Here is a 288,358-nt window from a genome sequence, read left to right as displayed (position 1 = left end):
TTAGTTGGATTATTTTATCGCTCGGGTTGAAAAGTTATGTTTGATTATTTAAGGTCCTGATTAATTTTTGTGACTAATTTTGCATTTTTATCAAAATATAACTACACACTGGTAACAAAAGTTATATATAGGGACAAGGAATCCAATTACTTCACTGAAATTTTCAGTGATTCAAGACAAGTGGGTCATTTTATATATTAAGAAATGAGTCTAGCGCGCGGTACCTATTTTCTTATCATAAATATGGTACCGCTTGTCTTGAGCCACTGAAATCCCAGTGTTGAAACTGGATTCCTTGCCCCTATAATATACATAACTTTTGTCACCAGTGTGTTATAATTTTGTTGAGAAAAGTGCACAAATAGTCACAAATTTATCAAAGGGTGTAGCACCACCTTAAACCATGTAGAAAACGAGCTATACCAGTTTCGCCATTTTCACGCATATTGAGTTTGTACCACGTAAATTGACTTTTATGCTGAGGAATACATATCTGAGATAACAAAAGAAAAACAAGGCTTTTTCTTGTGTTTTTATATCTTTTCACGTACTTGAAATAAATAATAAATTATAATATAAGACCTACTATTTTCTTTCACTTTAAATGTCCATTATTTAAAACTGCACGTTGGGCCGCTGAACAACATGGTTGTACAAAGTCACAAACTTGGCCCGAGCAGTTTACACAATTTACCGCAGCTCCGCTTGTAGAATACTTCTAGTTTTTTGTTACATCCTGTATATTGGAGAATGATATTACCTATTAAACATCTACACTGCCTGAAATGCTCTTTTCATTGTTTTCAATTCAAATATTTCAGAATTTGTACATTTTCATGACCATATTTGGAATCAGCATGAAAAATTAAAATGAGTACAAACAAGCCCAGTATTGGTTCAGTGCTCCTCAAGATAGCTCTTCATATTTTTTAGAAAATATCTCAAAACTTAATATTTAAGCCTATGCAGCTAGCACACAGAAAATTAATCAAGAAAGGGAGATTTGTTGAGAAATTCTTCTAAGAAAAAGACTACTGAGTCGTGTTATTAAGTTTTAGCTATGATATTTGCTTATACAGGATACCTCGACAAAAAAGCAATATTCTAGAAATAGATAGATAAAAGATTACATTTAACTAGTTCGTGTAGAATTCGTGCCTCAACAATATTCGCATTGTAATCTTGGGATTTTCCATACTGACTCCAAGCAGATTCGCAATATCGACTTTTTATTGTACTTCACATTGTCAAAGAATACTATATCAAAGTAATACTTTATCTGTTTTAGATTAAATTTTTGTTTTTGAAAACCGAATGCTTGGAAATATTTAAATCGTTTCCTTCATATTTTGTTAATTTTTGCTCGGCCAACAGAATCTATATTGAATAATGATATTACCTGGTAATTAAAAACGTTGTCGGATTTCCACGATGATCAGATGATCGACTTATCATCAAGGAATAGTTTACGTAACCTTTGAATAAATTAATACAATGCCTAAAGTAATAGCAGAATTCACTGTATTTTAATCCCTAGTATTATACTTCCTGTATATCTGTGTTTTAAAACTCTCTCCACAAGGTGTCGATTGTTGACAACAACTTGGAAAAAAAAATAATTAAAAAATATCAGAAATGCACATTTTCATCACTGTATTTGGAATCAGCATGAAAAATGCATTAATATGAGTACAAACAAGCGTAGTATTGGTCCAGTGGTTCTTCGGATAGCTCTTGATATTTTGAGAAAATATCTCAAAAAATAGACATTTTATGTTGAAGCCATGCATTCAATTTCAATCAGGGAAGGGTGAGATTGAATGCAAACGGGAAGTTCTAGTTAGGATAAAACTACATAGTTATGTTAAAAGTTTTAGCTATGTCACTTGTTTACACAGGATACCGCGACAGAACATCAATGATCTAGGCCCGGGATCTAGGAATAAAAAGTCAAAAGATTATTTTCAGCTAGTGTGCGTAGAAGTGTGTAAGCCCTGTTATCTTCAGGTAAGATATAGTTCACGTAACTTTTGAAAATGCATGCCTCAAATATAACCACAGATTTCACAAAACTTAAATATTATACCACTTGCCTCATGGTGGTTTGTGTAAAGGGGAGGAGATTTGAATGGAAAGGCGAACTTCTTGTTAGGATTATTCAACATAGGCATGTTATCAAGTTTCAGTTATATCACTTAAACAGAAAATCAATAATATAAAAATAAAACTTAGTCATAAGATCATATAAGTTTGCGTAGAAATTTTGCCCCGAGTCTGTAAGACTTTTTTACACTAATATGCAAATTATTATTTTTGGATTTTTCATATTTACTGCATGCAGATTGCCAAGCAGTACAATATGTAATACGTGTTCTGATTTTAATTTGTTGGTTTTTTTGGAAAAGAATGTGTAGCAATATTGGTTTTTTTCATATACTTTTTTTTATAATTATTATGGCATCAGATTACCTGCACGTAATTTTTGTTTTGCTAACAGAACTTTTTTAGGGTAAAATTGCCTTATGATTGAAAACGTAGTAGGATTACCTCCATAATGATTGAATTATATTTTTAAGCAATAGTTTACGCAACCCTTGATTAAAATAATATTATGCCTCTAGATATCTCAGAATTCACGGCATTCGCGTAGAAATATGGACTCTTTCCACAAAATTTCAATTTGTAATTGGGATTTTACATACGGTTTTGACTGTACTTTACATTGTCAAGACTTTTATTGTGCTTTACTTCTGATTTTTTTGTTTGTTTTAACAGTTTTTACGCGCATATGGGTCTGTATGTTATTAACATGGGGTATATTTTGTTGTTTTTATTATTTAATTTAAGCCGTGGGGTACTTGATACAGGCCATCTGGCTTTCTGAGTACTCCCTCGTTCAATATCTGTGTCTGTAAAAAGTTTTATGTGACGTGACGTGACGGGTCAGATTCCTTCCATTTGTAAAGCGCATTCCAGGAGTGTTTTACAATAAATTTTACACTTATGAAGCCGACGAAAAGTAACGCCATAGGGATCGAGGTGGCGTAAGGTTAAAGTTAGGTTAGGGTATTGCGTTTTGCGTGTTTTCCATAGTGACGTATAGTTTTGCACTTATTTTTTTCAGTTTGCCAGCAATATTATGTATTTATTTCTTTTGAGAAATATATAAAAATTAAATCTATTTAGTTTACTACAGATATGTCACATCATTTACAAAATATGATGAATGTCTGATTGACACAACTCGATTTTAAATTGGCATTTCTTCAAACCCGATTTTCTCGAAAAGTTGTTTATTCGCGGTGCCCCAACTATACGCCACTATGGAATACAGCCGACGAATTGATTATTGCAAAATTATTACACATTTTGCAATTCCGAATTTTTAATATGTTATCAAAAACAACATTTTGAAAGTATTTGAACGACGGAAACGTTTACAAGATAATGATAAAGTTGAACAAAATATACAATTTTGCTGCACAGCAGTCTCTTGTTGTTCCACCTTTGCATTCAAATGTATAGAGAGACCACTCGCTATGTAGATGTAGAAGGTGACTTCGAGATTTACTGTCTATAAGCTGTTATGGCATCGCGGAGATGGTCACGTTCGCATTTATAAAATCGCATTTATGTATATGTGTAACCGAAGTACACTGGTAACAGTATTAGATTGGGATTTGATTTAATCGACTTACGCTTTGATATCACAAGCTCACCGAATGGTATTCCGTAAATCATAGTTCAGAAGTATACTAAACTGGCCTCAAAAAGAAACTTATAATTTTTCACAAGGTCATATCTTAAAATCCTCTCCATAAAAATGAACAAAAATTGCACACAAGATTACTTCAATACTCTACTCTAAACACTGGTCAGTAACCAAACAGTTGTCCAACTGACACAACAGCAAAATGCACTGACATGGAACACCTTCCTGGACCACATTCACAGCTCAACATATTTCTATAGCTCGGTTCCAATTATTCGTTTGTACATGAACAAAAATTACACACATGATTACTTCAATACTCTACTCTAAACACATGTCAGTAACCAAGCAGTTGTCCAACTGACACAACAGTAAAATGCACTGACACGGAACAGCTTCCGGGACCACATTCACAGGCGAATAATTGGAACCCAACAAAAAAAATCTTTTGGGCTGTGAATGTGGTCCAGAAAGGTGTTCCATGTCAGTGCATTTTGCTGTTGTGTCAGTTGGACAACTGCTTGGTTACTGACATGTGTTTAGAGTAGAGTATTGAAGTAATCCTGTGTGTAATTTTGTTCATTTTAATAGACAGGATTTTAAGATACCGTATGACCTTGTGAAAAATTATAAGTTTCTTTTTGAGGCCAGTTTATCTTGTTTTAACAATAATCATTTCAATATTTTTGTTTTAAATCTGTGAAATATTTCGGCTTAAAGATGATCAAAATGTTATGTTTGAATTTTGTAAGAATACATGTAATGAAAATGGTATAACCCATTTATTATTTACACAGTATTTTGTAATGGAATCTGTGACATTTTAGAGCTAAAAGATATGTTTGGATTTTGTAAGCTAACTTTAATGTTAGCTTAACCCACTTACTATTCACATTCGCACACACTCGTATATTTTCAAATACATATTTCTTGCTCCCTTATCAAAACGATGAAACGATTCCATAAGTGCTAAGTGAGGAGCCCGCTATATCACAGGTTCGCTATGTTGAGAATAAGGTTCGATCGATAGGTTCGCTATTAGCCTATAAACAGAGAAAGAGGCTTACGCATCATATACTGAAACATGGAAACATTCAAATATTACAAACTAGTGCACGAGATCAAATTAAAGGCCCTTTCAGTGATTTCACAGGAACATTAAAAAAAATGGAAATTTGTCAGAGTTGCTTAGAAATAAAGAATGAGTCTACAGAATTTCATTAAACCACTTTTCCCCTGAATACATCGACAAATTGGTCAAAAAACAGAAGTTTTAGAAAGGTTTTCTAACTCAAATCAGATCGACTCGAGAAAATCGAGATTTTCGTACAGTGCGCCACCAATCGACTGGAAAAACTTCCTAGTCCAGTGTTTCTAACACGGGGAAGTAGAGTCTAAATTGATTTAAAACAGACGCTTAATTTTTGTAGTAGAAACCCAAATAAGCAATTAAAGGTCACCGAGGCAAACTAACGGTCAATTCAAATATGAAAAACAGTTAAAATTGTGTATTTTGTTTAAAATAGTAGCTACTGATGTAATAAGTAGTAGAAACAATACGCAACGCGTGTTGGTACGGTGGAGAGTGAGCTTCTTTCGATCTCGAGTCGGACTTTTTGTACTGTCAGTATCAAAAGTCCAGATTCATGTAAATGCTTTATTTTGTCTAAAATACACGGCTTTCGACCGAACCACTAGCAGGCTATGTTAGCACATCTATGCCAATTACAAAGGTACCAAAATCTGAATTTTGATGATTTTTACGATCGTCCGGATGAGCAAATCACTGAATGGGCCTTTAATGATGCTTAATCGTTATTCTTAATATATCAATATACAGGGGAAAGAAGAATTACGCATCGCACACAAGCACATTTAAACATGAATTTACAAATGGAAACATAACATGCATAGGCATATATACCAGAGTAGAAACTCCGGACATACCTGCATGTGCGGGGACTTGAACCCCATACATCTCGCTTGTCGGCGAGCGCTCTACCACTGAGCTACACAGACTGTCCCTGATAAACAGGACTTAGCCTATACCCTAACCCTATACCCCAATTTATTTCACTTTGACCTCAGTGACCCCACTCACCATTTATGGAGTCGTGTCATAGTTTGATATGAGAGCAAGGAATGTTTATTCAAAAGTTCTATAGTACTGTTTGAAAAAAAAAAAAACCACATTTTAGCCCTAATACCGTAAACGTTCGCCTAATGGCGCTATGGAGTTCATGGAAATGAGAGAGCGCCATCCCTGTAAAAGCCGACTATTATCACTGATCATTAAGGGCACGTGTAGTTAAAGGGTGAAACCTATCGACACATACATTATTATGAACAAGATCGAACAAACTTGTTCATGATAATGCGGTAATCATTCACCTGATACGTTGTGGCCCAGTGAGCAGAGCATTACACTATAGTGCGAGGATAAAGATAACTTGTGGAGAAGATTGATGGTTCGAATCTCATGCAGTAATTTCTGACAGATTATGATGTCTGTCAATGTGTTTTTTTTTCTGATTTGAGGAAATTTTATTCTCTATTTTCTTGATTTTATCTTTAACATTGTTTATATAATTTTATTATTTTATCGTGTATGTGTCTTTTTTCATGATTCTTTGTTTTTATCATTTCATTTTAGAGTAACTCAATCCATTTGATTGTATAGGCATTTGTTATGTGTGTGAGACGAATGGTTATGTGTGTGAGACGAACTGTCGCGTGCGACAAGTCTTTCAATTCGCGCGAGTGTCCTTGCCTATACATCAGTGGTCATAAGAGGTATATCATTTTATTCGAAGGGGGGTCCCAAATATACGGGGGTCATAAAATCTTGGAAAAAATAATAGGAGGGGGTCATAACATGTTTTATGACCAAAATGTAGGGAGTCACACGATGACCACATCAGAAAGAGTGTCATTTTATTCAAAAAGACTGATTTCAATACAATTTTGGGGTTTGGGATCATAAAATTTTTGTTGCCGAAATAGGGGGTGCGCAATTTTATTGACGCAGACTTTTTGTAAATTTGGGACCCCCTTCCGAAAAAAAATGATAGCCCTCTAAGAGGATTCAAAAGATAACCTCTGCCCCAATAATCCCTAACTATATTTGTTTGAAACTGTTCCACGGAGGATGTATCATAATAGGCTCAGTCTTCAAATGATATAAATAAAATTTGAATGAGTGAACGAACAAAATCAAACAACGACCAACTGAATAGAGGCTGTGCATATGACGTATCATCCCGTAAATATGGCGGACTACTCAAATGCATTCAACAAAAGCATGATTGCATCTACCGCGACAGTTCGTCTCACACACATAACAAAATGCACTACGATCAAATAGGTTGATGACAACATTTGATTGAATGGACTGCACTGTGCCATGATGACGGGGAAGAAACCGGTTCAAATCCTTTGTTTTGAGCCAATCGCTAAACGCAAGGCCTCTATAGCTATCATTGAATACTGGCTAGGATTCCACAACACAATGAGAACATGTTATAAGGCGCTTTGGAAGGCACACAATACCCCCAATGACTTTCTATATTATGTGCACTCAACAACTATTCAGTATCGATGCCCGGTATCGAAGTTACGTAATGTTACTATGTCAACGGGATCACGCGCTTAAGTAATGAACCACGACCGAAACAATCAGTACACAAAAAAGGCATACCAAAATTCCGATACCATCACGGAGTTACGTAACTACTTCGTGGTCTGATAGTTATATGATCAATGGTCTGATCTTCTTGGGTTCGATCCTTTTAAGAAAAGAAAAATAGCTGATCATTTATAATGCATAAATGAATAAAGTAATGTAGTTACACAGTTTGAAACATTGAGGCCGTTCTATTTTTCAAAGGTCATTTAACTGTTAAATGTAGTGGAATAATCACGCATTGATAGGTAGCAGGTGGAGCGGTTTTTGTTGCCGTTTGTTCGCAGTGCCTATTTATCTAAAAAAAAATAAGAAAATTAAAATTAAATTAAAAAAATTCACAATATTCGTTCGTTAAATGGGGACAAAATCCAAAAACATTTCTTGACCCTTCTTTACATAAAATTGGGGGCAGAAATCAAGATTCGAACAAGTACCATTCACCATTCAAGGCGCACCCTCTACCGACTGAGCTAACGGGTCAGACAATAGAAGGGTGTAATTTTGAACTGAAGAATATTAAAAAAATAAGAAGAAATTACAATGTTATAAAAAAAAATTACCAAAATGAGTATGAATCGATTTACAAATGAAGTCCAAAGGCACTTCGAGAAAGAATACCTGAAGAAACCCCAAAACATTTGCTGCTCTAGCAACTAACATAGTGACCTAAAGTATTGGGTCATGTCACGATATTTTTTCTGAGGCATTATGTCCAGGTTGCTCAATTTAACATACACGTATCCTTAATGCTGTTGAGATTTTACAAGGATGGCGCTCTCACATTTCTAAGAATCCAAAAGCGCCATTAGGCGAACGTTTACGGTATTTCACCGTGACAGGTTCAATAACAAAAATACTGCGTGAATAATAAGTGAAGAGCTTTCGACATAGCGGATGGACAGCATTCAATCAAGGTGTATGTGATGAAATTCGCCGTGGAAGTAGTGATGTAACAGGATTATCTACCATAGCGACCGGTCCCATATTGCCCTGCGCTACAAGCAGGCTGCACTCATCTCATGTGTATGTGTGCAATCATTGATTGAATACGATACCACCCTTTTCAAAGAAACTAAGCTGCGAGGGATCAGCATGATGTTAAATTTCTGAAGAATTACGATCTATGTCTTAACCATGTTCTTTGATAATCTATGGTGCAATGCAGAGGGACAGCGTCATGTCTAGAGCAGGGCAATATATTTACAAATAGTGTGGCAGTGTGGACCGGGCGCTATGGTAATATATCATGTCATATCAAAGGAGACACTTTTGGGCAGGTTATCAATTTTGAGGTTTTTACATATCTTAAATATAGAGAAATTTTGCTCCACAACGCCGTTTTCCCCAATGAAATCGGACATTCCTAAGCAAAGATATTGAGTTCGTAAGTTATGGTATTATAAAATTGGAAATTGAGATATCGCCCTTTAAAAATATAAGGCAAATTATAGTAAGATTATTGACAATGTTGAGAGTAGGAATTACCTTGAAAAATGTCTCAAAAAATACAAGATTCCAGTTATATTCCGGTCTGAAACTATCAGACAATATTTTAAACATTAATAACATCACAAATTCGCAACAAACCCAAATTGTGAAAAAATCACCTCCGGGCAGATGTTTGGCTATTTCTCCATTTACGATCCTGCCCAAAAGTGTCTCCTTTTGATATGACACTTTACAAATAAATCTATTTCTCTTGGAGCTTGGAACATCGATGGTCTTTTCTCACGAATTGGCAATACTCGTACCTCTAAACTAGATCTTGCTCCCATTCAAAACATTCTCAATAATTATGATATTTTCTGTTTATCAGAAACTCACTGTGAGGTAAATGATATTGTTGAACTTGATGGGTATAGTATTTTTCAGAATCATAGACCACGTTCACATAAAGCTCCACATGCATTTGGTGGACTAGCAATTGGGATTAAATTGAATTTAATGAAAGGTATCAAGGTTCTACCTCATTCTAATTCAGAGTTTATGTGGATTAAATTGTGTAAGAACTTTTTTGGACTTACCAATGATATTTATCTGTGTAATGTTTACATTAGTCCTTCTACTTCTAGCTATAGTCAACGTAGAGATGATATATTCTCCTCATTGAAACTGACATTGCAAAATTCACCTCAGTTGGTAATTGTGTGTTGATGGGTGATTTTAATGCCAGAACATGTACTGAACCTGATTTCATTGTTAATGATAACGATAAGCATATTACTGTACATCCTAATTATGTAAATGATATTCCTCTTATCAGACGTAATTTAGACAGAAAAGAACCTGATTCTCATGGTAAGAAACTTTTGGATTTATGTAAAGGCAGTGGTCTTCGCATTGTCAATGGACGTAAATTGGGTGATATATGTGGCAATTTTACTTGTTTTAGCCACCGAGGTAATCCTAGTTTGATTGATTATATGTTATGTGATACTGACATCTTTGATGATGTTGAATTTTTCAAGTTCATGATTTAAATCCAGTTTCCATTCATTGTTTGATTACTTGTAAGTTACGAGCGGGTTGGAAGAATTATGAGATTCCTTCCACACAGGATTCCATGCAACTTCATGATTTACCCACCCAATTTAATTGGTCCTCCAAAGTTGCTTCTTTATGGAAACTTGCTTTAAATCGTGATGATATAAAACGTGATATTGATTTGTTTTTGTCAGAATTTGTTAATGCTGATATTTCTGTTGATACTTGTCTTGATAAGTACTATGAGTTGTTACGTACGATCAGTTGTAAAGCTGGCTTACGACGGATTAATTCTAGAGGTAAACGTGTTAAAACCAATAAGAAACAATCTTGGTATGATCATGATTGTAAGTTGATTTACCGGAAACTTAAATCTCTTTCTCGTAGTATTAAACAACAGCCTACTAATTTAACTCTAATTCATAGTTATCGCAAGATTCGTAAGAGTTACTTTAAGTTGTTATCTAGCAAGAAATCTGCTTTTCGGAGAAAGATTTTTCAGAAGTTGGATGATCTTCAAAGCAACAATCCTCAAGCTTTCTGGAACATTTATAATGATCTATGCGTCTCTAAGAAAAACATGTCCAATCCTATTTCACGTAAAAAATGGTGGGACCATTTTCTTACTCTAATGAATAGGAATATTTCGCATAATGATGTTAATTTTGAGAAACACATTGATGATTTTGTGTCCAATTTAAATGTTAATGAAATTACTTCACTTGATTTTGTAATCTCTCCATCTGAGATCATTCAGGCGGCTAAACACTTAAAAAGTGGTAAGGCTGCTGGTATCGATGGCATTAGACCTGATATGATCAAAGAAGGAATTGATATATTTGCTCCTGCTTTAGCAAATATGTTTAATTTAAACTTCCAGGAAGGGGACTTTCCTTCCCAATGGAGAACTAGTTCGCTCACTGTTATTCATAAAAAGGGAGATAAAAATACTCCTAGTAATTATCGTGGTATTGCTGTTTCTAGTAATTTGTGTAAATTATTTTGTATTGTACTTTATAATCATTTATATACCTTTGTTACTAACAACTCTGTTATTCCAAAACAGCAAATTGGTTTTCAAAGAGGCTCACGTACAAGTGATCATATTTTAGTTCTTAAGTCTCTGATTGATAAATATATTAATCGTGCTGGTAAGTCTTATCTTTATGTTTGCTTCATTGACTTTTCTAAAGCGTTTGATACAGTATGGAGAAATGCACTCTTATATAAATTAGTCCATGTTGGAATTGGTGGCAAATTCTTAAATATCATTAAAGATATGTATAATTCAGTATCTTTTGCCATTAAGTGTGATGATAAGATTACAGATTCATTTCAAACTAGTGTTGGTGTAAAACAAGGTTGTGTTCTTAGCCCGGTATTTTTTAATATATTTCTTCATGATCTTCCGCATATTTTTGATACAAGCTGTGATCCAGTTACTTTAAATAATTCTTTCTTGAGCTGTCTTATGTATGCTGATGATTTAATTCTTATTTCTGAAAGTGCTAAAGGATTACAATGTGCTATTGATAAATTGTATGATTATTGTAATAAGTGGAAGTTGATAGTCAATATTCGTAAATCAAATGTTATGATCTTTAATAAGAGTGGTCGCATGCTGAAGAATTATACTTTTAAATATGGTGATGTTACATTAGACTTAACGAATGAATATTGTTATCTAGGTATCATTTTTGTTCCATCTGGCTCTTTCACTAAAGCTATGAACCAGTTGAAAGATAAGGCCAATAAGGCGTATTTCAAAATAAGAGATAATTTGTATAGTTCATCTGTTGCTTGTAGCCTAAAATTGTTCACTACTCTTATTCAGCCCATTTTGAATTATTGTTCTGAGGTTTGGATGCCCTATTTGCTTAAGAATTTAAATGATTCTAATATTACATCTATTTGTGATAAATTGCCTGGTGAATCTTTACATGTGAAGGTTGGTAAATTAATTCTTGGTGTTAATAAAAGAACCACTAACAATGCAGTAAGAAGTGAATTAGGTTGCTTTCCAATGTTACTTTTTATGATGAATTTATCTGTTAAATATTGGTGGTCTTTAAATAATCATTGTTTACATGGGAATAATTCCCTAGCCATTGATGCTCTTTTGGACAATAGAATATTATGTGATACTGGTTTATTCTCATGGTCTTCTGGTATTAAGAAAATTCTTGCTAGTATAGATAGATTAGATATTTGGGATAAACCAAACATATTAACTAAGCACAATTTTCATGTTAATATTCTTTCCAATCTTCAATCCAATTATGAAGTTCAATGTTTAGATTTTATGTGTCAACATCAGCCTAAACTTCGTTCTTATTGTTTGTTCAAAACAAATTTTCATTGTGAGAATTATGTTCTTATGTTTCATCGCGCATTTAGATCAAATTTCAGTAGATTAAGACTCAGTGCTCACTCTTTGATGATTGAAAAGGGCGTCATTTAATACCTAAACTAGATCCTCATAAGAGAATTTGTCATCTATGTACTTTAAATATGATTGAGGATGAATTTCATGTTATTATTAAATGCCCATTTTATGATACTTTGCGTAGAGATATGTTGAAAATTTTAACTGATATGTATGATAACTTTGATAATCTGACTGATGATGTTAAATTTATAAAAATAATGAGTGTCACAGATTTTGATAGTATAAAACCTGTTCTTACTTTTGTAAACTCTGCTTTTGAAGCACGTAGTAACCTAGATGTTTAATAGTTTAGTTTTATAATTTACTTATTCTCTTTTATATTTTCTATATGTGTATCTTTTGTATAACTTGACTGTACCTATTTGTTTGGTGATGTCAATAAAATAACTTGAACTTGAACATATGCATCCTCCTTCAATAATAACAATACCACAACAAAACTGAAACGAAATTGAAACCTGCAATGTTTTCATTTTATAACACATGATTCCAGCGTCGTTGAGAGGTTTATTTATATATATATATATATTATATCCTTATAATTATTTTACAAATCTCAGCATCATGAGGAAGTGACAATAATGTATTATTGCAAATATGGTTAGGAAGTCATTAGTAGAATAATACAGAGCATTCACCTTTTCATCGTTCATTTTTACATTATTATTCTGTTCTGCCAAATCATTGTGTGACAATTTTTGTGATTTTAATGATAAGTATTCTTAAACATTATTCCCAATGTCAGCAAAGTTTTAAAATGCTGTACTACTGAATGAATGTGCAAAGGCATTAACGTATACCGTAAATCCCCGTCTACAAGCATATATGGTGTTTTTTATGAAAGCTAAATTAATTCGAAGCAAGCGTAAAAATACAAATACAATAGATTGGTCTTAAAATAATACTTGTTTGTATATGCTTGAATCCGTAATTTATTTGCTCAAACTCCATAATGGCGCCTGGATTAATGTAGCTTTCATCAGAAGCACTCTATATGCTTGTAGACGGGGTTTTACGGTATCAGTTGATAACATCCGAAAGGTGCATAATGGGAAATTAGAAGAATATCTACAGAAGATAGCACAACATCATCTGGTATTGTTTTTTTTATCATGGACAAGTATAATGTCATCGCTCGAATGCAAGAAAGTTGTAAATTCATAATGAACACTTACAGTGCACACTTACATCCTTCTTGCATGATGGCAACTTATTTATTGCCCACAATGCAAAAGAACACCATCCTTTAACCGCGTATTGCTTCCACCACTTAATGCCATGTGTCGTTTCGTAACTATTATTTACCACGATATCAATTGATTTTCCTTGCTTTTAACCCTCGTCCAACTGAACTCTTTTTTTAAAACACGAACTACGAAGGCGGATATTGCAAACCCTATATGTTTTCTATATTAAACGAAATATACTGTTATATTTGGTAGCTATGGATCGCCTCTATCCGTTGGTACCAAAAGAAGTACAAACATCCCCACGTTATACAGTTAATTTGGAGCGCGCCCTTGCGAAATTCTGGCTATGTACAAAAGAATTGATTTTCGGCTAAAAAAATCCGCGGACATGCGATATTCAACACATTACCAGCTAAATATGAAAGGAAATATCAATTTTGACCTAACTACCCAGTATACAAAATTACAATAGAAACCTATAAGGGGCTTAGCCCCTCCCCTTCCTCCCCATGGATAGCTTTGATAGTCAACATCGCCTCTGGTGTGGTGGTTAGAAATGATATCATACAATGAGCGCAAAGGATGGATCTATGATTAGCTTAAGCCATTTGGGTGTAAACAGGAGCGTTTCAGTATGTCGGATGAAAAACCTTGAGGGCGGGCTTGTATAACCAATCCCACCCATCTATCTTACTCTTCCTAGGACGAGGGTTAAAACAGTTTACCTCTGAAATGAACTGAACTGATCTGAACTGTACTTAATATGTATAGTCTTCCTCTCAGTTCACCTCTGAAATTAACTGAACTGATCTTGACTGTACTTATAGTCTTGTTATTGATATAGTGTTAACATATCGTTCATTTATTCGTAGGACAGGCGATCCAGGAAACAGTACGTTTACTTTGAAGAAATATTTGCTGATAATAAGCTTCATACTATGATAAATGAAATAATGATGTTGAAACTACGGTTACACAAATTGCAATATGTCCCTGCTGTCTTAGATTTTATCCCTCTCCCGCATTTTAAGATATGTAACCTTTACGACGATGACAACTTGCGTGTATGATCAAGATGATCAATGCTCGTACATATTTTCTTGTGAAAAAAAAAAAAGCTGTTTAGCGGACGTTTCCGTTCGGATGAATGAATTTCTATATATGATAACGTCTCTAAACATTATACATAATCCCTGACGTATTTCCTTACTTTACTTCCAATAGCATATTGTAAACTTCAAACGTTTTATCTGCTAACAGAATTCTGTAAGATATGTATCTGGAAATAATTAAAAACCGTCTCGGATTTCAATTCGGATTTAGAACCATAAATAGGTAATACTTTTTGTTATCTGCAAGGACGCAGATACCTACTAAGTAATCATGGAATCGAAGTTTGTAATCTCCCTTTTATTTCTTTGATGTTTTGTTTTTCAATCAAGAAAGAGTAATTTGTAGACAAATGAAAAATCCATGTTTGGATAAAAGTCATGTTATAAAGTCCTAGGTATGTTACAAGTTTACATAGGATACTGGCATGCCGCGGTAGAAAATCAATTACTTATCTCGAAATTGCAAACCCGAAGAGGATATTTTACTGTTTCAATAAGATATCTGGACTCTAACCGTTAACTTACTTTCTAATAAAACAATTTACCTTGGGGTTTTGTATATTCTTTGTATACTTTTGTATATATTTAATGTACTTGTTGGTTGTTAAAAAGTACAATATTATTTATTCTTAAACACTTGAGAACGTTCCTGCAATCTTATTGGTTCTTACCCGTGTGATATGACACGATATGACACGGGTCAGCGAGTATGCATCGACGCGATATGCGTACTAGTCTCCACAGCAGCCAGTTTGGTTCCGCTCCCTCCACACAAACAGTCTGCCAATGATCGCGAACTGGTCCTTTTTGATTCGCTAACGGTTTTCTGCCGACGTCATCCAGCTTGACGTCAAACAAAGCTTTCAATTGGTCGATCGGCTAGACGGCTACTTTATTATTCATGAGCAATTTTGACCTGCCATCTCGCCAGCTGAGTGAGGTCAATCAAGTTCCCGTATGTACAGCTCTACGGCTACTTTCGTGTACCCAATCAGAAACGGCGTTATAAGTGGCAATTGGCAGACTGTTTGTGTGGAGGGAGCGTAACCAAACTGGCTGCGGAGGAGACTATATGCGTACCCGCTATTTGAACCAATCGGAGGCGCATAGCAACAACGGAGCTGATCGTTTTTAAGCCCTAGGTAATTCCTTGCAAAATGTAGGATTTAATTTGATTGAAATGTGTAATACTTATTGAATTGAAGTGTTTAAGAATTAGAATAAAGGTATTGTTTGTAGCCGCTGTCGTGCATATATCGTCTCATATAACACGGGCGACATCATTATTTTTGGCGTAAAACAACTCGGCTTCGCCTCATTGTTTTACTTAAAATAATGATGTCGCCCGTGTTATATGAGACGATAGATGCACTCCAGCGTCTACAAACAATACCTTTATTCTCTAATTATACAACTTTTTAATTTTGATGAAAGTTAATTTGGCACTATTAATTTGATAATAAACTTTAATAATCTAGTAGCAAACAATATTCTATCCGTCTGATTACTCATTGCACGTGTCATAACAATATGAGAGTAAAGAAATAACAACCAATCAGAGGATGTTTAAAGGCATTCCCATAACCCAATGGGGTTTCTGACCTTGGTATGTCTGGCTTTTGTACACATGTGGCCCAGTTGACCATACCTTGCATTGGGATTGTGTGTAAATATCTGGTGTTTTCATCCTTTTATTCAACATTCAAACATTGAGACTTATGACTAAAATTAATGCAGTGGGACAATGTGAATGTTTCCTGTAAGAAAGTCAAATATAAGTTATAAGTCTCAACTATTAGCTCGTTGGCTGCAGTTTTAAAATTACCATTTTGTATGTGTGGCAATGGGGACTTTGCCTTTAAAATTAGGTTATATTGATCAAATTTCCCAATCATAGTGCATTGTAGGAATGCCTTTAAGCCTCCTCTGACAACCAATCAACTCGGATAACATTTTCAATTTCATTAGTGTAGGGTAATCAAAATAAAGTGACCCGAAAAACTCGAGGATATTTTAATTTAAACATGGTTTGATAATATTTTTAAAAAAGTAATTAGTTACAGAAGCAAATTTCAGTTTAATAACTGATGACTGATGTTACGAAAGAACATTTTTTCAAGTCTTATTTCACGTAAGAAAGAATCGGAGATGACTTTTTTTTTCATATTTGGGTGTCCATATTGACAGCAAGGTGATCATAATAACATTTGAGGAACATCGTTTCTTCGTTTTTATACACAAATTTGCACAATCTGTCATAAAATTGACAAGTAAATTAAGTTACCGTGGATTGCAAAAGGTCATCAACGTTATACGTTATCCATGATGCCGCTCAAAATAGTTTATTCCGTTATGATAAAAGGTTAACATCCACTGCGAGCATATCTGGGCTTATTCGAATATAGGGAATAGAGAAATAACACCCGAGTTAAGCCTCAATTGTGTTAATCAAATACCACGTGTAAAAAACACGGCAGACGCTGTACTGGATTTCAAATCAATGTATGCATCCCGGAAAGAGCTCAGTATGAGCTATGGTTAAGAAGGAATAAAATATCCTCGGTAAGCTCGGCTGACAAACAGCTAAACAGGTACAACACAGTGAATGTGACGGGTCAGATTCCTTCCATTTGTAAAGCGCATTCCAGGAGTGTTTTACAATAAGCGGTTTTATTATGTTTATGTCGGTTCGCATCTATGAAATATTCACACAATTTTCGACAGCCTTGGTTTTTAGAAATTGAATGCGGGATGACATTATTCACCACTCGTGGTGGGCTTTTATGACCTCTACTGAGAATGATAATATGACAGGATGATGCACTGGCATTCTAACAAATTATGCGACGTACGTCACAAGTTTACATCCTTGAAGACTATATAGCATTAGTAACTTTCATGAATCAAAAAATAATATAATCTGGTGACACACATACATATAATACGAAAATGTAGCATTACAACATGTACTTATAGCTGCAAGTATTTCATCGGAGATTTGCATTGGTATTATGTAAGCTGTTCAATGTCGTACTGAATTCGGGATTCGAACTAGTAACGGCAGGAGGATTTGGTAATCTCGTTTTTAGAATCGGCGCTAGTTGAACAGGCGGTTTTTTTTCTTAGGTAATTTCTGCTCGGCTTCTTGTTCAGTTGGCTCTTCAGGAGAGCATTGTTTATCACTTGATACCATGTTTCTGTTTCTTCTAAATCGCTTTCTTAAGCTCATCCTGATTGCATTTATACTCAATCCTCTTTTGCACCATTTATCGGTAATCCAGCTGTCATCTACAACTTGACAATCTCCAAACGAAACATTTTTCTTTTTCAATTTTGGTTTGGAACTATCGTTATTATTTTTCTGTTGCTGGTGCGAATCCTGTTTGTGACTTCTATCAGTCTTTGTAATACCAACGGGTTGTACTTCAACTTTGTTTGATCGTAAAGGTCCTTGTGTCATACTATTATGCGGTGAAATAGCTGGTAATTTCAATACAGTCGATGAAGAAGTCGACGAAGATGATGTGGTTATTCTTGATTTATTTCCATAATCCGTAGATTGGTACGTAGATATGCTTAACTCGGCATTTTTACACGATGCTTTCACCTCACTTTCTGTGGGAGTGTTTTTACGTGCTAACATAGGGGTTGGTCTTCTTCCAATAGCCGCGTATAGATTTCCTCCACCACCTCCATCAGAGATATTTAAAAATCCACCACCACCACCTCCACCACCCCCTCCAGTGGGTGGAGCATTTAGTCCTCCGCTTCCGTTGCACGTAGCAGATGAAGCGGAAGCGGGATTCAGAAAAGACGAGGACGACATTACAGTCTGTGTTACAGTATGCGAAGAATAGTACTCATAGATCCTTGAGGTTGGTTCCACGCTACTCTGTGGCATAACGAGCCAGCGAGCCTTATCCGCAGGATATGTTAGCACCAGCTAACCACGTGATCTTACTTTGCCGTAAAGACTATCGAACTCAAATCTCACAACACGTACACGCGCACTTCGGTAGCGTATAGAAAATATCCTCGGGTCAATACTTATGAGCGCTGATGGTGCTGTCCGTAGCCCCCTGGGGTGAACGATAATTTACATTATCGGGTAGTAAATTTGCGGCGATATGGTTGTAATACGGCATCCACGAAGCCATGTACTTGGCAAGCAAACCATCTCAGTTCAGTACACGCATTAGTTATACGTGATTATTTACGCTTCGATATATCCTTCAAATGTAAAGCCAGGCAGTGTCTGCTACTGCTGATATTAAACGAACAGACTCACAGCTAGTGCTGACTTAAAGCCCGCCAGGCAGCTCATTGCAAATTTTCTAGTTGGCGCAGTCGCGATGAATTGCCTCCCAATAGACGTCAGTACACTACGTATGTAGTGGGTATATGATTAGTATTGTACAGTATGTGAAACAGGGGGAGGCACCACTGCATGTAGTCAATATATTGAATGAAGGGTTCGTTACAGGCTTTGATTTTATCGTTAATGTACACACACATATATATAACATCGTGAAACATAAAAGGAGATCAATGTTACATTAGAATAACGCAATGTAGAAGTTCTAATCACAAATATGTGCTATCTACGGAAGATAGCTTTATTGACTCAGCGTGATTTGCTGATTTTCTATTGTCTGGGGATTTTACAAACCTGTCCTCCAAAGACAATTTACTACTTTCAGACAATCGAAAAAAACTCGGAGTAATGATAAATAAACAAATAAAACATACGCTTAAAGGCCATTCAACTCGGCCTGATTCCTAGACAAATAGAGGAAACTAGCCTGTTGGATTTCGAATGGCGCCCAAATAGCACTATGGTGTACAGTACACTAAAAGCGCCGCTGTGTATTTAACATCAGAATCAGTTCACATTCCCATTCATGCGACCATAGTGCACATCAATGTCCGTATTTAGATTATGACTATCCAAACAGCATCAAGGCGGATTGGAACGTCCCCTCCGAAGGACAACGTACTTCTATGGTACTTATATACTTCAATCGCCCACTTCTACATGTATATGCATTATGGGGAGAGTAAAAGTATGAATTTAATATACAGATGCTGCCAATCAATTTCAGATTTTTCCCCAAGTCAGTAATCCAGTAAATCTACACCGCCAGGAATTGAACTCGGGACCTCATTTACCAAAGGCAAGTACTCAAACTATTAAGACCAGTTCAGCTCTGGTATTATCATCATCTATCTGCACTGGACGGGAAAACCTCTTATGTACTTTTTGCCCTTGAACATGGATGAAGCAAACCATTCAATATAAAGTCTACACCTACAAGGCTTTATCCATTTTCAAGGGCCAAAAGTAAATATGAGGTGCTTCCTGCATGTACTTTTGGCCCTTGAACATGGATGAAGCAACCTTTTCAATATAAAGTCTACACCTACAAGGCTTTATCTATGTTCAAGGGCCAAAAGTACATATGAGGTTTTTCCCGCCCAGTGACGCTATCCAAAATGGCGACAAACCATTTCGTTATGATACATTACAAAATAATGATGAAAACAATGTAAACTCAAGAACCGATTAATGCTACTGATTCGTTTATTAATTTCTAACAGGTGATCTCCAGGAATCAGAACATTGAAAATAATAATACTTACTGACGCGCTCGTTGTAAATGGTTATCATTGTTGCTTGAAGTTATGCATGTAACTCTTTCTAATCTGTAAAATGGTGAATCTATGGTGACAAGCGATCAAGGAATCAGAAAGATTACAACAAGCTTCAAATGGAATTAATTACTTACTGACGCGTTCGCTGTAAATAGTTGTCATTATTACCAGAAGTTCTGGATGTAAATATTTCTAATCTGCATAATGATAAGTTGTTTCTGACAGGTGATCAAGGAATCAGAAAGATTACCGCAAGCTTCAAATGGAATTAATTACTTACTGACTCGTTCCCTGTAAATTATTGTCATTATTGCTTTAAGTTCTAAATGTAAATCTTTCTAATCTGCAAAATGATGAGCTATTTCTGACAGACGATCCAGGAATGGGAAAGTGTACCAGAAGCTTTGGAAGGAAGTACTTACTGACAGGTTCGGTTTTAAATGATTGTCATTGTTGCTTTAATTTCTACGTGTAAATCTTTCTAATCTGCAAATTGATGAGTCGTGATCAATGAATGAGAAGGATTACTACAAGTTTCAAATGGAATTGATTAGATACTGACACGTTAATGATTGCCATTATTGCTTTAAGTTCTGATTATAAATCTTTTTTAATCTGCAAAATGATAAGTCGTTTCTGACAGGCGATCAAGGAATCAGAAATATTACTGCAAGCTTCAAATGGAATTAATTACTTGATACTGACATGTTCGCTGTAAATGATTGGCATAGTTGCTTGAAGTTCTGGATGTAAATCTTTCAAATCTGCAAAATGACGAGTCGTTTCTGACGGGTGATCCAGGAATGAGAAAGAGTACCACAAGCTTTGGATGTAATTAATTACTGACACGTTGGTTTTAAATTATTATCATTGTTGCTTTAAGTTATAATTGTAAATCTTTATAATCTGCAAAATGATGAGTCGTTTTTGACAGACGATCCAGGAATAGGAAAGTTTACCACAAGCTTTGGAAGTAATTAATTACTGACACGTTCGGTTTTAAATTATTGTCATTGTTGCTTTAATTTCTGCATGTACGACGCAAATCTTTCTAATCTGCAAAATGATGAGCTATTTCTGACAGACGATCCAGGAATGGGAAAGTGTACCAGAAGCTTTGGAAGTAAGTACTTACTGACACGTTCGGTTTTAAATGATTGTCATTGTTGCTTTAATTTCTGCATGTAATTCTTTTTAATATGCAAATTGATGAGTCGTTTCTGACAGGTGATCAATGAATGAGAAGGATTACTACAAGTTTCAAATGGAATTAATTAGATACTGACACGTTAATGATTGCCATTATTGCTTTAAGTTCTGATTGTAAATCGTTTTAATTTGCAAAATGATGAGTCATTTTGACAGGCAATCAAGGGATCAGAAAAATTACCACAAGCTTCAAATGGAATTAAATACTTACTGAAGCTGTAAATAATTGTCATTATTGCCAGAAGTTCTGGATGTAAATATTTCTAATCTGCAAAATGTTAAGTCGTTTCTGACAGGTGATCAAGGAATCAGAAAGATTACCGCAAGCTTCAAATGGAATTAATTACTTAATATTGCCATGTTCGCTGTAAATGATTGTCATAGTTGCTTGAAGTTCTGGATATAAATCTTTCTAATCTGCAAAATGATAAGTCGTTTCTGACAGGTGATCAAGGAATCAGAAAGATTACCGCTTCAAATGGAATTAATTACTAAATAATGTCATGTTCGCTGTAAATGATTGTCATAGTTGCTTGAAGTTCTGGATGTAAATCTTTCCAATCTGCAAAATGATGAGTCGTTTCTGACATGCGAACTAGGAATAGGAAAGTTTACCACAAGCTTTGGATTTAATTAATTACTGACACATTCGTTTTTAAATTATTGTTATTGTTGCTTTAACTTCTGGATGTAAATATTTCTAATCTGCAAAATAATGAGTCGTTTCTGACAGGTGATCAAGGATCAGAAAGATTACCGCAAGCTTCAAATGGAATTAATTACTTATACTGACGTGTTCGCTGTAAACGATTGTCATTATTGCTTTACGTTCTGCATGTAAATCTTTCTAATCTGCAAAATGATGAGACGTTTCTGACAGGCGATCCACACTCTTAAAACTCCTATCGATTTGACTAGAATTCTAGTGAAACAAGATCTCACTAGATTTTCCGGGTCAAATTTGACCTGATCATTCTAGACATTATTTTGGGTAAAAGTTGACGCGGAAGATCTAGTGAAATCTTATTTCACTAAGAGTGCTTGAACCGGAATGATATTACCCCAAGCTTCGGAATAAATTAGTTTCTGACATTTTCGTTGTAAGAAATTGTCAATGTTGCTTTCAATTCTGCATTTAACTCTTTTTCGGGGTAAAATATTATACTTACATTATTACTTGTTATCAGTGATACAGGCTGTATCAAAATGTTTGGTACCCATCAATTTTTGGTGTGTATTGACAAGCTTGCTTCTTAAACCTGAAACATTGGTTTCTCTTGGAATGACCAGAATGTATAGGTTTATGACCCATAACATTCATCTGCTATAAATAATATAGATCCTATGTTTCATTTTGATGTGGCAGTCTTATCTATCCATAATCCCTGGAAACTAATAGATACCTATTATTTTAATACAACCTGTACACATGTACGGGCAATAAATTGACTATATGACTAAAGTTTGACACGTAAACATCTAAAGTACGGTGATGAATGATTCGTGATGATAATCGACAAGTGTTGAAATGTATCTCCGTCTTTCCTTCACGGTGATATTTAAAAAAAATGCTATACGCATAAAACCGGTAAATCATTTTCTTCTTACTTATTAAAAAGTATTGCTAACAGGAAACTGTAATGTATAATGTCCCTATGCTGTATAATATTAAGTGGAAGCGTTTAATTTATTGCAATATATTAGGCAATAAAGCAAGTACAAATAAGGGGAAATGTTGAACTTTATGAATTTTCGTTTTTTATTTATTAAACTCTTCTGTGTGATTGCGTTTATGTAGTAGAATCAAAGCACAAACGAAATTGGATATTTCTTTTTGTATATTTCAATATTGGTTGTTGAAGCAATGAACGACTCTAATTTGATTTGTGAACGCAAGCGCCCAAGACCTATCAAAATATGAATAATTCTAGACTTTTTTGCCTCAAATTACTTAGATCCCTTTTCAGGCTCAATGAAATTCTAGATAGTAGCAAAAATTGTTGGTTTATGTAAATTGTTTTCTTCTTGCCTTCAACAGTATTGCTAAAAGTATCTCCCGTGCATCATCTTCAGGGTGAAGAGTAATCAAACACGAACAAAACGTGAAACTGTGAATACAGATTCATGTATATTCCGTAGTAATTTAAATTTATCGCAGTATGTGATGTGAATGTTATTACACAAGGGGAAAATCTTCTCACAGGGGTAGGGGATAACTTGCCCCCTCTCTTTTGATACAACATTGAAATTCAACCTGATTTCAACTAACCTCTAAGTTGAAATCAGGTTGAAGTCCATCAGGTTGATGTCCATTTGCAAATACAATGTGACTTCAACCTGATTTCAACATCGAAATTGACTTCAGGTGTGCCCACTGGGTACGCACAGGTTCAAGCCCCGTGGAAGTAATGCTGCTTTCATACATTCTGCAGCATGGTGCTGCGCGACGTGACGTTTCATCATGCCGCTTGTACTTTCTGCAAGTGGAGCAGCACCTTCAAGGTTTCTCGACCGGAATATCGATTTGTACCGAAATTCCTTATGCGTATTGCAAAACAAAGGAGATGGATTAAACTCTGATCTGTATCTACTGTTATGCAATACCGTATGCCTTATGGGAATGGAATTAATGTAATTAAGGTACAAATCGACATCCGGTAGAGATACCATAAAGGTGCGTATTCAACTCCTAGCGATCTACCGCTTTGGGCAGTTGGGCAAAATGGTGAGTGATCGACATATCAGCTTGCCGCTGCGCCGCTGGTCACCGCCAGTGTTTCTAGTGCGACTGCACAGTGAAGCATCGACAACAACGCTGCAAAGCGGGAAGGAAGTAATCAGTTTATCCTTTCATTTTCACATCTGTTTTTTCTAAGTGTGGCTTTAAACATACTTGGTGCGTTTAAATTATGCTTAGTGAATATGGATGCGCTGTTGAAGATCACTGAATCGTGTACAGGCTTGACATGATCATAAATCATTTTCTCTTCCTTGCATCGTTTGATATTGACACATAAGGGTAATTGTTTCGCATTTTACTTTGATATTCTCGAGCTCACGCTTTTTTCTTACATGACTTTTGTAATTTTTCTTGCTTCTTCTACAAGAAATTAAAAGTTTTCTGTAGGCAGTTTCGCCGGCAGTTTCTAATTTTATAACACTATCAATTTCGTTTGATTCGAAACCATTTTGATAATATTCCCGGTAACGAAGCGTCACTGTAATGTTATACCACCAATATAATTAGCAAATAAAGATTCATGACGCCAAAGTGAAATTAATAGGCCCTTGTCATAAGCATAAAAGTTCCATGAAAGAGTTACACAAATTAATACGTTATTCGAGTTCGAAAGGTGTATTCAAAACTTTTGTTAATGAACAAGGCCATCATAAGGGAGGATGGGGCATTTTGAGATTTCGAGAGAGAAACGAACTTCAAGAACAAAACAAAATAAAAAAAACAAAGAAATGAAATATAAACAAAGATATCCTTAACATTATAAATTCCAAATATTACGAGTTACTAAGTTATCGATATTGTAACATTTCCATAAGAAATAGAATTGTATTTTTTTTCCACAAAATAATAGTTTTCACTGTCCTCTTTTAATTTTGGCTCAAACAGATGAGGCAATATAAAAAAAACGTGTACGTACAGTGTTATAAGGATATCACGTATATGTTCGACATATATTTCGATCACAATAATAAAACGTACAAATAGGCAGTTTATTTAAGAAATAAGGGTAATGCATTATCCTTTACACGAAAATAATGTGTCCGAGGCAGTAAAAACGTAAATATTTATTTAAACGTTTTTACTGCCGAGGACACATTATTTGCGTGTAAATGATATTGCTGCACCCTTTATTTCTATTCTTTACCACAAAATAGTGCGATTTAAAGAGAAAATATCACATTTTTGCCCAAAAATTTCAAGTTATTTACGCGTAGCCAAAACGTAAGTGATAGCGAGTATTGCAGAACGCGTAACCAAGCGTAATGCTTTGCGTAGAATGCGTAACGACGCTAATATACAGCATCGTGTTTTACTGTGTGCTGTGATGCGAGAAGAACATAAAGTTCGTTGCCCCGGCCACTTTAGTGCTAATTAATGGTCTTTCACGTGACGCGTTTCAACAAATCACCGTGCGCGATTTTGAATAATGGGTCGTGGGGGTAATAGAATAGTAAATCTCGGATTTTATTATTATTATTATCAAAGCACATTTGATTAGTGCAAAAATCTAGATTTCTAGAAAATTGAAGGCGGGCTCGTGATGAGAGCGGGCACGTGAGAAAATATTACACTATGGCTTTGAATAAAGCAGAAGAACAGGCAAAGGATCAGTCCCAATGCTGTGCCACGAATCATTTACTCCGCTTATCTGTATATTGTAAAGTCTCCCACTAAATCTACTTTCTTCATGTATCACACACGAGTTGGCAAACACCGAACGTCTCTGGCTTGTCACTTCAACACGTACACATAGCCATCTGACTTCTGAGATGTCAACATCACATCACGTAGTCATCTGTAACATCACAACTTTGAAGCCATCCAAGCCGCCTCTGTATGAAGCTGCAATTCGCCTAGCTTGGTAAATATGTCGAATACAGAGCAAAGTACATGGTATCAAACCATTGATAATGCCACCAATTTGGTGTGAAGTTAAAACCGACGCGGCGGTCTTCACCCCAAACGGTGCACCATTTACAACGTGTGAGTTGGTAGGCCACTGGTATAATAAAACGAACTTGAAACGATGTTTGACTTGGTAGTGATTTTATAACTTTCTGTCCATTGTTCCTCCCATAGTATAGATACAAAAAATAATGTATAATATAACTGATTTCTCAGTGCTACAACCCCATATCTGTCTGGCAAGAGATAGAGTGACCTCTCTTCTCTCGCGCCCTCTCGCGCCCATGCAATCTCGTAATCTGATTGGTCGAGATTGCATCTTTTTGCGTTTCTATTGTTCCATACTAGATCGGAAGAACTCGGCAATGGTCTGTTATGAAAGAATCGAAGACGTTCGGAATCGATTGGAATCCGGAATCTGAAATCGTCTCGATATAGTTTTGGATACACAATCAATGTGACATTTCCAAGTGAGACATTTCCAAGTGAGACATTCGTCTATTAGTACAGCAAGGAATTTTGTTTGATGCATTCCTTCTAAAGTCGTATGATCTAGTGTGATTTGCAGGTTTTGATTCATCGATGTCATTTTGGGTGTGCCAAGTAACATGTAATTTGTTTTGGTGGCATTTATTGACAACTTATTAGCTTTAAACCAATAGCTTACTTCCATTAATTCTTCATTAACAATGTTTATCTGGCGTTCTACGTTTTTATGGGAGTATAAAATAGTGGTATCAAATACAAAAAGGACGAATTCGGGTACTTTGGATGCATTTGGATACGTATAGTTCGTCTAAAACAATGACAAACTATACGTTTACAGCATTACAAATCTCACATTTCAAAACAACAACTTTGGCGGAAATTTGTTGCCACACCAGCACGTTCTGGCGACATTCCGTTCTAAAGATATGAACGAAAACGTAATTTCAGATGATTTTTTTAATATGTCACTCAGACAACCTTGGCGGAAATTCGTTGCCACACCCGCACGTTCTGATGTTAAAAGCACTCAATCGAAGCTAAATATGTGATAGTTCCGTATTATTTTGTATAATAGCTGTAAATGCACATTCAGATTACACTCGCCCCTCCCCACCCCCCATTTTTCAATGTTGGGAGACTGTAAGGTAGAAATGATGACGATTTTGTCCAAATCAACATTGCAATAGGGGAGCGGGGAAGGATGTTGGCCAATTAACGCTCAGGTGTGGCAACATTTTCCGCCAAGGTTGAAGACGGAGGCACATAAATCTAATATACCACTCAGTCATTTTGGTGGGACATAGATTTGTTGAAGAAAGGAGGTGATATTCGGCCAATTTTAACATCACGTTTATTCGTTTATTATTTAGTACCGCACCTTGCCCTAAAATATGGCTCCCGCCATCACATTCGCCTTTATATAGGCATTGAGCACAGAAAATGAGGGCAGCATACATAGTTTACATATAACTATTGAAATCGCAATGCTCCTCCGTTACGCTCAATTTCCATGGTACAAATCTTCACTCACCATAAAGAATGTCATGGTGTGCATCGCATATTAATAGCAAGTGGAAGGAGGGGTGGGGGTTAAACTGGCAAGTTTCCGCAAGTAAAGGGGAGTGAAACGGGCAAGGTTCCTCAACCGTATAGTGCACACTCTAAACTCACTAGCTCTCACTGAATCAGAGCACACTCTGTGCCTTTGGTCTCCTAAAACTAACCCTAATACTAACCTACCCTAATTCTACATATTAAACCTAGCACAAACATATCCAAACATATCCAAACATACCCATAACCTAAATCCTAACTCTATTCCTGAGCTACCCCTACCCTAACCCTATTCCCATATAGCCAAACCTGATATTGTGGGGGCAGGTTCTGCATGGATAATGAATTGTTAATTTTATCTCGTAACTTCGTTCGAGATTCCGTGAGATCCCGTTTGCGCACGCGTGGTCAGAACGTTTGTGCAACGTGTGTGTGAAGCACATTTCGTTGTCGATATAAGATATTTTCTTGCAAGAAAATACATAATTTACAGAATAATCTTCGACTAAGCTTGGAGATTATCTTTCTTATATATATTTGGAATCAGATATATAAAGTATCCGAGATTGTCATTCTCTGAAATGGAGAAAACTCGGGTTGAAGATTCCACGCCGAGCGGTGGAAACGGCCAAAAGGAAGTCTTACTGCCGAATTCGGCAGCCAAGAAGCCGATTCCCACAGCAAAGGCAAAGGCGAACAGCGCTAAGGCGCCGCCGAAGAAAGCTGTTAAAACTCCGACCAAGGCTGTAAGCAGCTCCGGTACGGACATTACTAATATGCAGAATGAAATTGGGAAGTTAGCCCAAACAATGGACATTCAACATAAGCAGCAAACAGCTTTCCAAAACATGATAATACAGCTGTTGACTCCTCCTGTTGGGGACATGGACGATAACAGTTCAGTTACCAGTGATGGCATGCCTGGTGATACACTCGCCGATAAATCGGGGATGTATAGATTCATTGATCATGCTATTTCGGACAGTGAATATAATGATGAAGACGAACCAAGTGGAAGCACTGTTGGGATAGCCGTAGAATCAAAAAAGGGCGATGTGAATGATATGCAAATACCACTGCCAGTGGCTCTTTGGAGGAAGGTGAACCTATCAGACAAAAAACAGCAAATGCTTTAAGTTGTCTGATGGTGTCGGACATGGCTGAAGAGGCAAAAACAAAGGCGTATGATAGATACCAAAAACCGAAGAACTGTCCTACTTTACGGGTGCCCAAGGTAAACCCCCCTATTTGGGACCATCTCTCTCCGGCCACACGCTCCAAGGATGTTAAGATCCAAAATGCAATGAAGCCTATGGTAAAAGGGCTTATTGCCATGGCCAAGACGCCAACACCGTCACAAGAACAAGAAGAAGGGCTAGCGTTGATAGCCCATGCATACTTTGAAATGAATAATCTCAGGAAAGAACTCATCAAGCCCGAGTTAAATAAGAGATATGTTCATTTGTGCAAACCAACTGTAAAGCCAACTGAGTGGCTTTTTGGGGATCAGCTGTCTAAAACAGTAAAAGATCTTGATGAAGAACAAAAAGCAGCTGGTGTGATGCGTGGTTATGCTTATGGCGGTCGCACATTTACTAGTAATTATGCTGGTCGACCATTTAGGAAGAAATTCTACAACCACCACAACAGTGCACCCTACCATGGGGCTGGATGGCAATCCGGCAAGAGAGGTGGCAAATCGGCTGCAAGCACATTTGCCAACCCTTTTTTAGGGAAGAATGTTTATCAGCAGCTACTGAAAGCAGCTCAAATGACTCAAGGCCAATACCAGTATCAACAGAGACCGAAGTACCAGAACCAAGCCAGGTTCCCACCGAATCAGGCGACACAGTCACAGCCCAAGAAACAGTAAAGACTGCAGACAAAGCAAAGCAGGTAAGATTGCCTGAAATAAAACAACTTTCTGTAGGTCAGTTGAGGCTAAACAAATGGAGAGAAATTACAAATGATAACTCCATTTTGGAAGCAGTTTCGGGGTATAAATTAGAATTTGAAGGCTTGCCACCTTTTCAGTTCTGCATGCCGCGGCCATATAGATTAAAAACACAAGAAGTTGAGGCCGTTGATGCAGAATTGATCAGATTGATAGAGAAAAATGTCATAGTAAAGACAACATTTGAATATGGCCAATTCATTTCTAACATATTTACTAGGCCTAAGAAATCAGGTGGCTACCGTATGATCTTGGATTTATCGGATCTCAATAAGTATCTGAAGTATAACCATTTTAAAATGGATACATTTGAAACGGCTGTGACCTTGATATCCCGAAACTGTTATATGGCCTCAATTGATCTACGGGATGCATATTATCATATTCCTATAGCAAATGATCACAGGAAGTTTTTGAAATTCATGTGGAAAGGTCAGCTTTACCAATATTGTGTCTTACCAAATGGACTCTCCTCGGGCCCTAGAATATTTACCAAAGTGCTAAAACCTCCTTTTGCCAAGTTACGTGAACTTGGACATAGTATTATGGGCTATATAGATGATACTCTTATAGTTTCAAGTTCCAGTGAAGATACAGAACAGGCAATTAACAGTACCTCACAGCTGTTGACAGAGCTGGGGTTCTCAATACATCCTGATAAATCAATATTTACTCCGGTTCAGAGGATCGAGTTTTTAGGATTTATTATTGACTCAACCAAAATGAGAGTAGAATTACCTCAAGCCAAAAAAGAGGAAATAAAGCTGGTTTGTAAACAGTTACTTGACACATTGTTCCCAAGTGTAAGACTAGTGGCTATGGTAATAGGGAAACTAGTAGCGGCATTACCAGCTGTTCAATATGGCGCCCTCTATTATAGGGAACTGGAAAAGGAAAAGACCAAAGCATTGAAGAAAATTTTTGGTCATTTTGATAGATCAATGAAATTGTCAGAGGCAGCTCATGCTGAGCTGCATTGGTGGATTGACAATGTAGACGTTATGTTTCGTGACCTGGATAAAGGAAAGCCCACATTAACTTTAGAAAGTGATGCATCAGGGGCCGGATGGGGGGCAACAGATGGTAATGTTGCTATTGGTGGTAGATGGAACCCACAAGAGGCATGTATAGCCCAAAACAATGAAATAAACTATCTTGAGCTTCTGGCTGCATTTTTAGCAATCAAATCGTTTTGCAGCAATATGCATAGTATACATGTGCGACTAAAGGTAGACAATACCACTGCTGTAGCGTATATTAGAAATATGGGTGGTACTAAATCGGTAACATGTAATGAACTAGCAAAAGAAATATGGGAATGGTGTATTTCCAGAAACATTTGGATATCAGCTGAGCATTTGCCAGGTGTACAGAATGTAGTTGCTGACCAAAAATCAAGAAAATTCAGTGACCAAACTGAGTGGATGTTACATCCAACAATTTTCTCCAAGATTTGTCAGGAGTTTGGCACCCCAGACATAGATCTTTTTGCATCCCGATTAAACAAGCAAATGTCACGATATATATCGTGGAAGCCAGACCCAGGGGCGGAGAAGATAGATGCATTTTTGAGTGATTGGTCAGGTTGGTATGGCTATGCATTTCCACCGTTTTGTTTGATCGGGAAATGTTTACAAAAAATAGAGAATGATACAGCAGAAGTACTCATGGTTCTACCTAAATGGCCAACACAAGCATGGTTTTCAAAGATGTTGAGGTTGTTAATAGCTGATCCTATCATATTACCTCAAATACCAAATTTATTGATACAACCAAGCTCGGAGGTGCAACACCCACTTAACAAAAAATTGTTTCTTTTGGCTTGCAGATTGTCCGGCAATCCTACTCAAGCACAGGAATATCGGAGAGGACTATCCCAATTCTACTCGCATCGTGGAGAAAGTCGACTCAGAAACAGTATAATGTCTACATTCAAAAGTGGTTGGATTTTTGCCATCGACAGCAAACAAATCCAGTGCAGACCACTATAACTCGGGTGTTGACTTTCTTAACTGAACTACATTTGGACAATAAATTAGGATATGCTGCACTTAACACTGCCCGCTCAGCATTGTCAACTTTTGTTAGGGGCTGTGCAATAATTATGAGCCCTTGTAGAGGGTAAAATTGGGGAGGGCGGGAAAGGGGGGGCAAGCAATTTTTGGCAAGCCGAGAGGGGGGGGGGCAAGCGATTTTTGGCACGCATTCACGGGGCACCTTTTAATAAAATGCTTTAAAAGGCTTAGGAAAACGGTACGGAAACGCTTAAATATGCAAATTTTCCTGCTCGCTGCGCTCGCAACATACATCTAGACCATTTAAAGTTTGGAATTTGGGATCCCAAATATTTGGCATGTTCAAGGGGGGGGGCAAAGAATTTTTGGCAGGCCGAGAGGGGGGGGCAAGCGATTTTTGGCGGGCCGTTCGGAAATTTTACCCCCCCCCCGGGGATGATAATTATTGCACAGCCCCTTATTTTGCCAGGAGGTGCACCAGTAGGTCAGCACCCTCTTATTTGTAGATTTATGAAAGGCATATATAACTTGCACCCACCGAAACCCAGATATTCAGAAATGTGGGACGCCTCTGTAGTTTTAAATTATTTGAGAAAAATATCACCAGCAGAAAAAATCTCACTTAAGGATCTTACGCTGAAACTGTGTATGCTTTTAGCTCTTGTTTCAGCACAAAGACAGCAAACTATCCACCTTTTGAGGGTTGACAAAATGAAACAAAAATCAACCTCAATTATATTTTATGTACATGACATACTTAAGCAGTCTAAACCGGGAAACACCGGAATCAAGTTGGACTTGACAGCTTATGTAGTTGACCGCAGACTATGTGTGGTTAAGTATCTCAAGGAGTATCTAAAAAGGACAAATGTGTTTCGAAAAGGAGAGAAACAACTTTTCTTAAGTTTCAAAAAGCCATATAATAAAGTATCAAAGGACACAATTGGAAGGTGGTTAAAGCTGGTTATGGCTGCAGCAGGAGTGGATACAGATAAGTTTAAGCCACACTCAACTCGTGCAGCGGCAGTGTCGAAAGCGGACAAAGCAGATGTGCCCATTACTGAAATTATGGCCAAAGCGGGCTGGGCTAATGAACGCACTTTTCAGAAGTACTACAATAAGCCACTGATCAAGAGTAAGAAATATGATCAAGCAGTTTTGGGATCCCAATAATTTGCAACCCTTTAATAGGATCCCAAATAGCAAACCTTGACTGGTTTGGAAATATTGTCAGCAGTCACAGTGAGCAGGAAAGGTGTCAAGTGTTTTCCGTACTGTTTTTCCAAAGAGTTTTATATTTAAAAGTCTTAAGGGTTCTGGTTCATAATATTGAGCCTTACTAAGTGATAGAGAGAAAAGGTTATCAAGTTGATAATGTTGCTATATAAAGTGTTGTAAACTATATATGACAGTTGTCTACTTTTGATTTTTTGGTATGTTTGTTGGTACCCCTTTTTGCTTTTCTTTCTTTTATGAGACCAGATAGCGTTAAAGTCTCACGGAATCTCGAACGAAGTTACGAGATAAAATAGAAAGATTAAACGAGAACTTACCTTGTTTGAAGTTTAATCTTGATTTTATGAAGTAAAGGTGAGTGAGAGATTAAGTGCCCATCCTCGCCCACCCTCTTGCTTCATATGATAAGGTATATAGTTCTGTTTATTCTTTCTAGTTTTTTACACACTAGGTAAAAAACTCTGGTCTCAGTTTTTTCAAGACTGACCACGCGTGCGCAAACGGGATCTCACTTAATCTCTCACTCACCTTTACTTCATAAAATCAAGATTAAACTTCAAACAAGGTAAGTTCTCGTTTAATCTTTCTATTAAAACTCATATTGCGTGTTTGAGGCTTATAAGTAGCTGTGGCGCACTGCTCGGATATTTTCTATGCATAGTTTGGCTATCAATAAATATATCCTACATCATAAAATATTGAGAGTTTAATTGATCATAACTCTTGTATAACAATAACTAATCGATATTACACAAATATACTACAGCAGTGGGTGATAAAGAATTTGGGTCAGTTAAGGGAGGTGTTATGAGCGAACCGTGGTTTGGATTCCAGAGGGAGGGTGCGCTGTAAGAGGCACAGCCATCAGAAAATGAATAACTGAGATCGCGCGCCAAATAAACTTACTGCAGTAATTTTCCAAGTCTTTAAAAAAAATAGACATAGGTGGGAATCGAACCCGGCACCTTCCGGTTCTGAATCAACAGATAGTATCACTAAGCCAACTTCCTATCTGCAATAAAACCTGTGATATTAATTCTTGATAATGTTTAACGGAAAAATCGATACTAATGTACGATGTCATTCAAACTCAAATAGAAGTCCCACAACTAAAGTAGCAATCGATAAATCTGCTCACTCAATCATCAAATAATCAATCGAAAAATAAATAAATAAATAAGTAAATAAATAGATAAATAAATAAATAAATAAATAAATAAATAAATAAATAAATAAATAAATAAATGTGTCCGTTCTCTCGAGCCCCAAAACATCATTAAATAAATAAATAAATTAAATAAATAAATAAATAAAACAAATATAAATAAATAAATAAATAAATAAATAAATAGATAAATAAATAAATAAATAAATAATACAAAAAGAAATTATAAATTAGTTTTTCTAGGCCCTACGCTGGAAAAATAAAGCAGCATAAGAAAAGTAACAGACGCACGGTTTCGAACAAGCGACGGTTAGAACAGTAACTAAGACACCACAACGCCTTAGACCACTCGACCATAGAAGCACACAGTCTTCTCAATGTCAAAAGAATATATTAACCTTTAACGTTACGCAATATTGGCACATGACACGGGCACATGTCTGCGGGTAAAGATACTGCATGATAGAAAGGCGTGCAAAGGGTCTATTCCTGAAGTTAATGGTCATTGACATGTAACCAATTCTTTGTATACCAGCTACACTCAACCTATACAAAGAAGTATATCATTAGGCGTTGACGCAATCATGAATGCGGGAAGTATAAAACCATAGTCGCCACTCGTGCACTTGTTTGAGTCCACAGGTATTCCGAAAACAGCCTTCAACCACGAATTCAGAGGTCTATTTTGGGTTGTTACATGCAAATACAAACTAATTATATCATGAAAAAACCCACCAAGAGGACTACGATACTTATTCAGAGCCAATCTACATTCTGTTATTTACAAAAGCCGGCGGTCAAAGTAAAATTATAAAAGGAGCAAGACCAGATATCAACGTTAAATCACGGTAAGCCTAAAATCGCATCGAAAACGCCAAAATGCAGTCACAAAATTTATAATATTACTAAATCACCACAACGAATTGTAACGTAGGTATGCAGAAAAGAGTTGTATTAACAATAACAAAGTATGTGCAAAAAGATTTGTCTTTGGCATGTCGCTTTTTTGAAATATCGCCAAAAATATGAAATTTTGGAAAAACGCCCCAAAATTTAAAACAAACACGAACCTTCCAAAATAAATATATATTAGCACTCGGCAGCCCAGTCACTACCTGTCGCTGTGATTTGGGGTAACTCGTTGCTTCCCTTCTCCAGATACATGTAGTTCAAGGTCGCTCATACCCCAGCCCTTAACAGTCAGCTAAAATAGGCCGAATATCATTTCCTTTCTTCAACAAATCCATGTCCCACCAAAAATGACTGAGTGGTATATTACATTTATGCGCCCCTGTCTTGTTTTGAAATGTGAGATTTGTTGCTGTAAAGTATAGTTTGTCCTTGTTCTAGACGGTGCAAGTGCCATTTGTTGTGTCAGACACTCATTCATAATACCGCACTCACAATGTATAACTATATTAAAGTTGGTCTTAACCCGGGAATTATGGAAACTTTCGGGCATCATAACTGCTAAATTGTTGGTCTAAAGTATATAAAAGTATTAATATTTAGAATGGCAAAGACTTGATAAATTCATCTGTGAGGTCAAATTTGGGCCAAAATGCTCACTTTTTGCCCCAAATCCCGAAAAACGTTTTTTGGCCCACTTCTTTTTCGTTAAACGTAACAAAAAAAATTCTTGGGTCAAATTTTTTAAAATTAATTTTTTAAAAACTAGATAAAAATATCTAGGAGCCGTTTTTTTTTAGTTCTTTAAAATTTTGACCAACTTCATCAAAAATAATTGAAATTTGGGCGAAAAACAGTTCTTAGATAACACTCAATTACGATCCACTTTCAGAAACAAAAACGCTTTCCCATATTGCGCGCAAAAAGTTTCACTACAATACAAGAAAAGTGGTTTGTATCTATGTTGTGATATTAGGCAGGCCCATCCCAGGAAAATACTACTGCTTTTCTTACCAGAACATGGCGCGTATGTTGCTTAGGTTAATAGGGGTTAATAGGATTTTAAAAAAACCCACGGGCCACCTCGATTTTGTCCTTAAATCCAAGATGGCGCCCAAAATCACCAAGTGTACAAAAACTCATTATAAAACATGTTTTGGCGCCTTTATGAGGAGCGACTGCTTCGATTTTCGCCTAAAATGTATTCAAATGTAAGACAAATACACACAATCTTATTAATTTTAATTAATGTCTTATCACTTGACATTGAAATATTCAAAATGGCACCATTGTCGCCCAAAATGTATAAGTGAAATATACAAACTGATACATTTCGGACAATGTCTCATCATTTGACCTTGAAATATTCAAAATGGCTGCCATTTGCACGGTGCAAGATAAAAATCAATAAAAAACATATTTTGACATTAGCTTATATGACGCAAATGGCACCATTTTCGCCTAAAATGTATGAGCAAAATATACAAACTGATTAATTTCATTTTAGGCAAAAATTACATATTAGGCGAAAATAGTATCATTTGCATCATATAAAGATGTCAAAAAATCTTGTTAATGTGTGAATTTTGTTCGTTATGAACAATTTCAACTAAAAACGAAAGTGATTTACTCACGTTTTATTGACGTTTCACCATTACACTAGTGGATTGGCAACTCATCACATCTGACTGTTTCCTTTTATAGGCAACAGGATGCACCGTAGAGGGCGTGATGAGTTGGTCAAAGATGTTGTTGAGTGCGTAGTCTCTATCGTCCTTGTTTAGAGTGTCATGTCCTTTTCTGCGGATCCAAATGGCTTCTTTCAGCCACTTGGTGGTCTTGTCGGCTTCACGATCAATAACATTAAAGTTCTCCCAAGAGATCTGCTATTTGTTCTAATCAGTCCTTTTCAACTCTGCTATTTGTATTTATCACGTGTAGGATGAAAATGTAGTTTTAGTTTCAACTGACTGATTGTAGTTAATTTTGCTTGTTAAGTGCCGACATCTGGTAGATAAATATAAATTGATAATGTCATGTGTTATGTAAGCTGAATATTTTGCGGTAGTGATGTTTCCTTTAGAGATAATGTCACATACCCCTATAACAAATGCAAGGTGACTCGAAATATTGCCGTAATTAGCAAAACGTGTGTTTTTTGCGGCAGCTTCTTACTCTAATAGAATAATGGTTCTATCTGACACTATCACAATAAACATGAAACATTGTGTAATTAGTAACTATGGTAACATTGTATCAAAAAAGTTATCTACTTCGACGCTTAAAGGTCTTACATCATTGGCCAGGCCACCTGGCCAGGTTTGTGCAGTAACCATGGTAACTGAATACCAGCAATACTAAATGTTTATACTAGGATTTGGGCAGGTAACCTTGTCCTTACATATTACAATGTTCTTTTATACCTTGGCGAATTGGATCCTTCAATTACCATGGATTATGTTTTGCCTTTAAATGTTGAGCTTGTGTAATTCTTTATGAATAAATCCAGATGTGTTGTTAACTCTTTAAAATAAATTATACAGCCTCCTGGTTTGATCGTTAAATTAACAGTAAAGAAATATTGACAAATAAGGAAACTCAAATCAAGTACGGGCTGTTTTAAAAGTTATGTTGACTTATCTTCCACCTGGATATGATAATTATTTTGTCAATTCTTATTTTAAACACGTAATGAACGATCGTTAAACCCTAGAACTACGAAGGGGGTTGTACACCCCCCCCCCAGATTTTTTATCCGTCATAAAACACACACGCGTTTACGCCCAAACGACCTAAACTAATCGTAGATCCATCCTTTGCGCTCATTTTAGTGATGAAATGTTTACCCCAGCACCTTACCCGGGGTAGGACCGGACATCAAAGATGACCATAGAGGGAGTTGGTGATATTCATTTCGCTCTTGTGAAATCATTTCAAGAGCTAGGACTCTTTACTCAATAGTTTATTATATTTAGGAGAATATTCGGTGAAAATCGCAATTTTGTAGACTTTTTAGCCGAAAATCAATTTTGCCTATACTTTTGTACATATTCCGAATTTCCCAAATTTGCATTATGACGTCATAGCGACATTATGTGGAGAATGGTTGTGGTGACCCATAGCTATACATTAGTACCAAATATAATGGTATTGAAAATTAGGGGTTGTTGTTGTTGCAACCCCCGCCACCTTCGTAGTCCGTGTTACAAAATATGGCTCAGTAGTGCTAGGGTTAAAATGAGTTTAGTCTGTTTATTTCGAACCTGATTTTTTGGCATACACAAGTCCAAACTCAAGTTACACATGATTTGGTTTAATACATTGTGTTTTAGGACAACATAGCAAGTTTGAATTAAATTCATAATAATTATGACTTTAATTCCCCCGTAGAACACCAGAGTTACGTAGCTAAGTGATTTGTTTTTATTTTAACCCAATAGGTTGGCTTCAAATGTTCAGTCGATTTGAAGAGACAACATCATGGTACTTTCATTTTATTATCACTACGTATGAATCTGCAATACTATATCATACATGTAGTACTAATTTTATGACAGATATAAACTGCCCAGTTTGCAGGAATTTGTTGTATAAGGGGCAGGTTGAATTTGCTGGGTAGGCAAAATGATTTACCAAGTGGGTATTTCGCCACCCACACTGTTAAAAATACCTAGTCGACTAGGAATCCTAGTCAAAATAATTTGACGAGAATTTGGTAATTTTGAGGAGATTTTCTAATCGTTTCAACACGAATCTAATCATTTATGCCTGGTCAACACGGATCTAGTCATTTACGTCTGGTCATAAATTCTAGTCAAAAATTCTAGTCAATTCCAAGTCGAGGCTGCAGAAATTAGTGTGAGTTTTCACACCAATTTCTGTAATATATTGGGTAACAATTGGGTAACAAAATGATTATTGTGATGAGTACTAGTGTTTGGAGGACCTTCTTTAAATCGTAAATATTATACTCAGTTGAAATAAAAGGAACAAAACCACGGATGATAGAGCGCACGGCAAACGCTATTTAACACCCTAGATTTTATAGTTTTAAGCAAATACTTTAGAATCTTCTACCGTCCATTTTCAAGACCGTACTTTTAAGGATAATTTCTGGAGTACGTGTCACCATGCAAATACATTGATGAGTCGTAGTGTTCCTCTGTAATAGCGCGCAGCAGACCAGAGATGATGCATTTCCAGGCATATAGTCTTTACCCATAATGAGAACCCAAATAAACATGACTAGATTTTTTTTAGTCAAAATGACTATGACTATTTTACTTGGGAATCTAGTCCAATTGACCAGATTCTAGTCAAAAGTGACTAGTTCATTGTTGACTATTATTATCTTGTCACTTCTGGTGACTATATTATTCTGGTCAAAACTACTAGATTCTAGTAAGGTCTTATTTCACACCGGAATCTAGTTACATTTGACTAGTTTCTTGTCAAAAATGACAAGGTATTTTAAGCAGTTTACCTGTTACTTACCTCAGCTGAGCAACGTATTCTCCAGACTAAACTGCCGTATATAGTCAGTTTACAAATGATCTGAAACTGATCATATACGGCAGAGTATGAGAAAGAGTGATAGCGCCATCTGTGTTTTAGGACAACAGAGCAAGTTTGAATTAAATTTTGGTCTTTTAGGAGGAAAAGTCTTCAATACGAAAGGTCAAATATTTCAATTGTTCGTCATGATCGTCGGCTTTTCATTCTAGCTACATACACTTTAAGTACATGTCATCAGATATATAAAGTTTACTTCGAGGAATTTTAAATATCAAAAATATCAATTTTTTTCAAAAAATTCAAAATTATTTGATAGCAGAAGGATATTCTCATGTCCCACAAAAATACTGTCCAAACGCTGATACCCCATCCCTTAACTTAACAATATGCACAATGTAAATACTGAGGATGTACCGTAATGTGCTTTAATGCATTGCTTTTTATATGAACTTCTGTTATTGTATTGTATGTTGTAAATTGTTACTCAGGACCCCCTTGGAGATCAATACCAATTACTGAAGGGGCTACCCTGGTTAAAGAAAGAAGAAATAATAATAATAACAATAATAATAATAATAATAATAATAATAATAATAATAATAATAATAATAATGATAATAATAATAATAATAATAATAATAATAATAATAATAATACAGCATGTAGTTTTCGCTGTTTGATTTAATATTTTGATGTCTGTCCCTGAAGAAGAGCAGTATATCTGCTCGAAACGTCGTTTGTTTTTTGTCTGTTTGGTTTTGTTTGTCTGCTATGTGCACAGTGAATTTCATCACTTCCGGTGTACTTTTGTACTGTTTTCCTGACACTTCTGTGGGCTCTGCTGGAATTTGCAATTTTTGGCCATCGAACTTTGCCTGTGTTTGTGCCTACATTGGTTATTTGGTTTATCGTGTCTGCTTATGTGCACAGTGATTTTCATCACTTGATCTAGTACACTTTTGTATTCCCATTTATACATGTTGTTTTTGCAGGTTTATCACTTCAGTGGGCATTGGAACTGGTAATTTTTGGCTATCGAACTCTACCTACTTCTAATATCTACATTTGTGGTTTTTGTCCCCCTCTGCTTACCGTCTAGTCTGTATTTTACTTGTTTCCCCATGTCTAAGTTGGTATACCTTGCTCTTTTTCTTTCCAGTTGTTCGTATATTCAAGGTATCTTCTTGTATCATGTTTTTGTGTCCTCGTCCGTTGGATTCAGCATTACCCACTTTTTACAGTTTAAGCTTCATCACTATTGATTTTTCTGAAGAATGTCCTTCTGATATCAAATAATTTTTATTTTTTTTGAATTCACAACGTAATACACATTTTATGGCAAATGATTAAAATTTATATTTTTGATATTTAACAGTACTCGAAGTAAACTTTATAAATCTGATGATTTATACTTAAAGTGTATGTAGGTGGGATGAAAAGCCGACGATCAATGGAAAATTTTGACCTTTCGTATTGAAGATATGGATTTTTTTCCCAAAACACACAAAAAAATTAGGTCTTTTGGGGAAAAAAATCCATATCTTCAATACGAAAGGTCAAAATGTTCAACTGATCGTCTGCTTTTCCTCCCAGCTACATACACTTTAAGAATATATCATTAGATTTATAATTTGTCATAAAATTTGTATTACATTGCGAATTTCAAAAAATCAAAATTATTTGATATCAGAAGGACATTCTTCGTATTCAGAATGCAATTCGATATGTCTGATGTGCTCTAATGTCCCACAATAAATACTGTCCAAACGTTCATACCCCACCCCTTAATGTAACAAGAATTTCTCACTTAGCTTTCTAATTTTATTGATCATTGTTTCCAATGAGGAAATTGTGAGACAACTACGGACGTTACAGGTGATCACACTATTGCTTTGGCGTTTTTACAAGTTTTTGTACATACTTCTTCGAGTTCCATGACATATGTGACTGGACACTTCGAATCAGCCGTAAACTCGGCCCCGGTCAATTTTGTTTTATTTCGTGTTTAGAAAATATATATCATAAGCTTAAAAAATAGTATATCATTTGACTTCAAACGATATCCAGAAGCGGGGTTATGGTTTGTTGAACTCTGCTCCTTCAACAAAATTATCCCCGAATCAACGAGGTACAGGAATGTCCTCTCATTGTTAATTGTTGGTTATACATACCCAGCCAAAATACAATGCAATTGTAACGCACCACTTGAATTGCACAGGATTAAGCCAAAGCAAACAAAGACTAGAGCTATTTAATGATTTTATATGTAGAAGATTATTATCCTCTTCAGCATTAGGATTATTGATTGGTTTAAACGCTATCAAATGAGAAACATGTCGCGCCTAATTGAGACACCTATGAATACGACTTGCGGCACATTTTGCACTGTATCTCAGAATACAATTTGCCGAGTTTACGGCTCATTCGTAGTGTCCACTCACATATTCTTAATATACATTTTACAATTATGAAAGACTTCGACTTGCTCGTTTTAAAACTTTATATACTTAACTATGAATATAGTGTCAATCATTATACATACATTTAAACCTTACTTTATTTCACTTTCATACATATTACATACTAATGACCCCCGGGGGCACTCAACTATAATTACAGTTAAAGCCATAATAATTATACAATTTACGTCGAATTTATATTTGTTTTACCATAATGCTGAAATACTATATTATATATAGACTAGTCAACTTAGGTAAAATAATGGATGCACCTAGACAAAATTCGAACACCAATGTTTTTGCTAACTAGTGACTCTAAACATCCTCCTGAACAACATATCCAAAAAGGACAAAAAGGAATAGGGAAAAAATGCAAATTTGCATAGAACAAAAAATGGTCGCTTAAATATGGCTCAAATTTCAAAATTGTTCGATTGTGGGTAAAACCCATACCAATGTATATATTCCTCTTATTTATTACGATTCAGAAAAAGTAATAGTTTGACTATTTTCGATGTACAGGTCTTGAGTTATAGGTATAACGGACTTGTAAAAACAACGAATTTGGCTGTGGCTGATTCCCTTTAAATTCATATTATAAGATTGTTAATTATGGCTTTAATATCGTAATATTTTAACTATCACGAATCATTTTTACTTTTTTGGTAATTATATTCTACATACTTTTGAATAATCAATTAAAACTTTTTTTTCAATTCCAACATTACTTATTGTTAGATTATTTGGCATTTTGTACATTTTAAACTACCTTTTGTACCTATTGTGTGCATTTTGCCCTATGGGTCACGACTTGACAATAAATCAATATCAATTAATCAATTAATCAATCAATTAATCACTCAATCAAACAATCAAATACATTTCCAATTATAAGAATCATAATGATACATAATACAGAAACTTACCCCCCCCCCTTAAATAATAACCATTATTCAAAAACGGGCGATTGTATTAAATATCTGTAAAATGTGTTGGAAGCAGAATTTTTCTGCACATTTTGACACCTCATTTGTAGCAATTGACTAATATTGACGTCACAGCGTACATTTAAAACAATGTAACCCAAGATTGGAAAGTTGCAGTAAATTGTATTGATTTTGTATTCAGTATAATGGAAGGAAATCTGTGTAATGATATCTGAGTGTTTTTGTATTGTATGTAAGTGCAACTTTCAACTTTCATCTGGACCTCACTACATTAAATTGACCGGTGTTTTATTGTTTTCTGGGCTATCGTATCAAATGAGGTGTCAAAATGCGCAGAAATAAATTCTGCTTCCAACGCATTTTACAGATTTGTAATACAATAGACCCTTTTTGAATAATGGCCATTATTTAAGGGGGTTAGTTACTTTTTTTGAGAGGTTTATATTAATATATACTTTATATACTTAATATGAATATCCAATGTCAATATTTACTATATACATTTCAAACTTACTTAATTTCACTAATACAGCCAGATCATGAGATTAACAGCGAACCGAACAATATAATAAACACTATATTTACAGTTAAAGCCATAATGTACGATTTCATTCAAATTTCTTGTTTTTTACGCATGCTGAAATACTATTATTAATAACCAACAGGAAGGGTTCATTTTAGTCGAAATAAAGTGAAAGCGACCCCATTTTAGTCGTTTAAGGTGGCGTTTTATGGGGAAAGTAATGTCGTATTGGCTACTATTACGACTTTATGTCGTTATTGCTCGTGTGACTTACAAAACAACGGATTTGGCTGATTCCCTTTAGATGAAAGTTAGATGTGTAAACATTACAATATAGCAAAACAATCAGGATTGAAAAAAAGAATTCATATTATAAGATCGTTAATTATGGCTTTAATATCGTAATATTTTAACATGTTACTAACACGAATCATTTTTAATTTTGATATTTGTTTATTTTACAAGTCCTTGTCTGACAATTACGATCTGGATGTCTACAAGTATGTCAAGTTTTACAAGTCAGAGATTGGGCAAGACCGTCCCAACACAAGATCAACATGTGACACCTTGCGCCTTAGGATCCCCTTCTGCAAAACGGAAGCTTTTAAGTCCAGTTTTTTTAACCGCATTGTGCCAATTTGGAATCAGCTTCCCCTTAGTGTTAGGTCCTCTTCATCTTTTTCTGTTTTTAAAAGCAATGTGGTTAATTTTTTGCATTCTCATTTTGAGTTAAATTTTCGGCCGGCTGACATTTGTACGTGGGTTTCCGTATGCAGCTGTGCTATTTGTAGGGTGTCTTAATTAAATTTTTGATCTTGAGGTGGGATGGTCTTAGAGGTGATATGCACCTGTTCATCCCAATCCTCTACACTGGTATCTCTCCTACATGTGCTGGATCCGTGGTGCGTTTTATTCACATGTATATATATATGTCTTTTATACTTTTACTTTGTGCAATATATTTATCCATCTTTTATCTAATTTTGTTATTTGATATTGTAACCAGTGTATGAAGCCAAATAAATAAATAAATAAATAAATAAATTCTACATACTTATGAATAATCAATTCAGATATATTATATTTAATACCAAAATTACTTATTGTGAGACTATCTGGCATTTTGTACATTCTAAAATATTTATACAATTAGCCAAGTAAAAATATACCAGTTAATGGATTTGTTGTGTAAACATTACAAATATAGCACAAAAATAAGGTTTAAAAAATATTTACCAATTTCATATTATAAGATCGTTATGGCTTTAATATCGTAATATTTTAACATGTTACTATCAGGTATCATTTTTAATTTTTTGATAAATTCTACTAACCAATCAATCAATCAATCAGTCAATCAATCAATCAATCAAACACATATCAGATGTTATACATCATATAAATACAGAATCTGCATTCGAATTTTTGTTTTAAATTACACTTTTAATCATACTCCCTAAAATTACAAAACATTCCTTCACATAACTTGACATTCATTTTGTTGATTTGTGAATAGAGGATATTCTTCTCAAAATCATTTTGCTTTAGTCAAAAATAAGCACATTTTCCAAAAATTATGCTTTCAGAAAGAGTTACACTTTTCAATATCCTATAGCCTACATGTACAAAAACGTTCTCGATATCAACGTGTGTCCGATAACGCAGTCACCCCATGCAATCATCTTTCAGTATAAAACAATGATTTATTGACACGAATCTGGACATGAATGGGGTTTTCTTTGAAGTTTTTATTCACTAGGTGTTTCAAAAATGGTAAAATCACTACAGGGATCTAGAGCGACGGCTCTCTTGTTTTAAGGCACAAGTGAAAGACGAAATGGCCATCAAAGATCGCTTGATTTAAGAGTTTGTATGTAGGCATCCCAACCTCTTAATTCTTGTTGGCCACATTGTGATTATGGAGCCTTCATCCAAGAAATCCATCACTTAAGATCAAGATGCAAGATGCTTCAGTCTACCTATTTACAGGTAAATTTTCACCCTTGGTCAAATAAGATCAGATTTTCCCTCCCCAGTGATTTTATCGTTTGAAACAACTGCTGATTAAAAACATCATAGAAATCGTCATTTGTGTCAAAATAAATTTCAACAAATCATTGTTTTGTACTACATAATAGTTACAGGGATCAGAAACAGAAAAGTAAAGGAAAAGAAACTAATTAAATCAATCATAACATTGATATCGAGAACGTTTTGGACATTAAATGTATGGGATGTTGAAAGGTGCAACTTTTTCTTATATATATATTTTTTTTAACAAATAAATTGTTTTGGGACAACTTTGGGAGAGTAGCAAAACGATTCTTCTATTCACAGCTTTTTGAGTTTTTCAAATCAAGAAAATGTAGGTAAAGTTGTGCAAATTTTAGGGGAAGTTATTATTTTTGAAACCTGTATTAATGCCTGCTATGTCTTGACATAAAAAACGGGTTTCAACAGAACTTTCAATCTTTCTGTCCCGAGTTCACCAGATATATATTTTCCGAGGGACAGTCTAACCCCTGTCACTCCTCTGGTTACGCCACCAAGTATAACAACCACAGACTACTACAAACCATGTAGCAACAGTCAAAGTCCCCGTGCATTGTGTGCTGTGAATTCTCGCATATTCATGAGGGTCGGTTGTTCGATCGTGCCGTGCCTTCGCGTATACGCGATAGAGCGTTGCGTGCCTTCGCGATTATTATGATTACGCTAAAGACCGTAAAAATACGCGGTAAGTGCGTAGCAGTTTCGCCTGTCGCATTTCATGGAACAATCGACCCTCATTAACAGGTGATACTGAACCTTGTGACTGCTTGTACGCGGTCTGTTATCTTTTTTGTCCATGATTACAACCTACTACTTTGACCATTTGAGGCGGATACCGTGGTTACAGTGGTTTTTCTTCTTTTGGTAGTTCCTTGTTTTTTCTCCAAACCACATCCAAACGCTTTGCGGTAAGCTTGTCTGTATCTCGGATTGCTTAATCCATATACAAGAGGATTAACTGAGGAGTTGATGAATCGCAAGCAAGTGCCGTAAAATTGTAGCTTTGTATTTAGATATCCATCTATAAGTTGAATTTTGGACTTTGAAACGACTCTCAAGAAAGTTGTCCAATTGGTAACCTCATATGGTAACATAAGTATAAAGAATATGGTCCCGTTAATAATGAGCATTTTTGCTACCTGATTTCGTGTACGTCGCACTTCATTGTGTCTTTTCTGATTTCCTTCGCCCCCAACATTGCGTTGACCGAGACGTATGACGACCAAACAGTACAGCACTATGTTTAAAATCAAATTAACGATAAAGAATGACGTTTGGATACCATAGATTACGGTATTCCAGTTGTAGATAGAGTGCGTGTTGTCTTTATCAACGCAAACTGTAAGAACATCTCCAATGTAAGCATTTGCAATCTCTTTCAAACCAGGTGGCCACAGTATGCAAAAAGATTCACTTTTAACCGTAGACATTGAACTGAAGACGCCCATTGTAGCAGCTGTTAACAAGGCCACGGCAATGATCATCGATGTGTATTTTTTACCGCCTACTATACGATGCTTCAGAGGATGACAGATTGCCATGTATCTTTCGAAAGTCACCAGAGTAATCATGCAAATCGAACCATAAAATGTCAACTTGATCGAGAAATTAAACGACACACATTGTGTATTTGTGAAATATGGCGCTTCCTGGATAATCATAGGATTGCTTGACCAGGTTTTCAATATATCAACGCTGGAGCTGATCAGAAACATTACATCTGTAGCGGCAAGGATTCCTAAATAAACATTGGTCACTGTTCGCATTTCACGTGCCCGAGCCAAAACAAAAAGAAATGTTACATTGATCAGAATCCCCAAGAATGCAATCAACGGGGACACATAGAATTTAACGGCGTAAGAATACCGATCAAAGAAAATCCCAAGTCGAAGAGAAGATTGGGTGAAACATGATACCAGTTAAAGGCTCTATATTTTCCCGCTACCCACAATTCGTAACACGATGTATCAAGCCATGGATTGTGAGGAGGTGCGTTATCCGTCGTAGAATCATTTCCAGGGCCAAAAGATTGCCGTGTAGAAAAGGTAGGCCAGTAATTTGTCGTGGTTTCCATTGTGATGAAACAGAGAACAGTGGCAATGTAGCAAGAAGATAATGAGCCGGTACACTAAACGCGTTTTCCAATGTTGTCCGTTCTGACAGCAACTTCTTATATACTTCACTGCCTTGTTAAATGCATGAAATTGTACGCAGCCGCGGAAAATTTTCATAGTGAGCATATTATGTAATGCTGAAACGTAGCACGTTTTCGGTTATGTTTTGCTCATAATCATTTGTTACTTGTAGAAGCTAGTAGAAACTAAATACATGCGTTGTATGTAACTTCTTTGCTGAAGCCAAATTTCGTAATTATTTCACAAGCCGATCTGGTCTTTTGTGGACTACCCCGTAGTCCACTTGCCCATTGTGCATACTCTGGATATTGTATTTAAGCTTAAAACTCTGATTTAATTAATGTGTGCACAATTGATAGATTTTCACATCTGATCTTTTCAGTCACCCTACTCCCTCTCTTTGTTAGCTTCCCAAGTAGACTACTGACTTTGCCTTGCGGTTAAGATTTGTAACACGTGGCTCTATGGAGAGTTAGGCCAATTTCTGGCCTAACTAAAATTGGCCATGATGTAATGCATCTTTAAATGGATCTGCCTTGTGATTGGTCGCCCATATCTCGCTATGGTTTAAATCTTCTGGGCCCGCGCCATTACCATTAACTACACCGTACACAACTGTCTGTGGTATTTGCGGCGCTTTTGTGTTGACGCGAAAGTTAATCTCTCATCAAACATCTAGCGCGGATAGCGCGTCTTGTACTATACCATGCTATTATATAGTACTTGTGGTTAATGGACTGATAAACAAGTATGCTTGACAGTGTGTTTTTAGAGAGCAAAGTCCAGAGGGTAAAGTTCTGCTTACAATTCAAAGTCCATAGTCGAATTTTCGGGGTTCGCTATCAATAAACTGGCAGATTCCAAAATCAGAATTGTTCAGTATTAAAGTGAGCCATTATAATTATGCAAGATAATGTTGCATTCAATTACTTTTATTGTCACTAATCATCTGATATTTTTAACTCTTTATGACCATTTTACTATTGAATATTTTAATTTTAATAAACATCAGTATAATTTTGAGTTCAACGAAATGGGTTCATCATGACTAATAATAACATATTTTTAATAAAATTCGACTATGGCATAGTCTAGGTCTTTTGGGGCGTGACACCGCCTAAAACGAACACTCCTCGACTCTATTTGTGGGTTACCAAATCGGAACTAAAATGTGGCCAAAGCATTAACTGATTTCTAAATGAAATATTGTGTTGATCAGTTGAAAAAAAAATTACGGTTTATAAATAATTTGCTCATTTAATTTTACGTGTAACATTTGCTGAGGAGGACGCCCTCACTATTTTTTTAAAATTCTGTTTTTTACACGATTGTAATGTATTTTAGTAAACTTAGATACCCTACAAAAATCAAGACTTTAGGTGCTGTATTGTTTTTCAAAATCCGAGATTTTGAATAAACCATCTGAAAAAATCGGTTTATTATTACGATGGAAATAATAGTCGAACGCGTATGCGATGTTCAAAACACAGTACGTACATGGCGTGCGGGATGGGATTGTACCGTGACACGACCGACGGAGTAACACGCATTTGGCGCTGGTAGTAAATTCTAATTTTCTTTGCTTTACCTCAGTTATTCGGCTCAAAACGAAAAGGGAACATATCTGTCAGTAAAAGCTAACATTTTTTGGAACAGAAAACTATTCTTGCGGAAATGTTACAATAATAGTAATAATTATGTTGTTTTTGTTATTGACATGCATTAAGGTTCAAAAATAGACATCGTGGTTTTGGTGCATTGTGAAAAAAATTATGGTGAATATGTATAGGATAATGGCCAAGGATTAGACCATTCGTGGATAAGAATGACCGAGCCGCTTGCGTGGATACGAATGACCGAGCCTCTTGCGGCGAGGTCATTCTTATCCACGAATGATCTAATTCGTGACCATTAACCGACTTTAATACACACCTAGGACGTCGCGCTTTTGTTTTATTGAAATAGGTTGTTCATTTACAAATTGATCATTGCTAATTGATGCCGGACAATGCATATCAAACACAATACAAGTGCGAGTGAAAAATACATAAGAGTATCAGCTTTTATGTAAAATTTCTATAGAATTACCCATTACGATCCAGGTGCTTAGTTCAAATAATCCTCCAGACATCTTCTTGAATTATAAAGATTTTTAAAAATGTTATACACCAAGAGTGTGTTTATAGTAAGTCAGATTACCCAGTATTAAGCGTATTAGCTCAAGTCGAATAAACGTGGATTCGTAAAATACTTCAAGTGATTAGACAATCAATTATGTCCACTTCTAATGTGTATTTAAGTATAGTATTTATGGTAGCGTATTAGTTATTACAAAATTTCGCGAAGTGACCCATTTTTCTAATTTATGGAATTATCCACATACATGTGTGACCTTAAAAATCGTTGTTTTTATCGAATAGGAAGAACAGAAATAACAGTTTGGTTGCATTCGTCTATCATTATGTAAGAATGTCAAGAACTTCGATCCAGACAGGTTTTCAACCATTATAGTTTAACACTAAAAATGCAGTGTACGTCATGACTATCCACACGTGCTGAGATAGGCCTACTTGCCTGGGCCGGCTATCTGCAACAAACAAGGAAAAAAGAAAAAAGGTTATTTTCAGATGAGATTGGTGGTTTGGCGTTTAGGGGTAAATTAATGGTATTAATGGTATTAGAACATCAGAAAAAAGACTAACAAATGGCAAAGAAATTTTCAAAAAACTTTTTATCATGAAATGTAAGGAATAAGTCATATTATTTGTCTAATTCAAATTTAAAATATATGTAAATAGCGCCCTCAATTTGCGCTCAAATGAACAGTTTATATTATAAAATTACAACAAACAAGCAGGACAAGATGAATAATGTGATACAAAAACGAAAATCTTTCTTAAAAATAGCTTTAAAATGTATGTGTGTTAGTGTTATAGCTGTTGGTATTGTCCAGGTCTAGAATTGAACATTATATAATTTTTTTGTTAGACAAATTAATAAAAGATCACGTCAAACAATGGGAGAATATGGTCTTTTTTTGACCGAAAAAGCATTAAAAACCTTTTTTTTTTTTGGCCTTTTGGATTTTGTGTGTGTGTGGATGGAATCGTCCCCTCCCCGCCCCTACCTACGCCCCTGCAGGTTAAGGTAATGTTTATGTAGGCTCTATTCACGTTAATTTTCTTTGTTTTACCTCCAGTTTGGTGACATATAGCGCTTATTCAACTGCTCGCAGTACCGTATCTCACTAATCCCGTAGAACGTATTGTACACAAGTACAAGGGTGGTTAATCGGTACGCCTGCGGGGCAACCGCAGCACTGACTTCACTACCAAACTCGAGATTAAATGAAGTAATGTACAGTGCTCAAAATAACCGCTGGCCCGGACCAGTAACTTTCACTGTCGGGCCAGTGTACTTTCTTTCTGCCTTTTTGGGCCACTAATTACGTAAATTCTTATTCTACGAATAATTACGTACAATACATACATAAATTATTGCACTATATCACTCATAAATAAATTCTAGACAGTTTATTTGTTGATAGCCATTTATCATTTTTACCATCAACCTCTCACGGCTCCGCTTGCGCCAAGCCGTGAGCTGACTCTTAGACTCGCCGATTTAGTTATGGGGTGGACCCAATAATGTGAAGTATCACGGCACAACATGGTGTTATGTTGATGAAAAAATGTATTTCCTACCTTTAATAGTGTTTAAGTAATATAATTTATGTATGAGTGATATAAAACAAATATTAACTGTCTTAAATTCGTGTAATGGTCGAATTATAATCACTCGGTGAAAGATGTATTGTTCCATTCCACTCGTCGTACCGGCTCGTGGAATGGAACAATCCATCTTTCACCTCGTGATTATATTTCGACCATCACACACATAAACAATTAATATTTGTAGGTGGCACACAGGATCACTCAAAGTGGCAAATTTTAGACATTGTTTTGTATTGTATCTTTAAAAGTAATGATGATAAGTACATAAAAGTATACATTTTCAGAAAGAAAATGACACAAGGAATCCAACTAGCACGGCAAATTTCTGCAAAAATTAGCACTTTTTGAGAAAAGTGCTAAAATTGATTTTCCATGCCAATTTTTTTCGGTCCGCCATAACAACTTACCCTAAATATCAAAATTGACAAAAATGGCATATCTGTGTTCTAAAGACACAAATCTAGAAAGTGTTTTCTCAAATTTATGAATTTTTTCTTCGTTTTGAAAATATACCTTAAATTATCTCAAATTTTGGTCAAAATTGAAAAAAGTCAAATTTTGATCTTTTTTGACCCATATTTTAAAACGAAGAAAAAATTCAAAAATTTAAGAAAACGCTTTCTAGATGCGTGTCTTTAGAACACAAATATGCAATTTTCGTCCATTTTGATATTTTGGGTAAGTTGTTATGGCGGACCGAAAAAAATTGGCATGGAAAATCAATTTTGACGCTTTTCTCAAAAACTGCTCATTTTTGCAGAAATCTGCCGTGCTTGTTGGAATCCTTGTGTTATTTCCTTTCTGAAAATGTATACTTTTATGTACTTATCATCATTACTTTTAAAAATACAACACAAAATAATGTTTAAAAATTCCGACTTTGAGTGATCCTGTGTGCCCCCTTAACGCCAAAAACAATCCCGACATTTCCTCCGGTTGTCGAAAATGTTTTGTTATGTAGAATCATTCCTGCAAGGGGTATCAAAATGGTTGGTACCCATCAATTTTGATGTTTATTGAAATGCAAAGACTGTATCCTCGAAATGCAGCATTGGATACTCTTGAAATGTCCAGAATGTATGATTTATGACTTGTTATACAATTGATGTACAAAATATTTGGATCTTATGTTGAATTGTGATGCGTCAGACGCATCTAATATCAATGAAATTTGATGGGTACTAATCATTTTGATACAGCTTGCATTAGAATCGAGTTGTCCAACTACTCGATCAACGCACACTCGCCGCCTTTGCTTTTAGTTTTATTTGGACATATCGATATTTGTGTACATATCATGAGTTGCGTTTCTTGAATTACCGGGTGTGTGTATTCAACTCTATATTAATGAATGACTTAATGTGCATGATCAACTGAAATTTTGGGAATAAACTTTTCTTGTAGATATCTACTCAAACATGACAAACATTCCATAAAAAGACATGAAAGAGGATGCTAAAAAAGGTACTTTGTTTACAATAAAGTTGAAACTTTTTTCACACAGTTATGTGTTTATTTAATTTTTTGTTAACTAGTGCAATAGCTGTGATGGCAGCTGTGAGATCACCAGCAGCACGAGAGCAATGATGACCCTTTTGACTTTTTCACATGTTCCCATCATATCGAGGATTCTTTTTACTACTTTTGAGCCCAATTTGGCATACTCTAACGTTTGACCCCCATACGACCTTTGACCGCGGGTGACCTCGATTTAATTTTTTACGTGTTTACCTTCTACGAAGGATTGTACCGACCAAGTTTAAGCCCAATCGGGCGAAATTTAATTTTTTATGACGTTTGAAATGAATTGTGCCAAGGGTGGTTGTGGATTAGGGGGAGGCGGATTAGGGGGGCTCACATCGTAAATTTGATCTAAAATCCCCATTTAATTGAAAATTTGAATCCAGTAAAGAAATGTCTAAATGAACTCTCAGGCCTCTAGACCAATTTTATGATACATAAGATCATTTAAAAGACTAATACTTGCTTAGAATGATTGTAAATGTGGGAAAAAGGGGGTTTAAATATCCCCGATTTTCATTTTTTTTTTTAAAGGTGTCAAAATGCTCAGGAGGATGAACCACTTCAAATGAGACTTGTAGGTAAAATGTTTGAAACATTTCACTTTTTTACAATGTAACACAAAGGCACCCCAATTTATGACACAGGACCTTAAATAAATCGAATCTGATCTGAACGTATTAAGGGATCCAGAATGAGCGTTTATTGCGTTTCGACAGTATTTTTTGTGGGACATGAGAGCACCTCAGACCTATCGAATTGCATTCTGAATACGAAGCATGTCTTTCTGATATCAAATAATTTTCATTTTTTTAAATCACAATATAATACAAATTTTATGACAAATTATAAAAATTTGATATTTTTCAAATTTTGATATATAACAGTCCTCGAAGTAAATTATATAAATCTAATGATATATTCTTAAAGTGTATGTAGCTAGGAGGAAAAGCCGACGGTCAATTGAAAATTTTGACCTTTCATATTGAAGATATGGATTTTTTCCCCAAAAAGACCTAATTTTTTTGGTGTTTTTGGAAAAAAAAATCCATATATTCAATACGAAAGGTCAAGATTTTCAATTGATCGTCGGCTTTTCATCCCACCTACATACACTTTAAGTATAAATCATCAGATTTATAAAGTTTACTTCGAGTACTGTTAAATATCAAAATATCAATTTTTAATGATTTGCCATAAAATGTGTATTAAATTGCGAATTTCAAAAATCAAAATTATTTGATATCAGAAGCACATTCTTCGTATTCAGAATGCAATTCGATATGTCTGATGTGCTCTAATGTCCCAAAATAAATACTGTCCAAACGTTCATTCCCCAGCCCTTAAGGGAACAAGCCAAAAGGTCGATGACGTCGTATAAACGAAATTAGTTTCGTAATCCTGAAATGTTGAAAAATTGCCAGGGCTCTTATAATACTTAAGATTTCACACCACCAAATAGTATATATTGAATTTCACTTCTCAGAAAAACCCATTGATTCTGAATATAAGCATTAAAATGAGCAGAAATTTGCATAATTTTAGCCAAATTTGGATTGGTCATGATTAGTAATATTAATTCCTGCAAGTGTACCACAGATGGGAGAGATCGAATAACTTTTAATGATTTTAAGCAGCCTTTTCTTTACAGAAACACCGGCATGGTTTTGCCTGAAAAATAGGAAATTCCCAGACATCGTAGACTTTGAGGGCCAGTCGTAAAAAATAATGACGGTCAACCTATATTTTTTCCCAGCCAGAGGGATCAGGCAAGGGCTGATTTCAACCATCATAGCTGTCGCTTAAAACTGAGTCGCTCCTGTGAAGAAAAAATGACGTTTTCTTAAGGCAAATTTAGCACATATCTCTATGGGACTCTGATTTGGTGGTGTGAGATCTGAATGGAGCTGTGTGTGTGAGTCTCAACTTTTGATTGAGCAAGTTAGCCCTGTGCCTAATTCGTGTTTGGATTCACCGAAGAAGTGCATTGACTGAATTAATGTAATTAAAGGCTAAAATTGAAGAGAACTGCAACAGTTGCTACTAATATACCAGTGCTAAGGTGAGTTTATGACCCAAAATGTGTGTTTGAGTGAAAGATTCCATTTCGTAGAGTGACTTAGGCCCATGCAATGTAATCATAATATTTTGTAAGCTTACATCATCAATGGCATGCAATGACTCAGTGCCAGATAGAGAAGACATTGCAGTATGGTGCTAGGGTACTGGTCGGAACTCATGAAATAGGCGCCTGGATCAGGTAAGCTTACGGTTTGTGGGTTGGTGGGGGAGGCTAATTAAGCTTATGATTCCACTACTGGTAACCCAGGTAATGTTTACAATCATGATGGTATGCAATGACTCAGTGCCAGATGTATAAGACATCAGTATATGGTGGCACGTGGGCTAGGGCACTGGTTGGAGCTCATAAAATGTGTCCATGGATCAGGTAAGCTTAGGGGGGTTAGACTTAAGATTTCACTAATAGGCCATATAATTCAACACTTATAATTCAGACATTGTGGTCATGTTCTTCTTTGTTTTTGTGTGTCTGCCTGGTTACTTGTCCCTCTTGACTGTAAATTGCTGAAAGCCTAAGTCTTGGTGAATTTTGAACATGGTAATCACAATGCTATCTTCAGTAGATAGCAGATGTCACAGACACAATGATTCTGCTTGAAAAAAAAATTTAACCAGCTTCTTGCTCAAATTATGCTAAAAATAAGTTAATTAGATTAAAATAGTCTGAAATTAAGGATAATCAGAAACATGTTGCATCATTCAGATTTCACACCACCAAATAGTATATATGGTTGTGCGCCCTTGAATTTCACTTCTCAGAAAAACCCATTGATTCTGAATATAAGCATTAAAATGAGCAGAAATTTGCATAATTTTAGCCAAATTTGGATTGGTCATGATTAGTAATATTAATTCCTGCAAGTGTACCACAGATGGGAGAGATCGAATAACTTTTAATGATTTTAAGCAGCCTTTTCTTTACAGAAACACCGGCATGGTTTTGCCTGAAAAATAGGAAATTCCCAGACATCGTAGACTTTGAGGGCCAGTCGTAAAAAATAATGACGGTCAACCTATATTTTTTCCCAGCCAGAGGGATCAGGCAAGGGCTGATTTCAACCATCATAGCTGTCGCTTAAAACTGAGTCGCTAAAAAAAAAAAAAAATGACGTTTTCTTAAGGCAAATTTAGCACATATCTCTATGGGACTCTGATTTGGTGGTGTGAGATCTGAATAAGGAATTAGCTAGACAATGGAAATAATAGGTTACCCCTATAATGTAGGAACGCTGTGGAGGGTAAATAAAGTTCCGGCATTTCCACAAAAGTGAAGACCTATTACTTTTCTTACACTTTCTTGATCCGCCATTGTGTAGGTATAACTAGTGTCTTCAAAAAGGGAAATCTAAAACACAACATGTTATGATATGTTATACGTACGAGTACGAGTATACATGTATTTATAGGAGATGGCTGATTTGAGATTCCCAAAACAACCATATCTATCAGCATGATCAAGCGCGTATCCACGATTTGGTGATTGGTTGTACATCTTGTTACTATCCTTCAAAACCGTGGGGCAGGTACTTCTGACAGACCCGGGAATATTTAGCAGAGGATCTGTAGTGGCATTTTTGTCTATTTTGGCCACAATCAAAAGCTATAAATTTCAGCCCGGAATATCAGACCCTTCTTAGGACGTTTTTTTTATGATTTATTTTTTAGTTTATTGATACTAGTTTTAGAGGCGATATACAATGTAGCCTACACATGATGATTTCTATAGCATAGGGTTCAAATTTTTATAGGTTAAGGTCATATGTTTAATCAACAGATTGAGTGAGATATATCTCACACAATATCACGGGTCGTTGGATCCCAAGATAGGATCATTATAACAATACAATGAATAGATTTCGTGTTATTGTTCCTAACTACACAAAACAGCAAGCTGATCTGAATTTCATATTGAAAGGAATGATTCATATGACTTGTATACACACTCATAAAAATGACTTGTTCGCCTTGTGTGCGCAATTCAAAAGGAGTAAGTTTGAACAACTCAAAAATAATGTAAAAGTTGCCAAAACTAAATCCATTTTAGGTATCCGAACTTAAAAAATGCTGAAAAAGCTCAAAAGTTCCGTCAACTAATCAACTTTGTTGGCATTACTTAAAAAGTTGATGTAAGTCGTTGCGTCAACTTTTAAGTAATGCCAACTTCTGAATTCAAGTTCAGGGAACTTAGAAAATAAACAAGGTTCAAAGAACCAATTAGTTGAGTTATTGTAACTCAACATGTAAGTTGATGTAACTCGTTCATATTAAGTTACTGGTACTTATTGTTTTGAGTTATTCCAATTTGGTACTTTGTTACTTAATTCACGTAATTGGATCATTTTCTGCACAATTAGCAGTATTCAAATATTTATTTTTGTAATCATTGCAAAATTTTGTTATACTATAGCACACCTCTAGAAAATTATGCTAACCTAGTTTCAATTTCTGAGTTGTAACAACTCAATAAAGTAAGTGCAAATGAGTGCGACCAACATGATATCGAGTCAGCGTTACTCAAAATTGTACACGACTTACATCTACGAACAATTTCTATGAGTGTACAAACCGGTGTAAATAGGGACAGGAGATAACAGAAGTTTGACAGATTTTCGAGGTTGTGCAATAAATATGATTCCTGTGGAGGATAAAATGGGGGGGGGGCATTTTTGGGCAGCCGAAAAGGGGGAAGCAAGTTTTGGCAAGCTGAGAGGGAGGGCAAGCTATTTTATATACATTCAAGGGGTGTCTTTTAAATAGAACGCTCTAGAAAGGATTAGAAAAACTGTACGGAAACGCTTAAATATGCTAATTTACCTGCGCTCGCAATAGGCATAGGCCTATATAAGTATCTACAGCATTTAAGGTTTGCATCTTGGGATCCTACAAATTTGGCCTGTACAGGGGGAGATTTTTTTGGCAGGTCGTGAAGGGGAGTGGGACGATTTTTGGCAGGCCGAAGGAGAAGGAGAAGGGCAAGCATTTTTTGGCGCGCCGTTTGGAAATTTTGACCTCACCATTTTCTGTAGAACTCGGGTTTGTGTAAGTGGTACCCAGGGGCGCACCGAGCCAGAGGTGCAAAATTTCCCAATCGTCCCACTGACACGCTGCTAAAAATGACTTTACCTGGACAAATGCGCTGAGAGCGCACACATTTAGCCATTTTAATGCTGAATTGGGCCATGGTGAGGACAAATTTGGCCTAAAACCGGTTCAAAGGAAGTTGAACATTACAACTTTTGGTCAATTTTGTCCCGGTATTTCGAGCCACTTGGACAACTTGATATCGAATAATGGTTCGTTTTATTAGTCAGGGAACTGTAAGAATGTCCATCGGTATACATGTAAGTCGGAAAGCATGTTCATCCAAATTAAAAGGAAGGTTTTATTTCAAACTGTAATGGTGACCCGCAGGTCAAATTGCTAGAATTGAACATTAAACACACCTTAACAGACATACTCGGCCACACGTGCTCCACATAATTAGTAAGGTTCGTTTCTGCGAGGATTTCCCCCATAAATTTAGCGAGACGGTGCCCCTCCCTCCGTGCTTCAATCGCCAATGACGGTTATATATATATATATATGATGGAACATAATTAAAAAATATTAGTAAATGTTTTCCAAAAACGGTTATGCACAATTTGTTTTGTTTCTTTGGGGTTTTTTTAAAGTCATTATTATGAGACATTCATCAGACCGGTATTTTTGTACAAACATAATCGAGTATTTTACCCCCCCCCCAACAAAACACAATTCGATACACCGTGTATTATAACATTATTCATAATGTTAATTATGACAATAAGCCAATTAGCCATTGGAAGTTTGCAATGCATTGTGGGACATTTTTTGCAGTTTTTGGACACTTTACCCTCTGACCTATTGGGAAAATTCAGAAAACTTGTTTTTTGTGCGTACAAAATATAATCTAAAATGTTTTACAATAATGAATCAAACCCAAATAACATTATTATTGAATAAATAAAATTAAGTACTTTTAATGATATTCATTATGACAATAATAAATTAATTAATATTAATTATTGCAATTTCCCCGATATGCCAGAGATCAAGGTGTCCCAAAACTGATCTCAAAAACCGGAAGTTACAATGGCGATTGGGCTTATTGTTATTGATTATGACATGTTTTGATCCCCTCCAAAAACAAAAAGGATATTCCAATAAGAGCTGAACAGATTGCCTTCAATGGATACTGAATACAAGGCAATATATCTTCCAACGTTCAAATATTTGGTTGCTTTCATTTAAATATACGCTGCGACATCGATATTGAGGCCATTGCAAAAAAGATGAGGTGTCATAATGTGCAGCAATAAATCCTGCCTCGCATGCATAATCCCACATTAGGCATTCAATCAACCGTTTTGGAATAATGGTCTTTCATTAAAAGGGGTAGTTACTTTTTGGTAGATGTTTACTTACTACTGTAGTTGCGATATACTTGCTATTATGGAAATTTCGAACTGCACTCGCTGATACCTGAAACAAGTAATAATAATAATAATACTAACACCACTACTACTACTACTACTACTAACACCACTACTGCTATTACTACTACTACTACTACTACTACTACTACTACTACTACTACTACTACTACTACTACTACTACTACTACTACTACTACTACTACTACTACTACGACTACTACTACTACTACTACTACTACTACTACTACTACTACTACTACTACTACTACTACTACTACTACTAGATGGATCAATAACAACATCAATCGCTTTGAGAACTTCAGAAGGTTTCTGGCGAAACTGTCAGCAGAAAAACGTAAGTTTTTTCCTTTTGTCTGTTTAATCAACAGACATGATGAACCTCTTCAGGCACTGGTAGTTTTTTGATCATGATTCGATATTAATGTAAATGATTAAAATATGATTCAATTATGAATACATTATAGCCTAAAAAGTGAAGATCAATACGTTAAAGTGTTAATATTGTTGACACACGAACGTGTTTAGTCACTTTAAACACATATTCAAATCTTTGATTCTTTTAGGTGTTTTAACATTAAAATGTGTTAATAAAATGACGACTCCATACACCTTCACTGCAAACGCGTTAGCTAAAATGCGTTCAAGTGTTGATTATGTGCGTTCATGTGTTTATTAAGTGTTACATTGACTTATGTTCGTTTTTATTTTATTTTATTTTATTTTATTACATTATGTCATTGGGCCTGTTATTTAATATGCCCAACAATAATAATAATAATAATAATAATAATAATAATAATAATAATAATAATAATAATAATAATAATAATAATAACAATAATAATAAATAAATAAATACATACATAAATAAATTATTAATTGATAAATAAATAGATTAAATTAAATAAACGAAATTAATTAAGTAATAAATTAATTAATCAACTAATTAATTTAATCGGTTTACTTACATTCTGGAAGAAGTTTATGTTCAAGGTCACAATTTTTACAGTGATACCTTTTTTCTCGAACCAACTCTTTGACCGGTGCTGCTTCTGATTCAAGCATCGATGAACTGAGAGTAACTAAAATAACAAACACGATGAACACCTGGGTTTTCATGGCTGATACCAAATCTGTCTTCAACTTATCTAATATAAAGGAATATGTTGGAGTTCAGCTGTGAATTACTCTTCGAATTAAGTCTGATGAATACTGTTATTGCTATGAGTATAGGCCTACGTGTTGTTTTTTTCCATATCTATTTAAAATCAATTTGGTTTCCATGCCTCCCAAACTGAAAATGAGCAGTATCCAGAAGTATTTAACATAGGAGATACGGCATTTTAAATTGTAGGAGAAAATTAGACTGCTGCCCTCATTCGTCAACTTTCTGGATTGACACTACGAAGCATAAAACAGTACATGCGCAGTGTAGACGGCTGATGGAACTAGTCTATGAGAAAATTGTACCCAATGGCTAATTCCATTTAAAAATTACACCCCTTGTGAAAGATTTTGGAATTCCAACCAAAAGTAAGACCAAATTCAACAGTATAAATGATTTCAGATCCAACCAATTTCATCCATAAAAAGTGTTAAAGGTGTGCAAGATGTCGGTAATCTGAACAAAATTGATTTTGTGCATGATTCAAATGGATTTGATAAATTTCAATAATCTTAACATATTGGTGCAACTGGAGTAGAGATGGCAGTGACATCTTTCGTATGGGGTGTGTGGATTTTAAATGGAATAGCCCAATGTCAGGTGACTACATAATCCATACTTTCAATGGCATTGCATCAACTAAAAATTTTATTACATTATACCGAATTGACACAAAGAATACATGGATTTGTGTACAATAGAGCATAGATCCTGAAAGGAAAGATATATCCAGGTGGTGGCCGCATTGCATTCTCTAAATTCAGTAAATTTTCATCGTCAACCGTGTATTTATGGGATTATTTTGAAATTTTAAAACGCTTGAAATATCACAAACAAATAGGCCTATGTTGATAAATAATATAAATACAAGCTAAAACCGTTGGTGTTCGATAATGAACCCCACAAAACTAACCGACTATATTGGAAAATGCCATACGGCCGGGCGGTTTCACAAGTTGCCGGCTCGATCATGTCATCCGCCGCCTGGATATAACCTACTTTTTAATTCAGTTGACTGTGCGGGGTCATGGTCAGACACAATCACGTGCCCTTGCTCTTCTTCGCGGAATCGCGTAATGATAATAGTAAATTGCGGTAACCTACTTTGACCCAGTTGACTGTCCGGGGTCAAACATGCCTTTTTCGCGTCATAATAATAGATAATAAAGTTATGCTTCCAATTTTGTGACAAACAGAATGTGTGATTATTGCATTGTTAACACTCTCTGAATTGTTTATTTTGTACGTGTCTGCACGCCGCTTGAAATCTGGAAGCTTCTAGAGTAGAGACGCAACCGATTTGGCTGAAGCCAGGCGCAATCAGCTGCTGCCACAATATTCATAAATGCAGGGATGCGAATAATCGTACTATACTCCAATTTGCTGTCTCTTCTAGAGTAGAGACGCAACCGATTTGGCTGAAGCCAGGCGCAATCAGCTGTTGCCACAATATTCATAAATGCAGGGATGCGAATAATCGTACTATACTCCAATTTGCTGTTTCATTCTTATTTTCGCGTATTTGTGCGTATCATCGAATGATGAGGTGACAATATCTCGTCATGTTGAATTCCTAGGGATGATCTTAGTAACAAGGAAACATTTTTAATCAACCTTGGTAGCCAGATCTCAACAATGAATTGCCCATCCGAAAGATTTCAAGCGGTATGCAAAAACAGTTATCGCATAAGATAATGATGAGGAAGAGTTAAATTTTGCGCTGACGGCGGATGCATTAAAATTTAGGGGGGGGGAGGGACGAGCATATTTTGTACCGGTTTTATTGGGACAAGGCGCGCGAAAAAAAAAATTCAGCATATTTGAGTTCAAAATGAAGGTGAATGCATAGCTCGTAAACTTTCTCAATTTTACTCTATTAAATTAAAAGGAAGATCTACCAAAACACGTTTCAAAACGTAAAAAGGGGCCAATTTAAAAAAATCTTTCCTGTGTGGCTTTTCACCCTTTTTTAAACTTGGTCCCATTCAGTAAAGTGGTACCGTAATAACATGAAAAATGAGTCCTAATTTCTACATGCAACAATTAGGTTTAAGACTGTTCGAAAGCGGTGCAATATGACGTAGGCTATGTATTATCAAAAACATTTGAAGGTTTATGTTTCATTATATTGCGTGTTCATAAAGAGTAGTAGAGTATTATATATACTAGCAAATTGACTGTCTGTCAACCTGTTACATATTATAGGCCCTACATCTGTACATAAGGCGCAGGATCGCACAAGACGATGAAGAATTTAACAAAGTGAGTATTTGCTACTTTTGCTTAAATCAAAATACATTATAACGTCTTTACGGAAAAACTTCAATCAAGCACGAACATTAATTAATTTACTCTACAAAATGAACACTGACAACTAAGAAAACAAACAAGTAGCCTAAAGATGACTTCGTATGGGTCTTAAGAAACTTTCATAAATGGGACCAAGTTTAAAAAGGGTGAAAAGCCACACAGGAAAGATTTTTAAACTTGGCCCTTTTTACGTTTTGAAACGTGTTTTGGTAGATATTAATTCTTTTTTGAGGTAAAAGATATTGCGCGGTAAGTGGTTATTTGTAGCCATGCGAGGCGAAGTAGTTGGATATCCATATTTCGCGGTTAATGGTTCTTTGTAGCCCTGCGGGGCAAACTAGTTGGATATCCATATTTCGCGATGAGTGGTTTTTGATTGAATAAAACCACTATTTCGCGATTAGCATGTTCTTTGTAGCCCTGCAGGGCAAACTTGTTGGATATCCATATTTCGCGGTTTGTGGTTCTTTGTAGCCCTGCGGGGTAAACTAGTTGGATATCCATATTTCGCGATGAGTGGTTTTTTGCAGCTTCGAGGGGCAAACTAGTTGGATATCCATATTTCGCGGTTAGCAGTTTTTTGTAGCCCTGTGGGGGCCTATGTTCGATATCCTCATTTCGCGGTTAGTGGTTTTTAAACGACCCGTAACCACCCCAATCAGCTGCATGGGGTAAAAGAATTATTTAAAAAAATAATAGCTGAACCCTATAGTTCAGCCAGGGACTGGAAATGACATATTGATGACTATATATAGAGTGTATTCAATAAATAGAGGTTGAAAGAGTCAACAAGCGTCAGAAATTATAATTTGCCATGGAACTTCGGTCATATTTTATTTGAAATATAACTGGATGTTAGGGTCTGCATGCATGGTATCAAGGGGGTGACACTAAATTCACGGTTGTTCTATTAGCAACGCAAAATCTATGACAAATTCAGCTGGTTTACTAGCTAGAAAGTGAGGCCAGTTATCGATCCGTTATAGCTCGTTATGAATAATTCATGTTCGACCCCTTGGATCATGTTAATTGAGTTTGGCAAATAACAACGTTGTTAGTTTTGCGAACTTTGCCTGTTCAATGAGAGTATAGCGCGCCCCAATACATCTGGGCACAAAACCGGCGAAAACGATCCAGTTTAATGAAATGGCGGACGGGTATTCCCATCAGGCACCAGTGATATGTTATTTCAAAGAAAGTCTACTAATTTGATATGAAATGACATTTTGCAATAGCAAAGTCAAAATTAGGACTTGCTGTCAATAATATGAAGGAAATATGTGACAGAGGCAAGGTGGGAAATACAAGTAGTATTTAAGTTATAATAACCTTTGATACCCGACCTGACCTTCCATCATGGCGCCTTATTCGTCTTTATGTATTTCTATTATGCTCTCAAGTAAAATAAAATACCAATCTGCTCTGAGCAGACAATGTTACTTGGCTCCCAGCATGAATTATTGATTTTATACGGAAGTAAAGAAATGCACAGTGTGTGTGCATGATGTGCAAGCATACTCCAAATATTTACGGTAAATCTGAATAGTGGTCACATGTTAACATATCATGTGTTCGGGAAATCACGTGGCAACATTTTAAGATTTCAGGCTTGTTTACTAGTTAATTGCCATTTGTACTCTTTATTATTTATCTTTGTTAATTAACATATATTTTAAATGCTGATAAATCGTGGTTGGCTACCCATGATATCTGTTAAATTCAATGTTTTATGAATATAATTCTACCACGCAGAGGGGTCACGCAGCAGAATTTCACATCACCTGACTTAGCTACATTTCGAAGCTCTGCTCTTCAAATTCATGTAAATTTCAAAGTTTATACATTTAATATATTTAATATGATACTAATTTTTTGTTATAACCAACTGGTAGGCCTACACGAAATATACTAGCTTATTACCTATACAGAAAGGTGATTATCAGCCTTCACTCAGCAAATTGACATGCCCGGCATATGCAGCCATTCTCCGTCTGGATAACATGACTGTCGCCCTCAATACGTCTGGGCGCAAATTTAAATAACAATACGCTATTTACATATCAATGCGGCCTCATGCTAATTAAAGCTGCCCCATCCAGGAGTTCATCTATGATGGTATGCATAGTATGATGATATACAGACACTGACCTTTCCCTAAAACTATTAAGCAGCAAGTTGTGTATCACACCCACCATGGGTTCGAACACCTTTATTGTATTTTATTGTTAAACCTGAATAGCGTGATTACTTTTGAATGAGCGGCAGCACACATATTTTGTTTGAGGATAGCTGGATATATCTCCTTTTCTTTACATCTTCTCTGTAGTACAAAGCTGTCTTTTTATCTAGTGTTTAGACAATGTTTACTCAACCATTGCTATCAATGGATGTTGCCATTTTTGACGACTTCTAACTTTTGAAATGCCCAAAATGAATCAATAAAACCGTGTATAAGATATTTGCGGGGATATTTGGGCGCGATTACAAAAAATTAGAAAATAAATGGACACTTCTGGGTTGGGTATCTATAGAGGCCCTGCATGAAATTATTGATTGGCTCCAAACAAAGAATTTGAACCGGTGTCCTTCACCGTAGTTATGGCGGAGTAAAGTCCATTCAATCAAATGTTGTCATCAACCTATTTGATCGTAGTGCAGGGTTATGTGTGTGAGACGAACTGTCACGGTAGATTGCAACCATGCTTTTGTTGAATGCATTTGAGTAGTCTGCCATATTTACGGGATGATACGTCACATGCAATGCCTCTATTCTATAGAATTTAAGTATGATATATTTTCGATGGTAATATATTTTCACTTTCAAAGTTTGTAGTTTTCATAATTGCAATTTCTGAATATTATATAAAAAGCGGGAATAAGTCTATAAATGTAAGAGTATCGGATCATTTTGAATGTTAATAAATACGAAACGCCGGCGGTAGACACCAGCGATATCAGGGATTGCCGCGATTCTTGCAGTAGCTTTTATGAATAGAATACAATAGTGGATACAATAGCGGATACAATAGCGGAACAATAGAGCTCTCTTACGGGTAAATAAACCTCGTCGCGTTTTGCTAAATTTCACTTCTTCTTTTTCATGAACTAACCGTTATTTCATTAAGTAACCGTTATTTTTAAAACTTGGCAAAACCTCGACGCGAGGTTTTTAATGCGCAGGGCTTTATTGCTTTATTTGTTCTTCTATATATTAGGCTTTCGTGGATGGTGGGGATAACAGCATTTTAACGGAAATCGTACATTATGCCTTTAAAACCGAACACAAAAGGCTTTTGCCCTAAATTACCTTTTCTCAAGGCCCCACACACAAATACACAAAAGACAATATTATGCGGTATTGGCCAGTATTATTGCGGCACCCAGAGCATCTGCAGGAATGAACTGTTCCACAATATCAAATGAACTTGTACAAATATAATAACGGAACCTACACTAATATAACTGGGCAGCCTACCCTGAAAATTGAACATGTTACTCGCTAGCTACGTAAACTCAACCAGGCCAAAAATTGAGGATGAGATCTGCACTATGCAATATGTAACTCTAGGCAGATACCACTATTCAAATTTTCAGCCACCCTGCATTATCCGTTCTTTCACTAACCTTCCCTGGAAGAGCAACCACCAATATTTATGAACAATTGCTCAACAACACCTTAGTAACCTTTTTTCTTGTCTACCAAACTTCGAGCTCATACTATCCGGGATTATAACCCAAGAGCTTTAGAGACTGAAAATCAAGCTTTCTTTGCATTGTTCCTTTGCTATCTGTTAGTCCTTCGGCTGGGCAGTTATGTGCTAATGATTTAAGCAACAACTCAACTGCTTTAAGCTCTCTCCATGTGGAAATTTTTTGGATCCCATAATCCATGTGGCATTGTGTTAACAATGTCTACTATATAACCACCAAATCCTGACTTACTGGCGTCATCAGAGAACACGATTCTAGAACATTCGACTCTTGGTCCGATACTGGACTTACAGCTTCTATTGGGATTGAAATAGGTGAATCTCAAGATAACCTTGACTCAATACACACGTGTAAGGCTTTTGTCATGATGGCCCCATGTCACAGGGGAAGTTGCCCAACCAAAATTTACCAAATTGACCAAAGTTACACAATGTTGCCTAAACATTTTGCAAACTTACGCAAAGTTGCCCAAACTTTTCATAAAGTTGCAAAAAAAAATAGCAAAGTCCATTGACAACTTTACGCAATTTAGCACAATTTTTGCGAATTTTTTGTCAATTTCGGACAACTTTGGGCAACTTCCCCTGTGACATGGGGCCTTCATGAGTCTAGCTATGTTACCTGTTACATAGACTGGCCGCACCAGTCTCGGTTCGGTTCCATCTCTGGATAATGTAACAATAAATAATCACATAATGCCCTATGAAAAAAATGCCAAAGTCCTGTAACCCCCCCATGCCAAAGTCATGTAACCCCCCCCCTTTATTTTCCTCAATGCCAAAAACCCATTCCTCTTCATCATGCGCGTACGCAGGAATTTCTCAAGGGGGTGTGATGATAAACAATACTAAAATAAAGATGTGGCCGCGTAGCTGTCATCCCGTCGCGCTTGCGCGACGCAGGGGGGTGGAGGGGGATGTGGCCCCCTCAGAATTAAGAAACTTTTGGAAAATGAAGACCTAATTGAAGCGATTTGATGGACAATTTTGGCACTATTCGTGTGTAAAATTTTAATTTGAAAAAGCCGAAAATTTGTGAAATGACGGTCCATGAAGCCTTTTGTGAACAAGTTTTTCCTAAAGTTGTAGGCCTATATGAATTGGTAAATGTCGAAAGCAGAAGCAAAAATGGCTGCTTGTTTATCCAAGTACGCAGGGGGGTGTCTGAGGGCCTCATAATTAAGAAACCTTTGCAAAATGAAGACCTGATTTGGTGGACCTTTTGGGACTATTAGCATGTGTAAAATTTGAGTTTGAAAAAGCCGAAAATTTGTGAAATGACGGTCCATGAAGCCTCTCGTGAACAAGCCTTGCCTACAGTTGTACAAATTGGTAAATGTGGAAAGCAAAAGCCAAAACAATGGCTACTTTATCCACTATGCAGGGGGTGTCTGAGGGGGATGTATACAGAATTAAGAAACTTTTGCAAACTGAAGACCTAATTGAAGCGATTTGGCTTCAGGAGAGAGGTGTGACTGCATGATGATGATGTGTGTGTGTGTGGGGGGGGGTGTTAACATTAATCGACACATTTATGTACGTTGGGGGTTAGAAAAATTTGTGTGGGGTATATAGTTGAGGCAGCTGATAACTTGATGTGTCCCCTATGCCTTGCTCATCTCCCTCCTCTCCTCTTCCCCCTCCCCCTCTCTCTTCCTTTCTCTTTCTTTGACTTTTCTCCCCCATTTTTATTTTTTGGACAGACACAAGGGGGGTGTTTCACACCCGTAACACCCCCCTGCGTACGCCAATGCTCTTCATCCACAAATCGACACCACTGATTACACACACAGTCAACCATTCAGCAATATAGAAATATACTCGGATTATAAGTGAACGCGAAAGTCCATTGGGTTGATTTTTAATGCTATGTAATCTACATTACCAGTCGTTCTCCAGGGACCCGAGGGAGGGTCTACCTGTTACAAAGATTGGTAGACATGATCTTCCCGACCACACTAGCGATTAACCTTGCTGATAATCTACTCATTTCATTCTTCTGTAATATATCACGAATAATTTGTTTGATACTCACAATACGCCTTCAGGAATCACAAAAGATCCGTCTTCTGGTCTATGTAATATCCTAGCCACTCAATCTGCTGCACTGGATACCATACACCACTGTGCGTGCACGTTTGATACAAGCCCAGATGCTATCAAATCTGTTTTTGCTTCATCGCTTACACGAATAGCTTCAGAAAGAGAACTAGCAAACCCAAGTCCATCGTCTAAAAAGATTGTTGACTTACCTTCTCCTCTCCACTTTTTGACCAATGGTCTTACAACTTTCGTAAATATGAAAGGGGCAGATGAGAGGCCAAACGGCAACTATTTGAATCTGTAGAACACGTTCTTCCACCCAGAATTATATGCAAACCCTGAAAATTCTCTATGCGCAGGACAAAATGTCAACACTTCTCAAATCATCGGAAAAAAATTGGGTCAACCTTTTCGGGCTGTTGAAGAAGGGGTAGGAGTGGCCACGGTATGCCACTGTAGATCTATCGTTGAAAGGCGCCCCATGAACAGATGCTGAGATGAGAAAATTAAAGGAAAACAATAAGAGCAAAGATTGGCCTTAACTCATGAAACACAAGGCCTATGGAAATGGCTGCGATTATTGGCTTTTTTGACTCATTTCCTATCAGTGTATTAATAATTAAGAAGTTCATATCATAGTGCAGTTCAGTTAGTCAATGAAGATAATACTGAGAGAACGTTATAATGTGCATATGCTTTAATTATATGAGCTCTTATATGATATGATAAAATAAATAAAATAACATGGTTCAAGCATCGTATTTAGGTGAGATCTTCATTTTTCAACGTTCATGACGTTGTCTTCTTAAAACACAATGCATCTGCAACTTGTTAAGGCTAATAGAGACATTTTAAAAACATTTCTTGTTTATTCTTAACATCTTGACACTCGCTTTAAGACAAATGTAGTTCAAGGTCAAAGTTACATTGTAGGCAATAATAGCAGGGCAACAAAACAACTGCTCACGAATCCTGGGTCACGAATAGATGAAGTACTGCATTTCAAACGCTTACTGCGCTAGTTGTATACTACTGTATGCATTGGAATTTCTGCTGAATAAAGTGTCCTGGACGTTGACCCAGCCCGTTTTTCACATAGATATTCATTGGAAAGAAAATCCCTGAAAGAGTGATTGACAATGGATAGGTTCATAGACACGGAGTTCGGTAAGTAGGCTACATGCCCGTCGTGGTAATTTTCATAGACTTCGGTACTGAACTTCATTATTTTAAGGGGGAATGTACATGTATATATTGTGATATTTCTGGAAATTAGGATATCCCGGTAGGATATGCTCTGAGTCTAAGCCCTGGGGCACTCAACTTTAGGAGTTGCGGTATGTGCCTGTCAATAGGCCCCCTATTTTGAAGTCGACTATACCCGATGATCCCTTTTAAAGAAAGTCATACCCGATGACCCCCGGTTTTTTAGATGCAGCTACATAATACCCCATTAGAAAAAATGTCACAAAATAATGCGGAAACTTTCCAATTCTCTTATTTCAGCCAATTTGTATTGGAAATTTGGAAAATTTGGAACACGTAGGCTAATTTTCTACCCAAACACCCCCTTATTTCCAAATATTATACCCAATGACCCTTTTTCATTTTGTTTGTACCCACATTTTTTAAAACAACATTTCGCGACGCCGGTAGGCACATACCCGTCACTTCTAAATGTTGAGTGCCCCCCCCCCCTCCTCCACCCCGAGTCTGAGCATGTTTTAAATTATAAATTAATTCAAGAAGTGCACAGTAAACTGATCATATCAATATGTCTTTTGTTTGAAGCAATTTCGTAACACGGTTTTCATAATAGGCCCTACGTCAATTTATAATTTCTTTGTATCTTATTGATGATCAATAATCAATGTAGTTATAACTACATTGATTTTTACATATTAATTGATTAATACATAATAATGCGCCTTTAAGGCGCATTAATATGTATTTTGGCCAATATTTTGCTCAAAATAAATGTATGTTTTTATTCAGTTCCCTTTTTTTTCTTTCTTTTTTATTCGTCCTCATGTTTTTTCCTTTCGCTCTTCCGTTTCTCTCCTTTTCTTTCCCCTTCTTTCATTTCCCTTTTCTCCTTTCCTTTCCTCTTATTTTCTTTTTTTCTTTCGTCTATCCTTTCTCTTTTCTCTCTTGTCCCTGCAACTTGTCCCCCATATACTCATAGCCTCTCCCCACCCCTCTCCTCGAGCGTGAAGTTTCAAAATCTAGGTTACTAATAATAATCTGCTCTGTGCACACACACATCCACATACATCGAAATAGACTATGCCATAGTCGAAATTTGATAAATAAAAATATGTTATTATTAATCAAGATGAACATATACGGTATAACAAAGACTATTGTCGAGGAACCTACAAATAAAATAAGCTCCAGTGTAACCTGGAATGCCAGGACGCCAAGGACGGAAGGTCATTGGGAAATCCTCCTTGATGAAGTTTATAGAAGATTTGGTCTTGACATCCTTGGCCTTTGCGAAACACACCTGACAGAAACAGAGACACTCATCAACAAAGAAGAATACACCCTTCTTCTATCATGTAAGAAAGATGGTATTGGAAGAGAAGGTATTGGGCTTCTAATATCACAACCAGTTCTTAAATGCCTTGTCAGCTATGAATCTGTCTCTTCTTGAATCCTAACAGATTGCAGCTTAGTCAAGTTTAGTAATTCACAAATTTGTTCTTCAATTTACTATTTGATTAATTAATAATTCGTGTCCTTAATTGAATTTTCATATTATCGGGTTTTTTTCTTTGCAGCTCGACTGAGAACATCGAACATGGCAGAACAGATGGCCAAAACAGAAACTAAGATGTACCAATTTAATGGTGTGTGGTTTGCAGATACTAATGTACAAGAAGAAGCCCTCTTACGGATGCCTGAATGGGAGGCTAGATCGGAGGATGTCTATGTTGTGTCCTACCCGAAAGCAGGTACGCAGACCTTTGATATGACCCTAGCTGTTGGCCTAAATTCATCTTCATACATTTAAAGCAGGTATATAGGATATACCTTCAATATACCCTAAGTTTGTGCAAGTAAGACTGTAAAGGACAAATGATGTGTTGCCAATATACAATAAGTCGTTTCAAGTCTTTGATTTACAAATTATAACTCTACTTATCGGTATTCAGAGTGTGAATTATATTGTTAATCATTCTGTCATTACATACAGTTTTGTCAGCTTGTAATCGGCGGGCCTTATAACATCCCGGATTAATATCAATATATTTGGAAAATTGTCTTGTGACATCTCGCCATAAGTATTAAAAATTATTAATTGAAGTCCTATACTTTGTCTACTTTCTTTAACACGCAAAATATAGACCAGGCAGATCAGCTATACCACTCTTAACGTGGGTCTACTTTTTGTCGTAGTGGTAAAAACCTAATAGCATAATTCCCGCCGATTACTAGTTGATCAAACTATAGTCGGGTATTATTGTTTGGAGTATGTCTTTTACAAATTCTTGACTAGATTAGTAAATCCACAACAAGAAAGATGACTGTAGTCATGGTTAACGGAAGCGTCGTCCATTTGTTTTGTAAATCCGAATAAGAGACAAAAGGGTTGATCAAGTCTTACGTAACCTGTCAATCACATTCAACGGAACTACAAATTACAAAAACCATAACGAAAAGTAAATCAACCACTTGAAATGAACCATGGTCATCTATTATTCTGCAATTATTAACCTTGAACATTCCGTATTATTTTGTTCTATCGGGGGAACCCTTGATGGTTTTTACAAGAACCGTAAGTTTTTTGGTTCTAAAGAGGTAGCAGAACATCCGCACCACAGGTCAACGCACTTTTGCAGCGTTAACATCATCAGTTGGCCTGATGATGCATCCAAGATGTGAACTACAGCCTGTCTCAAAAAAAATTGTGCAAGTGAAAAGCGCCCTCTGTGGCAATTAGAAAATACCGTTGTGACATAATGCTTACATCAACGTCAAGGGCATAGTCTTAGCTCTCAAATGCCGTTTAGTCTGTTCAATTTGCTTGTTTTAATCTCGAAATATGCTTACTTAACAACGAACAGGTAAAATCACAATTGTGCCACTTTTACTAGGGAGGAGGGCTGTACATGTAAAGCAATGATAGCATCAAGTTTATCAAGAGTTCCTTCGTGAAATTAAACGAATGCATCAATTAAACAAAAATACAAAATTGTTTTCAATGTTTTATCATGATAATGGTATAATGATTATCTTTTTCCACAAACTAAACGATAAATAAATATTTCACATTCTCCTGTAAAATTAAATACATGTGCATGTCAATGATTTTACCATGGTAAATACTGTTCTCTTTGTCATTCAATACATGTTAAAAGACAAACAAATATTGCACACTTATAGGTTAATGAACATTGACAAGTTCATGAAATTTGACAAATTAATGAAATTAGACAAAATAATGCACGCGCGCTGGTGTTGATGCGTCTAATGCACGAGCCCCGAAGGGGAGTGCATTAGACGCATCAGCTATCATTGATTTACATGTACAGCCCTATTCCCTAGTAAAAGTGGCACAATTGTAATTTTACCCTTTCGTTGTTAACTAAACATATCTCGAGATTAAAAAGAGCAAATTGAACAGAACAAACGGTATGTGAGAGCTAAGACTGTACCCTTGACGTTGATGTAAGCATCATGTCACAACGGTACTTTCTAATTGCCAGAGAGGGCGCTTTTCACTTGCACAATTTTTTTTTGAGACAGGCTGTATTGCCACTCATAAAAAGTCCAGCAGATCTGATTATAATCTCAAGTTCATGGTTCTCTACAGGTTTTTATAATTTTCAGGAACTTTTTGAGCGAAGGTTTTCTTAGCAGGACATTTAAGAACCTTTTTGAAAAGTGGCGCGTACAATATTATAAGCACGCCAACGATCTACTTGATGTCTAAAATTCAACTACATGTATTAATCATCTGCTCCCTAACTTATCCCCGATTATTTCTCAGTGTGATTAAATCTAATCTTAACCTCGTTATCATTTTGTTGAATTTTGTTCTAAATTTAGGTACTACCTGGGCTCAGGAAATTATGTTCCTTGCGATGAATAACGCGGATGTGGAGAGAACTAGGACAGGACACACCATGCTGAGAATACCATATTTGGAAGCCAATATCCAAAAACCAGATGTAGGTAACATTATTTGTATAATTAAGGGTACTTGCCCATGAATTTCATTCAGGGGCGCGTTTTAAAAACGGCACAGCGTATTAGTAAAAAGAATAAAAAATACTAAAATTTACACCAGGGTTCGAACCACTGCCGATACACTATGCTGAACAGTGAACGATGCCACTGTGCCACGGCGGTACCTGTGGTTAATGTCTGACGATTTTCAAAGATATACATATCAACACGTTTCTAGTGTATTAAAAGCAGATTTTGGTAGTAATACAGTCATAGTAAGACATTGGACTCTACTTGTTTGTTTGTTTTTCATTTAATATAAATTAATTTTGATGAATTGAACTGGTATGACTCTTAGGACTCGTAATAAACGACGATTAATTTTCTAATAAATATAATAAAAACGCTGGGTCATTCAAGACGTCCTTGTAATTTATGTCAAAACCAGGGGAGCGACAACACACCTCTACGTGTATAAGCCTACTTGCGCGATCGATACTGTCTCAATGATCCAGACAAAAGCATTTGAATATACCGCCCTTATGTATGCATCTGCTTGACATGCCTGGTACCATAATAGCTTCCAATAGCCTACCCCACCGTAAATGGGAAGTTCATTTCCTCGCTGTCCCAATATATACGTGTCACGTACGTAATTTCGAGGAATATTTTGTTCAAAAATGATAGGAAGGGACTGTTTTAAGCCAAAATATTGGCTGCCACCAGATGCGCAATGGTACCGGGAAGTGTTGCAGAAAGGTAAGCGTACTCATTATTAATTCAATATATCACATTTTAATGAATTCGGATGCGAAATCCGAAAAGGGATTGATAGGTCAAAATTCTCACACTAGAAATATTGTGAAATAAAATCAAATCAAATTTAGGCTCCGCAAACAACGTCCAATTATTCCCATTGGGGTTTGCTACACGTGTATATAATAAATTATGATTTGGGGATAATTTGAGAAGAGTTATGGCCTCGAATTTCAAAATACACCGAGTGACGTTTTTTGATCATAAACCTCGTCAATTCAAGACTCTGTAAAAATAAATCAAGAATTTTCTGGGATAATTGCAACTAAAGTATATGAAAGTAATGATCTAAACAACCAGATGCATCATTAATTTCCTGACTATGGTATTTAGTTGTGGGAAAAGATTACTTTATATTTGTGCGGGATTATTTCCCGCCAAAAATTTCAACCAAAAAGAGCATGTAGCCTTAATCATTACAGTTCCATTTTAATCTCATTTTCTGGTTCAGGTGGTGAGCCGATTAGCCCCCTTTTTAAACACGCATTCGTATAGCGGAAAACAGAAAACTGCGGACTTTTCTTACCTTGGAATTTGGTTGCAGGAGGACCCAGCAAACACAAAAGTTTTAAGACGTTTTAAACAGGTTATATTTGAAGATTTTGGATTAGGTAAAAACGTTTTAATAACATTAAATGTTTTGTCAACACTTAAACAACATTTATGTTAGAATATTTGCAGGAGGTTATCAAAAAATGTTTTTGAATGTTTTATTCTCTTTATATGTTCTTTATACAACCCGACATTTAAACGTTTCCTGGCAAGCTTTTCTAACCTTTGGCGAATGATGTCGAAAACGTTTTGTGTTTGCTGGGGAGGCCCTATGGTCGAATATATGTGCCATATGTGGTTTTGGTATTTTATAGGTCATGCAGTTTGTTTGTTTTTTAATATTGATTGTAAATTGCACATCAATTCAGTTTTTAATTGCGATTGTGTTTTTTAATAAACCATGAATAATAATACGTTTAAGGGTATACGAGGTATTGTTGGTCGAAACAGCCAACAAAATCGATTTTCATTATCTGAATTAATATATTATTTGGTGTTTTGCAAAAGTTCATTCTACAAATCTTTGAAAACTTTGAAAACTTGCTTAAGTTATTGTTGTTAATGAATTATGTACGTTTTACAAAAGTGTTGTTGTTCCAGCCCTCTTTACAACATAACTCAAAAACCACAGGACCTACACAAGTATATATGTGATATTTGAATTCTTCTACACGCAAGATGCTGTGAACTACTTTTTTTCTGCTGCTTCGACCAACAATACATCGTATACCCTTAAACCTACAACTTTCACAATATATGTTTTTCAGCTTCGCTGTTATCCACCTTTGAAGGCGTTATTGTTACTATGGTACATCTTAAAGGTGATGTTTCGAATGCTTTTGTTCTGTATAAAACAGGTTAGTTTTATAATCGTCCGGATGAGCAAATCACTGAATGGCCCTTTAAGCTATCAAGATAATTCAAACGCAGACCGTTTCCATGGCAACGCCAAAAAAGAGGGACTATTTTCTGAAATAAGGTACTGAAAAATTACTGAAAAATACCAAGCTGTAAAGCCAAAATTTTAGAATAACATTCAGAAGTGACATGCTTTCTACAATCATTTTACAGTTTTGATTAAAGGTTCCCCTACATTCATCCCCTGCACATCGATTTTCCTACCTATCCGGTGTGCTCCTATCTACCCAAATCCGATGTGTTCCTATTTAGCCCCCCCCAACAAGCAGAGTGCACTTCAGTGGTTTAAAACCAGGAGAGTCTCAGATCATCATATGTTGAAATTTTGGTCATTTGAGGACTCAACCTTCTATTAAATCTTAATTGATAATAATATCTTTGACTGTGAGAGTTCCAAGTATGGGAAAATCGTGCTTGAAGTTGTCTATTTTTCATTGGAAACTGTGGTATAGAGAATCTAAAAGTGGTATTGAATCATTTAGAGCTTTTTGTTTAATATTATCACAGTGTCAGATGCCAGTCGGTATTACACCACTTAGTTTGGCTAGGATCTTGCCATCTCCAAGACTGTTAAAATCGCATCTACCGTTTCAGCTACTACCTCCTGATATCATGATGAAGAAATCCAAAATTGTCTACGTGGCACGGAATCCCAAAGATTTAGCCGTGTCGTATTATAATTTTCACAAATGGCAGCCGGTGCTTCCGGAGTATTCATCGTGGGACAACTATTTTGATGATTTTATGGCGGGAAAGTGTGAGTATAATTCAAAATATTGTACATTTCGTTTAAGTTAATTTTAAATGAGTATTTATGATCTGCTTTAGGCGTAATGCCAGGGCACTTTCAGAGAGGTGGGTGAAAGGGGGAAGGGGCAAGGCAACCTCCATGGGGCAAAATATGTTAACAATACAGGAAAGGCCTAAAAATCTTAAATATCAGGGCGGAAAGGGACAAGACATCTAACATGGGGACCGTCCAGTTGCTCCCTGGCCTTGTCTACCCCACTGTTTAGGCGATCTTAAAGTACACGGCATCTGCAAATCTATTTCAGCTATATTAAAAAAACCTGAATATAGTAGTTACTTATCATATAATAAATTAGGCCTTAGTGTTTTTTTTGTTTTAGGACACCATCAAATCAGGCTGCCCCCTCTTTCTTATCCAAATAGATTCCTTTATGTGCCTTCTTTTTCTGTTGGTTTCAATGTCTCAGCTATGTGCTATGGGTTCGCCGGTCAGCCCAATTGTAGCGAACTTGTACATGGAGTGGATTGAACAAGAAGCGCTCGTCACAACCCCCCCCACCCGATGGAAACGTTATGTGGACGACATGTTGGACATTGTTATTCCTTGTACGATTTTGTAAGATTTTATAGCATTAAGTTTAACACATTCTTCTTGCGGCTTGTTATTCTCTCATGGCAACAAACATTTATTTATTTATTTGTTGTCTTTGCTTGTTTGGTTGTTTATTTACAGTATGTTATGGTCATTGGTATGAACACTATCTGGGCTTCTGGAATAGGCGACATGAGGATAATGTCCTATTTATCAAATATGAAGATATGAAAAAGGTAGTACAACAGAACAAACCATATTCAATAATTTAGTAAACTCCGTTGTTCTTTTGCGACAAATTGAATTCTGTGTCCCCGAGTTTGTATCACCTTTGTAAGAAAGCAAATTCGTGTGTTATGTTTCATTAACTCAGCTCACATTTCACAACACCCCGATTACCTAACATGTTTTACGAATCGGACGATTATACACCGACATGCGCATTTTACTGTTATTAACTTATTCTGATTTATTTCTCATATTAAAATACTCATCTAATTTTATATTAGCGTGGTTTTATCACTTTATTTATGTATAGAAATATTTTAATTATTGACAGGACCATAAAGCCGCGGTGGCGCAAATCTGTGAGTTTGTTGGCTATTCTTACTCTGAAGAAATTCTAGACAGCATCACTGAACATACTACATTTAGTAGTATGAAGAAGAACCCGATGACAAACCCAGATAGCATCTTTCCAAGAAGAGTGACCGCTGACAAAGATATTTCATTCATGCGAAAAGGTGAGAATAATCTAATAAAGAACTTTGGGAATAGGACTCGCTAGATATTTTAGCCGGCGAGGTAGGTACCAGGGAATAATCACACGGCTTGGTAGATGCGTCTTGGTTCACTCGTCTCGGTTAGTCTCTCTGATTGGTACTTCTGTTCCTCGGCTCTTCATCGTTGATTTGGTATGAGTAGGGGCGCTAAAATAAAGTTCTTCATAGAACTAGAGGTTCAACCAGGGACTTAGTTAGGCTTTTAGATTCAGCCAAGCACGAGTATTATCACACAAACATGAAGACAATCAAAACCACATTTTTACTGATAATTAAATTATATTTATTACTTACTACATCTTCTTCATTCGGTATGAAACTTTATATTAAAACTAACAAGTGAACTAGGAGTAGAACAAACTCCATTATCAAGTAATAATTAGCAAGAATTGTTCTCGCCCTAAACTAAGAAGTTGTGTTCAAATCTTGACGCACACGGAGAGTTTATGGAGAGGTGTTACGCCTCTGAGTGAATGCCACAGACTACAATTAATCATCCGTTTGCATCGTCCACAATAACTTCGTTTACAAAAGACTATTGTGACGTATAACGATAGTCTAATCGACCTGATACGAGAGAGCGATCTCCCTCGGGGTGAATGACACCATAATTTTGAATCAATAAATAAATTAAAAAAGAAGGCACGGGATATAAAATAATATATCGCCACAACAATAACATGAAAAATTACCATGACATTATGAGAATAAAGGTATTTTTAGCCGCTGGAGTGCATCTATTGTCTCATACCGTAAAACCCCGTCTACAAGGATATACCTAAGAAACGCCCTCAATAAAATTGGTTGCTTTTTGTATTTGGAGTTTGAGCAAATATATACTGGCACTGGGTGGCTGTGCATTCCATCTAAGTATGTTGTAACACCAATCAATTGTATTGACATAATAACGTCTGTTTCGTATATCAGGATCGTATAGCTCAATTGATAGAGCGTCAGACTTTGGAACTGAAGAGATGCTGAAGAGAGCATGGTCCGGGCACCGGTTCCGTTTTTTCATTCTCGTTTAATTTTAACTTTTGACATGTTCTTTTTATCTTTCTTCAAATCTACCTTTCTACTTTTAATTTTAGGTGTTTTTTTTTTTTTTTTAGTTTTTTTTTAATAGTTTTTTTAGTAATTTTGTGGTTTTATAGAAACTAGTAAAGCATTTATTCTAAATAAAGCGAAACCCACGGTTAGACAGATGTGTTGTAACTACTTGTCTGTCCTCGTCTTTGCAATAAAAACCTATGTTGCACCTTTGTGCCATCCCAATTCTTGAGGAATGGTAGGTAGGGTGCGTTTTTGGCTTAAGCACGATTTTGTTTCTACTTGAAATGAAATCAAAATAAATATTGTTCTGTTGCCACAATTGCAGTTTTTCAATTAAAAAATAGATGAGGAATAATAATTATTCCATATTTGAATCTATTGTCCCATCAAGAATAGAGTGTCTTCAAAAACTTCAATCAATTCATCTGACAAAGGAAACTATTCTGGTCATTCAATTTTGTTTCGCTTGGGTTTCGCTTGCACCTGTTATATCACAGGCGTTGGTAGAGAAGGCACACTTCTCTTATCTTCACCGAAGTAGTGATGTAAACACTAACATGATTAATTACCGTAGCTAGCAATGGACATACACTATTTTTGTTCCACTTGAACCCATACTCATAGGCTATTCGCTGTCGATGTGACGTAATTAATCGGATTAACTACCATAGCAATTGATGAATACAATTTCGAATATATAGCCCTGCACTTCATCGTTCACGTGGCACCTATGCATTGAACCATAGTTGTCAAAGAAATGCTAATCACTCGCCATGTAAGATTAGTATTTATGAAAAGAGTGGTATTCAATCTATGTTTGGTGACATACGCGGGTGATTAGTGCAATCTGCTTGATGGTAGTTATTGCGATTATTACGTCACTTTGACAGCGAATTGTAGTATAGACGAATCCAACAAGCCAAGTGATGGTCAGAATTTATTCGGCCATTATACGCTGGTGAAGTTACGTAATTAATCGGATTAATTACCATAGCAATAGGTGAAAACAATTTTGAACATATCGCGCTGCGCTACAAGCAGGTTACACTCATCACCTGTACTGTGTATGTCTGCAATCATAGATTGAATACAATACTGGTCTTTTCAAAGATACTAATCTTACAGGTGCAGCATGATATGGTTCAATGAAGAGGTACCGCCTGAACGTATCAGTGTATAACGCGGTATATTCAAAAATTGTTTTCACCTATTGCTATGGTAGTTAATCCGATTATTACGTAACTTCGCCAGCGTATTGAAATAAAACAGGAGGATGTGAGTTCATAAGGGCAATGTCGGGGATTATAGGTCACAATCGATGTGGAGAGATGAGAGGTCCGACCAACAGCCATAGCGAATGGTTCATGTTCAACTAATTCCAGCGGACGGTCTGTGGCTAGTAAGGAATCGTCTTTGACCACACGCGCAGATCTGTCTCGTCAGGAAGATATTTAATATCCCGAATTTATAATAGGCCTATGCCTACCAGTTCCATCGTATAACCGATCTGCTAGAGAATATTTGTTACCATGTTTAATAAATTCGTATTTATCGTATAATAAAATGTAGCCAAATGTATATTATGTGTCACACGGTTTTCTGCTGAACCACTAGCAGGCTATGTTACCACATCTATGACAATGACAAAGGTGAATTTTGATGATTTTTACGATCGTCCGGATGAGCAAATCACTGAATGGGTCTTTAGTTCCTCCTCTCCTTATCCTGCCAATATTATATGAATCAAAGAAAAATAAAGAAAAAATAAAATTAAACAAGAAAAAAAGACAACGAAAAGAAACAATAAAAGAAAAACAATAGAATAAATTAAACTAAATATGAAAAAAAAATGATCACGAAAGGAGTCTTTAGAAAATGCCAGAAAATATAAATGAAAAGTTTGAACAATATTATGTTTATAAAAGTTTGTGTGACCGTGATGAGGCTCGAACTCACCATCTTCCGATCTAAAGAACCAAAGTCTTATGCCTTGCCAAGTGAGCTATGCTCGTGAGATGCGAAATAAAGATAAAATAATACATTGTATACCTGCTTGTGTCGGTAAATGATTTGCTCAAATTCCATAATGTTATAATATTGTGGAGGGCGCTAGCGTGAAATATGCTATCATCACAGTCGCTACTATTCCTTATAGACGGGTTTCTACGGTATAACACGGGCGACGTCACAACAACGAGGCGAAGCCGAGTTATTTTACGCCAAAAGTAATGATGTCGCGTGTTATATGTAGTAGATAAAGGGTGAGAAACAGACCATTACCATAGATAATCGGTGTCTTGTTGAGGATGGTGAGCATGTTAGTCGCTGAAGGCGAGACCCTTCGGGGTCTCGCCTTCCGAGCGACTAACATGCTAATTTTTACTTCGTTATGCTAATTAAAATTTGCATAAATTTAACTAAGCACCAGTGGTCTTATATGAATTACTGTTATGCGGACTTCAGGAGCCCACTATAATTTTCTCTTGTCATGTAACATTTGCATTTAAATCGGGCTGTAAAAGCATTTGTTCCGAGACTATCCGAGACAAGTAACCAACTCAGATTCTACATGTATGTTGTGATCCTTTCCATAGTGTTTCTAGAATGTCCATGGTGTTCATTTTGTTTAGCTCGCTGCCCCGAGACCGTTATCTTGAGCTATTGAATTGATAATGGTCTCTGGGCAGCTAGCTACCTCCATTACTCTAGGTAATGGTCGAGGCAACGAACCTGAAACAAAAGAATACAATGGATAATCTGTGAATAGAAAAGGGCTAGACGTATATGAGACGATAGATGCACTCCAGCGGCTAAAACAATACCTTCATTCTCATTCTTAAACACTTCAATTCAAATAAATATATTAATTAGTGTCCAAATTTTAATCAAATTAAATCCTACATTTTACAAGGAATTACCTAGGCCATGCAATCGATCAGTCCCGTTGTCATTGGTTGTTGCTATGCACCTCCGATTGATGCAAATAGCGAGTACGAGTATCGGTCGATACGCACGCGCTAAAGTGTGTGATATCGTGTCATATCACACGGGTAATAACCAATGAAGATTGCAAGAACATTTTCAAGTGTTTAAGAATAAGAAATATTGTGCACGTTTCTGCAAACAATCGATTAAGAATTTTTGCCACACGTTTTCTAACAATATGAATGGGAAATCAATATGGAGCGGTATATGGACAACATTTAACGCATCTTTTCTGTTTCATTGCAGGAAAAGTTGGGGACTGGAGAAACTACTTCACTGATGAACAAAATAAAACTCTTGATGAAATCTGCAAGGAAAAACTGGAAGACACGGGTCTACAGTTTGATTTCTAATCAATTGTGTGTCTTCTTCATACATGCCAAATCATCAACTATCGTACAGGGTAATTTGTATTAAAGCCATAGTATAACATTTGCTGAGGAGAACGCCCCAAACATTTTTTTAATTCAGGTTTTTACACGATTGAAATATACTTTAGTAAACAAAAATTCTCTGCAAAAATCAAGACTTTAGGTACTGTAGTTTTGTCAAAATCCGAGATTTTGAATAAACCGCCGGAACCGTCGTTTTATTATTACGATAGAAATATTAGTCGAAGGCGTATGCGATGTCAACACACCCCTACGTACACGACGTGCGGGACACCCACACACACACGCCAGATCGTACCATATTACAACCGCCGGAGTAACATGCATTGGCGTTAGTAATAAATTCCAATTTTCTTTGCTTTACCTCACTTGTTTGCCTCAAAATTAAAAGGGGACATATCTGAGAGTAAATGCTAACATTTTATTGAAAATGAATACTAATCTATTTTTAAAGAAATGTTATAATTATGGCGTTATGGGGACTGGTTTAAATCGCGGGGATTAGTGATGTCATTTTTCGTTTGTTGCACATTTTTGAAGTGTATCAACACCTTCGAAGTTTCATTTATGGATTTTCGAATTCTGAGTACAAACCCCCTTTTTTCAATAAGCTAGATTTCCAAAGGTTTCACTGAGTTTCATTTGTTTGTACTGCACTCTCTGTCGTTGCTAAGGGCAGACAGAGGACAAAAGGCTATTCATGGTATAATATTACTGCATCTTGCATAATACGGAGACTACCACTCATATAGTTTATTTTCCAATGAAAATTATTTGTTGTACTTCATGAACTACAGTTAATTGTGTGCTATATTGTTTTTCTAAACAGCATTTGTGACATAGTTTACATGCAGGTCTATAGTACAGTTGAATAAACTCTTGTTTGAAGGCCGATGTGCTAGTCCCACATTGGCCAACATTTTTGTACTGCTACAAAATAACTACAGCTAATGTGACTCGAACACAGGCGGTTGATTCCGAGTCATCTCATTTAACCAAATCAGGCAAAGTTTAACATTTGGCCCTATATGACATTTGACCCCTGATGACCTAAAATAATCCTTGCATATCAAGGGTTGCTGCATCTTCACTGAAATAACTACAGCCAATATGACTCGAACACAGGCGGTTGATTCCGAGTCATCTCATTTAACCAAATCAGGCAAAGTTTAACATTTGGCCCTATATGACATTTGACCCCTGATGACCTAAAATAATCCTTGCATATCAAGGGTTGCTGCATCTATCTGAATCAGTAGAAACTTCAATATTTAGTTCGATTCTTGGAATCAACTTCAGTCTTGACCCACTCTCAATTAATTGTAATGTCAGTTTGCCGAGTATCATCTAATTTATATATGAACTAGGGTAGTATTACAGTAGTGGTTTTAGATCTAGACTATACCGGTTATCGAGTGACCGGTGTTCAATCCCTACAGAGTCCTGATTCGGCTCTCTCAATTTATTATAATATGTCGGCTTGCCCGAGCTCTCATAAAGTCATTTAAATAATAATGTCCTTTACGGTGAATCCCATAATCCTTTGCGTGTACATCTGAGATGTCGTCATTTGACGTCACACTAATGCGCATATTGTTTAGCGAACATCTTTACTGCGCATTGCAAGTCGGCGTGACGTCAAATGACCACATCTTAGGTCTACTCCCAAAGGCTTATGGGATTTACCGAAAAGATAAATTTCTTGGGCTTGCAATGTTTATTTCAGATCCTTGCATATATTATTCTCGCATTGCCTACCCGGGTGAAGCATATAAGTCACCTCATTCTTGTATTGAAATATTTATAATAATTATATATAAGAATAATTTGCTGCACAAAGGCTGGCACAAATTTTTATAATGACGAATAAATCTATTGCATGGAATTTGTTAGAAATCGCTGCTTGAAAAGGAAAACAATAAAATATATAATTATAAACGTATATAAATATATAAATGCATATAAACGTGGCGAGTCGGTAAGCCTGGTAATAAACGTACTGATTGCAGTGAAATATTTATTTATTTCCTCTTTCCATATTTATATAAAATAATAATGTAAAAAATAACTTGAACTCCGGAGAAAATTAAAAATAACCAGAGCAAGTTGACTCCTTTTATAATTTAAAAATTTATGCTTTTATAATGATTAAGACGTACATCATAGTGCCGTTTATTTGGTCAAATGGCTAAAACTTGAAACCTATGGCACCTGCTCTCCTACCCGCCTTAAAGGGGTCATTTTATTCTATGTATACTCATCAATCATGCGAAAAGGAGTAAATATTAGTACAGCAACGAACAAAAACTTTCCTCATACAGTACAATTTATGGCACATTACAACTTACAACTCGCTTCGCAGTTAAAGACCCATTCAGTGATCATAGCTCAAGTGTAAAAAATTTAAATTGTTTATAAATGGCTTAAAAGTGAAGGATTAGTCATTCACATTGTCATTTGGTATCTGTGAAATGACAAATTTGGCAAAAATGAAGAAAACAGCAGTATTGACGAAGTTGAAGCCCCGTTTAAATGCATATTTATATACTGTCAGTATATAAATAGAAAAATTACAGATAGGCCTACATGTTCTTATTCCTTATTTTGTCTTTAATACACGGGTTTCGGCTGAACCACTAACAGGCTATGTAAACACATTTATGACAATGACAAAGGTACCAAAAATCTGAATTTTGATGATTTTTACGATCGTCCGGATAAGCAAATCACTGGCTGGGCCTTTAAACATGTATAATCTCCATGAATGAAAAAACAAAAAAAAACAAAAAAACACCGTGAGAACGTTATGTGTGCATATGTAAATGATTTAATTATAGGATATGATCTTGATTTAAAGCTCCGGTTGAATATTGCGTACGCTGCAAAAGCAAAAATGTATCTGCTACTGGTACATGGTTAATGCTAATACAGACATTTTAAAAAACATTTCTTGTTTATGCTTAGCATTATTTTTCACTCTCGCTTAGTTTAAGGTCAAGGGCTGCGCTGAACAATTGCAAGTCATGCGACAATTATAGCAAGGCAACAATAGCTAACAATACCACTCGTCCACTGCATATTAAATCATAATACTACATGTACTCACGTGTATATCAAGCACTGCATTTCAAAACACCAGTTGTATTAATACTAGTGTATGCATTTAATTAAATACGGTATAGTATTTTATCTGCCAAAATGTTCTGCTGAATATAATAAGTGAACTTGACGTTGACCAGGCCGACTTTACACATGTATAGATATTCACTGGAAAGAAAATACCATACAGTGATTGACAATGGACAGGTTCATAGACACGGAGTTCGGTAAGTAGGCTACATGCACTGATGCACAGTCATGACAATGTAAATAATCACTATTAATTTTCATAGACTTCGGTACTGCGCTTATTTTAAGGTGGAATCGCCAATATCTGTGGTGGAATGTACACAAGAAGTGCTCCGAGTCTGAGCATGTTTTAAATACAGTCTGTCTCAAAAAATGTGCAAGTCAAAGGCGCCGTCTATGGTAATTAGAAAATACTGTTGTGACATGATGCTTACATGGACGTCAAGGGCGCAGTCTTATATCTCACATGCCGTTTGTTTTGCTTAATTTGCTTGTTTTAATCGCGAGATATGTTTAGTTAACAACGAAAGGGTAAAACCACAATTGTGCCACTTTTACTAGGGAAGAGGGCTGTATATGTAAATCAATGATAGCTGATGTTGATGCGTCTAATGCCCCCCCCCCTATCGGGACTCGTGCATTAGACGCATCAACATTGTGCATTAACCTTAATTAATTAGTGATAGCGAACCTTAATTAAAATTAGTGATAGCGAACCTTAGGTATAGCGAACCTTAATTGCAATAAGTGATAGCGAACCTTAGAGATAGCGAACCTTCAATAAATTAGTGATAGCGGACCTTTTTCAAAATTAGTGATAACGAACCTTATTTAAAATTAGTGATAGCGAGCCTTATTTCAAATTAGTGATATCGAACCTTAGAACTAGCGAACCTTATTCTGAATTAGTGATATCGAACCTTAGAAGTAGCGGACCTTTTTTAGGTATAGCGAACCCTTTTCTCTATTAGAGATAGCGGGAGTCTCATCTCCATAGACTTTACTCATTAGTGACAGCGAACCTTAGAGATAGCGGTCCTTAGAGATAGATGGATGTTGCGATACTCACACCCTCTCCCCACCTATCTCCTCAAGCTTGTCGAATTTTACAAATCGAGGATAATACTAATCCTCTATGCACACACACCCCACCCACGCGTAACACACCCCATAACAAGTCCCATAATCAAGTAATGAATGTATTTTTGTATTTATCATTAATTTAATTGAATTTTCAAATTATGGGATTTTTTTCAGCTCGACTGGGAACAGAGAACATGGTAGAAGAGATGGCCAAAACAGAAACTAAGATGTACCAATTTAATGGTGTATGGTTTGCAGATACCAATGTACAAGAAGAAGTCCTCTTACGAATGCCTGCATGGGAGGCTAGATCGGAGGATGCCTATGTTGTGTCCTACCCGAAAGCAGGTACCTTTGATATGACCCTGGCTGTTGGCCTGAATTCTTCAAAGATTTGAGGCAGTCATATAGGCTATACCTTCTAATTTTTCTACCCTAAGTTTGTGCAAGTAAGACTGTAAAGGACAAAATCCAATTCTTTTTAGTGTATCATTGCTCGTACAATACGTTGTTTCAAGTCTTTCATTTACAAATTGTAACTCTAATTTCGTTAAGTATTTCACAATCCATTGTAATCCCAATTAAGGTATGTGTTATCGGTATTCAGAGTGTGACTTATACAACTGTTTATCATTCTGTCACTATCTTTCATATACTATTGTTTTGGGGATAGCCTATCAGAAAAATATTCATGTGGGCCAGTATTCAGTACATTTTTGTTATACATCCCAGGATATTTTCAATGGAAACATATACCGTATTCACATAGAAAGAATATTAATTCCGGTTTATATCTGTTGTTGTTCAATCCGCTGGTGCAAGGTTTTGACGGTTATACTATTATGTGAAAGTTTTCATTAATGAATAAAACTCTAGGCTATTGTTTGTGGTGGGTCTGTTACAAATTCCTGACTAAATTAGTAAATCCACAACAAGAAGATTGACTGTTTACATGATTTATGGAAGCGTTCAAACCTGGTGTCCTCGCTCAAATGAGCGTATACGGACACAGTACACGGAACGGTCAATTTGTCAACGTTTACGCTCGAGCTAGTTACGCTATTTTTGAGTTCGCCAACGCACCCCCACTTATCGTCGACTACCTGGGCAACCTTGCAAACAAATATTAACAACAACGAAAATAATGGAGTTATTAAAAAATATTATAATCAACAGGCAAACATCTCGTATTATTGTATTCTCTCGGGGGAACCCTTGATGGTTCTTAAAAGCAAACATTCCGTATTATTTTGTTCTCTCATAGGAGCCCTTGATGGTTCTTTAAAAAAAAACATAAGTTTTTGGTTCTGTAAAGAGGCAGCAGAACATGTAATGGTTCTCTGTATAGGCTAATTTTTGAATTTTCAGGAACTTCTTGAGCACTTTATAATATTTTGACCACGCCAACTATTTCTCGGTGTCATTAACTTGCTGTACCAATACTTAACCTCGCTTATCATTTTGTTGAATTATATTTTTAATTTAGGTACGACGTGGGTTCAGGAAATTATGTTCCTTGCGATGAATAACGCGGATGTGGAAAGAACTAAGACAGGACACACCATGCTGAGAATACCATATATAGAAGCTAATATCAAAGGGCCAAAAGTAGGTAACTTTAATTATTAGGTTATTTAATTATTATTGAAAGTTCCATTTTAATCTCACTTTCTGGTTCAGGTGGTGAGTTAAGTAGCCCTTTTTTAAAACAAGAATTTGATATTAAGTCGTATGACGGAAAACAAAGAGCTGCGACTTTTCTAATCTTTGAATTTGGTTGAAGTGTCGTCCAGTGGTTGAATATTTGTGCCTTATGTGTTTTTCAGTATTTTATTTATGCAGTTTGTTTATTTTCATTGATTGTAAATTGCACATCAATTCAGTGTTTAGCTGCGACTGTGTCTTTTAACAAACCTTGAAACCATGATAATAATAACGTTGACAAAATTGTTTTTCAGCTTCGCCATTCTCCACCTTTGAAGGCTTTATTGATGCTATGGTACCTCTTGAAAGTGATGTTTCGAATGCTTTTGTTCTGTATAAAGCAGGTTAGTCGTTTTCTGTTTATGAATGTGTTCACTACAAAAACACATTATTGTGATCATTTATAATATTGATATATACAATGCTTCTTCTGATCCTCAAGCCTCAGCCCGTCTAGGAGTTGTGCCTGTGCGTAGCGCACTATAAATCACTGCGCTTGAATCACTGCGCTTGAATTTTGAGCTATTAAGAGAATTCAAAAAGAATTAACACCCAATGTCTTCTCTTTCTATTCTAATTTCAAGGCTAATGAAAGTCGATTCACAGTTTCATTATTTGACATGTTTTAGAGAAACAAATAAGAGAGTCAAGGCAAAAAAGCCAACAAAAATTGCACATACAACAACCCAACAAAGATGGCACAAGAATAATAAATCCGATATGGCCAATGAAATCTTAACAGAGAAATTAAAAGCACAATGCAAAATATCCCGTGAGATGAGATCGAAAAGGGTACAAAACAAGAATAGAAACGCTCTCCTTCCCAAAAAATGCCAAAAATGTCGAGGCATGACACATATTGACAATGCAATCCTGATGGTTCCAATATCAGGAGATGAAATTAGCGAGGCCATTGCACACTTCAAAACAGGTAAATCATCAAGAAAAACGTATTTTAAGTGTCTTTTTTAATATGGATATAAAGGGGTATAAGCACAGTCTTAAAATAATGAATAATGAAAAAGTCACCCATGGCACTCAATCCTAAACCAAAATGTAACGAGAAACTGGGAATTGACTTTCATTAGCATATTTTTATAGCTTAAAATTAAAGAACCTAGTATATCAATAATATAAAGTGTTAATACAAACTTTGTTAATAAAAGAATTGGCCACAAATGACGTACAAAAATACTTTTCAAAACATTTGCCGTGTAAAAATTACACGTTTTCGGTCAAAACTGAACAATTATCATTAAAAAAATTACATTTTCACCAACATTTCAAATGTCTTAAATTAAGTGATGATTCTCTTAATATAATATCAAATATCCGTGTGTCATGTATTCTAAAATACTTAGTGTGGCTTGTTCGTGTTCTGGATGTTTGTCGTTGTGGACTATCCCCGAGGAGTAGCAAACAAGCATGGTAAAAATTAATGTGCTAATATAATATAAGAGAGAATCACAGCAAAAATCCTGATCCCAAACTACTATTTGGAGCTTTTTGTTTAATCTTATTACAGGGTCAAATGCCAGTCGGTATTTCACCACTCAGTATGGCTAGGATCCTGCCATCTCCAAGACTGTTAAAAACACATCTACCATTCCAGCTACTACCTCCTGACATCATGAAGAAAAAAGCCAAAATTGTCTACGTGGCACGGAATCCCAAAGATTTAGCCGTGTCATACTTTAACTTCCATAAATGGATGCCAATGATTCCGAATTATTCGTCGTGGGACACGTACTTTGATGATTTTATGGCAGGAAAGTGTGAGTTTTCGCGTGAATTTTTGATTAATACCATGTTTGCTTCATGCTTGATGTCGTATTGCATACCCTCTATTTTCTATCTCGGTATATTCAGTGTGATTGGATAGTAATACTTCCATTTCTGACGGCATCGGTTTTGATTGTTCTCCATATCGAAAGGTTTGGCCAAAAAAACGATTAAATGCATCTATGCACAGTTTCCACTTCGATACACCTGAGTACACAAATGTGTCCAAGCACAGAGTCTAGCAAAGCATTGTCTCTACACAGTCTGTGTTTACACTACACGGTTGAGTGCATAGTATCATAAGAGCTGTGTGAACTTCTAGCTGGGGACTAGTGGAAAATATGGCATCTGTGATTGGTTTTGTCAAACCCCCGATAATTTCCTTCGTCCAATCAGAAAAGTTTTTATACCGAACGATAGCTAACACTTCCCGCTAAAAACACCTTTTGCACTACGTCAACAGATGACGCAATTCAATGTTTATAGCAAGGCGAATGTGATAAATCTGTTAAAAACAGTCTATCCACGCACAATATTTGACCAAGGTGTAGGTTTTAAAAGTCAAAACCCCGATTGATCATCACAATATTTTTCAAATTTTATGTCATTAAGGGATCTGGAATGAGCGTTTTGAGCGTTTCGACAGTATTTTTTGTGGCACATGAGAGCAAATCAGATATATCGAATTGCATTCTGAATACGAAGAATGTCTTTCTGATATCAAATAATTTTTATTTTTGAAATTCACGATATAATACAAATTTTATGACAAATTATTAAAATTTGATATTTTTCACATTTTTGATATATAACAGTCCTCGAAGTAAATTTTATAAATCTAATGATATATTTTTAAAGTGAATGTAGCTTGGAGGAAAGGCCGACGATCAATTGAAAATTTTGACCTTTCATATTGAAGATATGGATTTTTCCCAAAAAGACCTTATTTTTTTTTTGTGTTTTGGGAAAAAATTCCATATCTTCAATACGAAAGGTCAAAATTTTCAATTGATCATCGGCTTTTCATCCCACCTACATACACTTCAAGTATAAATCATCAGATTTATAAAGTTTACTTCGAGTACTGTTTAATATCAAAAATATCAATTTTTAATGACTTGCCATAAAATGTGTATTACATTGCGTATTTCAAAAATTCAAAATTATTTGATATCAGAAGGACATTCTTCGTATTCAGAATGCAATTCGATATGTCTGATGTGCTCTAATGTCCCACAATAAATACTGTCCAAACGTTCATATCCCACCCCTTAAATGAAAGAGCACTCTTATATTGTCCATATACTAGATTAATTTCAATGAGCAAAGGCCAATTCTTTTTAAATTGCAAATCTTGTGCAAAAAGTTATTATTTTTGCCTGCTTTGTCATACGGTTGTAAATTCAATGAACAATGACTTTGTGTAAAGAGCGCTTAGAAATTGATATGCATCGCTCTGAAGCCATTGTTTATTGTTAATGTTGAAAAATTGGTATAGTGATGGGTGGCAAAAACAGCAAAAAGTAGGTATCGAGAAAGTCACCATCCGAAAGTCTGTGTGGCACATTCCCGTACAAAAATTATCACTATGTTCACACCGCCATTCTAGCATGCGCGATCATGTACTATTTAAAGTAAGTTAAAACATATTTGTTTAGTGAACTTTGCTTTCTTTTTTGTATACAGTAAATTATGGGCATTGGTATGAACACTATCTAGGCTTCTGGAATAGACGACATGAGGAAAATATCTTATTTATAAAATATGAAGATATGAAAAAGGTAAGTTTAGTGTTTGTGTATGTGCTTCATTTTTTATTTATCTTGTACTTTGTTGTCCACAGGGGCGTCGCTAGACCAATATGATTCGGGGGGTGTACAGTATGGTTTGCCGACTGAAATTTTGTGTAATTTGTTGACCCAAAAATTTTTTAGGCAGGACGACGCTCAGAAATCTAAAAAGTGTGTGTGGGGGGGGGGGGGGGGGGGGGTGGGAGCCAAAAAATTTCAAATAAATTAGTAACTACTATACCATTCACAGTATGTCTATTACGTTACAACAACACAATTTCCTAACACATTAATCTGTTATATGGCTCTCACAATTTGCCGAAAATCACACATACCTTTCACTACATTTGCCGACAGTCACATGGTTTTGCCGACAGCAGTCAAATTTTGCCGACAAAATTGTGTATTGTAACAGACTGGAGTTCTGTTTCAACCCACATTTTTCGATTCCGATTATTATTTACGAAATCGAGGCGGTTACACCAAACTTCACTATCTGTGGTTACACCGACATGCACACTCTACTATTATTAACTTATTCCTCTTCACTTCTCATATTTAAATACTTTCCTAATTTTATATTATTGGGTTAATTATCACTTTATTTATGTATAGCCTATTAATATTAGAGTGGGTTTTTTTATTCATTTATGTATTCTCACAAAATTTTGGCAGGACCATAAAGCCGCGGTGACGCAAATCTGTGACTTTCTTGGCTATACTTACTCTGAAGAAATTCTAGCCAGCATCACTGAACATACTACATTTAGTAGTATGAAGAAGAACCCGATGACCAACCCAGATAGCTTATTTCCAAGAAAAGTGACCGCTGAGAAAGATAATACTTCATTCATGCGAAAAGGTGTGTATTTTAATGATAGAATACGTAAAAATTCGATAATGAGCATTACCTATTAACAAGTTGCTCGGACAAGAACGAATTTTTTATTTGACTGAGAAAATTAATTTCAAAGCAAAAAGGTGTATCTCTGAATTGTGCTAATTTCAACATGTATCGCTCGACTTTTAGCACGACTATCCAGAACAATAGAGGATGGTGAGTAGTTTATGGAAGTTTTAAAAGTGATCCACCTGGTCGATCTGAATGTAAATTGTTGTGGACAATAGCGTAAAACGTCTTAGTTTTTGCGTTATTATCAACATTTAAGGTTATTAATTATTTCAAACTGTTGTGATTTGGTAGTTCACAGCATCTTAATAATGGTAGTGAGCTTTGGCAAAAATTGCATTGCTCAATTCATAGCGAGCGTGTAGAAGAATTAAAATATCACAGATATACTTAGGTGCTGCGGTTGTGAAGAGGGCTGAAACAAAAACACTTTTGTAAAACGCACATAACTAATTAACAACAATAAATTATGCAAGTTTGCAGAGTATACGATTTGTAGAATGAACTTTTGCAAAACATCAAGGTGTTAATTTTCAATAACATATTGATCTAGATAATGAAAATCAATTTTTATGTTGCTTCGACCAACAATACCTCGTCTACCCTTAAGGGTATACGAGGTATTGTTGGTCGAAGCAGCCAAAAAAAATCGATTTTTTATAACTGAATCAATATATTATTGAAAAAATAACACTTTGGTGTTTTGCAATCATATACTTTGAAAACTTGCTTAATTTATTGTTGTTAAGGAGTTATGTACGTTTTACAAAAGTGTTGTTGTTTCAGCCCTCTTTCCCGGGGGGATCACTCGCATACCAAAGTGGTATGCATGCTCGTCCCAGCACCTTAAAAATGGACCCTAAATGGCGTAATCTGTGTGGAAAAATTTTACCCCTTATTGGCGTAAGGCTCTGTAAATCTTACCCCTAAAATATGGCGTAATTCAGCGTAAGACACTAAAATGGACCCCTAAATGGCGTAAATTCTAAAACAAACCCACTGAAAATGAAAAAATATACCCTAAACGTCGAAACTTTACCTGAAAAGCACCCTTTTTTCTAAAAACGTCGACGCCACCACAAGGCCAAATATCAACCCTTTTTCGACGTTTTTTGGGGACGAGCATGCGTACCACTTTGGTATGCGAGTGACCCCCGGGCCCTCTTTACAACATAACTCAAGAACCACGGGACCTACAAAAGCATATCTGTGATATTTGAATTCTTCTACACGCTCGCTATGATTGAGCAATTTTTGCTAAAGCTCACTACCATTCGCAAGATGTTGTGAAATACTTTTTTTCTGCTGCTTCGACCAACAATACACCGTATAACCTTAACGCCTCTTTTCTGTTTCATTGCAGGAAAAGTCGGGGACTGGAGAAACTACTTCACTGATGAACAAAGTAAAGCTCTCGATGAAACCTACAAGGAAAAACTAGAAGGCACTGGTCTACAGTTTGATTTCTAATCAAATGTGTGTCTTCTTCATACATGCCAAATTATCAACTATCGTACAGGGTAATTCACTTTTCATTAAAGTGACAGATGCAACCTCAAAATAAACAGTTATGTTTGGTACTGTAAATATAAAGTATTATCGAATCAAAAAATGTACAGTAATTATTTTGATAAGTCATAGTTTTGCTGTAGAAGGTAAGAACGTAGCAAGGACACAACAGTAGAGGGGCCAACACCCATGAATTTTTTTGCATCGTTGGGCAGATGTTTCAAATGGACCAATCATATTTTTGCAGTTTTGTGGACATCTTTAATTCTAAGCTATTATGAGAATTCAAAGAGAAGACAGTTTCTATGGAAAAGGCTTACACCCAAGTCTGTCCATTTTACTGGGAAATTTGCTCTATTTACAAAGGAAATTTGCTTTAAAATGAGCATAAATGGCCGTTCCCATGGGAACTGCCATCTCTTTTAGCTTAAATTTAAGCCTGGTATATTAATAATATAAAATGAAACACAAACATGAAATTGCTAAAAAATGGTGAAAAGGATCAATTTTGACCAAAATGTCCCAAATTATTAAAACCATGCATTTTCCATGCCTACTTATGAGTTTCAAGAGCATGAAGAGGTCATAGATCAAAAGCTATAGGTTGTAACAGAAAAATGTTGTGATCGACCTTTTTTGATCCAAACATCCATCTTACTTGATACCCTTTCCATGACGCATAAGTCAATTTTCAAAATAGCCATATTGGATGCAATTTGTTAGATATTGAAAAGAAAACAATAAAATATTCTTGCTACAAGAACATTTGTCACACAATACCTCGTATACCATTGAACATGTATGCGTATCACTTGTTGGGAGTGAATTGTACAATGCAAGCGTGCGTCTAATACTCATGATGGACGAGCTCCGCAGGCAGGCGGGTGTATTAGACGCATCAACTTCTCAGTACAAGTGCATTATTTTGTATAATTTCTCTAACAAGTGATAAGCATTTCATACACGAGATAAGCTATACATGATTTTTGATATTTTTTTGATACCATACGAATATTGACTTGCTTCATATTATTAGTAAGTGGCAAAAGGCTAGAATAAAAGATTGGTCACACCTGGGAGGCTACCACTTCAGAATAACAATGACTTACGAAAATGATACGGAAACAGAAACTGAAAAAATAATTAATCCCCCGTTTGAAGTGGTAAAAGCATTGTATTGTATTGTATTTGTGTAGGTATGTATTAGCCACCCACTAACAATAAGAGGACATTTATTTATAACATTCACTAGAATATTGGACAATACAATATAAATGCATTAACCCACAGACAAAATGAACGTGTCCTAAACATATTTTGCTAAAAGGTTTGTACTTTTTCATATAAAATGTTTTATAAATGTTTACATGACCTTTATATTACCCGACATTTAAATATTATTAAAACGTTTTGTCAAAACTAAAACGCGTTTATAACACATTTAGGCTATAGCGTTTTATAAAACAGTTTATGTTTCTTAGGAAGTTACGTACAAAAGTTTACACACAATAAATTGAACGGTTAAGTTTATTTTATAACGAAATGGTATGGAAAGCGATTATTTATAAATTTTGTGACTAATTGTGCATTTATCTCCAAAAGTAACTACACACTGGTAACAAAAGTTATGTATGTTATAGGGGCAAGGAATCCAATTACTTCACTGAAATTTTAGTGATTCAAGACAAGTGGTTCATTTTATAATTATGGTAAGAAATGAGGTACATTCTAGCGGTACCTCTTTTCTTACCACAAATAACGTACCGCTGGTCTTGAGTGACTGAAATTCCAGTGTAGTAACTGCATTCCTTGCCCCTATAATATACATAGCTTTTTGTACTAGTGTGTTATTATTTTTTTTAATTTGTTAATGATTTTCTGAGAAGGTTTTGTGCCGATATATCATTAATATACACTACTCCAAGAAATTAGAGGAACAAACCTATATTTCATGTTTTCATCAAAGATAAAACTTAAATACATTGAAAAATTGGTCAAATTCAATGCAGATAAATTCCATTGTTTACTAGACATAATGACTAATGAAAAAATGTGTTTCTCCAATCAGCTGGTCCTTAGAGTATCGGAGTGTCCAATTGTCAACTTTTAGCATTATTTTTGCTTACAAAAGGTTCTCCAAACTTAAACAGTTTTGAAATCAAAATCTCCACAAATCATTCTTAAATGGTGCCTAGTAATGGGTATGACCTCCTCGGGCTGCTATACACTCTTCACAACGTCGAGGCATGCTCTGGATCAGGGTGCGGAGAGAGTCCTGAGGAATGTTCATCCACTCTTCAATCAGAGCATCTCTTAGTGACTGGACATTGTCTGGAACTTGTTGCCGTTGTCTTACCCGTCTTCCAAGCATGTCCCAAGCATGTTCTATTGGATTCAGGTCAGGTGACCTTGCAGGCCAGTCCAGAGTATCAATTCCCTCATTGTCCAGGCAGTTCATCACAACACGAGCGATATGTGGACGGGCATTATCCTGCATAAGAATGAAATTTTGAACAATTGCACGAGCAATGGGGACAACAACAGGTCTCAGTACCTCATATCTGTATCTTACACCCGTCAGTGAGCCTCTGTCTATCACAATAAGGTCCGTACGTCCGTTCAAAAAGATCCCTGCCCAGACCATGACGGACCAACCTCCAAAATGATCAACTTCAACAATGTTACAGTTAGCATATCGTTCTCCTTGACGTCTCCATACCCTCCAACGCCTATCATTGGTGGAAACAGTGAATCTGCTCTCATTTGTGAACAGTACAGGGGTTCAGTCACCATCTTGCCAATGTTGGTGATTTCTGGCAAAGTCCAATCTGGCTCTGCGGTTCCGTGGGATCAAAATGGGACCTGTTGCAGGTCTTCTAGCGTTCATTCCGTATTCATGCAAAGGACCCCTTACTGTTTCATTGCTCATACGCACACCAGCCCCTCTGCGGAAGTCCATATTTATGGATCTTGCTGTACTCTGGCGGTTCCGACGAGCAAGCAACTGGAGATAACGGTCTTGCCGGGGGGTTGTGATACGTCTGCGGCCTTGGCCTGGTCTTCTGCCATACAGACCATCTTCCAGGTAGCGATGATATGCACGATTAATGACACTGGGGGATACCCCAAGCTGCTCAGCTGCATAACGCTGTGTGTGACCTTCTGCAAGCATCTGGCCAACCCTAGCAACCTCAACCTCGGTCAATTCGCCATTAACAACATCCCACATGCTCAGAAGACTGAGCGGTACCAGTAAATATTGGATTAACATGTTGGAATGAAGAAATCTGAGAAAAGCTTATGGAGTCTGCTTTACACAAAATCAGTGCTTTGAGTAAACACATGGATGTCCAAGGCCGTAAGTCCTTGAAGACATGCATGATTTCACATTTGACTGTCCAGTATTGCTAAGATTACAATAGGCTACACCTGGTATACAAATGACATGTCCTTGATGCTTTCTGTTGATGCAATACCCAGTTAAAGTTATTACATAACCTTGTTCCTCTAATTTCTTGGAGTAGTGTATATAACTCTGTAGGTTTATTTGTTGCTGTAACTTATTTCATATTTGAGCAGCATTTCTATCATCTGCAACGATCCACTTATGTTACTAATGCCAGTCTCGATTCCACGGGGACTGTGAGAAGATAAGCAACGACAGCAAATATTTTTCAGAGCATCACGCATTGCATGACGAAATTTTTGACAGCAACAGACGTACAGGATCGGGTTGATACAACAGTTCAACTGAAGAAAAATAAACCCTATGATAAAAGCTGTTTCGCTTTGTTTTACATTTAAAAAGTCAATGTTAGTCACTTCTTGAAGTACTTCATCCAATAATGTCACTCGATGTGGCAATTGACAAAGGAAAAAGACTGTGTTGTTGAGAACCAATGTACGAGTAACTTGAATGTTAGCTGACTGCATTTGTTCATTATTGTTTGTAAGTTTTCGCTTGATTAAAACTGAGATAATCTTGACAGAAATAGAGCTGTTAATCAGGAGACAAACTAAAAATGAACAAATTATGATTGCTTGTGGAAATACACTATATGTTTTGCAAAATGCAAGATGAACAGGTAGATGTGAGAATGCTTTCTCTGAAGGCCAAATGAAACAGGTTGGATGAAGTTTATATCCAGATGCATACACTACACTAAGTGCTGAACCAATCAACCATGCTGCAATTATCAGCTTCAATGTACGCCTTTTCCCTTTCATCAGGCGATGCTTAATTGGTTTGCAAATTGCTAGGTATCTTTCCACAGCAATCAATGTGATAAAACCCAATGACCCAAAGTAGGGGATAATTATAGATATCCAAAGAACATAACAATCTATACTTGAACGAAGAAGAAAATCAAAGTGAACATCCGAGGTCCAATAATCCAATTGTCCCCACATCAACAAACATGCCATAAAGAAAATATCTGCGATGGCTAGGTTGCTCATAAAAGCAGTCAAGCCACTCTTCATATCTGGAATTGTCAACACTGATATCAAGAAGGTGACATTTCCGAATATGCCAAAAGCATACACTGTTGGCAACACACCCCTCAATTGCATCTTCAAAGGAGATAAGGTATAGCATTGCAGAAGTTGGATCAGTTGCATTGACGATATACTCCGCCCCAGAACAAATGTTGTTTTTTTGAGTGGCATCCATGATCAAATTACTGACTGACATCAACAATATTGTAATGATATTGTTGATTTGACAGTAGTAGTCACTTCACAGGCTTGCTACCTTCCTTTCAGTCCATACAGTACTCAGTTCAGTAACCAAAGTTCTTGATAACTGATCTAGAAATTACACTTACTTTGTGTATGTTTCAGCAACACTTGATGATGAGTGATTCCTACTGGTAACCACTCAGTTCTTTACCAAAACGAATACAAACAAGCAGAAAAGCAGATACATATGAAAATGTATATTCCTAGCTCCCCTATCAAATCTAAACAGATTGCAAGGCATTAAGTCACTGACCACGTGATCGTAATGACCAATAGTGTGATGTGGAGCCAGTTTAATGGAATAATAATTTTAATGCATTCAATATAGATCATTGCGCAGAGACAGAGCTGATAAAAAAACCTCGATGGAAATCAATCTTGATGGAAACTTCTACTCAGCAATACTCCAAATGCTGGCCTTGAGCAACGCAAACGTTTAGACTAGAATCTACTCAATTGTGGCCAAATGAGGGACGTATTTGACTAACTTCAACGCAGGACCTCCCACCGTTATAGGTGCTAATATCGATTAAAGTCAACTACTGAAGTATGTACATTTGCAAAGTCAATAAACATTCATCTGACATCACAATTGGATTTCACAATTAGATAACTCTTTCATGGATGCTCTGAGAACTCACAAGTTTATTTGCTAAGAATTGAACTAAGAATTGCCAGGTTTTATTATTATCGTATCTTTTTATCTTTTTAGTATCGGTTCCTGTTTCAGTTTTCGGTTTCAGATCACGTTATTTTGAAGTGTTAGCATGGAGTTGAACGAAGAGACTTTCTGCTTTCGGTTAAAGTCAACTACTGAACTACTGAAGTATGTACATTTGCAAAGTCAATTTCTGACATGAAACCTTGAGATGAGAGGGTTTGTGCTAATTTAGACAAAAGAAGTGTCTAAATTTTACGGTCTTAAATTCGCAATAAGTTGTACGACTTCAATTGACATGCGTTTGGTGTGTATGCAATTCCGCCTAGGCGGGAATGGCTCGTGAAATAGCCTAGCATCGAAATATACTCTAATCAGTATTGCCCGGGGTGTTGGTGTTGCCAAGAAGTATTGGGTAGTTTTAGGCATGTAGGTATACTTGTTCCTGCAATCGCGCAAAAATCGGTTATATGATTATGTAGAGATGAAACGGGGAATTATTTTCGTCCCAAAATACACCTTAAAACTTGAGTGTGTGGTAATGATCAACACCAAATAATTGCGTTGAAACGTAACTGATTGACTTCATTCTTTGGCGTTACAATTGGAATTTGAAATCGGATAATAGATTGGGCCTATATGCGAGAACATAAAAGCGAGAGGGGCGCTAGACCACTAAAAACACCGGTGTTCCAAACACTGAGGATGTTCTATAATCTTGTCTTATCCAGCATTGATTGACACCCAAACATCCATCTTTATTGAAATATTAAGCTGATTGGTACTTTGAAACCAAAAAGATAAAAAGATCCTGAGAGTCTTTTTTTTTTTTTTTTTTTTTTGTTACGAATCCTGTTTTCATTTTCTGTTTCAGATCTCATTGTTATTTTAAAGTATCAGCATTGTACGTGTGAACAATCCTTTTATTCCAGTCTTTTGTTGCTCACTAAAACGTTGAACGAAGAGAATTTTTGTTTTCGGTTTGTTGAGTTATGTTAATTTCTGTCATGAAAACGTGAGATGAGAGGGTTTGTGCTAATCTAGACAAAAGAAGTGTCTAAATTGTACGGTCTTAAGGGTTGCAGTTAAAAGATTTTGGACACTCACGTCAACTGTGTGGATCAAAATAGACAATTAATACAGTAAATCGATAAACACCAGTGACGCTTCCCTACTTGCCCCTTTTACGATGCGTGAATTATTTCTTTTTTACCAAAGCTTTTGGATTTAATGCATTTAAGCACGTGTCTTTGAAACAACCTGAAAATAGGATAAAGTAGTATTTATATAGGGTAAAGGTATGTTATAACAAATTGACACAACTTTTCCTATTCCAAGTGATAAAATCAAATTAGAATCACGCGTTCATCAGCTAGCTGTGATCAGCATTTTATTAACTACATCACTTTTTTTGTTCCATAATATTTTGCGCTACGTCCTAAAACCATGCTGTTATTTAGTGTCCAAAATGTATTAATATTTTAAAGACTTTATCCAAAAAAAGTCACCATTGCTACTATCAATCATTGTTTGACAATAGTCTGGTGTTCCAAATAATATCCGGAATATATCCAGAAATTCTATCGACTGCTATATTTTTGTACCACCCTGACTACTTTTAAGTTTCGCTTTCAAACTGTAGCCTATGCTATAGTGCTTTCTGAGACCCCCGTATAGAAATACTGAACCTCATTGGCCAAAAAACAATTGGTGGAATTTAGAGGTGGTTAAACCCAGGACCTCCTATTGCAGTTGGGCGTGTTTGTATTGACTGTCTATGCAAAAACATTGGGCTATATCTTATACTTCCCTTATTACATATTTCTGGTAATTTTAGTATTAAGCCATTTTCTGAAAAGGACAAGCGACTTTTTAAAAATTTAATATGTAATCAGAAAAAGGGACTCCCCAGCAAACACAAAACGTTTTACAGAAAACGTTTAAATGTCGGGTTATATAAGGGTATCAAAACGTTTTGATAACATTCAAAAAAAATTAACATGATTATTGCCCGGGGATTATTGACAAAATATTTTCCAATATATGTTTGTGTTGAATGACAGTTTTAATCTACTTTGCTTGTTTATTGACCAACTATCTTTACTTGGTAAGATTGTCTTTCCCAATGTTTATACATGGTTAAAAAATCATATTTACATAATATACAATTACGAGATGTAATTATGTGATATATCAGTCTAATTTGATTAGATATAATATAAAAAAATAGATCAAATATAAAAAAATTTGATATGTGCCATCATTTTTGTACCTGTGATCAATATATAAGACAAAAATCTACAGCAAACATGGCAGCATAGACCCTGAGAAAAAGATTTTCCCGAGTCTATGATGGCAGACTTCTTCCATATTTGCTCAATTGTTTTTAAATTCCTCTATCCCTTAACGTGCCATCATATTAGTCATTAAAGACTGTTTGTACATTTTTTCTGAATAAATTATATAAATGCTGAATAACATGAAAGTCCTTTATCATTTATGTATACTTACACCACATACTATTTCCTACATGACATTTTTCCTATTTTGCTCTGAAGTTCTTCAAACTGACTTTGATCTCCAATAATAAAGAGCCTTTTTATCCTTTATTGAAATAAGATACATTGAGGCACAATCCTTCTCAATGAAGTCAAGTTACAGACCAATTATCAGAATTATCTCGTTTTCGTATCTGAACAATAGACTTTCACACACCAAAATGATAAGACTCGTAAATTTTGAAAATGCACCCAATTTTAATTACTGGTACTAATCTTTGTCAAGTTAGAGCTTTTGGTAGCTAATGGGGCATCAACTTGGAGCTAAAACGATGCTGCATACGACCGTGTCACTCAAGCTGTCATAACATGCACTATGGACCACAATAGCCTCATCCCAATAGCATAGTTCAATAACCTCAATTAAACAATAATAGGGCAAAATTTGACCTCAAGTTGCAGAGTATGAGTTTTTGTACACAAATTTTCAAAGGTCATTCAATGAATGTACAAATGTATTAGGGTTAAAGAACTGTGCCCTAATAGATGAGAATGTTGTGGATCCTAGTGATGAGCAGGTTTAGATTAATGACAGGTTACATAAGTGAGAACTTTATTTGTTTATTATGATTTATCAGTATCGAGGACTTGAGACTTAAATCTCTTCACGCGGGTGTCGACTGCAGACGACATGTTTCAAAAAAAATTTAAAAATTCAAAAATTTCAGAAATGTAAATTTTCATGACCATCATATTTGGAATCAGCATGAAAAATACATTAAAATGAGTACAAACAAGCCTAGTATTGATTCAGTAGTTCTTAAGATAGCTCTTGATATTTTGAGAAAATATTTCACAACTTGGAACTTTTTCATTGAAGCGCGTGGCTAGCACACAGAGCATTAAAACGCATCTTGGAGAGCCACTATAAATTTAGTGGAAGACTTGTCATTCAATTTGTATTCCGATTTGAGTAGGTCTTCAAACTTATCTTCATCTTTGCAACATTTGCCATGCATTCTCTTCAAGTGTCTGCCGTCAAGTTCCTTGAAGGCTTCGCAAAGCTCTGTGAGGTTGCTGTCTTTTAGCCAAGCTTGCACATCGTCTTCGCTGCAGTCAGGTGATAGTTGTTTTCGTGGTGAAGCAGCCAAGACGCCAGGAGCCTGATGTTGTCCTGCAAACACGTGAAATAGCGATATCAAAATTTGTTATGTCGGGAGTGCAAATACGCTAATATTTACTGTGGCCTATCTGTAGATACGCGCTCTACATTGAAACAACTTAAGGGCTCTGGTATGAACGTTTGACAGTATTTTTGTGGGCATGAGTGCATATCAGACATACATGACATATCGAATTGAATTTTGAATACGAGGAATATCCTTCTGGTTCGCGATATAATACACATGTTATGACAAATGATTAACATTTGATATGTTTAAATTTTTTGATATTTAACAGTCCTCGAAGTAAACTTTCTAAATCTAACGAAATGTGCTTAAAGTGTTGGTTTTTTTTATGTCGAGCATATCTAGGCATTAACAGCTCAAATCTAGGCGATAACGCTGACGAATCTTCGGCCAGGCACAAGTGACCTGGTGAACGAAGGGGGTCACCGTAGATAGCTGGTCGGGGCAATTTTTACAGGACAGTCAAGTGAAGCCAACAATCGGACTTGTTATCCTGATCGGAACAGACTGTAACGAGGTCTTTTTTATCATGGGTCCGTCCTGCGGGGAATTAAACCCGGGACCTCTTGTACCAAAGGCAAAGACCTAAAACGCTGTTTGTAGCTGGGATGAAAAGCCGACGATCAATTGAAAATTTTCACGCATAACATTATGCACAAATGTTACAATATGTGACCATCCAGCACAACTGAGCCCTGAAGTCGCCCATCATCATTTTTGAGATATTCAACCAACATATTCTGCTTGAAATTAGCTTTAAAATGATGTATATCATGTCTATAGTACTTGAAATTTAAGTAGTGAAAAATCAATAAAACAGTCAATAAATCCTTTGCTTCCTATTGTTTATTGTTAAGTTCAATGGAGCATATCCCAATAGTGGCACTGGCGACATCCGGGCTCAGTTGTGGTGGATGGTCACATCTTAGCAATTTTAGTGTTGAAATTGTGTTGTGCTAGAATTTGTGAATCTGATCTCTACAAATTCAAAAGAAACAGGTAAAAATGCCTGTTGGTTACGGTAATCTGCGCATGAACAAGCAAGGTCAAAACACGGTGCTAGAAATTATGTTTCTAAGGTTGGCTTGGGTCTGACTCCTCCAATTTCGCTCACCAGCAGTTGTATGTTTTCCAGTAGCGACACTTTCACCGATGGCATTCAGAAGTTGCCCCATGTTCTTCTTAAGCTGATCGTCAGAATAGAAAGAATAGTAGAGATCCATACCTTGTAGGAGCCCTAACCAACCATCTGGTGTATAGTCCTTTTCCAAGAGAAGTGGTATGACCTTTTTGTGTAACTTGTAGGCATATGAGGCTTCTGAAAGAACAGAAAGGTTATTTAAAGGCATTGATTTTTCAACTAAGTAGCTAATAAATATAATTATGGCTTCAAGATTAACTTCAATGTTTGTTCGTAATGCCAATATTATTATCTCACTCACCTTTCCACAGTATTTTTTTTTGTGGAACCTGCATGAGAACACATCAAACACACCAAATTGAATTCTGAATACGAGGAATGCCCTCCTGATATCAAATAATGTTTTGAAATTCGCGATATAATAAAGTACAAATTTTATGGCAAATTATTAAATATTGACATTTGTGTCATTTTACAGTCCTCAAAGTAAACTTAATAATTCTAATGATATGTACGTAAAGTGTATGTAGCTGGGAGGAAAGGCCGATCATCATCATGAGCATATGAAAATGTTTACCTTTCGTATTGAAAATGAAGTTTCATAAAAGACCTCAAAATTCAAAGTCAATTTTTAATAATGTGCCATAAAATTTGTATTATATCGCGAATTTCAAAAATCAAAATTATTTGATATCAGAAGGACATCTTTTGTATTTAGAATGCATTTGGTGTTTCTCATGTGCTCTAATGTCCCACCGTGGGTGACCGAACCCTTAAACCTAGTACTGATGTCACTAATTTCTGGTTATTGTTTATTGTTTATTCTTAATACATGTACCTTTATTTTCAGTAAAACGCAGTCATTTCCTTTTACTTGTAGCATATATTGTGTGTTTTTTTGTCATGATTTTCTACATGAACTTGTTTATTTCAATTTTTTAGTTTTCTTTAGAACAGAAATGTTTTATCTAAGATATAAGGCCACTGAAAATATGGTCCACTATTTCAGTAAAAGGAAACAAATAATAGATAAAATAAGAATGAATTATTATTGCCATTATTTACATAAGTTGTATTATTTGATCATGGTTGAACAAATTCAGCTTCAGTTTCAGTTTCATCAGGATCAGTGGAGTAAACTCAGTAAACGAAGTTCGTAGTATCTGATCCAGAAAATGTACTTACTTGTGTACGTTCCCGGTGTACGTTTCAAAAATGATGATGAATGATTACTACTGGCAGCCGCAGATCTTGGTGTTGCCAGTTGATTTTCCATCTGGGGATTTTCTTGATCCCAGTTTTAGAGACTCATTGAAAATACGATTTCTCACATTTCATTGAGTTCATAAAACTGGGATCAATAAATTCCCCAGACGCTTTGTAACAAAACGGTTGAAGACATTGAACATTTGTTTTGCAAATGTAGTATAACTTTGGCAAGATATTGAAAGATGTTTTATTGGGTATTTTGGATGCCCATCCAGCCAAGTTTAATTTTGTCATTCTTCAGGTTAAATATTATATTTTCAGAGCTCGGTGCAAAAAGGTAAAACCTGACATTTTTGCTTTCATCAATGTACTGAAAGTTTGCCGGAAACAGAGAGACAAATTGAGTTTTTTTTTTTTTTGTTTTTTTGTGATGCAATAAATGGCAGAACCTTTTTGGGTCCTGTGGAAAAAAAACCCAGATGGAAAATCAGCTGGCAACACCAAGATCTATAGCGTCGGTTGCCAGTATTTATCATTCGTCATAAAGGCAACAGTGTTTCTGTAAAAACGTCCCGCCTTAACGGAATATATTGTATGACAGAATATGACCATTATTCGTACCAGATCTACAGTTTTTACTATCCTTGTATCTCTCCGTCATGCAAATGAGAATTACGTCCGAGTTCTGCACAGCGTCTGCCATCGCAGTAAGAATGTCACCTCCTGGAATTGACATGATTAAGACACATGCTAGTCAACTTACGAAACCAATGACTCGCTACTAGTTGCAACTGAATCCATTTCACATGGTATGAATTTTAATCAGATTTGACCAACTTTGAAATTTCACTCCTGCAAAAGCTCTCATTTTGAATTTATGCAAATTAGACATTGTTTCACTGCTTGGAATTTTCGGGACTTTTGATAATTAGGTTTTGCATGAGTTTTTGGGAGATGGCTGGGATGAATGTGAAATGGATTCCATTGATTAGTGGCTTAACCCAGATTTTCCCGTATTTAGACTGGACTAAAAAGAGAACGTTTAACTTTTGCCATGTACAGGCTTACAATGTGTACGTTTATACTTAAAAGTGAAGAGTCTAACTCCTGTAAAAATTAATTTTACTGTTCAAATGAGTTGCAATATAATAAAAACCTTCAAACTCACTCATATTTGTAACATCCATCCAAACTTTGTATCCAGATGCGACCAATTTGTCTCTTATTTCCACCACCCGAGATTGGGAATTCCACTGGTAGCTCACCATTATCTGAGGAACAGATTGTCTTCCAGCAGACGGAAATGGTTCTGAAATGGCGTCTTCATAGGATGGTAGAGGGGATCGTGATGTATTCCTTTTATATGGCGAACCTGTTTCAACGTTGACACCACCCATGAGTTGCCAAAGAGCTGATGCACAGGCACCGCGAAGATCCCGGTTTTGTGTTTCCATCAAGATTTTCAATCCTAGCAGATTGAAAACCAAATAAGCATATGCGTTTTAAAAACCTTCCAAAAAAATATGTTCACCTAATCTAAAAAAAGTATATAGTTTGTATGTCGAGGTATATTACATGTCAGAATAATTAACAAATATAACACTATTATATATAAAGCTTTGCACGCGATATGCATCAAGATCGGTAAAATCATAGATACAAAAATGTGTTAATTTCCAAAACTAGCCTATAGATATACATATAGCGAATGGTCTTCCACTTCTGGAACAACGCTTAAGAAGCAATCTCTTCGTTTTGTATAGCAAATTATGATAGTCACTTACTTTTACTCTGATATTGATTAATAACAATAGTCACATTTTAATTACAATAATATAAGATGCAGGAATGATCGCGTTTATGAAAGTATTAATTTTTTGGAAATAAAAATAACGGAATGAACCCAATTTACACGTCAGTATTAAGGAAGAAAAAAAATGAAGGAAAGTTGTCATCACCAAGTGTGTTAACCATCAGAACTTATCTGTGCACTTGAAAGGCATAATATTTGGAAACATTCATGAAAGCTTACTTGGAACCGCTCTCTGCATTTCGTCAGACTTTCTCACCGATTCGATGAACGCCAGATTCCACAGAGCTTCAGCAGCCAGCTTCTGTTCTTTTTCAGGGAAGTCATATTCCAGCATTCGAATGATGGCGGGAATTGTACCGTTCGCTACAATGATCTCTTTGTTGGCGTCATTGATGGCTAAGTGATTGATGACATCTAAAGTATAACAGGTCGGATATCCATATGCACCGTGATCCGTTAATATATCACTGTGGAGGATTCCCGTGTGGTTATCTGAGTTCACGCCTTCCTTCAAGAGAGTTAGAAGAACTTCCACACTGGTTCCTGAAGATGCGAGTAAGGCACTTTCTGAATCGTTGACAATAAATGCTAGGATGCACAGAGAATTCATTTGCAGACTTGTATCAAATTTTAAATATTTTTCAAGAATAGAGACCGCGTTGCTCTTTCTGTAAGTATCTCGATTAGAAGGACATTTGTGAATAGCGTTTTGCAGAATTCCAAGAATATGCAATTCAGTCTTTGCTATGTCTGCATTTCCTTTCCCATGGTGTGGTATGATCTTTTCCAGACCTTTAAGTAAGAGTGAAATGGCACCACACTTCCCCAAAGTTGCTGAAAGTTGAGGCGAGTCACTACTCCAAGCGCTGAATGATGACAACATCATGTTAAAGTTCACAAAGCCTGTGCCCGCTTGAGGACTACTGTAACCATGGTAACGGATTCCTGCATCTAGGTAGCCAGACATCTTTCCCCATAATTCCAGGAACAGGTGCCCGAATCCTGCATCATCAATATGCTTGGCTAGTGCATCTGGGTTGTCACATTGATTATTCCTAAAACTGCAATAGCTGTCTATCAGGTATAACTTGCTATAAACTTCTTCTGTAGTAAAATCATTGCATTTTTTCAAGTAGTCGATTGCTTCGTCAATTACAGGAATAGCAGCTTCCAGTGTGGTCTTTTTCGGAGAAGCCATTGTAATCACGAATGTAATAGAAACTCTCCTGGTATAGAAAAAAAAAGAAAACAATAAATTTACGTCATGTCTTTTACCTTAGAACTACTGAGCCATATTTTGTAACACGGACTACGAGGGGAAGGGGGGTTGTTGCACCCCTACAGGGTCGTAGGCAGCTTTCTTGGTCACTGGTCAGGAGGGGCAAAATAAAATTTCGGGGGCACAGACGAAAAAAATTGCAGCGCATCATACAATATATTAGGCTTTATTGGAACGATTTGCGCGTGTAGCGCGCAAAAAAATTGTATTTTGCACTATTTTTGCACATGATTGGGGTGACAATGTGACAATAAATTTTTATATTTTACAATATTTAGGCCATGATCGGGGTGAATTTTGGTGGAAAAGGTCGGTCCTTGACCCTTTTCTTTTCCTTTGCCCTCCAGATTTTCTCATTCATTTTTTGTCAGAGGGGCACTTTTTCTTTCATTTTTTGTCAGGGGGCACTTTTCCCCCCTTGCCACCCCACTGGCTACGCTACTGACCCCCTATTTTTCAATTATAAACGTCATATCCCGTCATGTTTGGTATCAATGTATATGGGTCCTCTATATAGTATCCCGTGATACCAAAATAAGTACTAACATTCCACACATAATGTCGCTATAACGTCATAATGTGAGGGGCCATGTAAATTTGAGAAATTGTGGCTATGTGCATAAAAGTATAGGTATAATTGATTTTCGGCTAAAGATTCCACGAACATGCGATCTTCACAAAATTTTCTCCTAAATATAAAAGAAAATGACTTTTTTAACATAATGAAAAAGTAAATAGTAAGTAGCTCTTGGAAAAATTTTACAAGAGCGAAATGAAAATCATTGATTTGACTGTAGAAACAAATGGGGAGGGCCTCACCCCACCACCTGGTCATTGATGGGCAGTCCTACCCCCGGGTAAGGTGATAGGGTAAAACATTTATCACTTAAATGTGCGCGAAGGGTGGATCTATGATTATCTTAGGTCGTTTGGGTGTAAACACGCGCTTTGTTTTGGTTGTTTTTGTTGTTGTTGTTGCTGGGTTTTTTGGGGGGGGTTCGGGGTTTTTTTTTGTGAGGGATAAAAAATCTGAGGGGGTGGTACACTGGTACAGCCCCTCCCCTTCGTAGTTCTAGGGTTAAACACAATCAATGTGATGCGTGATGAGTGCTCTTAGCTTTATTGGTTTTTTATCTTAAAGTTATACGTGAGACTGTTACAGGTGCATTGCAGACATCGTAGTTCCGTGGAATCTGGAACTCGCGACCTTCTGCATGAATTGGAGCTTTTTTGTGATATACCGCACAGTGTCATCGCCCCGATATCTTCATGGCAGAAATCGCCATGGTAGGTTGAATCCACCGCCACGCATGGCCATTTTGTATCGACCTGTTTAATAGTTTTGAGTCGCATAATGGGCCGAAGGACATCTGACTAAGGCTACTGACAATAGCCCCGATTAGGCCGGTGACTGACCTCGCTAGTGTGTGAGTGACCATGGCGCGAGGTCATATGCTTTTAGACCATTGTAGACTACTTCCACGATTGGCCTATACACTGCGCTATATATAATTCGGCACATATAAATCGAATTATTGTCAGTTTTTGATTCAAGACGCAAGCTTCTTTCTGTTCATAATATATATTCAAGTGCAAGGAACCATATCTGGTTTCTTTATACGAAATCATTTACGGGAGATATTCATCATTTTATACTTATCCAAAGATTTTCGTGTCATATCAAACTCGTGCATAGGACATTCACGTGTATCGATCCCGGGTATTGATTTTAGTATCTCTGCAGAGAAAGTAATTATTAGCCAGGCGATGTCGGTGTGTACCGTAGGCTATATGTTTTATACGTATTAATCACGGAAAACATACAAGCTATATAATGTATGTCATGAAAAACCTCAAAAATCCGAAGTGCTATTGTTTTGTCCAACATGAGGCAATCAGTATCTATTTCGTTTGCATGTAAAACTATGCCTATAGGCCTATTATAGCATGTATGTTTGCAAACAAGTTGAAGTGGGATCTGAGTATTGTGTTGCTGGATCTCGTAAATGCACCTGCGGCTCGGTTTCCCCGTGGTGTCTCGGCAATGATTGATCATGTGCATTCAACAGTTGAACTGCGTTTGGATGACTCGTTACCGGTCCCACATCATTATTGAAATCAACGTTCTCCACCTCACCCCACCCCTAATAAAAACCAAACAAACAAACAAACAATTACCTTATTCAATAATGTTATGGCACATTTGCTTACTTTATCCAACCGGCAACTACACGTATAAATCCTGGGCACAAATGGTGACAGGCGCTCTTGTTTCCTCACACTCGCATGTAAATGTATGTCTGATGTAACTGTTGCATCACCATCATTTCCCAAACCAGAATATGACATGTAGCTAGGTTCAATATTAAGTAGCTATACTTGTTGTATGACGCACCATGACACCATGACAGTATTCTTAGTACAGTACTTTTCGTTTTCTAACTCATTCATGCATTTATTCATTGCTTTGAACTATTCGGTCATGCATGATATCATTTGTACAGACCCAAGGTCATGTCATATTTATTCTTGCAATTTTTGTATAGTTACACTGAATATGAAATCACAAAGTCTAAGCTAAACTTTAAAAATATGTTTAAAAAGGTCTAATCACGCCAATGCTTTATGCGACAAACAAAGAATATAATAAATATTGCAAAATGGTCTTTCAAACATAAAGAACAAAAGTCTACCCAAATATCACTTCTTTTTTTTTTTTAATTATAAACAAAGAGAAATGAAACCCGTGAGTATACAATGCTTTATCTCTAAAGTGTAAAATTTATGGGTAAGCGTAATGCAATTTTGATCTTACACTGCATGTAGTGCCAAGAGATACTTCAGTTCATTATGCACTACAATCACTATGAACCACAATGGCCTCATCCCAATCGTGCAAATCATGTTTAAGTTGTCATATGGCAGAGTACAGTGTTGAGTAATCTCGCCTAAATTCTAATTTGGTGCTATTCATTTTTTGAATAGAATCCCGGCTCAATTAGTTTTGATCCCGTAACTATTTGTTTTCATGAGACATACTGTTTGTTTATTTATTATCACCTTGAACCAAAAATAAAGATGAATAGTTTTCGTTTTATGTTAACAAGTAACTATTCAAATTACAAGATCTCCAACTAATTATTTGACAAGATTACCCATTTAATTTTGACAATATTCTGTTTAGGCCAATTTTAGCCTCCAGGGAAAAAAAACGCCCGGCCGTCAAACATGTAACTGATGAAATCATCTGAAACAGAGCTAGAAAACAAGCTTCAAGACATTACAGACAATTTTAGTCAAATTTTAAATTTTATTCTTTGCCATAAAATATTGAAATAATATTAGGAACAACTCAGGTCAGAAAGATTTACTGTCAAATTGAAGCCAAAATGTTGCAGTAAAATGAACGAAAACCCATTACTATTCATGGTCGCGTAACTGATGGAGGATTTAATGTCTTCATCTTTGTCCTAAAAACACAACAAATTTGGCCAATTCAAATTGTGCCGTCAAATTCATTTAAAGACATGGGTAGTATTTAGTGACTCACCATGATCTGACAACCATGCAATACACAATCCGTTCAATTTCTCATCAAAGATTTCCATGCCCTGTAAATAAATTAAATTGTCCATGGGAAGGTATAGATTAAAGTTATGAGACAAATACATAGCATATAATATCACATACACTTCATATGCAGGTAACCACCTTATTGAAACCACCCTGATGAAGTCTTAGCGGATAATAGACTGGTTCTATTTTGGGAATTATGTGCTTATTTAAGCATCAATCGACAACCGTACTACATGTATATTAACTCCTCAACAAAAGTTTGGAAAGTTTTTTTAAGCATCAATACCTGTGACATGTTCATATCGTGTGGCATATCAGTGAATAGTTACTTTTTTTCCCTTTACACTGACACCAAATTTGAAACAATCGCCTTTTTCACGGCTGAGTACATGTCTTGTGAATGTAGTGGGGTCTCAAACACAATGTGCCAAATTGACCATTATAAGTGCTCAAACAACACTAGTCACTAAACCTCAATAGCGGGTTGAAAAACCATACACAGCCACAACAGCCAGGCACCTTCTCCTCATCCTGCTCATCAGCCTGGTCACACGTTTCTGTGGGACTGCATTCCATTCTTCAACCAGGATTCGTCGCAAGTCATCCATGTGGTTGCATTGACTACTCTGGTACGCACAGCACGACCAAGCTGGTCCCACAAGTGTTCAATCGGGTTCAGGTCTGGTCTGATGGCAGGCCATTCCGTACTCCGTACTCCCATATTCTGTAGGTAGCCGTTGACTACATTGGCTCTGTGGGAGGGGGCGTTGTCTTGTCACCTTAGAGGATTGCATTCGGTTCCAGATTGTGAAGATATGGGATTGCAGCTTCTGAACAGAACAATGACCAATTTGGTCAATTCTGTTTGAGACCCCACTACATTCACAAGACGTGTACTCAGGCGTGAAAATGGTGATTGTTTCAAATGCGGTGTCATTGTAAAGGGGAATATAAGTAGTTATCCATTGATATGCAACAGGATATGAACATGTCACAAATAATCTGAGATATTGATGCTTGAAAAAACTTTCCAAACTTTTGTTGAGGAGTTTAGTAAATGGTTATTGATTAAACTTTATAGTTTTCTTTAACAAATTTTAAAGGTGGCGACTAGCTCGTCAATTAATGTAATTTGTTAGAGATCGCTCTGCTGAAGTAGGAAGCAATAAAATATACACAGCCATATGCCATTCATATAGATTTGGCTGGTTCGATTTCCCTAAAATTAACTTGAAAATTGAGTCGATCAATCAATCAATGTTCAATCACCAACAAGATACAGATACAAAAGAACAACAAGTCACTACTCGATTTTTCCGTTAGTACCTTTTTTTACATCTAGTGCCCAATGTCAGTGTGTATAATGATGTGTCCTAAGTAATTTAATTCGATCGTTTAAGGCATGGGGTATGAGCGACCTTGAAGTACAGGTATCTGGAGAAGGGAAGCAACGAGTTACCCCAAATCACAGCGACAGGTAGTGACTGGGCCGCCGAGTGCTAATATATATTTATTTTAGAAGGTTCGTGTTTGTTTTAAATTTTGGGGCGTTTTTCCAAAATTTCATATTTTTGGCGATATTTCAAAAAAGCGACATGCCAAAGACAAATCTTTTTGCACATACTTTGTTATTGCGAATACAACTCTTTTCTGCATACCTACGTTACAATTCGTTGTGGTGATGTAGTAATATTACAAATTTTGTGACTGCATTTTGGCGTTTTCGATGCGATTTTAGGCTTACCGTGATTTAACGTTGATATTTGGTCTTGCTCCTTTTATAATTTTACTTTGATCGTCGGCTTTTGTAAATAACAGAATGTAGATTGGCTCTGAATAAGTATCGTAGTCCTCTTGGTGTGGTTTTTCATGATATAATTAGTTTGTATTTGCATGTAACAACCCAAAATCGACCTCTGAATTCGGGGTTGAAGACCGTTTCCGGAATACCTGTGGACTCAAACAAGTGCACGAGTGGCGACTATGGTTTTATACTTCCCGCATTCATGATTGCGTCAACGCCTAATAATATACTTCTTCGTATAGGTTGACTGTAGCTGGTATACAAAGAATTGGTTACATGTCAATGACCATTAACTTCAGGGATAGACCCTTTGTACGCCTTTCTATCATGCAGTATCTTTACCCGCAGACATGTGCCCGTGTCATGTGCCAATATTGCGTAACGTTAAAGGTTAAGTTGAAAAAAGAATTTATATTGCCGTGGAATTATAAAGTTGGAACTGGAAATTATTTCAGAGAGTCGTCCGGAACATTAATGGGTGCAACAAAACTCTATAATCACCAACATGAAGATTGGTATTGTCAATTCATTTTAAGTCGCTGGTAACCAGTATTTCAAAAAAGGGTGTAGCTTTGAATTGATGTGATGGGATTCAATTTTATTCAATATCTATGCTGACCAACAGATCGTTCTACGGTTTCACGATTTAAATTACTATAGGCCTATGGCCCGATATTGCCGAGAAGGCATTGAGGCAAACAGCATGCATGTGAAATGTTCCAAAGGTTAATGATCGAGAATGAAAAGAACAGATTAATTTTATCATGTTTGTCTCCCTATGCATGAGTGCGTATATGTATGGCCTTTACAATATTTTCTTATGATCTTGGTTAGGTAAGGGGTATTATTAAAATTAAAATAAGTTATATTAAATGAAATCCTATCACAAATAAATCGTCGTCATTCAATTGTGCTCTCTTTAAAGCAAGTAAAAATAGCTTGTCAACTTTCAACATGGGAACACGTTATGAAGTATCTATAATTAGTGAAAAGATGTAGCTCAGCGGCCGGACAACAAAAAGAAATTGTCTATAGTAGGCCTAATACGAGAAACAAGATTTTCTCTCTGAATTGGCCGTATTTTTACGTGTAAGAAAATCAATCGCATTATCGTGTTCACTCTAGCGTAAGTTTGGGCCCTATTTGACTCATTGGAACGTTCGAAAGGACCCCCGCGACTGTCAAGGTAAAATGAATCAAGTATAAATAAGTAAACCTTACAGATCAGTGTATTTTATTGATTGTAATTAATTGTTTAGGCCTTCATTTATGTTACATGACAGAATGACAGAATATTGTCTATTAAAAATCATACTCTTCTTTTCATTAAAGATTTAAATTTTGATAACTTACTGTGTTGTTACTGTGCATTCGTGTGAGAAGCTGGGAAAATATGTTTTGGAGCTTTTTGGCCTTGTGTCGTTCCGACTCGTAACAATAATAAGATACCTTTAGCCTTAAAAGAGATAATACCATTATCTGCATATTTTTTATAAATAGCTTAATCGTTAATGTCGAAACATATATTCAAGGCATTTCTTCTTTACAATAATGATTGATTTTTCATCCTTTCGTTGTAGGCCAAGTTATATGGCTGTGGTAAACTTACGGAGATAAGCTGTGACAACCGGGGCGGGTAAACGGGAACAAAATTATACCAATACATGCTCTATTGTTACAGCATCGAGTTGGTTACTTACTGGTTATTAGAACACAGCACACTATTAACTGGTTTATACATGTGCACTCTCTGACACTCTGCCTTAAGATTTTAGTAGACTCTACAATACCTGTAGGCCTAGGACTAGTAACTGTACGCCATTTTACCTTGGATACATATTTTAACTCGAAGTTAAAATCCTGGAAGGCTAGGCAACGATGGATAGGTTCATAGACACGGAGCTTGGTAAGTGAACATATCAGACAAATAAAAGCCAATAGCATGAATAAATGCATATATTTTTAACTGACATTTTTTTTACAATAGGGCTATTCATCATAGGATATTTAGTCTGGGAGCTATAATTTGTGCAATAATTTAAACGATGTTTTGTTATTATGTCTTTAAAGGTAATGATGATACGTACATAAGAGTATACATTTTCAGAAAGGAAATGACACAGGGAATGCAACTAGAATAACAGTTTCGTGCAAATCCCTACAGTTTTTGAGAAAATAACCAAATTTGATTGTACTTTACCGACTCGAGGAAGGTATATAAGGTATAAAGCACCACCTCCGGGCCACCACCGCTTTTGTATCCCCTGGACTAACCTAAATTTACTCTTATAGGTTCCTTAGATGGTCTCAAAACACATTCAAGATGTTTCCAAAATTAGTAAGAATGTTCAAAGGTCAACACAGGGGTCAAATTTCAAACTTGCTCAAATTTGGTTAAAAATCATACAAAAGTATTTAAGCAAGTTTAACCCCTGTGTTGACCTTTGATTGACCCCTACGCGCTTATGGTCGCTTTTAAATTTTGGGAACATCTACTATGGAACCTAAAATGTTGATTTGGGTTAATTAGTCTTGGGATAAAAAGGTGGTGGTACTAGCTTCCATCTACATTCTCTACAAATTAGAAGAGTATGGACTTTAAAAGGTTAGACACTAATTTAAACTGTTGCGATTTGGTCACAGCATCATGTGAATGGTAGTGGGCTTTGGCGAAAATTGCATTAATCATTTCATAGCGAGCATGTAGCAGAATTCCAATATCACAGATATACTTTGGTCAGTTAGTAGGTCCTGTGGTTCTTAAGTTATGTTGTAAAGAAGGCTGAAACCACAACACTTTTGTAAAAGTTTTCAAAGTATATGATTTGTAGAATGAACTTTTAAAAAACTTTTCAAAAACATTTTCAATAATATATTGATTCAAATAATGAAAATTTTTGGCTGCTTCGACCAACAGTACCTAGTCTACCCTTAAAGGAGTGATTTAGACTGGATTAAAAGTTATTTGCAAAATAGATTACAGTACGTTTACTCAAGTGTAAGTTTCTAAATATAAGATGTGGTGTACCACAAGGGTCTTGGACCCTTATTTTTATATAATACCCCATCCTCTGTCATTAAGGCCAGTTATGGCTTTTATTAATAATATTTTTGTCCACTCTTAAGATACCATCAGGGTTAAACTGAATTCGATTAAATACTAATTATTAATTGATTATTAATTGATTGATTGATTCATGCATTCATTAATTTATCCATTCATTTATTGATCGATTGACTGATTGCTTCATCGAATGATCGATCGATATATTCATTATATTGGTTGAATGATTGATGATTCATATTCATATTTGTGCATTATCAGCTCGACTGACAACAGAGAACATGGCAGAAGAGATGGCTCAAACAGGAACTAAGATGTACCAATTTAAAGGCGTATGGTTTGCAGATACCAATGTACAAGAAGAAGTCCTCTTACGAATGCCTGAATGGGAGGCTAGATCGGACGATGTCTATGTTGTGTCTTATCCGAAAGCAGGTACGTACTAGGCTTGATCCACACCGATGTCCAATGAAACCCATCAAAAGTAATTTAGAAAGTAAACTGTATCACATTAAGGGATCTAGAATGAGCGTTTATGGCGTTTCGACAGTATTTTTTTTGTGGGACATGAGAGCACCTCAGACGTATCGAATTGCATTCTGAATACGAAGCATGTCTTTCTGATATCAAATAATTTTCATTTTTGAAATTCACGATATAATACAAATTTTATGACAAATTATTAAAATTTAATATTTTTCAATTTTTTGATATATAACAGTCCTCGAAATAAATTTTGATAAATCTAATGATATATTCTTAAAGTGTATGTAGCTGGGAGGAAAAGCCGACGATCAATTGAAAATTTTGACCTTTTATATTGAAGATATGGATTTTTTTCCCCCAAAAGACCCTTTTTTTTTTTGGTGTTTTGGGAAAAAATCCATATCTTCAATACGAAAGGTCAAAATTTTCAATTGATCGTCGGCTTTTCATCCCACCTACATACACTTTAAGTATAAATCATCAGATTTATAAAGTTTACTTTAATGATTTGCCATAAAATGTGTATTACATTGCGAATTTCAAAAAATCCAAATTATTTGATATCAGAAGGACATTCTTCGTATTCAGAATGCAATTCGATATGTCTGATGTGCTCTAATGTCCCACAATAAATACTGTCCAAACGTGCATACCCCTTCCCTTAAAGGGTCTTCAAAAAATCTAATCCGGCTACGAACCTGCTACAGGCCTGGATGCCATAACAAAATACAGCTGCCCACCTAGTAAATTATTTTCCCCAATATTTGGGCAAGGAAAATTTAAATTGCCTACTCAGTAAATTGTTTTTTACCTCCATCATTCATAAAAATTGACTTATACAAATTGCAGTGAAATTACATTGATTATTTGATACTCAGTATGTGATGCGATTAGGCAAAATCAGTCGGAAGTCGGATTGATTTTGAGATATAGCCAAACAAAGGAAGTAATTCCTTTTGCTTGTTTTAGAAACTCTTTTGGGCTTTCTGCAAAATGCTGTTTACAATCCTATAAGAAACTGGAAATTGAATATGTCCGACTGTAGACTGATTTTGCTTTATCGCACCACATATCAGCTTCATTAATTTTCTTTTTTTGCGTCATCTCTTAAATCCAACAATACATTCATTAATTATTATTTTCACATTAGTACCCAACTTCACTCCGTTTATTTTGTTATTGCACATTTCTTTTGAATTGTAGGTACAACTTGGGTTCAGGAAATTATGTTTCTTGCGATGAATAACGCGGATGTGGAAAGAACTAAGACAGGCCACACCATGCTGAGAATACCATATATGGAAGCCAATATCAAAAGACCAAATGTAGGTAAAATTATATTTTGAAAGTTCCGGGTTTATTTAGTCCCTTTCGCCAGCTTATGGCTGGCTATTTGAGTCGGCGAGCGGTTTTTGGACATAAACGATTATAGAGTACTATATAGTATTGCTTTGAAATATTTTGTAGAACATTCTATGGTAAATATGTCTGAAAGTACTGCTATTCGATTTGTAAAAAAAATATGGAACTCTTAACGAGCCAAAAAGGCGGGCCAAAAATGGTTCTATAATGGTTTTACAAAGGGTTAAATAACACTTTTTAATGTGTTGCGCACTGAATTTTAAGAACCTAAAGGGTTGTGTGTTTCTTGCGGGTTACATATGGAGAACAAAAAAGGTTACAGCGTTTTAGAACCTTAATTTATTTCGGAGACTGTATCATTATCACAGAAATAGGGCAGTTTCAAGCAACTAAGTGTGACAAATATGAGTAACTTTGACATAATTATTATTTTTTCAGTTTCGCTATTCGCCACCACGGAAAATTCTTTTAATGCTGTGGTATCTGTTAAAAGTGATATTCCGTATGCTATGGTTCTGTTTGAAACAGGTAAGTTGCTTTTATTATGTTGCTTTCTTTGTTCTGTGTCGGGGTGTGTGCACACACGTGTTCAACAGCTAAAATGTGATCTGCTACCACGAAATGAGCATAAAATCAGGTGGCCGCATTGCATTCTCTAAATTCAGTAAATTTTCATCGTCAACCGTATAATTGAATGGGATTATTTTGAAATTTTATAACGCTTGAAATATCACAAACAAATAGGCCTATGTTGATAAATAATATAAATACAAGCTAAAACCGGTGGGGTTCGATAATGAACCCCACAAAGCTAACCGACTATATTGGAAAATGCCATACGGCCGGGCGGTTTCACAAGTTGCCGGCTCGATCATGTCATCCGGCGCCTGCATAAAATCTCAAGTTGGCAGTTTGAGACGCTCTGACTACTGCTTTGGTGAGTTCTTTGTTACACACGCACCTGTTCAAGCCAGTAGTATGTCTTTTGTAAATGGGGATACAATGTGTCATTCTCGAAGGAGATATTATCAGGGATACAAAGGGATAAGCATCCTTGGTTACATAACCAAACCGGAAGATGTAGCCTAGGTCTAAACAATAGGCGGATTTGCGGCCATTTGTCTTCAACATGATTTTATTTACGTGTCAATATACTTTAGTACACAAATATAAAAAAAAAAGTTAATAGGTTTACAATTTTAAAATTATATTTTGAGTATACAATATATTTTGTAGTAAATCGATGAAATGACGGTGATTGTTCAGGTATTATATATGCTTGATAGAATTAAACTCTCTGACCAGCTAGTATTCTCCTCCGCCGTCATTGTGATTCCAGTCACTCCACGTACCGTGTTGCGAAGGTGGAGGAGACTAAAGCTGTATTGACGAATACGCATGCGTTAAAAATGATGTAGCCTAGGTCGAACAATAGCGTGACGTAGTTTCCGGCATTGTTCCTATGCACTTTCAGCCTCCTGATATTAGTGGCTTGTACAGGTGCTCGGCAAAAAAGAACATCAACTCAGTCAGTCAGGATCCCGGCAAGGATTATTAAATCAGGATGTGACACTTCGTAATTTGCATGTGTCCAATTCATATGTTAATAGCATATTGTTATTAAAATGATGGTCTGACCTGGCCAGAGGGCGTTAATATAATAGACGTTTGATCAAGGGACAGAGTAGTTGCCGTTTGTATTGGCTACCGAACGAAACATACATTCCGACCAGACTAGCTTTGCCAGGCAGAGTAGGCCATGACGCATAGGCCTATGTGCCGAACATACATTTTAAAGTATTTGCATAACTCTTTTGCATGAAACTGTACTTGTCATCTAAAACAAACAAACAAAAACAATATTATTTGAAGTTTTAATTTTAAAAAAATTACCCTATTTTACTACGGTAAATTAAGATGGCGGTAAATCACCATGTAAATTAACCGGTAATTTACCGACTCACAACACTGACATGAATACAAGTTTTAGTATTATTTAATAATATTATTTCCTCTATCGTTTGATGTACAATGGTACAGGTTGGGGGGGGGGGGGCAAAATAGTTTTGTACTTAATATGAGGGTGGGGTCATAACAGTTGTAGGTCCATTAACTTGTGAGACCGGGGCTCAACAAAGTTTTGGGTTCACGAAGAGGGGATAGGGGGTTAAAAAATTGTAACACGAAAAAAATATATTGTCCCCACCAAAGTATTTCTGAACACTCCCTAAACTTAGTTGATTTTCAGCAAATGTTATTTTTCAGTGAGTTTTGCTTTTATTCTGTGTTAAATTATGGCAAACGGAAACAACCAAAATATGATGTAGCAAGGAAACAAATACTAGAATCGCTCCTGGGTGTCACCCATGCATACTTTTTGCATACCGGTAGGGGCCTATTGCCAATCACAAAGTTTGAAATTGAATACCTGAGTGGAAGAAGGGCCCAACTCCAATTTTTTACAAAAATGAGTTAGACCCAGCATATTATTGCCAACAAATTGTTCTTCCTTGTGTGTGAAAGATGAGCCAAAATCAACTCTCCAAATAGTCTTTCAAGTACACTTAATCATGGTTTTCATGGAAGAAAGGCCCAACTCCGTGGAGTTGGGCCCTTTTTCCACAAATATTGGGTTAAAGAGGAATTTTGTTCATCCATGAAATCTGCTTTTCACTACAATAAACTTTCTTGACATGCTTCTACTTGTGCAATTAATGGATAATTGCCAAATTTCTGTAGCTATTTATAACACATCTGCTTACGGAACTGGCACTTGCAGTATATTAGTGGAAGAAGGGCCCAACTCCAGTTCGTATTAAGACCTGTACCGTTGCCATGGAAACATCATATTTAATTTTGAATGTATGAAATATTGTATATTCATGTATTAAAGGTCCCCTGAAGAGGAAAACATTCTGCCTATAAAACTTTTCAAAATATTTAGTTTTTCCTAATATCTCAAAAACAGTTTTGATGGAGTTGGGCCCTTCTTCCACTCAGGTATTCAATTGTAATTGTTTAATGTAGGCTACTCCCTAACAGAATACGTTTATAGGCACGCTGGCGAAGTGACGTATTTAAATCGGATTAACTACCATAACAATAGATGAATACAATTTTGACTATATCGCCTGCACTCACGTTCATGCAGTAGGACCTACCGATGCATTGAACCATAGATGTCAAAGAAATGCTAATCACTCATGCACCTGTAAGATTAGTCTCTTTGAAAAGAACGGTATTGTATTCAATCTATTATATGATTGAAGACAGGTACAGACGGCTTGACGTGAGCCTATGATTTTTTTCTGGGGTCTTGTGGTGTACGCTGGTTATCATCGATGTTGAAGTGCCTATAATAGTTCAATGTAAGAAAATGAGCCAATAGACGTGATGAATAAAGATCGGATTTTTGGATTATTAGTGGCGGTATACAATTAAATGTCAAAATTACGGTGCTTTTCTACTTTTCAACAATAATTCATACTGGCAGGCTACACCAATAAGTGTATTAGTGCAGATTGATATTTTTCGGGATACTTCCCCTCAGGGAGGAAACACATGGCAAAAACTATTGCCGCAGGTGCCATTTTGGAAGGTCACGTGATTTTTGACTTCAAATACTCACTGTATTTCATATCTTATGCTTGTCGTATATTTCCTTTGTATTATCGATAGTTAGTCTCAATTTCGACATTACTATATCAACAAGACATTCCATTATCAAATTAAAAGACTTTCTTGCAGAAACAAATCACTGTGGCCTGATGGGATCATAGTAGTTGACCCACTTCCGCCCGGTCTAACCTTGCTTGGGGGCGCTTTTTACTATCTTCAACAGGTTCGATTCGCTAAACTTACGACACCTTTATGTGGTGACCTCAATCACATGGGCTGAGTAAGAGTTGATGTGAATTATTCATAACCGATCGATACCTTGCCTCACTTTGTTGAGAGCAAGCCAACAAAATTTCCATAGGTTTGCGTGGCTAAATAAAAGCCGTGAATTTAGTGTCACCCCCCTGATCCCGGTCAGGATGTCTCGAAACTACCTGCTTGCGACTTTCGTGGAAGCAGGTCGCAAATATCTCTAAACATATTCTGGCTATCATTTAATAAACATGTAAAAATATTACGTATAATACGTATAATAATAATACGTATGGATGGTTATGCATAATTGACGCTTTTGTATAGCTACTTCTAAACGTGTTCTTAAGTTTTAACCAGAATCTGTGAATAATGTAGCTGTTTCAAACATATATAATTTCCTGTTTTTCCTTCTTTTTGACAGGGTCAGATGCCAGTTGGTATTTCACCACTCAGTATGTCTAGGATCCTGCCATCTCCACGGCTGTTAAAATCACATCTACCATTCCAGCTACTACCTCCTGATATCATGAAGAAGAAAGCCAAAATAGTCTACGTGGCACGGAATCCCAAAGATTTAGCCGTGTCGTTATTCAATTTTCACAAATGGCAGCCGATGCTTCCAAAGTATTCTTCGTGGGACAAATATTTTGATGATTTTATGGCGGGAAAGTGTGAGTCTATTTTGAGTCCTTATCATAACGTTTTTCAAATTTCAATGTTTATGTTTGGGTTAGGAGAGCAGGCGACGTTGTCAATTTGAATTAAATGTAGGGTAGTAAATGGTCATAATGTTGTTATACCTCAAGCACGTCGGTAGACAAGTTCCCAACATTCTGCGATCAGTTCGTCACCTCATCAATATGTACTCATTCGTGCATTGTATATGTACTGGTGACACCAAGGATACTGCCAACATGCCCAACGTTTAGCATTTGAAAACTACCATTATAGCTTTTGAAATTGGCGGGGAAAATACACATGCAAAATCTCTTAATAACTTTTTTTAATCTGTTCATTTGCAGTATCTTATGGGCTTTGGTATGAACACTATCTTGGCTTCTGGAATAGGCGACATGAGGACAATATTTTATTCATCAAATATGAAGACATGAAAAAGGTGCGTGCGATTCAAGTGTTTGTTTGTTTGCTCAACCAACGAAGCAGTTCATTCTTATTATAAACACAAATGCCACAAATTAGTCCAGACGATATACGAGTGGATATTCATGGTAGATAAAATGAATTAAAGTTTTAACTTCAACACTACACTATTTTTCGCTCACCTGGAACTAGACCGACTAACGTCTTCAGCAGATGGTGATGCTGTGATGATATTATGTCTACAATCGGGATATCTCTCACTGATGACGTCATATGATTGACAGAATGACGTCATAGTCTCGGTTTCTGAGTCCTTATCTGTATGGCATCCTATGACGTCATTCTGTCAATCATATGACGTCATCAGTGAGAGATATCCCGATTGTAGAAAAGATATCTTCACAGCATCACCATCTGCTGAAGACGTTAGTCGGACTAGTGAAAACGTTCCAGGTGAGCGAAAAATAGTGTAGTGTTGAAGTTGAAAACTTTATTCAATTTAGTCTAGAAGAATTAGAGAGAAAAAGCAATAAAGAAACAATGATATAACAAAGAAAGTTTTACATTTTTAAATTGACTGCATTATTTTAGTTAGGAAGCATGTATTTACTTGGTTTGATTTGTCCGGGTTTGACAACCACGGATAACCCCAGAAAACCTCTTATGAAGCTTATTTCGGGTTGGGTCCATTAGCATGATTAGTACACCAGGACGGGTTGGGATCAGTCAGGGATTAACACCCAACTCTTGTAACCAACATGTAAAGGTATGATTCTTCTGTACACGGGACCGACGGCTTAACGTCATCATTTCCTGAGGACGGAATTCTGCCATGGTTCATTTATCCAACTTTATATGCACCATTGGGAGAGCAGTAGTCTGCCAATGTAAGGTAATACCCTAACAAGTTTTCGACCGGCGGGAATCGAACCCGTGACCTCATGCAACAACCATTCAATCACGTTCCCCTCATGCCTGTATGGATAAATATAGTTTGATCAGCTCGTAAACGGCGAGCCTTATAACATCGCGGATTAATATCAACACTGATTAATATATTTTATTTGGAGAATTGTCTTGTGGCATCTCACCAGAAGTATCACAAATTATTAATTGAAGTCCTATACGTTGTGTACTTATCACTCTTAAAAGTGGGTCTACTTTTCGGCGTAGTGGTAAAAGCGTAATAATTCCCGCCGATTACGAGCTGATCCAGAGGTATACACGCTGGTACCAATGCAGATAAAGGTTGACAAGACTTCAGAATATTACTGACGTCATCCCAAGTTATAAAGATTAGGATTAGGGCACGGAATTTTGTTCTAACTTGAGCTGTATGCGAAATCATAATGTGTTATAATTATCATTATTGGCAGGATCACAAAGCCGCGGTAACACAAATCTGTGAGTTTCTCGGCTACAATCATTCTGAAGAAATGCTCGACACGATCACGGAGCACAGTTCATTTAGTAGTATGAAGAAGAACCCGATGACCAACCCAGATAGCTTATTTCCAAGAAAAAGACTTCCGAGGAAGAAGATATTTCATTTATGCGAAAAGGTATGCTATACGTTCCAGCTGAGGTTAACTACCGGGGGGGTACTCAAGTTTGGTTTTGGTAGGGACGTGCCGCTGAGATTTTGGAAGTGGACCCATAAATATACCAATTTTTCAAGAAATTTGGACCCATTGATATACCAAAAGCCAAAATTTTCGGCCGAATTGAACCAAAATTGTCTTAGTTTTTAAAATGTTCCCAAAATTTTGGGAACATTTTGAAAATTTTGGCTAGATTATGGAAAAATTGGGCTGTTTTCCGAAAAAATTGAGAAAATTTTGAAAAAAAGGACCCATTCATATACCAAAATAGGCTTTGAAAAAGGGGTCATTGATATACCAGAAGGCCGAAAATGCTACCCATGTTTGCTGCACGTCCCCGTATGGTCATTTGTACTGAGTACCCCCCCCGGGTTAACTAAAAACATCATGAAATCTCTTCAAAAATGGATAAATAATCCTAAGAATCCATTATCACGTTTCTGCAAATAGCTGAATGCAAAGTACAACCCTTTTTTGTTTGTGTGAAAACATGGATAAGGTACGCTACGTGCAAGCCACATCATGAAAACTGTCCTAATATCGGATCTCGTTTCTGCAAACAGTCGAATAAGGGTTTTGCCCTATCTTGGAATATCGTAGATTTGTTGATTAGTCCGATAATTAACGCTATATAACGTAACTTAACATATCTTCATTGTATTATTATGTTGCGCATTAATTTTAGTTTGAAAAAAAATTAAGAAAGATATAAATTTATGCACTTTATAGGTTGGATATTTCTGTATTCATTTCAGTATAATTGTTGAATTGAAAGCACAGATATAGTGAAATATGGTCGTGAATATACCTTTAATGTAGCATGCCTCAATAAGCCCAATCGGCATTGGAAGTTTGCAATGCATTGTGGGACAGTTTTTGCAGTTTTGGGACACTTTGCCCTCTGACCTTTCTGACATTCAGAAAAATTGGTTTTTGTGCTTACAAAATATAATGTAAAATGTTTTACAAGAATGAAAACAAACTCAAAAAATATTATTATTGAATAAATTAATTATTTAAATATTTTAAATGATAACATTATGACAATAATAAATTAATTAATAATAATTACAGCAATTTCCCCTATATGTCAGATGTCAAAGTGTCCCAAAACTGCTATCAAAATCCGGAAGTTGTAATGGCGATTGGGCTTATTACAAACTTGATTGTTCAACATTGCGCAATTATGAAAATAAAAACCTTAATTTACACAATCATAATGGAAGCGTTACATCAACAGTAACCATGGCTACCTTCTCTTTTTATTACAGGCAAAGTCGGGGACTGGAGAAACTACTTCACTGATGAACAAAATAACGCTCTTGATGAAACCTACAAGGAAAAACTAGAAGGCACTGGTCTACAGTTTGATTTCTAATCAAGAATTTGTCTTCATACATGCTTATCTCGTGTGGATTATCCCACTTTCCCGCTTCGAATAATAAATAAACTATTCATTTGCTTGTTAGAAGGAGACTGGTCTCACATATGAGGTTTGGAGATATTGGAATTGTCCGAGGCTACTCCGTGGCTACACTGCCCTACCATGGCAAAAGGGCATATCTGACTGTCTTGCATAACTTGTAAATGGTAACCCATCCTAATTTGGGTATTGTTTGAGGGTTACAATAGCTAAATCTAAGTATTTTTAAATACTTAGATTACTTAAAAGTTTACTTAAAAAGTTTACCGGAACATTTGTGCGTAATTATAGGTGGCAAGAGGATTCATTATAAAAAATAATTTGAAGAAATCAAAGAGCCCTTAAATTAAGGTTGGTCTGAACCCTGGAATTATGGAAACTTTCGGGCCTCATAACTGCTTAATTGTTGGTGTAAAGCTTATAAAAGTATACATACCGGTATTTAGAATGGCAAAGACTTGATAAGTTCATCTGTGAGGTCCAATTTGGGCCAAAATGCTCATTTTGGCCCAAAATCCCAAAAAACGGTTTTTTGGCCCACTTTTTTTTTGTACAACGTAAAAAAAAAATTCTTGGGCCAAAATTTTTTTTTTATTAATGTTTAAAAACTAGATAAAAATATCTAGGAGCCGTTTTTTAATTTTTTTTAATTTTGACACACTTCACCAAAAATATTTGAAATTTGGGCGACAATCGGGCTTTTTATGATTTTTTTGAAAATTCAGCATTTTTTGACCATTTTTGGTGCAAATTTCTCGAAGTTGGTCGAAATTCAAAAAAATGAAAAAACGGCTCCTAGATATTTTTTTTGGGGGGCCAAAAATTAGCATTTTGGCCCAAATTTGACCTCACAGATGAACTTATCAAGTCTTTGCCATTCTAAATATGTATACTTTTATATACTTTAGACCAACAATTTAGGAGTTATGAGGCCCGAAAGTTTCAGGGTTCAGACCAACCTTAATATCGTAGTGTAATGATTGACAGACGCTATTTTCAATCAAAGATAAAAATTATTTTGTAATCGATTCTGCAAAATGTGTTCTGACTAATATAGGGCCTATTAAACATATTTCTTTCGTTTATTTAATTAGGCCTGTGTATTTATTTATACATGAAGATGCGTTCTTCTTGCGTGTAAAAGAGTGCTCAATCCTATGACGGAGAGCAAATATCCGCCGTCACCCACATCGTGAGGGGAGGGAGGAAAATGAAGGCCAAAATTTCGATTTTGAAGCCATTTTTGAAACGTCACCACGGTCAAGGTCAAGTCACATATTGGGGTGGGTTTGTATGTGTGACGTGTGTTTGAGTCTATACGTCACATTAGTGGGTATAAGATGCCCTCAATGTATCCCAGGGGTGGGAAAAGTGATTAATGTAACCGTACAAAAGATGACCACCCGGCCCCCTCCTAGTTTTAATCGTGATCATTAAATGGTACAGAATAGTATAGAGTATTCATTTATGCATTACGTTGCACTATTAAATGAGCTCAATTATGACGCCTACCCTCAGATATGTGAGGAGGGGGCCGGGAGATCACCTTTTGTGCGGTTACATCAATGACTTTCCCCACCCGGGGATACCTTGAGGGCATCTTTTGGAAAAAACCTGGTTTAACTTGAAAACTAATCATTGGATTTTGATGAAATTTGGCAGAAATGTTTATCTCAACTAGTTGAACAAATTTTATGTGATTGTAGCAAAATATCATCATTGTGGGATGAACCTTTTTTATATAAATAGATTGACTGGCACAGATTTCGTATTTTCCAAATTTGACAAAATGTTTGGTATCAGAGATATTTCTAAACATGATACTTGTATTAATATTCTTTTTCTGTGTTTTAAGTTCTATATTCACAGTTGTAAATTTTAGCAACTAGTTCCCAATTTCAATGCCTTGGTCACATTAAAACGAAATGTTGAATATAAAATTGCTGAAAAGAAAAGCAAACTTAGTCTTCATTTCAAAAAATGGTCTATTAACCTTGATACTTAGTTCCTCTGAAATATGCTAATATTTCTTATATTTCTCTTTTTCAATAAACATGACATACCCCAGATTATTGATTGTTTGATTTTTCTTATGGGGTGAGCGTACGAGTGTGAGAGTTTTCTTTGTTTGTTTTCTTGTTCCATATTTTGTCCTTTTGTCTTGTTGTATAAATTGAAAAGATGAATAAAACACATGAAGTAAAACAATAGTTGAACAAATTAATGATAGCTTTTTTCAATATTTTAATTTCTTTCTTTTTTTTCTTTCTTTCTCCGAATTGCAGTTTTTTGTATCCGGTACTTCATACGCTTTCGAAATATGTTACTTGGGGTTTCAAAACTAAAGTGCTGCATGTGATTATGTGAACATACCAAATTTGGTAAATAATACTGGACACCTTAAGCAGGGCGGACTGGCCACTGTGGCGTGGTGGCGATGGCCACATTGGTTTTTTGGTTCTGGACCGCTCAGGGTCCTTGTGGGGTTGCTAAAAAAGAACAGAAAAAAGAAAGAAAAAAAAACAGAAACATGGAATTATGGCTGTAGGTAACTAGGTAGTGGGTGCACAAGTTAGTAATAATAAATTAAGCAGTATTTACTAGCGAAAAAAATGTTTTCGCACCCCTTCCCCCAAAAAAAAAAAGCCCCAAAACCTGGGATTATGGCTGTAGGTAGTGGGTGCACACTAGGGTGATTCACAAAAAATTAAATTGGTATTTTTCAACGGGACACCCCCTCATTTTGTTCATTTTGGTAATAAAATTATACCTGCAAAATATGAAAAAAATTCAAGAAAGTTTAGGGGTGCTATCGGTCAATGAACTTTTGTACACAAAGTCAATGGGATTTTTTGTCAAAAATTTCAAACGCTTATTTCAGGGCCTAAAAAGTCTACCAGGCTTGCAAAACTGAAGTAAATGTTCAATGATATACCTAACTTTGTGAAAACATGGGTTTTACCAAATTAAAGTTCATAGTTGACTGTAATAATAAAAATGTTTCAAAAGTGACAGAGGGAGTGTAGCTCAAGAAAAGAATACCCTGGGATATCCCTGAATCCCACCAGGCACCCCAAATTTATACCTTATTGAACTGAACTGTTGATAAAAAAAAAGATTAAAATTCTTCACATATTAGTTTACCCCAATGGTGATACCAGCTTTTGAAATCTTATGTAATAGTAACTATCAAAATCCATACATCTGTATCAGGGGTGGTCATTATGGCCATACCTGATGAAGATTTGTATTGTTTGAATTGAATGACCACAGGAAGGATTAGATTCACCATGGTTGAAAAGAAATGTATATAAATTGGGGTCACAACATTGGATAGTGGCCAGTTCAAAACTACACCTTGTGCAAGGTACTTGTGACAAGAGCTAGAGTGGCTAAGACACATTTACTACTGGATTACACATTAAACATTACACTACACTTACATAAAATTACAAACCTACACACATTCAACACTTGAATAACATAATTTACAGTTACAAACAAAACAAAGCAAAAACAAACAAAGAAACAACAACAAAAAACATTTTTTAAAAAAAGAAAGAACTAGAGCCCCATAAACACAACTTTATATTAGCCAAGTACCATAATATTTTGGCTGTTCCAGCAACTGCCTTGCCCCAAATGTAACAGTTTTCACAAAAATGCTATTTTCTGGAAAGCGGGTTAAATTTTTACAATTTTCTTTAGCATTTATTTTAAGGACATTACTCACACTATGATCAAATATTTTTGGCACAATCAGGGAAAATTAACATGGCTTTTTTGTGTTGTAAAGAAAATGGCTCATAAATCCCATTGACTTTGTGTACAAAAGTTCATTGACCGGTAGCACCCCATAAACTTTTTTGAATTTTTTTCATATTTTGCAGGTATGATTTTATTATCAAAATGAACAAAATGAGGGGGTGTCCCGTTGAAAAATACCAATTTCATTTTTTGTGAATCACCCTAGTGCACAAGTTAGTAATAATAAATTAAACAGTATTTACTAGCGAAGTAAATTAGTGTCCGCACCCCAGCAATTCAGCGAAATGGAGACATAGATCAGACGCCACTCTATATTTCAGAACGAGGGCCTTTTATATTTGCCACGGCCGCTACAAACTATTGTATCACTCATACATAAATTCTAGACAGTTCATTGGTTGATTACCATTTGTCATTTTTACCATCAGCCTCTCCGTGTGATAGTTTTTACCATCATAATGCTGCGCCGTAGTGCGCCTGCGCCAAGCCGTGCGCTGACTCTTAGACTCACCGATTTAGTTATGGGGTGATCCCAAAAATGTGAAGTATATCACGGCAAAACGTGGTGTTATGCTGATAAAAAATTGTATTTCATAACTTAAATAGTATTTTAATAATAGAATATATGTACGAGTGATATAAAACAAATATTAACTGTCTTAAATTCGTGTAATGGTCGAAATATAATCACAAAGATGTATTGTTCCATTCCAATCGCCGTTCCGGCTCGTGGGAATGGAACAATCCATCTTTCACCTCGTGATTATATTTCGACCATCACACTCATAGACAGTTAATATTTGTATACTATCCCATTTCTTACAGCTAATAGATTTTTGGTTTAGTGGTAATACACCTTGTCTCTCAACCGGGAGGTCCCGCGTTCGATTCTCAGCTCTGCCTAATTTGTTTTCAAGTCTGGGGAAAATATTGCAATTTCTGAACTGCAAGCTTATTTGGCGCGCGACCTGAGCTTGTCCATTTCTGATGGCTGTGAGCTGCTGTGTATCTTTATAATTTTAAAGACATCCATGCCTGTGGATTGCAAACCACGTTGCTGCCCTCTTTTCTTAACACCCTTAAGGGGAGATAATTTTTATGAATAGCTTATGTTTATGGTGAATGTTCTGAAAGTTGAAACATTTTCGAAGCATTTCTTCTTTACAATTTATTGATCTTGCGTTTGTAGGTCAAGCTATATAGCGGTGGTAAACATAGGGTGATAAGCTAGCTGTGATAACCAGGGCCGGGGTGATAACGGGAGCCGAAATATACCAATGCATGCTATATAGTGTTACAGGTTATTCAAACACTCCTATCCAAACACCAAACAGTTGCTTAATATTTGTACTTCGTGTTTTAACTGGTTTGTACATGTGTACTCTCTGATAGTCGGGCACAGGATTTAATAATAAACCCTATTATACGTGGTACATATGGGCCTACCGTACGTTATTTTATTTTGGACATAGATTTTAACTCTAGGTTTCAAATCCCGGAAGGCTAGTCAACGATGGATAGGTTCATAGACACGGAGCTTGGTAAGTGTACATATCAGACAAAAATTTTGTTATACTTGGAAACCATAGATGGCGTGACAAGTATATTTTGTCAATTCTTAAATATAAGGAGTCAAGTTAGCTTAATCTACATCTACATCTACAAAATTACTCAACAAAGTTGCATGAAAGCAATATCTATATAGTTGAGGTGATTAAAGGCGCCAGTTGAAATCAACATGGCTATACAAAAACCTATATTACATGTTATTAATACAACTCTTGAAGCAGTCAGCTGATTTGGCAATATACAAGGAAGGAGGTAGGGAGTTCCATTCAATGATTGTCCGGGGGAAGAAACTATATTTGTAGGCATTTATGTTATGTGAGGTGTCATAACTCTAAACCTTTGGGGATGGTATTGACGAGTTTCAACTATCTGTGTTTGAACATAATCAGGAATGGGAATTGCAATTTCACCAATCGATGAGTATAATGCGAGAGGTTGCAGGTTCGAACCCTGGCGATGGCTTTACGTTCTCGTCATGCTCGTGAAAAATTGAGTCAGCTTGAAATTTTACTGGACAAGGAACTTGCTGGTAATTGTCTCGTTGTAACCCGTACGGAACTTGCGGAGCGGTTGATCCTGGTTGCGAAGGTCATTGTGGAATGTCCGAGTGTTTATGTGAGGTTGCTGAGTCCCTGAGTTGTTGTTAAATGGTTTATGGAATAATGTGGGGGCCGGAATGGTCAGCGACAACCTGTAAATTGTGCTGAAAATTGTGGATCAATGATTAGTGCCTGTGCGTAGCGCACTACAAAACACTGCGTCTTTTTTTCTTTCTTTTTTGTTGTTGTTGAAATAACAGTATGGCAGAATGTTTCACATCGTGTTTAGTGTTATTGCAACGTTTATATAACCGACAAACTTTTTCTGTCAAACGTTTTGTGTTTAATGGATTTACATCCCCAGGACTAACCCAAGTCAAAAGTATAGGTTCCTTTATTGTCTGTGAGTGGTTTAGACTGGATTAAAATTTACATGTAAAGTAGTTACTGAAGTCTACGTTTCTAATTACAAGATGTGATGTATCACAAGGGTCAATATTTGGCCCTTATCTTAATATTATACCCCCACCCTTTGTTATTAAGGCCAGTTATGGCTTTTAAATACTCATATTACTTTAGTTCACTCTTATGACACTCAGGGATAAAGCTGCATCCGTTTAAATGCTCGGATTTATTGATTCATATGAATATTTATTTGTGCATTATCAGCTCGACTGACAACAGAGAACATGGCAGAAGAGATGGCTCAAACAGGAACCAAGATGTACCAATTTGATGGCGTATGGTTTGCAGATACCAATGTACAAGAAGAAGTCCTCTTACGAATGCCTGAATGGGAGGCTAGATCGGAGGATGTCTATATAGTGTCCTACCCGAAAGCAGGTATGTACATCTAGCCTAGGTACAGGAAGAAGTCCTCTTACGAATGCCTGAATGGGAGGCTAGATCGGAGGATGTCTATTTATTGTGGCCTACCCGAAAGCAAGTATGTACATCTAGCCTTATCCACCATACCGATGTCTAATAAAACCTATCAAAAGATCATTTTACGTTTTGGAAAATCTATTCTAGCTATCATTCTGGATATCATGAAAAAACTGCCCACCTAGTTAATTATTTTTCCTAATTGTTTTGCAAGAAATGCAAGAATTGCCCACACAGAAATTATTCTTTTTACCTCATTCATAACAATTTATTGCACTAAATATTGAACTGAAATTGTGTGATTATTTTGATACTCGCTATTGTTTTAATTTAAAAACAAACATTCTTTTGGTGACGGTCAAAGGGGTTCATATGCTTTATTTTTCCACTGCACTGGTGGAGTCAATAGCTTCAGTAATCTTTTAAAACACCATCAACGTTCAGTGGCGGCACCAGGATTTTTTTTCGGGGGGGCAAAATCGACCAAAAAGCGGAAAATTACGTAATTTGGGGGTTTTTGCCTCCAAACTGGATGCATTTTCTTATTATTCACACATTCGTACCCAACTTCACTCCGTTTATTTCCTTATTGCATACTTCTTTTGAATTGTAGGTACAACATGGGCTCAGGAAATTATGTTCCTTGCGATGAATAACGCGGATGTGGAAAGAACTAAGACAGGACACACCATGCTGAGAATACCATATATAGAAGCCAATATCAAAAAGCCAAATGTAGGTAGAATTATTTTTTCCGTTTTTAGACACGCATTTAGCCCTTTTTAATATTTCTTTCGTTGATTAAAGGGGAACAGATGAATGCAATTAATGTGGGCTAAAGAAAGTGTGAAAATGGTTCGAAACTATTATCATGTTCTGAAAAATAACATAAACTGAAATACTGATATACCTTTGTGAGGGTGAAGCATACAAGAGTCATAACTTGCAGAAAAAATAACAAATTTAATAAACCTCAAATTACGGATAGTATGTGTTGGGCTGCAGCTGTTTGGGTTTCTCTCGAAGAATGCAGAAGCATCGTTTCAGGCCTGTACCTTTTAAAATAAATAAGTAATGCCGTCCTCTATAATCATAAAATATGATGGCGAGCGGTTGCGGGACGATTATTGTTGAATGTTATTCGCCAATATGCGATATCACGACGAATTTATTATCATACACTCTCAGAAAAACAGGTTCTAAAATCTATCCTCTATATGGAACCCTGAACGAGCCAAAATAATTGTGCAAAGGGTTAAAAACCACTTTTTATGATCTTAAACAAAAGGATGTGGGTTTCTTGTGAGTTTATTTTGAGGGTGTAACATGATCACAGAAATAGAACAGTTTCTATCAACTAATTGTGATAAATACGTAACTTTGATTCCAAAGTTAGTCACTTGTAAGTATACTTGTTATAACTTTGACATATTTATTATTTTTCAGTTTCGATATTCGTCACCGCAGAAAATTCTTTTAATGCTATGGTATATGTTAAAAATGATGTTTCGTATGCTATGGTTCTGTATGAAAGAGGTTAGTTGTTTATTATTTGTTTCTTTGTTCTGTGTCGGAGTGTGTAAATATCAATGTCAAACACACGTGTACAAAAATTATAGCTAAAACATTTCACATATTCTCGTTATCACTTAATAAACATGTAAATATATAAAACATAATAATATATTATGGCTAGAGTTAAAACGTATTGTAGAATTGAGGCTTATAGCTTTTAAACATGTTTTTAAAGTGGCAACAAGAATTTATGAATTTGTTATCACAAAGGCACTCTTTTTACAATGTAGCTGCATGTTTTTGCATCAAAAAAGTATAAATTCTTTTTTTTTAAATTCTTTTGTACAGGGTAAGGTGCCAGTTGGTATTTCACCACTGAGTATGTCAAAGATTCTACCATCCCCACGACTGTTAAAATCACATCTACCATTCCAGCTACTACCTCCTGATATCATGAAGAAGAAAGCCAAAATTATCTACGTGGCACGGAATCCCAAAGATTTAGCCGTGTCATTTTATAATTTTCACAAATGGATGCCAATGCTTCCAAAGTATTCATCGTGGGACAAATATTTTGACGATTTTATGGCGGGAAAGTGTGAGTTCATTTTGAATCCTTAATTGTAACTTTTTTCAAGTTTTAAATGAAGATTAATCGGGGGATTTATATTTGGGTTAGGAAGGCGGGCGACGATGCCCAATCAAGTTTACGTTAAGTTTAAGTTGGTACTACACCCCTCGATAAATATGTGTCTATTTTTGCATTTTTCTCAAAAACTAATAACACACTGGTAACAAAAGTTATGTATATTGTAGGAGCAAGGAATCCAATTACTACACTGGAATTTCAGTGATCCGAGACAAGCGGTTCGTTATTTTTGATAAGAAATAAGGTACCACTAGGATGTACCTCATTTCCTATCATATTATACTGAACCGCTTGTCTTGAGCCACTGAAATTTCAGTGTAGTAATTGGACTCCTTGCCCCAATAATATACATAACTTTTGTTACCAGTGTGTTATTATTTTTGAACAAAAATGCAAATAGTTACAATTTTACCACAGGGGTGTAGTACTCCCTTAAGTTGCGCAACCTTGAGGTTTCCCGCTTTTAAAACTCGCGCCAAAACAAATGCAGGCAATATTTAATACGATTATTAAACGTTAAGGGCCATGTTGAACAGCGAAGTGGTCATATAATGTTATTACCTCAAGTATATCGGTAGGCCAGTTCACCGCAATATCAAAGCACTGTGATCAGTCCGTCACCTCATCAATGTGCACTCATTTGTATAATGTACGACGTATATGCACTGGTAGCATCAAGGATACCACCAAAAACCAACATTTTGCAAAATACCATTTTAGATCTTAAAATTCGCGGAAATATTTTAATAACTTTTTTAACCTGTTTCTTTGCAGTATGTTATGGACATTGGTATGAACACTATCTTGGCTTCTGGAATAGGCGACATGAGGAAAATATTTTATTCATCAAATATGAAGATATGAAAAAGGTGTGTACGGTTTTTATTTTATATGCTCATCCAAAGAGAGTTCAATCATTTATAAACAAAAATGTCCTATGAGAAATAAGTATTAAAATATGTTACACGGTCAACTTGCACCATGTACGCGTTAAGGTCCGTTCATCCTATGCCGCAATTGCTTTGCGATGCGGTGCAGTGACGTTAACTAGGCAATGTTAATGATGGAAAATATGACTTTAGGCCAATTTCAGTCAAAAATTAAAGAAATTTAGGCCTGTCTTTATCTACATTTTGTTCATTTGCTTGCTTATTTTTTGTATAAATATAATTATTGTATTTCTGTATTTTGAATCATGGTATTTATAATTTTCTTGTATTTGATGATACCATTATACTTATTTGTAATACTAGTATATTATGTATGCTATTTTTGTAAATATTGTGTATCGTAATATATTTTGTTGCTATAACATGTATACAATGAGGGCCTGCTTGAAAAGCAGTGCTTGTCACTGAAGCAGTATTACCCTCAATAAAGAAAGAATAAATAATAATAAAAAATAATAATAATAATAATAATGTCCTATTACCTATAACATACACTAAAACACCAAAATGCGAATATTTCCAAACACCTAAATTAGCTAAATATTTAGGACATGTTACAAAACTATATTTTCTAGAATTTCAGAGAATACTTTAAATATTGGCCGGTTATTTTTCACACAGTGACGTTAACTAGGCAATTGCATATACTTCTAACATACACTACTTGTAGAGGTCACGCGTCAATTGTGAGAGCTCTGTGTATTGTGTATAGGAAAACGGACAGTAACTGCAGTATGACCAGCAAGTTTTCCATGAATCGAAACCTGGGACCCTAGGAACAGGGTTTTTTTCGTTGACTTACCGACCCTTGTTCATGTTGTTCAATCGTAGATGCAGGTGTATAAATGATAATTATTATTAACTTGAGCTGTATGTGATATCATATGTGTTATAATTATCATTATTGGCAGGATCACAAAGCCGCGGTAACACAAATCTGTGAGTTTCTCGGCTACAACTATTCTGAAGAAATGCTCGACACGATCACAGAGCACAGTTCATTTAGTAGTATGAAGAAGAATCCGATGACTAACCCAGATAGTTTATTTCCAAAAGGAAAGACTCCTGGGAAAGAAGACATTTCATTTATGCGAAAAGGTATGCTATACATTCTAGTTACTTTTGACTAAAAAACAGCATGAAAGTTCTTCTAAACCACGGGATAATTATCCGCTGTCACGTTTCTGCAAACAGCCGAATGCAGAGTACAGCCCTTTGTTTGTATATGCAAAAACATGGAAAAGGTATGCTGCATGCCAGCCACCCTTTAACGAAAAAGCAGCATGAAAACTATTCTAAAATCACATAACAGTCCCCACAAGGCTGTAGCTTGTTTCTGCAAACAGTCGAATTGTTTTGCCTATCTGAGAATAAAATACTTGGTCTATATTATATTCATTACAGCATAATCCGGAATGTTGCACACCTCACAATTCCTGCCTAAATTTGGCAATGTGTTTCACAAGGTCAATCTTGAATTAAAGTTAAAGTTTCAACGTTGAAAATGTGAAAATAAAAACCTAAATTTGCACATAATGGAAGTGTTACATCAACATGATCAACAGTTACCTTGGTCACCTTCTCTTTTTCTTTTTATTACAGGCAAAGTTGGGGACTGGAGAAACTACTTCACTGATGAACAAAATAAAGCTCTCGATGAAACCTGCAAGGAAAAACTAGAAGGCACGGGACTACAGTTCGATTTCTAATGAAATATGTGTCTTCATGCATGCTCATTAGAGAATGAATTTGGGGAAAACCTTCTGATAATTACAAACACTCGCTGAGCAGCAAAACTTTCCCTCTAAGCTTTTAATCCGATAATCTGATTATCTATTTGTTTTCATGAATTGGAAGACATTCTTTGATGTATTACTGAGCTCAATCATCTGAAATTACTGGAGCGTGAGCCACACAGGCTGGTGGCTCAGCATAGTATTTTATTAACAGAAAGTTTTCTCCACATTCGTTTCCTAATGTTATCATCTACTCTCGTACGGATTATCCCGCTTTCCCGCTTCGAATGAATAAAGCATTTCAAATGCTTTGAAAAGGGAAGAAGACTGGACTTACTTATATATGAGAACTGGAGACATTGGAGTTATTTCACTTTTGCACTATATTTCATCAATTCAGCTTCAAAATGGCAACATTTTTCGCGCGCTTCGTACAGTTAACTTATTTTGTCGCCAAAAAGTGCTGGATTTACTATACTTCAAGAAATTTTTCCACCCCCCCCCCCCCATGTCAAACCGAAAGCTAAGACCCTGGCAGCTACCGGGTCTACACTGCCATACCATCAAAAGGGCCTTCTGACCGTCTCATATTTAGATATTTGATTAAAGCCCCACTCAGCCTGCACATGATAACTTGTATAAATGGACCCAACCTAATTTGGGTATTGTTTGAGAGTTACAACAGCTAAATATGAATATAAAAAATGTAGATGTCATCAGATATTCTTACAAAATAATTTAGTTCAACTGCATCATCAACTCTCTGCAAATTAAATATAGGCCATTTCTATCATAATATACAATTGCTATTATAGACCACTTGACATGTGACGTCATTACCCGGCAGTATGCGCGTGACTAATTATGGCAATTTTCATTGTTCTTTGCCCTGCAGTGTGTGTACGTACGCATCGTAGTTTGCTCAGGGCACGTGCATTTTAAATCGCCCAACACGTTTCATATAGTACAAGTAAGCCGTTGAACAGTGTGGTGGTTCGTTTAAGCATATCGGTGGACCAGTCCCTAGCCTTTATTGATAAACAATGATGTTTATTCGCCGTAGAAGTGACGTAATAATCGGATTACTAATAACTACCATAGTAATAGATGAATACAATTTTTGAATAGATCGCCCTGCACTACAAGCAGATTGCACTAATCACCTGTGTATGTCAGCAAACATAGATTGAATACAATAGCGCTCTTTTCAAAGATGTGAGTGTGCGAGTGATCAGCCTTTATTTGACATCTACGGTTCAATGCATAGGTACCGCGTGAACGTTGTAGTGCAGGGCGATATATTCAAAATTGTATTCATATATTGTTATGCTAGTTAATCCGATTAATTACGTCACTTTTACCGCCAATAAAAAATCGCAAATAACTCGTTCGGCTGTAAGTGATAGTTGCCATTCCAGCGTCGACTGCCAGCTTACGTATGTTTCTAAGCTAGTAACTATTTTCAACTGATGCGATTTGATCATTCGCAGCATCCAGCGAATGGTAGTGAGGAGCTTTGGCAAAAATTGCATTGATCATTTCATAGCGAGCGTCTAGAAGCATCAAAATATCACAAAATAAACCAAGCAAGTTTTCAAAGTATATGATTTGTAGACTAAACTTTTGCAAAACATTAAGGTGTTATTTTTCAATAATAAATTGATTCAGACAATGAAATTGGCTGCCTCGACCAACAGTACTTAGTCAACCCTTAAGGTTAGCGACTATTTTAAACTGTTGCGATTTTGTAGTTCACAACATCTTGCGAATGGTAGTGAGCTTTGGCAAAAATTGCATTGATCATCTCATAGCGAGTGTGTAAAAGAATTCAAATATCACAGATATACTTTTGTAGGTTCTGTGGTTCTTGAGTTATGCTGTAAAGAGGGTTAAAACAAAAACATGTTTGTAAAACGTACATAACTCATTCACAACAAGAAATCAAGCAAGTTTTCAAAGTATCTGATTTGTAGAATGAACTTTTGCAAAACATCAAAATGTTATTTTTCAATAATATGTTGATTTAGTTAATGAAAATCGTCTACCCTTAACAAGATCGAATTACATGGACAGACTGGAGTTCGACTCTTGGTACTGGAACATCGTCTTTTGTTTCCACCATTTGTACACCACGTATTCAGCGAAAGATAAACGTAAAGAATAAAAGATTAGTACAGTTGATTTAAAACAGTCACAAGAAAATTGTAAATCTTCCAACTTCTCAGGGGGCCACCCCTAGACACCCCCCTCCCCCGTGCATGGATAAATAAGTGCCCGTTTTTGCTTCTCTTTTGAACACCCGTACACTTTATGTTTCAAGCAATAATTTCAAAAGGCCTACAATAAAATGAATAGTGGTCCACAAATGGCTTCAATAACGCTTTCATTTTCACACATTTTCTAACTAAAATTTTACACAATAAAAGTGTCAAAATCGGCCACCAAATGCTTTCACTTGGGCCTTCATTTTATAAAATGTGGTAACTTCTCAGGCGGGCTAACACCCCCCCCCTCAGACATGTCAGACTTCTCCCTGCTTATGCATAAAAGATGCCCTTTTCGCCTCTGCTTTAGACACCCGACACTTTATGTTTAAAGCAATAATTTATACAATAATATTTTCAAAATGATTCACCAAATGGCTTCAATTAGATCGTAGTACCATGATGATTATATCTCTTCAAATCAACTTTTGCTATTTATAACATTTGGCCCATTATTCAGTTGCAACTCCGAATTTGAAAAAAGTCTTGAATGAGATGTTCATTTGAAATAAACCCATATATTCACTTATACTCACTATAATTATTACGATAATATTTTCAATCTACTCTGTAAATGTTAAAAGAATACATTGTCTGTTTTTGTTACCTTTTACCTTTCGATTGTGAGTCTACCTGGGTCGCTATATTTTTATTATAAATACGCACATGACCCATGGGCACAACATACAAAGACCAGTAAGCATGACCAAATCCTCATGCATTGACCACTATGCAGAAAAGGATAGGAACTCTGTAGATAAATATCATTAATTTAAGTATTGATTGAATAGCAAAATTATTACACGAATTTGTAATATTATCAAAAACAACATTTTGAAAGTATTCGACCACGGAAAAAACCATTCAACATTCAACAACGGAAATGTTTACAATATAATCACAACGTTGAACAAAATAGACAATTTTGCTGCACAGTAGTCTCATGTTGTTCCGCCTATGCATTCAAATGTATAGGAAGACCACTCGCTATGTAGAAGGTTACTTCGAGACTTACTGTCTACTAGCTGTTATGGCACCGCGGTGGTGGTCACGTGCGTAAATATAGTCGAAGCATACTGCTTTATCAGAATTGGTAAAATAAACGTTTTAAATATAGCTGTGTAATATGTGGACATAATTCAGGCTTGACCATAACTGCCAAATGCTAGTAAATTAATTCTACGGCTTGGGCGGGAAACACATACCAATACCGGGAAATATGGGAAACAAAATAGTTATTGTCATTGTGTCATGTGTTTAAAGACGCAAAGCCAACCTGAAAATTACCTGGGCGAGATCGTCTAAGTCTTCTATAATTATCTTTAATTGACAGACGATGTATTGTGGACATGGCTGGACATATCTAAATAAGGCTTCACACAATGTCCAATTATTGAACTTTGTCTTGATAATATCTCTTATGATAACGAAGTTTACATATCCTTACGTTATCCAAACATATATCACACTATATTCTTCTGACTCGTCGTGATGTGATTTATCATCAAAATTATATATTAACAAGACACGGTAGAGGTCAAAGTGCATTCATTCACATGTATGTATCAACACGACAATGACATGCACGCCTTTTTCATCTGGTAGTCCACGTAGATAGCTTTTAACTGTTTTCTATACGGGATATTTTACTGAATAACATCGTCAAATATGGCGGTGCAGACGATAAATGTCGTTACTGGAGTATGCAGTAGTGTATTTCTTCTTTATACCATGTATTATGTCAAAGTGTTTTGGATGAGACGATATTGCAGAAGTCAAAATACTATGAAAGGAAAAACAGTTGTTGTCACAGGTAGGTCGCCACGGTGTTCCACAATTTCAAGAGAACAGTGCTTGTCTCTGAATATTATTGTGTATTAAAATAGAGAATTATTATTTTAGCGTACTTTCGTGCATTACATGTACCATCAGAGCCTCCCACTTGCGTAGGGCCGGGCGTAGGGCCGCATGAAGGGCAATGACAGTCTACCAGGGGTCGCCAGAAGATGATTAATAATATTATGGGGGGCATCAATATGAGGCCTGCTCCGAGGTACAAAACGCTGAAGTGGATGGGTACGGAAGCTTTTGAAATTCATACATTTATATATGAATTGTACCTTACACTATGAATTTTCCCTAAAATTATGAATTTTACCTAAATTATGGGGGAGTGGGGCCTATATAGGGTACTTGGGCCTCCATCAAAATTATTGGATGTGCCAGTACCCCCAAGCCCCCTTCCGGAGCCACTGTTGTATATATCTGAAGGGTGGCAGTGGTACAAAAGATAGAAATGATCCTGTGTCATATACTGGGATACCCAAAAAGGTGGCTTTGTTACATTTTGGTGTGCAGCTCGGATTTCAAAACACTGTCTCTTGAGTATTCCTTCACTTAGAAGATTCAATTAGGTCTTAAATTGAGGCTAATTTATTCTAGTTTACTCATGTTTTTATCCTGTTTTGAAGTATTTTTTAATTATTTTATTATGACGTTTGGCATGAAATGTGCCAAGGGTGGCTGAGGATTAGGAGGAGGAGGATTAGGGGGAGGGATTCATATCGTAACTTTGATTTAAAACCCCCATTAAAAATTTGAATCTAGTAAACAAATGTATAAATGAACTCCCAAACATCTAAACCAAGTAAATAAATACAGAAGTTCATTTAAAAGACCAATACTTGCTCAGAATGATTGTAAATGTGGGAAAAAGAGGTGGGTTTACGTCCTCCCTACTCTGTGATTGTTTTTAACCGATTTCCATAAAAAAGGTGTCAAAATGCTCAGGAGGATGAACCACTTCAAATGAGATGTGTAGGCAAAATGTTTGAACCACTTAATTTTTTTTACTATGTAACACAAAGGTACCCCAAGTTGTGACACAGGACCAAATACGAGTGTTTGGACACATGTAGTTCTGCCTCATGTTTTATTATGCCAATGAAATTCCATTATAACATTGGGTCTCGGATGATGTTTACTTTTCCAAAGAACCTAGACAGAAGTGTAGCTTATGTGGAAAATGCTAATCACGCGATAATTCCATATCTTAGTCAGTGTTCTAATCTTCAAATAATGCTTATCAGCTCATACACATTCCTAAATAGTCATTATCCTAAACTATCAAGTTTTTTCTTTGGGTTCTCCGGTTTTCCTCCTGCATCTAAACTGCTTTCATCCTTACGTTTATTGATCTACAAAACAAGCACCATATTGGTGAATAAGATATTTAGATTTTATGTAAATCGTGCCAATTTTGGTATTTAAACAGTATCAGGAAAAAAGTAAAAGATTAAATGTATGCAATAAATAACATAAATGGTATAATTTGCATCCTCTTTTTGTCATTTTACAGCCGCTTATGAAGTGTTTTATCAAAAGATACCAAAACGCTGTACAAATAGACTTAAAAGCTAAATCTTAACTTACATTACACACGGTAGAAAAGAGCATACAATTAAAGACACAATTAAACCTACATATGTTAACATAGGCTAATAACCAGGTGATAAGCTAACATTATGTGTATAGTGCCTTACGAATCAAAGTAGAAAGACCTGTGAAAAAACCAAAATCAAAGGTCATATATATTCGTCATCCTAAATCTTATACTTTTTTAACAAGTCAATAGCACTTTGGTGCAATTGTTTGGGTTAGGTGCAATTGTGTTATATTGATTGGTTAAAACAGGTGAAAGATTAGGATGATGAGTGATTTTTTCACAGGTCTTTCTGCTTCAATTTTTAAGCCACTGTCCACGAAATGAATAAGAGGCGAAATGAAATCATCTGGGAAAAGGTGGGTTTTGCATTAATCATTTCATAGCGAGCGTGTAGAAGAATTCAAATATCACAGATATGCTTTTGTAGGTCTGTGGTTCTTTAGTTATGTTGTAAAGAGGGCTGAAACAACAACACTTTTGTAAAACATACATAACTCAATATCAACAATAAACATGATAAATTAAGCACGTTTTCAAAGTATATGATTTGTAGAATAAACTTTTGCAAAACATTGTTTTTTTGGCTGCTTCGACCAACAATACGTCGTGTCCCCTTAACCGTGTGTTTCACATGTTCTGTCAATGACATCGTCTGGTCAAATGCGACAGTAATGTTTTGATGGTGATATTGCAATATAGTGCTGCCACCAATATCAATGTCTTTGAGATATTGATATTATTGCTAGATGATGCTATAAATAACTGATTATTTCGTTGATACAAGAAGAGGGTTTTTCAAAGGCAAGTTTGATATAACTATCGAATTTAGCATTAAACGGTAATAAAGCTGTGCAGCGTATGTTGCCGTACACTACGAATGAGCCGTAAAATCGGCAAATTGTATTCTGAGTTATAGTGTAGAATGTGCGTGAAGGTCGTATTTCTATAGGTACCTCAATTTGATGAGACATGATTCTGATTTGATAGTGCGAGTCAAACACCGTTTAAGCCAATCAATTTTCATATTGCTGAAGAGGATAATAGTCTTCTATACCTATTTCTATAGAATCCTTAAATAGCTCTAGTATTTGTTTGCTTTGGCTATATCCTGTTCTAGTGGTGGATTACAAAGCATTGTATTTTGTCTAGAATGGAAAAACCAACAATTAACAATGAGAGGACATTCGTGAACCTTGTTGACTTGGGGATGATTTTAAATGACCGCAAATTATGACTGTTTGGTATTTACTACCAGAAATGTGGAAAAAGAGACAAGTGTAGTTAAACGAAAAACAAGTACCATTTTGTTGACGGAGCAAAGTTCAACAAACCATAACTCCGTTTCTGGATATCATTTGAAGTCGCTTCTGGATATCTTTTGAAGTCAAATGATATACCATGTTAAAGCTTATATATTTTCTAAACAAAATTGACCGGAGGAGGAACTTACGGCTCATTCGTGATATACGGTCTCATATTATGTATACATGTGGTAGTTAATATTGTATTTATTATTATTATTATTATTATTATTATTATTATTATTATTATTATTATTATTATTATTATTATTATTATTATTATTATTATTATTAAAGCACATTTCTATAGCGCTCTACAAATAACACAGCGCTCAGTATTTACTGATGATAGCACCAAAACAACATGTATACACAAAGAAGAGAGGGCCAACCACAGAGCCCTGTTGGATTCCATAAAAGAGAACTCCTCAAGAAATGATGATATCCATGCCAAGCCATAAGTGTGCACAAGTCGATTCAATAGGAGGGCATGGTCCAAAGTATTGATACAAGGCCTATTATTGTGACACAGAAAAAGGCTACCTTTCCTATGAATCCAAGGTACAAAGATCCTTATAATATTGGTAGTCCGACTAGTAGGACGTAGTTTTATAACCTATGATACGGCACAAGTAAGTTTTCTCAACGTTCAGACTGGATTTTATAAATACGCATTTGACTCATGGGCACGACATACCAAGACCAGCAATCGTGACCAAATCCTCATGCCATTGAAAAGGAACTCTTCAGATAAATGTCATCAAATTTAAAGAATTAATTGAATGGCAATATTATTACACATGGGAGATACTGAATTTGTAACATGTTATCAAAAACAACATTTTAAAAGTATTTGCCAACGGAAAAAAAATATTTATCGACGGAAACGTTTACTATAATAATCACAAAGTTGAACAAAATAAATAATTTTGCTGCACAGTAGTCCCGAGATGTTTACCGCCTTTGCATTCAAATGTACAGGAAGATCACCCGCTTTGTAGACGGTCACTTCGAGACTTACTGTCTACAATACGTATTTATAAATTAATATAGTCGAAACATACTGTTTGATAGAACGCGAGTTTTATCAGCTTTCTCAGTTTATAACTTTTATAGGTAGCTGTTATAGGTTGCGCTTTTGCTCATCTTAGTCACAAGTACTACTATTATGAGGACAGTAAAATGTAGAAGAACAGTAATATTCATTCAATCCCCATTCCCCACCCAATAATACTCTTATTTTTTTTCCTTGGCTGCGCGGTTCTCATCGTTTTTGATATTAAACATTTCCAAACGAATTGGGGGAGAGGTAAGAGGGTAGTGACCATTGACCATTGACCAAATAACCTCAGTTTTACCAATAGAATTCATTAGTGTGAGGTTTATGACCCTTGATCACAGTTGATAATAACACTTGAACACAAAATTAGTATATCATGAAACAAAGATTGCAACTCATGGAAACTCATGCCATATCTTGCAGGACTAAGTATTTGTTGATTTGTACTACTCAAACATAAGTGACAGGTACCAGGTTCAAGTACGTCAGATACGCAGGGTACTAAACTTAGTAGCAACACTTGAAGCAAACATTGACACTACCTAATAACCTGTTTCGATACTTCCCGAAATCCTTTGCAAAAGAAACCGATTCTACGTCATCAGCGCTAACGCAAACGGCTCAAGGTCACGTGTATTCTCGACATCGAGTCGGCACTGCATCACGCAACATCATTACGCGTGCTGTGGTCATCCACTGTAGCAATGGTAGTGTCAAGAATGGACACTGACGTTGATGACGTTTATAGTTTTGGTTTCATTTACAAATGATTTCGGGAAATACCAAAAAAGGTCATTATTGACACAGAAACTTTGCTTACTTTTTCCCGTCAGGTGGAGACTCAGGGATTGGTAAAGAGACGGCCATTGAACTTGCCCGGCGGGGTGCAAGGGTTATATTAGCATGCCGTACTACACACAAAGGTATACCTGCAGCTCTTGAAGTTCAACAACGATCTGGCAATGGCAATGTCGTTTATCGTAACCTTGATCTTTGCAGTCAAAAGTCCATCCATGAATTTGTCAAGCTATTCTTAAAAGAAGAATCACGACTCGATGTTTTGATAAATAATGCGGGTAAGTTTGAAATAGTAATTGAATCGCTAGAAATCCCAACTCTAGAATATCATAAAAGCGCCTAGAAAGTAACCCACCAAATAGAGGTTATCCGTGTTCTATAAGTTGCATATCCTATCAGTGACTGCTATGCCTTGTTAAGGACTTTCAAAAGAAGTACCTGCATGTGCAACCATGACTGCTTCAAAATAGCCCGCCAAAGTCATGCAGGTAACTCCGAGGTCGTGCATTGAATTGGTTTGAATGAGGAATACTACGGGAATCAGTGCCTTTTGTTAGAGTCACGCATGAGTAATGTGGATAACCTATATTGGTCATCAAAACAGAAAAATGGGCAATAAGATTTGGTTCATTGAGAAAACTAATTGAGCCGATTTATACGCTTCAAAATCAAGTCGTGTAATAATCTTAAGCCAATCATTGTTTAGCTAGTAGTATGTTTATTCAGTGCATATCACTATGAATGGGGACAGAATTCTAGGTGGCATGGAATTAACGTCTCTGCAGTATTGTCTTCTATTAAATCACAAAATATTCTGTAAGTCGATAAAGCCACCTCCCTCCCCCTCAATAAAAAATCATCAGTAAACTTTTACTGCTTCAATTTTGTCATACTTTTGACCTTTCAGCTCCAGCAATGGCGATGTTGTCTGAGCGTGAAAAACTTTCTTCGCAGTCGTCACTTAACCAGCTTTCAGAATACATATCCTTATATTCCCACTAACATTCCAAATAAGTTCGGCGAGACCCTGATTTTTCAAGTTCAAACCTGTTACTACGCCCTTTATCATTCCACCCTTTCTCTAAATAGTTTGTTCTCTTTCTGTGTGAAATTATGTTTTAAGAGTCAACACAAGTGCTTTTGATTTTTGCGACCACTTATTCTGAGTATTTTATAAACATTGTCAGCATTCAAAACAATGCAGTACATTTAATTCTTTTATAATACTAACTATGTATTTTCATTTCTTTACTTAAATAAAGGTTTGGGTGCAACAGCCAGGGGTCTGGTCACCGTAGAAGGTTTTGACATGGTCTTTGGCGTCAACTATTTCGGTCATTTCTTAGTATCAATGCTTTTGCTAAACAAACTAAAAGCAAGTGCTCCAAGCCGTATAGTGAACGTAGCATCAGAAGCACATCATTTGGCGAATAGACTAGACCTTACTCCAGTCGACGACGAAGGCAAGAGATTCCCAGGATTAGTGGGTTATGCAACAAGTAATCTAGCCAAGGTCATGTTCACACGAGAACTGGAACGACGTCTACGCGGAACAGGGATTACGGCATATGCTGTACATCCAGGAAGAGTTAATAGCAACATGTGGAGAAGGTCCCTAAGTGCGCGGGGAAAACATTGGGTCAATACATTTATTGGACCTGTAATATGGTAATTATTTCCTTTATAATCTAAGAACAGATTAGTTTGCGTCTGATGTCATCTGTCAATCAAAACAGCGTGCCTTATGGTTAATTTTGCACCTTCAAATACCGTTTCAAAAGTTATGTCTTAGCAAAAGGAAACTTTCTTTCCTAATGCCTAGAAAGGTTGCTTTTTGCCTTATCTCGCGCTACTTACCAATCAAGGTCGTGGGGATTTTGATTGCCAGTGACGTCAGACGCACACACCAGTACTTTTAATTCTGTCTCAGATTATAGATCTATCTCTTTAATAATGACAATAGTGTTTATGTTCATAAAAGTTCATCTGTGTTGGTATAATAAGTTTTAACACTGTTAATCCAAACACAAACAATTTACCATATAATAAATCTGAAAATTCCGAGGTAGGGAAGAGTTTTTTGGTGTTTGGATCAAACGTTTGAACTTTAATCGCCAATGGTGTTTATTTATGTGCGTTGGTATGCACGTGGTACGTGGGTGGGTAAGTGGGGTAAGTGGACGATATGGTGAATGTATGTGGGCTCGCAAAACTGTGGGTGGGTGGATGGGCGGTTGGATGGGTATGTGGGTGCTGTTTGGTGTGTGGGTTATGTGTATGTCCGGATTAGATCGATGTATTGTCGGTTGAATGTATCAGGTGGGGGTTGGGTGGGGGTGTTTGTGGGGGTCACATTAATGTGTACATAGGCCTAGTGATTTGCAAGATATGCGAATATTGGCGAATATGCGGGCGCTCGTGTTTTTATTTTCTGCTGTAATAACTGAAATAAGGAAATCTCGTCTGTTTCCGCGATGCCTTGCATTAAAACTGGCAGCTTAAAAATACGAACATAGTATATACATGTGTTTTTGCATTGATTTCCAAATTCATTCCAATGATTAGTACGAATAAAGTGGATTGTATGCAAACTAGGATTATCAGTAAACGTATTTATCTCGAATCTATATTTGAATTGTATGTAAACACACCCCTAACACACCCTCTTTAACTTGAAATATTGCCTAGTATATAATACTTATAAATTCACAATAGTAAATGTGACAGTTTATGTTTTTGTTATTATACCATGTTATTGACGATAACAAAGGTTGGTGTTCAAAGCACGGGTTCAAACATACAGAGTTCATAAATCGGTTTGATATCGTGATTGCTTTTACAAATAAAAGTGATACGTGTTGACATGTGCTAAATCACACATTTTTACTTTCCCAATTAAATCATTATTACAGGCTACTATTAATTAGCGAAGAAGCCGGTGCACAGACAACCATATATTGCGCTGTTGAAGAAGGCATTACACACTTCTCAGGAAGGTACTTCGACAATTGTGATCTAGCTACAGCGTCCGAGCTAGCCAAAGACGATACCCTCTGCAGAAAATTATGGGAAATAAGCTGTCAAGCCGTCGGTTATGGAGGAGATTAGGCACATCAAAACTTTGATAATTGGACAAATACAAAAGCTGATAACTGTTTTACTATTTAAGTGAGATTATTCATGGGCGACATAAAAGGCATATTGCGGTTCGTATGCGATTTCATCTAGAGAAGGAATTTAACTATCAACGGTCAAAAAATAGTAAATTTATTATTCAGCCGAATTCCAAGTTCGATCTCGGGAATTCACTTTCATACGCTGGTACAGGCCCGCGAACACGTACGCGGGTACAGGCCCGCGAACATGCAGATCAATATCAATATGAAGCATTGTAGCGCACCGAGAAAGGGCGTACACAATGTGGCTTTCCACTGATCAACTGATTTCTCTATTGAGTCATGAAAATCGGAGTTTATGAGTCCCGATATCATTATATGAAATTAGTTTCAGACGTAAACAGCTGATTTTAAACGGTGTCTTCACCGAAATGTCCAATAAATGGGCCGCGACAGAAAACGAAGAACCAACATAAAACACAATGGCTCTTTTCAAGTTTTCAGGTTTCCAGCCTAATTAAATCTATAATTGTCCTGTATGACATCTTATTTATTTTTCGTATTGATTACAGATTAATGACTGAATATGATACACGCGCGCACATTTTTAATTTGTTCACCGAAACAATGCACGACACGCGACCCAAAGATGGGAAAAATAAAGCGCAAGTGCATCGATTTTTATCATATGCACGTCAATAAAATCATATGAGTCATTAATCTCATTCATATCATAAAACAATGAGCGTCATGCAGAAATACGCAGTGGTGGATTGCATCACTGCCATTCAAATGAACGAGGATGAGCCCGCTTACAGCACTATGTTTACAGAAACCAAAAAGCCTATGAGGGGGTTCCATGACTCGAACATGTCAATCAAATCTGAGACTGATACCAAACGTATTGTTAAAGGCATCACCAGAAACTTGAACAGGCCCATTGGCCAGTACGCTTCGAGTATATTTAAAATACGTATTTATAAATACGCACGTGACTCATGGGCACGACATACCAAGACCAGCAAGGGTGACCAAATCCTCATGCCATTGACCACTAATACAGAAACGGGTAGGAACTCTTTAGATAAATATCATCAAATTTAAGTAATAGTTGAATAGGATTCCGAATTTGTAATATGTTATTAAAAACAACTTTTTGAAAGTATTTTCAGACGGAAAAATATTTATCGACGGAAACGTTTACAGTTTAAGAACAAAGTTGAACAAAATGGACCATTTTACTGCACAGTAGTCTCGTGTTGTTTACCGCCTCGCGCCGTTGCATTTAAATGCACATGATCACACGACCACCGGCCCTCTGTATAGAAGGTCACTTCGAGACTTACTGTCTACAAGCTGTTATGACAGCGCGGAGGTGTTCACGTGCGTATTTTTAAATACGTATTTATAAATATAGTATACTGTTGGCTTTGTGAAAAGTGTAGTAATCATGGCAGCCTGATACGATCAAAGTTAACACAAATATTGTTCTCACAGCTAACTCGTACGCGTCATGAAATATGGGGCAACGCTTGAAAATATTTATGTCATTTTGTTACCGTGAAATATACTGAAGTACCTACTTACCTGACTTATTGCTTTCCCTAAGTTGTCCGTGTGTTGTTGGTGTATTCTCAAAACTTGTCATATTTTTTGCTTAAATAATACACTTAAGTTTATTTCTGCAAAGTAATACATTGATCTTAGGGACTGTTCATAAATTTTTTGGTGGGGGGGTTGGGGGGTCAAAAACATTTGAGGGTAAAATTCCGGGGTAAAATGTATGAAAAGGCATGTACATTCCAAAAATTTTGGAGCGCGCATGAATGTTAAGTATTCGATTTTGTAATCTCAAGCTACAAATCAACAAAATGGGCACACTTTACAATTTGGGTGTAACACTATGACTCCAATGAGTAATAACTCCAAACGGTAATTTTTGCTGAACCATGAAATGGTATCAGCCTATATGAGTGAATGTTACTAGCTTACTTACTAGCTTACTTACTAGCTTACTGACTAACCATTTGGTCTTAAATGGACATATCTCTAAATGCCACGAAGGTATGACCCCATGAGTGGTGTCATATGAAAGAGGAAAACATAAAGAATATAATAAAAATATTTCCAAACGTCAGAGGTCATCCTGGGGTCACAGGGGTCAAAAAAGGTCATTTTAACCGAAAATGCTCCGATTGAGCTCAAATTTAAATGCAATGATCCTTATGACATTCTTAACATGTTTAAAACATTAAAAAATTTATTTAAGGTCATTAAGGGGTTATAAAGGGGTCAAAGGTTAAGGTTTTCAAAATGCTCCAATTGAGCTGAAATTTAAATGCAATGATCGTTATGACATTGTAAACATTAAAAAATATTTTAAAATTCATTTAAGGTCATTAAGGGGTCATAAAGGGGTCAAAGGTCAAGTTTTTCAAAATGCTCCAATTGAGCTGAAATTTATATGCAATGATCCTTATGACATTCTAAACATTTTAAAAACATTTTAAGATTCATTTAAGGTCACTAAGGGGCCATAAAGGGGTCAAAGGTCAAGCTTTCCAAAATGCTCCGATTGAGCTGAAATTTAAACGCAATGATCCATATGACATTCTAAACATGTTTAAAATATTTTGAAATTCATTTAAGGTCATTAAGGGGCAATAAAGGGGTCAAATGTCAAGTTTTCAAAATGCTTCAATTGAGCTGAAATTTAAATGCAATGATGACAGTGGTATAGGCCTACCACAATATACTGCCGACGCCACATGGTTCAGCTATGGTGCGGTTATCGCTCTAGTTAGCTAATGAGTTAATGACCATAAGGGACGCACCATTAGATTCTCAGGGGGGGGGCATGGGAGTTTGGGTCAGGCAGAATTTTTTTTTTTCAGCCGCCAAAGGCGGCAGAATTTTTTTTTTTTCGCCTCCAAGAGCACAAAATTTTTTTTTCGCCGCCTTCGGCGCCGAAGTTATTTTTTTCAATTTTAATGTAAATTTGTATACAAAGTTGGGTGGGATTTTACTCATCAGTGAGGCAAAAATTTTTTTTTTCGTCTCTAGTGGGCAAAGTTTTTTTTTTTTTTTTCTCACTAGTGGGCAAAGTTTTTTTTTTTCAAATATCTCCCTTGCCCCCCCTGGAAATCTAATGGTGCGCCCCTAACGGTAGATCCTGGGGATGGGGATAAATCCCCAATAATATTTTGATAGGGGATATTCCATACAATCATCCCCAATGCTGACGCCTGTATATGGGTTTCTAACCAAAATTAACCCCATATTTGGTAATTTAAAACTAAAAAGTGCCATTTTTTGTATTTATGAACACTCCCATAAAGGAAATGAGTCAAGGAAGCAAATGGTTTATACATTTCCATTTCCATATGTATTGCAGTTATTGAGTTATGACAAACAATGTGTCAAAATAAAAGTTTTCACTATATACCCCCTCCCAGTGAAAATCATCCACATAGAGGGAAAATAAAACACATTACAATGGGCCTTGGAATATCACGTATTGAACCCATACCTTTTCCTATGTCGACTTTATTTTTCTCAAATTAGGCGGAGGCGCCATATTTAGAGCTTTGGACATTTTATTGTTTTGTTTATTTTCCACAGGCACCGCTCCGACACGTCTTAAAATAATACAACCTTTATGACGTGAGCTTTAAATATTGTGTTGTTCTCGTGTTTTAGGTATTGTGTTTCAAACAGGTCTGTATTATTGGTGTAACTTTGTATAATGGTATATAAAAATTCAACGATAATGTTTAATTGCGCCCTCTAGTCCTTCACAAGCTGTCGATGCCATACTGATGCAGCACTACACACGCTACATGAAGGCCTCAAACCATGAGGCCTGGATCCGACCAGGAGCTAAACAGCGCCATCCTTGCCGATTTTTGTACTTTCACAAAATACCGTAAACGTTCGCCTAATGGCGCTATAGAGTTCATGGAAATGAGAGAGCGCCATCCCTGTAAAAGCCGACTATTATCACTGATCATTAAGGGTACGTGTAGTTAAAGGGTGAAACCTATCGACACATACAATTATGAACAAGATCGAACAAACTTGTTCATGATAATGCGGTAATTATTCACCTGATACGTTGTGGCCCAGTGAGCAGAGCATTAGACTATAGTGCGAGGATAAAGAGAACTTGTGGAGAAGATTGATGGTTCGAATCTCATGCAGTAATTTCTGACAGATTATGATGTCTGTCAATGTTTTTTTCTGATTTGAGGAAATTTTATTCTCTATTTTCTTGATTTTATCTTTAACATTGTTTATATAATTTTATCTTGTATGTGTCTTTTTCATGATTCTTTGTTTTTATCGTTTCATTTTAGAGTAACTCAATCCATTCAATCAAATGTTGTAATGAACCTATTTGATTGTATAGGCATTTGTTATGTGTGTGAGACGAAATGTCGCGTGCGACAAGTCTTTCAATTCGCGCGAGTGTCCTTGCCTATGCATCAGTGGTCATAAGAGGTATATCATTTTATTCGAAAGGGGGGGTCCCAAATATATGGGGGTCATAAAGTCTTGGAAAGAATAATAGGAGGGGGTCATAAAATGTTTTATGACCAAAATGTAGGGAGTCACACGCGGACACGATGACCACAGAAAGTGTGTTATTTTATTCAAAAAGACTGATTTCAATACAATGTTGGGGTTTGGGATCATAAATTTTTGTTGCCAAAATAGTGGGTGCGCAATTTTATTGACGCAGACTTTTTGTAAATTTGGGACCCCTTCCGAAAAAAAAAAAAAAATGATAGCCCTCTAAGAGGATTCAAAAGATAACCTCTGCCCCAATAATCCCTAGCTATATTTGTTTGAAACTGTTCCACGGAGGATGTATCATAATTCAGTATCGAAGTTACGTAATGTTACTATGTCAACGGGATCACGCGCTTGAGTTATGAACCACGATCGAAACAATCACCACACAAAGTATATGGCACTTGAAGGCATATCAAAATAGCGTGATCCGGTAACCAAGAGAATTACGTAACCACTTCGATGCTGAATAGGCCCAGTCTTCAAATGATATAAATAAAATTTGCATGAGTGAACGAACAAAATCACACAACGACCAACTGAATAGAGGCTGTGCATATGACATATCATCCCGTAAATATGACGGACTACTCAAATGCATTCAACAAAAGCATGATTGCATCTACCGCGACAGTTCGTCTCACACACATAACAAAATGCACTACGATCAAATAGGTTGATGACAACATTTGATTGAATGGACTGCACTGGCCATGATTACGGGGAAGAAACCGGTTCAAATCCTTTGTTTGGAGCCAATCGATAAACGCAAGGCCTCTATAGCTATCATTGAATACTGGCTAGGATTCCACAACACAATGAGAACATGTTATAAGGCGCTTTGGAAGGCACACAATACCCCCAATGGCTTTCCATATTATGTGCACTCAACAACTATTCAGTATCGAAGCCCGGTATCGAAGTTACGTAATGTTACTATGTCAACGGGATCACGCGCTTAAGTAATGAACCACGATCGAAACAATCAGTACACAAAAAAGGCATACCAAAATAGCGCGATCGTAATGATCGCCATACAAACAGTGCTTGGTTCCGATACCATCACGGAGTTACGTAACTACTTCGTGGTCTGATAGTTATATGATCAATGGTCTGATCATGGAAGAAAGAGATGAGAAGGAACCACAACGACTTCGATCGGCCAAGTTTTAATCCGCTTATCTATTGACGCATGAAAAGAAAAGCTATCAATGGTACTTACTTTCATGTATGATCCATTTACCGCGATCGATGCTTGGCAAAATCAATACTGAAAAAAATGTATAACAAACCCATCCACGAACAAACAAACGCTACCCAGAAGTAAGATTATGGAATTTCACTGATGCTCTGAACATGTATAGTAGCTTTGTTTTGGGATCTACAGTCAAACTGTTTTCTTGATCGTGTTGTGTAGAAAATGTCCTATAAAACATCGAAAAGGTAATCAAAATCGGCCGTTTTTGCTGAGTTTCATCTTTAGCAAATAAGGTAAGATTTTGGTGACTTTTTCGATGAAAAATAGATGTAAAATGTTCTTAAATAATGCACAATGTTCCGGTTGAGTCCGGTACATAAAACCTGTTTAATTTAATAGTTTATATGTGTATAATCGTAACTAGCTAACTCGTTTCAGTGCCAAAGACTGCCAACTCTGAGAAAAAAGTCATCAAAGTTCGGAAAAATTGGGCAAAATGGAAGAAAAGGATGTAGGCCATCAATGACCGATGATCACGTCACCAAAGAAAATCCTATAGGGTGCTTGCACGGAAGGTCATTAGTTCAAATCATCCTTCACACACGCTCCAGCAGACATGCAAATACATGGAATACAATACCAATCACCTATTTAACGCGGGGTATTGATCAAAGTAAATCCTCATGAATAACAATGTCAACTAAATGTCGGTAAAGGGAGTGGACAAAGTGAATGCGTTCGTTGTGGTTCCTTCTTATCTCTTTCTTCCATGGTCTGATCTACTTGGGTTCGATCCTTTTAAGAAAAGAAAAAATAGCTGATCATTTATAATTTGAAACATTGAGGCCGTTCTATTTTTCAAAGGTCATTTAACTGTTAAATGTAGTGGAATATATCACGCATTGATAGGTAGCAGGTGGAGCAAATTTTGTCAGCGGTTTTTGTTGCCGTTTGTTCGCAGTGCCTATTTATCTAAAAAAAATAAGAAAATTAAAATTAAATTAAAAAAATAATTCACAATATTCGTTCGTAAAATGGGGACAAAATCCAAAAACATTTCTTGACCCTTCTTCACATAAAAATGGGGGCAGAAATCAAGATTCGAACAAGTACCATTCACCATTCAAGGCGCACCCTCTACCGACTGAGCTAACGGGTCAGACAATAAAAGGGTGTAATTTTGAACTGAAGAATATACAAAAAAATATGAAGAAATTACAATGTTATAAAAAGATTTACCAAAATGAGTTAGGTATAACGTATGAATCGATTTACAAAAGTCCAATGGCACTTTGAGAAAGAATACCTGAAGAAACCCCAAAACATTTGCTGCTCTAGCAACTAACCTAGTGACCTAAGTATTGGGTCATGTACCGATATTTTTTTCTGAGGCATTATGTCCAGGTTGCTCAATTTAACACACACGTATCCTTAATGCTGTTGAGATTTTACAAGGATGGCGCTCTCACATTTCTAAGAATCCAAAAGCGCCATTAGGCGAACGTTTACGGTAATGCACACTGCTGTCACTGCATAATCAGCCCTTTACTTTTTCCCCAAGAAAAATATCAAAATCGCCAAAGCGGGCTAGAGTGTGACCACAACAAAAGAAACCATGTGTTAGCTATAGGCCCATTGGCGTACGCAGGGGGGGGGTGTTACGGGTGTGAAACACCCCCCCCCCCTTCTTGGATCTGTCCAAAATAAAACGGGGGAAAGAAAAGGCAAAGAGAGAGAGAGGGGAGATAGAGAGAGAGAGGAGGAGGAGAGATGGGAGATGAGCAAGGCATATGGGCATCATGCAGTTATTGTTAACTACATGTATGCACACAACACAGGGGCACTCACAATAGGCAATTGACCCGTACTGGTAGCGCTGTGTTGTAGATATAGGAGATGAACTAGTTAGCGTCATATATCAAAAAGTATAAAGGCTATGATTTTAGTACTTTCTCTATGCTTCAATTACTTATTCTTTTCAAAATATTTGAATTTTTAACCCGGTACAAGCTTTAATAACGGGGGACCATACATTTGTATGAGAAAGGAAATCTACATCTTATCCAAACTCCCGTGTTAATCCAATGCACATTTTGCTTCACCGGGCCGCCCTGATTTGATTGCATTTGCAAGAGGGGTGCCACGAAACCGTATAATGTACAAATTTAGTACTTTCTGTCAATCAAGTATGGTTTATTCTCTACATGTCAATCTTTAAATTATTAGAATAGTTATAATAACGGGGGACCGCCTTGATAAGTAAATGATAGCAAACTAGTGAAAAATACATGTCAATAGCGTCAGGCCCGTACGCAGGGGGGTGCGGGGGTGCAACCCCCCCCCAATTTGGAAAAGTATACAAAAAGTCCCAACATTTCAGAAAAATCAATTTTTTACGCTTTTTTGGACAAAAATGTTCCAAATTTTGTCCACTCTTCACAAAATTATCCACCCCTTTTGAAAAAAATCCACTTTTTCAAAATCAGCACCCCGCCAATGAAATCCTGCATACGGGCCTGAATAGCGTCATTATCGATTGCAGGCGACGGATGACATGATCGAGCCGGCAACTTGTGAAACCGCCCGGCCGTATGGCATTTACCAATATACTCGGTTAGTTTTGTGGGGTTCATTATCGAACCCCAACGGTTTTAGCTTGTATTTATATTATTTATCAACATAGGCCTATTTGTTTGTGATATTTCAAGCGTTTTAAAATGTCAAAATAATCCTATTCAATTACACGGTTGACGATGAAAATTTACTGAATTTAGAGAATGCAATGCGGCCACCACCTGATCGATTGGATTAATCGACCGTAGCGGACAATTCGATCGCTCATTGGATTAATATTATCACGTGGTAAGAAATTTGCATTGGACAATCGATTACTATAATGGTTTAGTACTGCATATTTCGGTTTAATCTTCACTAAGCGGGTTCATGGCTGAAAAGGTCAGGGTGAATTTGCCGTGGACAAAACTGCACTATGGACATATTATCACAATAATATCATAGGCCTATAGATGCCTTAACAACCCCCACACAAATATCTCACCCCTATACCCGGTATTGACCGGCAACATACGTAAATGTGTTATGTTGATACATGTCAACATCCACACACACCTCACATCATCACACCCCTTTAATTGCATGGATATACATGTTTACACCAACACCAAGCCCCCCACTCCCCACATCATCACACCCCACCGTACGCCAGCAACGTACTTAAAAGTTTTAATTGTCAACTCCATCGTTACGCTTACAAAACTGCATCTCTTACACCGCATTGCGCCATGTTATCAGTTGAAAACCGTTTGCATTTTTTTTCTGTCAAAACATGGTGCAACTTACGCAAGCTTATATAGGCCTACCTCAGATGATTTTTACTTTGTAATCTAAATCTAATCGTTTTTCAAAAGAAAATGTTAAAATAAAGCATATTCATGCAATACACGCACATACGTCACTACCAAACTTGAAGTGAGCCAAATTAAAGTCCTTCTGATATCAAATAATTTTGATTTTTGAAATTCGAGGTATAATATACATTTATGGCAAATGATTAAAATTGATATTTAACAGTCCTAAGACATAAGAGACCTATTTTCTTTTTTTTTCCTTTCTTTTTTTTTTTTTTTTTTCCTTTTTTCTTTTTTTTTTTGTGTGTGAGTGTGTGTGTGTTTTGGGAAAAAAATCATATCTTCAATACGTTGGTTTTCCTTTGTGATTTTCCGGTCATATTCAGGACTTTGTTTTTGTTTTGCCTTCCGCTTAAAGCTTCTTAGGCTCCAAATAACGCGCTGTGATGTCATCGTGGAAGCACTAGGCTTCAAACCCATGAGGCCTGGATCCGACTACGAACTAAAGAGCGCCATCCTTGCCGATTCTAAACTTAAAAAGTTTGCTTGCCACTACGGATTCAAAATAATGCACACTGCATTATTTTCCCCCTTATTTTTTCCCTACGAAAATGTTAAAATCAGGTGCAACGGGCTAAAGTGTGAGCACAAAAAAGAAAAAAATATACTAGTTATATCCCTGCTTATACCGTACATATTCTTTCGTTGTACACACCCAGGAAACACAAAATCGGGTTATAAAACGTTTTAATACCGTTCCAAATCATTTTTGAAAACTTGATGCAAAACATTCTAACATATGCTTTACATGCATAATGTTATTCAAGAGCTGACAAACTATTTTGCAAGGCTGTTTGCAAAAAGTATTTTACAACAACATTAAAATATTGTTGTAGTGTTTGACGTTAATAATGTTTAGAAAACATTTTTTGTCTGCGTTGCAACGAGTTCGAATCGTGCTCATAATATTTCCCAGAAAATATTACTGTCACATACTTCACTGTCACCTTGTAACTTCACTCGGAGACACGGAAACAGATTAAATCTCGATTGGCCTTATTGACCTACAAATTACCACTTAAAATTAAATTAGTATTTCATTATTCATTTCAAGGCAACTTAATTTTAATAATTAAGACTAATTGGACACTTATCACATAATATAACCATAAATTAATTGAAAACGAGACCTTATACTTTAATAACACAACACGGCCTTGTTATCGGTGGAAAACTTACACTGTAAAAAATCTTCTTTTTTAACCGAGTGTAGACATTTTTCGTGCAGCTATAAATCTGCATACAAAATGTTATTGTCCAATTTTACAGTGTCTGCAAAAAAATGCTATATAGGTTTACAGGAAACTGTATAAATAATTGGTAGCTTCTTGCGATATCGTTACCATGCAAATTTATATTTTATACTTTTTGACCATCCACGGCGAACCCAGTGTAATATTGCTTCGGAGGTATTGACAAATAAAGCTTACTTTCAGTAATAAATAAAGAACAAAGGAATTTGATAAATAAAGAACAAAGGAATTTTAGAGCAAAATTGGGTTTTAATCACATATTTCTCAAGCCATTATAACAAGTGATATCATTTTGAAGGTCCCTTTTCAGAAATTTTTATTTTTTATTGTATTTGTTTCAAAGCCTGTGTTATGTACACCTAAATATTTACACACAATTGTTGACAATATTGCTGGACGAGACTAGTAATTATAGCAGAATCTAATATTTATTTAGTACATGATCGTAGAATTTAATGTTTTGAATAAAATACGGTATAGCCTTTTAAAATTTCAAAAATACACATTTGCCTGTCTTTTAACAATCAACAAAATACTGTCCCTTTATTTTACAATTTTACTGAAAATTTAATATACTGTTATTTTTTACAGTGTATCTTAGAAATACAGTAAAATATTCTCATACGATCACAGACGATACATGAAAACACCATGGTCATTTGCAATGTAAGCTGTGACTGTGAGCCCTTAAGGCATGTAGCTGTTACGGTGACACTCTCCGTCGAGTTTTTCGATAAATTCATGAATTTCTCAAAAAGTAAAAATAGCAGTTTAACAAATAATAGTTCAAATGAAAGCCATTATTGGGGGCATAATTATCGTATCATTAAAATAGGTCTGACACCAATTAAAACATGTGTTTTGATGTCCCAAGTTCATAGTAAAATATGCTCACGCTCTTTTTTACAGATGGCCTGGAATTTCATATTTCGGTTGCAGCGATTGCCCAAAAATAGGTGGTATGCTTATGAAAAGCGTTTCCGCTTGGAATGTAGATAGTTATTGTTGCTATTACTGTTCGCGATTTTAATTTATGCATTCTTTAGCCGACAATTTTCAATGCATTTTACACACTCAAAATGTCGCTCGCGTAAATACTGATATTTTAAACAGTATCCGTTTTTTAAACAAAACTACTGTCCACATTAGTTCCCAAGACTTTGATGAAAACATAGATCCAAATCAGACTGCATGTGACGAACAGATTTTAAATTAGAATTGAAAGAACCAGCGTATGCCCTATGAAAATGCTGTTTCGTAATAAATCGCGTTGTGATAAAAAGAGGGAATTTTTTACATCCTTTTGGCTGTTTTTTATATCAAGGAAATGTGTGACCTACCCCAAACTTCTCATGTAGCCTTGACTTAATGTCCGTGACTGTTTGATATTATTGAATTTAGACGATTTGAACTATTTACTTACATTTAACCCGATGTTTGGCCAGAGAATGTTGTATTATATTCCAAAGATGGCGACAGGTACAGACTCACTTTAAACCGTAAAAAGGACACGTTTCTGCTCAGATGTTTCAGAGTTTGAGACCATATATTCACGGTTTTCCTATTACAATTCAAACCTATGACAAATTTGGCTGGTTTGCGATATGCGATTTTCATCCTGATGTGGTAGTACAGTGATGTCAGTACAGTGAGCATTTAATTGGGCACAGCCAAATAATTACTAGCGTTCGGTCAAAGCGCTGGTGTACACATGCACACGCTTAATACGCCACATAGATGCGCGAGCGAAACAGCTGCTTCAACGCGTTGACGTTGACTGCCACATCAGGGTGAAAAATGGTAGGCCTACATGTATGACTATAAAACCTCAAACACGCCCCTCGATAAAGGTTGGCAAATGAAGGAGGCGGAAGTTTAGCGAATATGCGAGTGCAAGCGCCGCCCTAACCGTGGAAGGTTTCCGCATACCGAATATAGGTTTATATCATGGCCTCTAGGCCTCATGGTTTATTTTTCGAAAAGAAAGCATAATCAATTGAGAAGGGAATGGATATTGCCATAATAATATCAAAGTTAATACTTGTCGTCCATAACAAGAATGAATGCATCACGATTGTATAATATCCAGCTTTGGCATTTCATTTGATTACACTAAACATATGAAGCTTTATCTTTACTAGATTTATGCACTGAACATTTGCAGACTAGGCCTTCTACATGTAGTGAGCACCACATTAGATTGTGTTTACAAGAAATATTTATAAAATAAATAAATAACATGAATCCATATAAGATTTATATAGTGCACCAGAGGATACAAAGCGCTGTAATTTCGCTGCTACTAGTGAATTATCAGAATCAGATATCATCAACTATGCCGATTGTAGCCGATTAGATTGTAACATCCACTTATTATCTCAGAAGTTCCCGAAAGTCCATTGGATGAAGAAAGATGTGAGCGGTATGAATTAATAAGTGTCGCCTCCTAGAAATATCCTAGATCACCAGCTTGGATGATAAAATATTATCTAGAAACATGCATCTGTTTTCAAGGTCTCCCTTTCATCTATTGACCTTAAAGAAAGGATTAAAATTATTGAATAGAGTCCATGACCTGACGCAACGCATTATTAATGAGTAGCTATTAGGGACAGTCATGATGTTATGGTTGAGCGAGCAACGTATGACCACTACACAGGTCAATGGCCTGATTGCGATCTGGCGGGTTTTTAAAAGCACGGTCCCTGAACTACGGTGTACCATGAGGGACATGCAAACTTAAAATAATTTTTCACAAACTCAAATATTTTTTTGCAAACTGAAATGATTTTCTACAAACTCAAATATTTTTTTTACAAACTCTAATAATTTTATTACAATCTCAAATAACTTTCTACAAACTCAAATAATTTTTTACAAACTTCAAATATTTTTTTGCAAACTTTCGACTTTCACGAGAGAGCAAGACTCCCAGCGAGACTCAGGCTATCGAGATTGAGTCTATGCGCGATGCGATATGATTTTTTTTTAAAAGAAGGGTCTTAGACCGCTCGGCCACACGACTTGTTGGTATCCATCTTGAATTTTTTTTTACATATAATCGCAACCTCAACATAGGCTTACCACGTGGCAAGCAAAGGCAGAAAACGTACCATATTTTGGAATTTTATTTGCTTAAAAACATTAATGTGTATTAATAGCGCCCAATTGTTGTTAAGGCGGCTGTGTACTCTCAGACATGCATGTAGTAAAAGTGCAATAACTTTGTAATTATTCGCACAAGACATATAAAAGTATACATTTTTATGAAGGCAAGACATCAATAAATCTTAATATAAATACAGATTTGGGGTAAAAACAACAATTCTGAAGAAAATCACAAAAAAGTGAGTTTTTGGCAATATAATTATACTACGACCTACCAAAACTACACTCTTTCCAAAATATTTTATTTTGTTTTTAGCTCAAACTTGAGGCTCCATTCCAAAAACGGTTTTTGTATATTTTTTATATCAATTGGCCTTATATTTTGCGATATTGACCATATAAGACATCAAATTGAACTTTTTAAAATTCACAAACGCCTATTTGCACAAAATGATGCCTAAAATCGGAAATAGACCAAAATATAAAAAATGAGAAAATCGTTTCTTGAGTCAATCGTGCTTTTACGATGATCATATTTGCTTACCTAGATGCTGTATTTATTGAGTTATCGTGTACCTAAATCGTCATTTTACCGAGAAAATGAACATTGAAATAATGGCCGTTGAAGTTTAAAGTGGTCACATTTTGCACTTTCATCGAATTTCACAATGTCTAGAGTACACAGCCGCGTTAAGAGGCGCACCATTTGATTTCAAGGGGCATGGGAGTTTTTGAAAAAAACTTCGCCCACTAGTGAGACGAAAAAACAACTTCGCCCACTAGTGAGATGAAATTTTGTTTGCCTCACTGGTGAGTAAAACAAATTTCTCCCACCCAACTTTGTATAAAGGTATACATTATAATTGAAAAATAAAAATAAAATAAAAAAAGGCGGTGAAAATAAATCCTCCCTTTGGAGGCGATAAAAAAAATACAAAAAAAATTCTGCCTGACCCAAACTCCCATGCACCCCTGAGAATCTAATGGTGCGTCCCCTGCGTGATCTAAATACAGAAATCCGACAATAAATGGGCCTCTACATGCACAATACATTATATTAAAGTTTGCAACAACAAAAATTAAAGTTTGTAATAATTATTCGAGTTTGAAAAAATAATTTGAGTTTGTAAAAAATTATCAAAGTTTGCAAAAATTATTTTAAGTTTGCATGTTCCTCATGGTACACCGTACTGAACATAACATATCCGTGGGCATATGACCGAAATTGCCTAGCAATTGACGTCTCATGTCAACACAGTCTATAGTGTGATTAGAACATTATTGTCTGGTGATCATTATAGTATGATCAAAAAAAAAAATCCAGATTTTCAAAAATTAAAAGAACCACTTTTTAGCGGGAATTTTCGTAAGTTACACAGCTGAAGTTATGAAAGGGTTGAAATACTACAATATTATGGCATAAACAAGAATATGTTCGATTGGTCTTTATTCCTATAGGCTGTGCCCTTAAGCGAGATATAAATGCGCTATCATATAGACAACATAGTTTATCTAACCCTAACTATGTTTGCTGTTTTAATGGTAACCCAACTGGCTGTACTGGCTGTGGTAACACCGTGGCAATGGTTGCAATTCAACTATTTCACCCCTTGTCTAAACAGCTTAGCTAAATTCATACTAGATCGCTGAGCGATTGCGATGCATCGCTTTTGAAAAGCGACTGGGTAGTTTGCGATGCATCGTTTGTCGCTTTTGCATTAATACTAATCGCAGACGCCGGCCCGGGGACGCCGGGCGCAGACGACAATTAAAATATTCAAAAGTTAATGTTTTGCCGCCGAAGTTAATCCAACTGGTAGGAGAAATGATTGGTTGATGCATTCACGTCCCTTCACGTAGTAAACAAGCGACATCACTCAAGATACGCGTCGTTTTCGCAAAAGCGATGATTATCTATCAATCGGCTCACTCTCAAAACGGAAGTAAACACAGAGCATGCGTGATAATCGCTTTTCTGCAAATGCGATTGAGTATAAATTCAGCTTTTCGTGTAAACTTTACTATCAAGATACGTTAATCGAATAGGAATGGTGAGTATCAATGCCATGGCCAATTGAATTCATCACAAAAACAGAATAGACAGGAATGTGATGTGATAATTATGAAAACAATTATCAAATTAATTTGATATTGTTATGAGGTGCCGCGTTTTCTGATTGAGCTCCGCGTGAAAAGTTCATACCAATAACAAAATGCTCAACTTTTGTATTCGTACTGCATGGTAATATCTAAAGGAGTACCACCAATGCAACATGATTCTTGTAAGCATGCGATAGAATCTACGCCTGGCTCACTTGGGAATGTATGATCATTTTCAACTGAGACAGTAATGTATGAACATTTTCAACTGAAGTTAGAGAGAGACAGATTAATTATCTGTAATGTATGAGGTACAGGGTTCAATTCTTCCCTGAAGCGAATTTCTCAACTAAATAATAATTGGCTTGGATTGAAACGAAGGAAATTTAGATTTAATTGGTACCATCTCTATCTTATGCAGACTTTCTTTCTCTATCCCCGATCCCCCTGCAGTTAAAATTTAGGAAATTACCTCCTTCGCATCGGTGGTCTCATGAAGAGAGAGACATATGTACATGCAACTCGCAGTCAGTTCCGAAAAGTGCAGTAGTGTTATCATTGGCTGCCCCAATCTACGTTTGTACCTATGGTGCAGTGAATATAATAAAGGTAATAAAAACCGAACTTACCTAACATTTAAGAAACATTTATATGAATTTCTGAAAACATAGATGCACCACCATGACCACTGCAAGAATCCAAATTCCACGACTGAAGAAAGGGATCTAGTAAAAGTGATCGACAACATTACTTATTAGTCGGTATTTCATGTGCATCTTCATGTCTAGCATATTTGTATGTATAAGTATGGACACAGAGAAAAACTGCATTTATTAAAGAGCAAAGAATGATTAATAAAGATATACTCAACAAATACGCGATGTCAATCAGAACATCTGTAGATCTCTGTTTGTGGTATGGAGCAATTTGCTTTGGTATTGTAATTGCCAATCAAAGTAATATCAAGTTGGCTGTCGAAACTAAGGAGGATATAGATTTATAATAAATAAAACAAACAGTCGAGACAACACACTAAGTTAAGTTTAACTAGTGTGTGATGAACCGGCATTTTGACATAACAGTTCGTACTTTACTTAAGCAGTCAGGAGAGTTTAAAACTTTCGTAATCACGTGTACACTAGCGTTTAGTTCCCATTAGCTGCATTGGAAGCCGGACAGTCAAGACGTTGTGCCAGACTCAGATTTGGAACGCTGAAGATAAGAGCTTCATTGGGACTATACATACAAAGAGTCACCTCGCGAGAGTTGCCGGAGTATTGGATGCTCCAAGCATGTAAATAGTGAATAGGGTGTTATTCACTTATTTATAGAAGTTCACCAGTCTTTTCTACCTACAGGAATGTTTTGCAAGCACATCAAATCAACAAAATGAGTCAGAGACTACTAGTACTAGACAAGTTTTAAGCTTTCATAGTTTTTTTGACATCCCGGTGCAGCTTTTTGCGCGCCTTGCTTGAAGGGGACATACAGATCACAATCAACATATCGAATGTCTACTGGATAAACCAAGTGATATAATTGGGATATTTACTCCAGTGTTATCAACAAGTTTATGTTATTAACGTGTGGCTGTATTCTAGCAGCGGCAATTAAGAACTATTTATTACAATCATGGCTTTCTTACATGGAATGAAACTATATTACTCTAGTAACTTATGGACTTCAATATTACTATTGGTAATGCTATGTGTATATGCAGAGTGTTATGGTTATGCGCCAACTAATAACTATGTCAGATCAAGGTAAGTTCATTAATGTTATGTATGTAGATAATTATGGATTACTGGCCTAAATTGTTCTATGTTGAAGAAAGGATCTATAGTTGTTTTATTCTGTGCCATTTCATTGTATCCTGAGATGAGTACACAAATGTAACACACACCTCTAAACGTCATGCCAACAACATACAATCCCTACATAACCATTCGCGCACACCCCCATAATTATACACATCTTTAAACACCCTTAGACATCCAACCACCCCACCAATACAGATAAACAGCCGTTACACCCAAACATCCCACACACCCCTTACCTCCAAGCGATTACACAACCACACAACCACACCTCCACACACCCATGGATCCACACCCCTCCCACCATGCCCACAAATCACATTAGAATGTACAAACAAAACAATCCAACGGGACTACAAAGGTCATGAAACTTGTGAACGCCAAAACGTTGAGCTCTCAGAGGGTGTATGTGACTGTTTCCAAGATACCTTAATTTATAAATCTAGGCTTATCCCTCAAAATTAATTGCGTTCGTGCCTTGCTCCGCCTTTATAAGTCCTTTCTCAGCCGGTATTAATGGAAATATTATTACGGTTTGTTAATGCATTAATGAAGCGCATCATGATTTCACACGAGCAACTATTAAAGGCAATTCAATCCGGAAATAATGATAACACAAATAATCCGTATGCACCCTGCACTAGTCATCACTAGTCACATGTATATCTTTTGGGTAGATTTCAAACTGAACGACAACTTGACAAAATGCTTAAGATGTCATGTATTTTATACGAAAGGACAAAGTTAACAAACGGAAATTAAAGCAAATTATGGGTAAATAATGTGACCCTGCTTAAATTAGTAACACTCAATATTATATGCTCAATGTCATGGCGTAGTTCTTTATTCCCAGCATATTTGTACATTACTTATATGACCTTCGAATATGTTGGGTACAAAAACTCATACTCCATAACTTGAGGTCAAATTTTGAGCATTGATTGTTTAATGGGGGTATGACCTGTGACTTTGAGTACGAGACTATTTTGGTTCCGTGAGTCTGACTCAATATTTAGTTCTCTTTGCAATACATGTACTATTATGAGTATTTGTGTCAGATACTGTTATATGTATATTGCATTATATTAAAATAAGGTAATTCAGAAAGGCGACGCTGCGTCAATTGATATTAAAATATAGATTCTGGTACAAAAGAAATAGTTGTCACTATTATATCTGAAGTGATGAAAACGTATGTGCAGAAAGGCATCTCCGGTGCACGGTGAAGGATCTTTTATTACGGATACATACAAAAATAACACATAGTCATTCTAGCCTTTGAAAACAACAATGCATATAAAACAAGGGTATATTTAAACGATATTTTAACAAGACATTCTATCTTAACATACTTAAAAAGATTATCGTTGCTTTAGAAGAAAACAAAGATATGAATAATGCTGCTGCAGCATTAGAAATCTTCAACACATTCGATATATTTAAAACTTACGAAACAACGAAGGAATTGTTTTGCAAATATTGACTCTGAACATGCTGAACGTCACTGCACATCAAAGATATGGTTTATTTTACTTCCTAGACTGAAATAATCTCGGGAAGTGATTTTATACAGAAAATAATCTCACGCGGGCAAGGAAAGGCTTTGCTCTATAATGTATATAAGCCGGTACGAATTAAATACCCTACTTCTACAGTTAACTAGAGCGAATATATGCCATCTATAAAATCTAAGAATAACTCCACTGCTACATGTACAATTAGCCATGTTAACTCTTGTTAACTCTGTCATGTATAAGACCTCACAAGTACAAGGTATCTAACTCAAGCAACTCTTAAATGGTTTCTTGAGTGCATGATGTAAGCAACCCGATAACTCTATGATCATATTCTGTAATATAATCAGCATCCTTATTATATCATCATGATCATACTTGTAACTGTTGCAACCTTCCAAATTTAAGGGTACGTAGTACATATACCACTGACAGCCATTTATGTTCGTATTGAAAGAACAATAGTCTTAACTCGCGAAAAAAAACCCGTTTAAGACGGCACAATCTGATGTGTACTGAAGCATCGTATTCCATGTGTATCTTCATGTCTAGCATACTTGTATGTATGAAGTAGGGACGCAAAGAAAAACTGCACATATTTAAGAGCAAAAAATGACTAATAAAGATGTTCTCAACAAAATATTAATTTTTTTATTTTCATAGACGAACAAGTATGCTTACATAACTTTATCGTAAGATTTCCTGTGGTAATCTATAGCCCAACAAATCGGTCAGCGCTGTCACAAGCTGATTGTTCATTTGTTTTCTCTTGATAGAGATTTACCCGTATATTATCGCATCTTACGCTATTTGGTGAACTATTGGTTGAACTCTATCAATGAGTGATGCTCTGCCTATGGCTCCTTTAGTTGTCAACGTGCTTGACAAGAATTTCCAAATGGACTTAAATACATTTAAGTAGCCGCTTTGAATGCATGTGATATCCTGTTTTTTAAATTTCATTAATTATATTTCGCAAACTGCCGTATTGAATGCTTCTCTATGATCATTTATTTTGAGAAAGTTATGTTGTTAAAAATTGAAAGCATCACTTATGATAACACTTTGAGACAGGTGTAAGGGTAGTGGATGATTGTTTGAGTAGTTTAAGTAGTTTATCTAGAATATGCATACACAAACACACAACCATTTAGCCTTTACCACACCCATTCCACACACCCATCCCCTTGTGAAATTAAAACAAATTCTGCCTATATTGAAATCACGAGAACCTTGGCAAATGAACAACAACAACAAAAGCAAGATACCAGGTGGTGTATGACGTGCAGTCCCTAAATTCAGTAAATTTTCATCGTCAACCGTGTAATTGAATGGGATTATTTTGAAATTTTAAAACGCTTGAAATATCACAAACAAATAGGCCTATGTTGATAAATAATATAAATACAAGCTAAAACCGTTGGGGTTCGATAATGAACCCCACAAAACTAACCGAGTATATGGAAAATGCCATACGGTCGGGTGGTTTCACGAGTTGCCGGATCGATCATGTCATCCGCCGCCTGCAAGATACTTTTTATAATAGAGATTTATGCAAACGTACCAACGCATATTTCACCACGCAGCGGAACATCAATGATTACATAAATGAACCACAGAATCACAATAATTTTATATATTTTGCTTACATTGGGCTTAGTTCAAAGTAAAGTGTTTATAACACAGACATAGAAGTTATCGCCATGTTGGAATGCCGCTAGACCATTACACCCGGTGTTATAGCTTCTCCTTAAACTATGCTAACTTTTATACCCCCCGTGCTAACTATTACCGTATTATCTTATTTTGTCAACAAAATTACTTCAAACAGAGCACATAACACCCTGACATTATGAATTACCATGGTATTTCCGACACAAATTATCACAACATTGAAAAATATGATGATAGGATCAATCTATGAACCGGCGGTTTCCAGTTGATTGGAATTATGCCGTGACACGAGAATTGGCTTAAGTAAATCTTAACTGGAATTATGTGTTAATACAAAGTAATGCATTACCACCCGTGTCACTTAACACTAGATAGCGTCCAACACCCTTATTTCCTTAGTAGTAAGCTATCTAAATGACCCTTTATCATAATTATATAATGTATATTGCTTGATTAACGAACAGTACATGCCATATTCACTAAGTGTAAGTAATTTGATTCATGACATAGCATGCGCGTGACATAATCAATTAAGCATGTTATTATGACTTTGAGCTTAACCTGAAGTGCAAAGTTATTTCTTAATTCGTTAAGAAATATTGTAAATTTGGTAGGTTTTTGACGGTTGTCAGGCAGAAAATTGTTTAAGTATTGAAATATTTGAAAGACTATTTAAAAGGTATTGAACTATTTGAAATATTATTTAAATATTAAGGTTATGGGTTTATTCCGTATTGATGGGGACATAGAACGGTGTTACAAGGATATGATATAGGTAGTGTTATGGTGACATGCAAATGCAACAAAGATATGTCCCCATAACATAGCCTACATAACGTTAAAACATTTAGTTATGTATATGGTCGTACATGTCGTAGAAAAACATTGAGTTTTATAAACAGTGCAAAACAATACTGACGACAATAATTTATATGACACAAATACCATATCTCGCACATCGATTTACGCAGTTATCTGATTTTTTTTAAATTATTATTTTTATATCTGTTTTTGTGTCAGAAAAATGTATTTTGTTTAGCATAGTGTATAAGTAGCCATGGTAACCAAGTAAGTAACTAAATAGCGCATGAACAGGTTAATAACTAAGCAAAGTAGGTACATTTGAGGGAAAATAGTTTACTTAATTTACTTTTTTGGTTTTACTTTAGAAGTTGTACACCTAAAAACTCTGCAATATCTGCAAAAAGTATAGACTTTTAAACACAATCCTATACATAATATCGCACAATATATATTACTTATATATCAGGATGTTTTGCTCTGCAAAGCTAGTACAGATTTGTTTCTGATGATATAGATCAGTGTTTTTACCCGATCGCTTTAGGCAAGGTAGGCAAGTGATATTGGTCCTACTCGCCACTCATGAGAGAAACTTGCACAAGTTTGGAATAACATCTTTAGGGGATGTCTGCTGTGTGTCTGAGCGCGATTTGCCCGTGAAATCCGTATGTGTGCCTTTCAAAATATCTCACATCAAACTCTGAAACATATTTATCAAAGATATAATTTAGTCCAATGGGATAACTGTTTGGTTGTGTTTAATTTTAAGCTATTTTATCACATCAGCGATTTTTATCCGTTCTTCGAACCCTATTTAACTCCAAACTGTTTGTTACTATAGTTCTGATCTTGAAACCTTTCATTTTTCAGTGGGGTTCTTACAAACAAAACAACAAATATCAGACAAAAGTGAGTTACATATAGAAACCAATTAGGGGAGGATATTATCAAGATGTGAATATCAAACCATAGATATTGGAACACAATATCTGTGAATAAACCCATTCGAATCCATTTCACCACAATGATTTCACAGGGAATAAAGCTGAGTTGTCGAGTCACATTATGGAGTGGAGAAAAGCTCATATAAATGAGAGGTACATTCATGTTAAAAAAATTCACTTTTGTTATTTGTTTACTTATCGCCATGCATCTTAAGCTACATTTCCATGATGCCTTTAGCGTTCCAACTTTCTCATCACCCAATTTAACATAATAATAATAATAACGTATTCAATACATGTATATCAACCATAACAAAAAGTTATATATCATCGTTCATTCCATGAGTTTGCATGTTTGCAAGCTGTGTATGTTTGGAAATTGGATAATATTTAATACCTTATAGATGGAAACAAGCGTATCGTTATAATAACACGTGTTATGTTTCCTCATGGTAAAGAGGCTAAATGATGATCTAAGCCGGGATCTAAGTCAATGTTGTGGGGATGAGAGATGAAATTGTGCATAATGCCATTTGTTGATGTACGGTATTGAATATTATGTCTCGTCCGAGAGTTACGTATTTTACGTGGGCGTCACAACACGTGCGTAGAAGAACGGTTTGTCTCCACGCTAGCGACGCAACCGCGTCCATAACACGCACTGAAGGCACTCTCAACTTGAGACGAGACACATTATAGTCCCGGATTATAGTAGGTCTGCCATTGGGAATTTTTAAGTTTTTCGTATTGAATTATAACACTTCAGGTTTTTGATTTCCTATTTTAACTTCCCGTTGATCGCTCGATAAAGTGTGATACATCTTTTGTAAGTGAACAACAGATCAGCCTAGACTGATTCACTTCTGTTTGTTGAAAACAAAATCTTTCTTTTGATTGGTTAACTGTGTTGGAACTGTATATGTTTTATTTTTGTTTTATTTCGCGTTTAGAAAATTTAGCCTATATCATAAGCTTTAAAATGGTATATCATTTGACTTCAAACGACATCAAGAAGCGGGGTTATGGAGAAATGGTACCTTATTTCGGTTCTACATGTGTCTCTTTTTCCACATTGCTGGTAATAAATATCAAAAAGTCATAATTGGCGGTTATTTCAAATCATCCCCAAGTTAACGAGGTTCAGGAATGTCCTCTCATTGTTAATTGTTGGTTATACTACTTGAACAGGATTTATCCAAAGCATACAAAGACAAAAACAATAGACATAGGTAGAAGCTTATTATCCTCTTCAACAATAGGATTATTGATTGGTTTAAAAGGTGTTTGACTGGCACTAGCAAAATGAGATACATGTAGCACCAACTTGAAGTACCTATGAAAACGACCTTTATGCACAGAATACAATTTGCCGACTTTACTGTTGGTTTGTGGTGGACGGTCATATAACAGTGTAACAATAGCAACATAAATCAATACGTAGTGTGAGATGCTCAAGCAGGACAAAAGGTTGAATGCGCTGAGAAACAATCAGACGCAACTTTCCTCCAGTCATGCCAGTACTGTCTATTTTGGGTCATCTTTCTGGTCTCTTGAGAAATGAAAGTAAGACATCGTCAGAGAGTAAACTTCACTTATGTACCCTATAGGTAAAAACCTCTTTTAGTTCATCATAGATGGCAGCTTTATCCGTTATTATTCTTTAGGCAATGTTTTGAGGTGCTTCAGCAAACACACGTGTATCTTTAGAAAATATGTGGCATTTTTAAAATCCCTGATCGACATTTTGTAAGTCATAGGTCTAGACGACAACTATCTATATAACGTTCTAAATGTAGGTAATGGTGCAGTAATGTTGATGAAAAATGTACCGTTATTTTTTTTGGGGGGGGGGCGAATTCAAAACTTGTCGTACAAACAAATTCGCGTTTTCCCACTCTTTGTTAAAATGCCTTGTTTCTCATCATTTTGATATTTGATATTTCTAGTTACCATTTTGTCAAGAAATATAATGTGTAGCCCTTCTTTTTTTTAATAAAAGAAATTATCCCCCCTCTTAAAAAGTGATCTGATCCTATAATGTTATTGTGTTTTTGTTTTAAGTTGCAAACGTCGTCTGCTCTGAATTTTCTTCTAAAATATGTAAAATGTCGCCATCGATAATCTTGTTCAAATATGGGATTATAATTAAACAGGATAATGACGGGAGTAAAGCTTTTACGGGATTTATACTGTTTTTACTAAAGCTTAGATTTGTAACTGGTGGAAAACATTTAATTCCTGTTTTTCAGTAAGAATGTCACGTCGTGTGAAACACAATTATGAGTTGCAAAATGATCCGTTTCCGTACATGGTTACGAGGCATTTTTCTCTCAGCATCATAAACAAATTAGGGTGTAACTGCTTTACACAGAGAAAAAAATCCTTACTAATACTAGCCAAAACTCCGTAAAATTTACACAGAATGTGAAAAAAGTGGGGTAAATTTACATACATCTTCTGTAAACCCTTTACATATTGATAACGGAGTCAAACTTTTTACTGTACTTTTTGCTGTGTAATATTTATATTATTTTTCTTCGTGTATTATTAATATAAATATTATTATTGTTAAATATTTCGTGAGGTCTTCTTCGTACTGGATATTTTCGTTTGTTTGCTAGTATGCTTGTTTATTGCCATCGGCTATTCAGGCCATCTGACCATGATCTAACCCAGAGATTGTATTAATACACATAATTATCAACCGGGACTCAATATCAGGAACGTTCTATTCATATTAGTATTTTCAGAAGAAAAAGAGGTAAAATTCAGTTCATTTTGATACAAAGGTTGAACTATATACGTTACAGCATAATAAAAGATGGCAAGTCATGGACAACTTAACTTAAAATAAAATTACACGAAATTATATTACATTTTAGTTTCTGACTTTGGAAAAATAAATATCAATTTATACATGTAAGTAAACGTATCTCAGCATCTAAAGTTGATTCGTGATTTTTTTTTATCTCTAAAACCAAAACGTACTCGCAAATATTTCCATACAAGGCTTGGTCATTGGTATACGTAGATATCATCAATCAATGAATTACTCCCGAATTACTTGAACTCTGGCGTTGAGGTGGCCGTACTATAGCCTATTTTGACCGTTATCATGATTTTATCATCTTTAATTTTAATTTTTAAAGTGATGTAGGCTACAGAAAAATTGTTTAGAATCTCTAAAACGTATTATACAACATGCACATTTTTAATGCCTGACTCAACTGTGCAATTCGGTCACCTACCTTTGCACAGTATTTGGGGGGACCTGAGAACACATCTGACACATCAAATTGCATTCTAAGTATTTTACGTCTTTTATGAAACTTCTGCTTTATCCTCAATATACGAAAGGTCAACATTTTCACAATGATGGTCGGATTTTCATCGCAGCTACATACACTTTAAGTACATGATATTATTATATTTATAAAGTTTACTTGTTAAAATTTAACATGTCACAAAATGTCAGTTTTTAATAATTTGCCATAAAATTTGTATTTAATAGTCCTATACTGTGATTTTCAAAAAATCAAAAATATTTTATATCAGAAGGACATTCCTCGTATTCAGAATACAATTTGGTGTGTCTGATATGCTCTCAGGTCCCACAAAATTATTGTGCAAAAGTAGGTGATCCAGCCCTTTAACTGAATTTCAATGCAAAATGCTATTACGGTATACGTTAAGAAATCCATACCGCAGCTTTGTTTTACTTGATGATTGTGGAACTCACTTAAGGTGGTATTGGATGCATTTTCTAGAAATAAGGAAATGCTTTGAGCATGTTTTAAACAGATTAATTGAGTAGGGTAAAGTACACTGATCAATATGCCTTTTGTTTGAAGCAAATCGGACATACGGTTTCTATACTACATCAAATTATATTTTCTTTGTATCTTATTGTTTTTATCAATAATCAATATAGTTAATGAGCTAAAAGGACTGTAAAGGCTCATTAATATGTAATTTTTTCTAATATTTTGCTAAAAATCAATGCATAAATGTTCATGGTACTTTTATTTTGCATACTTTTGCCCTGAAACTTGGTCAAAGTGTTTCTAATATGTTCTAATGTATTATATAGTGAAGCCGCCCCTCATTTGCATATTTGCATAATTAATGAGCTAATTTGCATAAATGCTAATTAATTATGCAAATTAGGGCGGCTAGCTCATTAATTATGCATAAATTATCTGGAAGTCATTAGGAACACTTTGACCAAGTTTGAAACCTATATTCTGTTAAATAAAAATGTTATGAACATTTATGCATTGGATTTTAGCAAAATATTGGCAAAAATTACATATTAATGAGCACTTTCAAGTCATATTAGCTCATTAACTGTATTGATTATTGATAAAAACAATACAATACAAAGACATTTAAAATGTATGTATTATGAAAACGGTATGTCCGATTAGCTTCAAACAAAAGGCATATGGATCAGTGTTCTCTGCCCTACTCAATTAATATGTTTAAAACATAAATAGAGCACTTCCAAAATGGGTCCAGAACCACCTTAACGCTATACCGGTCTTAAATGTGTTCCGAGTTTATGCTTATTCAATTATGAGTGATGATATAAGCCAATTCTCCGCTTTCCTTGGCAACGTTTCCCATAGCAACGACAGAGAGAATTTTCCCATTTAATCCAGGCGCCGTTTAGCATGTTAGACAAAAGAGATATATAAATATTATTATTATTACCAATAAAATCCATATGCGGACATATCGGTATTGGTTAAGAAGTAGATGTATCAGAGACATATATTATGTACTGATATACATTTACTTAAAATGAACTTGGTTTATTCAAGCATTGCTGTGAACAGCATTGTTTCATGAAGGCCATCTGAGCAGGCTAGGCCGACCTACACCATGAGAACAAAATGTAAACATGGTAAAGTGATATCACTGATCGCTTTGCATTTTATGTTCTGATGAGTGTAGGTCGGCCTAGATGTTCGACTGGCCTTCATGAAACAATATTGTAAACAACAATGCTTGAATAAACCATGTTCATTTTAAATATATTCCAGCTCCCTTTTTGGTTAAGGGGGTACTACACCCCTGTGGTAAATTTGTGACTAGTTTTGCATTTTTCTCAAAAAATAATAACACACTGGTAATAAAAGTAATTTCAGTGACTCAAGACAAGCGGTTCAGTATATATGATAGGAAACGAGGTACATCCTAGCGGTACCTTCTTTCTTATCATAAATAACAAACCGCTTGTCTTGGGTCACTGAAATTCCAGTGTAGTAATTGTATTCCTTGCCCCTATAAACTTTTGTTACCACTGTGTTATTAGTTTTTTGAGAAAAATGCAAAATAGACACAAATTTATTGAGGGGTGTAGTACCCCCTTAAACACTTAACTGTGGATGATTTATCTTACTTGGATTTTATGTACTGATATACTTATATTTGTCTCCTTAATTTGCTCGTCGATCGCAATCTTAATTGATAATAATAATAAAAAATTTAATAACTGTATTCATACTAATACATGTAATTAAATCATAATTGTTTTAATGAAGGATGATTACTAGTATTTTCCTGTCAAAAATTTCAGTCAGCTGTTGTTTGTTGACACAACCAATATATTAATATTTAACAGAAAATGACGTGTGGTTTATTTGTGTGACTTAGGGTCTGTAGACTGTAAATAAACCCCGGTAAATTTTATTTCCTATTTCAACTTTATAACTTCCTCTACTTTCCCAATCAAGTTCAGTGTTATGGAGAATAAAAGTAATAGCCTAAGTTTGTATTTTAAATTTTAATAAGAATTACTTGTCATTATCTATAGGCGTTATTATTAGAAGTTTACTGATATACATTTATTTAAAATGAACTTGGTTTATTCAAGCATTGTTGTTTACAACATTATTTCATGAAGGCCAACCGAGCAGGCTAGGCCGATCTACACTCATCAGAACAAAATGTAAACATGGTAAAGTGATAGAACTGATCACTTTGTATTTATGTTTTGATGAGTGTAGGTCGGCCTAGCATACTCAGCTGGCCTTCATGAAACAATGTTGTAAACAACAATGCCTGAATAAACCATGTTCATTTTAAATATATTCTAGCTCCCTTCTTGTTTGAGCACTTTACTGTGGATGATTTACCTTACTTGGATTTATTTATGTACTGATGTAAATATATTAGTCTCCTTAAGGGGGTACTACACCCCTCAATAAATTTGTGTCTATTTTTGCATTTTTCTCAAAAACTAATACAGTGGTAACAAAAGTTATGTATATTATAGGGGCAAGGAATCCAATTACTACACTGGAATTTCAGTGACCCAAGACAAGCGGTTTGTTATTTATGATCAGAAATAAGGTACCGCTAGGATGTACCTCGTTTCCTATCATATATACTGAACCGCTTGTCTTGAGTCACTGAAATTTCAGTGTAGTAATTGGATTCCTTGCCCCAATAATATACATAACTTTTGTTACCAGTGTTTAATTATTTTTTGAGAAAAATGCAAAAATAGTCACAAATTTACCACAGGGGTGTAGTACCCCCTTAATGTGCTCGTCTAGCACAATCTTAATTAATAATGATAATAAAAATTATAATAACTATAATAATAGCACACATGTAATTAAATCCTTACAAATCGTAATTGTTTAATGAAGGATGATTACTAGTATTTTCCTGTCAAAATGTTCAATCAGCTGTTGTTTGTTGACACAATCAATATATTAATATTTAACAGAAAATGACGTGTCATTTATTTGTGTGACTTAGGGTCTGTAGACTGTAAATAAACCCGGGTAAATTTTATTTCCTATTTCAACTATATAACTTCCTCTACTTTCTCAATCAAGTTCAGTGTTATGGAGAATAAAAGTAATAGCCTAATGAGAAATTAAAGTTATCGGTGTCCCTATCATGAAGTTTATATTTTAAATTTTAATAAGAATTATTTTACAGCTGTTAATAGGTTAAACCGGATGAAAAGGTTATTTTTGTCATCATATATTTAGCGTTATTATTAGAAATTTTGGAATTGCCTCTTTAAAACGTTACATTGTATAACAAAATGGTGCTTTAAGGTTAGCAACTATTTTAAACTGTTACGATTTGGTAGTTCAAATGGTAGTGAGCTTTGGCATTGATCATATATCACAGTGTGTGTGTAGAATTTAGATATCACAGATATACTTTTGTAGGTCCTGTGGTCATTGAGTTATGTTGTGAAGAAGGCTGAAACAACAACACTTTTGTAACTCATTAACAGCAATAAATCAAGCAAGTTTTCAAATTATATAATAATTGTAGAATGAACTTTTACAAAACATCAAAGTGTTATTTTTCAATAATATATTGATTTAGATAATGAATATCGATTTTTTTGGCTGCTTTGACCAACAATACCGTGCCTACTCTTAAAGTAACGGAAGGGTGGTCATTGTCTTCAGAAGGGGGTCATGAGAATTATGCCAGCGACCAAAGTCATTATAGGACTCTCTTGTCTCGGGTTGAAATGTTTTTATGACCCCCTATTTTGATAATTATGCAAGGTCCCGTTCTGTTCACATAGACCCACTGTTTCAAAAAGTTTTATAAGTTGAAGAATTGTTATTGTAACTGTAAATTTGACCAATATTTTAATGATAATTTAATAATCACAAGCCCTTGATAATTTTATGACCTCAATTATTTTTGATGCAAACATTGACCACTTCTCTAAGTATTTTGTAAGTATTTTCATATTTTTTGCGGGTGATAATATTAATAGTAGTAATAACATTTATAAAATGCTATATTTTCAATATTATTTTTTAATTGCAAGTGCATGGCGTGCGGACATTCGTGATCTACTTTCTTACCAAAACAACATATTTGTTCCATACCCGGCTTTTCAGTTCATGATATTTTAGTTGACCATTTGGTCCTTGGATTGCGATTACAGCTAAAGCGCATTTTCAATTTGGTAATTTTGATTCTTTAGAATCACTGGACTGCCCATATGTTTAGGATTTGTGTAACACTAACCCTAGTCTCAAACCATAGCCCGTATAACCCTAACCCTACCCTAGCCTTAAGTTCCCATTGACACAAACTTATACGTTCAAACTCGCTCGTGATGATCAATGCATTTTAAGCACCTTTCACGAATTGCTTTTCTTCATCGAGTCACGTAATTCACGCACCAAAAACATGAGCAGAGAAGCGTTCCTTTTGCTGACTCACTTTATGGTTCCTGGGGTTTTTACATGCACGTTTATGAAATTAGAAATGCTCCAATTATATATTTAGTTTTCTGATCATAAACCTACACTTTCAACCCTAATATACTTAGCTTCAGACAAAACAGCACTACCTCCCAATCTAACATTGCTTCTGATTGGTCAATTACATGATATCTTCACTTTAATCACCAATCAGAATGGATCTTTGTAAATAATACCACCCAATTTTTAGCGTAGTGAAATTATTCTATCAATGTTGCTGATTGGTCAAACTGATAATGAAAACTTCTTTTTGGCCAATCGGCAGGTAGTTCTCATGGGGATTGTAATGTACTTGATTCAAATAAGGATTGATTTTTAAAAGACCCGTGACGAGGAAAATGTTGTGTCATTTCCAGGATTCGGAATGCTATAAAAATGTTTTGAAGATAACCATGATTTGACAAAGACGTTTGACATGGATCCCGAGACATGGATTTGACATGTCGGTTTTTGTGTGAGTATGGTGTGCGCTTGTGTGGCTCTCTAAAGTGTGTACGAAAGGTGCAGTAGTGTATCAGCCTGTGGGCAGGGGGAAGAGTGTCCCAAGACGGATTTTACCATGCTGGCTCGTTCCATCTACCGGGTAGAAATTTATCAACATTTCCCCGTGAATCTTCTTTTAAGCCCAGGTTTGGGTTAATGGTGTAAAATTGAAATTTGTCTCGAAAACCTTTCACCTTGATTTTGGGCTAGTAAAATGGTGTGAATTTTAATACAAATTTACCGGACACATCGGGCTAAAATGATGGCTACCAAGAAATAGTTATCCCCCCCCCCCCCACCCCCCTTGAAAATTGACCCTGGTGCGACACTGGAAATGTGATATGGGCAGTCCAGTGGTTCTAAAGAATCAAAATTGCCAAATTGAAAAAGCGCTTTAGTTGTAATCGCAATCCAAGGACCAAACGGTCAACTAAAATATAATGAACCGAAAGGCCGGGGTTCGGAACAAATATGTTGTTATTTTGGTAAGAAAGTGGATTACGAATATCCGCACGCCATGCACTTGCACCAAACATATTAATGAAAATATAGCATTTTCGTGTATCTACTATTATCACCAGATTACAGTCGACGTGGAGCTTGTGGAACTTTGGGAAAAGTTGAAAAGTATGGATTCTCTTCGTTACTCACAAGACAAGATATCATGATTGATTCTTTATCATAGGTTTATCATGTTCATAATAGAGCAATGACATCCCTCGGCACACAGGGTATTTTAATATTTCCGTATTGCATAACGGTGCTTTCCGTTTCTTCTTAACACACTTCCTATGTTAGATTTCTCTAATGTCACACATTTGATGGTCAAGCTCGAGTGCGAAAACTTCTTTGTCATTATTTGTTGTGAATCAGATACGCTGGGGTGTTATAGTTTGCGTAAGTTGGAGGCAAAATATTTCTTGTTTGGTAGTCAGTTTAGGTACAATCTTATAAAGAGACGTTGTTGAACCCTTGAATAAATTCATCAGGTCTGTAGATTATACATAACATAAAGAAATATCATCTGATCAAGACCAGTCCGACTGATCAGATGAAATTGATGGCCAGAGGTTGATGCTGCTCCAACTTCTAGAGTTGCCGGTTCAATATCACATAGCACTTCAAAACAGCAACACTTCTGATAAAGTCACATGAAACGTTTAGAAAAACGTATGTTTTGACTGGTCTTGATCAGATAAAATTTCTCTATGTTACGTTGTTGAACCGTTCGAGCAAGATAATGCAAGAGCCACTACATACCTATTCATAAGCAAGCTTATGAGAGAGACGTTGTTGAACCGTTCGAGCAAGGTAATAATGTAAGAGCCACTACAAATCCTATTCATATTAAGCAAGCTAAGGCATGAGTCGAAGTCCTATTGATTATTCAGTGAGAATTTGAAACGTTCCTTTGGTGTATGGCGGCGATAAAAAGATCAGTCTAGGCTGATTCGTTACCGTTTGTTGGAGGCAAATTCTTTCTTTTGATTGGTTAGATCTAATCCAAATGGATGCAGGCAAAGTACTCAATACGTAGTATAATAGATCCTATACAGTTTGTCCACTCTGAAGTACAAAGTGACAACTCGCGCGTATACAGCGCGTAAACAGTGCACAGTGCTGCGTCTTTGCTGCAGGTATGCGTGCCTTCAAACTTGAGTCGGCACAATGTGTGCGTCCACGTCGGTACTACTTCAGAGTAGACTGACTCTATGCAATACGAAGTCATCCATGACAGAGACATCCTCATTTAAATAAAACTCTGTCCATCAGGAGGCCTCCAGCCAGGGGAAATTTCCAACGATGATAAAATAAAACAGGTGGTAGATATGATGGTTACTAGAGACCTGTACATCTGGTATATTACGACAGTCCTCCAACATGGCTGCCATTTCAATTGTTATACCGTTCCAGTTGGTTTATTGCATTGGGGCGATGTACTGAGAATTTGGGAAGCTCAAGCAGGACAAAAGAGGTCGACTTTCTAAAACGACCCATCATGTGCTCTGTCCCTTATTTATTTGCTTCTACTTCTTTGTTTATATCTTCAACATGTGCAAACATCACCATGATATATATTACAGCTTATTACATTCTTCGTAACATTAAACTCCTAAGCACAACTTTACCACCTCAACACCCAACTCGAGCACAACTTTATCACCAACTCCAGTACCAGCTCACACACTTTCAACAACACCTGACTTTTTCAACTATAATTTTTTGGCACCTCTTTAATATGATCTCTTTCATATGCGTATTTTTCACCTTTAGAGGGATATTACTGAAATGAATACGTGAGTGCAACCCTTATGAAGAAACATACTAAATTATCTAGGAGCGTTAGGAGCGCTTAATACCATCGATAACCTTAACAGGTAATGTTCTGTTTCCAGAGATAAGGATTGTAACAACTTTAGGCTATACATTTTATCATGTAGGTAAATTTGACAGATATGGGCTCTTCAAAATTAACATTTATACAGATTTAATGCGATTTCCAGGATCTATAGTTCCATGCAACAATTTGTGTACACTGCTGTGTACATTAAACCTCAGATCCTGGAAAAAACGCATAGAAAATCAAAATGTCAACATTTTTAATCACCAAGTTTCTTATATAGCTCATAGCTTATATAGTTTCTTTCAATAGCTTATGTTTTGAACTAATATGATCGCACTGGAGCAATGAACATGATTTAACTTAAAAGTTACATAGTAGTTCTGTTCCACACTTGAAAGTTGAAAGGTCATATCATGCCATCCAATTATTTTTAATGACGAACATACATGTTGTTACCGGACCGTAAAAGGTTCTGAGGCGAAACTTTAGCCAAACGAACAGGACCAGTGCCAATCATTCACTTATCACAGAGCTATACTATACAAAGCATCCAATAAACATTTAGTAACACGACTCCTGACAACTATATAGCTCGTCTTCCCTTCTTCGGACTTTCTTGACAAAAGCAAGTATGCATTTTCATTTTTAACATCGGGTCGACCTGAGACTATAGTTCAGGTATATCATGTATATTGGTCTCAGGGTTCGAAAGGCAATAGTTGACTTTTCTGTCGGGCTGAAGAAATTGCAAATTTACATTCCCGACTGACTGGAGAAATTCAGACCCCGCAATATAAAGACAACAGTACGTCGTTTTGGCCATTGTTGAGCAGGTATGTAATATAATTATGAAAAGTCTGACAAGATACTGCCAAAAAATGTTAAAATTTGTCTATTCCCTTGCGCTAATAGTCTTCAAAATGCGAGCTAAATGACATAAATTTCAATTTTATCTTAAAGGTCTAACATCGTTAGCCTGGTCAACTGGCAGGTATATGCAGGAACTAAATGCCAACAATTACTAAATGTTTATACTAGGATTTGAACAGATAATCTTGTCGTTACATATCACAATGTTCTTTTAGATGGTCAGGACCTTGGAGAGTTGGACACTTTAATTATAATGGATTATGTTATGCCATAAAATGCTGAGCCTGTGTAACACTTTATGAATAAATCCAGATCTGCTGTTAACTCTTTAAAATGATAAACAGTAAAATATTGATAGGAAGCAAGTAATATCCCTCCAGAGATACTACAAATAGGTGAATCCATTGGGGTTCGGTCACAGCACTGCAAGCGACAGAATCCCACATTTGTATATTTATGACAAATATTTACCCTTTGGGGATAATAATGTAATGTATTTCACAAAATTCAATTGAATCTTCTTTCTGGATAGTGTCATCGCTATAATTTGGGCACAGACAACACTAGGTTTATGTAGCATAATAGCTATGATTGGTACTCATTATCCAATCACACTGCTATGCCTTCATATACGGTATCACTTGAATTTGATATAGACTTCCGTATTACGGAAACATGCAGCCGATCAAACCAAAAGGCTCCATTTTTATATTCTAGTCCCAGGTTCTCGGATCTTATTGTGCATAAAATTCTATCATATTAAAGACATCGGGATCTAAGGAAGTGCCTTGTAAGTCAATCTGACATAGCGAGAAGGGTATCATCGGTGCCATGGATGTTAACAGAAATTAGGAAGTGGCGCACCAAAGGGAGAAGACTTGAGGAAATATGATTCTCATGTTGAACAGCAATAAAGGTGATGCGGGAAGAATATACGTACTCAACCATCATTTGAAAATTTGGAGCCCAGATTCACATGTCTGCAGCAATAATTACCAGAATGTTTTGTGAATTTCTAAATGTATTCTAAACTTGCTGTCTTTAGAATTTGAAATCATGGAAAATCCACTGTGAACGAAGATGTGAATTCCTTGTGGTTCGGTCACATCACTGCAAGCGACAGACTCCTTCATTTGAATATGATGACAATTGTCACAAATTGTCAATTGAACCTCCTTTCTGGCGGATAGTGTCATAACTATAATTGGGATAGCTATAATTAGGAAGACTATACTCAAGCACCATTTGAAAATTTTGAACCCAGATTCACATGGCCGCAGCAATAATTACTATTAATTTTTGTGAATTTCTAAAGGTATTCTAAACTTGCTGTCTTAAGAATTTGAAATCCTGGAAAAAAACACTCTATCCTATCTAGATCATACAACTGTGAACGAAGATGTGAACCCGTTGGGGTTCGGTCACATCACTGCAAACGACAGACTCCTATATCTGAATATTATGACAAATGTATAACCGTTGGGGACATATGTAATGTATTTCACAATTTTTCAATTGAATCTCCTTTCTGGATAGTGTCATCGCTATAATTTGGCCATGACTCCACTAGGTTTCTGTACATGATAGCTATGGTTGGTTCTCATATTGATCTTATTATCCAATCACATAATTGCTATGCCTTCATATATCACTTGAATTTGATATAGACTTCCGTATTACGGAAACATGCAGGCGATCAAACCAAATGGCTCCATTTTTATATTTTAGTCCCAGGTTCTAATCTCGGATCTTATTGTGCATAAAATTCTATCATATTAAAGACATCGGGATCTAAGGAAGTGCCTTGTAAGTCAATCTGACATAGCGAGAAGGGTATCATCGGTGCCATGGATGTTAACAGAAATTAGGAAGTGGTGCACCAAAGGGAAAAGACATGAGGAAATATGATTCTCATGTTGAACAGCAATTAAAGCGGTGTAGGAAGAATATACTCAACCATCATTTGAACATTTGGAGCCCAGATTCATATGTCTGCAGAAAGTATTACTGTATTGTTTTGTGAATTTAAAAGTATCTTTTAAAGTATTCTTTCTGTCCTGAAAAAATCTAGATCATACAACTATGAACGAAGATGCGAATCCGTTGGGGTTCGGTCACATCGCCATGATCACTAGCTATCACTGCAAGCGACAGACTCCTACAGTTGAAAATATAAATTGTTGGGGACATGTGTAATGTATTTCACAAATTGTCAATTGAATCTTCTGGATAGTGTCATTGCTATAATTGGATCCAGGTAACACTATGTCTCTTAAAGGCCCATATAAAATTAACAGATGTGGAAATAGGAGTATAAATAGGAGTATAAACTAAATACACTGTCTTCAATCGTTTTCCAGTTTATTTTGATCAACTTCCTCCATCTCTCAAAGACCAATTCTTGTTTAGTATATTTAATTTCCTGGACAATCTCAAAAAACATTTCAAAACAATTAGCTGGAATTCAAAATAGTTTTTAGTTGGGCTTAGGCTTATTTTTTATCTAAAGGTTGTGCTTACATTGTATTATCATGCCTCATCTTATGTTGGAGAATGTAGGTAGATTCATCCTTTGCCCTGTTCCCCTGTGCTGATTGTCTGTATTCTTAAATGTGGGAATCAATTAGGTTTAGCCACTTTGAAAGTGACTTTGTCACTATCTGGCTATCCCTGCCAGGGGTTCTCTTGTCCTTTGTTTAAATTGTTCCTGGTTAAGGCATGCCATCTCTCTATTTTCTCCAACATGGGTCAATTCAATTTAAATTTCTTGCTTTATGACCTTCCATGGCTTACATTTTTATATCTTTGCATGTGTAATTTATATATTTATGTGTAATTTTGATATTGTGCAATATTTTATATATGTATATGTGTCTTTTTGCTGGCAAATAAAATGATATGATATGATATGATATGATAACTGACCAATAGATCCAGTTGTAGTCCTACTAATTCATGGCATATTGGATGGCCTAGGGGAAAGTTAGCCCATGTTAGCAAGACTATCCTTGCCTTCAAGGTGAAACAAACCTACTCATGTTACCCTCTGGCCATGGGCTGGCCTGGTATCAGATCTTACCCAGGGAAAGATGACATTCCAATATATGCCTTTAAGTATAATATGGTTGATAATCATAATGTTCTTATTATCATCTGACAGTGCTATATTTGGGCTTAATATAGCACTTGAATTTGATATGGACTTCCGTGTTACGGACATGTGCTGTCGATCAGCCACATTTTCATATTTTTGTCCCCGCTTCTAATCTTGGACATATTGTACATAAAATGCTATCATGTAAAAGACAATGGGCTATTCCAGAAAATAAGTGCACACCCCCTATAGAGGAGTGAATTTGAAATGAGAGAAAAACTCGGATTTCCAAGCTTATCACTGTACAAAAGTCTGGATTTCCGGTCACAAATAATCAAAGAAAAACCCGGATTTCCATATTCTTCATTAAAAAGTGAAAATAACCCGGAAATTTTAATCACTTTCATGTTGAAGTTTCGGAATTCCAACTTCATATTGTACAGAAGGGTATAGAGGAGTGGCATTAAATATGAGGAAAAATCCGGATTTTTTAGTGACAAGTGGGTAAAAGTCCGGATTTCCAAGGGGTATAGAGGAGTGACATCAAATATGTTGAAAAATCCGGATTTCCAAGGGGTATAGAGGAGTGACATCAAATATGTTGAAAAAATCCGGATTTTTAGTGCAAATGTAAAAAGTCCGGATTTCCAAGGGGTATAGAGGAATGACATTAAATATGTTGAAAAAGTCCGGATTTTTTAATGACAAATGTCAAAAATTCCGGATTTCCAAGGAGTATAATGGATGGCCTTAGATACGATGAAATGTCCTGATTTTTAGCGACAAGTAGGAAATGTTCAGATTTCCAAGGGTTGTAGAGGAGTGGCATTCAATTTGATCAATAGTCTATTAGAAAAAAATATTTTGAGATGATAGACATTAATTATGATAAAAGCAACAAAAATTAAAAAATTAAAAAATTTTGACTGTGAGTGTATGGGGGAACAATTTGAATACAGTATTTGTATTTTTTAGCCACAGCCTACATGGTTGATTTTTCACTGGTTTAAAAGTTTAGGACTTATAATTTCTCTTTTATATTTTTACATATTAAATAAATGTCATTTTTATTTTTGACATGATTGTGAATTTAATTTACAGCTGTACAAATGTGTATGTTGTTTAATATTGAAGTTAATGGGCTACTAAAGTACTATTGAAAACTTTTGAAATTCCTTTCTTTTCAAGACAAATAAACGAACTGCATGATTTTTGAATCACACTTCTGATAGTAATCTGATATGCGTGTATTAGACTATGCTTTATCACAGACACAGGCAGAGCAGGGTTGTATATCTGATCTTTAACCTTGAGCCAACCACTATTTAACCTCTAGCTCTTTGATACTGTATGTAGCGGGGAAATTTGATTTTTAAGGTGGAGTATTTGCACTGACATACAAATTGCATGTATACTAAGTATACTAGTACATGTACTTTCTATGGCATTGGCATTAAATGCTTTTGGCATTTTGCATATATATAATACTTATTTACACCTATTAAATATGTCATATAATTAAATACACAAATTTGTTTGTAACAATTTCCATGAGGAGGTTTTTTTTGCAAAAGGATTTATGGAAGTTCCTGAGGGAAGTTTATTGCTTGAAGGATAGGAGTCATAGGACTACTTCCAATTCCAGAATTTGGGATCATATTATCCTATCCTGTTTTGCCAACTTGCTAGTAACACAAACTATATTATACTGAAAAGTCATATTTAATGTTTTATTGGTTATAGGTCTATATACCAAAAACATGTTTTATAGGGTGTTTTTGTATGCTGTGACAATCAACCCTATAGTAAATTGTACATATTCAGTAAATACCAGTCTATCATGAATCATGATATCAATATGTGACCCGCACTGACAAAACCAGGAACAAGTCGCATTTTTGACATTTCATAATTTGATTAAAAATGTAAACACAAGACAATAAGCTTTAAAATGATACCAAAATTATAAAATAGCATCAATACTTTTCAAGATGAATAATTTTGTAAATGATACCTTGATATTTTTGTCAAATTGCTATTCTGAGTAATGGGCCAATTAGTTTCATAGCATCAATACTTTTCAAGATATGGATAATTTTGTAAATGATACCTTGATATTTTTGCCAAATTGCAATTCTGAGTAATGGGCTAATTAGTTTTCTGCCTATTGAATAGGGATTATCATATTTCAACTGTTATTTATTGATTAAATAAACCTCTTTTTAATAAGTACTTTCAATGATTTGAAAGTCCACTTAGTCCCACAGGTTTATACCATGAAATTAAGAATTCCACAATTTAATTTCTTTATGGGAATGTAATCTTTAAAGGCCTATAACTCAAAAAAACATGTCTGGCGACTTGTTCCGGGTTTTGTTGGAGCTGGTCACATATGCAAAGGAGTGTTCAGAAATATCGAAATGGGGGTTTGAAAATAATATTTTGTAATGAGTCGAAATGGAACGTAATGGAAATGGGTCCAACTATTTACCAATAATGGAAATAGGTCCAAAATGACCCAAAATAATAATATTAATAATAATTATGATGATGATGATGATTAAGTTTTGTAACCTTAGGCCAAGTAAAATTGTTCATTTGTGGTAGGTAGGCCCCTCTAATGATCACAAAACCTTCCAAAAGTGTTTCTTATATAAAGCATTTCAACTTCCTAGACATCTTTCAAAAAAATGTTATAACTCAATTTCAAAAAACTTTGAAATTGAAGTTACCTCAAAAAAGGAAGCGGTAGGGGATGAGAAACATGTTTTTTTACTTGGCCTTATACCGGTACTGACTGGTATAAAATGAACATTTTATTTTAAAAGTTGATTAGTTGAATATGAACCGACCACAGAGAAAAGGTCCATTGTCTACCCCTGGTGTTCCGGGGAAAGGGGCACTCCACTTTTGAGGTGACTTTTGCATGCTTTGCGTGCATTTTGGACTATTTTCATATTTTTAGCTTAAAGTTATTTTTCAGGGTCACTGACAGCCTATTTTTTGCACATTTGCATAATGAACCCAATTTTCGTGATGCACTCTTTTTCGACAAAACTGCCATAGACCCCTAGTGTTGTAAGGCACAGGTCACTTTCATATTCGAGTCCCCCCGGCTAAATCCTAATCCTTTAGTTAGTTTTAACTGGCAATAAAAGTCAAATTTCAATAGTTTTGCAATTTGAGGAAAATTAGCTAAAAACATGCAATTTTGCATGATTTCTTACAATTGCAGTCACAATATTCAAAGCTCAATTCTATGTATTCAAAATTTTGAGTATAGGCTATGAGTTTGTTCATAAATTTAATATTTTATGTTAATTTTGAAAATTGAGAATAAAAGATATAATTTTTATTTAGAAATTGTGTTTTCTGAAAATTAGAATCCATAACCTGAAATTGGTTTTAGTACAGGCTTCCTCAAATAGATTTGTTGAAGCGCCACATGAAATAATAAAAAACTGCAAAGCGCCACTCAATGGCTGCGAATTCGCGTGGGGAGTCAGAGGGGGGTTCCCCCCCCCCCTCTGAAGCTATTGATTTTTTTTAAATTTGAGGTGCAAATGATGTCATTTGGTGCAACATTTTGTACTATTTTAACCTGTCTTTACAAGGATAACATGGGAATCGCATTGTTTATTTATTTTTTTTATATTTAAACGGCGCCGCGCGCCACTCGGGAAGCCACGGCGCGCCACATGTGGCGCGCGCGCCGCTATTTGCGGAGCCCTGTTTTAGTACAAGGCTGGTCTTGATTGTCACGGCCAGGATTTAGCTAAGCCTATATTTCATTTGCCAAAACAGGATAATATTTATTTTATTACAAAAAATTAGTATTGTATTTTTCTGGAGCCGGTGTAGTGTGAGCATCGGTATTATTGGGATTTTAGATGCAAACATTTAACATGGACTGCGAAAAAGGTCTAGTGTATGGCAATTAAAGCCACAAGACGTTCTGAGAATTACTTGGGCAAAAAATGCAAATTTAAATGAATATAAACAGACTTATAGTATTGGGACTCGCCATAAGTACAGGTACGGGTTTTGGACCATGAGTACGGGTACGGGTCCCAGGCCATGGGTACAAGTATGGGTCCCAGTTCACGAGTACAGATACGGGTCCAAAGTCAAAATAGGGCATGAGTACGGGTACGGGCCCGAAGCCGTGGGTACGAGTACGGGTACGGGTACAGAAATTGGGACTTGAGTATGGGTACGGCTCCCAATATGGGTACGGGTACGGGCCATGGGTAAAGGTGATGTAGCTTTCGAGTGTGGACTCGGACTCAAGATCACTTTTTGCTGGACTCGGTCGGATTCTGCAACAAAGTACTTGGGTTCGAAGTCGACCCCGAGTCCGATTCAGTCCAATCAATCCATGTACAATGTGGAAAAATTATTTATCACAAAACATCAATTGGAATAACATTAATTGTCCACAATTTTCCAAGTAAGTGGAATCATTCATGCAGTTGACATGCACATCTACATCCTCCAGATTATCCATTAGCTTAATCATAATTATTATCATTAATTATGCACATCCAGTTTATTATATCCGTGTTTTATTAATACCGGTATTTAAAACCCCCTATAAATCTCCTATTAACCCCAAATTTCTGTATATGGTAAGGACCTCTGTATTCATTGACTCAGATCACAGACCCTCCTTCTAGGGTCTGTGCTCAGATGCACTAGTCCAAGCCTGGGCACAAAAAATACATGTGATGTGGCTAGCTGGCAGAAAATCTCACACCAGTCACATTATCATGTAGTTCCACATGTGTGCAGCATACAAGTAGTGGAGTGTATTTGGATGGGGAATATCAAAATGATTAATAAACATAAAAGCTATATAATAATGATATTTTAACATGATAACTTGAAATTCCCCACAAAAGAACAAATCTTTTTGCTGGTTTTTTTCTGTATTAATTGATCAGTCATTGTGTGAATGAGACATGCAGCATATATGATACATGAATATGGGTGGCAAATGTGCACAGGCTGTTACAGTGTAGCAGCATTCATGACCATTTTGTGGAGCCAGGGCTGGGTTTATCTTTTTCAGGGCCATGGACCAAGCTTAATTAAGGGCACTTGCTATAGCTTTCTATCGGGATCCATGTGTTAAGCCCGATCCTGACTCCACATCGCAGCGCGATGCGATGCTGCGATGCTATAAAAACTGTAATCTGAGCCAGGTTTTTACGAGCTCAGCGGTGAAAATTCTCATCGCGCGGTGGAAATTTTGGTCCGCGAAAAAGTTAAACAATGTTCAACTTTTTCGCATCGCGCTGCGATATCGCAGCCGTGCATGCTTCTGATTGGCTGCTGGAAATTCAAGGTCGGTATAATGACCTTAAAAGGAGATGCAGACCCCACATGTTTTTAAAACATCGCAACATCGCGCGATGAAATTAAAATGTACATTTTAATTTCATCGCGAGATGCTGTGAAATTTGAAAAACATCGCAGCATCGCATCGCGCTGCGAAGTGGAGTTAGGATCGGGCTTTACTCCCCATCAGTCCCCACCCAACACTGACACTCCTAGTCAGGACTTATGTCTGGCCTTGGAGGAATCTGCTTGTTTTTCACCTGCCATGGTGTGAATTCACATACATTTGCACCAAAACTACATGATTTGGATGCATTCCTGTGTTATTAAGTTCACAATTACACCCACTTGGCACCACCAAGGGACTAAATTCTGTAATTGTAACTAATTATTATAATCATGATAATGTCAATTTTTACCAATACATATACCGTATTCGTACCAATAAGCGCCCGTGCCCTAATAAGCGCCCACCCAGGAAATTTCCAATTTGCTATTGGGTACCATCAATGTTGAAGTGACAAATAGACGTCGATACGGTGACATGGCTGGAGGACTACAAGTCCTGTGTAAACTTGCAATACATTTTCTACATCAGAAAAGCTACTAGCTAGAACGTCTCAGGACTCTTTTAAAACATACGTAAATTTGTCTCTATTCAACACCTCTTACGAAAAAATTATGTAAACTATAGGTAAAAAATAAGCGCCCACCCAAAATGACTTTGTTAAGCGCCCACGCTTATTGGAATGAATACGGTAGGTCCTATTGAAATTCAATTACAAAATTTGACCAAGCTGTATTACATTTCAATACTAGGCCTACATGCAGTAAGTTACACGGCAAATGAAACAAAGTGTCCAGCTTGTCTGAGTCCGAGCCGAGTCCTATTGTGTCCGAGTCTAGACTCGAGTCCAACTCGATCCGGGGGTGCCCCAAGTCCGAGTCCAACAAAAATAAGACCCGAGTCCGGTGGACTCAGTCAGAGTCCATGCCGGGGTTTGGTGTTGGGAGTCATTTAACTTTATGTGACAGGTATCTGTCTACTGGCATTGCTTAGTAGGGGCCTATTTGTATAAAATGATGCTCTAAAAAGGGGTCACAGGGTATAACAAAATGAAAAAGGAGTAATTTGGTATAAAATCTAGAAAAATGGGTCATTTGGTAGAACATTTCCAAACAATGGAGAAAAATTCTAGATTTTGCTGAAATAAGAGAATTTGAAAGTTAATCCTCTTTATATTTTATGGCATTTTGAAAATTATAGAAAGATAGCCAACCTCAAATGGAGCCTATAGTGACATACTCATAGTAGGGGAGACCGGGGCAAGTCCGCCCTCGGGGCAAGTCCGCCCACCCCATGTTTCTGATCTCGTGACTGCTGGAAAAGTACAATGATGATGTAATAAGCTGGCACACGTCATAGCTAAGTACCCAAGAAAACAAGACAGTCCGACACATTTCGCCAGAGTAATATTATTATTATCGTCAAAAAACATTTTTGAGTCGAGGAAGTTTACATTTTAAAAATTAGTAATATTGCAATAATCTCAAGACCTTACAGAGACGGTTTTGGTTCTTAAATTCAGTTGGAAGGTGAACGTTTTGCCAACATATTATGCAATTAAAAGATCAACATATTGTGTTTAGTCATGTTAGTAGGCGTACACATGGTAAAGAAAAAAAAGTACCGTTGGGGCAAGTCCGCCCTGTATGTGAAGGGGCACGTCCGACCTGTGTTTTCCGCAGGCGGACTCCCGGGGCGGATTTGCCCCATCGGCGTATTATGCAAAATATTGATAATAATACCTTTAAGAACGGTAAAACTACATGCAAGCATATTTTTTTTTAAGTTAAGTGGTATCAGTATTACTCATACCACCGTTTATGCTCTAAAACCATAAATGTCGAAGTTGTAAATAAAGGTTTGTTCATTTTGGTCCCCTACATTTATTAGCTTACATTATACCCCTCCATTAAATTTAGTAGACTCTTTGGAAGAGAGTGAGCGCCTAATATACCCTTTACTAAACGTTTGCATTAAATTTATAATTGTTTTGCAATATTATTTCTTTTATCAGGGCGAACTTACCCCACCATAGGGGCGGACTTGCCCCAGCATTTATTTACCCTTCTCCTGCCGTTACTGAAATGTGGTAGTATTTAGCTATAGTGTACAGCTTAAAAATGTAAAAACTATAGCCTTCTAACATGAGAATTGCCCTCTCTAGGCGAGATTGAAGAAAATAGGGCAGACACGCCCCGGTCTCCCCTACCTGTCACTTGTAAAGTTGAGTGCCCCCTGCCAAATCCATGTCGAATATTAAGTTATAATGTTATAATTTTATAGCAAAGATTCCAATAGAGAATTTTGAACAAATTCCATAAATATACATGTACACTGTCACTGTCACTGTAAACAATAGAGAATTAAGATTAATCAAGCTGCTGCACAGTAATGCTGTGGTCAGACTCTTCTCTGTTCTTTTACAATGAGACAACTATACCACCCCACACCACTTCCCCTATACACACCCACTGTCAAACCCCACCCCACACAAGTGTCACAGTCATTTCCATACCCTAGGTAACTCCTAAGGTAAAAACTACATGTACGGTATCACATGTCAACAGTCCGCTGTGACCAAAGTGTGACACGCCGGGGGGGGGGTACTCAGTACAAATGACCATACGGGGACGTGCCGCAAACATGGGTAGCATTTTCAGCCTTCTGGTATATCAATGACCCCTTTTTCAAAGCCTAATTTGGTATATGAATGGGTCCTTTTTTCAAAATTTTCTCAATTTTTTCGGAAAACAGCCCTATTTTTCCTTAATCTAGCCAAGATTTTAAAAATTTTCCCAAAATTTTGGGAAAATTTGTAAAAACTAAGACAATTTTGGGTAAATTCGGCCGAAAATTTTGACTTTTGGTATATCAATGGGTCCAAATTTCTTGAAAAATTGGTATATTTATGGGTCTACTTCCAAAATCTCAGCGGCACGTCCCTACCAAAACCAAACTTGAGTACCCCCCAGGGTGTGACACACACTACATATAAGTGGCCAGGTACTAGAGAAGTGTCACTAGGTTGCATGTGCAGCATAATTTGTCATCATCATCATCATCTTCATAATAATATTAATACTTATAGAAATTCACCGTTTCAGAAATATGTTTTGTGTGATATTAATCAATTATTCTAAACATCTTTTTTTTAATTCTTAAATTGGATAAATATCCCAGACAAATGTTCAGTGACTGCCCGTAAGTAGTGAACACAAACACTAGCCCTATGGATGGGGTGTACATGTCTGTATGCATGTTTTCTCTCTTTCAAGAGTTTAGCTCCATGAAAGAAGTTTTAGATATTTTTATACAGTCAAAATGTTTATTAAATTCTGTATAATTATCAATTATTTCATTAAAGATAACAGTATTGATTCTGGGAAGTGACAGATAAATCTAAATAATTTGGTGGATATGTAGGATATTATGACAGATCACAGATTTGACAGCCCCAATTAATTAGGAAAATGGGCAAAAGTGAAGTCAACAATTTTGAATCAAATTTGAGATCTATTTTGACATTTTTAGATAATCATTTCACATTTTACATGGATTTAATTGGACATTTTGTGTCCAAGTTTGAGCCGAGCCGAGTCTGTTTTTGTCAGAGTCCAACAAAAAGTGGACTCGAGTCCGGACTTAGAAGTAGATTTCGCAACTCATTCATTTTACACTATTCAATATGCAAGCTACATTATGTTGAGAAAGGACTGGCATAAGGCAAAAAAAAAATTGTTGTGTTGCCCTCAACCGCCCGACCCTAAATCCTGAAAAATCAGGGTCAGCATTTTTTTGTTGTTGAATGATGATTTTTACAGATTTGTTCAAAAAATCAATGTTTTTCACTTAAAATTAATATTTTATTGAAAGACTAGTCTTTACTTGATGTCTAACAGGTATCCAGAAGTCAAAATTGACAAATGTCCCTAATTGAAGAAGCATTATTTAATATTTGAGGAATTAAAAAAAACTCAACACAACATTTTTTTTTGCCTAACTTCACTGTGTACCCGGGCTGTGCTTCACCCAGTATCAACAGGTATATTGAGAAGTTGATGCATATTTACAATTTAAGAGACTGAAAAATTATAAATCAGCCGCTTGATAGCTTGATAAATGAAGAAATTAAACTTATTTGATTTTGTATATTCTGTATGATTTGTTTAAATTACAACCTCTTTACAAAAGAAATTTAGAACTCAATGATTTAAATTCATTAAAAGTAGCATTTCATCCAACCCTAAATTGTCAATCAATTTACAGCCGTTTTATCCTAATTATATTTAAAAAAATTGAATTAATAATTTTAACCCCAAGTTTCCAAACCTGCCAACTTGATGCAAAAAATTGTAACTTGAATCAATATCACATGTGGTTTGTTCAGGGACCTGTGGTATTGAAGTACACATACTAAAGCTTTAGCATCAGAGCTGCTGGGCTGGAGCACAGGGTGGCAGTTTGAACCAAAATCTGTGTACACTGCATGTGAAACAAATAATATTGTATTAAAACAAGTAAAATACCCCGTGTGGGGTTCTACCTGGTTGAAGGTATGTGGGGATATGCCATGATTTTGGGGTCCTTTTCAACGATTTTGGTATTCAGTGGAGACCAATATTTGGGGGGGGGATGTGCCAAATTAGGGTAAATTTGGGTGCTTTTTGTGAAAACTTGGAATACTCATAGCCGAGTGGCGAAAGCAGCAAGAAGTAGGCACAATTTTTCAGCCTGATGTGTCAGCAGGCCCGTACGCAGGGGGTATACAAAAAGTATACAAAAAGTCCCAAAATTTCAGAATCTGCGAGCAAAAAATCAGGTTTTTTACGCTTTTTTGGTCAAAAGGTCCAAATTTGGGGAAGAAAGTCCACTTTTCACAAAATTGCCCCCCCCTTGTAAAAAAAAAGTCCACTTTTTCAAAATCAGCACCCCCAAAACATCCTGCGTACGGGCCTGTGTGTCGGTGACGTAATGCGGCTGATCCATGCGCGCCACAGAACTAATTCTGTGATGCGCGCATCTATTGCGCGTCTTTAATCACGTGTGTGCGTATGCCAGCACTTTAAGCGTCCACCAGCTACATAAATAAATAAATAAATAAATAAATAAATAAATAAATAAATAAATAAATAAATAAATAAATAAATAAATAAATAAATAAATAAATAAATAAATAAATAAATAAATAAATAAATAAATAAATAAATAAAGCTGTGTAGCTGTGAAGCACATGAAGCTGTGTAATGAAATGCACACGGACATAGTGTTATATCAGGGTGAAAAATGGTTTAGAGAAATGCCTGGCACATCCCTGTAATCAAAATTACACCCCCCTCTGCGGGAATGCCTTTTCTTGTTTCGTTGGCGTTAATGTGTGTGTGTGGGGGGGGTCATATGATTTTCATGTAGCTCGGAGGGGGGGGGGGGTCATATGGTTTTTATTATCGGAGAAGGGGGGTCATATAGTTTTCGGCAGTGACTTTCTGTCTGCTCCCCCCCTCCAGTAGAAATAATGAACGGTCCCTAAACTTTGTGAGAAGTTGAAGTGGGATATATCTAGGCAAAATATGTATTATGATTATAAATAAATATTCTGTTATTAATTGATAATATTATTACGATTCAACTATTGTGACAGATAAATCTAAATATAGACCCCTTGGCAAATAAGTGAAACCAACCAATTTAGGATCAAATGATCAAAGGACTCGGCTCCAAGTTTGAGTCATATTTTTGGGTGGTGGTGGGGGAGGGGAGGTGGTCATCTCCTATTTCATAAAAAAGGGATACTAACCCTTTTTTTATTATTATATTTATGATCTTCTGGCTACTAGAAGATCATGGCCACTGTTTTTATAATCTTCCCTGTTTTGAGACCCACCCCCTGCAGATACCAGACATTTGTACGACCCTTCCAATTCACAGACACAAATACCCAGATATCTGTATTATTTTGTACATGTACATTGATTAAAAATTGTCTTCTTGATGGTAGTAAAAACAGTGACCCACTGACCCCTCCCTTTCCGAAGAAAATGACTGCCCTTGTGTCCGAGTGTGAGTATAGCCAAGTCTGTTTGTGTCGGAGTCCGAATCCGACAAAAAAAGTCCGAGTCCAGACTCAAAAGATGAAAATCTGGATTTCCGGAGCTTGGATGAATAGAAAAGTCTGGATATCCGAACTCCTCTATAGGTCAAGCGTATGGCTATGTCTGAAAAGTCCGGATTTCCGGAGCTTGTATGCATAGAAAAGTCTGGATATCCGAACTCCTCTATAGGTCGAGCGTATGGCTATGAGGGAAAATGTCTGAAAAGTCCGGATTTCCGGAGCTTGTATGCATAAAAAAGACTGGATATCCGAACTCCTCTATAGGTCGAGCGCGGTACTATGTAGGGAAATGTTTGAAAAGTCCGGATTTCCGGAGCTTGGATGGATAGAAAAAGTCTGGATATCCGAACTCCTCTATATGAAAAGTCCGGATATCCGGAGCTTGGATGGATAGAAAAAGTCCGGATATCCGAACTCCTCTATAGGGGGTGTGCGCTTATTTTCTGGAATAGCCCAATGATCTGGGGAAGTTCGTTGTAAGGAGCACTATGTCAATATACCCGGGGTCTGATACACCGAGAAGGGTATAACGGTAGTTGGATGTCAACAGAAATTAGGAAGTGGTGAACCAAAGGGGAAAGATTTTAGGAAATAAGATTCTCATGTTGAACATCAATTAAAGCGGTGTAGGAAGAGTATCCTTAAGCACCATTTAAAAAAATTGGAACCAAGATTCACATGGCCACAGCAATAATTGCTATAATGTTTTGTGAATTTCTAAAAGTATTCTCAAATTGCTGTCTTTAGAATTTGAAATCATGGAAAATCCACTTTAAACGAAGATGTGAATTCCTTGTGGTTCGGTCACATCACTGCAAGCGACAGACTCCTTCATTTGAATATGATGACAATTGTCACAAATTGTCAATTGAATCTCCTTTCTGGCGGATAGTGTCATAACTATAATTGGGATAGCTATAATTAGGAACAGTATACTCAAGCACCATTTGAAAATTTTGAACCCAGATTCACATGGCCGCAGCAATAATTACTATTAATTTTTGTGAATTTCTAAAGGTATTCTAAACTTGTTGTCTTTAAATTTGAAATCATGGAAAATCCAGATTCTATCCTATCTAGATCATATAACTGTGAACGAAGATGTGAATCCTTTGGGGTTCGGTCACATCACTGCCAGCGACAGACTCCTATATTTGAATTATGACAAATATATAACCGTTGGGACATATTTAATGTATTTCACACATTTTCAATTGAATCTCCTTTCTGGATAGTGTCATTGCTGTAATTTACCTTTTCGGTAAGTCCCATAACCCTTTGCGAGTACACCTGAGACCTCGTCATTTGACGTCACGCCGATCTGCGCCGATGCGCACATCGTTTATCGAACATCATTACTGCGCATCGGCGTGACGTCAAATGACAAATTCTCAGGTGTACTCGGAAAGGCTTATGGGATTTACCGAAAAGGTGAATTGGATCCAGGCAACATTACCCCTGTAGTTCTCTTTATTATAATAGATATGGTTGATAATCATAATGTTCTTATTATCCACTGACATTGTTATATTTGGGCTTAATATATCACTTGAATTTGATATGGACTTCCGTGTTACGGAAACGTGCTGCTGATCAGCCACATTTTCATATTTTTGTCCCCTCTTCTAATCTCGGATCTTATTGTAGATAAAATGCTATCATATTAAAGACATAAGGATCTGGGGAAGTACATTGTAAAAAGCAGTAAGTCAATCTGACGCAGTGAGAAGGGTATATCGGTACCATGGATGTCAACAGAAATTAGGAAGTGGTATGCCAAAGGGAAAATCTTTAGGAAATATGATTCTTATGTTGAACAGCAATTAAAGTACTATTTAAAAGAAAATTTGGAACCCAGATTAACGTGGTAGCAGCAATAATTACTATAGCTTTTTGTGATTTTTTAAAAGTATTCTAAACTTGAATTTCTTGGATATCCTATCTAGATCTCGGGTCAAAATAATACAACTGTGAACGAAGTCGAAGATGTAAATCCATTGGGATTTGTCACATCACTACAACTAGTACAAGCGATAGAGTCCTACATTTGAATAATGACAATAATTGTCACAAATTGTCAATTGAATCTCCTTTCTGGATAGTGTCATAGCTATAATTGTACCCAGACAACACTAGGTTTATGAGCATAATATATATGGTTGGCACTCATCTATGCTCTTATTGTCCCCTCACATTGCTATATTTTAATATCACTTGAATTTGATATAGACTTCCGTTTTACGGAAACATGCTGCCGATCAAACTAAAGTGCCATATTTTCATATTCTAGTCCCCGCTTCTAATCTTGGATCTTATTGTACATAAAATGCTATCATATTAAAGACATTAGGATCTGGGGAAGTGCCTTGTAAGAAGCACTAAGTCAATCTGATGCAGTGAGAAGGGTATATCGGTGCCATGGATGTCAACAGAAATTAGGAAGTGGTGTGCCAAAGGGAAAATCTTTAGGAAATATAATTCTCATGTTGTACAGCAAATTAAAGCGGTGCGGGAAGACTAATATTCTAGCGCTATTTGAAAAGCCTCACACGGTAACATCAATTATTACTATATTTTTGTGACTTATAACTGTCTGTCTTTGAATTTGAAAGCCCGTATCAAAAGTCCACTTTAATCCCTATCTTAGAATTACTGTAAACGGAGATGTGAATGATCCTGTTAGTATTGCTCGTGTTTTCAATTGTCAGTTTTAAATAACTTAGGACATTGGATCTTCCAGTTCCTGTACCTAGTGATTTGAGTGATTTTTACAACAGGTCGCTTTGCACGTTGGGTATTAAAGGCCCATTCAGTGATCCTAGCAAAAGTGTAAAATCAAATTGTGTATAAATTGCCTAAAAGTGAAGGATAAGTCATTAAAGTTGTCGTCGTTAGGTATTTTTGAAATGAAAAAATGCAAACAAACGACGAAAACAGTATTGACAAAGATATTCTGAATTACCTTGTAAATCTATATAAAAGACAAAATCACATGGATACATATTTAACGCTTTGTTATATATATTGCATAAGCAATATCCCAATAAGTCCCATTCAGTGATCCTTGCGCAAGTGTAAAAAAATTAAAATTGTTTATAAATTACTTAAAAGTGAAGGATAAGTCATTCAAATTGTCATTTGGTATTTTTGAAATGAAAAAATTGGCAAAAACGAAGAAAACAGCTGTGTTGACGAAGTTAAAGTCCCATTCAAATACATGTAGCTAATTTATATCAGTATAAATTACATTTTCATGTAAAATTACTTATTTTGTCTTAAATACACGGCTTTCGGCTGAACCACTAGCAGGTTATGTTAGCACATCTATGACAATGACAAAGGTACCAAAATCTGAATTTTGATGATTTTTACGATCGCCTAGATGAGCAAATCACTGAATGGCCTTTAAGTTCATTTTATATGGAGCAGTTTTCTAGGTGAAATATTATTCATAACGGTTTACAGATGCAACTGCAACATCAACACCTTCAAACTTAAATTAAATATCCTGATTATTTTAACTTGAAACCTTGTTTTAATTTTTAAACGGTTGAAATGGTAAAGTGATGCTTCCACTTAAATAAACAACGCGACACCCTCAGATTGAAAAACAAGAAAAATGTGTGAAGACTCATATCCCAACTTCACTTAAACAAACAACGCGACACCCTAAGACCGAACAACAAGAAAACATTTGTAAAAATTCAAATCATCCCAACAAATACAAAATAAGTTTCCAAAAAGTTTAAAAAGTTTTGATAATATTAAATGTCAAAACGTTTTTGTTCAAAAACGTTTTTAAAAGCATTCTGCATCAAAAATGTGTTTAATAATGTAGTCAAATGTTATTACAATTTTTTGGCAAACATTAAAAAAAATCTTTTGTCAACTTTTAAATTACATTATGTTACAATATTTTGTAAAAATGTTTTGAAAGTGTACTGATGAAAATTATTTTCTATCATTTTTAAATCATGTTTATTCGGTTTCTGGCCACTACAAAACAGTTTTTAGAAATTTGAATAATTTGCATCAGTTTTACCTTTACTGTTTAATCTTGTTCCCATAGCATAGTTTGACAATAAGATCAAGAATAGGCTAGCTGATAGGAAAATGCGTTTTGTCAATGTCCAAAAAAAACAAACAAAAGGTAGATCCTTTCGTTATAAAACAGCTAAAATTTGTGGCATTGAATTGAAACGTATTCAGGAAAAAGGTTGACTTTGATCGTCCTTAGCCATCATTCTTAACCTTGATGACAAGTCGCTTATAATTTAGACAAGGATGTGCCATGAACAGGTGCTGTTGAATAATATTTGTCAACAACAGCTTCTGGCAACAGCTTCTGGATTCAGATAGGCCAATTTCAAATACATGTTGGAGTCCATGACCATAATAACGTTCAAATAATTAAGTTCTTATACTCCAAAAACCCCTTCTCGCGCGGTAAATGGGCTATTCCAGTTAAAATCCACACTACCCCTGTGGAAAATTTGGATATATCTTCCACATGGGGAGTTTTTAAAAGGTAATTGGTCAGGGTAAATCATTTTTGAAACCTCTCCCTGTATATTGTAGCTTAGCTATATCTTCCACAACTGGAGCGAGAATTTCAAATGGAAGTTACCCAACTGTCTATTCTATTTGAAACTCATACTCCCTCTGTGGAAGACTTTAGCTAAATCTTCCACAGGGGTAGTGTGGGTTTTAAATGCAATGGCCCAATCCATGTAACTGTTTTGTGTTAAGGTACCGGTACCCTATATAATTATAGATTGCGTTATTAATATCCTAACCTTCTGACCCAGGAAATCTAATCATGATCATATCTTAAGATTTTACTTTACTTTTTGTTCCATGCGAACTATTAAAAGACAGACTGCACCTTTCGGTAAATTAGCCTAGTTCAAAGGGTCTGCAACGTTTAAACTGGACACTATCTATATATTGGTTGGGTTGTTATTTTATTTTATTTTAATAATAGCACTTTGATGAAATTGAACAACTTATTTTTTAACTGTCGCCACATTGCACCCTACGTTTGACGTTTTAGTGCAATAAGTAGCTTGAAAATGGGTGCATGAGGTACAAGGATGCCTATCGTTTAACCCCATGAGAACTACCTGCCGATTGGTCAAAAAGAAGTTTTCATTATCGACTGGACCAATCAGCAACATTGTTAGAATAATTTCACCACGCAAAAAATGGGGTGAATTATTTGCAAAGCTCCATTCTGATTGGTGATTAAAGTGAAGATATCACATAATTAACCAATCAGAGGGAATGTTACATCGGCAGGTAGTGCTCAGGGGTTAAAAGGTGTATTGTTGCAATTCGGACTTTGAATATTGTATCACAACATGCACGATTTGGACTGCAAATTCTGATACGACCTTTTCATTGACAACGACACAAATGACTAATTATCGTGACTACAGCTGAAATTTAATGTTTTGGCAATTCTTTTAAAGGGCCGTAATTTGTGAAGGGTATTCAAGTACATTTCATCTTCTGTGAAGGGTATCCAATTACCATTTCATCTTGACCTAGAAAAACAAGGCCACATTAAGGGCTTCATACCTTGCTACATTAGTCATGTTAGTTTGTGAAAATTGTTCAATCATTAAAGGATACTATCATGGAAAACAAAAGGGTCTGACAAATGCTTATTCAGATCAAACTTGTCAAAGTAAGATAGGTGTGTAAATCAGTGTTACCTTTGTTGTTGTCGCAACTTGTCAGCAGTTGTCCGTGAAAAGATATTACTCTTTACATGCTTTGGGCCATGTTGACGATGATACTTCCGAGGGTAACATTGCCGCGAGATTTCTTTTACACCTCAACTACAGTATGCTTAGTAGTATGGTTCATTTAGCGTACATACATACAAGAAAGGGCTTACATTTCAATGGCCGCCTTATTATAGTTCACTACAGACAACAGACATATACAAGAAAGAATTTTTACATTCGAACTTTTACCTTATTATTTGAGTACAGATACAGAAGAACGAGTCTCTACATTCGAGCTCTTTTAAGTCATTGTTAAAACGTCATGGATTTCATGTAAATATGGTAAATACCCATGTAAAAGAGCAATTTACAGCCAAGAGTTTACCTCATATAGTAGATGTTTTACTTTACTACTGCAGATAGTGCATACATTTGCATCACCATGAATGATCGATCACTGCTGCGGATAATCATAGGATAATGTAGCCCAGCACAAGCCCACAAGATGCTTTAGATACTAGGTGTACAAAAACACCCTTTGACACTTTGACATCTGCTTGTTTGGTCCTTTAAGTTAGATTTTTCAGGAATAAAATCTAGCACCTGCAGATTGATCGAACAAATACCCATATTAAGAAAAGACGAAGCAGTTCTTTAAGGGATGGGGTATGAACGTTTGGACAGTATTTATTGTGGGACATTAGAGTACATCATACATATCGAATTGCATTCTGAATACGAAGAATGTCCTTCTTGTGTCAAATAATTTTGATTTTTTTTTTAATTCGCAATGTAATACACATTTTATGGCAAATCATTAAAAATTGATATTTTTGATATATAACAGTCCTCGAAGTAAATTTTATAAATTTAATGATATATTCTTAAAGTGTATGTAGCTGGGAGGAAAAGCCGACGATCAATTGAAAATTTTGTCCTTTCGTATTGAAGATATGGATTTTTTTGCCCAAAACACCAAAAAACACCCAAAAAATTAGGTCTTTTGGGGGAAAAAATCCATATCATCAAAATGAAAGGTCAAAATTTTCAATTGATAGTCGGCTTTTCCTCCCAGCTACATACACTTTAAGAATATATCATTAAATTTATAAGATTTACTTCGAGGACTGTTATATATCAAAATGAAAAATATCAAATTTTAATAATTTGTCATAAAATTTGTATTATATCGTGAATTTCAACAATTGAAAATTATTTGATATCAGAAAGACATTCTTCGTATTCAGAATGCAATTCGATATGTCTGATGTGCTCTCATGTCCCACAAAAAATACTGTCGAAACGCTCATTCCAGATCCCTTAAAAACTGTTCATCTCGTTTGTTGAGAGACACGCTATTTACTTAGAATGATGTTAAGATATGTCAAATAACCAAATTGCTTTTCATTTGTTGTCTTCAGTAGACAGTCGTTTATTTTTCGGCAGTATGGTTATGTCATAAAAGCTCATATATTGTAAAATATCAAAGTACTTGCAAATAATGGGTGAAACTAAGACACCTTTATACCGTAAAAACTCGATAGTTAGCATATGTGCTTACTATCGAGCGCTTTTGAAAACATGAAATTGTGCTAAAGTCCGGCGCTCTACCAACTGAGCTAATGGGGTTGAGACACAAATTTGCAGGTTTCCTTGTTCTCTATATAACTATGTGTATCGATGATTTGCTCAAACTCTTTACACTTTTGTGGATGAAGCACTTCAAGTTTGGGTGTTTTAAAAAGCGCTCGATAGTAAGCACATATGCTAACTATCGAGTAAGTTTTTACGGGTAGTTCAAAAATAACGGCTAAATTCTACATGATCATGTATTGTATGACCATGATGGAGTTAGATGGAAAATAGAGGACACGCTACAACATAGATGACCTCAGTCTGCCTAAGTGAACTTTTACTTATTGAATTGGAATAGTAATGCACAAACAAATCTAGAGATAAGAAGATAACCAAAATTACCGCATTTCTATCTGTCAAGTTTATTGGCAAATTGCACGACTGCTGTGTTTTGTAGATTACGAAAGTGTAGTTGACGAGAGGCGAATATTGGATAAGACAGTGGCTTGACGGGGTGCGAATTGTACAAACACGATTAGAACGTGTTAAACGGTATGAGCAGAATTCTAGATGCATCACCTGTTTTATAATCGCAGCAATGGGGATAAACAATAAACCACAACAAGAAATTGAACATGAACATGATTAATGGAAGTGAAGACTCGTAAATTGTATGTAATGAGGTTTACAACTTCTCGCAATGCTATTGGAATCATACTCCTAATTGATAGCAAAGAAGAGGTCACCATTTTAGTTTCGGCGAACGAGGCTCTTGATAAACGCATGTATTTATGACCAACAGAAGTCACCCAGTTTTGTTTACATAAACAAATAGATGCGTAGTCATTCATTCAAATGTCAAAGGATTTACTGTTACTCATCATTTTGTAAATAATGACCGTGTTGAGAATGTGCATGAGCTGTGCGGATTGATCCATTTGTGAATCTGGCATTCGGCTATTCAAGTTAAAATCCACACACCCCTTATGGAAAACATACAGGGGTGTGGATTTCAAATGGAGTCACCTATTCAGATATATGTGACTGGACGCGCCGAATCAGCCGTAAAGTCGGCCCGGTCAATTTTGTTTTATTTCGTGTTTAGAAAATATATACCATAAGCTTTAAAATGGATATCATTTGACTTCAAACGATATCCAAAAGCGGAGTTATGATTTGTTGAACTCTAATCCTTCGACAAAATTGTATTTTTTATCGGTTCTACATGTGTCTCTTTTTCTACATTTCTGGTAATAAATATCCAACAGTCATAATTGGCGGTCATTTCAAATCATCCCCAAGTCAACAAGGTTCAGAAATATCCTCTCATTGTTCATTGTTGATTAGACCAAGTAAAAAATAAAACATGTTTCACGTCCGCGTTTTCAAAAAAAGGAGGAAGAGGGGGCTTTTTATTTTCTATTTTTTATCGCAAAATTGATGTAAATACCTATAATTAGAGCTGTTTTAGCGTACATACAATAATGCCTGGAAAAAGGAGGAGGCCCTTTTTTATTTGTTGTTCTGAGAGTTACGCCCCCTAAATGATCACAAAACCTTCCTAAAATGTTTCTTGTATCTTAACAAAGCTACAGAAAGCATCCCAACTTCCTAGACATATTTTTTTTAAAGTTATAAGTGAATTTCAAAAAATAAAAATATATTTCAGGAAACCTCAAAAAAGGAAGCGGGAGGGGACGTGAAACATGTTTATTTTTTTATTTGGCCTTATACATACCTAGACAAAATACAATGCTTTGTTATCTACCATTTGAACAGGATTTAGCCAAAGCAAACAAAGACAAGAACTATTCTATAGAAATAGGTAGAAGCTTATTATCCTCTTCAGCAGTAGTATTATTGATTGATTTAAACAGCGTTTGATAAGATACTTGTCGCAACGAATTGATACACCTATGAATACGAGTCGACCTTCACATACATTTTACACTTTAACTCAGAATACAATTTGCCGAGTTTCAACTGATTCGCCGGGTCCACTCACATTATTTAAACCCCATTTGAAATTCATATTATGTGTTCCATAGGGGTGTATGGATTTCAAGTGGAATTGCCCATTATCATGATTTAACATGGGAACACCCAAATCCCAGATAATACTTGTTGAAACAAAAGGCTTTACTGTGAGACAAATAGCACCATTCCTCGTGGAGAAGTTCAATGACCTTCATTAACAGTTTAAGTCAGAAAAGTTACTTCATGTTTTAGAGTAAGAGATTTTATACATTCAAAGATTTTATTAGTGTGCGAACCTTACTGCGTCTAGCTGTAAGCCAACACAAAGGTTAATAACTGACACAGAGGAATAATGTATGATCATACTGGAAAATGGAAATGTAAGTAAAATACTTTAAAATGATCGCAAATATTTGGTTTGATAGTTCTTGAGATTTTTGATTTTATTGGCAAAGTGGAATGATTAATTGGTAAATCATCTTATCCATATGACATGATACGATAAAAACGATAACACCTAATGGCTTAAAAAGGTCCAAGACAATGTGGATTCTCGGGGCAGACGACAGACAATTTTGAAAAGAGGTACTGTGGGGGATGCATGGAAATACGACGAAGAACTCTTTTTCTTGCTCTGCTATTTTTCTTTAAAATCACTGAAATTGACCAAGTTATTTAGCCAAAAAAGTACATTTTGGGTTTTGATTCTTCGATATGGTATATTTTTTCTCATTATGTGACATTTTTGTTGTAATATTACCAATATTCATCCGCATTCGTGTGTTTATTTTTAGTAAATTCGCCCTACCTATTAGATTAACTTTCAGCTTCGAGGGCGCAATACCAGTTTAAGGTGTTTACGGTTCAGTGCGTTAAAACCTATGGTGATTTTTTGATCATTTGGCACCTAAATCATCTAGTTTCATCTGATATTAGTGGCGTTTTAACTGTGAGAGTTCTGAATATGACAAAACGCCCAAAATTAGCCATATTCCTATTGAAAACTGTGAAATAGATTTATTAGTGGTATTGAACCTATAAACTCTATAAATAGTTGTCAAATTATCAGTTTTATTTTCATTGCTACAGCAATCATAAAAGTATCAAAGAAGTTATTACTACAGTCTGGAGATGGTTTAGTGGTTCTTGTGAATAACTTGATCATGTATTTGTGTGTGATATTCGTCGGAGACTGAATAACTTGATCATGTATTTGTGTGTGATATTCGTCGGAGACTGAACTTACGAGCGTAAAGGGAAAGCTTCGATGACATGCACATTGGAATGTTAGCAAAGGCTAATGGAAGCTGCACAATGTTGTACCTTCACTTGTTGAAATATATAAGCCCTGTGTGATTTACCTGGTATTATCAGATTTAGAAGTATGTTTTATGTTAGGGAGTGTCACCAGAATAGGGAATAGGGACTTACCCACAAAGGAGCTCAATCTATTGCGATATTTAAGTAAGCTGATATTACATGACTATGATACTAGACAGAAAGTTGTAACTACAGATTTGGACATAGCGCAGCCTTTACCCATATTGTCAGAGTTGAAATCTTACACACTTTAGACACTATGGACCACAATGGCCTCATCCCAATGGCATAGTTCAATAACCTCAATTAAACAATCATAGTACAAAGTTTGACCTCAAATTCCAGAGTATGAGTTTTTGTACCCAAATTTTCTAAGGTCATTCAATGAATGTGCAAATGTATTGGGGTTAAAGAACTCTGCACTGATAGATGAGCATGTTGCGGATCCTAGTGAGAGGGATCGTGTATTCCATTCAGTATGGTGATTTAAGATTGAAGGCTTTGTCCAAACTCCATAATCACGGTAGAAGAAAATCGACCTCATTAAATTGTTAAATACATTAAACGAGATGGAGATGCTTCTAACTGACCAAGATTGCTACTATACAGTAAGCCAAAGAATTAAGGTACCAGTTATGTTCACCCCTGTATATCCTAAACAAAGACAAACGTGTCAAGATTGAAACAAGCAGTCAATACATGTACTCTTTAGCTCTGATTTAAGACCTTATTTGTTGAAATTGGTTGAGAATTAAAGAAACGGTGATCGAAAAACCTAACGAAGAAACGAAATCAAAAGTTGCACTTTTGTGTTCTAATCAATGAAAGCACGACACTAGTTTTAACGTGCTAGTCAATGGGAGCGCAGCGCTAGTTCTCTCGTTCACGAACATTTGTGTACAAATCAATAGGGCATTTAATGCAGCAAACTGCAACCTTTAAATTGGTATCTTCCTTGGGTTTTGGGATCGCCATGTCTTTATTTCTTGAACAATTTCAACGAATGAGGTCTTAAATTCAAGCTGAAAGATGCAGCTATTGGCTGCTGTTCCAATTATGACATATCTGTCTTTATTTAGGATATACAGGAGGTGAACATAACTGGTACCTTAATTTTTTGGCTTACTGTAGATTACCCTTTTTTCTACAATAACTAAGTAAGAAGAATTTCGCAATCGAAGTGCTGATGAATATTCGGATAGAACATTATTCAAAATAAATTCTGAAAATGTTATAACTTGCACTTTTACAATGTATGAATGTCAACACATTTGAAAACAAGCAAGTCAAGATTTATATTACCAAAGTAAAGAATACTTTGATATTACAATGTCTTTTCCTTAGAGTATTTTTTACCCTCAGGGACTTCTGCTTCTTTTATAATGTTGATCATGTTCAATATTTAGTGGTTCTCCAGAGGAAACCATTGACATGAAGAGTTTTGAAATTCGGCAACATTTGCCCCCTTTGTATAACAAATGAACTTGTCTTGCACGCCTGAGCATTCGTTTTACCAACCCCATCCAAAATTGCCATATCATTAGTCAATTTTCATTCTTTGACACATTTTCTGTTTTAACTAAATTTTGCCGAATTAACTAGTTCCGTTCTTTTCCAATAATGTGTTAGTATATTGGGAATACTATTTATTGATTTATACACGTTGAAGTTATTCCACATAATGTCAAACCCATAAGTTTATTACATTAGCTGACTCAGGTATTAAAATGTCCCTCTCAGGTACCTTGGACTTAAAAATCAGGAACCATTTATGATGTGATTATGATGATATACATGTACAGGAAAAATGTATCATAACCTGTTTTACATGAGGAACATTATATGACAAATATTTCATCCAGGGGAATTCCCCCTGGCAACGGACACTCACATTTTGACACAACTGGGATGGTGATGATAAAAATCACAAGGGGAACTGATATCTTGGATATGGTGGAAAACCCAATTTACAAACTGAAAACTTCATCGATGAAAAACTTGGTAAACTTAAAATGTTCCCACAGAAGTGAAGGCAGTGTCCATACTGCTGCATCTACAGTGGGGTACAACATTCGACTTTTTTTTGATGGTGGGGTGAAACGGATGACTCAAGAGTGCAACGTACTTGTGAATGTGATGACATCGGTGCCGGTTTTATACCTGTTGCATTCCACTAGAGATACAGTAGAATGGACACTCGCTTAACTTGTATGGAAACAGGAGAATACCTTGGAAACAGTACGTTCAGACTAAAAGTGTTTGTTTTCTTTATGTTTACCAATTGAAGAAAATTGAGGCGAGATAGTGTCTATTAATTATTAATTATTTTATTTTATTTATTATTTTATTTATTTATTTATTTATTTATTTATTTATTTATTTATTTATTTATTTATTTATTTATTTATTTATTTATTTATTTATTTATTTGGTTTGATAGTTCTTGCGATTAATAGGCCTTGTGTTTGGTAAAATGGACAGAATGAAATAGGTAAATTATCTTATGTATGGTAGGAGAAAATCGATTAATCTTTAGCCGTGTACAAGGCCCACGACGATGACAGTTTCGGGTCAGACGATAGAAGAGGCACTAGATTTTATGAAATTGTCAGGTGTTTTTTTTTTCATTGCTACAGCATTCAAAGTATGAAAACATAGACTGTAGTACCACATAAGTTATAATTGAGGTCTGGGGTTGGTTCACTGGATCTTGTACATATAACTACACCAGGCACAAAAAAACCCTCGTCAGTTATAGTCATCCTTGCTGTTCAACAACCTGATAATATTGGATTATACTGAAATATACATTTTGTTATGGACTTTGCTTTCTCATTTGACACCCTGTTCGTTAAAATCGAGCAAGAATTGACCACGATATGCGCATTCAAACCCTCAAACCTCAAAGTTGCGATTTCAACGATTCAATTGTGCCTGTTACATTGTGTGCTTTATTGATTGGCCCGTGGTACTTGTGTGCAATACAACGATGCGTTCCCATTGAAAATTATTGAAATTGCAACTTTTGATTTGGGGGTTGGGGGGGTTTGGAGGCGCATATCTTGATCAATTCTTGTTTGATTTTCACGAACAGGGTGTCAAATGAGAAAGCAAAGTCCAATTAACAAAATGAATATTTCAGAACAATCCAAAATGATCAGGTTGTTGAACAGCAACGATGACTATAACTGACGAGTTTCTTTTTGTGCCTGGTGTATATCCTGGTATATAGGGGATATTCGGGGATGTTTCATGAAAAATACCTCGACAACTCGAACCATTGCAAGCGGCAAAATATTGTACCTGCGCTTGTTGAAATATATAAGCCCTGTGTGATTTACCTGGTATTATCAGATTTAGATGTGTGTTTAATTTTATGGCGTGTCACCAGAATGGGGAATAGGGACTTACCCACAGAAGCTTAATCTATTACGTTATTTACGTTGGCCGATATTACGCGACATTCAAAGTACTATGATGCAAGACAGAAAGTTGTAAAGTCTACACATTTGGGTGAATGTCATGATGATACCTTCTCCCCAATTTTCAAACTTTAAACACAGACTCTAGAAAGTGGTTTAAATCTAATACACCTTAGGGTGTTATTGAGGGATTGTGCAGCTTCTATTCATTACGTAGCATCAACATGGATTCCACAAGACAGTACTTTAACCATTATCAACTATGAATATGATCATGGCTTTGTATGCCAAGTTCGTCGTAATAAGCAATAAGCATAGCAGACAATTGGTAATCCATCGTAGCACCAAACGTTCATAGCATATCAATCGATCTCTATCAAGTTAATAAAGTCGATGTCTTTGTTATATCGAGTTTGGACAAAGTCTTGAGTCTCAATCATCAAGTACATTGAGGACTATTCGGATAGAACAAAAGTTCAAAATCAATTCCGCAAATTCTGAAGTTTGCAATATTTAAAATCTATGAATTTCAACACATTTGAACGCAAGCAAGTTAAGATTTATATTACAATGTCTTTTCCTTAGAATATTTTTACCCTCAGGGACTTCTGCTTCTTTTATGATGTTGATCGATGTTCAATATTTATTGTTCTCCAGAGGCACCATCGAAGAGTTTTGAAATTCGGCAACATTTGATCCTTTGTACAACATGTGAACCTGTCTTGCACGCCTGAGCATTCGTTTTACCAACCCCGCCCAAAATTGGCAAGATAGTCAATTTGGCAGTCTTTGACATATTTTCTGTTTAAACTTAATTTTGCCGAATTAACTAGTTCCGCTCTTTTCCAATTATGTGTTAGTTAAAAAAGTTAGTATATTGGGAATACTAATTTATTGATTTATGTACGTTGAAATTATTCCACATAATGTCAAACCCACAAACACATTAGCTGACTTGGGTATTAAAATTTGCCTCTCAAGTACCTTGGACTTAAAAATCAGGAACGGAACCATTTATGATGTGATTATATACATGTACAGGAAAAATGTATCATAACCTGTTTCGCATGAGGAACATTATATGACAAATGTTTCATATAAGGGAATTCCTCGTCGCAAAATAAAAATCACAAGGGGGGAACTGATATGGTGGAAAACCCAATTTACAAAATTAAAATGATGATCGATAAAAATCGATGAAAAACTTGGTAAACTTAGAATGTTCCCACGCTAGTGAAAGCAGTGTCCATACTGCTGTATCTGCAGTGGGATGCAACATTCGACTTTGCTTTGACGGTGGGGTGAAGCAGCTGATTCAAGAGTGCAACGTACTTCTGAATATGATGACATCGGTGACGGTTTCATACCTGTTGCACTCCACTTGGGATATAGTGGAATGGATACTTGCTTAACTTGTATGGAAACGACAGAATACTTTGGAAGCAGTACGTTGAGGCTAAAAGTGTTTGTTTTCTTTACCTTATCTAGACATGAGGCGAGATACGTGCCTCTTAATTAATTATTGATTATTTTATTTATTTATTTATTTATTTATTTATTTATTTATTTATTTATTTATTTATTTATTTATTTATTTATTTATTCAGTTAGTTAGTAAATATCAAATACAGATAACAAAGTATTGGAAAAGTTTGGAAAAATGGAAGGAGATGAAAAAGAAGGGGTAAGAAAAGTGAAAGCCATAATTTTTATACAATCTTAAAATATGAAAAAAAAAATCAAACCTAATTTTTTGGGCATATTTTGTAATCTTTATACATGTCCCAACTTGCACCTAAATGGAATCAGCCATATTTGTTATGTTTGTAGGTCCACATAGCAATTATTTCGACATAAAGTCATACCGTATTATGACTTAAAAGTCTTCCATAGAACTCATAGAACTCCGTGTTAAACGGCCAAAATAACTAGTGGGCTTTCTTTTACTTTACTTTGTTATTTCAGCTTATAATGGACAAAAACCCTTCCAGGCAGTTATTACTAATATTACTAACAATTTTGAAGGAAATCGCACATTGTAGCTTTAATAGGTAAATAATAATGTTGCATACTACACACGTGCCACAACATTGATCTAACAGGTACGTAATGTACCCTAAGGTCTATATTTGGCCCGATATGGGTATTTAATACTAAATGTGAAAAGGAAGAATAAAAATAAACCTAAGCTTTGAGTTCCTGTCGCTGTGAAACATTGAATGACAGGTAAGCTTTGTATCAAAGGTTAACATAAAGCTATGCTAATGATATTCACCATTTACCAAGAGAAGTGATGATTACATAAGGGTCTCAATCATGCCAGTCTGTCACGAAACCGTTATTTGACCTCATTTTTTGTTCACTCATAAAATGATAAAATCTCATACTCTGTACATTGCAAAAATCGAGTGCTATGTTTTGGTTTCCTGTGGCTCTGAAATAGATTTTTTATCGATGGTTAAGCTATAGATGTGCTAATGATATTCACCATTTACCAAGATAAGCGATGATTGCATAAGGGTCTCAACCATGCCAGTCTGTCACGAAACCGTTATTTGACCTCAATTTTTGTTCACTCATAAAATTGATAAAACCTCATATTCTAGACATTACAAAAATCGAGTGCTATGTTTTGGTTTCCTGTGGCTCTGAAATAGATACAATTTGTTTTTATCGAAGGTTAGCCAGTAGATGTGCTAATGATATTCAACAATTTTCAAGATCAGCGATGATTGCATAAGGGTCTCAATCATACCAGTCTGTCACGAAACCGTTATTTGACCTCATTTTTTTGTTAAAAACCAGGCATATTCTAGTCATTACAAAAATCTATGTTTTGGTAGATACAAAAGCTTAAAGTTCCTGTGTCTCTGAAACCGATACGATTTTTTTATAGATGTGCTAATGATATTCACCATTTACCAAGATAAGTGATGATTGCATAAGGGTCTCAATCATGCCAGTCTGTCACGAAACCGTTATTTGACCTCAATTTTTGTTCACTCATAAAATTGATAAAACCTCATATTCTGTACATTACAAAAATCGAGTGCTATGGTATGTTTTGGTTGATACAAAGCTTAAGAAATGAAGAATAGATACGATTTTTATCGAATGTTAATATATAGATGTGCCCATGATATTCACCATTTACCAACCTAAGTGATGATTGCATAATGGTCTCAATCATGCCAGTCTGTCACGAAACCGTTATTTGACCTCAATTTTTGTTCACTCATAAAATTGATAAAACCTCATATTCTAGACAGTACAAAAATCGAGTGCTATGTTTTGGTTTCCTGTGGCTCTGAAATAGATACGATTTTTTTTTATCGAAGGTTAGCCAGTAGATGTGCCAATGATATTCAACAATTTCCAAGATCAGCGATGATTGTATAAGGGTCTCAATCATACCAGTCTGTCACGAAACCGTTATTTGACCTCATTTTTTGTTCACTCTTAAAAATGATAAAACCTCATATTCTATACATTACCAAAATTCGAGGTCTTTAATGGTACCTACCCAGTAAACACAAACACGTTTTTAAAACGTTTTAAATAAGTTATATTTTGGGTTTTGGTTTAGGTAAAAACGTTTTAATAACATTAAAATGTCGGGTTATATAAAGCTCATGAAATTGTTTTAAAACGTTTTGTTATGAAAACACACTACAACAATATTTTTAAAATGTTTTCGAAATGTCATTGTAAACTATTTTTGCAAACATTTTTGACCACATATTTTGTCAACACTTAAATAACATTATGTTTAAATATTTGCACCCAGCAAACACAGAAATGTTCTTACAATGTTTTTTATAAAACGTTTTAATAACATTTAAATGTCGGGTTATGTAAAGGTCGTGAAAACATTTTGAAAACGTTATTGTAAATATTTTGGGCAAACGTTTTTTGCAAAATATTTTTTCAACCCCAAAATAACATTCTGTTTAGCATGATTTGTACCAAGTTTTCAAAAATGTTTTTGGAATATTATTAAAACGTTTTTATACCCTTTATATAACCCGACATTTAAATGTTTTCTGTCAAACATTTGTGTTTGATGTGCAGTAAATTACCAACAAATGTTATTTAATGTTATGAAAACGTTTTATACCATTAATGTACCCTTTATAAAAACGTTTTTTGTTTGCTGGGTACAAACGATATATTTAAACTTATTTACAGAGATTTAGTGCAAGTGTTTGCTATCAATGCTTTGGGATAATCCACTTTCCTAGGTACTTCATGTTCACTAAAAGTGAGCATTTTCCTATGTGTGGTACTGATAACAATATCTATTGTCTACTGAATTACACTAATTTGCAGTCAATAGCAAATACTTTATCCAACTTTATCTGTGATAACATGATGTTGTGTCCTGGTAAGTGCTTACCTCGAATTACGGTGTAAGCCATGCACTTATAATGCCTACCAAGTATTATAGCATTTGATGTTTTGTAATGAAATTGAGGTTAATAAACATCTCAAAAAAGTAACTAACCCCCCTTAAATAATACCCATTATTCAAAAAGGGGCTGTTGTATTACAAATCTGTAAATGCTTTTTTCTGAGCATTTTGACACCTCATTTGATACGATAGCCCAGAAAACAATAAAAACCGGTCAATTTAATGTAGTGAGGACCAGATTTGAAAGTTGCACTATACATACAATATAAAAACACTCAGATATCATTACACAGATTTCCTTTCCTTATACTGATTATAAAATCAATACAATTTCAACTTTCAAATCTTGGGTTACATTGATTTAAATGTACGATGTGACGTCAATATTTTGTCAATTGCTACAAATGAGGTGCCAAAATGTGCAGAAATAAATTCTGCTTCCAACGCATTTTACACATTTGTAATACAATGGCCCGTGTTTGAATAATGGTCATTATTTAAGGGGGGTTAGTTACTTTTTTTGAGATGTTAATTAAACTTTGCGCTATGATTATTAACTGGATGTCATTGAACTGTACCTCTGGAAACACTATGGACCACAATGGCCTCATTCCAATGCCATAGTTCAATAACCTCAATTAAACAATCATAAAGCAAAATTTGACCTCAAGTTGCACAATATGAGTTTATGTACTTAAATTTTCAAAGGTCATTCAATGAATGTGCAACTGTATTGTGGTTTAAGAAATGTGCCCTATTAGATGAGAATGTTGTGGATCCTAGTGAAAGAAACGGTACTTACTCATAGCATTGCTATTGGTTGCCGCTGATTACTGCGCTAATTAAAATTCCTTCCCCAAATGAAGCAAAATGGTAATAATATTCCTCTGATTCAAAGTTGAGGTTTAAAGAGGATTTCTTTCACCATTGAAAATAAATTGTAGCGTTCTAATAGTTTTAACCAATATATTATAGAGAACCTTTTTTTGTCGTATCAATTTGTTATATTCTTCTGGAGAAATGTTTTTGTGTTGTGTGTGGGTGTCGGGGTGTCGGAGTGGGTGTCACTTTAAAAAACAAGTGGTAAAATAATCTGATTTTTAAACCATATATTTGCTATTTTCAATAATCTGATGCTGTGCCATTTGTGAATGATGTGTATGTGAATTGTGAAATCATTATGATCTGTCGTATAGAAGTCCCCAAACATTTGATTTCCCCAAGCATTTGGTTTACATTTTCACTAAATTACATACAGCTTCTAATAAATCCAAATATAAATCCAAATTTAGTCCCTTGAGAAGCCTGGCATCAAGCTGGAACATTATATGCAAATTGCGGCTTTTTGTATTCAACAATGGGTACATTCCACTTGTCTGTAAGTCAGTTAATCTATTGCCTTGTTGGAATTGAGCATTTCAATATTATATTTCGTATCATTTTGCCTTCTGTTTCTGTGTTCAGTATTAAAATACCGTAAAAACTCGATAGTTAGCATTATGTGCTTACTATCGAGCGCTTTTGAAAACTTTTGAAAAATTGTACCAAAGTCCGGCGCTTTACCAACTGAGCTAATGGGATTGGGACACAATATTGCAGGTTTACTTGTTCGTATACAGTATAACTATGTGTATCGATGCTTTGCTCAAAACCCTTTACACTTTTGTGGATGGGACTCTTTATGTTTGCATGTTTTAAAAGCTCTCGATAGTAAGCACATAATTATGCTAACTATCGATTTTTTACGGTATATACCAATCAACATAGTTTTTCGTTCAGTTTGAAAACGTATAGCCGTTTCTTCTACAAGAGGAGTTTTCATCAATTGAACAAATTAGATCTAAAACTTAATAAACGGACAAAAGTAAACACAAAATGAGAGTATAAAATCAGCAAAATTACCACGTTATTCCACTGAATCTACATAGGATGCAATCAATTTGCTTCAACAAGTACCGCAAAAAATATGGTTCTCTCAGCAAATAGATTATGACAATCCACTTAATCTGATGGATTATAACGATATTTTGGGGTAACAGGTTGATCCGTTAATCTTATAATCTCAAAGATAAAGGGATCACCGTGTTACCTCAATATCCGAACTTGAACCCACTACCACCGCGTGATTGGAATCGTTTGATCAGGGAAATGTCACCTGGTCTGACTTGAACAACTACTATAAAACACAAGCTACGCTAAATCAAGATGTCGATCAATTCTTTCATCTTGACCTGGAAAGCAATGGCGGCGCCACGGGGGAGGCATGGGGGAAATTCCCCCCTGTCAGAACACTTGCCCCCTGTTTCCCCCACCCCCAGTAAAAGCCAAAATTACGAAAATTTCAACTTTTGGGGGCAATTTTGGGCAAAATGTGTTGGTTTTGCCCCCCCCCCCTCTGAAATTCACTTTGCCCCCCCCCCTGCCCCCTGAAAAAAAATCCTGGCGCCGCCACTGCTGGAAAATAATGACACATAAGGCCAAAATACAATTTATTCAATGCTACATTACTCATGTTAAAAATGATTCATAGAGGACACAGGGACTTGTTCCCCACATTCTAACAAAATTACCTATTTTTGTTCTTTTCTGTCACTTTTGATAATTCAGGCTACCCCCCCAACTTTTCAATATGGATTGACGCCTCTGAAATGATTCAATAATTCATAAAGGTTCTATACCCCTATCACACCACAAACAATAGAGTTAAAGTCACACACCCCCACAACAAGAGGTACTCTGACAATTATGTGTATTACTGAGTTGTGTACATCAGTGCTACCTTTGAAAACATTTTACTCTTTACATACTTTAGGTCATGTTGACGAGATACTTCCGAGGACAAAGTAGATGCGAGACTACTTTACACCTCAAAAGTATGGTTAACTACATAGAATGGCAATCTCCTGATCTCATGGATTTATAACGATATTTTGAGGTAGCAGGATGATCCATTAATCTTATAATCTCGCGGATAAGAGAATCATCTGGTTGTCTCAATAAGGAAATGCATCTTATGCTAAACAACTAGAGATGAAACCCGAACTTGAACCTATAACCACTGGATGATCGTCCAATCAGAACTTATTGGGCTGTCTACCAAAATGGTCAACGAGCCTGTATTTTTAGGCAATGGGGTCATCCATAAATCTTACAATCTCAAAGATATTAAAGGATCATCGTGTTACCTCAATAAGGAAATACATACATCTTATACAAGAGTAGGGATGACCAATGAACCATCAACTTGATTAGAACACTCCCATAAACATGCAGGGAGCTCAACTGTGCACTGCTTGCACAGACATTTCTAAATTGAGCTCATTCTTTTATTTTTCATAATTTTTCTGTAAAAAGTGGAGATGTTAATGCCAATTATGTTTTGTAACTATCCTGGAAATGACAGCAACATAACTTATTTGGTTTTTCTGTAAGTGTGAGTCAAAATTGGTCCATCGCCACAGTGCGCTTAATTGCCAGTGGCCAAGTGAAGCACTGCTCAGAATGGCACAAAATATTCAGATGAATAAGATCAGGTGAAAACCTTGACCTACTGAGCTGTAATTTGGCAGAGTTGTCGTTATTACCTCTATCATACCCTCTGTAAAAAGGTTTAAAAAATGGACAAGTATATCTCGAGTTAAAAATTAAATCACCAGCTTCCCTTTGGAATTTCCATACACCTTTCGAATCATGTTAAATAGACACCTTTCTGAACATAAATGTGAAGTTTCGTGCTCATTTGTTGTATTTTTCACCTGATCTCAACCCTAAACATTTTCTTATATTTATACCATCTGCACTGACTTGCTGCTACACACGCACAGGAGCTGTACTTTTAAAATGCGCGCCTAATCAATAATTATTGATTACTCATTATAATGAGTCTTTCACTCCATTGTTAAAGTACTGTGCTCCCTGTAGCATATGGAGTGACCAGGTCCTAGAGTGTGATGGTTTTGTAGCAGATGACAGTATTCATTCAAGCCTATCAAGGTCATTTATTAGCCACTTGCTGAATGGCTGGGCATTATCAGCTATCAAAGAGATACCTTATGCTGCTGCAAATCACAATAGAGGTTAAACATTTTGTTAAAACCCCAAAAGTGATATCAGGACAAAGCTGTGCATGTTGGTACTTGATTGTTTGGATTCCTATGTTGAAAATCCCTTGTAGTACATTAGTATTTTTCTTATGTGTAGTGTATATTGTTGTGGAAAAAGGTTCACCTGGACTTTTGATTTTGTGCCACTTCGGCCATTATGGATGATTTTTGGCAAATGTTTTCTAAAAGCATGATTTCAGTGCCTCGGTTTGAAGAAATACTTAATGCTATTGACTAGTAAAGTGCCATTTCATAAGAAACCCTTTGATACTTTCACAATATGCTTGTTTCATGTTTGCATATATATTAAAATAAAGAAATATAAAAAGGTAAATATATGCTTATACCAATTTTGCTCACATTGCTATTTTTAGACTTTGTCAATTTATTTCGTTCCAATGACCGGTCAGAATGGGAAACTATCCATAATTCGAAAAGTTTTTGACCGATTTTGACCATTTAACCAACAAATTACTTCTGTTGATGAGTTCTTTCCAGAAAACAATTTTTTGTAGCAATAGGGGCAACATGAAATTATGATGGTCATCCCTAATAAGAGCAATAAACTCTTGACACAGCCCGAACCCACAGCCACTGCGTGATTGGAATCGTCTGACCAGAAGTGCCACCTGGTCTGACTTAAACAACTACACTTAAGTTATGAATGTTGCTCAACACAAGCTACTCTAAATGAAATGGTCAATGATCCTGAACTCGTCCTACTTCAAATGTCTACATTCAAAATTGGAGCGATTTCCGAGTAGCTTTTTTTTTCAATATCCAGTAGTATCCACTTCCATACCTAGTCTCATTTCTGTTATCACTACAACTTTTCGCAATTTTGGGTTTTTACTGGGGGGCAACAGGGGGCAAGAGTTCTGACTGGGGGCATTTGCCCCCCCCCATGTCCCCCGTGGCGCCACCACTGGTTGATTTAAGTGTTTCATTAATTTTTTCTTGATTTTGTAATGTGTAATTCCATTGAATGCATGTGCTGTGCAGCTAATCAACCCTTATGTGTCTCCTATTCAGTCTAAGGGAAAAAACCAAAAGATCGATGACGTCCTACAAACGAAACTACTTTCGTTTAGGGGGGAGGGGTAAAAATACTCGATTATGTTTGTAAAAAAACATCGGTCTGAATAATGTGTCATTATTATTATTATGTTAAAATTTTCAACATTTCATTATTACGTTTCTGGCAGGGAGGGAGGGGTCGGCTGAGAAACGAAACTACATGCAGTTACGTTTATAGGACGTCATCGATCTTTTGGTTTGTTCCCTAACAAAACAATTGGACGACACTTCCGTAATTCGTGTCAACAGTCATCCTTTTAATGATGTCGATCTACTAATTTAGTCAAAGAGACCCACTTTGACCAATTACTTAGAGTTTTATTTGCAGATGAAAACTTTCACACATAACTTATGCTAGTGCATTGAACATAAACATATTCCAGGATTATTATTTTATTTTATTGTAAAGGGGATGGAAATAATTCTACACCTATTGAAACCCATTCAAAATTACTTTGCATATATACAATGCTAGTCACAACACCCAACCATCACCCACCCCACACACACCCCACACCCTTCTAACCGATAAGCATTGACAGACCTACTCCAAAACAATAGAATACCTGAAAGTTAGTGACAGAATGATTGACATCTGTTAGGAGTCATGGTCTGCTGCTAGACATGATCAACAGCAGTACATGAATAGAATTACAACAGATTACAAAAACTTTACGAAAAGGCCCGATTTGTCTTTGTCTGCGAGTTACAAATTTGTATCCAATATTTGAATCAAACTATAGCTTTTAGCTATGTAGTTTCCCCCATGCTTTGTGGTATTACAAGTTGAATCCATTCTTCATCGGCTATCTTTGGTTCTTAGTTTCCCTTATTGAGCTTATCAACGTGGTTCCGTGCTCCGTGTTTCTTCCTGGTTTCTTCCCGTTTTGTATCAACTTCATGAGAGATGCCATCTCTTGTCTACATAGTCCGTGAGCTATCGTATTTTATGCCTGGAGGGGATTTCCCTGCCCGGGCTCCCAAGTTAAACATGTTAAAGGTGCCAATGTTTGGTGGTACCTTTTTGACGATTTTGGTATATCGATGGTTGGGTTTTCAGGGAAGACCAATGCTTATTAGGCATCTAATTTGGGCAAATGTGGGTTCAAGTTATGACAAATTGGTTTATACTGACTGGTGGCAAATAGTAGGTATAGAGTATAAAGTAAGCATCAGAAAGTCAGCGTGGCACATAAAAAATCTTTTGTTTTTGTTGTTTTGGGATTGTTCTTTACACGTTTATCATGTCTTGTTATGGGATTATTTACTGCAAGAAGAACAACAATAATCCTATAATCTCTAGGATTAAAATAAGATCTATGTGGATCATCCTGTTACCTCAACAAGGAAGAGCCTTGGCACAGCCGCCCGAATCCGCAACTACTGTTTGATAGGACGCATGCGACTTTAACGACTACACTTATATTGCACAAGTTACACTAAATGGTCAAAGATCCTGTAAGTCTGTGAACTCGCCCTATTTCAAATGTCTACATTTTTTTTTAAATTAGTGCAGTTTCCGAGTAGCTTTTTCCAATATCCACTTCCATTTCAACTCCCCTTTTTGAAGTCCATAGTTTTTAGCTAGTTAGTTTTCACTATGCCTTGCAGCATTGCAAGTTGAATCCATTATTTATCAGCTATCTTCGGTTCTTAGTTTCCCTTACAGAATGGGCTATTCCAGAAAAAGGTGCACACCCCCTATAGAGGAGTAAATTTTCAATCAAAGAAATGTCCGGATTTCCAAGTTTGCTTTCTGAAAACGACTGGATTTCCAGTTGCCAATGTTACTGGAAAAAGCTTGGAAATCCAATCAAATGAAGGAAAAATCACGGAAATGTTGAAAATGAGCTCTCAAATTGAGGATTTCTGATTTTAAACTATTTTTGCCGGATTTTCTCCGCTATAGGGGGTGTGCATCTATTTTCTGGAATAGCCCAATGTAATCGCACAGTTCCGTGCTCCGTGTTTCTTCCTGGTTTCTTCCCGTTTTGTATCAACTTAATGAGAGATACCATCTTGTGTATACATTGTTCGTGAATTCTTGTATTTCATGCATAGAATATCTAGATGGTAGATTATCATTGCATGACAGCATTGATAATAGATATAATAATCTTCCAGGATTAAAATAGGATCTATGGATCACCCGTTTACCTCAACAAGGAAGAGTCGTTACACAGGCGCCCGAATTCACAACTACTGTAGGAATCATTGCAAATTAGGTCCAGACTAATATTGTACAGGGTGAGTTACCTGTTCTATTAAGTTATAGTTAATGGCATTTGTTCCTGTTACTGGTCAAATGAAAGACCCTGTGTACTGTGTAGTATGTGACCTTGCCCTATTTCTAATGTCTACATTTTCTTTAAATTTTACGAGCAGCTTTTTCCATAATCCACTCCCATTTCAACTCCCTCAAGTTTTTGAAGCAGCTTGAAGTACCACAATACATATAGATTTTGGCTATAGTTTTCCCCATGTCTTGCACATTTGCAATTTGAATCCATTATTCATCAGCTATCTTTGGTTCTCAGTTTCCCTTAAGATGTAATCGCACAGTTCCGTGCTCCGTGTTTCTTCCTGGTTTCTTCCCGTTTTGTATCAACTTCATGAGAGATACCATCTCTTGTCTACATTGTTCGTGAATTCTTGTATTTCATGCGTAAAATATCTAAATGGTAGATTGTTATTTAATGACAGCATTGATAATAGAGATAATAATCTCCCAGGATTAAAATAAGATCTATGGATCACCCCGTTACCTCAACAAGGAAGAGTCGTTACACAGGCACCCGAATTCATAACTACTGTAGGAATCAACCTACTTGCAAATTAGGGGCAGACTATATTGTACAGCGTGAGTTTCCTGGTCAAATGAAAGATCCTGTGTAGTCTGTGACCTTGTCCTATTTCAAATGTCTACATTTTCTTTAAATTCTTTCAATCTTACGAGTAGCTTTTTCCAAATTCCACTCCCATTTCAACTCCCTTTTTGAAGTAGCTTGAAGTACCACAATACATATAGATTTTGGCTATAGTTTCCTCATGCCTTGCACATTTGCAATTTGAATCCATTATTCATCAGCTATCTTTGGTTCTTAGTTTCCCTTATAGATGTAATCACAATGTTCCGTGCTCCGTGTTTCTTCCTGGTTTCTTCCCGTTTTGTATCAACTTCATGAGAGATACCATCTCTTGTCTACATAGTCCGTGAGCTATCGTAATACATACTTAATAGATGTAGATGCAAATTATTATTTCAATGGTCACTCCCAAACTTGAATTGTTTTTCATGTTTGTTTGTTTGTTTTGTTTTACGAGTAGCTTTTTCCAAAATCCACTCCCATTTCAACTCCCTTTTTGAAGTAGCTTGAAGTACCACAATACATATAGATTTTGGCTATAGTTTCCTCATGCCTTGCGCCATTGCAAGTTGAATCCATTATTCATCAGCTATCTTCGGTTCTTAGTTTCCCTTATAGATGTTATCACAATGTTCCGTGCTCCGTGTTTCTTCCTGGTTTCTTCCCGTTTTGTATCAACTTCATGCGAGATACCATCTCTTGTCTACATTGTCCGTGAGCTATCGTATTACATACATAAATAAATGTAGATGCAAATTATTATTTCAATGGCCACTCTCAAGCTTGAATTGTTTTTCAACCATTGACATAATTCAGGTGTACCTGCGTACTCTGTGTATTAGATTAGAGTTAGGATGAGATTTAGGGTTATGGTTAGATTTAGGGTAGTGCTTGAGGTTTCCCAGATTTATTCTAAATATTTATATTACGGCAACAACAATAGAGATAATGATCAAGGATTAAAATAAGATCTATCATTATGTATCACCCAGTTACCTCACAATAAAGAGCCGTGACACAGTCACTCTCAGAAATTCAGAGTTCTAAAATATGTCTTCTATGAAGTCCTCAACGGTGTTTTTTTTTCAGTTTTTTTCCTTTCGTTTTTTTGTTTTGTTTTTTGTTTGTTTTGTTTGTTTTGATTTTTAATTGGAGCGACATCCGAGTAGCTTTTTGACCAATGTCCACTCCCATTTCTGTTCTCCTTTTTAAAGTCCCCACAACCAGACAAGTACAATTTTACATATCGCTTTTGGCGAGTTAGTTTTCCCTATGTCTTGTGCATTACACGTTGAATCAATCATCTATATCGTTGGCCCCGGCCGGTCTTTGGCTCTTGGCGCTTGTAATTAGTTCCCCTTTAGTGTTATTTAAACAGCTAGAAAGTATTCGTTCAAGAATTTGAAATTTATTTTCTTTTCATGTTATTTTAATTTAATTACCCGAATTATTTGATTCCAATTTTTTCTCGGACTCTTTAGTTTCTATAACAATCCAAGATCATATTCATCATGTTCATATAGCTACTCTTTGCAAATTTGTAATGTCAAAACTCTGTACCTCGACCTTTGATAAGTGTCGCCAATGATGGACAAAAACATAAAATATTGTTTCCTGACAATTTATTTCATATCTTGATTTCATAGTATGTAAATTTCAGGTGTAAATTATCAAACAAATATAATAATAAGAAAGGCACTGCTAATGTCGTTTGTATGTCAAACTTTAAATCATTCAAGACAGTGTCCCACTTTCATACTAATAGTCAGGGATATGTGTCAACTTTAAAACATGCAAGAATAGCAGTTGTAAAAGTAGTACAAGTTCAAATTCAAATCAGATCAAAACTAACTAAAGCTACCTACTGTTTCGACGATAACAGTTTATGCTTCTATATACAATTTGAGTGTCTAAATATATAACATGATTGGTATCAGTTATAAATAATATAATATTTATATAGATCGACACTTCCAAATGTCATATCGAGTGCGCTGTAATGAACGGAATCTATAGCCTAAAGACTTGTTAGCATATCAAGCTACACACTGGTCACCATCAGGCTACCATCACCGTGATCACATTAAATGGGCCCAACACAAACATACTCTAATAAATATTGAACACTATGTGAATACCAAAATATATAATTGTAAACAAAAATAAAAACAATTAGACTTGTTCCAGATATCAAAAAGTGGACCTCATTAGGAAACGAATTTGGAGAAACCCTTCTGTTAATAAAATACTATGCTGAGCCACCAGCCTGGGTGGCTCACGCTCCAGTAATTTCAGATGATTGAGCTCAGTAATACATCAAAGAATGTCTTTCAATTCATGAAAACAAATAGATAATCAGCTTATCGGATTAAAACCTTAGAGGGAAGGTCTTGCTGCTCAGCGAGTGTTTGTAATTATCAGAAGGTTTTCTCCAAATTCATTCTCTAATGTGTTTTGGTATTTTGGGCCGACCTCTTGTTTTGCACCACTGCAAAATGTTATTAACCAACGAAAGTATTAATATTTTGTTACGGTGTACACATTGAAATGAAGCAAGGCTACATTGTAGTGTGGGTAAAGTCTGAGCTATGGAAAATAAAAATCACACAGAAAGAAATCGATATTTTTGATGTTGATGGATAAAAGTATAAAAGTGAATGTGTACAATTGTTTGTCAGAATTTTCTTCAACATTCATATCTATTAATATATAACCCAAGGTCATAGGCAACATTACGCAGATAAAATGAAATACCTTTTGGTCAAAACAGGTAGCCAGGTGAGGTGTAGGCTTTTCCCGAGGATGTTCTTATTTTGTTGGCCGCTTTTGGAATACATCGCATACAATATAGCCAATTTAGGAAACAAACTTGGTGTAAACAAGAAGTTATACAACTTCTTGTTTGAGTTTCAAAACTTTTAGGAGTCAAATAAGTGTAGAATTTGCAATTTTGTACAAGACTATATAATTTCAACGTGATGTTTTCAACAATACAAAGGATACTGTTTGCTTTTTAGGATCTATGGTTGTGACGCCACATTGCTAGAGGCAAGTGAACGTGGCATAATTTCGATTGAACCCAAGTTCCTTTTCAGAGCCCAGGTTCCTTTTATAGCCACACATCTATTCTTGTAAAATTGATGCCCGAGGGTAAGTGGTCAGCAATTTGTTCGAAAAACAATATGAGGAACTTCAAAGCGTGCAATAAAACAATAGGAACATAATAGTCAGGTGGCAAACTAAATCCCGCGGCCTTTTAATGAAGATTGTCTAACTATCCAATAATATGATAGTACGGAAATGCTATAAATTATATGATCAATGTAATATGGATATTCAATTATATCATTGCCTCTGTGTGTGTTCTTCTGTATTATCCTCTTCTTTTCTTTGTTGTCATTCTTCTTTTTATAATCTTTTTCGCTGTCTTTTCCCTTTCCTCTTCTACCCAAACCATCATCATTGAGTCTTTAAAGTATTTCGTACTGCAATTATTTTTATAACAAAACTTCAATTTCTTTGAGTGTGCAACCGTCGTTTGTGAAGATGACATGGTGGGGGAGTGAGAAACATATCAGCATAGGCTGATTCGTTGCCGTTTGTTGGAGGCAAATGCATGCATTTGATTGGTTAGATGTGATGCAACCGATTTAAATTCAGTACTAAATATTTAATCAAGTTGGCTTACTGAAGACTATAAAAATTTCCCATTTTGTCGCGCCGATGTCTAATTGTTCAAAATAATGCCCGCTTACTGACCATATCAATTTGTAAGTGCTCTTTAGCAAAGTCATAGTTCATTGAATTTACAACCGTATGACAAAACAGGCGAAAAAAACTTTTTGCACAAAATTTGCAATTTAAAGAGAATTGGCCATTGCTCATTAAAACGAGGCTAGTAAATGGGCAATATAAGTGTACTCTTTCATTAACATAAAATTTGAAAAATAATGTTTTTGACTTTTAAAACCTACATTTTGGTCAAAAATTGTGCTGGGATAGGTCGTTTTCAACAGATTACCACATTCGTCTTGCTATAAACATTGTATTGTGTTATCTGTTGACCTAATGAAAAAGGGCATTTTTAGGGGGAAGTATTAGCTTTCGTTCGATATTAAAAATGTTCTGATTGGATGAAGGGAACACTTGAAGTTTTGACAAAACCCAATCACAGATTTCTATTTCCACTAGATCTCACACAGCTCTTATGATGATGCTATGCACTCAACCGTGTAGTAAAACATAGTCTGCGTAGAGTATAGACTCGCTGTGCTTAGAAATTTCTGCGTGCTCGGGCGTATCGAGGTGGAAACTGTGCTTAGATGCATTTATAAGAGAATCGTTTTGTAGTAAAACCTTTTCATATGTTGTTGATTCGTCTAATGCACGAGTCCCGCATGGGTGAGTGCATTAGACGAATCGCCATCTCTTGTATTTCTTGTATTGTTTTGGTAACATTAATTACATCCATACTCCAGTAATCCACAAGGAAGTTACTACCCTAGCTGCCACAACCCTTTTCTCCGCACCCTCTATTAGCTTCTATTACCCATGGCACAAACACTTACATTTGTGAACCTATCAACGATATACAGCATATAGTTGTTAAAGAGGTCCTGGCAAGTAGTGCGGTGGTTTTATTTCTGTAAAAGATTTCCTTTTTATCCTGGCTTGATGCCTTTCACGTTTTATATACAAGATCAATGATATAATAATCCGACCAGATCTCAACAACGTTTTACAAGGGTTAACTTTGATTTTCCCGTACCATACATGACCTGTCACCATCCCATGGGTATATAAATGCTTTTCAGAAAGATTCCATGGATTCGATGTTGGAGAACGGCATTAATAGCAGTCAGTGCTCTGAATTATCTTGATCGTGGCGATGCCAATTCCATTTTTTCCACAACCATTTAACTTAGCAAAGTTTTAAACTGTTGCGATTTGGTAGTTCAACGCATCTTGCGAATGGAAGTGAGCTTAAGCCTAAAATTGCAATAATCAGTTCATAGCGAGTGTGTGGAAGAATTCAAATATCACAGCTGTTGAAGGTCCTGTGATTCATAAGTTATGCTGTAAAGAGGGCCGAAGCAATAACACTTTTATAAAACTTACATAACTCATTAACAACAATAAATCAAGTGTTATTTTTCAATGATACATTGATTTAGATAATGAAAATCGATTACTTTTGGTTACTTCGACCAACATAACATGTTCATCCGTAAGGACACAGTTTTTTAACCCATTGTACTTGTACAGTAATAGGCTTTTTGTTTTGTTCTATACTAAAACTCATACCCCTTATAATGAGGTCAACTGTTGGGCTATTAATTGTTAAGTAGAGTTTACTGAACTGTGCCACTGGAACGGGGAACGAAGATCCTTTTGATTCAGTCATAGTGCCTGTTATGTTGCTGATGTTTTCCCTCACTTTATTTGCCCTTTGCGTAAACTTGAAGTGATGTGCTATGAACACACTGTAACAAGTATCAATTTTATGCAAATAAAAAATTGTCTTAACTAAACATGACACGCGCTCGTGTCAACGTATTATCTACTTAATAACTGATTTTAATAATAAACCTCCTTCTACACTTTTTGTACTACCAATCAATTATCTATATAACCGGAAGCAGGTGAATCAAATTTGGTAATAATATATGATTTAATTTTAAATTATACCGCCATTCCGACAATTTGTGTCGAATTTGGGCTGGTCTTAAGTTTTCTCTCACCACGGACCTAGTGGCGGTAAGCATGGGAAGACTTATTGAACTCATCCAAGACGAAAATATTCCCCTGAGGGTGCCCGATCCCATGTGGGGTGTCAGTTGTCAACGTGTATCGTAGAATGACTTCAGTTTGACCAAAGAACCACTGCCTCCAGCGATACTGACTTGTGATACATTCGCAAATGAGGCTGTTTAAATGTAGACAAACACCGTACAAACATTTGAACTTTTGCACTCGTATTTTTGCGCGCATCTTGAGGAGCCAAACTCTCGATATATAACTTAGATGAAGGCTCATTATCTCTTGAACTTTACTCAGTTTACTGATAAATGTTTACATTAATCGGTTTTGAAGTTACTAACCTAAATATTTTCTTCCAACTTGAAGTATCAAAAGTACTCATTTGTGGACATTTCACACAGTCTGTTATTCATATATCTTGTATACACCTAAATCGTTTTATATCAAACAATATCTGGTGCTCCAATTGTTTAAATATCCACACTTAATTTTCTATGCGTACTATTTCATAATCTGTGCGTACAATTTGCCAATCTATGTGCACAGCTCACCAATCTGTGCGTACACCTTACTAATCTGCCAATCTGTCCGCATAGCTTACTTGTCCGCACAGTTTACCAATCTGTGTGCACAGTTAACTATTTTGTTCGCACAGTTAACCAATCTGTGTGCACAACTTACTAATCTGTGCGTAAACCTTACTAATCTACCAATCTGTCCGCATAGCTTACTATTTTGTGCGCACAGTTAACCAATCTGTGTGCATAGCTTACTAATCTATGCGCAGTATTGAATCAAACTGTGTGCAGAGCTTACTAATCTGTCCGCATAGCTTACTAATGTATCCGCATAGTTTACAAATCTGTGTGCACAATGTACTATTCTGTACGCAGAATTGACCAATCTATGTGCAGAGTTTATTATTCTGAGCGCAGAATTGACCAATCTGTGTGCAGAGTTAACTATTTTGTGCGCAGACAAATCTGTGTGCACAGCTTACTAATCTGTGAGGACAGTTAGCCAATATGTTTGCACAGTTTACTATTATGTGCGTAGAATTTACCAATATATGTGCACAGCTTACTAAGCACAGATTAGACTAGTGGCAAATGGTGGTCATAGACCACAAACCTAGCTGGGGCATGTTGGTGTTGTGGAGGTATCTGACCCCTGCAAAATGTTCCAAAAATATTTCCCTGGTCATGAGGTTTGTTGTCACCGAGTTTGAGTCCCGTGCTCCTTACAGATGTCCAGAAAATGCAATTCTAAGATTTGACCCCAGATGACCTTTGACCTGACCCCTGCAAAATGTTCCGAAAATTTTCCCCTGGTCATCAAGTTTGTTGTCACGCAATTCTAAGATTTGACCCCAGATGACCTTTGACCCCTTGCAAGATGTTCAATAATGTTCCCCTGGTCATCAGGTTTGTTGTCACCGAGAGTGAGCCCTATACCTCTTACAGATGTCCAGATAACGCAACTCTAAGATTTAGCCCTGGATGACCTTTGACCTGACCCCTTCAAATTGTTCCACCGAGTTTGAGCTTTGAACCCCTTACAGATGTCCAGATAATGAAATTCTAAGATTTGACCTAAGATGACCTTTGACCTGACCCCTGCAAATGTATCAAAATTTTCCTCAGGTCATGAAGTTGGTTGTCACCAAGTTTGAGCCCCATACACCTTACAGATTTCCAGAAAATGCATTTCTAAGATTTGACCTCTGCGTGACCTATGACCTGACCCCTGTAAAATTTTCCCCTGGTGATGAGATTTGTTGTCAATGAGTTTTAGCCACATATCCCTTACATATGTCCAGATAATGCAATTGTAAGATTTTACCCTTTAATGACCTTTGACCCCAATTCTGTGTACAAGTTATAGGCACTGGGTATAGTTGATGCATATGTGCAAGTGACGTCATTGTGCTATGTAATTTGTGGTAGAAGAAGCATTTTGAAGGTATTTGGTTATATACCTGTAATGCCCCCTTAATGACCTTTGAACCCAATTCTGTTTACTCACTATGGGCACTGGGTATAGCCGATGCTTATGGTCAAGTGACGTCATTGTAGAATGTTACATGTAGGAGAAGAAGAATTTTTAGCTGAAATCACATTTTTAGCCTATTTGACCCTTCTGTAACCTTTAACCTACTGAAAGTCAGGTGACGTGTATGGTCGTGGTCAATGATGGTTGTGATCAAGTTAGGTCAAAATCGGTCAAAGCATGTCTGAGCTAGAGCAAAAAATGTGCAATTTGTTGCCAGGAGAAAGAATGGATAGCATTACAGTACCTAGCTGGGGGGTGTAAACCCCCCAGCTAGGTAATTAGTATTCTGTGCATACGGGATAGCCAAATCTTCGGATAGAGCAGTTATAGCTGTACATACAGATTGGTCAACTGACACAGCTTACTATTAAACTGAAGTTAAAATTGACCAATCTGTGTGCGCAGCCTACTAATCTCTGTCAGTTGAACAATCTATGTGCACAGCTTATTACTCAATGCGAAGAATTGACCAATCTGTGTGCACAGCTTTCAATCTGCATGTACAGCTTACTGCTCTATGCGAAGATTTTGGCTAACCTGTGTGCACAGTTTACTAATCTAATCTGTGCAATCTAAATCTGCGTATTGTTTAATCTTTCTGAATAATAGTAATCTGTGCGTACACTTTACTGATCTGTGCACACACTTTATTGTTAAGTATCTTCTCGCAAATATCTGTTCCCAATAATCACCCAGGTTTACAGTTCAATAATTAGTGCAAACAGTTTGCTAATCTATTCACACAGCTTACTAATCTTCCCGACAAATCTATGCGAAATATGTGCGCACAATAGACTAACCTGTGCGCACTTTTATTATTATTATTATTATTATTATTATTATTATTATTATTATTATTATTATTATTATTATTATTATTATTATTATTATTATTATTATTATTTGTTCGAATATTTCAGTTACTTCAGCTCATAGTTTTGTAATCTGGGTGCTGACAGTTCCCAAAATTGTTACATTTGGGAGCATCTGGAATGTGTTGAGACTATCTAAGGAACCAAAAAAAAGTGGTTTGGGTCAGTCCTTGGTGGTCAAGGTGATGCAAAGCTAGTGGTGCCACCTCCCCGCAAACTGCGAATATCTGAAAAATCTCGGTATAATATTAAACAATAATACATAGCCATCTATATTTGCAATTTCAAAACTGGTTCATTGAATTAAGTGGGTCTTGGCACTCCTTCACCATATTTATTCACTGCCAATAAAACTTGATCAAAAGTTTCCTTCTACGGCGTAATCTCACACACCCATCACTGACACTAATGGGTACAGACCCATACAATAGTTTCCACAAGTTTGCATTTGGCTGCATTTATAATCCCAAATTGCTGTATCGTTTTGAGTTTGCTTTTTTGTATTGTATGTTTATTTTCAAAATTCCTTATCATTGTCATTAGAATACCACCACAGTTTGTCAATGTATATATCATACCCCAAATTATAGTTCAATTTACGACCCACTTCAAGATCAACGTATCTTGTTATGGTTTTCCAATAGCTTCTAAACAAATAAGCGTTTGGTATTATCCTGATGTTCACTTTAGTTGTTCGTCAAATGTCCATTGTGTATTTGTATAACTTTCAAAGGTCATCTGCAGTGCAGTCGTTCAAATGAACTAGATTTCACTTGTGTAACAATAATGGTCGTTTTATATCCCCGGGTTAAAGGAGTATTTCGTGATCCTAGTCTCCTCTTTTTATGACATTTTTCAGTACATATCCACGAAAAAAGCATATTCCCAAAATTTCAGTTGCCTCCGATATTGCGTTTGCGAGTTATGCATGATTATATGTATTACACTGCTCCATAGACAATACGTTGTAATTTCGTTCTGGTGCACCAGAACGAAATTCAAATTTCACGATATCTTTGCTAAACGAATTAATCTGAAAGAAATATTTTGTACATAAACATTATGTAGCCAGACGTTTCCAGTGATATAAAAATCTCAACTTTTTTTTGAGAAAAGTGGGGGGATGAGGCTGTGGATCACGAAATGCCCCTTTAATATCAGTCAAAGTCAACCTAATAATCTTTTGTCCTATTGAGCATCTTAATTGTACTATTATCTTCATGTGTGTTTCTGTATTCGATTGCATAACATCTGCTCTAAGCAATCAAAAAGAAAGAAAGAAATTTCAGCAAACATAAACGAATCAGCCTATGCTGATATGTTCTCATCACCATACGAAAGGGTAACATAATCATATACTTATATGCGCTATAGTTCGACACATATAAAATCAGAATTTGTGTCAGTTTTTGAGTTCAAGACGCACGGTTCTTTCTCAAGACGCAAGCTAACGACTATCATATCCGTTCAACACATATATTCAAGTGCAAGGAACAAAATATGGCGTCTTTAGACTATATAAATTACGGGAGATATTCATCATTTTTTACCCCGGTATCCAAAGATTCATCGTCTGAATATCAAATCGTGCATAGCACATTTACGTGTATCGATCCCGGGTATTCATTTCAGTGTCTCTGCTAAGTCATAGTATAGTATGCGGTCCAATCCCATCATTGCAATGTTCCCTTCTCCTATATAAACTGTTAATAATGGAATCTATTGTATGACTTGAAGTTCAATTTCATAATAATAAAGTAGTCATCCTATGATTCATTGGATGACGACGATTTCTTGATAAGAAATTGCCCTTTATGATGACCCATAAGATGTAGGTTTGATTTTCTGTCATTATAGCAGAGCGCAATGAGAGAATAGCCAGGATATTCATTGTAGCCCATAAGTCCATTGATCTGAGCTTGGGACTTCCTTTCTTACGTGTTCCTTCAAAGATACTTTGAATGACGATTGTATTGTCAAGGTTGTTTCTCACTCATTCTTCTGCGAAAGTGGCTGAAATTTATACTTATCGATCCTGGAAATCATGGTAGGGAGCGATTGCCGAATAGGGTGCAAACACATTTTTATAGATATATCAATAATATCATCTATTGTATTTATTGTTACTTTCTTAAAAAATTAATAGAGGCTGTTTGGACATGGTAATCGTAGATTTATGTGTATTGTAGTCAAGTTAGCTCAATCGAGAAAATTAGCTCAATCTTAAGCAGCCAAGTTAGCTTAATCGATAAGGCGCTTGACTATGGTGCGAGAGGTTGCGGGTTCGAATCCTGGTGGTGGCTTAGTATGCTCTCGTGGAAAAATTGAGTTAGCTTGAAATTCCCCTGGACAAGGAACTCGCTGCTAATTGTCTCGTTGTGATCCTGGTTGCGAAGGTCAATTGTGGAATGTCTAGGGTGTGCGCTCTTGAAGCTGCAAAGTCCCTGTGTTGTTGTTAAATGGTTTATGGAATGATGTAGGGCCGTAGTGGTCAGCGACAAACTGTAAAGTGTGCTGAGGCTTGTGGATCAACGTCTAGGCGTTGTGCCTGTGCGTAGCGCACTATAAATCACTGCGCTTTTTTTGTAAATCCTCCATTTGTTACAATAGTCATATCGACCAACCGTTATATACACCTATAGCTTACATTCCCTGTCTTGAGGTTAGCAACTATTTCAAACTGTTGCGATTTGGTAGTTCACAGCATCTTGCGAATGGTAGTGAGCTTTGGCATAAATCGTATTGATCATTTCATACATAATGAGTGTGTAGAAGAATTCAAATATCACAGATATGCTTTGTAGGTCCTGTGGTTATTGAGTTATGTTGTAAAGAGGGCTGAAACAACAACACTTTTGTAAAACGTGCATAATTCATTAACAACAATAAATCAAGTAAAGCAAGTTTTCAAAGTATAAATAGATTTGTAGAAAGAACTTTCGCATAACATCATAGTCTACCCTTAAACTGCGAATGTTGGGTAATCGGTTAGTGTGTCTTACTTGTATGAGGAGGTTAAATTGTGAAATATGGCGATATTTGGAGTCATGACCCAATCTGGAAATCCTGACCGACTGGAAGGATTTTCATCTTGGCGCCTTTTGGTTACGCACTGTTTACAAGATGTCTTATCTCGAATGTTCGGGATTTAAGAATGTTACAGTCCATGTTGACATGTTTTCACCCATGACACTATGGACCAGAATGGCCTCATCCCAATGGCATAGTTCAATAACCTCAATTAAACACTCATAGTGCAAAAATTTGACCTCAAGTTGCAGAGTATGAGTTTTTGTACCCAAATTTTCAAATGTCATACAATAAATGTACAAATGTATTGGGGTTAAAGAACTGTGCCCTGATAGATGAACATGTTGTGGATCGTAGTGTGAACATGATGAACAACTTATGTTTCCATAAATATATACATTAAGCGTTCATGGACATTGACATTGTCTTATCAGATATCGGGGATGATGCATGTAGTCTACAGCAGCATACGCCATTGGCCAAGTGTTTTTAAAATGCGTAAAAACCAACTTGATTATAAATGCTTTTTTTTTGCACATTCTAAGGAAGCCTGGTTATCTTTTTGAAATAGGCGAATGGGCGGATTTTCAATGAAATATTTTTGTGTAAGATTTTGTGAAGCATCCCATGAATAAAAGAATATATGACTCTATGTAGATTTAGTAAATAAATGATAAAACCCAGAACGTCTATACAAGAAAAATGGTTAGCTCCATTATACTGCTCATATAGCCACGTGCAGTAAGCCTAAGTTGCAGCCTGGCATGTCAAAATCGATAATGTATTGTGCATGTACATAGGCCCATATATTGCCATATTTCTGTATGTAGAACACGCAATTATTATCAACAATTTGGCGCCATAATACACATTAATGTTTTTAAGCAGATAAAATTCCAATATATGGTACGTTTTCTGCCTTTGCTTGTCATGTGGTGTGTTCGTGTTGAAGTTGCGATTATATGCTTAAATTCCAAGATATCTACCAATACGTCAGGTAGACGAGCGGTCTAAGGCGCTTGACGTATTCATGATATCGGCGTGGGTTCAAACCCCACCTCTGCCGAACTCAATTTACTTCTCTCTTTAAATTTCATATTAGGGAAATGTGGCTGGGAGAATTTATGTATGGCGTAGGCAGGAGTGTATGTAGTCTTAATCAATTTTATCTGCTTGTATTATTAATGTTTACACTATCCTGTAAGTATCATATTCAATGATGCGCCTCGCGGTATTTTGTCTATGCAGTAATGTACGATGACTTTAAATATTTACATTCCTGTGGTATTATCTTCTATTAAAGAGTCTTTTACTAAAGATCCTTTTATGGAGCACACACGTACCTCACACCACACCACCCCAATCACATATAATACACACAACCCCCCCATAAAATAAAAATGACTGTTAATATTATTATTGTCTATGATAAACTTTGTACCATCGCAATTTGTTTTCTGAAGAGGAGTGACATGAATAAATAGTCCTAGGATCCAGGTATTCCATACGATACACACCTCAAACAATAGGTAAGGGTATAGACGAATCCAATTTCACGCATTCCTACACCTCAATGGCTGCCAAAGTTGGGTCCCAGTCGGCTCCGTCTCACCTAAAATGTGAAATGATGCGGCCTTGGAGGGTATTTTAAACTGCATTCTATCACCTGTGTTACACGTAGACAAAAGAATAATGACAGTGTACAACACAAAAGAATCTAACATTGAATTTTAAGCGGCTTTAATTCACCCAATTGGGCAGTCACTATACACCAGTTTGGTGCATGCGGGGACCCGTCATGGCCGACCAAATCCTGACCATGACTTGGCTCGTTGGATTCGTCTATAGTCTTCAATCTCAGGAAAAAAAACAGGTACCGTAATAGTAATCAATACATCATCCGTTCAAACACAATCTACATTGTTACATTATCTCACTTTATCTCACTTCAGTTTCATTATGTAACATAGTCTTCCTGAACATCCTATCTGCATACCTCACCTGTATCACTATCAATCAGAAGCGGAGGTAATCATCGTAATACGTCTGTGCAAATTATCTTACTAATTGTTTTGATGCATCAGGACATCTGGTCTAATTATCATTATTATTATTATTATCATCATTCATAATGCTCCAGTAATGAAGCCCAAAAGTTTGAAGAGTCCTATAAAGTCCTTTTGTTAAAAGGTCTGAACGTTTGTTAAAAACTAGATCGAAAGGAGTTTGGCGGCTTTTTAAAAGAAATTCGTCGAAATTATCTTGTTAATTAATTAGGTCATGACCTGGTGGTTATGAATTCGAAGTTTTCCACAAGGTAAAGCGATAGAACATTAAGAAAAGTGAATAGAGAGATTGCGATTTCCAACGCGGTGATCGTACGCCCATCTATTCAAAATCACTCTCCTGTGATGGGATTTTGAATAGATCTACGGGCGTTCGATCACCGCGTTCATGGCGTTTGGAAATCGCAATCTCTCTAACATTCGTTGGTCTTCCTATTTATAATTCCGTGCAGTACAGATTCTCCGATGGGGAAGTATGGTTGGCTTTAATACATGAACTGCATGTCAGAAATGTATTGTCGAATTGTCTCTGGTTTCACAAAATGGTTGGCTTGATTCTGGATACTATTATTTGTCCAAGCTAATAGCAATTAGATAGCTTTTATTAGCATTATTATAGCATTTGATGACAGTATCTATCCGTACACCTTATACCAATGTACCGGCCTGTTTACCAACATGTCTTCTTAGTTTGAACAGCTGTACAGGCAATTTACTTATTAGTAAGCTACACTGTGTCTCAAAAATAACCCAACAGTTTTAGACGGAGACTTGGAGAGCCTTTTGCAAAAATAAGCATTTTACACGTTTGACTAGTCTGGAATGTTTAATATATAAGAGCTTATATCACTGTGATAAGTACACAACCACAAGTTTCTCACTTTGTGTGATATAATTACAATCTATACTTTCACAAGTTTGACATTAGTAACAATGAGTTGTACATCAATAAGCCATTATTAACCACAACAATGCTGATTAACAATATGCAGACTATTGTTCTCATTTGGAAATGAAATGCCTCACACAGTATTGTTACTGTGCGTTTATCCACTATTTGCTTTGTAATGGTGCATTCAACTGAAATTATAATACCTATAGCATGACAACTCATAGCAATATCACACAGGTAAATCAGACACATGTGTTTGTGGACTTAATACGGTTTGGCAATAAGCTCTTCATAATTATACAGATATATAAGCTTATATATTTGTTGCAGAGGAAAAATCACGAGGCACTATACAAAGTTTTATCTTTTTTATTCCTCATTCTTTCTGTCTTTTTTCTTTCTTTCTAAATAATAATTTCAAATACTCCTAACAAAAGAAGTAAGCCTTATCTTATGTAGATAAGTTCCTCCTTGAGACATTTAGGATATATGAGTTTAAAATTGATTCCAAATTGGAGAGACACAAAGAAAATCTTACCTCAACATGTTTAAGTGTTGTAGGACACATTGTAGAAAGTCGGTATGATTCTCTGAGCAGTTAAGTTTAAGTTAATAGGAATAATATTGGTAATAGCGCGGAGATAATCACTGACTTTGGCTTCGGTTGAATGACATTCACGAGCCGTGTTGACAGTAGAGGCATTGGCAGTCAATGGTATTTCAAAACTGCTACACGTGCAGATACTGTATTAAAATAGTAGCCTACTTAGTAGTAGATGTATGGCAATGTAGGCAACTCTTAATTTCGAGCATACATGTAAAAGAAGGTTCTCCGACTTCTCAAGTCTTTCCTTCAAAACATATCAGTAGTGACGTATGAAAGTGTATTACAAAACACTAATGCTTTATCGTTTTAGAGTGGTCATGTATATGCCAAGCCTTGAAAAAAGCAGGAACCAGGAACAAATTTGCCCTTGTTAAACCATCTATTGCTCCTGGTCCTTGTAAAATTCACATGAACCAGGAGCAATTTTCTAAAACAAATTGCTCCTGGTTCCAGTTTTGAACTTTTGAACTGTATTGTATGAAGTATAAAAGGATTTATTCTTTGAAAATTGCTCCTGTTTCTTCAGAAATTGCTCCTGGTTCTTGTAAAATCCCAGTAAACCAGGAGCCATGTTCAAAAACAATTTGCCCCTGGTTCCAGTCCGCTTATTTCATAAGGCTTGGTATATGCCCTGTGAAATAAAATAAATGTACTCAACCTGATGAAAAAGGAGAAAAATATTTCCCATATCTGCCTATGCCATTGGTTGTTTGATAGTGGTGTTTATCTGTGCATAAACATTGATTTTAGACAGTCATAGCTGATAGTTGCCGAGACCTTTTCGCTGACACACCGTGATTACATTTTCACAAAGTCCTAAGTGACGGTTTGGAGGGTTTCCAATTAAGAACCTTAAATGCCTACGACATTATCTTGTCTAACGGATTCGCCTGTCGCGCTCAATGACAGTTGATGTCTTGTGTTTTTACCACTTGCCAGAACATTCAAGCAATTATCCCATCTCAAACCAGGATCCCAAAAGTCTACATGTACGACGTATATGCCCTTCTTAGCCGTTACTTATTTTCCCTTCCACATGTTTGGAAGTGACAAGAAAAAATCATTCCAATTTGTTCATTTGTCTGTAAGGTTGTGGAAATGTTATGTTAATGTAACTTCAAATTCCTGGTAGACAAGAAGAAGCTTTATCACCAAATCTGGACAATTTTAGATAATACTAACTTATTCTATCCGGAATCCGGAAAGAGCACATCAAGGCGACGCGATCTATTGTTGGTCGAAACAACCAAAAAATCGATTTTCATTATCTAAATCAATATATTATTGAAAAATAACACTTTAATGTTTTGCAAAAGTTCATTCTACACGTCATATACTTTGAAAACTTGCTTGACTGTTGTTAATACTGTTAATGAGCTATGTACATTTTACAAAAGTGTTGTTGTTTCAGCCCTCTTTATAACATAACTCAAGAACCACATGACCTACAAAAGTATACTGGTATCAAAGCTCACTACTATTCGCAAGATGCTGTGAACTACCAAATCGCAACGGTTTAAAGTAGTTGCTATTAACCAATAACATCAACAACGTTTGCAGGTATTGTTATAAAGAAATGGTGCCCTTCAATAGCGTAATTACGCTAAGTAAATTTCGTTCGACTGGTGTAGTATTGTTAAAGGGGAAAAGGGCGTAAAAATAACAAGACTATTTTGTGTAGGTACGATACTTAAAAAACGAGTGAACAAACAAATAAACAAAATACCATAACCAAGTCACTACTCTTATAGATTCACCCCAACACAAGTTTGAATTTTCATATCCGATTGCCAGGAATTCTTATCTCCGAACACATTAAACACAATTGGTCTTCCGGAGAGAGGAGAGGTAGGATTCATTCATAAGAAATTAAGGAATTACTCTCACCCCACGTAGTCATGTTTATGTTGGATGTTATTTGTCACTTATAATGTGTACAAATCATGTTGATGTTAACCCTCTGGGTATTGGAATGTGTATGCAATCCAAAAGCTTCCAAATTATTTTTTTAAATCTACAACATATAGCAACATTATGACAATGATCTTGATGGTGGCATGCCCACTATTGGTCCAGCGATTCTTTGAGCTTCCGAAATATTTACATATTTTACCGTATAATACATGTAATATAATGCGATTGATGGGTGCATATACAAACAAATACTTGTTCAAAAATCAGCTAGAGGATAAGAGATATAGTTATTTGTATGTATTTCATTAAGATGTTTTTAATGGAATGTATACAAATATGCTTTATGTATGATAGAAGAAGCCTGGTAATTTATTCAGTGTTTCTTGGGAAATTTTGGAAGAATTGTACCGGGGAATTGTAAAGCATTAGATTCAGATTTTCACCACGAAACGCATGTAAATATTTAACAGCAACCTTCGCTGCCTGGGTACATGATGACTTGATAATATGGTGGGTTTAATATGTTGTTTTTAGCTCAGGGTGGTCAGGAACAAGTGCCCAACACCTTCCGACATCACACTTTGAGTATGTGTGATCCGTGCCACAATATATCAACGCCCATGCTGTGGGACGATTACCGGCCTGATGATGTTTCTCCATCCACACCGTCAACTATTGGGGCATTCCATTTAAAATCCACACTCCCCCTGTGGACGATTTTGGTAATATCTTCCACAGGGGGAGTATGAATTCAATTGGAATGAGCACATTAAACAGCTCCATTTGAATTTCATACACCCTCTAAGAAAGATTCAACCTGAATCTTCCACAGAGGGAGGGTGAGTTTCAAATGGAACTGCTAATATTGCCCATTCCATTTAAAATTCTGTTGACGATATTTCCAAAATCTTCCACATGGGTAGTGAGGATTTTAAATGGAATAGCCCATTGTCACACAAACCCGACGTTGCACTTAGCATGCAATTGGGAGATGACTTGACAGATTTGTTGATGATGAACTTGAACAAGGTCAACATATAAACGGTTTTCAATAGCTTCTTTACATTTATTATCTTTTTTATGTTTATTGCACATTTTGATGAAAGAAACTGTCATCGCAAATGTAATTGTCATAAAATTGCCTAAATATATATTTTGCTGTATAAGCAAACGAAAATATGACAGATATATCTTTAACTTATAGTCTAGTCAGTATAAACCATCGCTAGAAGAATTTACGATAACGTTTAAGAATTAAACTTTATGGAATCTGTACATTAAACCAACAATATAATTCCACTACACATGCAAGAACAATATTTGAAAACAATGGGCCTTTTATTGTATTGCATGACAATTCAGATTCTGTTTCAAATTTCCTATTGTAACTACATCCAACCTCTCTTATCCGGCCATGATGGGACCAAACAATGGCTGCCGGATAGGTGACAAATCCGGATTAGGGAATCATTATGTAATTTTGCATTGAATGTTTGAAGTGCTAACAACACCAAATGTTTGTTTGGTAAGTTCTATTGATTCAGATCAATCAAGACTGATTCGTTTTTATTTGTCGGAGGAAAATTCGTTTTTTCGATTAGTTCGAAGAAATGCAACTGGATACAAAAGCAGAAATCAATTCATAATACAATTGAGATGCTCAAAGAAGACAAAATATGTGACAGAGAATTATTAAAAACGACATATTGCATCGATGGCTAGACCTTACCGCGGCGTTACGATGGTAACCGCCCTACAAAGGCAATTACTAGTATTACACATGTCTTCTCAGAAATTCTTTACTGAAACTTGTCAAACACGTTTACCAGAACAAATTTGTTGAAGGAAAATGTTTCGCCTAACGTTTTCTGACAAAATGGCTCGTGTCACGATCAACAGAATGAGTGGAATGTTTAATGTGTAAATGATTGTAATGTCGATTGAACTCGATGTACAGACTCTGGGTGGTATTTCTGCAATGAAACAACTAAAACATTCGCATAAAATGAGACTTTTGGGCAGTTTACAAATGCATTATCAATTTACCTCGACCGCCGGTTAACCGGCAGTTACCGGCGGTTGAACCGCGTTCCAGTGTTTAAAACAATAGAAAAAGGCTCCAACCGAACGGAACCGGCGGTCGACCGCCGTTCGAGTTTTGATTTCATCCCTAAGTGAGAATCTCAAGTGAGAATATAATGGAAACGCAAAACGTAGTGCAACTAAAAACGTAATTACTTTGTTTTTAGGTTTTGGCGTCTGAAACATGTAATAAGATTTTCATTTAAATATTGCTCAATATTCTTCGGTTAGATGTGGCCCACATTTTGGTCAATCCATTTAAATCTGTCGGACATTATTGAATGGATAATTGTCCATTCCATAATGTCCGACAGATTTAAAACTGCTTAAATGGTTCTTCACAGTGGCGTAGCCAGGACTTTTTCAGAGGGGAGCAAATCTGGGGCAAAGAGGCAGGGGCAAGGTAACTTTCAAGTCATCAGAGTAGCCAGCATCCCATAGGGGGCAAGATTAAAGAAGGGAACTTAGGGGAGAATGGGAGGCAAGACTTCTCACAGGACCTGTACCCCCCCCCCCTGGATATACTACTGGTTTTTCATGAAACTATTAGCCAAAAGTTGAAAACGTTTTATTGTGTTTTCTTGAAAAATATCAGAAGAAATTTCAGAATTTGGGTTTTTGCATGGTCGTTTTAAACATTATTATCACAGTGATTTGAGATCTATTTAAACACAAATTAAGAAGTATTCATGATACTTGGTGGCCCATGGGCAAAGGATTTCTGTAATATGAATCCAAAATAGACAAAACCGAAAATCAATGGCAATAAAATAATTTGAAAATCAGCATGTCTTGAGCGTCCTCTCGTTATAAGGTCAAGATATACTAGGCTATTCCAGGTGAAATCCATCACCCCTATGAAAGACATGACCTTAATCTCCCACACAGGGGTCTATAGATTTCAAATGGAGTCACCCATTCACGTAACCCCATTTGAAATTCTCACCCCTATGTGGGAGATTAAGGTCATATCTTCCATAGGGGTGATGGATTTCAACTGGAATAGCCCATTCAAGTGATTTGTAACCAATTCGGACGGTACTCGCATGCAGAGATTACAATCATGAGAATTTCTACCCAGGATGCCTAATATCTCTCAATTAGTGCTATATATGGTTACGTCCTTTTATAGAAACGTTACTATCGCCCCCATGACGAAACAAACATCAATGAACTTTGTCTATTCGGTTTCATGAAGTGACTTACTTTATTGTATTTTCTTTTTCAAGATGAAAGTTTTGTCGTACTATAGAGGTTATCCGTGTTCTATAAGCTGCATATCCTATCAACGACTGCTATACCTTGTTTACAACTTTCCAAAGAAGTACCTGCATGTGCAACCATGACTGTTTCAAAATAGCCCGCCAAGAGTCATGCAGGTAACTCCGAGGTCATGAATTGATTTGTTTTGAATAAGGAATACTACGGGAATCGGCGCCTTTTGTTAGAAGTCACACATGAGTGAAGTGGATAACCTCTATTAACGATATAGGTTTTGTTCAAATATTGAATGATATCTTGGAGAAATTTGCTCAAATTTGTTAAGAAAATCATGAAAAAATATTCATATTCGAATTCATATGTGAAGTAGCTTTCATTATCGATCAATTCATATTCTTTTTTGTGACCGTACACGACGAATGAGCCGTAAATTCCTCCCCGGTCAATTTTGTTTTATTTCGTGTTTAGGAAATATATTTCATAAGCTTTAAAATGGTATATCATTTGATTTGTTGAACTTGCTCCTCAACAAAATGATACATTTTTTCGTTTCTACATGTTTCTCTTTTTCCACATTGCTGGTAATAAATATCAAACAGTCATAATTCAGTATCGAAGTTACGTAATGTTACTATGTCAACGGGATCACGCGCTTGAGTTATGAACCACGATCGAAACAATCACCACACAAAGTATATGGCACTTGAAGGCATATCAAAATAGCGTGATCCGGTAACCAAGAGAATTACGTAACCACTTCGATGCTGAATTGGCGGTCATTTCAAATTATCCCAAAGTCAATGAGGTTCAAGAATGTCCTCTCATCGTTATACATACCTAGACAAAATACAATGCTTTGTAACCCACCACTTTTGGCCATAGCAAACAAAGACCAGAGCTATCCTATAGACATCTAAGGTAGAAGCTTATTATCCTCTTCAACAATAAGATTATTGATTGGTATAAAAGGTGTTTGACTATCAAAATGAGATATGTGTCGCACCAAATTGAGGTACCTATGAATACGACCTTCATGCACATTTTACACTGTAACTCAGAATACAATTTAGCATATATTTACGGCTCATTCGTGCTAAACGGTCACATTTTATCGTAGTACTTAATTAGGACATCTTCCCATTAAACACAAAACGTTTTTAAAACGGATTTTTGGTTTGCGTAAAAATGTTTTAATAACATTAAATGTCGGGTCAAGAAAACGTTTTAAAACGTTTTGTATGAAAACACACTACAAAGATATTTTTTAAATGTTTTTAAAATGTTATTATAAAATATTTTTTTTAAACATTTTATGTTAGAATTATTGCAGTAAGTTATCAAAAATGTTTTTGAATGTTATGAAAACGTTTTATACCCTTTATATATACCCTTTATATAACCCGACATTTAAACGATTTCTGACAATCTTTTCTAACCTTTTTTCGAATGATGTCGAAAATGTTTTTTGTTTGCTGGGTTAAAACGTAGTTAAATCTTCACTGAAATTCTTTACGAACTTTCAAAGAAATCTTATTACGATTATTAGCTTTTAACTGTTAAACTTTCAATTGACCTTATACTTTTTTGAAAAGTATAAATGAAAACCTCTTTACCTGTACATGTCTGTAGCTTATAAGTTACTCCAATTAGTATGGTAGAAGTCCTGGTAGAAGTTGTCAGATATCATCATGCAATCCATGCCTGACGAGCTAATTTAGTCAAACGGCAATTAGGTGATCGCTATAGGGGCATCGCTCCGTCAAAAGCATTCTAGTGTGTGATCCGTAATTGATATAAGGCTATAACTCCAGAAAATTATCTCACGGAAATATCTCGTCCTACAGAATAAGTTCAGTATGGTATACGACATAACATAAATACAACCATTCAAATGAAGGTAAACCAAAATATAAGGTTAAAAGGATAACCAAAAATAGATTTCACTGTAAGAAGTCCGATTCCATTTGAAGCACATCCTGCCCACTTCCAACTTCCACCCCACCCCCACTGACCCCACACACACCAACACACCCCAACACCTACACACACCCCGGGCACACCCCAACACCCCCTCCCCAATCAACACCACCCTTGTGTACTCGAGCATGACTAAGGGTGCGCCGGCATTTTCGGCCATTTTTCGATGGATTTCTTCTTTTTGGCTTGGCTTACAAGCCGAGCCATATTATCATTCGTTTGTGACCTCGATTTGGAACAACTGCCATTTTCTTAACCTCATTGGCATTAAAATAAATGGAGCATCCAAAGAGATATTGCCCGTGGTCTTGGTTAAGGAGAAGAAACATTATTTGTTGTTATTTTCATTTTACCTTTACTTTAAAGATGTTTATTCTCTATCAAAAACATACAAATTTGCAGGCGAGTTTTTCAAATGTCAAAATGAAATGCGCGCAAATTGAAATGGAGTGAATTACAAAATATCCAGTAAGTTGGACATATTGGGATTAAAAAACTGGAGTTGGAGTCGAGTGAGGTATGAAGGACTTAAAGTAATGTTAGAAAGTTTGTTTGAACAGAAAAAAGAAATTAAATTAACACAAAAATCAACCTTATTTAAGTTAAAGTCAGTTTCAGATATGGTGCCTTTACCGCGCACTGTGTGCTCTCATTCAAAATACATGGTACCTCGTGGACAAATAACGAAATTGGGTATCGCAACAAAAGGACTCATCAAAATTAAACGGTAGTTGCGATTCACTTAATATTTTCACAGAAGGTGGCCATTGAGTGTAGCATTTATAGAATCTTTCAATATTGTGAAAGTTCGATTTGGTTCTTACATAAATATCGATTCTTTGTTCTATTGCAGTTTTTTTTACTCACCCTTGAGTTGAATAGATGCCTTTTCATCCCAATCTATCTTTATGTATAACCATGGTAACGTTTTGTGCATTTTCTGTCTTTTTCTTTTCAGAACAAGTAACTTTTGTGACTTTAGAGTAACAAAACAAGTGACATGTCGAGTACTCAATGGTTCAGAGATGTATGTACATCGAAGTAATGCTCCATGGTGCAATTATCAGTTACGAACTTATTATCCACCGTTTAGTAAAAAAGAATGCGGCGATAGTAGTGCAACTTACAGGTAATACAATACTTTATTAATGCTCTGCATGCTAGCCATAGGCTTCAACATAAAAAGTTCTAGTTTTGAGATATTTTTCAAAATATCAAGACCTATCTGAACCAATACCAGGCTTGTTTGTATTCATTTTAATGCATATTTCATGCTGCTTCCAAATATGGTAATGACAATAAACAATTATGCAATTTTTGAATTTTCTAAAAACAATGAAACTTGTCGTCTGCAGTCGACACCCGCGTGGAGAGAGTTTTAACTTAGGGGTGGGTGCGTGGGGGAGGTGGGGTGTGTGGGGGTTGGATCACCAAATGATCACGGCGTGTATATTGAGGTAGATATATGTGGGGGTGTGAGGGGGCGTCTGTATAAGGACAGTGGCGGGGCATGGAGGAAGTGAATTTCAGGGGGGCAAAATCAACAAATTTTGCTCAAAATCACCGCAAAAAGTTGTAATTTTTGTAAACTATAGGTGTGTGGCAGTGTGAATGGGAGCTAATGGGGTGTCGGTGTGTTAGTGGTGTGGGGTGGGCGCGGTTTGGGGTGGGTAGGCTGTGTAGATGGGTGTCTTGTCTTTTTGTGGGTATACAGTACCCACCGCACCAAAGGCGAGGAGCAAAGAACTACATTATATACTTCATATGCGGCGTTTTAGATGAAAACAAATCAGCTGTCTCAATCAACCCTTTGAGCATGTGAAGGACTATGTTGTCCGATTTTAACCTCAAACTCTACAAATGTATTACGACAAAAATTCTGATATTTGTCCCAGACACGCAGGGGTGCGTCTAATGGGCGCAAACTAAAATCACAGAAAGTGCGTCATAAGTTTTCTTATTAAAGCCAAATTGTCTATAGGTAATTTCTTTTAAATCCATTGGTCACTTTAACAAGGAAATGGATGACAATACACCCATAAGCTATAGATGATGGATTAAGTATGATCCATGAGATAACTTTGTTATCAAATGTAGCTTGAATCCTTCCGTATAACCCTAAATGTGTGAAACCCAAGCTCCCGGCCCAAGCTCCAATCTAGTAGTTTTAATACAAGAAAAAACTAGTGGCAAATGGTGGTCATAGACCACAAACCTAGCTGGGGCATGTTGGTGTTGTGGAGGTATCTGACCCCTACAGAATGTTCCAAAAATGCTCCCCTGGTCATGGGGTTTGTTTTCACCGAGTTTGAGTCCCGTACTCCTAACAGATGTCCAAAAAATTCAATTCTAAGATTTGACCCCAGATGACCTTTGACCTGACCTATGCATGATGTTCCATAATGTTCCCCTGGTCTTGAGGTTTGTTGTCACCATGTTTGAGCCCAGTACCTCTTACAGATATCCAGAAAATGAAATTCTACGATTTGACCCCAGATGACCTTTGACATGACCCTTGCACAGTGTTCCAAAATGTTCCCCAGGTCAGTAAGTTTGTTGTTGTGGAGTTTGAGCCCCGTACCCCTAACAGATGTCCAGAAAATGCATTTAGAAAATTTGACCTCTACATGACCTTTGACCTGACCCCTGCAAAATGTTCCCCTGGTCATGAGATTTGTTGTCACTGAGTTTGAGCCCCATACCCCTTGCAGATATCCAGAAAATTAAGTTATAAAGATTGACCCCAGATGACCTTTGACCTGACCCCTGCAAAGTGTTCCAACATGTTCCCCTGATCATTAAGTTTGTTGTCCCCAAGTTTGAGCCCCGTACCCCTTACAGATGTCCAGGAAATGCGTTTCTAAAATTTGACCTCTGCATGACCTTTGACCTGACCCCGCAAAATGTTCCGCTGGTCATGAGATTTATTGTATCGAGTTTGAGCCCCATACTCCTTACAGATGTCCAGATAATGCAATTCTAAGATTTTACCCCCTTAATGACCTTTGACCCCAATTCTGTGTGCTAGGTATGGGCACTGGGTAAAGCCGATGCACATGTGTAAGTGATGTCATTGTGCTATGTAATATGTGGCAGAAGAAGCATTTTGAAGATATTTGGTTATATATCGAAAATGCCCCTTTAATGACCTTTGATCCCAATTCTGTTTGCACCATATGGGCACAGGATATAGGCGATACATATGTGCAAGTTACGTAATTGTAGGGTGTAACATGTAGGAGGAGAAGCATTTTGAAGTTTGTTGCCAGAAGAAGAAGAAGAACTAGATCTGGTTACAGATCTGGACCTAGCTGGCCGGAAATGCCAGTCTTAACTTAAAGTTTGACCTTTGACCGGCTATTATGGACATCTCACACCATTAATGGTGCATCACTGTAGCATGTAGGGGCTTTATCCGTCTTCCATAGGCTGAGATACAGCTACTTTTCCGTAATTTTAAACATTTTTTGCAAATTTGACGTTTTGACCTCCTTAATGACCTTTGACCCCAATATAAAAAAACCTCATATACACCGAGAAAATGCATTGTTACAGTTTAAATTTAAAAATCTACTATGCTTAGTTATGGAGATAAAAATTCTTGAAGTTATTTAGCTTAAAACCGGAAATGACGTCTAAACGACCTTTAACCAAAAAATAAAAATACCGTGCATACATCAGGTATCACTAATACATATATGAAATTTATGTCACTCTGGTCTGGTTACGTTTTGAGATATAAAAAATGAACATATTTGATGATTTTTGGTTTTTGACCGGAAGCGACCCCTTAATGACCTTTGACCCCAAAACTGTAGACACCCCAAAGACCCTGGTTGGTAGCAATGCATGTGAGCTAATGACAACACTCTGCTATATAATTTGTAAAGACAGTGATTTTTCGAATATTTTTAGCTTTCAGACCGGAAACGACCCTTTATGACCTTTGACCCAAATTCTGTGAATAATTTATAGGCACTGGATATAGCCGATGCATATGTGAAAGTGACGTCATTATATGATGTAACATGTAGGAGAAGAAGCATTTTGAAGATATTTGGTTTTATACCGGAAATGACCCTTAATGACCTTTGACCCCAAATTTGTGAATATCCTATAGACACTGGATATAGCCGATGCTATGTGCAAGTGACGTCATTGTAGGATGTAACATGTAAGAGAAGAAGCATTTTGAAATTTGTTGCCAGAAGAAAGAAGCAGAAGAAGAAAGAAGAAAGATCCGATAGCATCACAAGACCTAGCCGGTGTCCCGGCTAGGTAAGAAGAAAGAAAGAAGAATCGGAGAGCATTACAGTACCTAGCTGGGGGTGTAAACCCCCCAGCTAGGTAAATACTTAAAAGGCCAAACAAAAACTGGTTGTCTCAAAGCCGACGTGCGAGTCATTTTTCTCAGCACATCCATGTCAGCTGAAACGGCAAATTCATATTTCTTTTCAGTTTTGTTGTTGTTTTTGTTTTGTTTTTGTTTTTTACATTAGTTTGTTTGTTGTTGTTTCTTTTTTGTTGTTTTTATTGCTTTTTTTTTTTTTTTTTTTTTTTTTTTGCTTTTGCTTTTTGCCGTAAAATCATGAAATTCTGAGACATATTTGGAAGAAAATGTACTTTTTTGATACTCGCATTGTTTAGGTATAAAACAATTTAAATTTGTACTTCAAATGTGCAAATCAACCACAAATTTATGCTGTGTACTTTTGAACACTCGAAAATGACATCTTAATTCAAAACAATTTAATTTAGAAAATCTAAAAAAAACGCCTTCCGCATTCGTTTGTGGAACTGCATGCCATGGACTTTGAAACATACGTTGTTTTGGTGTTTGTTTGTTTTTATATTTATTAAGCCAATATATCTTATATTTTCAGTTTCATTATTTGAAACCTGACTTGAAAATTGAATTAATGTAAGCAAGCAAACAATACTGTTCGCACTAAGAATTTGGAAAATAAAACGAAAATTCGTGACAATGACAGGTGTATACCGTACGTACGATATTGAATAGTTTTCAAATAAACAGATTTTGATAACGGAAGGATAGACTTTACAATTCATTATAGCTTCTTCAACACACCATTTAAGTTGAATGAATCATTAAGCAGTTTTTATTTAAGTATTAGGTGATGTCTTCCTTTCAAAAACAAACTCAAGTAAGTTGAGTTTCCTTTGCATTTTCATCACCATTTACTAGGTGGCTTTAAACAATAAATATGCAAGTTCCGAATAATGGGCTATTACAGTTGATATATATCACCCCTATGGAAGATATGACATTAATCGTCCAGACAGAGGGTGTAGATTACAAATAGACTAACCCATTCAGGTAACCCCATTTGAATTTCACACTCCATGTGTGGAAGATTCAGGTCATGTCTTCCATATGGGGTGTATGGATTTCAACTGGAATAGCCCAACCCAGTCTGACCTGATTTCATCATCGTCACTGATCGTGGAGGATTTTCCTTTTTAATAAATGAAAATCTGCCAGCAGTGAATAAGACTCACAAGATCAGCAAAGGGTGGATGTACAAAAAGTTTGAAAGTATTACATTGGTCATTACTTCCAATCTTTGATAACTTGCCTCATTATTACAAAGCTTTTCGTATGAAACGTATTCCGTTTTACACAAACATGCCAAAAGGGGTAGCAAATCCAAGTTTACAGTTTACTCTCTAAATGTTAAAGAGTAAACCAAAAGTGTGAGTATTTACTAGTATGCACTCCAAAAAGAGTGAAAATCACTATTCAAAAGAGTGGCATTTTCACTCCAAAAGAGTGAATTTCACTTCATGAGCCATAACTCTTTTTGGAGTGGTCCTTCATTATTATGGCTCATTGAAGAGTGAACATTTCACTTGGAGTGATTTTCACTTTTTTTTGAGCGTATAAATATTCATTAGGCCAAATAAAAAAATTAGCATGATTCACGTCCCCTCCCGCTTCCTTTTTTGAGGTTTTTTTCAATTTTATTTTAATTTTTTGAAATTCAAATACCGTATAACTTTTCAAAAAATATGTCTAGGAAGTAGAGATGCTTTCTATAGCCTTGCTATTATACAAGAAACACTTTTATAAGGTTTTGTGAAAGTTAGAGGGGCCTATCTCTCAGAACAAATAACAAGAGGCCTCCTCCTTTTTCCAGGCATTATTGTATCCGCTATAAAACAGCTCTAATTATGGGTATTTACACTGGTTTTGCAATAAAAAATAAAAAGCCCCCTCTTCCTCCTTTTTTCCAAAAACCCGGACGTGAAACATGTTTTTTATTTTACTTTGCCTTATACCGTAAACGTTCGCCTAATGGCGCTTTTGGATTCTTAGAAATGTGAGAGCGCCATCCTTGTAAAATCTCAACAGCATTAAGGATACGTGTATGTTAAATTGAGCAACCTGGACATAATGCCTCAGAAAAAATATCGTGACATGACCCAATACTTAAGGTCACTAGGTTAGTTGCTAGAGCAGCAACTGTTTTGGGGTTTCTTCAGGTATTCTTTCTCAAAGTGTCATTGGACTTAATTTGTAAATCGATTCATACGTTATACCTTATTTTGGTAAATCTTTTTATAACATTGTAATTTCTTCATATTTTTTAATACTCTTCAGTTCAAAATTACACCCTTCTATTGTCTGACCCGTTAGCTCAGTCGGTAGAGGGTGCGCCTTGAATGGTGAATGGTACTTGTTCGAATCTTGATTTCTGCCCCCACTTTTATGTGAAGAAGGGTCAAGAAATGTTTTTGGATTTTGTCCCCATTTTACGAAAGAATATTGTGAATTTTTTTTAATTTAATTTTAATTTTCTTATTCTTTTTAGATAAATAGGTACTGCGAATAAACGGCAACAAAACCCGCTGACAAAATTTGCTCCACCTGCTACCTATCAATGCGTGATATATTCCACTACATTTAACAGTTAAATGACCTTTGAAAAATAGAACGGCCTCAATGTTTCAAATTGTGTAACTACATTACTTTATTCATTTATGCATTATAAATGATCAGCTATTTTTTCTTTTCTTAAAAGGATCGAACCCAAGTAGATCAGATCACATAACTATCAGACCACGAAGTAGTTACGCAACTCCGTGATGGTATCGGAACCGAGCACTGTTTATATGGCGATCATTACGATCACGCTATTTTGGTATGCCTTTTTTGTGTACTGATTGTTTCGATCGTGGTTCATTACTTAATTGCAATTCTGGGTAAAAACCACATGTGCCTGCTAACGGTCAAAAAATTTTTATTGCATGAGGTGAAAGGGCTTTGGTAGTAGGTTACAAAAAGTCACATCAAAAATTCCTCCGGAGCTTGTTGCCATAGCAACGGCAGTTTTTATGTTTTTCGTGATTTTTGCTTATTTTGGGGTGAAAATAAGGGAAAATATGTACTTTTCTGAATTGCTCCTGACTTTAAATTTGAGGTCACATTAAAAAAGCAACCTTACCACCATAAAGTATTATCTTTGTGCTTTCCCCAGATGCAAATAATATTTCAATAATATTTCTCCATGTGCAATTTTAGGGCTGGGCAATATTGCCAATTAAGCACTTTTGAAAAAATGCAATTTTTACCCTATCTTTGAAGTCTAAAAACTAATTTTGCTTGAGCACCCAGAATTATTTCCTCTTTGATGGTACTTGAGCCGACATTGCCCCTTTCAAATTTGGTAAAAAATCTCTGGGGCTATTTGACCTGTAAAGCTAGTGTTGCCAGAAAGTTTGATAATTTTCAAAAATGCATTTTTCGAAATAATGCATTTTTCTACATGTTTACTCATGTAACCTTTAATACCACCAACTTAATTGAAATATTTGCACACTTTGCACACATGATTAGACACACACTGCAACGGAAGCAACACTTTGAGGCTGGGTTCAAGTCCTGTCCTGCAAAAACCGGTATTGCCAGAAAATCTTACTTCATTAATCCAACTTTCCAATTTGTGCATTTTACAATATTATGTATTCGGTTAAGTTTATACTATCAATGTTAGTTTAATATAATGTGCATTTAAACATCATCTGATACAATACATGTTCAGACACATGGACAAGTTTCTCGACAGGTGGCTTAGTAAGCCTTAGGCTTAGGCGACCTTGAAGATACTATAGGCTAAAGCCTAGTTTTGCATGGACATTTTTTTGAAATATGACAAATGCATCTTGGAAAGTGTATCAGTTTATTAAGATAGATGTTAAATCAAAAAAGTGACCTATGATTTTGACCTATGACCTCTTGTAATTCATAAGTAGGCCTAAAATGCCGGTTTTCAATGATATTGTTCATTTTGGTTAAAAATGGACCCTTTTTACCATTTTTAGCAATTTTTTGCATTACAAAAGTTTTAAATTACACTTAACTTTATTGATAAATAGGGCTTCTTTAATTTTAGGCTATTGAGAGAATTCAACAAGTATGCAGTTTCCATGGCAACGACCATTAATGCTCATTTTTAAGCAAATATCTGTGAAATAGAGCTAATTTCCCAGTAAAATTAGCAAAAAATGGGCGTAAAAGGCCGTTTCCTTGTAAACTGGCATCTCTTTGAATTCTCCTAATAGCTTAAAATGTTATGCCAATCAAACAATATTTTAGGCTTTATGATAATCCTGTTAATGAGAATACACGAAACTGCTGATTCTTGATTACGATCCACAAGGCATAGCCGAGTGAACTTGTATCAAGGAATAACAGTTTCAAGTGTATTCGCTGATTTAAACCATTGCTTTATACTAGCAATACGCTCTAAAACTGTGGATTCTTGCATAGAAACGTGTCAAGTGTTCATTCGTAGAAAATAATCTTCAGTAATGAATAGACGTCATAGCAATGGTTTAAGTACATTTTCCAGACATAATTTGTGTGATCTAGCCTGTAAATATATCAGATATTTTGTGTAATCTATTATGAGAATGATGAGTTTTAAACCTGACTCAACAGGCTTTCGTAGACTACATCTACACAATTTTTAGCGAAACATGACACACAAGGCTAACAAAGAATCGAGGCTATATTGTAGATGAATCCAATTTCATGCATTCCTACACCTCAATGGCAGCCATAGCTGGCCATAGCTGCCCCCCTTAGGTCTATCCCACCTGAAATGTGAAATGATATGGCCTTGGCAGTGGCGGATCCAGGGCAGTCAGAGGGGGATTTGAGAAAAAATAGAGAAAAATGTACGAAATGGAGTGGCCCTCCCGTCCCACTCGGGCCCTGCATATTGGCGGGTCCGCAGTAATTTTCACATGCTTTTAGGACGAGGACCCGCCTTCAAGCAATGCCTAAAATAATCGCCTTTCCTCCCTTTTCTTCTCTTCTCTCCTTTTTTTTTGGAAGGGGGGCGGAATGAGGGGGTTGGGCCCACTGCCCCCCCCAAATCTGCGCCGGGTCTTGGCGGGGATATGAAACTGCTTTCCCTTCCACCCAATGATCATACCATGATACTTTTGGAATGGCAATTTTTAACCAAATTGATAGCATATAGGCCTACACATACTGATAGAAAATTATCTTGAGGATTGTGTTAGAAACAAGGGGAAATCGGGAAAATAGGGAGTGTTTTAATTGCAACAGCCTATCATGACCCACTAGCTTCTTCACCAGTTGGATTATTATTTGCATTGTAAACATGGTAAATATTGTCTGCACGGTTGTTTCGATGTGATGTTACCTTTCCACCCTGGACAAGTATATCTTCAACAGGTCCTGTATCAACGTAAAAGTAGAAGTCAAATTGATGGTATCAGAACGGATGTCTTAATTTAGGAGAGAAATTCAATAAGGGTGTCAAACAATGCAAATGTCAATATTGATGCCCCCATGGGAGTTTGAAGTTTATATTATTGTGCGTATCATTAATTTTACATGGCTACGTTTTCAAACAAATGCACGCATGTTTGACGAACTCAAAAATTACGGGTAAGCCTGTGGGTAAATTAATTGTCATATAATCTGGCAATACCATCATTGCCTAAATTTCAAAACCTGTTTGTGATGGTGGTTAAAAAGGGTCAATTTTTGCCCAAAATGACCAAAATCATTAAAAACCTGCATTTTAGGCCTACTTATGAATTCCAAGAGGTCATAGGTAAAAATAGGTCACAGAAAAATATTGTGATTTACTTTTTTTGATCCAAACGTCCATCTTAGTAAGCTGATACACTTTTTAAGGTGCATATATCATTTTCCAAAAAATTTTCTATGTAAAAATTACTATTGTGGGTCAAAAGTAGGCTTAGTATCCTCTAGGTCGCCAAAGCCTAAGGCTTACTAAGCCACCTGTCGAGAAACTCGCCCATGTGTCTGAACCTGTATTGTATCAGATGATGTTTAAATGCACATTATATTCAACTAACATTGATACTATAAAATTAATTGAATAAATAATTGTAAAATGCACAAATTGGAAATTTGGATTAATAAAATATGATTTTCTGGCAATACCGGTTTTTGCAGGACAGGACTTGAACCCAGCCTCAAAGTGTTGCTTCCGTTGCAGTGTGCGTCTAATCATGTATGCAAAGTGTGCAAATATTTCAATTAAGTTGGTGGTATTAAAGGTTACATGAGTAAATATGTAGAAAATGCATTATTTTGAAAAATGCATTTTTTGAAAATTTTCAAACTTTCTGGCAACACTGGCTTTACAGGTCAAATAGCCCCAGAGATTTTTTACCAAATTTGGAAGGGGCAATGTCTGCCCAAGTACCAACAAAGAGGAAATAATTCTGGGTGCTCAAGCAAAATTAGTTTTTAGACTTCAAAGATAGGGTAAAATTGGATTTTTTCAAAAGTGCTAAATTGGCAATGTTGCCCAGCCCTAAAATTGCACATGGGGAAATATTATTGAAATATTTTTTTCATCTGGGGAAAGCACAAAGACAATACTTTATGGTGGTAAGGTTACTTTTTAATGCGACCTCAAATTTAAAGTCAGGAGCAATTCAGAAAAGTACATATTTTCCTTATTTTCACCCCAAAATAAGCAAAAATCACGAAAATCATACAAACTGCCGTTGCTATGGCAACAAGCTCCGGAGGATTTTTTGATGTGACTTTTTGTAACCTACTACCAAAGCCCTTTCACCTCATGCAATAAAAATTTTTTGACCGTTAGCAGGCACATGTGGTTTTTACCCAGAATTGCAATTAAGCGCGTGATCCCGTTGACATAGTAACATTACGTAACTTCGATACCGGGCTTCGATACTGAATAGTTGTTGAGTGCACATAATATGGAAAGCCATTGGGGTATTGTGTGCCTTCCAAAGCGCCTTATAACATGTTCTCATTGTGTTGTGGAATCCTAGCCAGTATTCAATGATAGCTATAGAGGCCTTGCGTTTATCGATTGGCTCCAAACAAAAGATTTGGACCGGTTTCTTCCCCGTAATCATGGCGCAGTGCAGTCCATTCAATCAAATGTTGTCATCAACCTATTTGATCGTAGTGCATTTTGTTATGTGTGTGAGACGAACTGTCGCGGTAGATGCAATCATGTTTTTATTGAATGCATTTGAGTAGTCCGCCACTAGATTTACGGGATGATACGTCATATGCACAGCTATTCAGTTGGTCGTTGTATGATTTTGTTCGTTCACTCATTCAAATTTTATTTATAGGTCATTTATGATACATCCTCCGTGGAACAGTTTCAAACAAATATAGCTAGGGATTATTGGGGCAGAGGTTATCTTTTGAATCCTCTTAGAGGGCTATCATTTTTTTTCGGAAGGGGGTCCCAAATTTACAAAAAGTCTGCGTCAATAAAATTGCGCACCCCTATTTCGGCAACAAAAATTTTATGATCCCAAACCCCAAAATTGTATTGAAATCAGTCTTTTTGAATAAAATAACACACTTTCTATGGTCATCGTGTGACTCCCTACATTTTGGTCATAAAACATTTTATGACCCCCTGCTATTATTCTTTCCAAGACTTTATGACCCCCGTATATTTGGGACCCCCTTTCGAATAAAATGATATACCTCTTATGACCACTGATGCATAGGCAAGGACACTCGCGCGAATTGGAAGACTTGTCGCACGCGACAGTTCGTCACACACACATAACAAATGCCTATACAATCAAATAGGTTCATTACAACATTTGATTGAATGGACTGAGTTACTCTAAAATGAAACGAAAAAACAAAGAATCATGAAAAAAGACACATACAAGATAAAATAATAAAATTATATAATTTACAATGTTGAAGATAAAATCAAGAAAATAGAGAATAACATTTCCTCAAATCAGAAAAAAAAACATTGACAGACATCATAATCTATCAGAAGTTACTGCATGAGATTCGAACCATCAAACTTCTCCACAAGTTCTCTTTATCCTCGCACTAAAGTCTAATGCTCTGCTCACTGGGCCACAACGTATCAGGTGAATGATTACCGCATTATCATGAACAAGTTTGTTCGATCTTGCTCATAATTGTATGTGTCGATAGGTATCATCCTTTAACTACACGTACCCTTAATGATCAGTGATAATAGTCGGCTTTTACAGGGATGGCGCTCTCTCATTTCCATGAACTCCATACCGCCATTAGGCGAACGTTTACGGTATTGGTTTATTCTTTTACATTTATTCCGTTTTTCACAATTCAGATGTTTTAAGTATCCAAGCACGTCTACAGCAAGCCATATACGTAATAACCCCAATGGCTTGCTATACTCAGTGCAGGCTGCAATAGTTTCAGTTTCAACAAGACTAGAACCTAACAAATAGGAGTTCAAAATTCTATTGCGAGCTCTCAATCAAGTTGCATTTCACAAAATTCATACTTCGCACACACTTTCAGGACTTCATTTTTGATGCTAGCAGGAAAAATTATCACCTCTGAATTTGACACCACAGAAAAATTATCACCTCAGAATTTGATTGGAGTTTCTATTGTAAAGTCGGAATTGCTTGATAACTCTTTTTCGGGAACGGACCAAGTTACGGAAAGGTGTGCTATATTTAAATGAGACATATTACCAAAGATTTGATCTCAGCCAGTGTTGACATCGAGGCGAGGTGCATATTAAGTTTTCCCTTCTCAGGAAATTTGACAGAAATTGAGACTAGATGAACTCTCACGATCTTTAGGACCACCAAACCTTTAAATTTAGCAGATAGGCGAGGTCTGCTTGTTTTCTGTTGACAAGGGGCAGTCTTTAGTAAACGGCTCTTTCAGTGCCACCAAACCTTTAAATTTAGCAGATAGGCGAGGTCTGCTTGTTTTCAGTAGACAAGACACAGTCTTCAGTGAACGGCTCTTTTCAGAGCCCACCAAACCTTTAAAATTAGCAGATAGGCGAGGTCTGCTTGTTTTCTGTAGACAATGGGCAGTCTTTCGTGAACGGCTCTTTTCAGAGCCACCAAAAAACCTTTAAAATTAGCAGATATGCGAGATTCGCTTGTTCTCTGTTGACAAGGGACAGTCTTCAGTGAACGGCTCTTTTCAGAGCCATCAGTAGGCAAGGGGCGGCCTACATGTCTCATTCTTAGGTACTTTGTCCTAAAGAAGTCAGAGCTACTGCTGACGAAAGCTTGACAGTTCTAAACTTGTCCGACGGCGAACCCGCTAAAAACCTACTAATTGTTAGGTATGAATTCCCGTCGTAAAAGCCTATCCCACAATTTCTCACGATCTTGCTCGGTCTATAGAATGGTACAATAGCTCTATACCAGAGAGATAAAGAGACAACTCAAAAGAGGGGCGTGTAAGGTGTATGGCACGCCGCACTGGACATTAAACGCCGAAATACCTATATAGTTAAAAAGAATGACGCCGAGAAAAAAAATTACGTCGAGAATGAAATAATAACGTCGAGTTTTAAAATACGACGTTGAGTTCAAAACGATGATGCTGAGCTTGTGCCACGGTTTGGGCTACCTTTTCAGCGATTTTGGTATATGGGTGGGTTTTCGGTGCACAAGCAGTGCGCACAATTGAGCGCATTTGGGAAAAAGTTCCCTTAAAAGCACCCAATGTGGACAAATTGGGTGCTATTTGGGTGCTTTTTGTGAAAAATTGGTAGCCTATACTGATGGGTTGCAAAAACAGTAAAAGTCAGAGAAAGTCAGCACCAAAAAGTCTGCGTGCACATTAACTTGAAAGCTCAAAAGCTCCCAAATGGCCTTCTTCTGCAGTGTTCTTGGGTACAGAGAATCTCATAGGCCTACTCCAAAGTTTGAGCATTGATTGTTTAAAGGTACTGAATCATGAAGGACGTGATACTATATTGGATCATAGACAACCCAAAAGCTCCCAAAGCTCCAATTCATACATCTTCCGTTCTGTCATTTTTTGTAGGAAAAATTAAGTTATTTCAACTTAACTTCATCAATCAACGTGATCAATGGATCTTCGTCTGGGCCTAAGGCCTGTGAATGAATCGTATATCATTTAAAGAATATTGTTACAAAATAATATACACGTGAACGCTTGAGTTGCAATGAGCAAGACACGTTACGCCTCAAGCAATATCATGCACGAACTTGAGAATTAGAACTCTTAAGTCGAGACATTTTCTACACAATAAGACTCCTCTCTGGGTGTACCCGTGGTACCTATACGGGTGCACTGCAAAAACAGTGTTTGGCATTTAAACACTTTTCTAAACACATTCTTACCTTCACTTTGTAAACGTGTTTAAATAATAAACATGTTTTGAGTCGGGTTTAGAGCATTGGTAGTTAATGTTTTGCCATTGAAAATTGATGTTTAGGAATTTGATATAGGTAATGTTTAGTTTCTTAACATGTTTACAAAGTGACGGCGCGGCAAGAGTGTGTTCAATGGCTAAACACAGTTTTTTGAGTGTAGGCCTGTGTATATTATGCTGTTTCTCCTCATGAACTTTCCCTGGTCCCCGTCAGTTTAATAAACTGCCTAACGGTATACGAACATATATCCCGGGACACAGGTCAGTATGCTGAAGAGTAATGAAAGGAGACTTACAGGAGTTGCCGTGGAGAAACTCGCCAAATAAATACTCCATGAACACATGAAAGGATATGCCTATGATATAAATGGGTCCAGACAGTTGAAATGTACATGATATGCTCACAATTCTCAAATGGCTGAAAAAAATGTAACACAATGCTACAGAGTCCTTATAATACATGTATGTCAGACCCAGTCTTTTTATTGTATAAATCTTTAATACTACATGTATAATAAAGATATTTCTCACAACATCTTCCTCGGGCTTCAGACACAAATTGGTACAAAAACCATTGATAAATATTATTTATCCTTCCACACTAAGGCCGTATGCAGACTTTTTATTAGACTTTTTATTAAACGTATAATATTTCATGCAACATATCTACGTTATTTAATCTATTGCCGTTCTATTTCCAGTGATTTTTAAGTTCTAACGAATGTTTGATGACGTAAAATCGATCATATGTTTCTACCAGATATTATACGTAACATATTATCGATTTTACGTCATCAAACATTCGTTAGAACTTAAACATTACTGGAAATAGAATGGGACTAAGATTAAATAACGTAGATATGTTACATCAAATACGTCTAATACTCGGAGTCTGCATACGGCTTTAGCAGAGTTGAGAGGCTGCGATTTCTTACGCATTGACACACCCATTGTTCAAAATCACTCAGCTGTGACGTAATTGGAAGTGGAACCTTTCAAGTGAAACTTCTACGTATACGTGCACGGCAGTTTCACTTACTCACTACTGGTTGCGATTCATTAGGGGTGGCTTCAAAGCTCAACCGCCGGTTACCCGCCGGTTCCCCCGGTTCCATCCGTTTGGAAGCGGTTTCTATTGGTCTAAACAATGAAACACGATTCTACCGCCATCAACTGCAGGTCAACGGGCGCTCGAGTTTTGAAGCCGTCCCTTACCTGACAGCTCCTGGTGTAGTATAAAATGGTGTACAAGTATAAGCATTGGCATCAGACACTTCTCAGTGGACGTATTCAGGCGAAAAAGGGGGAACGCGCGAAATGACAATTGGCATTACAACCATAGTTCACTTTACGGTCAATCGTCCTAATTTTGCAATTAGTGTGGAGTTCCTATCCTAATTGTGGCGATTTTCCGATTTGCAAGTTTACATATTATAAATTATAGCGTCAAACTTGGTAGACATGATAGAGAGATCAGCTGAGATCCCCTGTACATTTGGGGAGTAAAGCGGGTTGTTTATTTCTTAATTGGTCCGAAGGTTAAAGGTGCCATCTAAACTATATAATGTCCATATTTGACATTCCCGAATTTTGAAGCAAAAAAAAATCCAAATACGGATGAAGGTATATTTATGAGATGAAAATTGAAAACCATTTACCAAATAGGAGGAAATTGCCCATTTTCACGATTCATGATCAAAATACTGGGTGAAAATGGCCCAAACTGTTTTTTACATGTTTTCGAACCATTTGAGAACGAAATTCACCTAAATTGTGCGATTGGAGTTTATAAAAAGTGTGCTTATGCAACAGTGTCATCAAGTATAATTTATAATTGAAAACTGTTATTAGGAAGTGGTGTGATTTACATTCTCCCTGAATACCATGTTATTACGGTAATGGCTATCACTGAACTGAAGATGGGTTACCAAAAAGATACAGTAAGAAAGGCTCTCTATAGTCTTTATTTTAGATGCTGATGTTCTACTACCGTAAAAACTCGATAGTTAGCATATGTGCTTACTATTGAGCGCTTTTGAAAACATGAAATTGTACCAAGGTCCGGCGCTTTACCAACTGAGCAAATGGGATTGAGACACACATTTTGCAAGTTAACTTGTTAGTATGTTTAGGCCTATCGATGATTTGTTCAAAACTCTTTACACTTTAGCCTCACTTTTGTGGATGGGGCTCTTCATGTTCGCATGTTTTAAAAGAGCTCGATAGTAAGCACATATGAAAACTATCGAGTTTTTACGGTATACTGAACAGAAACCTATAGCAAGTTGATCTATACTTCTGTCAGATATTGGGCTATTCCAGAAAATAGATGCACACCCCCTGGAGTTCGGATTTCCGGACTTTTGTCCAGTTGTGACTGTTGGAAATCCAGATTTTTAAATGAAAGCGTCCAAAGGCAAAAAAATCAGACAGAAAAATAGTTCAAAATCAGAAATCATCAATTTGAGACTTCATTTTGGACATTTCCATGATTTTTCCTTCATTTAATTGGATTTCCAAGCTTTTTCAAGTAACATTGGCAACTGGAATTCCAGTAGTTTTCAGAAAGCAGACTTGGAAATCCGGACATTTCTTTGATTGAAAAGTTATTCCTCTATAGCCCATTGCTGTATAAGAAACCTTATCTGAGATCAGGACCGGGCCGGGATCAGGAGTATACTATTTTCAAGAAGTTTGAAAATCTCAGCATCCGAATGTCATTTGAAAATAAACATAGCGATAAACTTGTGACAGTCAAAGCAAATATTTAGATCTTTTGTGAGTTTGATAAGGCACAGGTCAAGCCATGCACGCGCTTTCGATTCATTCAAAACCCATTAAATGCTTCAATTCCACGAAAATATACGGTTAAATGTACGGATTTTGTAATATTGTAAGGTGTCATTATTCATTAAGCACATAAAAAAAAACCCTTTTCTTTAGATAAAATCTAACCTATTACTAGGGAAGGCTGAACTGACTTGAATATAGATTACATTGCATGCTTATTAACCTAAATAACGTATTGAAAATGTAATATTAGCTATTCTAATTCTGTACGGTGAATGACAATGCATGATTTTGTCATGTTTGTGGTGCAGTTTTTGAAATCTGTGGATTGACATCCCTAACCATGCTGACGGGGATGATAAAATGTGCCATCTCATTATTTTTCCTCAAATGCTGCATTCAGTTTAAGGGAATCGATGGAATGGGAAGGGCTTGGCTGTTTTTTGATTAAACAAGAAATGTCTTTAAAAAAAACCATCGCGAAAGAAGAAGGTTGAAAAGAATTTAGAGAATTTGCTTTAGATCTGATGAATTCTAAACCTATACCGTTGATGTTGATGAGAACATCCATCTCATGTGCATGGATGAGAATATCCGATTCATTTTGAAGAGAAATCTGTTATGTCCTCCATCTGTATATACTTTCCCTCAAGTTTGACAAGTGTCTATTTAAAAATGAGTAGATCGTTTTAAGAGTGTAGTATAAAGACATGTACAAACTTCGGTTTCAACTTGACGAGTAACTTTTTGACTAGAATCAGACATACATCGTCAGAGGACCGTATTCTTGGTGAACGAACGAACATGTAAACAAACAAGTCAAGATTCAAGAGGCATCTCATATTTTTTGCAGAAGTGAAGTGGTTCGTTATTTTGTTCTGGTGACGGTATACGGTGTGACTCAACCAATTAAAACGAGTATATTTAATTTCTGTATATAAACCACTTCACTTTTCAGAATGACCATTTCTCGACCTGACTTACAGTACGTGCCTTAGTTTTCGTCGAACGCATGTAAGCTCATGTATAATAGGCCTATATGATCTAATTTACCTTTTAACGTCGATCCGTGGCGCGCATAAGATAGGCCTAAAACAATCAAAATCAGTAAAAACAAAGAAAAAAGAGAAAAAATAAGCTAAAGAACAAATAACTCAATTACATCGGACTGCAAGGAAAAAACATCAGGGAAAAGTAAATGAAATAAATTGAATAGGGGATTCGAACCCACGCCTAAGTAAGTTCTTCTTTAGCCCGCCCCGCCAAGTCCAGTATAGGATCTCGAACATGTTCATGTCAACTTTGTCAATACACAGTTCTTTAACCCCAATAGGATTCTAATGTACAGAATGACCTTTGAACGTATTGGGTGCAAAAACTCATACTCCACAACTTCAGGTCAACTCGGAAAAACAGTGGCATGATCGACGGGAATTATATAAATAAACATTAATTTCCATCAGGTTCGCCGTCGCAAATAATAAAGGAGACAAGGAGAAAAAGTGATCCCGCCTGGGAATCGAACCCAGGACCTCAGGTTTACGAGACCTAGGAAATTTAACACTGTTTTTCCGTGTTAAATTTCCTCACAGGGAGGATGGCAATTTATTTCTCGCACTTACGGCTCTAGCTACTATGGGCTATTTGCGGGGAGGAGATAAGTTTAAGTGACCGCTTATGGGTTCGAATTTCAACCAGCCTAATCATGAAGCTCCCGTGGCCAAGTGGTTAAGGCATAGGTCTCGTAAACCTGAGGTCCTGGGTTCGATTCCCAGGCGGGATCACTTTTTCTCCTTGTCTCCTTTATTATTTGCGACGGCGAACCTGATGAAAATTAATGTTTATTCAGGTCAACTCTTGAGTCATGCTTGTTAAATGAGGGTTGTTGAACTTCGCCATCGAAGACGAGCTCATTTTGGCTCATCCTGAAAATAACACCTTTCATTTCTGATTACAATATGAGAAAGGTTTTTAACACAAGTCAACACATACATAAATGACAGCCAGTGAAAAAATTTCACTGACTATTCAGGATTTGAACCTGGGACCTTCGGATCACCGGACCGATGCTCTACCAACTGATTACGATGATAATTGCCTAAAACCATTCACGGTTAAGTGGTTGTCATTTGCTGCTATATACTGCTATAATTTTCGCTCTAGGGTCTAGTACAAGGAGTTGAAAGAATGGTCGCCATCTGATATTTTGGTTTGTCCCTTCATTGCCAATTATCATTAATAGAAAAGCTTATAAACACCGATAAAGACCGATTCTATAGGACAATTTCGTAGCTCCCAATAATACCGTTTGTCCCCTCTGGCCACTGTGACCCGACCAAAAGACTGCTGAATGGCAGAACAAGAACTCTCTTTAAAAAAAGACAACGCCATGGATGAAGATCAGGCAGACTAAACTCCCAGAAAAACTATACACTACACTGTAAAATCACGTCTTGGAAGCTTAGTTTGTCAATAGTCATGACAGTGTCGTGTAAATACACACAATCGTCAACAATACTTCAGAAACAGTGTGTCTTGGATGCAGACTCACTCTAAGACACTTGCTCTGTATGAAAAGAAAGAAAGAAACAAAATTGAAGAAGAGCAAGGAAAAGAAATGTCACTCCCAACAAATCAAGGCAAGGGTAGGGCCTATAATTTTGCTTTTAGCCCTTGGGTCGAGAAATAAGAACTTGGAGTTCTTCCATGTACCGATACAAAGGTTGTTTTGAGTGCGGAAGTTCGGGCAAGGCATAAGTTTGTTGAAGACAATGTGTGAATGCAAGACACACAATTTTTACAGTGTAAGTCCTTTGGTCAAGACAAACACGTTGAATGAACTTATGTAAGGAAAGGTAATCATTGCTGATTTCTCATTATCAACAAACAATTTCCTCTAAGCCTTTCGGATTTAGAAACAAGATTTGGATTTGTAGAACAAGAGTCAAAATGACTCCTGTCTCTTTCAAACCCCGTTTCAAACCACAAAAGCATTTGTAGGAATGACAATGACCATAGGCCATGAACTTCTATTACCGTCAATAAACCATGTCGATGGCAACAGATTGGTCGGGTTTACTTTTGTTTTGGTGTAACGCAAATGAACCAACAGCCAGAGGCTTGGTACGATGATACGATGTAAATGCAACTTGATGAAACTTAAGCTTCCGTTTGTTTTCATCGTGTAGGCAAGTGCAATGGACAACCAAGCTCAACCAGATGGGCAAAAATGCTTTATTTGATGACAATGTCGGTTAATATTCGGCAGATGAAAGTCTTAATGCTAGTAAAGGTTAGCACAGATATATTAATGTTAAAAGGGTCATTTTGATTCCACCCAGAAGACACTTTCGCAGTTGATGTTCAGTGAGAGGTGAAGATGTTAAACATGCTAAAAAGACTTGTTAGAAACTTGAAAACAAGTGGGCGCGGCTCTGTACCTTTTAACACAGAATAAACCCTGATAAACTCATATGCATTAGGCACATATCTCAGAGCTTTAAGGCATACATACAGGTACTCTTTTGGCAGTAGCGTAGCTAGGATTTTAGCGTGAGGGTGCAAAGCCAATTTTTGTCCCCATTTGTCCATTTTGTCCCATTGTTAGTCATTTTAAGGACACTTTATACTCTTTGTCGTCTCCAGTCTATCCCTGAAAAATTTCGGTGGGGCACCCCCCCGCTGTCTCTTAGGTTGGTAAAAAAGAAGAGATGGAATGGGAGATGAGAGAGGGATGGGTGGGGGAGGGGAGCGAGATTGAGAAAGTGAGAGAGAAAAAAGGAGGAACTATGTTATTTTGACAGCCATGGTGCATTGGTGTTTTGCATAAAACACCAATTTCTACGTACAATTTACTTCATACTTCTCTACCATTTTAGAATAATATGTATTGTTAGAAATATTTAGACCTATTAGACCTATTTGAATGTGCAAAACCTGATGATATTTCATCATTAAATCAGTAAACCCTATACCCAGCAAACACAAAACGTTTTCGACACTATTCGCAAAATGTTATAAAAGGTTGTCAGAAAACGTTTAAATGTCGGGTTATATAAAGGGTATAAGAGTATAAAACGTTTTCATAACATTGAAAACATTTTTTGATGATCTACTGCTCAGCAAACACAAAATGTTTTATAGAAAACGTTTAAATGTCGGGTTATATAAAGGGTATAAAAACGTTTTAATAACATTCTAAAAACTTTTTTGAAAACTTGATACAAAACATTCTAAACAGAATGTTATTTAGGGGTTGAAAAAATATTTTGCGAAAAATGTTTACCCAAAATATATGCAATAACGTTTTAAAAACGTTTTCATGACCTTTATATAACCTGACATTTAAATGTTATTAAAGCGTTTAAAAAACCCATTTTAAGAACATTTCCGTGTTTGCTGGGTGCAAATATTTTAACATAATATTATTTAAGTGTTGACAAAACATTTGGCTAAAAATGATTGCAAAAATAGTTTACAATAACATTTTGAAAACATTTAAAAATATTGTTGTAGTGTGTTTTCATACAAAACGTTTTAAAACGTTTTCATGACCTTTATATAACCCGACATTTTAATGTTATTAAAACGCTTTTACCTAAACTAAAAGCCAAAATATAACTTAGTTAAAACGTTTTTAAAATGTGTAACATTCTAAAAACTTTTTTGAAAACTTGATACAAAACATTCTAAACAGAATGTTATTTAGGGGTTGAAAAAATATTTTGCGAAAAATGTTTACCCAAAATATATGCAATAACGTTTTAAAAACGTTTTCATGACCTTTATATAACCTGACATTTAAATGTTATTAAAGCGTTTAAAAAACCCATTTTAAGAACATTTCCGTGTTTGCTGGGTGCAAATATTTTAACATAATATTATTTAAGTGTTGACAAAACATTTGGCTAAAAATGATTGCAAAAATAGTTTACAATAACATTTTGAAAACATTTAAAAAATATTGTTGTAGTGTGTTTTCATGCAAAACGTTTAATGTTTTCATGACCTTCATATAACCCGACATTTAATGTTATTAAAACGCTTTTACCTAAACTAAAAGCCAAAATATAACTTAGTTAAAACGTTTTTAAAACGTTTTTGTGTTTGCTGGGTATGCAATGTATAAAGGCGAATTTTTGCTGAGGACAATTGGGGTGATTTTCAGGGGGAAACTCCCAAAGTTTGCCTAAAATTTGGCATTTTCCCCCCAAAGTTGAAATGATTTGCCAATTTCTTATTTTTACTGGGGATAAATGAAGGGTAAAACCTTTATTGGAGGCATTTTCCTCTCCCCTGGCGCCGCCACTGAGTGAGTACGGTTCTACATTCTAATCGTAATTTAGGGGTGGTGAGAACTTGGAAAAAATACCTGGATCTTCGGGGGTCACCTGTTTGGTGTCGCCATAAAATGGAGACACTCCCAATGCATGTTTGGTGTGTGCGAATAAAAGTTGGTTAAGATATTTTTACACACCCTCACATTATTGTCATTTTGCAAATTTTAACATGCTTTCCCCCAAAGATCATAAACAGACCGAATTTTTGTTCCACACCTATTTTACCCGAGTGTCGTCCCTCCCTACATTTCTCGGTCCTACTGATGAACCTAACACCCTGTGGCGGGTGGTTTTACTTCATCAGGTAGATAAAATTGAACATGCATGTGTTACCGTGTTAATTCATCAGATGAGTAAAAACATGCCCGCCTACACATACCGTTCACAAACACTTGTAATTATAGGGGGGGTCGATGCAAAACAATTTCAGCGCGAAAATTTTTCGGGTCCCCTTTCAGATCTCAAAATGTCAGCCCCCCCCTTTTTTTTTTTTGACATGAAAATGATGGGTCAACCCCATGGAAAATCATATTTTCCCAGGAAAATTTGTGGTCATTTTTTTTTCAACCCCACCCCATCTTAGGAGGGCCAAAACTTTTAAGGCCCTCTCCCGTTTTGCATCAGGCCCCTTAATAAGTATTTGTGAACGGTTCCTAAGTTACATGCCACATGATACGTCCTAATTCTAACACTGGTTATTATTGGTCCTTTCTTTAAATTTTCACAGAATGATGTTTCGACCTAAATATGTAATTGGATACAGAAATATAGAAACATTAGAAAGAAGATGTTGTCCGGGTTTTACAGGACGTAACTGTGACCAATGTAAGTATTAATTTGTAAATTCTTTGACCTTTAATTTAAAGGTGCATGGGTCGTCAGATTCGTTTCATATTGCTGTTGTATACTTAATAATTGCATGTTGCTGGTAATTTGATTTTAATGTTTTGTAGGAAAATGTGTTTCACAACGGCCCATAAACCAGGCCTGTAACCAGGATTTATTTGGGGGGGGCTGATTTATTGGACCTTTAGCGATGGGGGGGGGGGGTCCGCCCCCAGGGTACGGCAGGGGCGTAACCAGACCTGACCTTCCGGGGGGGCAAGATTGAAAAATTTCCCAATTTTTGACCAAAAGTTGTATTATTTATGTGCGCATCGCGAGCGGCTTGCCGCGAAGTGATAAACGGGTGGGGTCCAGGGGCCCGCCTGTTGGCCCCCGGCGGGGGTTCATGGGACGGAGCCCCCTGAAGCTCATGGTTTTTGGCATATTAGAAGCTAAAAATCCAGTGTTCAGAGTACAAAATTTCACAATGAAAGTAGTATAGATCTTCTTCCCTCTTTCTTCCCCCTTCCCCTTTTCTCTTCTCCCTTCCCCTTTTTTTTCTTTCCCTCTTTTTTCTTTTCTTCTTTCCTCTTTCTCTTCTTCCCTCTTTTTCCCTTTTTCTCTTCTCCTTCCCTTTTTCTTCCCTCTTTTCTCTCCTTCCCCCTTTTCCCCTTCCCAATTTTTTGCTCTTCTTCCCAGTTTTTTTTGGGGGGCAGGCTTGCCCCCCCGGCCCCCCCTGGTTACGCCACTGGGTTACGGGCCTGACAGGTGGTAACCATGGGGATGGGGTTTTTTTTATTCATAACGAAGCAGCCGAGTAGAACACATTTACTCATCTGAAATGTTGCTGTTGCTTATTTTTGTGACAAAGCGTTTTACAAACTTTTTTTCATGATGACCTTTATAATTATAACCCGTCGTTTTGACCAAAAACCAAAACACGAAAACACGTGCATGTGTTTGCTGGGATACACTTGGAAATTGTCTTTTAAAGTAAAAATTAAAGGCAAATCCTCAAAAGATGTCCCCATATCCAGAAACCGGCCAAAACCTAACCTTACAAAAAATCCCTTTAAAAGGGAATGTCGAGTTCATGGTGTTTTCTGGGTAGAGACGTTACAAGGATACCAGTCTTAACATGATGCATATTCTTGGGGTATAACGAAAGTAGATCAGTCGCTTTACTTTTTTTTCATTGAATGTTTTTAAATAGACATGTTAGAAAACAAAAACAAAAGTTATATCCTACACACAATTTGAGCTTTGCAACTTGTTAGCACATTAACACTACCGTCACGATTAGGCCCATAGTGTTGCAATGGTGTTTTCTTTTTGTCAATTGTTCCGCATTTTTTTAAAACTTTTCAACAAATTCTAACATTAATGTGTTCAACAATTTTATTTTACAGTATGTTTCAACTGCTCAATATTAGAAGATCTCCAAAGAAAAGTTAACCATCTTGTAAGTAGTCAAACCATGGACGTTCTAAATAAGTCTTAATCATATAAAAAAAAGTTATTTAGCACGTCCATGGTCAATCCAATTGTCGGATATTCCAGTTGAAATCCATACACCCGTATGGAAGACATGACCTTAATCTTCCACACAGGGAGTGTGAATTTCAAATAGGATTTATACCTGAAGGGGTGAGTCCATATAGAGGGGGCTCTTAACACAAATTACTGTATGAGTATGCTCCTCCGTAAAGACCCCTGTGTTTGGACCACACTGCTCCTAAAGACCCCTAAATTGAACCAAAAGAGAGCACCGAAAAGACCCCTGATTTTGATTATTTCAGCTCTAGACCTCTAAATTGCTCATTCCTCACATTTGTTTCTGGCTTTTTCCCAGGCAATTTTTAACCAGAAAGCAAAGAAAGACCCTTGAATATGACCATTTGTAGTTCCGAAAACCCCTTATATTCAGTAAGCCCCCAGCCCCCAAAGACCCACCATCCCCAAACTCTGGGGGAGCTTACCTACCAAAAAATAATATCCCAGGGGTCCATTTAAAATCTACATCCCCGGTGTGGGATATTAAGGTCATGTCTTCCATAGGGGGTGTATGGAGTTCAACCCCATTGTGACCCAGTTATGCAAAATTAGGATGTCTCCTACATTCTTATTGAGTTATAAGCAGATTTATCCCAATGAAGTATGATATTTTCTGTAACTGGGCTTTATGTCATATTTTGATGACATTGACATACAAATGGAAGTTGAATGCAAGTCTTTGTTATCATGGTCATGATGCAAACATTTGAAAATTTAACTTTTCATCATTATATTCTCACAATTGTTGATGGAATTATATTGTCAAAAATTGACCTCCATTAGAATGTGATTGATTTGATTTAAAAGTTAATTAAGAATTTAATATTTGGTTTGATACTTTCCTATTATCTTCAATTCTGGTCAAGGGTATGTAAGTTGAAAAAGTAGGCCAAATATTACTGTATTATACTCCCTATTCTGTAAATATACAGCATTATTTTTTTTTTGATTAAAAAATATGATCCTGTTTTGCCGAAAGAAATATAACTAAATCCCGACCTTTTAGTTAGTTCGAAACTATAATATTTTATGTTATTTTTGATAATTGGTTATGAAAAAGATTAGAAAATAATATGTTTTCCAAAAATTAGAATGCATTTAACTTGAAATTAGTTCAAATCTTTCAGCTTGATTGTTACAGCATACGAAAAACACCCTAAAAATGCATGTTTTTTGCCCTTATTTCCAAAAATTGACCAAACATTTAAATTTGACTTTCATTGCCAGTTAGAACTAACTAAACAAAGATTTAGTTATGTTTTATTTGGCAAAACGTAATATTTTTTAATCCAAAAAAAAAAAAAAAAAAATAGGGAGTAAATCAAGATCCATATTATTAAATCAAATCAAATCAAATCAATCATCAAAATGGTCTATGACTAAATAAATTTCTTTTGTTTGGAAAAGGTTTTTAATACAGATGAGTTTAAAAGAATTGGCATGAATTTATACCTTCCTGAAAAGGAAGCAACATCGAAACATATTCTGGTACTAGTTTCAAGTACTAGTATTAGGTATAAAAGGTTATATTGAAACAAAACTTTTTCAATTGTTTAAAACTGAGATCTGAGATGTGTAGGACCAGTGTCATCAGTATCTCACTCAAATGATTAAATTTGTACTATATTAGTATTTTGAATAAACAGGCTAAATTTGCACAACTTTAAGCAATTAAATTTAAATATTTAAGACAAAAAATTATGAATTGATCACATAAATGACACAAACTCCATGTATGTTGTTTTTCTCATTCTATTCTTACACGTATATGTGCTCTTATTACATATGCCTCTATGAACTATTTCCTTCTTTCATCTACCTCACTTTCTATCTTCTTTTCCTGGATCCTTCCCTATTATACCGACCCTCCTCCCTGCGTTCCCTGTCTGGTCTACTAATGTTATCCTCTAACAATTAAACCATTTCCACCACCACTCTCACATCTTTTCACAAAAACTATTAATTCTATCACCAAACAATCATACAAAAATCACAACGCTATCACCATCACCACTGCCAACAATCACCTACTACAAAAAACATCACAACCTAAACAAACCACCACCACAACCACAACACAAAAAACACATCAACACAAATTCCATTACCACTGCCAACACTCATCACTCCACCACCACCTACACCACCACTACAAAAACCATCACCACCACCACAAAAACCACTATCACCCCAACAACACCAAAACCACCACAAATCACAAACACTAAAAAACACAAATACATAAACCACCACCACAAAACCATTACCACCACCATAAAAACCACTGCCACCACCACAAATATCACCATCACCCTAACAACACCAAAACCACCACCAACCACAACACTAACCCAAAAACACCCATCAACACAAAAATATAAAACCACTATCACCACTGCCAAAACTTACACCACAACAAACACCATTAACATCATTACCACTACCACAAATCCCACCAACAACCACAACACCCAAACCACCAACAATAACTACTAACACAACAAAACACCCACCACCACCACCACCATCAACACCAACACATAAACCACTATCATTACTATCCTACATCAAAACCACACATCCCACCAACACAAAAAAAACACTAACACAAAATCCACCGGTGACCACTGCCAACACTCATCACCAAAACCACATACACCATTACCACGACCACAAAAACCAACACACCACACCAACAACCACAATACCAAAACCACCAACAACAACCACTAACACAAAAAAACACCAACACTCACAACAACAAAATCACCACCACCATGTCCACCACCATCATTATCCCATACCAAAACCACACTCTCAAAACCATGACAACTGTTTATTGTTATGATGTATGTAACTTCATTCATACCACAAATGCATAATATCATAAACACCTCAAAAGAAATAAGTCCCCCTCTGAATATGTCGTCATAACATTGTAAGGTTTAATTTTGTACCAACAAAACTAACTGTGAAATAATTATATGACTGTTTACTAAGTGCTGTGTGAAAATGAGATATTTCCATGACTTCAGGGCTGAATGAGCCTAAATTGAAGGCAAAAACTGCCCTTTTCAAAAGTCACAAAGTAGGCCTATGCTTGTCACAAAAGTTGATTCATGGCTTGTTACTAATGGAAAACCCCATATGTTTGAGTGCAGTTTAAAATCCTCACCAAGTGAACATTTACTGTAATGTGTATCGATTCTTGATCATTCAGCCATGCAAATCCCCTTGGTGCAGAGTTCAGCATAGTGAGTTGTAAGATGGTCAGTTCCATTCCTTGTCCCAATATGCCTTGCAGTTAACAAGCATAGGCCTACTTTGTGACTTTTGGAAAGGGCACTTTTTGTCTTCAATTTAGGCTCATTCAGCCCTGAAGTCATGGAAATCTCTCATTTTCACACAGCACTTTGTAAACAGTCATATAATTATTTCAAAGTTAGTTTTGTTGGTACAAAACGAAACCTTACGATGTTATGACGACATGTTCAGAGGGGGACTTATTTCTTTTGAGGTGTTTACATCAAAATATCATTCACATTATTTTGGTTATTTTCTTGTTTGATTTTTAATTTTTATTGATTTCTGTTCAACCCCCGCCCCATTACCACACATACAGATAACGCAGGGAGGAGGCTCTTACACTTCCCCCAAGTATGTCAATCACATTGGCGGGCCAACCAGGAGTTGATCCTTCCCTCATGAGGGTCACAAGGACCGAGGGCCCTTCAGGTCCCAGGGGACCAAGTGGACCAAGGGGGCCAACAGGATCACCAGGTGTAGATGGCCTAAGTGGCCAAAGTGGTCCTCAAGGTCCTCCCGGTCCAGCTGGTTTTCCGGGACCGCCTGGCCCACCGGGACCACCCGGAGAATCCGTAGTTGGTAAGTACTATAGTTTACTTGTCGTTCAAGCCATATTATAACACTTGCGGAGGAGAACGCCCTCAAAAATTTATTAAATTCTGGTTTTTACACAATTGTAATGTACTTTCGTCAATAAAGATACTCTGCAAAAATCAAGACTTCAGGTGCTGTAGTTTTGTCAAAATCCGAGATTACAACCGCGGGAATAACATGCATTGGTGCTAGTAGTAGATTCCAGTTTTCTATGCTTTACCTCACTTGTTCGGCTCAAAATTTAAAGGGGACATATCTGACAGTAAAAGCTAACATTTTATGGAAAATAAATACTAATCTATTTTTACAGAAATGTTATAATATGGCTTTAAATAGATAGTTGCATATATCAAGGGTCAGTGTAGCAAGAACCTGTTTCATCGGGGGAAGGATTTGAGCACTGCTAAACTTTGACAAAGGGTTATATTTAATGCAACATTTCCAACAATAATTCGCACCTAGGGTCATGTCCGTTGCTAGAGGGGTATGGGGGTTGTGTGACACCCCCCAATCCAATTCTTTACACTTTAGAATAACAATTGGTAATAAATTATAAAACAATTTTAAGACCAATATACATCATTTCAGCAATGTAAAACCATTTGAGAGCATTTTGATATATTCTTTCCATGGTAAAATGTATTTTAGACATCAAATTGTAGAACATTTAACAATCTATTTTAGACATCAAAATTTAGAATCTTTTGACAATAAATTATAGATCAGCTTTAGAATCAATCTAAATAATTTCAGTACAATCAAACCATCTGAACGGGTGAAGTTCTGTATTAAAGTATGGAACAAAATGATTAATTTGTGAAAATAATACTCAAAAAACCCAACCAACAAACACTTGATATTTGTCATTTGAAAGATTTTTTAATGCCAAGAACACCCTTTTTATTTTGAGCCAAACTAAAGACTATTATTATTTCATTTTAGCACCTTGATTGTGAATGTGTGTATTGCGAATCTAATTGGTTGAATAAATCCCAGAACTTATTTTGAAATATCAGTTTTTGTAACAAATACAGCATACCGTAAACGTTTGCCTAATAGCGCTCTGGGCTCCCTTGACATAACTTGAATTTTTAAACACAAACTTAAAGTGCCCTCCCATAAAAATCCCACCAGCAGATAAGGGCACATACCTTAATTCTTGTTGGGATTTTTAAAGGAGGGAGCTCTCTATTTGTACATGAAATTTACCCCAAGGCAAAGGAGCCCAGGTGCGCCATTAGGCAAACGTTTACGGTATAAGGACTTGTTTTTCACAGTTATGTTAGTTCATCAAAGCAGATCCTACACTATTTTTATAAACAAATTTGGCTTTCCGCACTTTGAAATAATTAAACACATGCCAAGAAACTTGGTTAATGGCTAATGTGCATAACCACATCTGGCATTTTGTAATTTTATTCATGTATTCAAGTCACCGTCAAATTAAGAAACTGAGCTTTACACACCAATTAATGGAAGCGGTGGATGCCACAGATATTACCCAGCAAACACAAAACGTTTTCGATATCATACACAAAAGGTTATAAAGGTTGTCCGAATACGTGTAAATGTTGGGTTATATAAAGGGTATATATAGGGCATAAAACGTTTTCATAACATTAAAAAACATTTTTTTGATAACCTACTGCAAATATTTTAACATAATGTTATTTAAGTATTGACAAAAATATTTGGCAAAAAAATGTTTGCAAAAAATAGTTTACAATAACATTTTGATAACATTTTTAAAATATTGTTGTAGTGTGTTTTCTTACAAAACATTTTTAAATGTTTCCAGGACCTTTATATAACCCGACATTTAATGTCAGTAAAATGTGTGTACCTAAACCAAAACTCAAAATATAACTTGTTTAAACGTTTTTAAAACGTTTTTGTGTTTGCTGGGTACGTCAGTTATTTGCAATGTTTCAAAAGAAAAACATGCATTCACTTGATCAAATTGACAATTTTTCTGTGTTGGATCAATAAAAAAATTACAAAAATGTTCTGTTATTAGGCCTTGATTCTAAACTTTTGTTAAGTAATCTTTTTTTACTTTGGGGATAATTACATTTCCCTAACTATGCTTGTTGTATTAATATTTCATAATATTTGTCTACACCTTTAGGTCCTCAAGGTCCACCAGGACCACCTGGAGAAGCTAGTCCAGGCGCTGGATTCACAGTAACGGTAAGAAATACTGATCGATTTATCAATGTGATTGATTGATTGATTGAGTGAGGTCAGGGGTGAGTGATTGATTGATGACAACTTTCATAATTTGTTTGAAAGCTAAAATTGTTGGAAACTTCGAGTGGATCAAACATTTTATAAGTTGAAATATGTTTGTTTGGTTAAAGAATTGGAACTTTGTTTTGGCTTGAGGCTTGAACTGTGTTTTACTCTCGGCCTACAACATCATGAGCAAAGGAAAAGAAAAGAGGCAAGGAGCCTGTTTTCCACCAAAAATCACCCCATATGTGCAAAAATACCAATTTTTTCCAATGTCCCAAATGAAGCCCTTTTTGGAAGCTCAAAGATCTTTACATGTACAGTCTCTGTAAGAAAACGGTATACCCCTATTGTGTATATATATCCCACTGATAAAAGCAAGTTAAAATAATGCAACTGGGAATTTGTTTGCCTTTTCCTCTGATTATTTTTTTTGCCCCAATGACCAAGCAAACTGGCTACCCCCTGTTGCTAAGCCAAAGCAGCTTTCCATCTATGAATTAATTAAGATAAATGTTGTATATAAACTGTTCAAATAAAGAAAGTCCACAGTCATTTAACCTGTCCTACACCAAAACCTGATCTTGTGGTCATGCGCAGAATCTTGTTAGCTCTAATTTGATACAAAATTTGCTACCCAACACTGTAGAGAGATTGATACCAGTATATGAAATTTGGTGCATTTTCAAAAGTTGCAAATTAAAAACGACCACACGGACCTGTAGAGGAGAATGACGGAGCGTGACCATTGATATAGCCTGAAACAACCGCTAGGCCATATCGATTGCATCGTGCCCTAGTATTCACCAGTAAAGCATTGTAGCAATCCATGCGTTAAATTAACAATTGAATAAAGCGCGCACTTGAGATAGTCGACAGGGGCCAATTGTGGGCAAGTACGCTTGACCACATTGCCATGCTAAGCAATTTCGACAGTGTGCCGAAGTGGTCCTCAAGGTCCTCCCGGTCCAGCTGGTTTTCCGGGACCGCCTGGCCCACCGGGACCACACTGTACCAAATGCCATAAACTGGTATCAATCTTTGTCACTTTTTTGAGTGTTTGGTAGCAAATTTGGTGTCAAATTGGAGATAACAAGATTCTGCACACGACCGTATCAATTAAATTGTCATAACAAGATCAGGTTTTGGTGTAGGACAGGTTACATGACTGCAGACTTTCATTATTTGAGCAGTTTATATCTTTTGCATATTACATCATAAATAAAGTTTTATTTATTAATTTGTGTAGTACAATTTATTTATTCCAGCAACTAGAATTCCAAGCAATATTTCAAGAACTTGCCGACCTCAAGGTCAGAGTGACAGTATTGGAACAAGTGATCATCACCCAACTAGGTAAATATGCTATTCCAGTTGAAATCCATACACCCCCTATGGAAGGTATCACCTTAATCTTCTACACAGGGACTGTGAACATAAAATGGGGTTACCTGAATGGGAGACTCCATTTGAAATCTACACCCCCTGTGTGCAAAGATTTTGGTAATGTCTTCGAAAGGGTGAATGGATTTCAACTGGAATAGCCCAATATTTTAGGGCTTTAGAGAAATCCTTTTAGACCTTTTAGTGAAAATGCGCATCACCTGAAATCACACAATTTGGGAGTTTTTTGGAAAGAAAATGTGCAAAAATACCCCATTTATTCAGCATGTAACACCAATTTAAAAAAATGTATAGGCCTTGCTGGCATATTGTAATTATTATCACCTTTGTGTTATACAAACATTGTGTGTAGGCCTACCTATTACAGGAAAATAATCCTGCACTACATTTAAAGGGGTGTGGCCCAATTGACAACTTTATCCCCCCCCATTTTTCTTCATCAAATTTACAATTTATACTCCATCGTTGACAGTGGCGTAACTAGGGTTGGTAGCGCCCCGGGGCAAGAAACAAAACAAAATAACTACATCAGTCTTCTATTTCATTTGTAAGGGGTGCAGATTATCTTTCCATTACAATGCCAATATTCTGATGATGCATATAATGGTAATATTTCTGCGTAAATAAACAATGCACAATGTGGTCTCTGAACTTAATATTTTGACTTTACTGAAGTATTGCTTTGTCGACAACTTGTCGACATCAGATCTTGAGATTTGACGATTGTCAACAATGAAAATCTACTAGAAAAACAGAGTTCTCATAACAGGAACTCAATTTTTTTAGTTTTTAGTGATTAAATAATATTTTACATTTTACTGACCAAGAATGACCTTTATACAAGCTGGATTTAAATGATTGGTACCCATTGGTTTTGGTGTTTATTGAAAATGCCCACTTCTTCCAAATACAACATGGGATCCTCTTGGAATGGCCAGAATGTATAATTTATAACCTTTTATCTCATTAATCTAACAAAAATGGGTGGACCTTATGTTGCATTTTGATGTGTCAGTCATGGCCACAATCACTGAAAACTGATGGGTACCAATCATTTTGATACAGCCTGTATAACCCGACATTATTGCCCTTAAAAACGTTTTCTGGCTAACTTTGTGCACCATTTTGAAAATGTTACGAAAACATATGTGTTTGCTGGGCTGTTCTTAATGTTCCGTACATGCAACTAAATTTCTCACACCAGTATGCTTTTTATCATTTTTTGTTTCAGGTGGAATTCCAAATTTATCTGGTGATGGTATACTTCTAGTTGGAACTCCTCCAAACTCACAGACTGACAGAACACTAGAACCAACGCCTGGTGCGAATGAACCTGGATTTAATATTCCTGATGGCTACTACCCAGGACCTGATACTGGTTCTGGATTTGGGAGTGAAAATGAAATTGGTGCTCAAGATCCCGGTTACATAACCACCACAACAAATAAACAAAAACCTGCCATAAATATCATAGGTACAGAGCAGAACCTTCCTGTTGTACCAGGAGCAACTTTGAATGAAAATCCTGGTGCAGAAATTCTCAAGCCATGATGGGGGCAAAGAACTCTTATGATCTTGAATTGGGCTTCCTTTTGATCTTAGATCAGATGCAGGGCATATACAATTGATCCTTGATCACACGTGGACAGCAATATATTAAGCTACAAGTGCCTCATTTTCTACGATATAGTTCTAGACTTCTAGTACCTGCACCTATCCATCAAGTATGGTCTGGATGCCAAATACCACATGGACATTATATGGCTATAATATGGTTGCAAGACACTGACCATGGACGATTTGGTTCCAACACTTAAAGGTCTGTTCATAATATGTCGCAATTGCTTTGCGATGCGGTCCATTGCCGATATATCAATTACTTTTTGCCGCAACTCAATGCATTTCCAAGTTAAAATGTATTTAAATAAAACTTTATTGCAATACCGCAATGCAGTGCAGCAACGCATCGCATCGCAATTGCGGCGTAGTATGAACAGACCTTAAGTATTAAATCTTTCAGGTGCATAACGTGGCTAAAACTGTCAGAGATTAATTGGTCAGTAGAATACATTTACTACAACTTTGTAGAGGTTTTTTTACACATTGGCCTGAATATATTTCTGGACAGGGGCACTCTGCTTTGAACTGACCAATTCCCTAAGATTGTGATGTGCTACAACTATAAGAGCGCTTGGCTACAAAGCTACCAACATTTGCGTCAGGCCTGGGCTGGTTACTACTGACCATTAGTAATTTGACTGTTGATACTTTTATACTGGTGCTCTAGTAGTGGCTCTAACTAGAGCTACACTTGACTCCCCGATCCCTTGTTATGCCCATCATAAGTACATCCATAGTTTTATGGATTGAATGAAAGTACTTTGGATTTCAAAACCAATTTCTTTACAACTTTCTTAACATTTTGTTGTTGGGCAGGAAAAACCTCCAATGTGTCATTGGCCCCTGAACATGTTTAAAACTAAACCTATGTAACCTATTGGCAGTTTTGTTTTAAACATGTTCAGGGGCCATAAGCACATCAACGATGATTTGAATCAATGGGGTATCTATAGAATGGTGTTTACAGGATTATCAAAACTCAATACTTGAGTTGGTTTACATGCTGGGCTAGTGCCAGTTGGCAATAATTCTTGTGTGATTTGGTACCTGGTATTCGCTGTCGCAGTGCATACATCATTAACTTAGTTACTGGTTCATGCTTGGTTTGTACACCTTAGCAACCCATTGACTTTGTGTTGTGATCATTTTGATTGTGGTTCCAAACACAGATAGCATGAACCATTTGATCTAGCAACGATTGATTTTGAAGTCATACTACGACAGTGAATAACAAGAGCTTACATAGGATTCTTGACAAGTGACACTTGTACTGCTACAGTTGGTTTTATATTCATAATATGGAGCTCATGACACCTCATGACACCCCACTGCAAAATGCTTAACACGATTTGGTACCCATGGTTGACAATTCACTATGGCCAATTTCTCAGTGTTACAAATGCATCTTTAAAGATCATGTGGTCCCTCAGCCAAATTCTGTGCAGTATACATGTATGAGTTATATGTGTGGTGCACACAAGCTGGACCATATCACAAAGACTTATGATTGCTCTATGCTTAATTTGTCACAAGAAAAACCATATCAAATCAAATATCAATCAAAAGTCTGTGTAAAATGGTATCCTTTATTGAAGGTGGCCATAAAGTACTTCAAAATTTAATAATTTCACAAGTAACCAAAGCCATATTATCAGTTATGTAATTTTCAGTTATGTAATTATATAAAATATATGGCCAGTTTCTCGAAGCATGGCTAGTGATCAGACATCCAAAGCCATCAGGCTTAAGCTCAATTAGTCCTATATACAAGTGCTTACAATTTCACATCACACATCAAGTAGAAAGATAAATCAATAAAATGAATCCTCATTGGTAGGGCTATCCTACTGGTTTAGGAAGCCTGACCACTAGCCAAGCTTCAAGAAATCGGACCATATAGACAGAAATTATATTTCTACCACTTGGGGTTAACACTTCTCAGCTGCTGTATTGGCCCTTTTTGATCTAAAATCCCCTGAATATCTTATACCAAATTATGTACATAGAATGTAATAAAATAGTTTTTATTTTGAAAAGATTGACTCAAGTAAAATGAACATACTTAATTAACTTAATTGCATGCATAAAAATGAGTTCAACTTGCAGTATTATAAACTATAATCAAAATATCTGATTCTGGATCATCTGAGCCCACTCAGTATGCACAAATTTGCGTCGAATATAAAATGCAATGAACAAACATTTTGGAGTAAGCATGAATGTTTAAGCATGTTAAGAACTGACCAGTAGTGGTCTTTGAATATGGTTGTCACTGGGCCAAGGGTCATGATCGTCTTATTCCACGAGTGCACTCGGTGAAGTGTGCGCATGTGACATGATCAAGGGGTATGAGTCACATGTCGACCGTGGTTTTACACAATGTTTCTAAAGAGGACATTTACAGCTTTCAGAAGCAGAAAACCCCATGTTGATACGACTTTTCTTTGCGAAGTTACATCAATTTATCAATCGCTGAAAACAATATAAAACAAAAGAATTTTAACACTTTCTTTGCCAACATCTCAAAATCAATAATAGCGACATCCGACTTATTTCCCTTAATCGTGTCACATAGGTATGTGAGCTCATGATTGAGAATTAAATATTTTGATTATAATGATAGAAAAGCAAACACAAATATTATTGTGCAGTATGACATATATATATTTATTATGTACATTTTACAAACATTATTGGAATACTGTACTTCTATGTAACATGTGTTCATTGTACTTGATGTATGTTTTAATATGAGATATATCTAGTTCTCAGCATTTGGGTTATTCTAAGTGAAATCCATAGACCCCCTATGGAAGACATCTTCTTAATTTTCCACATGGTTACCCAAATGGGTGACCCCATTTGAAATCTACACTCCCTGTGTGGGAGATCAAGGTCATGTCTTCCATAGGGGGTGTATCGAATTCAACTGGAATAGCCCATTTCACCAGTGGCATATTTAAGGGGCCAAACCAAAATATTGATGAAGCCCGATGAACCAAATTATATACTGTAAAAGTGGAAATTTTCACCCTACATTTATTTTGGCGTTTTTAACGCTCCAAGCTGCTGTCAAAAAAATAACAATGCATAAATATATTCCTTTTGTGTATAAGTCAATGTAAAGAAACTAAAATCACAAATTTAAAAACACAGCGAAACAGTTCAAACTTGGGGATATTGTGAAAAATTAATCATGCAAAAATGCACTTTTGAGAATAAAACTAGTTTTGGGGCTTCATCGATCTTTAGGTTTGTTCCTATAATTAGTGAGCAGGTTTTCAACTTACATTGTATCTTATGATGGGTCTTGTGTGGTACAGAGATGAACAGATGATCAATATTCGACACTGCAGTTACTTCATTTGACCTAATACTGCCCATTTCAAACTTTTACCTGTTTACAGAGATTATCTGTAATTTGCCAAAAAAGAGTACCTTAAAATTCATCAAAATTCAAATTTGTACATTTTTTGATCATTCATATACATGTATATTGCAAACAAATTGCAAATTAAAGCAATCTGATCGAGAAAAAATCTGACATCAAACTCAAGGCAGGATTATTGTGTGAGTGAGGCTGTGGAATTTGGACACCATAGTCATCCTACATACACTAGCAGGGAACGCTGAAGATAGTAATTTACACTAAAGAGCAAATATTTGTTTTTTTCATGACAAGTGAGTTCTTTTGATCAAATTGGGCTCTTTGTAATTGTTGATCGTTTAGTGGCATAGGGAAGCTAAATTTATATACTCCATGACTGAGCGATTGGTTTCTAGCCATGAGGAAGAGTACTTATAGTTGCGTTGCAGAAAGGTCAAATACCAATTGTTTGTCGCTCAACAATCAAGTATAAATTCAGCTTTAGAGTAAATCTATAGACCACTTGACATCATTGTTTATCAACAAAGGGACTGGTCTATCATTATGCTTGAACGAACCTCTACACTGTTCAATGGCTTTCTTGTACTATATGAAATGTGGTGGGCGATTTAAAATGCATGTGCGCTGAGCAAACTACGATGCGTACACACATTGCAGGGCAAAGAACAAAGGAAATTGCCATAATTTGCGCGCATACTGCCGGGCAATGACGTCACATGTCAAGTGGTCTATAATAATCCATTTGAAGCACCTACTACAGGGTGCTTATAGCATGGAACAGCACTATACAAAATATAAAAGTATCTTGCCTGTAAACTGCAGTTGCAGTATGTATCCACAAATGGAAATCATAAATAGTCTTTAAAGACTAGTGGATGCTGGTCGCAGGCCACCAACCTCCGCAAAGTAAGTTGTGAGAACTTGGTTAAATCTTTACCTTCTTGATATAAATGCAAAGACAAGACCCAATGGGCTAATCCATTTGAAATCCACACCCTTTTTGAATCCAAACAAAATTCAACAGTCTCGACTATTCCAGATCTAATATTTTTCAACCATAATAAATGCAAAGAGGTGTGCAAGATTTTGGAATTCCTAACTAAATTTCCTAATTTGAGACCAAATTTTGTAAAATCCAATTGCATTTTATAAATTTCAACAATTTTAACTGGAATTTAACATAAAATTAGCACTAATTTCCAGCTAGATTAAATATAAGGTTCAACTGGAATTGAGATGCCAATGAAATCTTCCACAGGGGGTGTGTGGTTATAAATGGAAGAGCCCATTGTGTTGAAGCCTAGATATATCGCAAACATGTGTAATTTTGTTTTGGCAGGCCCAAAGTTTTTCCATTATCCATGCTGCATCAACTGCCACAGGGCCACTCATCTACTATGGTACAATATATGCAATATGACACGAAAACACTGTTGTTGTCATAAAAATTTGTACCCTAATGGCAATATGAATATACTTTGATCCACTCGTAATTGGCGGGCCTTTTAACATTCCGGATTAATATCAAAATAATTTATTTTGAGAATTGTCTTGTGACATCTCGCCAGAAGCATCATGAATTATTAATTCAAGTCCTATACTTTGTCGACTTTCTTTACACTCCCTAAATACAGACCAGACAGGTCAACTAATAGCACTCTTAACATGGGTCTACGGCGTACTGGTATTCGGTGTAGTGGTCAAAGCCTACCAT

General features: G+C 36.1%; 10 protein-coding genes and 1 long non-coding RNA gene across 11 annotated transcripts; 8 read left to right on the top strand and 3 right to left on the bottom strand.

Annotated features, from left to right (window-relative positions):
• The first annotated feature begins 28,261 nt into the window (after positions 1 to 28,261).
• Positions 28,262 to 31,711, top strand: LOC140163834 (uncharacterized). The gene is made up of 3 exons (XM_072187148.1): positions 28,262 to 28,632; positions 28,764 to 29,576; positions 31,463 to 31,711. The coding sequence occupies exons 1-2, from the start codon at positions 28,262 to 28,264 to the stop codon at positions 29,551 to 29,553; spliced, it is 1,161 nt and encodes a 386-aa protein (XP_072043249.1). The 3' UTR covers positions 29,554 to 29,576; positions 31,463 to 31,711.
• A 16,608-nt stretch (positions 31,712 to 48,319) lies between these two features.
• On the bottom strand, positions 48,320 to 60,611 carry LOC140164081 (uncharacterized). Its single transcript, XR_011860488.1, has 3 exons — positions 60,371 to 60,611; positions 59,371 to 59,427; positions 48,320 to 50,177 (listed from the first exon to the last, which is right to left on the bottom strand). It is a non-coding gene; the product is annotated as an uncharacterized lncRNA (long non-coding RNA).
• Positions 60,612 to 69,698: 9,087 nt separating this feature from the next.
• Positions 69,699 to 82,606, top strand: LOC140163832 (sulfotransferase 1C4-like). The gene is made up of 7 exons (XM_072187147.1): positions 69,699 to 69,797; positions 71,414 to 71,587; positions 73,686 to 73,807; positions 75,941 to 76,030; positions 76,599 to 76,838; positions 77,993 to 78,176; positions 82,500 to 82,606. Exons 1-7 carry the CDS (start codon positions 69,770 to 69,772, stop codon positions 82,604 to 82,606), a joined length of 945 nt encoding a protein of 314 aa, XP_072043248.1. The 5' UTR covers positions 69,699 to 69,769.
• A 3,204-nt stretch (positions 82,607 to 85,810) lies between these two features.
• Positions 85,811 to 95,543, top strand: LOC140165122 (sulfotransferase 1C4-like). The gene is made up of 8 exons (XM_072188555.1): positions 85,811 to 85,971; positions 87,032 to 87,209; positions 88,348 to 88,465; positions 88,816 to 88,905; positions 90,087 to 90,336; positions 92,030 to 92,124; positions 92,809 to 92,995; positions 94,407 to 95,543. Exons 1-8 carry the CDS (start codon positions 85,944 to 85,946, stop codon positions 94,511 to 94,513), a joined length of 1,053 nt encoding a protein of 350 aa, XP_072044656.1. The 5' UTR covers positions 85,811 to 85,943; the 3' UTR covers positions 94,514 to 95,543.
• A 1,791-nt stretch (positions 95,544 to 97,334) lies between these two features.
• LOC140163831 (uncharacterized) lies at positions 97,335 to 97,823 on the bottom strand. Its single transcript, XM_072187146.1, has one exon. The coding sequence runs from the start codon at positions 97,821 to 97,823 to the stop codon at positions 97,335 to 97,337; it is 489 nt and encodes a 162-aa protein (XP_072043247.1).
• A 4,380-nt stretch (positions 97,824 to 102,203) lies between these two features.
• On the bottom strand, positions 102,204 to 111,483 carry LOC140165121 (uncharacterized). The gene is made up of 6 exons (XM_072188553.1): positions 111,259 to 111,483; positions 108,021 to 109,027; positions 107,157 to 107,456; positions 106,610 to 106,711; positions 104,753 to 104,956; positions 102,204 to 103,622 (listed from the first exon to the last, which is right to left on the bottom strand). Exons 2-6 carry the CDS (start codon positions 108,997 to 108,999, stop codon positions 103,351 to 103,353), a joined length of 1,857 nt encoding a protein of 618 aa, XP_072044654.1. The 5' UTR covers positions 109,000 to 109,027; positions 111,259 to 111,483; the 3' UTR covers positions 102,204 to 103,350.
• Positions 111,484 to 116,051: 4,568 nt separating this feature from the next.
• Positions 116,052 to 139,199, top strand: LOC140163830 (sulfotransferase 1C4-like). The gene is made up of 10 exons (XM_072187145.1): positions 116,052 to 116,366; positions 117,786 to 117,959; positions 119,214 to 119,339; positions 133,916 to 134,089; positions 134,745 to 134,866; positions 135,578 to 135,667; positions 135,995 to 136,244; positions 137,070 to 137,164; positions 138,157 to 138,343; positions 138,848 to 139,199. The coding sequence occupies exons 1-10, from the start codon at positions 116,339 to 116,341 to the stop codon at positions 138,952 to 138,954; spliced, it is 1,353 nt and encodes a 450-aa protein (XP_072043246.1). The 5' UTR covers positions 116,052 to 116,338; the 3' UTR covers positions 138,955 to 139,199.
• LOC140165120 (sulfotransferase 1C4-like) lies at positions 119,817 to 127,614 on the top strand. Its single transcript, XM_072188552.1, is given in 6 exon segments — positions 119,817 to 119,900; positions 123,667 to 123,916; positions 124,268 to 124,362; positions 125,723 to 125,878; positions 125,881 to 125,908; positions 127,219 to 127,614. Coding segments are annotated over 6 exon segments (693 nt in total). The 5' UTR covers positions 119,817 to 119,843; the 3' UTR covers positions 127,326 to 127,614.
• A 3,584-nt stretch (positions 139,200 to 142,783) lies between the features above and the next one.
• LOC140165119 (retinol dehydrogenase 11-like) lies at positions 142,784 to 152,603 on the top strand. Its single transcript, XM_072188551.1, has 4 exons — positions 142,784 to 143,058; positions 147,885 to 148,127; positions 149,112 to 149,517; positions 150,762 to 152,603. Exons 1-4 carry the CDS (start codon positions 142,914 to 142,916, stop codon positions 150,955 to 150,957), a joined length of 990 nt encoding a protein of 329 aa, XP_072044652.1. The 5' UTR covers positions 142,784 to 142,913; the 3' UTR covers positions 150,958 to 152,603.
• Positions 152,604 to 167,796: 15,193 nt separating this feature from the next.
• LOC140163829 (collagen alpha-1(XXVI) chain-like) lies at positions 167,797 to 277,794 on the top strand. The gene is made up of 5 exons (XM_072187144.1): positions 167,797 to 168,387; positions 249,858 to 250,028; positions 272,449 to 272,546; positions 273,956 to 274,008; positions 277,723 to 277,794. Exons 1-5 carry the CDS (start codon positions 168,257 to 168,259, stop codon positions 277,792 to 277,794), a joined length of 525 nt encoding a protein of 174 aa, XP_072043245.1. The 5' UTR covers positions 167,797 to 168,256.
• LOC140165118 (uncharacterized) lies at positions 277,793 to 284,234 on the top strand. The gene is made up of 4 exons (XM_072188549.1): positions 277,793 to 277,985; positions 280,129 to 280,190; positions 281,501 to 281,588; positions 282,868 to 284,234. Exons 1-4 carry the CDS (start codon positions 277,805 to 277,807, stop codon positions 283,185 to 283,187), a joined length of 651 nt encoding a protein of 216 aa, XP_072044650.1. The 5' UTR covers positions 277,793 to 277,804; the 3' UTR covers positions 283,188 to 284,234.
• The last annotated feature ends 4,124 nt before the right edge of the window (positions 284,235 to 288,358 follow it).

Source organism: Amphiura filiformis, chromosome 11, assembly GCF_039555335.1.
Source record: "Amphiura filiformis chromosome 11, Afil_fr2py, whole genome shotgun sequence".
Classification (NCBI taxonomy): Eukaryota; Metazoa; Echinodermata; class Ophiuroidea; order Amphilepidida; family Amphiuridae; genus Amphiura; species Amphiura filiformis.
Note: the sequence above shows the minus strand (reverse complement) of the source record. Positions and strands in the feature narration are given on the sequence as shown.

Bases quoted from the DNA above. Each gene is read 5' to 3' on its own strand.
- LOC140165119 (XM_072188551.1), top strand. From the start codon at position 142,914: ATGGCGGTGCAGACGATAAATGTCGTTACTGGAGTATGCAGTAGTGTA. The intron at 143,059-147,884 runs GTAGGTCGCCAC...TTTTCCCGTCAG, and splicing joins AAAAACAGTTGTTGTCACAG to GTGGAGACTCAGGGATTGGT. The intron at 149,518-150,761 runs GTAATTATTTCC...TCATTATTACAG, and splicing joins TTTATTGGACCTGTAATATG to GCTACTATTAATTAGCGAAG.
- LOC140165121 (XM_072188553.1), bottom strand. From the start codon at position 108,999: ATGGCTTCTCCGAAAAAGACCACACTGGAAGCTGCTATTCCTGTAATT. The intron at 107,457-108,020 runs GTAAGCTTTCAT...TCAATCTGCTAG, and splicing joins AATGCAGAGAGCGGTTCCAA to GATTGAAAATCTTGATGGAA. The intron at 104,957-106,609 runs GTACGAATAATG...CTGTTCTTTCAG, and splicing joins TAGTAAAAACTGTAGATCTG to AAGCCTCATATGCCTACAAG.
- LOC140163829 (XM_072187144.1), top strand. From the start codon at position 168,257: ATGGCTTTCTTACATGGAATGAAACTATATTACTCTAGTAACTTATGG. The intron at 250,029-272,448 runs GTAATACAATAC...AAATTTTCACAG, and splicing joins GATAGTAGTGCAACTTACAG to AATGATGTTTCGACCTAAAT. The intron at 274,009-277,722 runs GTAAGTAGTCAA...CCACACATACAG, and splicing joins AAAGAAAAGTTAACCATCTT to ATAACGCAGGGAGGAGGCTC.
- LOC140163830 (XM_072187145.1), top strand. From the start codon at position 116,339: ATGGATAGGTTCATAGACACGGAGCTTG. The intron at 119,340-133,915 runs GTAAAATTATAT...GTGCATTATCAG, and splicing joins TATCAAAAGACCAAATGTAG to CTCGACTGACAACAGAGAAC. The intron at 138,344-138,847 runs GTATGCTATACA...TTTTTATTACAG, and splicing joins CATTTCATTTATGCGAAAAG to GCAAAGTTGGGGACTGGAGA.
- LOC140163832 (XM_072187147.1), top strand. From the start codon at position 69,770: ATGGATAGGTTCATAGACACGGAGTTCG. The intron at 73,808-75,940 runs GTAGGTAACATT...TATGTTTTTCAG, and splicing joins CCAATATCCAAAAACCAGAT to CTTCGCTGTTATCCACCTTT. The intron at 76,839-77,992 runs GCGGGAAAGTGT...AATTATTGACAG, and splicing joins ACTATTTTGATGATTTTATG to GACCATAAAGCCGCGGTGGC.
- LOC140163834 (XM_072187148.1), top strand. From the start codon at position 28,262: ATGGAGAAAACTCGGGTTGAAGATTCCACGCCGAGCGGTGGAAACGGC. The intron at 28,633-28,763 runs GTATAGATTCAT...TACCACTGCCAG, and splicing joins CTCGCCGATAAATCGGGGAT to TGGCTCTTTGGAGGAAGGTG.
- LOC140165122 (XM_072188555.1), top strand. From the start codon at position 85,944: ATGGACAGGTTCATAGACACGGAGTTCG. The intron at 88,466-88,815 runs GTAGGTAACTTT...ATTGTTTTTCAG, and splicing joins CTAATATCAAAGGGCCAAAA to CTTCGCCATTCTCCACCTTT. The intron at 88,906-90,086 runs GTTAGTCGTTTT...ATCTTATTACAG, and splicing joins TTTTGTTCTGTATAAAGCAG to GGTCAAATGCCAGTCGGTAT.
- LOC140163831 (XM_072187146.1), bottom strand. From the start codon at position 97,823: ATGTTAATCCAATATTTACTGGTACCGCTCAGTCTTCTGAGCATGTGG.
- LOC140165118 (XM_072188549.1), top strand. From the start codon at position 277,805: ATGAGGGTCACAAGGACCGAGGGCCCTTCAGGTCCCAGGGGACCAAGT. The intron at 277,986-280,128 runs GTAAGTACTATA...CTACACCTTTAG, and splicing joins ACCCGGAGAATCCGTAGTTG to GTCCTCAAGGTCCACCAGGA. The intron at 280,191-281,500 runs GTAAGAAATACT...TATTTATTCCAG, and splicing joins GCGCTGGATTCACAGTAACG to CAACTAGAATTCCAAGCAAT.